Here is a 284755-nt window from a genome sequence, read left to right as displayed (position 1 = left end):
ATGATTAGGTAATATCTCTGGCAGGAGAGGCTTACTCCCTGAGAGGGAGGTTGGGGTGTGTGTGTGTGTGTGTGTGTGTATGTACAGGCAGTGAGTCAGGGGGGGCCTCAAGGGGGACACCAGCTAATGCCACTCACCAAGAAGACAACGTTGGTGTGCTGGTACAGGGCTCGGGCCACACTGATGCGCTGGCGTTGACCACCAGATAGATTGATGCCCTGTGACCAAAGGAGAGGAAAGGTCATGCCCTCAGAGCCCCTCAGCAAGGACTGTCCTGGCCCTTACTTGACTGTGAGCTCTCTGAGATGGAGGCCTGGCTCTATCCACCTCTTTGCCCCCTCCTCATCTTGAAGAGAGGAGGAACTTGTACACATCTACTAAATGCATTCAGAAGTGGGGAGCAGGATCCCCACGTCTTTGAAGATTCATCATGTAGGTGCTAGGGACCATCTGACTGGTGACAACTAAGACACAGAAAGGAGGGATTTAAATCATACATGAGGAGGACAGTCGTGGGAGCATCCTATTTGCCTAAGCTTATGGAGGAGGGGCCCCACCTGGCCAGGGTACCTGAAGGAGATAACCCCGGGCCTACCGCAGTATCACATGGGCCTTAGTATATATGCGGGGCATGAATGAAGGAGATGCCAAGTCATCTCCAGCCCAGCGAGGCGCGAGTTGCAAACCTGTCAAGGATAGCCAGCCGCCCAGGGCTCGGGATCATTTTGACTTCACTGCAGGATGCTCTTCCACCTTTACCCTCTCTTATTTTCCAGTCACCTGCTCTCCCTGAGAATGATCTCCAGGCATGCTGGGGGTCAGGGGAGATTGAGGGCCCCCGCTTTGAAAAAACCCCATAGAGGCTGCTACTAACCCGTTCCCCAATCTGAGTCTGGTCTCCATGGGGCAGGATGTCGATGTCCGGCTGCAGGGAGCAGGCTTCGATGACCATTTTGTACCTGGAGTGGTGGGGCGGGGAGGGGGTGGGAGGGGCAGACACAGCTGATCAGCCTGGCCAGAGTCGGGCCTGAGCACATGCAGAGGGTCATTAGCTTCTGGGCAGCTGTGCTCAGGGGGGTCAATGGCTTTAATGGCCTCCTGCCCGGCTGCAGGCAAACACCACGTGAGCTTCAAAAGAGCTGAGGGCAGCACCTCACAGAGTCTTGGGGCCAGTTAAATATTTGAAGGATGAAATTGGACAGTAGCATTTATGCCATGTAAGTGACAAAAGGGAGCCCCAGGCCCCCGTGCAGTGGGAGAAACTGTGGCCAGAGCCCACCCTGGGGGCACTGCCAGGGAAAATCACTGCCGGTTGGCCTCAGCAGTAATGATGATGGCTGATCAAATATTTGCCCAGCCTGCTCCTCTCATACTTCCCCGACCAGCTCTTAGCTTGGGCAGGGGCCAGCCAGCGTGCATGGAGGCATCAGAGTGTCTTGGTGACAAGTAATTGGGTGTCAGGCAGCCTTGGATTTGAGACTCATTTCTCTCACTTATTGGCTGGGTGGCCTTGGGCAAGTTACCTAACCTTTCTGAGCCTTGGTTTCCTCCTTTGTAGGATGGGGCTAATAATAGTAGCTGCCTCCTGGGGTGGTTGTGAGCATTAGAGGAAACCACGCATATAGAGCGGGATGCTGCACTTGGCACCTCGGAGCTCAATTGATGGTAGCGATTATTATTATCATTGGAGGGAAAATAGCGCATGAGCTGCAGAGCTGGGCGTAGGGAGTAATGGGGAGCTGGGTCAGCCTTCCCCTTAGCTTCAAGAGAAGGCACCAAGGCTTCCACCCAATGACCCCCACCCTTTCTGCCCTCATACCCACAGGAGCTGGACTGCCTCAATGCCCAGGCACATCTGGATCATTTCCAGGTGTGCCATATGGAACAGGCTGGAATCCAGATAAGCATCCTGGAGAGCAGAATGGCTGGGTGTGGGGTGATCGATGGAGGGACAGGGCAGCCGGCTGGGGCTCAGGTACTGGGGAGGGCTGGCTAATGCTGCCCTTGACCAGTTTCTCCCCTCCCCCAGGCTGTCTTCCTCTGAGAGGCTTTTACCGTTGTTTGTTGAAGGGACTCTCAAAGGTGATGTTCTCCTCCACGGTGGCATTCAGCAGCCATGGTTTCTGAGAAGCATAGGCCACGGGGCCTCTCTTCCTGGAATGAAGCAGGTGGGAGTAGGGGCGCCCTTCTCAGGGGCAGTTGTCAAGCAGAGGGTTTAGACCGGGGAGGCGCACTTGGCAGAAATCTGCTTTCTGTGGCCCCTGGTGGCCTAGGGCCGGCTTGGTGCCCAGGTCTTCAACCCTGCCCTGCCCTGCAACCGACCTGTCCCACCCCTGTCATCTGTTCTTCCTGAATCTGTACCCAGAACTGGAAGGAGCCCAGAATGTGACCAAACCAAGTAAACCCTCAACCCCTAATTTCCTGCTTCCCTGAGTGGCCCTCAAACCACTTGCTTTTGATATTAACAGGTAATTTTCCAAGTGGAACTTCTTTAAAATAAGCAGAGCCAAGGACACCACATTTAGTGTGGTAAGGTTTTCGAAGACCAAAAACAAGGTGGTGGGGGGAGGAGCAGAAAAAAACGATCTGGTGTGAAGGGAGCAGCTTGGTGCTCAGAAGCAGTGGAGGCCTCTGAACCATCTGATGGAGTACAGAACCCCCCTGGGCCTCTTCCCTGCCACTGGGCTGGGCGATGAGGGGGGGCTGCCTTCGAGAGTTCCATGGCCCTGGGGCCTGAGAGCCCCTCTGAGGAAGCCTGCCCATAGGGCAGGTGATCCCGGGCACGGTACCTGACGTCCGAGTCGGCCACCGGCTCCCGCTCTGGGCTGCAGCAGGAAGAAAAGACACAACTTCAGGGCTCCCATACATGCACCACCTCCTCCACAGACATCTGGGCTCCCTCAAACCCGGCACGAGGGTGCCTTCAGAGTCCCTGGGACCAAGGATGCAGCCACCCACGTTGCATGGAGGGGTGAGGAGGGGGGCTTGGCCATCCTGGGGGAGCCTCCGCTGCCCGACCCTCTGTAGCATCCCCAGTATGTGTGGGGTGCGTGAGGAGGGCCCCAGGGCCCCAGCTGAGAGGGAGAATGGGGGAAAGGCACCAATGGTGTAAGCTTGTGTGTGTGTTGGGGGGGGAATCCCATGTCAGAGGAGTATGAAGGCCAGTATGTGGCTCCTTCCAGGCTCCAGCCTCTGCATCGGGGCTCAAATGCACAGATTCGTCTCAGACAGATGTGGCTGCCAAAACAGCTGGGCCACGGAGGGCTGTCTGGAAGGAGCCAGGCCAGGCCCGCAGCTTGTGTGTGGGAACCTTCCGCCCGTGGAGCTCTCGTGGTGGCAGCCAGAGGGCCGAAAAGCCTCGTGCGGCCCTGTGAGCGGCCGGCGGTGGAATCTGGGGGATCTGCGGGGAGGGGCATGGTCAGCAGCAGTGTCCCCGTGCCCTGGGCTGCCTGCAACGGATCTAGTGTCAGCTCTTCTGTCCTGCCATTGTCATCCACAGGTCAGACTGGTCACATACCGTCAGCTCGGCCTTTTGGCTCAAGAACCACGGTTACTGTGGCTAGAGAGGCTGGGCCTGTCATCACACCCCGGCACTTGGGGACAAGGTGGGAGAAAGGGCAGAGGAAACATGGGGAAGTGAAACACTCTGGGGTCAGAGCCAAGGCCAGGAACTTGAGTGTAATTACAGAGTTGAGTCAATGTTCCCCGGTCCTGGGTTCATGCCCCCGCCAGGGTGTCCCACATGTTCTTAGGAGGTGTGAGGTTGGGGAGGGTCGTGAGGGTCTCAGAGCCTCATTAATCGACTTCACCTGGACTTTTTCAGACCTGTACACTAGACATAAAGCAGTAAGACTGCATTTTCTGTCTGGCCTGGGGGATATCTACCTCCTCTCTCACAGCCGTGTTTCTCAACTTTTTTTTTTTTCAGGAGCATTCCCTAGGGTCTTTTTAGAAACACTTCCCCCCCCCCCCCCGCCACCGAATTGTCTTTTCCCTGACACATCTGTTTTCCAGTTAAATGGTTTTTACTTGAGTCACAAGGTTGTGCAAGCATCACCTCCCCAAAATAAACCCTGTACCCATTAGCAGTGACTCCCTTTCTCCCTTCCCACCAGCCTGTGGCAAGCAGGAAGCTACTTTCTGACCATCTACCATGACATTTTAATTAATTAGTTAATTTAAAAAATTTTTATTTTAAGTAGGCTCCACACCCACCATGGGACTTGAACTCACAACCCCGAGGTCAAGAGTTTCATGCTCCACCGACAGAGGCAGCCAGGTGCCCCATTCACCATGAAATTTTTAAACCACAGATTTATTATATACCTGTTTATATACTATATGGCCCTTTGAAGGGCCACAGACTGGCATGTCTGAGATTTTTTTTTTTCTCTCCAAGAACCAGATTTTGCCCTTGTTGAGAAAGCATGCCTTATTATAAGGCCCAGTGCCTCTGACATGGTGTAGGCTGCATACCCTGCAATCCAGACTCAGTACCCCACCCCCGTCCAAGCCCTCCCAGCCCCCCAGCTTCTTCCCTTTGTTGGGACCCACTTCTAACCCAGTTCCGAGGCTGTACCTGGGGTCCTCTCCAGTCTCATCAGGAAGGCTGCTGGAGCACAAATGGGAAAAACCAACACCAGTTACTTCTCATTCCACGGCCTTTCTCTCTATCACAAAGGTCTCTGGAGAGCAGCCATCCCCACCACCCCCACCCCTTCCCCCCTGCCCAGTGTCCCCAAGTGGCGTCCTTGGGGCACAAACTGCTCTCCTCAATCTCTGTCCCTCCCACAGCACCCAGATGAGCACCGTCCCAACAGCAAGGGCTAAATCCGTGCTCCTGGCACAGCTCAGGGCAGCAGTGAGGCTGGCTGGGCATCACGATGCTTGGTTTTCCAGTTGGGAAAATGAAAGCTCAGAGAGGAAAAGTAACTTTGCCAAGGTCACAATCAATTTATACAGTGCTTTCAAACTGTAGATTGGGACCCAATAATGGCGTGTGAAGTAAGTGAACTGCAACAGCACTAAAAAAAAAAAAGTGTGGGGCGCCTGGGTGGCTCAGTTGGTTAAGCGACTGCCTTCGGCTCAGGTCATGATCCTGGAGTCCCGGGATCGAGTCCCGCATCGGGCTCCCTGCTCGGCAGGGAGTCTGCTTCTCCCTCTGACCCTCCCCCCTCTCATGCTCTCTCTCTCTATCTCATTCTCCCTCTCAAATAAATAAATAAAATTTTTAAAAAAAGTTATAAAATAATAATAGAAGCTATGGGGCGCCTGGGTGACTCAGTTGGTTAAGCGTCTGCCTTCGGCTCAGGTCATGGTCCCAGGGTCCTGGGATCGAGTCCCGCATCGGGCTCCCTGCTAGGCGGGGAGCCTGCTTCTCCCTCTGACCCTCCCCCCTCTCATGTGCTCTCTGTCTCTCTCATTCTCTCTGTCTGAGATAAATAAATAAAATCTTTAAAAAAAAAAAGTGTGCACGGCATGTGGTTAAGATGTGTATTTTTTGGCGAATTTTTTTCTCTTATCTATCAATGCACGAACGAAGTGGACTGTGATGTAAAATGCATTTCATTTCACACTGTGGATTATAGTAAAAAAAATTTGAAAACAGTGGGTGAGGTGACCTGAATTTTGGTGCCAACCTTGCCAGTGCTCTTTCTCCTCCCCCAGACCACCTCTCAACCTTCCAGAAGTAGCCCTCTGCCAATGAAATGGGTGCTTCTGATGTGCACATTTGGGGAAAAACAATTGGCTCTGTTTTCATACAGATCTTACTTTAATTATACTAAAACCGGCTAACATTTATTTTTTATTTATTTATTTTTTTAAGATTATTTATTTATTTATTTGAGAGAGAGAGAATGAGAGACAGAGAGCATGAGAGGGAGGAGGGTCAGAGGGAGAAGCAGACTCCCCGCCGAGCAGGGAGCCCGACGTGGGACTCGATCCCGGGACTCCAGGATCATGACCTGAGCCGAAGGCAGTCGCTTAACCAACTGAGCCACCCAGGCGCCCCCCGGCTAACATTTATATTGAGCTTTTGTAAGCACTGTGATAAGCACCGTAATAGTATCACTTTTTTAAAGCTTTAAATAATCACATGAAAGAGGTTGATTTTGACTGTCTCCACTTTACAGACAAAGAAAGTGAGGGTCAGAGAGGCTAAGTAACTTGCCCAAAGCCACACAGCCAGCAAGTAGCAGAGGAAACAGATCTACCTGATTCTAAATCTTCATGCTCTTAATGACCATGCTACATTACTTCACTGTGATTTGTCAGGAACACTGGGATGGACAAAACCAGGGACAGAAAGGAGCCTGATGAATTCCGTTCCATCCCTCCTGAGGAGCAGAGCTGAGAGGAGATCCTGATGGATGTGTAGTCCCACGTCCCCTCAGATTCTGTTCTTCAGTCTTTGGGTTCTCCTCTCATTCTCTCAACCCCACCTAACCTTGTGTTCCCCAAGCACCAGATTGCTGTAATTTCTGGGCACCTGATAACGTGAGACAGGTGAAAAACCAAAGCTTACAAATTCCAACTGTGGCCACAGCCCAGATAAGCTTGTCTCTGGAATCTTCTTGCCTTGCCTGCTTCCAGAGTTGCAAAGGCTGTTATTTATCTGGAGGAAAGTGCATCTGCGGCCTCCTGAGGACCCCAGCACACAGTGAGCACTCTCGGCCTTAATTCAGTTTGCATCGTTGTCTGGGCTGCTCAATTAGCCCGTATAACGGACTACCTTACTCTTTAATCAGCTCGTGGGTAACTCTTTTATCCCCAGTGGGATTTTAAGGCAGGAAGAGCAACTTTTCCAGCCCCTACCTTGCTTAGCACATGACAGACCTATAATAAAGGGAGGTTACTGACTGACATCTTAGTCATTTGGGAAGAAGGGAAGGAGGGAGACTAGCACTCAGTGAGAGCCATCTTCATGCCAGGCACAGTGTGAAGTTGTTGGTATGAACCATGTCATCCACAGGACAACACTATAAAGCGGTGTTAGTATCCCCATTTTATAGATGGGGAAACTGAGGCTTGGAGTTTGCATGACATGCCCCATGTTACAGTTAGGACAAAGGGAAGCTGGGGTATGAATCCAGGTACATCTTCACCTTTTCCTAGTATAGCCCCAGCCTCCCTAGAATGAGCCTCCCCAAGGCTTTGTGTGTAGATGTTTCCATCTGAAAAGTACAAAATGGTATATGTAGCATGGACTTTCTCTCATTGATCACTGGGGTCTTCAATGTGCTGGGATCATTCCATCCCTCCTCTGTCTGTACCTTTGGGACCAAGCACTGAGCTGAAGGACAATTCCTCTGCAGTTCTCCAACCCCATGTCCTTCCCTCCAACCAGCTAGTTGCCGGGCATGCGTGTGCGCACCAAGCAGAGTCAAGGCACAGAGCCCGTCTCCCAGGGCTCGCCGCCTAGTAGAGCAAATCAGACAGGTACAGGAGTCAGAAAGTTATGAGGGCCAAAACAAAGTAGGAGTAAGAAAGTATTATAGAAATTTCGGAGGAAAGGACCAACACTTTGCAAATGCATAGAGAGAAGACTGGAAACTTCTAGGTGATGGGATATTAGGTGGTTTTTACCTTCTTTATACTTGTGTATCTTTTCTAATTTAATGGACGTTCTTCTAGAATCAGAGAACAATGTAAATTTCAAAAATAGTCTGGGGGAGAAGAAATCTGAGAGAGTGCGGAAAGGCTCCAAGAAGTCAGAGCTGAGATGAACTCTGATGTGGGGGAGGACCGAGTGCAGACAGAGGGAGGGAGTTCTAGGTTGGAGGAAGAGGCAGTGCAGGAGGGCAGGCAGCGCCGAGAACTGGAAAGAATGTGGGATCTGAAGTGCGTCTCTGAGGAGCTTCTCTATTTGCTGGTTGTGAAATCCTCGGCAAGTCCCTTCCCTTAGGGGAGCCTCTGTTTCCTTCTGTATAAAATTGGGGTCATGGCCCAAACCTCAGCAACACTGGGAGAATATATTATAAACACAGCTCATAGCTAATTGGAGGCAAGGCATGGGGTTGCAGAACTGGGGATCATCCTTCAGCTCCATGCTTGGTCCCAAAGATGCACACAGAGGAGGAATCTAATGGGCCTGCCACTCATTTAAGAGCCCAGCTGGGGCACCTGGGTGGCTCAGTCGGTTAAGCGGCTGCCTTCGGCTCGGGTCATGATCCCAGGGTCCTGGGATCGAGCCCCAAGTCGGGCTCCCTGCTCGGTGGGGAGTCTGCTTCTTCCTCTCCCTCTGCCTGCCTCTCTGCCTACTTGTGCTCTCTCTCTATCTCTCTGTCAAATAAATGAATAAAATCTTTAAAAAAAAAAAAGAGCCCAGCAATCAATAAACAGGGAAGAGGTGGAAACAGGTTAGAAGAGGAAGTTAGAACTTTTGGGTCCCCATGGTCCCTTCATCCTGCCCCTGATAGGCCCGTAGCTCCTGTTACCTTTTACCCACAGAGCCCTTTCCAATTAATGTCATTGGGTCCTAACACCAAGTCTCTGAGAGAGGAAAGGGTTTTTCTCATAGTCCCAATGAGGACACTGAAACTCAGAGAGGTAAAATAACCTGCCCAAGGTCAACAGCAAGCAAGGGGCAGACTTAGGACAACCAAAGACCATTGGGTTCCAAGCCTGCCTCATCACCTCCATGCAGTGGCCCTTATCTTGTCTGCTTACCACCTCACCACATCTGCCTCCTCCAGGAAACCTGGGGTCACCTGAGCCCTTTACCCTTACTCCCCAAAGCTTCCAGGAACTGCAAGGGCAGATTGGACGGCAGGGCAGTCATGAAAGGAGGCTGTTTCTCACCTCCTGGGGCATCAAGGGTCTTGGGAGGCAGCCTTCACGCCAACCCCCACAAGGCAACAGCATTCTGAGGCCAGCCCAGGGCAAGCAGGCCCCAGGCCGCCTGAGTGGGCACAGACAGAAATAATAAACAGTTCCTGTGTGGACGCCTCAGCAGGTGGTGGGAGCAGGGGCAGCAGGGAGCTCCAGGGAGCCTGATTTATAGTTCCTCATCAGGAAATGGAACGTTCCTCCCCACCCCAGCGCTTTCCTCAGGGCCCTACTTCCTGCCGGCTCCCTGGGGACATTTAAAATCATTCTACTGCGGTCAGTAATGGCCCTATTCCCTATTTCTAGGGAAAGAATTTCACTGGAGTATATCTGCTAATATTAACTTTTCATCAAAGTGTTTTCTTCTTAGATATTAAGGAGAGGGTTTGCAGATTCCCAGGTTGATAGTGCGCTGAAGCAGAGAGCCAGGCACGGCAGGCACCTATTCGTAAAGTGGATGTTTGGGAGCCACGCGGTTCTCCCTGAGACCCGGGGCCGGCAGCCGATGTGCCGGATCTGCCCAGGGCCGCTGTGGTGAATCCCCAGCCCGGAACGTAGGCCCTCACCTGATGGGCCCTCCATGCCCACCCTGGGGCTCTGCCTGCATGCCTCCATCCACCTAGGACTTGTGAGCTCCCTGGGGTAGGTCTTCTCCTTCGTAGTCTGCACAGAGAAGTTCACAAAATACACCTCTGTGCTGGGCACTTGGGGTACAACGTGGACTAATCCTTCGGTCCTGTCCTCAAGGAGCCCCGTGTCATGGGAGGACACATCAGCAGATAATCATAACACAGTGGGATGCACGCATGAATAGGACTCCCACTTCCCAAGAGCTGGTGGGGAATTGTGTGGTGGAATTCTGGGTTAAGAGAACAGCCTGGGCAAAGGCACGCTGGCGGAGAGAGATGTAAAGACACATTTATGATGGCAGTCTCTTGAGGGTTATAAATTTTTCCTGGTTTGCTCATTTAGCAAAGGCTCTGTGGATACAGAGACAAGTAAGATATGGTCTCTGTGCGCAGGGAACTGACTACCATCTCTCCTGGGAGACAGGCCGGAGTGCATTCAAGAGCCACAGGGGAATTCTGTACCTGCCATAAAAGTCCATTGTCAAAGAATAATATTTATGATAATATTTATAGTGTACTTGCTACATGCTAGGTTAAGCCTCACATCAACCCCATGGGACTAAGAGAAGACGGGTACAGAAAGGTCACGGCATTTCCCAAAGCGCAGAGCTCAGACCTGAACCCAGGCAGCCTGCCTCCAGAGATTTTGCTCCTTATTTCTGCTCAGCCATACTCGTCATTTGTTCTTTGAAAGAATAAACGAACGGCTGTACAGACCAACCCATCTCCCCAGAGCATTGGCCGTTCTGCGCCCCCTAATGCCCCAGCTCCCTGCCCTCTGCCTCCTGGAGCTCTTCCTGGCTGCCTGGTCACCTTGGCGGCGGCGTGGACGAAAACATCGGGGCAGCCTGGCATCGCCCCTGCCTCTGGCGCAGACAGGCAGACCTGCAGGCGGGGCTGCCAGGTCAAATGCCATTTTGCTCCTGGCTCACTTTGCAAGTACCTCCTCCCCCCGCGGACCTGGGCCCAGTGCCTGAGGCACGGAGCTTGCAGGCAAGGGAGGAGGCCCTCCATACACAGCCCCCACACTTCACTCACTCACTGTCCACTACAGGTGGGCCGGACAGAGCTCGTACGTGTCCATGGTTTTGAGAGGCAAACAGCAGATGAAGGCTACGGAGCCATGTCTGTCCAGACTCCCCCCAGCCATTGTATGCTGTAGTGAGCTCCCAACTGGTCTCCCTTTCGGCAGCCCCTCCCCCCTTCCTTTATCACCAGCATGATGCCTCTACAGCCTCCAGGCTAAATCTTATTTCCCCAGGGCCTAGTATATGGGGGTGTCTGAGCCGAGCCCAGCCCCCTCCTGCTGTCTGCCGCTTTATCCCACACCTCCAGTGCTCCAGGTACCAGAATCATGTTCTTTCACATCAGCACGCCTTTGCCCATGCCGATACCCCTGCCTGGAACACCTTTCTCTCCTACCCTTGCCTTTTTCATCAGATGAAACCCCGCTCATCCTTCAAGGCTCAAATACCACATCCACTTGAGCCTTCTCTCCTTGGCCACAGAGGTCCTTGTTGTTCCTCTGTGCTGGATTATGGTACTGATCTCCTCCCCCCCCCCCAAAAAAAAGCAGGGGCTGTGTCTTAATCATCTTTGCATTGCTATCGCTGTGCCTAGGGTCTGGCACACAGTAGGTGCTCAATAAACAGGGGGTGAGTGAATACATCAAGGTAGAGAGACTGGAGTCTGAGTTGCATGGCGGACAAAGTCTTGCAACTTCCTAGGGTTGGCTGCAGGCTGCCGGGATGTGCCTAGCTGTGCTTGGGAGGGAAGCTGCACCATGGAGGAGGGCAAAATGGATGCTGGAGAAGCGAGAACCTTCTCATCACCAACCCCCCACCCCACACTCAAACGGAGCTGGGAACTTGGGCCCCGCTGCCTGCGGAGAGTGAGCGTCATGAGGACAGAGCTGTGAGCACCTGGTTGGTGGCTCTGCTGACGAGGTAGGAAGGTGCCCTGGCCACCAGGGCTGCTGGCTTTGGGACTGTCAGGTTAACGATTTCTTCACACTGCTCTTGAGCTCCTTCTCTCTCAGCACTCAGTGGAAAGCCCATGCCCTGGAGCACCTAGGGACAAATCCCACTTCTGCCATTTGAGAGCTGGGTGGCCTCCGGTCACTTGCTTCGCCTCAGCTTCCTTATTGTTAAGTGGGATGAATGATGTCTACCTCACAGAGTTTGGTGCAGACTGACTGAGACTAAGTAAATAAAGTGCCTTGCCCAGTGCCTGGCACATGAGTGCTGCTCAATGCTGGCTTCCCTAGAGAGGCCCCTCGTATCCCCCAGGCTGGGGCAGAGCCTTCCAAAGAGAGACGCGACAGTAGTCAGGAGCCTGAGGTTTGGCAAAGCTTGGAGAAGAGGTGGGGGCCAGGGCAGGGCTGAACCCCTGCCAAGCAGGCCTGCTGCCTGTGCAGAGGACAGAGAGGGGCTGATGCTGGTATGAGGGCACCTGAGGTTGGCGGCTGGGGGAGGAGATAAACAAAGTGGGGCCGAGAGACCAGGCCCAGAGGGGGTTTGACTCATGCTGAGTGGGACACAGACCCAAGAATCCAGGGGCAGCCCCAATCTCTGGGCCCCGTAATCCCATCTTCCATTCACAGATACACACTCTCAGCCAATGGGCAAGGGCTCCTCCCTTCAGAGCCCTAAGGGGCAGTTGGTACAAAGACCTCCCCAGTCAGGCTGTGTTGAGAAATCCCCCAAATAAGACGGGGAATGGAGGCAGAGGCCCTTTTGTCCCTGATGGAATTCAGACTCCAGAGACTGAAGTCGCAGGAAACCCAAAGCATTTGTCTGCCAGCCCACAGCCCCACAGAGGAGGGAACCTTGCCATCTGTTGGATGCACCATTCAGGGACATTTTGGAAAAGCAGGGAATGGAGGTCCCTACAGGTATTCAGACACTGGGCCCAAGGTCTTTCTCTCTGCTCAGTTCTGCTCTCAGGTTTATGAAAAACCTGACCTCTTGAATGATAATCTCCCCCTAGACATGATTGTAAGGAAGCTGCTTGTCCTCTGCTGGATTGGCAGCAAACTTTATTCCTGAATGGGCTCTACAAACCTGTCAGGTCCCCCTTGCCCTGGGCTGTGGGCGTGGGGGCAGAGGGCCCCAGCTAGGCCCCACCCAGGCTTCTGTACACCTTTCCCACCCTCTTCACTTCTCAGCTCTTCTTTGCTTTTAAAAAAAGCTTCTATTTTATATGTATCTTTTATCAACTAGTTTCAAGTGGTTTTTTTTTTGGAAGTACGTGGGTATAAATAATAGATTCATGATTGACTCAACCTGGGGTTTTGGCTCTTTCATGAAGATAGTGATCTTTGTCCAGAAACCCACGTCTGTCTGGGTTATCTCTGGCTCCTCAAAACACCCACTGAGCAGTCTGTGTTGGTTTTGCTGATGACCAAGCCGGAAACCAATGTTTGTGCCGTAATCCCCCACACAGGAAGGCAGTGTAGCTGAGCGCTCATGAAATTTGGAGTCAAATGGAATTGAGTTCGAGTTCCAGCTCAGCCACTTATTAGCTGAGTGAATTTGGGCAAAGAGTTTAACCCTCATGGATAAAACAAGAACTGTTGACAGTCCTTACCTTGCTGGTTGTCATAAGAATCAAATGAAATAATGCATGCAGAGGACTTGGCAAAGTACTGGGCACATTAGTAAGTACTAATGATGATGGTGAGAATAACAATGAACAGCATTAGTTGAGTACCCAATAAGTGCATGATGCACCCTCCCTTGAGGATAGTTGAAAGAAAGGCTGCCCACCTGCCCACCGTCTGCTCTCCCCATTAACTTGGCCCTGAGGATGCATTTAGTACCTGTTCCAGAAGACGGCCCCTGAGATCTTCTGCATCTCCCCTAGGGTGGCTAGGAGGAGCGAGGACTTGCCACAGCCCACCTGCCCCACGATCATGGTCAGCTGGCCTGCGGGGAGGGCGGGCAGCAGATGGGACTGGGGCAGGAGGGAGTCTGAACGACTACCACCCAGAAAGACACACAGACAGATACACCCGAACCTGGGACCCCCATTTGCTTTCCTCCTACCTAGAATCCCCCTTTGAGCCTTTCTTTCTGGAACCCCTCCCAGGTCCTTCCTGCACCAGTGGTCTCCTGCTCCTTCCTAAGCACTCGCTGCTCTCCTTGCTAGGGCTCCCCAGGGCGAGCCCAGCTCCTCCTAGTCCCAACAGAGGCCACTCTGGCTCCCATCTCCATCCCACCTGCATGCTTTGCTCATGCCACTGCCTCTGCCAGGATGCCCACCGTGCCTCATGGCCTGAGGGATCCTGCTCATTCTCAGAAACCCCACCTCTTCCATAGCGCCTTCCCTGGCTACTCAGGACTGCTCTTCTTGTTGTGAAGCACCCGCATGTCTGCAACAGATGGTTGGTCCTGCTGTCTTGTCCTGTCCTTGCTGCTGCACTCCCACCTGCACATGGACTCCTAGAGGACGCAGCTTACCCCTCTGCAGCATTCATACCCCAGAGTACCCACCAGGAGTGAGCACTGAGCTGGTACTCAGTACATGCCGATTTTTCTTTTTCTCTCCCTGTCATTCAGTGGACATGGGGAGGGGGCACTTCAGCTATGACTCTGAGGGGGCACCCCCAGACCATGCTGAAGAGGTGAGCTGGGCCGTACCTCGGGGGATGCGGATGGTGATGTTGGACAGTGTGGGGATTCCATCAGGGGTCCACGTGAAGAAGCCTCCAATGATCTTTATTGGTGGTACCCCACCGCCCGGAAGAGAACAGAAAGGCAGCTGGGTTCTCGTGTGAAAGTCTCTTGCCTCCCCTCCCCCACAAAAGCCAAAAAACACTGATTTCAGGCCCTGGATCACTTCTAGGGCAGGGGAGAGGGGGGACGGCCTTCTCATGCTGACCCCTGCCCGAAGCACCCTCTCCAAGAGGACAATCACACGTTCCCCCATTCAATGGAGAAGGAAGACTTGTCCCTGGTTTCGGGACTGCAATGAACCCTCCCAGCAGGCAGGGTGACCTCCACGGCAGAGGACTCAGCACATAGATCTCTGATGCTGAGCTCCCTCCTGGAATGGTGCTGGGGGGCCAGGTATTGGGGTGTAAGGTCCAGGACTCACCTGGACACACCAGTTGTCAGCATCCCCGTCTGCACTGGGGGCCAGCCTCTGCAGGGGGGCCGTGAAGCCCCGACAGTCCTCCCGGGCTGGATGCTTGCGGTTCACAACCTTAAGGGGCTGGGAATGGTCAGGAGGGGGTAAGGGTTCATAGGGGTGGGAGCTGTGCAGGGAAGGGAGTTCCCCCTTCCAGTGAGGAAAGGTGGAGGCAGGACACACCAGGGCACAAGCTACAGGCACTAGAGAAAAACACTGAGAGTGGTTGGGGGATGGCAGGCACTCACCACTGTCTGGTACTTGCTGGCTTGGCCCTGGGGCGCAGGCTCGCGGGGAGCACATTGCTCCTCGCGGATCTCGGCACTGGAAAGGAACTCGCTCAGCTTTTGTACACTGCAGAGGAAGCACAGAGACACCCCTCACCCTTGCCAGGGGCAGAGGGGAGGGGAGAGGGAGGAGGGCGCAGCCTGAGAGAGCAGCTCTGAGAAGGTTCTGGGTCCTGCGGTGCTGTCCCCGCAAAGCCCACACTGGAGGGGGCCAGACCAGCGGGCATCCGGGGTGGGTAGTCGGTGTTACCTGTATTTGTTAGGGTTGACCAGTCAGCAGGCCTGGGTTAGGGTCTGGGTTAGGGTGAGATTGGTTAGTTTTAGGGTAGGTTAAATGTTAAAGCTGGGTCATTGGTGTTGGACTTTATCAGTTACTTTTGGAGTTAAGGTTGGTCAGTGTTAAGGTTAGTTAGGATTGGAATTGGTTATTAACAATAGCTAGTATTTATTGAGCACGTACTATAGGCCAGACACTGCGTTAAATGCTTTATAAGCATATAATTAAATCCCGCTGGGGAAGGTGTCATTATTCCCAACTCAAGGAGGAGAAGGCCTCAGATAGTCTGGTGAGAGTGAGATTAGGAGTTTCTGCATATGGAAATGCTTCTGGGTCAGCACAAGGGATTTCCAACAGGGGTGGCATCCTCGAACCCGGGGTTTCTATACAGAATCACAGAGCTGGGCTGGGGTGGGGGTGGGCGAGGAGGGGTGATCATTAGAAGTCACAATGCCATGGCCAATTAAACTGAATCAGCACAGCCAAGCCTGGACATGGGAGCTAATCTTTTCCCAGCCCTGGTTTAACTGCCCCCTAGTTATATGCTCCTTTGACCACAATTCTGCTGAGTTATGCTCCCTTCTAGCCTTGAACCCTGGTCAGAGCTTCCTCGAGTAAGTTGCTCCTTCCATCAGCGACTTGGTTCCAACAGCTATTTCACCTTGCCAGCTTGCCTAGGACCTGCTAGGGTCCCACGCGTCAGGGAATGTCACTTTCCTCAAGGTTGAAGGGGCTCAGGTACAGAGCACATTTGTTACCGGCTGGTCCCACTCACTGACAATGGGAGGTGGCATAGCCAGCTCTCCCCAGAGGCATGCCAAGCCCTAGCCTTCAAGGAACTGTTTTAGAGGTTCCAGGAGATCTTCACACTCCAGGTATGGAATTCCCCAGCCAAAACCTCAGCCCTCTACCCTAAGGTTTTCATTCCCGAGAGGGTGATGCCTCTGGGCGAGCGGCCGCAGGGCTCTAGAGCCCAGCAGTAGGGGCCTCCCAGAGCTGCAAGTTAACGGGGGACAGGACATGCAGGCACTTAGGGGAAAGCTGCTTTACTGACCAGGGTTGGGAAGGCTCTGGGACCCGTGGAAAGAAGAGGGGATGTTCAGCCTGAGGAAGACAAAGATTCAGTGGATACCTTCTGAAATCCGAGGGGCTGCCATGCGGGAAGGCACAGCGCTCATTCTGGGGGCTCTGGAGGGTAGAACCACTGCTGATGGGTAGAATTTATGAGGAGATACCAATTCTGGCTCAACATTGCCTTTTTTCCTTTTTTTTTTTTTTTTTAATAGAGTTGTCTTGTGGGTGCCATTGAGTTCCCTCTCCTTGGAGGTACGTAAGCCAGTTGCCTAATTCCTTCTCAGGGATGGCGTGGAGGGGAGCTGCACATGGCTAAGTCCCTCTGGCCAACTCTGACCACCTTCAGGGAGGCCCAGGTCAGTGGGGAAGCATGTCTTGGACCAAACAGCTGTAGTTGCCGTGGTCACTGGCGCAAGCCCTGGGGCCACCACCTGAGCGCCTGTCCAGTGTCCTTGCGGACTCTCCTCTCACCTGACGAGAGCTTTGACTGTGGACCGGACCACGCTGGACAGCAGGAACAGTGGTGTGACCAGGATGTGGAACAGCGAGAGGGAAGCAAAGGCCACCGAGGGTGAGAAGTCGGCCCCTTTGAAGAAGCTGACGTGGCCCACGAAGGTCTGTGGACGGAGGCACACGGGACGTGTGTGACTCAGAGCCTGGGCCTCTCCCACACAGGCAGTGCTCAGCCCTTGGGCTGGAACGGGGGACCCAAGGAGAACTTGCAGTTCGAGACCCCTTCATCATCTTCAGTCACCTCCTGGAAACGTCTCCAGCAAGTTTAGGACTTCAAGCGGGAGGGCCAGAGCTGCTGCCCCCTGTTCTGCCCCCTCCTTGCCAGGAATGACCAGAGAGGAGCCCTCGGGGTAGGTCAGCTCTGTCCCCTCAGACAGCAGTCCTCAGTTGGGGAAAATGTCCACTCGATCATTCCCAAACCACCCCCTCTCTGTGCCCGCCCCCGGCTACCTGGCCGGCTCAACAGCCTCTGTTACCCAGAGTTCCCCAAGGAGCCAGGTCAGACCCAGCCCAATTAATCATGTCAAAAGTGAATTCCCAAGGGTGCCTGACAGGCTGTGAACTCGCCACAGCTCAGGGACACCGGCCCCGGTGAGGGGAGATGTGGGGGGAGCAAATGCATCTTTTTAAAGAACTGTGGCCATCACAGAAGCCGGATGGGAGCCCAGGGCTGGTGGGGGCCTGGGCCTTTCTGGAGGGGCACACCTTGGGACCCCACTGCTGGGCTCCCACACAGCTTGGGTCAAAATCGCTTTAGAAAACCTCCATTGTAATATTTAATGACACAGAGACTTGTTCGCGCCATGTTCTTAAATTTCAAAAAACTGCATGTATGGCACAATCCTATTTTTGTAAAAATAATATGGCATATAATATGACTATTATATGCCTTTAAAAGGGACTGGAAAGAAACACATAAAGATGTTGCCAGTGGGATTATGGGTGATTTAAATTCTTTTTGTCCTTTCCTTTCTGAATTTCCCAACGTTTCTGCAATAAACACGTCTTACTTTTATAATTTAAGAGTTTGATAGCTCTTTTGAAAAGACAGTGAGATCTCTTTAAAGCCTAAGCTGCTGGTCAGTCCGGGCCCAGAGGCAGGGGCCCCTGTCCCCTGCCTGTCTGCGGGGAGGGACCTGCTCCGCATACAGACTTTCAATCTATTGCCCTATTTTCAGTCCCACTGCCAAGCACACCATCCAAAGTCCTTGTGCAGAAAGGTCAAACCCTGGGTGGCCTCTCGCTACAGATATGCTCTGCCACCCACCCCAGCCAGATATGGAGAAGGGATCCACTTACGATGAGGACAGCTGCGATGGGGATGGCCGTGTTCATGAAAACTGTGGAGGAAGCACAAGGGAAGGTTAGTGGGAGAGATGAGATCGCTAAAAATGAAGCTGCCCAGTTTGGCCCAGAGGGAGTGCGGCCCAGGGGGTCCTTTCTGCAGCCAGCAGGGCAGAGCTGGGCAGGGGAGGGGCAGAACTCCAGCCCTGCGGTCCCTCCAGCTCTTTACCCTGCTTCCCTCAGGACTCTTGTCCCCTGTGTCTGAGACCCCGCCTTTAGACAGAAGCTTCAGTGCTTCTATTCTGCTCCCGGGGGCCAGTGTGAAGGAAGCCCTGTGCAAAGTGGTGAGAGAAGGATCAGAGAGTTGACTGTCTCTGGGCAACTGCGAGGTCAGCAGCATGTGTTTCTGGGGGCACTAGGTTGCTACCCCTTCCTCTGCCTTTGGTCCCTGTATGCCCTCAAGCCAGGTTCTCTCTGAGGCTTAGAGGATTGCTAACCTCTCAAGGCTCTTGGGAAGGATTTCAAACTCACTCACACTGAGGTATTAGTAACTAGGGACAGCTTAAAAGAGGGTCTCCCTTGGCTCTAAGGCTTAGCGTCCATGCCCAGGTGGGCAGTTGGTTTGCTGTGGCCCTTGGACCCTTCATAGGGATTCCAGAGAGGAAAGAGAGCCGGACTTCAAGTCAGAGAAGGGTGGAGACCCTGACCTCAGGCAGGTCACTTACCTCTCCTGCGCTTCGGTTTCTTCACCTGATTTTTGTAAACTTGAATTTACTTGTTCACATACTCTGGCTTCTTCCAAGGTAAGAGGGGATAATAATGTATGGAATAGGCTCTGTGAGCCCGGGATGCTGCCTGAATATCACACCTCACAGGCTACTAGCTTAGCTCTGGCAGGTCATGCTCCTCTGGCCCAAGGTGTGAGATGCTGGAGACAGCCCTGACCCCAGGCCTAAATTTCCAGAGAGCAGCCCTCCTGGAGTAAGAGATGATTATCCTAGCTGCCATCTTCCCATGTCCTCCTCCTTCCTTCCAGGATCCTCTTCCAGACCAGCCTAGATAGGAGTCTGGTTGTATAATTAGCCAAATTAAACGAGAAGGAGCCAGGAGCCAGGAGCCAGACGCCAAGGGATCAGCCTGTGCACATGGCCCCTACCTAATGAATGGTGAAGTCTCTGGAGCCACTGAAGCATTACAGATGGTCAACACCATTCCAAGAGGCTGACTGTCCACTTATTCCAAGAATCCCGTACCAGCTAGTACATACACAGCGCATTCTGGAGGTGTGGGACCCCAAGTGAATGCAAGAGCATGGCCTCTGGCCATAGGGGGTCCTTGTCTGAGGAAGGGGACAGAACTATGCTCTCAGGAAGCCCCTGTTATGATGGGGAGACAGGCAACATGCTCTAGGGGGTTCCCCAGCAGACAGGAAAGATATTGGGCCCATTTGGGGGGGGGGAATTCCTAATCTGATGAGGGAAACAGCCCCAGCCATTGGGGAGTTCCTAATCTCATGGAGGAGATCTAGCTGGCACTCTTGTGGGTACTGCTAATCTCTCTGACCACAAGGCTTTTTATCGACACCAATATAATACCTGACCTTTAACTGCCCTTCCTGAAGAAGGCGCTATGGTCTCCAGGTACCCTCCACAATGCTGCAGCGCTCCCTCAGTCTCTGGCAGGGGGCAGTACAAACATTATCGGGTTTCCGACAGTGTAAGGGACCCAGCTCAGGGACGTAGGACACAGCACAGCCATCGGGCTAGGGAGAGGGAGGGACAGGAGGACACCAGCAGGCCTGGACCTGTGACCATCACCAACCATACGGCTCTAAACATTGGGTAGCCATGCTCATCCCCTCCAGGGCCAGTCATTCCCGAAAGCTCCTTTCAGGCAGGGGCCTCCGTCTTTCTCTCCTGCCTGTCCCCATCAATAAGCGCCACCCCGAGGCCCCCTGCCCCAGGCTGAGACCCCCTCTGCACACCAGGGGCTCAACTCCCAGCTCAAGAATAGGCTAGAAGTTAGGTTGCAAATTGGCACAACTCTGCTTAGAAAGCAATCTGGTGCTTTGTTAGCCAGAGCCACACAGAAGTTCAGACCTTCTGATCCTGTAATCTCTCTCCTGGGAGTTTATCTTGAATAATCACTCAAGAGAAGCACAAAGCCCTCAGCAAGATGCTGTTAGCTGCAGCGCTGTCTGTCACGGCGGAACAAAACCACAACCACAGCAAAAAACCACCCAAAACGAAAGAAACTGGCAACATCCAATGCCAAATGGCTGTTTTAGTAAATGTGGTACATCAACTCTAGGGGAGATTTTGCAGTCGGAAATGTGTGATAATTGGTATTTTGTTCTACTGCATGTTTTCTCTGGTCGTGATTTTTTTTTAATTTATTTTTTTCCTATTTCATTCCTTATTCTTCCAGCGGCCTGAACTCCTTTGAGGAATGAGACAAGCTATAAATAAATTTGAAAATGAGTTTTCCAACGCTGATGCAGCAGTGTGGAGAATGTATATGATATAATTAATTTCTGCCCTGTTCTGTTGTTGTGTGGAGACGTTAGCGAATGAAAATGTAATTTTCCATTTCCCTCACCCTCTCCTGGAAGGACAGCGTTTGTGCAGGGAGCTCTGGGTCCCGTTCAGGGCGGGGGTTGGGGAAAGACAATCGCCAGCTGCTTGAGACGTCGAGGCCTCTCTGAAGACCCCTGCCCTGGGCGCTGGGGTGGACATGGCTGGAACCAGGGGCACTGCAGGCTCTGGCGGGTCTCTGAGCTCAGCAGACACTCTGGTACCCAGTGAGGGTGGGGGGAAGGGAGTGGGGTGTCCCAGCTGTCACGAGTTGAAGACCTGAGGCCTTGCCTCCGTTTTCCTGAACCCCATAACGCCCCATAAGACATTAAAGGTGGTGGGCAGGTGGGAAATATGACCAAGAATTGGCATGGGGTGGGCTGACTCGTTTGGATTCGATCTGGGTGGGGGGTGGGGGCCATGCCAGGGAGAGTGTGGGGGTGGGGGCGGGAGAAGAACACGATGGTGCTCAAATCGTAAATGCTAGGGAGCAAGGAGCCCGGTGAAACAGCTCCAAGTGAAAGCAGACAATTAGGAAATCCTGTGTGAGTGTGTTACCGTTTCAGAAAAGTGTCACAGCACGTAGGCAGGCCTGCCAGGCCACGTTTGAAAGTGAAAGTCTTTCTGCAATGGTGTGGACATACAGGTCTGTGTTGTTTTAACAGCCTCTTCTCCAAATACCCTTTAAGAAGTATTCTTTCAGGGGCACCTGGGCGGCTCAGATGGTTAAGCGTCTGCCTTCGGCTCAGGTCATGATCCCAGGGTCCTGGGATCGAGCCCCGCATTGGGCTCCCTGCTCCGCGGGGGGCCTGCTTCTCCCTCTCCCTCTGCTTCTCCCCCTGCTCATATTCTCTCTCTCTCTGTATCTCGAATGAATTAAAAAAAAAAAGTTAAAAAAAAAAGAAGTATTCTTTCAAAAATTACTTGTTGAGGATCTTCTCTGTCCCAGGTGTTGTGCTGGGTCCTGGGGTTATAGTAGTGAACAGTTGTGTCAGCTTTTCATAACCCCCTGCCCTGGACCCAAGGCAAGCAACAAATCAATCCAAACCCAAGCAGGGCTCCGATCAGCCACCCTCTCCACCCGCGCCACCACCCCCGCCCCCCGCCACCCGGCTTTGCTCAAGAAACGCCACCTGGCCTCGTGGGTGCCCCAGCCCGCCCCGCAGTACCAGGAGCTTTTCATTCCCACCACACTGATAAATATTTCAGAGGCCATGTATCCGGGAGACACAGCCGGCCGCTCGTGCCTCCGGTTAGCTTCATCTTTGTCTCCACCGAGGGCAGGGGGGCGGCTGCAGGCTCCAGGCGGGGCCTAACTGCAGGTGCACCTGCCAGAGGGAGAAATGTATTTTCCATGCATCCAGTCGGATGGCCGGCCCGCGGTCGACAGAGGGCAGGGAAAGGGGGGGGTCCGCTGCTGACAGTGGAGGTAGCGTGGCAGGAGGGCCCACAGGTACACCAAGTCTGCCCCTTCACGGATGCGCCTCCCCGCTCTCCCTCCGCCACCTCTTGGCCCAAGCAGGCCAGGATCTGCACCAGCCGCACACCGTGGCTACGCCAGCCAGTGGAAGGAAGGGCAGACTTTGAAGAGGAAATTCACAGAAGCTGGAGGAGGAAGGGGGACCAGGTCTGGAGGTCACCGTGTCCTGCAACACTTCCCGCTCTGAGTCAGGGCCTCCACGGAGGAGGACAAGGGCAAGACTTGCCAAGAATAGCCAGGCCCTGGCAGGTGCGGGGTGGCCTGAGACTGGGGTTCGCCAGCGCCATCCTGCCCACCCCCATCCCCCCACCTGTGGCACAGTTGGGCTTGGGTTTCGTTTTTTGTTTTCAGGACACGGAGGGCCCACCTGGCTGTGGTTCAGACCAGCTGGGAAGACCGAAGCCCCTTGACCACAGAACACAGGAAGTGATGGCAAACATGCCCGTCCTTTACCTAAACTCTTTCAGTGGCTCTCCTGCCTTGGGAGAAAGGCCAGGGGTCTGAACGCAGCACAACATCTGGTCTTGTTACCATCTCCCCGCCGAATTATGCTCCAGGCTTGAACACACCACCATCCTCTCACCTCCAGGTCTTTGTGCCTGGAACATTCTTCCCCTCATCTGGCTAGCCTCTAGTCATCCTTTGGGCACCTCTGAGAAGGTTTCCTTGACACCCACTACTGTCCAGACCCGGTTGGGTAGAACTCCACAGGCACCTCGAATACCCCCTTCTGTTCCTCTTACTCACAACACACTTACACATCTGGCCTCCCTACGAGACTCTGAGGAACCCACAGGCAGGACCACAATTTCTTCCCAGCACCACATGCCCTGTGCCTGGCCCAGGCCCTGGCGCAGCTCCTGGCCCATCATGGGCGCTCAGTAAATATTTATCAGTTAAGTGATGAGAGAAACAAGATAGGCTAGGGTCAGGTAAGTACCACAAAAGAGAAAGCAGGGCATCTGGAACTGAGCCCCTGGTGCTGGTCTCATTCACAGCCACTGTTCACAGCACAGTCTCTCTCAAGACTGTGAGGGAGAGGATCCTGCTTGCCCCCTCGTTAATGCACAAGGCCCCGGTAGAGTCTGGCACAGAGAGAAGGCTCTGCGATGGGTGCTGCACGAAGGACACCATGAACTGGCAGCATGGCTGTTGGTCCACGGGTAGGGCCTAGGACCCCTTTGTCACTCCTGCAAAGCTTGTCCTCCAATACATGGCAGGGCTGGACACCTAGAGTCACCAGCTTCTGTAGGGAAAAAAGGAACCGACTTCTCAGGGGAGTGGCCCCAGCACTTGCCTCCAGCTTTTCCCTACTTTATTTTCTACTCATTGAAACCCTGCCCATCCTACGAGGTGCAGCTCAAACCTCTTGCAGGAAGCTCTGGTGAAGTCCCAGCCCATAGGGGCTTCCTTCTTTTCCAATCTCTGCCATTTACTGGCTGAGGACCTGGGCCAGTCACAGCACACGGGGACAGTAGACCACACAGCTCACAAGGCCACGGTGAGGACTGAGTGCCATCAGGCTCGCTAGGCAGCCAGCACAGGGCAGGTCCATGCCACGCAGTGATCCCCGCCGCACTGTCTCGTGTACGGCAGCTCTGAGTTCTCAGCAGAGCAGAAAGTCCTGGAAAATGGGGAGCACCATGTATTGTCTCTTGCACCCCTCCCAGGGCTTAGCACAGGGCTGGCCACCCAGGCTAGGCTCATTCAACCCCCGCTGAGTGACCTGTATCTCTTTTTCTTCAATTCTGGATTTTGATGGTAGGGAAACTGTATCCATTTCCTTCCCAGCCCCCTGCCCTGCCCCGTACCAGCTCAGGGCTCTGATGGCGAGAGAATCTGACAGAGTGTCAGAGGTACCCTAATCTGCCCAGCCGTCTGACTGCTGGGCACACGATGACCACGCCGAAAGCCCAGCAGGAAGAGTGGCTCTGGGGCTCTCCTGTGGCTCCAGGACCCCACACGTGGCGCCAGGGAAGAGAACGAAAGATGCCCCATTACCTCAAGCCAAGAACCTATGTCCTGATCCCTGGTGACAGGGAGCAGAAGGCAGGAAGTCCAGGAGGAGGTAAACAAAAACACACTCACAGCATATACCTGCAGCCAGGAGGGGCCCCTCCCAGCCCGTCTCCCCCCTCCCACGGCTGACTAACAGACCCATCCCAGGAAGGGCAAACACAGAATAAACAGCACTTAGCTTTCAACACTCTCCCGGAGGGCACTTCCCTTTTCCTCCCACTGCCCTCTTCCAGGGACCAGCCTGGGATGTTCTGCTCATCCTTCTAGGTCGCTGAACCCTGGATAGACCCCTGCTTGGCTCCAGAGTCCCTCACTCCTAACAGTCATCTCAGCCCCTGACAACATGGCATCTTCTTTCCCCCACATCTTCCTGGCCCCAGGACCTTTACAAAGCCATGGCTTGTCCTCTGAGGGCTTCATGGGACAAAGAACACCTACTAGATAGGCTTCGGTGGGCTAACCTGGGAACCTAGGCATCACACAATGTTGTTTATATACAATACGTTTGTAGTTTGGAATGCAGGAAATGAGCATACATCTCCTCGGAGCAAAGTAGCTGTTAGCTGCCCCCATCGATATGACCTGTAGTTGCCCTTACTTTGCTGCTAGGAATCTTGGGGCCCTAGTGCCCCCAGTTTCCTTGCTGCTTCCCCTCCCTAGCTCCCATCGCAGCAATGGGGAGCCTGCCCTACCCCACCCTGTTATGCTGTTGCTGGAAGAGGCAGTCACCCGGCTGTGGGGGGAAACCCTCCTCCACCTCAGCAGCTGTTCCCATTGGTGAGATGTCTGGAAGCCAGGTGTCCTCACCTGGATTATACACAGTGTGGAGTTACTGTTACCACAACCAGGCCCAGGGGCAGGCAGAGCTGACAGGGAGAAGCAGGAAGAGGGCCTGGGGCTCAGACACTGGTTTCTCTCAGCTCCCCACATGTTCCTTTCCAATTTCTCCTACCAATCCTGTGGAGTGCCCAGCCTGAGGGTGCTCAGAGGCCCTGAACACCGCATGGTCAGGGCTGAGGGTCAAGAGGAGACACCTGGAGTGTCTCGGTGAGGAATCCAGGAAGTCACGCTGCCTGCCATGTTCACAACTCCATTCTGAGAAAAGCAGGCCCTAGCAGGACTCTCTGCAGAAAGACGCCATGACTGGTGCCATGGATGGTCTGGCCATAGAACACCATGGTCTGGATGGACACAGGGAGTGGGACACTTGGGGTGCTCAGTGTAAGCCCTGCCCTGGGAGAAACTCCAGCTTGGATGCTGGCCACCTGGCCCCACCGGACCCTCTCTTTAGGCAATATGAACACCAGGAACACACAGAAGACCTGAGTGGCCGTCTCATTCTCCATGACCCTATCTGGGAGGCACGCCCAGTGCACCCTCCACTCGTGGCCCACCCCCGGCGACCCCCACAGCAGTGTTTCTTCCTGGCACACCAAAAGAACCCACTTCAACTGGGGGCGGTGGTCAGCTGAGTGCATCTCTTCTAACTTCCTCCCCTGTTTCCCATGCCCATCAGAGCCCATTCTTGGTTGTTTCTTTCCTACTCAGAGAAAATCGTCTGAAAATGGAGCCCCATAGTGTCCTAAGTTTTCCTCACCCCACGTAGGTGCCCAGCCGTTGGTGGAAAATAGCACGAGCCTCCAGCGGATCTAATCTGAGCCATGCCATTAACCTCAGGAGTGACCTCAGGAAAACACCCCGCTCTGGGCCCCCATTTCACATCTGTAAAATGGTTCTCTCAACCGGCAGAAAACACTTTCTTTTATGTCTCCTTGCCACATTCTATGGAACTTCCACAGATCTGTCTTTTAACTCACAAACGTTCTCTTCAGGTATGTTAATTCATTTAAGCATTACACTTGAGTCATTTTTGTTTCCTTTTTTTCCTCTCTCCGGAGCCTCTTCTTGGCCCTTCCTACCACATTGACTCTTAAACTGGACAGGCCAGGGAACCAGTGTGAGGTCTCCAGCTGCTAACCATCTCCATCCTCACCATGCACTTGGGCACTAAGCACAACAGGGTGGGTCCTCGGAAGCCCCTAGACCAACTGTAACATCAACTTGGGCCAGGGTTCCATCGGCCACCTGACCTCCATAAGCCCTGGCCTGACCTGGGGAACCCGTCCACCGAATTAATTTTGACAACCAAATTTTTAATTTCTAGAAGTCCTTTTGACTCTTTTCCCCCTGATACTCTTCTGTTTTACCTTGTTGGTCTAACGCCTTCCTTCAGCTCTTTAATTATTTTGAACATGCTTATTTTATGATCTCTTTTCAGACTGTCCTATCATTTCCAGGTATTGAGGGAATAATTCTCCTGTTGTTTTGCATTTGATGGCTCATACTCGGGTGGTACATTTTTCTTTGGTGGAGCCCCATATTCTCTGGAAAGTACTTGTAATATGTGTGTCTGCTAGGACCTGGGAGTTTTACCAGTTTTGGTCTTTTTTTCTGTACATATATTCTGGGCTTGGGGTTTCCTAACTACTTGGATTCAGTCCCTACATCTGTGAGTACCTCAGGTTTGAACTTCTGTTCTTTAAGAAGAACCTTTCTCCTCATACCCCACCACCAGGTAGGTGGAAGCTTCCTTGTAGCTGCTTCAGGGCAGTGAGTCTTCACACCCCCAAGAATTCAAAACTGTTGCTGTTTATGTAAATGTACGGCCGCCTCCCGATAAGAGATCAGTTCAGTGGAGTGTAAAAGACCTCCCTTGTCTTTGTCATCACTGTGTCTTGAGGGCCAGGACAGTGCCCTGCGCACAGCAGGCTGTCGATATACATTTGCTGGGTAAGTGACTGAGGACACTGTGACTTGTGGGGGCTCTGCTCCACGAGACAGTCTGAGGCTCCCCTGGATTGGGTGCTGCCAACGTCTCTTGCTTCTGCCACCTTCGCTCCCCGCCTCAAGCCCTGAACACCCTCTCCCAGCATGCAAGCAGCAGAGCATGGGGCTGGCTGGTCGCGGGGACTCACTGGAAATGGAGGTGTACACAGCGAAGGCCCTGAGGCTGGTCATCTCCTTCCTGCGGGTCCTCTCCACGCGGGTGCAGAAGATGTTCTCCCAGGCGTACAGCTTGAGCAGCTTGATGCCACGGAGCATCTCGTTGGTCTGCTTCAGCCTCTCGTTGGAATACTCCTGCCAGGGGTCCCCAAGTCAGAAAGGAGTCTCCTCTGCCCCCGTCCCACCCAAGAGGAAGGGGCCGAGTCAATGCCCTCACCGTTTCACAGACAATGCCCAGCTCCTGTGCCCACGGGGATGCCCCCTGCCTTCTCCATTCATCCCCGTTCACACACACAGAAACTGAGGCCTGGCCAGGGAAGTGGTCTGCTTAGGGCCAATGAGTGTGGCTGTGTGTGTGTGTGTTCACCTGTGCGTGGCTGTTTGGCGGCATCTGGGGGAAGAGCGAGGAGCCTCTCTGACGGACAGGGAGAGGAAGCAAGCAGCCAAGCAGCCAAGCAGCCGCATGGGAAAGGCTGGGGAAAGGGGGCCTGAGCATGCCCAGGACACTCACTCACCAGTGTGCTCCGCTGGGCCTGGGAGAGCTTGGTGGCCACAAAGTACTGCACAGGGGCCAGGAGGATGATGACAGCCGCCCCGATTAAGGCACTGACACCGAGGATGTAGTAGAGGAGAATCACACCCACGATGATCTGAGGGAGGGTCACGGGGGTGAGTTTCCTCTGACCTGCTGGCTGCCCTGGGGGAGGGGGTGCTGTTTCCAGCTGTTCCCGGGGGCCAGAGGAGGAGGCGTGACAAAGCAATTTCAGAAAGAGGTATTAACATGAGGCCGTCTCTGCACAAGCAGTGGCTTTCTGGGCTGATGGCTAACTGCATTTATCTGCCAGCCCGCTGGGGCGTTAACTCTCTCCAAATCTACCTTCCAGATGGGAGTCTCAGAGCTGAGGTTGCACAACGGGTGTAACGGCACCTTTTGTTCTGTTTGCTGGCTGTCCAAGCTGACAGTTCCCTCCCGCGGGGAGAAAAGTGATGTAGGAGCGAGCACAGGGGCTCTGCTGCGTCCCGCCGGACAAACTGATCCGGGGGCTGGGAGTTCAAGTCCCATTCTTAGGCTCCTGGCATCTTTAAAAAAAAATTTTTTTTTTTAAAGATTTTCTTTATTTACTTACAGAGAGAGACACAGCGAGAGAGGGAACACAAGCAGGGGGAGTGGGAGAGGGAGAAGCAGGCTTCCCGGAGCAGGGAGCCTGATGTGGGGCTCGATCCCAGGACCCTGAGATCATGACCTGAGCCGAAGGCAGACGCTTAACAACTGAGCCACCCAGGCGCCCCTCCTGGCATCTTTTTAGAAATAAAATATGCACTGTCTTCTATTAAGCTAATTATGACATATATAAGAAAACGAAAATGATCTCTTAAATTTGTGACATGCTGTACAGTGACTGGTCTTTGGATTAAAATAGAAGTTTTTATAATTCTTAGCGGCAGATACACTTTATAATCTATAATACAGATCTACATATGTACATGAAGGCTGTTGCTTCACTTTTTTAGTGACTCTGGCAAGTATTCTCTGAAAAGAGAATTCTTCTGTTTCTAGCTTTATGCAAACGACCGCCTGCTTCTGAATATTTATGAGAAGTGTAAATTACTCTTGCCAGCCCCTGAAGCATCAAGATGACAATTTATCAGGTTGCCTTCAGAGGCAGACAGCTCTAAATTCAGGGCTTATTCTAAAGGAACAGATGTGCTGTCTTCCTTAATTGGGGAGGAAAAAAAAGTCTGCCTGGGTTGGCCCCGCACTCCCTGAGCCCTGCACGAAATTGGCAGTAAGCAACTCGCACTACCTCAAGGACGGAAGAGCAGGTGAGCGGCTCTGTAATTTCTCTGAATCACAGAATGCCTTTTGTGTTAGCAGGATCTTAGGGGCTGGTTAAGTGACCCCTTCACCCCCTGTCTCCCAGGGTTTCACTGATTTAAATGCTGACACAGGGGTGCAGAGGAGCACGTTAGGAAATAAAGAAACTCCTACTCCTGCCTGGCTCTGCTTGCATCATCCTACCCCCAAATTATCCCTGGCATCCAGTCTTTTCATTAGCTGTCCTCATATGGAGGCAATCAGGGCATCGTTCAGCAGCTTATAGATCCAGACATCAAGGGAACTCCCAGAGCACTCCCACAGTCACCACCACGGCACCTGCTAGGGGTCGATGCCCAAACCCCCACCACCTCCAAGTGCTGGCAGCTGCTGGAACAGGACCTGGAAACACAGCTGCTGCTTCTGCCAGCCTCCCTCTCACCCTCCACCCACCCCTTGTCATGCTCCCCAAATTCTTCTGTCCACGCCTCTATTCTGCAGGGGTCTCAGGGACCCCACGGAAGAATAGACCAGAAATCAGGGATTCTGAGTATGCAAAGCAAAGGTAGGGAACACAAGGGCTATTGTAGCCCCTATTTGCAAGTTAGGAAAATGATCTAGTAGAGTAGTGGGGAGATCATAGGCCCTGGAGTCTGCAGGCCTGAGTTTGAATGCAGTCCCAGCACCTAGCTGTGCAATCTTAGGTAAGTTACTTAACCTCTCTGAGTTTCAGCTTCTTCATCCTTAAAATGGGGATTTTAATGCCCACTTAGCAGGACTGCTGTGAAAATTAAATGAATATATATAATAAGTACCTAGAATAATACCTGGCATGTAGTTAGAGATCAAGGCTGGGCAGCAACCCTCTTCTTACAAACAAACAGACAAACAAATAAATAGGCCTTATGGGAACTCTGTCACTAGGGAACCACAGAAAGGAGATAACCTGGGAATAGTGCTGCTACCGGCTCACTGTGCGGCCCACCCTCTCCAGGCCTCCAGCGCCCATGGGATGGGGAATCAAAGAAGTCCCCACTCTTGCCAAGTTCCTTAACATGGTGTTCATAAGCTTCAGGGGGCCAGCAAAGCCCCTGAAATTGTAGGCAAAATGTGTGAAGGCACACTGGTTTTTCTGAGAAGGTTTCGTTAGATTTTCAAAAGTATGCGTAGGTCAGAGGTTGCCTAGGGCTGCGAGAGGGGATGACGAGTGACTGCCAATGGGCACGGGTTTCCTTCCAGGGTGATGAAAGTGTTCTAAATGGTGATGACGGCTGCACAGCTCCAAATATGCTAAACCCACTCAACTGCACATTTTAAATGGGTGAATTATATCTTAATGAAGCTGTTCTTTTAAAAAGTATATGTGATAAAAAAAAAAATCCAAAACAAAACATTAGAAATCAAGGAGCACCTTGGGGGTAAAGCAGTGGAGCTCCTGAGCTGGTTTGAGTATGCTCAAAAGCTGCATGGCCTGTGGCCAGCCAGGCTGCACAGAGCATCCTGACTAGGTTGAAGGCACTGTGTCGACTCTGGGTAGTGACACTGGGTCTTGAGGGTTGCTGAAACCTCTTCTCAGTGGCAAAGGTATAGCCTTTAAGGAATTAAAAATGGAAAACCAAGTGATACTTCATGATAAATAAGCAAAAGTAAGTGATTCGTGGGGATAAAACTACCATGCCCCATTGTTGGGAGGGTTAACTACACAAGCGAGAGAGGCTGGGGCAAGTGTTATTCGTTAGTATCGTTAGCAACGATGTATGTGCCATAAACGTTATAAGTCATAGTAATGATGACAATACAGTAGGTTTGGTGGACAAACTCTTTCAAAGGAGGTGGTTTAAGGGGACATAACAAAAAGCGTTCTTGTGGATATAAGTCTGGTAACTATATTAGATGAGCTCTCTAGGCCCTTCTATAGTTTCTGTAGTCACCGATCCATCTTGGCAGAGAAGGAGGGTGCACAGGAGTCTAGGCATGGGTAAGTGGTAATAGGGGATGGCATATAGGGCTGTCCCCATAAAAAGGGCCATCAGATTCCCTGCCCTACCTCCCCATCAAGATGCCTAGCTGACTCCCTGTGCAAGTCTCTCCTTCTATTTTCCTTTAATGTCTTTCAAATATAAGCTTTACAGATAAGAAGGACCAATAAAAATCACTTGAGATTAAGGCTTATGGAATTTGCATCCCAAGGAACAATGGATTCTGGACCGATAAAGTCCTCACTCACACCAAAGTGTGCAATTTCGAGGGATCTGGTATTTACTTAGTGACTACTCTGTGCCAGGCACTCTGCTTGGCGCTTTACTTACATCATCTAATTGAATCGTCATAGCAACCCCAAAGGGTAGGAATCATGCCCATTTCATAGATGAGGAAACTGAGGCTCAGACAGGTTAAGTATTTGAATCAACCTGTTTTACCAAAGCCCAGACACTATCCTCTCTACCAGGCAGTCTCTCTGGAGCCTGCAGGTGCTCTGGGATTCCCACTTCTGGTCTGAGCACCAGAGTGAAGCATGGGCTCCATGGGAGAAGCTCCAGATGAAAGAGCAGACCAGCCCAGGGGTCAGATAAGCCATGCTGAGGATTTGCCTACTATCGTTGGGAGAGAATGCCACCTCCTTCAGAGCCAGCCCCAAAGGTTGTCTGGCTTTAGAAATAAATCATGGCTTTGATTTTCAAAAATAATACACGTTTATTGGAGAATTTAGAAATGCATAAAGAAAATAAAAATTACCGTAATCCCACCATGTGGCCTTCTAGTTCTTTTTCCTGTGTGTATCTGTGCAAATATGTATATATACATACATTCCAATTCAGTGCAAAGCTCACTGCATATACTATTTTGTAACTTTTTTTGGCTTAAATATACATCATGAACATTTTTCAATGTAATTAAGTACTTTGTGGCTACATAACTTTTAAGGTCTGCAAAAGTGTTCCACATATGATTATTCTATACTTTTTTAAGCCTTAATGACGAGAGAGATGGCTAGACCATTTGCTGAGTGTGAGACAGTATAGGGAGCCAGGCGTATACCCCATGGAGACCCCAAAAGGGTGGAAGGTGCAGGCAAACATGGAATGGAAGATGGTGCGCTCCTAGTCACCGGGCACGTCCTAGAAGATTCTGACTCTGTGCCCTCCACCCCCAATGCTGGCACACAGCCCTTACCTGCCCTGGCATAGCCCAGAGGTTTGGGCACAAGAAGAAAAACCACATGAGCTGGTTGGTGTCGATGGCAACCAGGTTGCAGATCTGCGCGGCTGTCATTTCCCCCATGGACAGGTTGGAGGTGGACAGGTGCATAATTTTGTTGTAAATCTTGGTCTGGAAATGAGAGCAGAGTGTTCCACATTTGTCATCATCATTGTCCTAATCCCTCTCCCAGATGCCATGTGTCTACAATGGGCCAGTACTTTCTCAGACATTACAGAGCAGCTCTGTAAGGGGGCAATGAGTGGGGAAAATGAGTGTTCCAATTTCACACATGAGGTAATTAAGGCTCAGAGAGGTAAAGGGCTTTGATTCTAGATCAAGCAAGTCAGAAAGGCAGCATTCAAATGAGGAATCCATGCTGGCAAGGCAAGCTACTTTCCCCAGCAAAGCAAGACCTCTCCCTTGGGGACAGGACTTAATTAGCTCTTAAATCTTAATAGCAGATCTTCAGGTCCAGTTGTATTCTTGATTTGCCAGAAGCCAGTGGAGAACACACTCCAGAGCCATAAAAATGATAAAGTGGGGCAGCTGTCTGCATTAATGTGGCTATCTTCAGCTGGGGGCGGGGGTATGCTCTGAGGCCAAGTCCTGTCTTAATTGAGCCTTGAAACAAAACAGGCGGTCAGCCTGGGAAGGTCTTATGTGAGACGGGACATATAAGTGTCAATCAGCCCCATCATCATTGGGAGTCCAGCTACCCAGAGCACCTTGTTCTGTCTGTCTCTCCAGGGCAGATGGGGAGCAGCCATGGTAATGGGAGAACTCTGAACCTAAAAGCTCTTTGTGCAGAGTGGTCATGCCTTCTAGAAAGATGGCAATTTTCAGGGTGTGTGCTCTTTAACAAGGAAAAATGCATTCCCATCTTCAATGCCCTAGGGATGGCTGCTCTTAAATGAAATTCTATTGTGCATTTGTTATAAGGTGCATTCCCAGCTCCCTTAATTCATCTTTTGTGAGATCCAGGTTATTTGCGGGTCAGGTTTGCTTAAAGCATGAACCTACTCTATGTCTTTTTGTGAGTTTATATACACCATGGGTAAAATAATGGCAATGACATTTTTGACAGATCTATGCACAGCCTAGGTTATGTGAAATCAGTCTTCAAAGAATAATAATAAATCTAGTTTCAGTGAAGTAGGAACATAGAGTAATCTACCAAAGAATGCATTATTCAGTAAAGACCAGGATATACAGAAATATGCAACTGACTAATAGCTGGCGTATGTCAAAAAATTATGTATCTAATACAAAAATTTTGCTTAATAACGTTTCATGCAAGAACTGTGGTTATTCTCAAACTCATGAAGACATGGACCCTTATGTATAATCTTATGTAAAGCTCTGAAAAAAAGGTTTGTTTTTCTAATTTGTTTCCACAATCAATGCTAGCATTTTCTTTTTGTAGCATATGAATTTAGCTCTCCTGGATCAGACAGTTCGATAAAAACAATTACATGCGAATACATTTAAAACCCATTTTTGGCTCTTTTAGTGTAATTGGAAAATACTGGGCCAGTGTGTAATTTATGACATACAAACAGAAAGATTTAATTACAAAACTGTTTGACTACAAAACTCACTGTCATCTATGGTGGTCTATGGTGGTATGTGTCTGCCAGTCTGTGCTGAACCTGGACAAAAAACCTTTCAGAGAGGTTTTCTGAACTGAGGAATAGCTTGGTTCCTCCTAGCTCTGAGCCCCTAGGAATCTCAGAGGGCCTTAGATTTCCTGGGCTCTTTCCACCGTTCTCATATGATGACATTCCTGAGGAAATGACTGTTTTCTCAGTGAAAAACCACTGGGGATGGACAGCATTGTCATGTACAGTTGCACAGGCTGTGCACTACACAACTCGGGGGGGCGCCATTCACATGGACTATACTAAGATAAATGGAGTTTGGATCCAGCCCAGGCCATCCCCTTCTCCTCTCAGTCCCATTTCTGTAAAGCCGCTGATCCTGGGCTCCCAAGGGACCGGTCGGTGTTAAAAATCTGAGTAACATTTCTGTTCTGAAGTATGAGGTGGCTTTGGGTTTGGTCACAACTTCCGAGTGTTCTGACTTCATGGGAATTTCTGGGTATGGCAGAATCAACGAATTGTCCCCCAGGATCTATTCTCCCCTCTTCACAAGAAGAATTTCTAGGGGACATATAGGGCTGTCCAGAATGAAGACCACAAATTCTAGCCTCTCTAGGTATGGCCTGGTGGCCAATTTCTCATCAATGGGATGGGAGAGAATATGCGCAACTTCTGTGTTATGATTTTAAAAGAAGGCAGCGCTCCCTTCTGTTGCCCCAGCTTTCTACTCTTGCTGGTTTAAGTGTAGGTCTAATAGTGACAATGCCAAAAGCCACCTTCAACCATAAGACAAAAATCACATGAAAGCAGCATTCCAGAAGGAGCCAAGGTCTCTGATGAGCATGCTGCTGCCATACCAGCCCTGACTCAGTGTGAAAAACAAACTTTTATGCTATTTAAACCACTATCACACTGGATCTCCTCATCTCAACAGTGGAACCAAAATTCTAAAGAAAACACTAGGGCTTAGACAACTCTCATCACCGCCTTGCTTAAAAGTGCCCTGAATCCTTCCTGATTTTGATCATCATTTTAACCCATGCTGAGAAGGAAGCCATAGGGGGCAGGAGCGAGGACCTAGACCCAAGGGACTCACGGGGCCAGATAAATTTCTCTTGTTAGGACCCAAGATTTAAGAGCTCAAATCGGGCGCCTGGGTGGCTCAGTTGGTTAAGCAACTGCCTTCGGCTCAGGTCATGATCCTGGAGTCCCGGGATCGAGTCCTGCATCGGGCTCCCTGCTCAGCAGGGAGTCTGCTTCTCCCTCTCCCGCTCCCCCCTCTTGTGCTCTCTCTCTCTCTCACTCTCTCTCTCAAATAAATAAATAAATAAATAAAATAAGAGCTCAAATCGATATTCGAGGCTTATCTAGTTCTGGTATGTCAAACTCGTTTCTTTCTTTGCACTCAAAGAAGACCAGTGGCAGACCCCTGGAACAGAATCTGGAGAAGGATTCTGAGTCTGTATGTGCATTCAGCAGGAAAGAGTGAGGTGACCCATCAGTGATGTCTGTCCCAGTCAAGGCCGAGCAGGTGAAATCACAGACCCAGTGCCAGGCAGAACCAAGGCTGGACCCCTACACTCCCCGAGTCCAGTCCAAGGCACTTTCCACCCTCCTACACTGCTTTGTCAACAGTTATTGATTCAAAGCACTGCTAAAGGGCAATAACAACAAAAAGATAAACTCACCGCAGAATTACTCTCGAGTGCCCGTGAGGATGAATAATGTGGTTTTTACTGCGAAGTGAAAACATCATTAGCCAAGTACCTGTATTGCTCCTCTCAAGTTAATTCCAGTTTCAATGGCGACATAGTAGGATGCTTGCAGAAATGTCCTTTGGAGTAGGAGGGCGAGGAACAGAAGCACGGCTAGGACGTAGGCATTAGCAAGGAACTCTTGGGATGAGACAAAGTAAACCCCGAGAAATTGCTTCTGTGGGAAAGAGAATTCGGAGATGACCACCATTAACACCTGTTAGTGTGCCATGGTGGCCGTTATTATAGGAGCCTCCATGCTTGCAAAGTCTGTGCTGCTGTGTATAAGGGCAAAATCAGATTGATAAATCCAACTAAACATCCTCTAGCCACAGGGAGGGTTGCTCATACCCTCTTCATCATCCTACGTAGGGGAACAGAGTGTGGCCCAGCTCTAACCTTGTGCCCATAAATATGACTTTCAGCTGTGGGGCCACCAGGCCCAGGGGAGCTCACTCTGAATGGAACAAGAATAAATAGAGCAAATCACAGAGCAGCCAAAATCAGAACTGCTTGAGCAAATCCCACAATGTGTGTTCTCTGCTACAAAAAAACCCAGAATGAGCTGAGGTCCTGTCCTACACTCATCAACAGCCAGCCCTGCAGAAATTTCTGGGGAGAAGAGGCCAGTGGGAAAACTGTAGTGCTCCCAGGCGAGGTGGAAACTCATCACCTCTGATGGACTGAGAAGATTTCAGAAGCCCCCCTGGCCTCATGGTCTCCCAGGACCTCCTTTTAAATTGTCCTCTTGCTACACCTCCAGCAAGATCTCAGATGATAAGCACTGGGAAAAAAAACCCAAACGTTTTGACTCTGTTGCTAAAGATACCAGGAAACAACAGCATGTCTGTTTCCAAATTCAGCATCAACAGCTCCCAGGAAAACTTTGATCCTGATTAAGTCCTTTGCTCCCCAGCAGAACCACATCAATGTTTCCATGAAGACAGCACTCTCCCCTTCCTGAGACTCTGCCCTGAACTCTGAAAGCTATTTGCAGGGTATGGGAGCTGCTGCAGGGTGAAGGGTGGTGGGAACAAAGTGATGAGAAGGAGTCTGAGGGCACGTCTCTGGCCAGGATCAGGCCCAAGGGGTCAGAACGCCAAGAGGGGTCTTTTTCCTAGAGTCAGAAATTCCTGGATCATTGGATACAGAGCTTTCTGATGGTCTGATGCTACAAAAGATCTTGCCTCTCATTTCAACTGGGCCTCCTCAATCAGCCCTTACTGCTTCATGGAACTTACAGCTATCTCTCCCTGGCTCTGTGGGACAGAAGTCTTTTCCTTTTGGGGACAGCAGGAAGCAGGCACAGTGAGACAATTAAAGTCTCCTAGAGGAAGGCCTACCAAGGCCTGAAGTCCCCGACTCTGGCTCATTTATCAAAGTACCAGAGGGAAAGGCAGAGGGAGAAGGAAGGAGGTGCGTGGGGGGGGGGGGGGGGGAAGCAGCAAAATGGACCTTAAAATGAGGCTGCAGGGGTTGAGACCTGACCTTGCAGGGAAGGAAGGGGCAGGACACAGTATTTCTCAGGTGCAGAACTCCATCCTCGCAATACACCAATGAGAATACCATTATGAGCCTAATTTTATGTACGAGGAAATGGAGTTTCAGCATGGTTATGTGGCTGCCTCGAGGTCACATGCTGATAAGGCAGAACACATGAACATGAACAGGAACCTGTGTGATGCCCAAAACATCCCTAGATCCACTACCTAAGCCTCACCCGGCCTCTTGACCTCGAGTCTCCTATTGTCAGCTACAAGCTTGTGGGGGACAGACCCACGGCCACGTGGCTGGTTCTGGGTCAAAGATGAAGGCACATGGGCTTGGAAGACCTGGTCCTATTTAACACACTTTGGAATTCTTCGGTTCTACCATCTTCCACAGAGACCCACTTCTGGAGAATGGAGTCCATTATGTTAAAGCAACAAAGCACATCCTGGGAACTTACCCCAAAGGAAATCATTTAACATCAGGAAATGAAAATGCTCTATCCCTGGGTTACAGCAGAGGGAGAGGTGAAAAGCCATGTCCATGTGCATCCATAGGGAATGGTTGGGTATATTCTGTTGCTCATGGGAACACTGACCGCTACGAAAGCTCTCGAGTGTGCCACGCATGTGCTGTCTCACGATGATCAGAAAACACGTGGGCTGGAGAATGTGGACTCGAAAAATCACCTGATCATATATGTTGGTTAGAGTATGGGTGGTATTTGTTAAATACGCTCATTATTTGTACATTTTTAGCAAAGCAACTAATTCCTTTTTCACAGCTTTAAAGGCAAAACCTTGACCCTTTCCCCCGACAACACACATACTATTGGGGCAGAAACTCTATTTCTTTGGATCAACTTCTTGTGGCCTATTAAGATGAAAATCTCCCTGCAGGTCTAAGTCATTAGGGTGTTATTAGATCTCTCTTCAAAGAGACAGCTTAAAAGAGATGGAGCCCAGAATAGCTAAATTTTTACTAAGAAGTGGGTACTAGACTAGCCAAAGGGACCCGGGGTCCTGCCCAAGGAAGGCAGGCCCTGGGAAGCTTTAAATGGGTGTGAGGGCATGGACATTGCCCAACACTTTGAAGGCTGGAGAGAAAAGGCCAAGGACCTACAACTGGACATCTGGTGGGAGTTAAATGCTTTGGAAGATCAGATGCCCTAGTCTCACACTTTCACAAGCTCTCAGGGAAGTGTTTGTTTCCAGGGGTTTCCAGGCTCAATATGTATTTTAAATTAATCAGTGCATATGCTCTTCCTCTCCATCTGCTTTCTATAGAAGTTATACAGTTGCCCATTTTGCAGTTGAGCTGGTTCATTCCACAGGTAGGACTAGAACCCAGGACTCTTGACTCTACAGTTCTGACCCCCATTACCCTGCCTGGCCAGAGGTATGGCTGGAAAGCCCTCTTCCCTTGTTCTCTAGGGCTTAATGGACAGGGATCACGTGGGCTTTTGCTTCTTATTTGGGCAGGAGCCAGAAGTCAATTGCCCATAGGTCCCAGCCCTGAAAGGCCCTGGGAAAAAGCAATAACAACTACCTTTGACCACTCATGGACCAACGTACCCATCATCCATCTTTAACCATTTAACATGGTGGTTTAGAGCCTGGACTTAGATGTTAGCCGTATCTGAGTTTGAGTCCTGACTCGTTATATATTAGCTACTGTGTCCTTATGTAAGGTACCTCAATCTCCCTGAGCCTCAGTTTCCTCACTGTAAAATGAGGCCACAGCGGGTTTCCACCCAGAGAATTGTTGTGAGAATTCAGTGTAACAATGCAGGTAAAGGTATCTAGTAAGCATAAGTGCTCAGCAGGTGAGTGCTTCTGTATAATTACCTGAATACTCATGTCTCCTGTGCCCCTGAGTGTCAGACATGGAGCTGGGTGCTGGGCACAAGGAGGTCAGATAATGCAGTCCCTGTCTTCAGGGATTCAGGGTTGAGTTGACAAAGAGACAAGGGGAGTTTGATGCTGCAAGCCCAGGCTATTACGGGAACACAAAGGAGGGGCACCTCATCCAACCAGAGGGAGTCTTCCTGGAGGAGGTGACATCTAAGCTGAGTCTTGGGGGCTGAGAGGGGCTAGTGAGATGAAGGGAGGCATGCCAGCCCAGAGCAGCTGCATGGGCATTGTCATGAAGAGACCAACCCACATACTGACATCACAAAGTCACAGAAATGCATATCAATTTACACCAGTCACCCACAGTGACAGCTACAAATGCGTGTACCCAAATGAAGACATAGACACACATGGAAAAAGAGAAACCAAGAGACACAGGACAAATAGAAGGACATACACACAGAATTATAAACGGTTCCCAGGAGAACCCATTCAGAAACAAACACTTTCACACTCACGAACCCACACACGTTTCCCCTCTGAAGTTAGAGGCTTTTGGAAGCTTTGGCCCTCAGACCAAAGCCCTACTGTTCTTTCTCTGCTCAGCTGACAGCCTAGAGCAGAGCTTGGCAGTTCTTTACGAATCCAGTTCCCTTGCCCTGCAGCCAGATCAGTGGCATCCTTGGCAGGTGAGAGACTGTGGGTGGGGGTTAGGCTGGAGAGGGGGCTGGAGAGAGAGAGAGGTCATGGGCTGCACCCAGCCTGGGTCTCAGCTTTCCCAGGGGAGTGGCAGAGGAGACAGGAGTGTGGAATTAAAGAAGAAATGATGTTTGTCCTCGCGGATTCCAAGGGCAGTGTGATTCTTGCCAACTGTGAGTGTCCTGGAAAGGGAAGACAGGACAGGGCGGCCACTGACAATGAAGTAAACAATGGTGCCCTGCTGTGCGGTCTGAGCAGCACGGATGGAGGCTGAGCCCAAAGAAAGGCTTTCTTACAGAGGGCTGCTCGTGAAGAGCTTCCTCGTAGGTTCATAAAGACCAGAACAGCACCTGTCTCTGGGTGACAGCTGCTGGGAGGCAGGGGGATGAACCAAATGACCTCAGTAAATGACCCCTCTCCCCCATTTTCTGGAGCCGGAAGCCCAAATGAGAAGCCATATCCCAGGCAACCACACGATTGAGGATTCTTTGTTGCTGACACTGGAGACTTATATTTACTTTCACCTCTCGTTTCAATGTCTGTAATTTGCTGATTGCCTTTGGGCTGCAGGAACAAATATTAAATCTGATAAGGCCTGCTGCCACTGAGGCAGAGCCATCTGTCTCGGGGATTTACGAAATCACAAAGAACCAAGACAAGAGCGTTCCAATAAGAGGGCAGTAAATCCCAGGGCTGGTATACAAATAAAGAGAAAAGAGACGTTCAGATGAACCACAATTCTAAGTGTTGTTCTCCCTACCTCTTTGGCACATCCTGCCTCAGAGTTCTCTCTCTACGAGAACCCCACCAGAGTTTTGGGAAACACAGGAAGTGGACAATGGTGTGAACAAGGTGAGAAGGGCTCTGGCCAGTGTCGCTTCCCTCCTGATAGTTGCAGCGGGCTCTTGCTTCTGTGGGATTATCAGTGTAGAATATTCTGGAGTCCTCTACGGTCAGACTAGAACTGAAGGAGACACTCTTGTAGACAAGAGAAGCCGCCCTTTCCTCTCTCCCTTTTTGGGCCAAGTACAGTTCAGAGGCTCAAAAGCCATTAAGGTCTAAACAAGCAAGAAGAGTCCTCACATTCTTGTTGAACTAGAAATCTGCCCATCTGAGCCTGGCTAACTCCTGTCCCATGCAAATACTTGTTCCTTTATGAAGCTGTCCATGACCACTGGCTGAGTTAGTCACTCCCTCTTCCCACAGTTCCCTGGATATACGCCCTAATAGCAGTGTTTAGAAAATCTTTTATTTGGATTTCTCTCCTCCATTGGATTTCACAGTCCTCGGAGCCAGAGGTGATGGCTTGATAATAGAGAGTTCTAGTGCCCACACTCTGGAGTGAAAGAGACTTGGACTCAGATCCCAACTCTGTCACAAAGTAGCTGAGAAACCCTAGGGAAAGTTACTCTCTAACCTCTCTGTGCCTCAAGTCCCTTGTCTGTAAAATGGGGATAAAATACCTACCCCGTGAGTTGTATGGTATATGAATTATATATATCCCAATAAAGCTATTACCAAAAAAAAAAAAAAAAGTACTTACCCTAAAAGGTTGTGTTAGGCGTGAAAGGAGACAGCACGTGGGTAACTCCCACAAGCAGCCAGGCATGCATTAATTGGTCAGCACGTGGTTGTTATTATAGTTAATAGGCCCCATCATAACCACTGCCTCTGGATTCCCACAGCCCAACCCGGGCCTGGCACACAGTAGGGTTCGATAAATGTTTGCTGAATAAATCAGACAAACAGACTTGGAGTGTCTCATATTCCTGACCAGAAGTGCTCAGCTGGTTAACTGTACCCCTGGGAAAAATTAATATAAACCTCCCGAGGATTAAATGCTCTCTGCAATCTTAGAGCCAATGAGATGAATAGTGTGACACAAGGGAGTGTCATAAATCATTAAGATCTCTAATTGGCAATTCTCAGCCTCATTTTCGGACTGTTTGTGGTTAAAAGTTTATAATGATATTCCTGCTGGGAAAATAAAACTCTGAGTCTTGTTAGAGGTGAACAGTTCTCAATTTTGTGACCATCTGAACCTGCATGGCGGCAAAGAAACAGAGGAAGGAATTAAGTACCCCACCCCATCCCCAGAGTGGATGCTATTGCCCCAAGCAGGGAAAATAACCCCCCAGAAAGATTTCCTGCCTCTTTGGTCCAACACATTTCAGTCTGTAGCATCTTTAAAGCTGCAAAGGCCATTAGATACCATCTAGTCCAATGAGTTTGAAGTATTTTTAAGACATGGAATCCTTTTGTCAAAGAATTTTTAATGGGAAAGTCCAACATATTCATAAAACTGGGGCAGCTTTGCGTGAAATCTGGAATTGGGGGGAGAAGCCCATGGAGGATTCCCTTGCCCCTCACCCCCAACAGCAGCCTCCAAGATGCACCTGTGGAACCTTGGATGCCAGAATATACAGAACTGAAGTAGTCAGATCATGAGAAGTTATTTGGAGTCTACAAAGATGATGTAAACGAAAGCCAACATATTCAACAAATCAGAGAGGCCCTAGACGCAGAGTAAACAAATGCACTTCCTACAACTTTCTGAATGACTAATACCTGGGAGAGGTATTATGGCAGTGATGACATGGTGAGGAGAGCAGGGCACCGTAAGTCTTCCTGGGGCACCAGCTTGCCTCCTGGCATTTCTGTTAACCGGATGCAGAGCATCTTCTAGAGGGAGATATTGCCAAGGGCTTTGTGCCAGTGTGGGGAGCTGACCCAGAGCAGCTGACGTGCACACACGTTGACCTCTTGCACATTCTCACGTACAAGGGAAAATCTTCCAAAGGGAAGATCTGCTCTCCCGCTGGGGTGACCTACCTTGGGCTGGGAGACACGGTTCTCTTTCCCAAGGTGGTCCACAATCCCGAAGATGCACAGTGGCCCGGCGAAGCCCAGCAGGTCAGCCAAGATGCGGAAAGTGCTGCTGAGGACCAGGCGTCTCCCGAAGGCGTGGCAGAGCGCCTGCCAGATGGCCCGGGCCCCCTGCGTGCTCTGCAAGTCCTTCTGCTGCCCAGCGAGAACCCACGGCCAGGTCAGAAGGGCCGAGGGCCCGTTCGCGGCAGGGCCCGGCCTCCCAGGAAGTCCCTGGCTCCTACTGCCTGGGGAAACCCAGTGGCCATATTTGCTGTAAACAGGTGAACTCCAGAAGAAATCACTGAGTCACCAAGTGCACAGTTAGGTGGGCCCTATCAACACCAACATGGTCCAGATGGGGAAACTGAGGCCAGGTGCTCGATCAAGGTCACACAGCTGGTCAGGGACGATGTGATGAGCACAGCACTGCAATGAGGAAGCGGCAGGTGGCACCCTCATTCGTCACCACCTGTGATTGCGTCTGCCTCAGTGTCTCCCCACTGTGCTAGCCAAGAGGCAGTGAGGGAACATGGGACTGGGAGTTGGGAGATTGGTTCTGCCACCTACCAGCTGTGGCCCAGCTCTGGGCAGGTCACAGCCTTTCTTGGGGTCTCCGTTTCCATGGCAGTGAGTTAGGGAGACCCCTGCCTGGCTCAGCTTAAGAGTTCTTAGAAGTATCAGGCCACTAAATCCCCCCTTTAAAATGGGTGAAAATTCCCACCTTTCTCATCACTGAGCTCTAGAAGGAAGAACTTAGGACATGAGGGAATTCAGTGGGGTCACTTCCCTTCTCAGGGCCTCAGTTTCCCCCATCCGGACAATGAGGGTGTTAGTTCAGATGACCTAAATTGTAAGGGCTGTTCTAGCTGGGACCGTCCTATGAACCTTAACTTCTGGATTTGTCCCCGGTTCTCTGTGTAACTTATGCAAGCCTCTTCTCCTCAGTAGGCCCTACCGGGGGTTTGACATGATGCCTTCTGAGGTCCCCATCTGTGACTCTAACCTGGAGGGAGGGGAATGGATGGTGTGGCAGGGCCCCCACTGACCGCTTGGGTGTCGAAGGCCTCACAGAGCCGCTGGTAGTTGGTGAGGGCCCTCATGGCAATGGGCAGCTTCCCAATGGCTCGGAGATCGATGGGCTTCTTATGGGCAGTCTTGATGAAAGCATTCATCCACCAGTAGGTGCCTTTTGACAGCAGGTTCACAAAGGGCTGCAGGAAGCGCACCCCCAAGTCCTGTAGGTCTTCAGGGGGCTTCACCTCCCTTGGTGATTTGAAGAAGATATATCTCTGTGGGGCACATGGGTCACCGGGGACAGGTAAATGCAACCTCTCACCCCTCTCCACTTTGCCCCAGAAAAGATCTGGAGTTGTGGCATCCCATCCTTGACCCTGACCTCTAACATTTGGGGCTATCTCTTGCCTAGTCCCAGGAGAAGGATCACTCCGCACATCTTGGCTACCAGTGCCAGGGCCTCCTGACTTGTAACTCTTCCTTGAGGTCTACTCTGAATCCCCTTGGCTGGGTTGGGTTGGGTTGAAGTTAGATTGGGGAAGAGCAGAAATCTCCCATATACCATATCACAGATCTGAGGACATGACCATGTTTCATGTAGGGTTTGCAGAACGTGGAGTCATGCAAACCTTGGCTCAAATCCTGCCTCCTCCACTTACTAGCAAGGTGTCTTTGGACAAGTTCTCATCTCAAATGTTTCCTTGTCTGAAAAGTGGGTGGTAGTCACATCCCTGGGGTGCTGTGAGGGTCATTTGAGGCAGGGAATGTAGTTGGCCTTCGTACCCTGTACATAACCAACTAAAACAGGGGTGTCAGAGAAATGCAAATTCAAGTAGTACTTGATACTCATCACCCCAATGGGGCTGGACCATTGCTCGTTGGAGGCAGGGAGAGGGTTTTCTTATTCATTGCTGGTAGATTATAGCCTTTCTGGAAGGTGCTCTGCAACACTGATTGACATTTAAAACACACAGACCATTTGAGTTAGCAACTCCGCTCCCTGGACTCTCTCCCACAGAAATAAAAGCAGCGATACATAAAGATATAAGTCTGTTTAATACACCATTATTTGTGAAGGCAGAAACTTGGCAATGAAGTGAAGGCCCATCAATTGGGTAATGGCTGAAGAAATTATTGCTCATCTACTTGATGGAATATTATGCAGCCATTAAGAAAACTAAACTAGCCATACCAGACTTGGAGAGTGTCCTAAGAGATAGCTATTGGGTGAGGAAAACAAGATGCAGAAAACTGTGTATAATATGATCCTATTTTTATAAAATGAATATTGAGAGGAAAAACTTTTGTATGTGTTGAGAAAAAAGAACCTTAAATAGATACATGAATATGGTATTCTATTAATAAAACCAAGAGTGGAAGGGCACATATGAGGTTGCTAATCTGGGTTACCTGGGGAGGGAAAGGTCCAGGGAGTGTAGGGTAGGGAGAGGGGAGAGAGGGAAAGGGGGTAAGCAAAAATGATAATGAAACAAGACAAAAGACATGTATGCAGCCACATTGACTCATTCAGGTATATGCGTAACTATATGAATACATTAAAATAACTCCTCTCCCCCAAAACAATACCACCACCACCACCAACAGAGCTCAGAGAAACCAGTACTCGAAGCTCTTTTCCCTCTCTATGGGATTAAACACAGAATCTTTCAACCTTGGTTAACACTTCCTATCACTTCCATTCCCTCTGGGAGCTTGGGGTAGAGGGCAGCTGGACCAGACAGAATGTTCCTCTCGAACCTCTCCCACTGGTCTCAACTCCCCTTTGGGGGCCGCTAAAAGAGGCTGACTCCTTCTAGGGCTCAGCTAAGAAGCAGGGTGGGGGGCCCACACCCAGGGGCAGAACACTGATTGGAAGCTCCACCCTGGCCCAGGTGTGTCCTGAGGTGGGTGGCTGGGGTGGCCCAGGAGTGGCCTGCTTACCCTCACCCTGATGACATTGACCTCCACCAGGAGCAGCATCCCGTAGAGAATCACTAGCAGCCCCGTGAGGCAGAAGCGCAGCTGTGAGAAGCCGATGGAGTGGTCATAGAACTTGACGAACTTGATGGTCTTGGTGATGAAGGCCAAGGTCCAGTAGACTAGCAGGGCTGCAGGCGAGAGCATGTGTGTGCGATTCGCATGCATATGCACTCACATGTGTGCAAGGGTGTGGGAGAGAAGGGGAGACAAGAAGTGTGTCAGGGAGGAGGCATGTGTGTGAGTGAATAAGCCAACGTTATGGGTGTGAGTGCACATTTCTGAGTAAAGGGCTGTGTGTGTGAATCTGTACGTGTGTAATTTTGAGCTGGTGTACATACATTAAAACATCCATGATGGGTATGTTCAAAACAGTAACAATCTTGTAAGTCAAGCTGTCTTGTAAGTCAGCCAAATTTCCCTTTACAGTAATTAATAAATTATTTTTTCGGTTTAAATCAGTTGCAGGTGCTGTGCCAAGTAAGCACTTTAAGTATTATCTCACTTATTCCTTACAATCACCTTGTGAGGGGAGAACTGCCACCACCCCGGACTGACCGGACGAAGGAAGCCAGGCTCAGGTAGCTGAGCGGTCAGGCGGCGGAACTGGGCCAGCCTGACCCGGAGCCCGTGTCCAGAGGCTCCATCCTATCACGGTTTGCTTGTGGGATTTCTAAGCTGGGAAGATCTTAAAGGTTCTTCAATCTGCTCTTTCATTTTATAGATGAAGCAACTGGGACCCCAAAGAGGATGTGAGCTGTCCAAGCTCACTGCACGCTTGAGTGTGCCCAGTCCAGAGCCCACGACAGCATGATGATGCTCTTGTGGAGCCTGGGGGCCTGCGGGGGTACAAACACGGAAGTCACAGTTCTGTGAGGCAGTGTGTATAGTCGTTAGAGCGGGACCCTGCAGCCAGACATACCTGGGCTCAGCTCCTGTACTTTAAGGGGTAAGCCATTTAACCCATTCAGGCCTCAGTCTCTTCACCCATAAAATAGGGATAATAATAGTACTTCTTCAAAGGGTGTTGTGAGCAATGTATGGAAAGCATTGGGCACAGTAGGCCTGGCACACGTGGGTGCTCTTTGTTTTTTTTTTAAGATTTTTTTATTATTTATTTATTTGAGAGAGAATGAGATAGAGAGTGCATGAGAGGGGGGAAGGTCAGAAGGAGAAGCAGACTCCCCGCTGAGCAGGGAGCCCGACGCGGGACTCGATCCCGGGACTCCAGGATCATGACCTGAGCCGAAGGCAGTCGCTTAACCAACTGAGCCACCCAGGCGCCCCAGTGGGTGCTCTTTGGATATCAACTGTTAACACTGTTATCATCTCCAGATTTTAGACCTGGGACCCTAAACGTCAGAAGCTAATCTCTAAATTCTCACCACCACCACCTGCTAATAAACCACTGCTAGCTGGCAAAAAGAGAAAGCAGCAATAACTAGTCCCCTTTTAGGAGACGCTTTAGCATGGACAGCTCCTTCCCCCTGGCTCCCTAGCGCCATATGCAGTCAAGATCAGCCTAAATCCCCTAGAGCTCCTCTCTGGTGGGACCATAGAGAAGGAGACACCTTCACTCTGCCCTCCATCCCTAGGTGGGCCTGGTCATGTGAATGCCAGGGCATCTCTTGGAGACCAAAGCTGGGGTCTGCCCAGGGCAAGGAATTAGGCCAAGATGGTGAACTTGCCCAGGGAGGGATGAATGCCATCTATCTCAGGTCCCTGGGTGAAGGCATTAGGATAGAGGACAGAAGCGTCTATTTTCTGTGCGCTGCCCGCCTCTGGCCCAGGAGTGGGAGGATAATCCCCTCAGCTTGGTGTGGTCCCCAGGTCACAAGGATCCCACAGCTGGAGGCCGTCAAGCTGCCTCCACACCTACACTCCCCCAGATAGAACCCAAGTCTCAGAACCTCTTTGGTTCTTCATGAGGTCACCTATGGGGGCCCAGACTTGAAAATATGCCTTACACAGGTCCTAACAGATGTGGTTTGATTTGCTCTTTGTGACAACCCTGTGACGTGGGCAGGGACTTACTATTCCTGTAGATAGAGAAACTGAGGCACGCAGAGGCTGAGTGTCATGTCCAAGGTCACACAGGGAGTAAGTGGTAGACCTAGGACTAAGCCCCAGGGCTATTTCCCCAGGGCCAGACATAGCAGCCCTCAGCCAAAGCTTAGCGCTTGACTGAGAGAAAAGCAGAAAAGGACGGTGGTATGACACAGGGGCTGCTGGTGAGGTTCAGACTCTGAATTCCCCTTACCCCTGTGTCTTCCTTCCCCTTCTCCATACCCCACCTATTACGAGGTTCTGTCTCCTTTACCTCCTAAACTCCTGGGCCAGCTGGGTCACCATCCTATCTCCTGGGGGGCTGCCATCATATCTCCCCTTGAGAGCCTTCTCACGGTTTCCCCCACTTTCCTCTTGCCCGCCTCCAGTCTAGCCTCCAGAGCAATAAATCTGATCAAATATGAACTCACGCACTCATGTTCCTAACAGCATTATTCACAAGAGCCAAAAGGAGGAAGAAACCCAAGTGACCACTGATGGATGAATGGATAAGCAAAAGGTGGTATATCCGTACAATGGAATATTACTCAGCCTTAAAAAGAAAGGATAGTCTGACACATGCTACAGCACAGCTGAACCCTGAGGGTACTAGATTAAGTTAAATGAGCCAGTCACGGAAGGACAAAATAGTGTATGATCCCACTCACATAAGGTACCTAGAGTAGTCAGGTTCATAGAGACAGAAAGTAGAACGGTAGTTTTCAGGGGTTGAGGGGAGAGAAGAGAACAGGGAGTTATTGTCTGATGGACACAGAGTTTCAGTCTGGGAAGATGAAAAGTTCTGGAGATGGGTAGTTTGGATGGATGGTGCGCAAAAATGTGAATGTTTTTAATGGCACTGAACTGTGTATTTAAAAGTGGTTAAAATGGTAAATTTTATGTTATATATAAGTTACACCCCCCCACACACACACCCTAAGCCTCAATGCCCTTGGGATAAAGATCAATGCTTGCGTTGCCTGGTATGGTCCCCTTCTGCCACTCCAGCCTCCAAAATTCAGCTCTCTTCTGCTCTCTGCATTCCAGCCCCTGGTTTTCGTCCAGATTTCCTAACATGCTTCTCTTGCCTCAGGGCCTTTGCACATGCTGTTCCTCCGGCCCGCAACATTCTCCTCTCCCTTCTCCCAGTTAGTTCCTACCTATCCTTCAGTTCCCAGCTCGGATGTGACTTTTTCACAGAACATTTCCTTGATCTCATCTGGGGCCTCAGGACCAAAGTTATTTTGTGGGACAATGTAAGCCACATCAGGGTTCACCTTTCTGCAGGACTCCGGACCTGACCAGAGAGGAACCTTCTCAGGGGGCCAGCTGTTTCCCCAATACCCACTGCCCTCAATCCCTGCAGCTCATAGGGTGCATCATCTCTGCTTTTACCTGTTCTAGACTTACTGGTTCTATAGAGCAAAACTCTAACAAAGGGGAATGGAGGAAGTTAGTCCTTATTCTTTGGAGAAAGAATGGTCCATCTATGGGTGGTAATTTGTGCTTTAAAGAAAGAACATTATGTGCTTTTTGGAGAATGAGAAAATGAACTTGCCAGATGCCCAGACAGGATGTTTCTGGGGCACTGGTCAGCCAGGTCCTGGGGTTAATAAGGGGTTCTCTATATAGGAGGAGCTGCTTCAGAAGCTTCAGAAGCGGGAGGCTCTCTGCTGTCTGTGCCTATCATTTCTCTCCACTTGCTGCTCCCTAGTTCCCCAGCCACACTCTCATAGCATCACCCAGGTAGAGGATCCCCTGGATGATGTTGACGGAGCCCAGCTCCCACCTTACCCGGGAAGGCAGACCTGCGACTAGCTTGGAAAATACCCTTTGCCCGCTCATGACACCATGCTGTCTCTGGCCTAGCACAGAGTGTTCCAGACTCCAGACGTCAATTAGATGTTGTGACTCCTAAAAATCATAGCCTGACTTCATGATACACAGTCTGACCACAGCCTACCAGCCAGAGGTACAGCCCTGACCTTAGACAGGCAGATGGAGCCAAACATAGAGGCAGACCTCCAGATTTATACCTTTGGCCCAAGCAGTCTGAAGACCCTTAGACACACAGTCTCAGAAGAGGTTAAGAGCCTGCCTGTGTGCCAGACTCCTGGGATCTAAACCTGGTTTTGCCCTTGACTAGTTGGCAGACGAGTTAAATCACTTAACCTCTGGGTCTCAATTTCCTGTTGTGTGAAGGGACGTAATAGTGGTATTGACCTCATAGTGTTGTTGTAAGGATTAAATGAGTTAATATATGTAAAATGTTTAGGAGCATGCCTGATGCATAGCAAGTGTTAAATGAAAGTTTGAGCTGTTACTTGTAACCTCTCTGAGTTCAGCATCCACATCTGTGGAATGGGGATAGCAACGATACCAATGTGGAGATTGTGGAGATCAAGTGAGATAATGCATGTGAGGAGCTTGGCACCAAGCCTGGCACGCAGTACATGGTCAATAAACACAAACATTCATTGCTGTTGTTTCTGCCTGGGACCCCAGCCACACAATGTTGGAGGATCTAACTAGGCACTCCTTCTTGAATCTTTCTAAATGTTCACAGATTGCAGGCTCTAGTCTTGGGCTCTTTCTCTTCTCTCTCCAGGTGACCTCAGCTAGGCTCAAGCTTTAGATGCCACCTATAAGCCCCTGACCTCTGAATGTCTATCTCCAGTCCTGACCTCCCCCGAATGCCTGACTTATTTCTCTAACTGCCCACTTGACACTTGAGTTGGTTGTCTGAAACTCAACAGGTCCCAACCTGCCCTCACCCCCACCAACTCCCCAAACCCCAACCCATGCTCCTTTGCCATGTCCATTATTAACACCATCATCTGCCTAGGTGCTCAGACCCAAAGCCCAGGAGTCTCCCCTGTTCCTCTCCTGGCCCCTGACTTCATCTCCTACCATTCCTCCCCTTTCTTGGCTTTGCCCACACTGGCCTATTTGCCAAATTTGTTCCTACCAGAAGGCCTTTGCACTTGCTGTTCCAAAGGATGGAAAATTCTTCCCTGAAATATGTGCATGCTCTCTCTTACCAGAGATCTTTCCTGACCACCCTCTATAGACAACAACATTGCCATCACTCTCAAACCCTTGCCTGGCTTTCTTTTCTTTTCTTTTTTTTTTTAATTTATTTATTTGAGAGAGAGCACATGAGAGGGGGGAGGGTCAGAGGGAGAAGCAGACTCCCTGCCGAGCAGGGAGCCCGATGCAGGACTCGATCCCAGGACTCCAGGATCATGACCTGAGCCGAAGGCAGTCGCTTAACCAACTGAGCCACCCAGGCGCCCCTGGCTTTATTTTCTTTGTAACATCTTTCCTACCTATTTGTTTATTCATTGTCTTTGCTTGCCAGTCTCCTCCCACCAGGAGGCAGGGATTTTTTCCTCTCCCCTTCTGAACCTCTAGCTACCTAGAACAGTGCCTGGCATGTAGTAAGTGCTCAGCAAACATTATCTGGAGGAATGAATGAAGGTAACTATCCCTCTCCCACCCCCTCCGGCTCCCCTACCTATCAGCAGCTTGGGGAAGTTGGAGGTCTCGATGTTGTGATAGTAGACCACGGAGGTGACAGCGGCCATGAATGCCATCCCAGCTGGCATGTACAGGTGGAGATGGCGGGATTCAGTCACCCTGAGATGGGGCAGAGGGAGAGAGAGAGAGAGAGAGAGACAGATTGGAGGTGGATGTGCCAAGTCCCCCTCATAGAGCAGCCCAGGCCCTGCGCTTAGGGCTCAGCACACAGTAGGGCCTCTGGATCATATGCACAGCTCCACTCCGTATATCGGCAGCTCTGCCCAGCCCGAACATACCCCAAACTTGCCCACTGGTTAGGGCTCCAGGAGTCCACACGAGAATGCTATGAGGGCTCAGTGTCCAGACTCTGGACCTCATGGCCTTCTCTCCCTGGGTTCATGCTTACAGAAGCCAGCATGGGGAAGCCGGCCTTGGCAGTCACAGCTGCAGAGCCGCACCTGGAACCCCCTCTCTGGGAGTGAACACAGCTGGGTTCCTGTCCCTGGGGTCCCTTGGGCAGTACAGGGGCCTGTCCACCACAACTCTCTCAGTGACAGCCCCATTTCCCATGAAGAGCATAGGTCAGCACTGGCCCTGGCCCCAGGTTATAATGACAACACCTGTAGTCAGTATTTACAGAGTATTTACCCTGTGCCAGGCACTCTTCTGGGCACGTGATGTATGTGAGCTCACTTAATCTTCATGAAGTCCCATGACGTCGGTACTCTTAGTCTCCTCATTTACAGTTTCCTACAGAAAGCAACACTCACATTGCTCAGCCTGGGACCAAAGGTCCCGGTGATAATGGCCTCAAGCCACTTTTTCGGCACCGCCCAGCCTGCTCTTCCTGCTGAAGCCATTTTGGGAGCCCCTCCAGTGATGCTCTTGCTTGCACTGCTCCTTCTATCCGGCACGCCAAGCATCCCTGCCCTTGAGTATCCCTCAAGAAGCTGACAGTAGGGAGGGGACAACCATGCTCAGAGCTAACTGTCTAACTAGGCAGTCTAGGGAAGTGATATTGCAGATGGACCGAAGGCTGAGAGCACAAGGAGCAAGCAGGCAGGCAAGTAAGGAAAACTTCACAGAGGAGGTGGCACCAGGCTGGACTTTGAAGGATGAATAGGAGTTCAACAGAGAAGGAGGGAGGACATGAGGAGAGCCACGCAGGGGCCCTAAGTAGTCTGGTAGGACTAGTGTATAGGTGTAGAGGCATTGCGGGCTGTTTATCGAATAACATGTTCCCCTTCTGCTTTGCTAAAAGAACCACAGGTATGTTCTAGCAGCAACGTGCCCAGCCTAGGGAATGATGGTGCTTGGTTCAAGCAGCCATGCAATTCCACACCCCTTTGCCAGTGATTGGTCTAAGGGTGGCCATATAATTCAATTCTGGCCAATGAGATGCAAAGGAAAGCCTGCAGAGGATGATATCCTGCATAAAGAAGAGGCATGTGGGAGCATGTCTCCTCTGCCCTTGCCTTCCTCCCTAAGTGATACCTGGAGCTAGGCAGCCATATTATAACCATGGGGAAAGATATGGCAGACACACAGAAAGATGGAAAGAGGCTGGGTCCCTGATGACATCACTAAGTCACCAAACCAACTAGAGAGGCGACCTCTAAATTTCTTGTTAAATGAGACCATAAATGTTGATATTCTTTAAGCCTTAATTGGTGGATATTCTCAGCAAAAGACTTACACAGGAGGTACAAGGCAATCAGTCGCTAGTGGGGTCACCGGGAGCAACCAACACCCTGTGTAGGGGGCTTCCAAACTCCTGCCTTTGTACCCCTTGAAGTAAGTTTTTGAAAAACTCTATACTCCCGCACACATTTTTAAGTGACATCTTAAATGTTATAACACAAGTTTGAATAAATTCATTTTTTGCAATAGGAGGGGGAAATGATAAACATTTGATATAATTAAATAAGATGAAGAATAACCAGAGTTGAAATAAATATTTCATGACATGACTTAACAAAATAGACTTTGGCTGCTTTACTGAATAATATACACTAAATTAGGTTAGAAATTAGGTAAAAGTTTTAGGTATGGGCTTTTTCCAGTGTATGGTGATCTAGGAAAACATTCTAGTTATATTGCTAAAAAAAGTGTTTCCTCTCTTAACTTGTACGGCTTTGGTTGTTCTACATTCAGAGCATCACACAAAAATCATACCCAAAGGAGAAGAGAGGAAACCCTACAAATTTTAAGATGCCTTAATTAATCAGTAAATGAGGCTTACCCTCAACTAAACTGGAGTTTGAAGACCACTGCTTTAACTAGTCCCCCCTGCCTCCTGCCCCCTACACTTCCAGGTAGGTCTGCAAACCCAGGCCAGGGTGGCCTGGGGGAGCCAAATGGCAGGATCTGTGGCTTCTCTTCCTGTCCGCTCCCTTCCTATGTCTTTTCTTCATGCTTGCCTGCCCAGGGGAGTGTCCCCACAGATGGAGACCAACAAAGACCAGGTGACAAGTGCCCAGTTCCAGAGCCAACCTGCCTGCTGGGGAGAGAATGGTAGTTTGCACTGAGCTGGGGGAGAAATGGGATACAGATGCAGCCCCCACAGGAGGGGTTGCTGACAGCAGGCAGGAGGGAGTCCCTGACCTGATTCATTCCAGTCTCCCACGTTCTGAGAATGTACTATTTGCCCAGGGCTCTGCCATTCCATTTCTCTACCCGGTCTGTGCTCTAATTTCATCCTCCATGGCCCTGTGAAGCGGGCAAGGCAGGGATGATGCTGATCATTTCACAGGTAGAGAAAGTAAGGCCCAGAAAGGTTGGGGTGCCTGGGTGGCTCAGTCGGTTGGGCGTCTGCCTTCGGCTCAGGTCATGATCCCAGCGTCCTGGGATCGAGCCCCACATTGGGCTCCGTGCTCAGTGGGGAGCCTGCTTCTCCCTCTCCCTCTGCCTGCCTGCTTGCCTGTCTGTCTGCCTACTTGTGATCTCTCTCTGTGTCAAATGAATGGATAGAATCTTCAAAAAAAAAAAAAAAAAAGAAAGAAAGAAAGGCTGAGTGGCTGGTCCAAAGTCCTGGAGCTGGTAGGTGGCAGAAGCCCAGCAGATGCCCCAGGTCTATCTTCTCCACAGGTGGGGTGTTTTCCTCTCTGCCACCCCGCTAATTATAACCCAGTGAGAATTTTTGGCCTGAGGACTCATAGGCATCCTTCCCCTTTTGAGCATTTGTGCTGCTTTGGAAGGGGTGTCTAGATGGGGGAGGGGGGTGGACTTCTCGCCTGCTAGTTATGTGGGGCAGCAGGCATTCTGGTCTTCTTGCTGGTCTGGGGGACTTTGATAAGCAGGAGGAGCCCCAAGGCAAGCAGTTGTCACAGAGATTACTGCTGGAGCCAGCATGCAGGGACACTGGGGGTGGGAGGGTGAGGTACTGTGTGTGGGCTGGGGGATCCCATCCCCCTGCTGTCCGGCTGGCCAGAGTGGAATCAGGGCATAGTCTGATTCCAGCTCAGAGTGGTTGGACCTCTGATATTTTAGCCAAATGCCCTCCACCCCCCACCACCCCCTCGCCCAGGCAGTCACTGAGACTTCCTCCGTGAGATGGCGGCTTCATCTCCTCCTCCTCCGCACCCCTGCTGCTGACACATCATTTCCGGCTGCAGTTATCTCTCACCTAGACTACTGCAGTCACCTCCTAAGTGCTGTTTCTACCTCCAGCCTCTCTCTGCCTCCAGCCTGCCCTGGAAACCCCTCATGCTGCGCTGACCATGTGCCTCTTCTGTTCCAAACTGCAGACAAAATCCAACCCAGACAGCCTGGCATTCGAAGCCCTTCTAGAGATGCCCCAACCCCATCTCCAAGTCCCAGCCACCATCACTCCCCTGTATGTGTTTCACGCTCCAGCCCCCGTGCACTGCTCCCACCCCAACCTTTCCTCCCCCTGCCTTTATTCCTCCCCCCTCCTGTCTCCCTGGCCCTCCTTCTCCGGACTCCTCTGCTGTCCGAACCCTTGTCACCCCTCCAGACTCAGCTTAGAAGCCCCCTCAACCCGGAAGCTTGGTCAGCCCTGCCTTCCTGTCCCCTCCCAGAGTTCTTGCTTGTACCATTATTTCACTTATGCTCTTACGGAGCCAATACATGTCTATGGAGCTTCGTCGTGTGCCTTGTGCTGTGACAACAAAGATGAATTAAACCCAACTCTGAGGCCTTTCTCACTCAGCGGGAGAAAGTTTTGCAAATAGACATAAACTTTAAATACAGTATGATCTGTGCAGTGGCAGGGGTGTGAGGAATGTGCTGTGAAGCCTGGAGGAAAGGTGGGTGACGGGAGGCCTTGGGAATGAGGCTAGAGACAGTGGGGGGTGCTGACTGTGAGGACCCCACATGCCAGGCTGAGCGCCTGGGACCCTGAAAACAACTGGGAACCAAGGAAAGGTCTTCAGCAAGAATGATTTTTATTCTTTCGAAGAAGGCAACTCCAAGAGTTGGGGCATTCTAAGAAGCTCTAGGATTGTTTCACTGGGTCTTGGCGTGAGATCCATATTCCTTCTACCCTGCTACACGGAGGCCAGGGCCTGGGTCTCACCTGTGTCCAGCACTTGGCACAGAAAGCCTGACACACAGGAGATGTTAGGTCAACAGCTGCTGGATTTATGAGCAAATGTTACTGCCTCCTTGGAATGCAGGTGAACTGGGGTGTCCCCTGGCCTTCCAGGAAGCACCCTGGGATAGATCCACTCTCCTGAGACACTCACCCATCAGACAGGATGCCCTCTGCGATTTCACACACCAGGACGAAGAGCAGCATGAAGGTCAGGATCCAGCGCAGGTTGTGCCCAGGGAAGTGCAGCCACGTGCTATGGTGGATGTGTACCTTGGAGCTTTGACTGCCCCATCCTGCAAGGAGAGGCAGGAAGAGGTGGGAAGCCTGGCTCACTAGGAAGGGGTGCATGAACCCCAGGAGGGTGCTTAGGTATGGGGTCCGCAGTGGGGAGTGTATCCATTTGTACACCTGTGCACAAGAATGCCCAGGTCTGGTACGTATGACCTACATGTCCCAGCATGAAGCCTGGATCCATGCAGGCCCACCTACGCAAGTACTCATTTTCTATGCTGACCTCTCGTCTGACAAATTATCATGTAAATAAACCATTTATTTGAGAACAGAAGTGTAAATGCTGGTACAATTTCTGATACACATATAAGCATAAGTTACATATGCTTCCTCCCAATTTCTAATTGTTCGTCTTTGTCAATAACTACTAGCATCTCTGCCTGTGCAGCATCCTTCCCTTTTTAATTTTGTGACAATCTTCCCTTTCTTCCCAAAAGCTGTATATGAATTTTAAAATTTGCTTTTTTTTTTTTTTCTTAACTAGAGTGAATTAACAAGTTTTGCAGAGGCGGGGGACGCGGTATGAGTTGACAGAGCTCTAGGCAGCTTGGAAAATTCAAGGTCTGAAAGAGAGATGAGGGGGACCCCCAGTGAAGAGGCATGTAGGCTGGTCCTGGCAGTGGTGGCCAACTTTGCAGAAGGCTTTCAGGCAGGGACGCTGACCCAGGTGGGATAGCAGAGGAAGGGGACCCAAGTCCCTAGCTCCTGCCTCTCCTTGCCCAGGGCGCGAGGGACCCCCCCGGGGACGTCAGAAGCTACTGACCACTGTCTGGCCCAGCCCCGGGAAGCGCAGGGGTTCACAGGGCCGCCATCCCGGCTTCTGAGGCCAGGCTGCGCTCCTCCCTGGGCCCAGCTTCAGCTGACAGGGAGGGTGCCTTGGGGAAAGGGTGTCCCGGCTCCCTACACAGCACTACTGGGGGTACAGCCCGAGACCCTCCCGACCTTTCCAGCGCCTACAGAAACCTCTGCTTTTCCGGTTCTCCATTTCAGCTCTGGCTCTGCGGTAGAAAACTTGGGGGTTCCCTGGGTCCGGAGCGTCCGCTGTGTTTGGTGCGGGTTCGCGGGCACCTCGGGGTGGGGGTGAGGGGATGGGCGGGTGTGCGAGGGCGGGGACCGCGGGGTAGAACACAAAGCAGGGGACCCGGGGAGGGAGGCGAGCGGCGGTCGCGGGCCCGGAGGGGCACCGAGAGCAGTGCGGCGCGCGGCGCCGCCTCCTCCTCCTCCCTCCCCGCCTGTGCCCTCCCCTCCTCCGCCGCTCCCGGCGCGCTCACCGATGAAGAGGATGGGGAAAGTGATGAAGAGCAGGAAGACGTGCGGCACCACGTTGAGCGCGTCCACGAAGCAACCGTTGTTGAGGACGCCCTGGTCCACCCGGTAGGCGGCCGAGTGGTTCTCGCTGCCGCAGAAGGCCAAGGGCATGGCGGCGCGGGCGCGGGCGCGGGCGCGGGCTCGGGCTGCGGCTGCGGCTACGGCTGGCTCCACGCGCCTCCCGCGCCTCTGTCCCTCGCCGTTCGGCGCCCGGCCGGGCAGTCAGGCCCCCGCCCCCCGCCCGCGGCCCCGCCCCACCCCGCCGGCGCTCCCGCTCCCCCCCCACCGCGCCCTCGCTCCATTACCTGCCTGGCCCGGGGGCGGGGGGTTGGCCCGGAGCCGGAGCGGCCGGGCCGCGCGGGGCCCCCGCTTTCCAGCTGTGGCGGCCCGCGAGCCCAGATGTGCTTGGGGGCGCTGTGAGGGCCCGCTGCGCGCGTGTGCTGGAGGAGAGAGGGAAGGCAGGCTGGGTGGGTGGGCACGCTCGAGTCTGGGTGGGAGGGGGTGGGCAGAAGAGAGGAGGGTCCGAGTGAGTCCCCAGTGGGCGCGTTGGGATCTGGAGTGCGAGCTCACTGCCTCAGGGCCGAGATGTGGGCTCACCTGGACTTGGCGAGGGTGGATGTATTTAGATCAGAGGGTCCTAGTGGGGGCAGAGTGGAGCAAGCCCTCACCCCACACGGATAAGAAAAGCAGTGAAGATCATTACCTTGGGGAACACTTGGCATATTTTTCAAAAGTGGTCCCACTCGCGGGGCGCTCATGGGTGCTTTACGGTGTATCCAGCGCTTTCACAAAGGGGAACTCTCAACACTCCTGCTAAGTACAGGTTATAATTTCTCCCATATTTCTGATGAGGCAGTGAGGCTCAGGGAGTTTACCTGACTGACCCAAGTTCTCACCGCCAACAAGTGCGGAAGCATAACTGAACCCAGCTCCTCAGATCCCCTCTTTCACCCCCCACCCATCTCCCTCAGGCATGCATCTAATACATTAGAACATGCCAGCGACTGTCAGGTGAATGGGTAGAATGGGTCCCTGCCCAAGGCTGAAAAAGAGGCACTTATGGAATTAAACCCAGGGAAAGCAATGGGAGCCAGCCAGGAGGGGTGGAAAAAGAGAATATCACCCTCAGCTGTCTTCTTAACCTGATACCAGTAGGCATGAGGAGTTCAAGAACCTGGTGGAATTAGAAAGACAATGTAATGAATTCCTACACCTTTGGAGAGATTCTCACAGGTCCCTGGCCAAAAAAAAAAAGTGTACATCCTATGAACAAAGAAGGGAAAAATGGGATTTTAGTTTGGATTTTAGAAGAATTCCCTGAGTTAGGGATATGGAGAATAAATACACACGTTCTCAGGGGTAGGGGGACACCAAGGGAAGCTCTTTCAGCCCTTTTCCTAGGATTTGAGGCTCCTAGCCTTTATAGGATGCTGTCAGGCAAGGGCTCAGCTCTGCCTCAGGCTCTGGGAGAGGGGAGAGCGGAACCGGGCACCCTGGCAAAGGGCAGGTGGGATTGGGTGAACAGCCTGGGGAGAGCAGAGCTCAGGGTCCTAAGGTCTCTGATAGTCTCTGACTCTGGAATGTCCCTGAAGCCACAAGATGTTTCCTGCAGTATCTGCCAAAATAGTGAAAACTTAGTGGCAGCACCAGCAGCAGGAGTTAATCAATCTGGGTGATTGATACAGCCTCTGAAAAGGTGATTGCTGAATCCGTGTAGACAAGCGGGGAAAAGTTAAGAGATAATGCCAGGTGAAAAACCAGGAAACAAAATTGTGTGTGTCCTGTGATTATAGCCACATTAAATATGTATGTTTGAATGCAAGTCTGCCGGGGAAGCTCAGAAATGGAAATGGCTATGACGTCAGAGCCGAGTGCGGTGTATATTAGCTACCATTGCCCTTTATTACTACCGTTATTACCATTCTCTTTCTGTAAGAAGGAGATGACCACAGTTCAGAGACAAGAGACGATGTGCCCATGGTCACCTAAGAAGGTTTTGTTTTGTTTTTTTAAGTTTTTTTTTGTTGTTGTTCCAAGTTTTTTCTTCAAACTTTCTGTGAGGATGCCATTTTATTTTTGTAGCTGCAATTTCAGTTTTTCACACTTTCAGGAATGTTATTTTTCCTTTTAGGGGTGATTATATATGTATTTTAAAAGAACAAGTCCCCAGTGCTGGCTCTACCACTGCTAGTTTGTGTGATGTGGGACAAGTTATTTATTCTGTGCATTGATTTCCTCCTTTCTAAATGAGGAAGATAATAATACACACCGCAGAGGAGTAAAATGAAATCACAGGTATAAATATGCTTTGTAAACCAGGAAGATAGTCCAGGCTACTTCCTCCTCTGGGGGCCCACACCTGGGACACCCTTAGTCCCTGAAGGTTATCTAGTGGTCTCTCCTTTCCTTGACATTCAGCTTGGCACAACCCACACACTTTGCTCTTCCAGGCCATTTGACATAAACAAAAGACCAGGTCCAACCCAAGCTGGACCCACATGTAAAAGACTTAAGGGATCATCAGCTGGGACCAAGAGTGTTAGGTCTGGAGACTGGAGGTGGCACCACGTTTGCTATCTCTAGCACAAACCTGCTGTGTGACTGTGACCATATTCCAACCTTCCTGTACCTAGCTTTATAGAAGGATACCCATCACACTGCCCACCATGCAAGTGCTAGAGTTATTTTGGGAAGTGTGGAGTCAGGTGCACAAGGAGGCATGGAAGAGCTTCTGCTGTAGCATGTATTATAATCTTGGAAACAGTTCAAATGTTCATCAGTAGAGGGCTGATTAAAACAAACCAAACAAAAAACACGGTAATATCCATACTGTTGAATACCGAGATAGTACAGAGAATACAGTAGGGTTATATATCCTGACATGGAAAGATGTCCAAGGCATAGATTCGAGCAGCCTGTGTAGCACGAAACCATTTATTTCTACAGCAGGAGACACAGAGCTACACATATCTCTGTGGGGAGGCGCTGGGTCTCATGCTTTCCCACTTCCAACAAGCCGGCATGCTTCTGATGCAGGGGACCAGAAGAAGGGCGGGCACCAAAGAGCTAGCTCCGAGCAAGGGAGCAAAGGTATTCCCCTTTGAGAATTCTCAGCCTTCCTCCCGACAAAATGGAAAATCTGGGATGGCTTTCAGAGACCTGGATTCTTGCACCCACGTGTCTACTGGGTGGGTGTGGCCACAGGCAAGGCTCCTCCCTTCCTTTGTGCAGGGAAAGGGTTGGAGCAAACCTTCAGAAAAACTGCCTTCCGGCCCCGATGTTCAGGCTTTAGTACCCTGTCTTTTTTTTTTTTTAGATTTATTTATTTATTTGAGAGAGAGAGATCGCGTGCGCGCGCGCGAGCAGGGGGAGGGGCAGAATGAGAGGGAGACCAGCAGATTCTAGGCTGAGAGTGGCGCCTGAGGTGGGGCTTGATCCCAGGACCCTGAAATTGTGACCTGAGTGGAAATCAAAAGTCGGGGGCTTCATCGACTGAGCCACCCAGGTGCTCCAGTGCCCTGTCTTTATCTGGCTAACCAGGTGTGTCAGTGCCCATGGCAGAGGGGGGTCATCAGGATGATAATGGTGACATAACAGAGTGGGGTGATATTTCAAGAAATTAACCCTTTCAATAACCCCAACCAACAGTGAGCTGATTAAAAACAAACAAAAACAAAAATTATGGTATCATCCGCCCTATGCAACAAGTACGGAGAATAAAGTAAGCGTATCCGCACAGACCAGAGAAGATGTCTTCTCCACCAGTTCCTACCCTCCCCCGCTTCAGGCAGGTGACTGTGAAACTGGGCCCAAGTGGAAAGCAGACAATTGGTGTGTCAAAGCCCGAGTCCATGGGGAGCTTAGAAGACCATAAAATCACTAAAAGAGAGGACTGAATTATAGGCAAACTGTTATAGCTGGAACCTAGGAGGGAAAGTCATGTCCCCTTTCATCTGCATCCTGCCCTATTGTCAAGAGGAGGGAAGGGGAGGGAGTTCTCGAGAACCTGAGCCCCGTTTTCCTGCTTGCCTGCTGTGCATGTGTGTATATTGGGCAGGGCAGGGTGTGGGGAAGCTACCCAGCAAGGGGAAGACTGTATGTAGGTTGTGCCAGAAAATCCATAACAGGACTATTTTGAAGAAAGGTTCCCTTACCCCAGGGCAGGGCCACCAGACGGACAGAGACAGGTGGCCTCAGCCATACTTGCATGGGTGTTTGCTGCAGAAACAGTATGGAGCCTCCCCAAGTCTCTTGGCACGACATAACTGGGTGTGTGTGTGTGTGTGGAAGAAACTTCAAGAAAGCCCCATGTTAATGTTTTCTGCCTGCCTGGTGGAGTGGGGGCTTGAAATAGAAATTCAGTCAAGTTCTTGTTCTTGCCCACTGAAGGTTTGGTCCAGGATCACACTCCCTATAGGAACTTAACCCAGAAGGGTGAATCCATGCATGGCCTGGTTGCTCTGTATCCCTGAGGCCACTTGTGGTCAAACTCCTTCTCTCACTGCATCCCCCAAAAGGCCCAGCTCCCCACTGCAGGGGTTAGAAGTGGAGGCTTTACTGGACTCTCCATGGGGAGGTGGAAAGACATGATTTGCATACCTCACAGAAGAAACTTTGTAAAATGCCATCATTTCTTTACCCCCAAAGGTCTTGTCCCTTATGTATATCTTATGTCTTCTCTTCCTTTCTTTCACACAGCCTTTCGGAAAAAACATGCTCCTCATTTTTTCCAGAGCAATTCAGCATTTGCCTTCAGCTTGCCTACCCACTCGGGGTTTCTCCAGCATGCCTCATTTCCCTTCCTAAGCTGCTGACCATCCTCAAACCTGCCGTCTTTCTGGACAGATGGAGTTGGGGTGGGGGAGGTAGGGGAAGAGAATAAGACTGTCTCCCTTTTGTTTCACCAACATTTGTTGAGTGTGCTTAGTATGTGCCACACACTTTACCTATTTTATATCACCTAGTGGTGACTATTAGCAGAGAAAACGGGGCTCAGAGGATCTTTTCCCAAGATCACACAGCCGGGAATTGGTCTCCACCAGGATCCAAATGCAGTTATGCTCGGCTTCAAAGAGTGTGCTATTAACTACTTCCCAAAGGGATGCTGGGGCTACTGAGGATTCTTCTGTTCCTGAGACTTTATCTCTTGAGGAGGGAGTACAGACCCCAAAGAACCAACCTTTGGGGAACCTTCCCTGTCCATCTGCACATTTTGACTTTTCTCCGTGTTAGAGACCAAAGGAACTGCCCAGCCACAGCGTCAGTCACTGGCATCGAATGGGAGGACTTGAGTGCCAGGGGCCTGGGCGCTGGAGCCTCTTTCTGTGGGAGAAGCAGGCACACAAATGACCCTGCAGTGATTTGCTTTGGAGACAACTTCCATTAGTGACAAATGGGAATGACTGCATGTGAGCCACATAGGGATCCCATAAGGTGCGCTGGCCTGCCCCTGTCCCCACCCGAGGCCACACCGAGGCAGAACCTCCATCTGGGCTCAGCCAAAAAGGACGCCTCTTTCTGGTACAGCCTAGCCCCTGACAGGTGCCTCTGGCAGGCACAGCAGGCCTCAGCTGCCTGGGTCTGGAGGCCCTGCCGGAGCCGGGACTGAGGCCAGGTGAGGTGGGAGCTGTGGGACAAACTGTTGCAGCTTCCTCCCCTCCCCCCAGAGGGATCTCAGCTCCTGTCCCCTGAGCAGAGGCTCCTGGACCCAGACTCTGTGCTGGGGAAGTTCAGGTCCCAGCTCTACCCCTGACCAGGCTTGAGTTGAGGCAAGTCATCCTCCCTGGCCCTCAATTGTAAAAGAGGAAGACTAATTCCTCCCTCATGGATCACGTGTGTGAGAAAGCCTGGCACACCCTAGACCTCCTGTTAAGCTCTTCCATTTTCAGATTGGCTGAGGTCTTCTTGCCCCAAATCCCAAGACACTGATTTCTTCCCCTCTTCCCTCCCATCCCGGTTTTACTGAGGTATAATTGACATATAACATCATATGCATTTAAGATACAACACAGTGATTATATATATATATGTATATATATATATATATAAATGATTACCATATAAGTTCAGTTAACATCCATTACCTCACATACTTATAATTTTTTTTCTTTGTGATGAGAAATTTTAGGACCTACTCTCTTAGCACCTTTCAAATATATAATACAGTATTGTTAACTATAGTCATTATGCTACACATTACATCCCCTAAACTGATTTTTCTTATAACTGGAAGTTTGTACCTTTTGACCACCTTCACCCCCTTCCCCCACACCTCACCCCCACCGCCTACCTCTGGTGACTCCCAATGTGTTCTCTGTTTCTATGAGTTCAGCTCTTTTTATTTAATTAAATTAATTTATTTATTTTAAAGATTATTTATTTATTTATTGACAGAAAGAGACACAGCGAAAGAGGGAACACAAGCAGGGGGAGTGGGAGAGGGAGAAGCAGGCTACCCGCCAAGCAGGGAGCCCGATGCGGGGCTCCATCCCAGGACCCTGAGATCATGACCTGAGCCAAAGGCAGACGCTTAACAACTGAGCCACTCAGGTGCCCTGAGTCCAGCTGTTTTTAGACACCACATGTAAGTAAGATCATACAGTACTTGTCTTTCTCTGACTTATTTACTTTAGTATGATGTCCTCAAGTTTCATCCAGGTTGTCACAAAGGACAAGATTTCCTTCTTTTCATGGCCAAATGATATTCCATTGTGTATATGTACCACATTTTCTTTATTCACACATCGATGGACACTTAGGTTGTTTCCATGTCTTGGCTATTGTAAATAATTCTGCAACATTTACTGATTTTTAATAATTGATTGAGTTCCTACCTAAAACTTAAGTGGGCCAGAACAAAGTGCCAAGCCCTTTATTGCATTATCTGGCTTGGTTGTCCTCTCCCTTTAAGGCAGGTGGTATATTTATCATTACACAGGTGAGAATAAGGCAAAGAGGAAAACCCACTTGCCCAAGGACCCCCACCACATTAGGTGGCAGAATCCGGTTCCTCCTTGGAGCAACCTGCTGAGAAATGGGTGAGTACGGGGTAGGGGTGGGGTAAACAAGGAAGGCAAAAAATGGTGTTGGAAGTGATCTAGTTGGAAGGGGGTGCGAGGCGGCGCATGGGGACCTGTCTGACCGTAGTGTCTGCAGAGTCTGTCCCCGGTCCTTATTTAGATGTGGCTGCTTGAGCCTGTGCCTGAATTTAATGCATATGGCCGACTTCCTTGTGCACAGGTGAAACTCAGCATGTCAGTGGAAGTAAGTGTGGGGCGTGCTGGGGACTGTGATTCTGTCAGGGAGGAGGGAAGAAGACCCTTCTCTCTGGTGCTTGGGCAGTGAAAGACCTCTCCATTCAGGCAAGCAGAGACCTGGAAAGGAGGCAGGATAGGAGAGACAGAGAGTTGGGGACGAGAAAGAGACTCACAGCCACTACCTAACATTTACCTGCTTGAAGGAAACATTGCTGAAGTACTCTCCTCATGCCGCACATAGTCAAAATCTGTTTTTAGCGAAAATGAGTACATTAAAAATTCAAATTGGTAAATATGTTTCATTTTAAGCTTTTTGGATAGCCAAGTGTGCCCTTGAGAAGATAATCATTTAATGATGTGGGTGAACTGGGGCTTGGGCAAAGGATAGAGCCTGGAGAAGTTTTGTTTAAAAAAAGTGAGCCCAGTGGATTGGAGAGAAGCATCATCTTTTCCACTGGAGCTGGAGAATTCAAATCAAATTCTTCTGCTGGTCAGCCCCCTGGTGGGAGAGGTGTCGCTTGCTTCCTTAATTGGGAGAAATAACCTGGCTCAGAAATGGATGCTTAGACCTGTAACTGAGGCAGTTAGCCAATCACTTAACAGACATTTATTAAATATCCATTGGGTGACAGCTGGGTTCCCTTGTAACTCTGCAAAGTGAGTATTATTGTGTCCTTGGGAAACTGAGGCCCAGAGAGGCTAAGGGACCTGCCTTAGCTCACACAGCCAGTGAGATGCATAGCCTAGATTGAAATTTGGGTTCAGTTGGGTCTGGAACCCATGTGTTTCCCATACCAGAGGCTCTCAAAGTCTGGTCCCTGGACCAGTAGCATCACCTGGGAATTTGTTAGAAATCTACTAAATCTGAAATTCTGGAAGTAGAGTTTAGAAATCTATTTTAGCAAGTCTTCTATGTGATTCTGATGCATGCAACATTTGAGAACCATTGCTCTCTACCACCTTGTCTCCTGATAAAGAATAATAACAAGATTGTTCCTGTCTTCATGGGCCTACAATCTGGTTGGGAAGCAAGATAAATACATTATTTTTTAAAAGGTGACTGACCTTGGAGAGGTAGACTGCTGGAAGCTTTGGGAGAAAAGGGGGTCTTGAGGGGTGGCCCAGCCTGTAGAGGTGAAGAAGTGGGGAGACTGTCTGGCTGGGGAGGGATATCAGTGTGTAAAGGTGGGGAGGCTGGAATAAGACTTTCCAGATGCAATGAGCGAAACAGTGAGTCTTGCTGGGATAGGGTACATTGAGAAGAGTCATGGAAAATAATGGGAACTGGATTGCTAGTGCTCTGGAATTTTCAGCTAAGGAAATCCCCGCATAGATTCTGCCCCTACAGATGGCCACTCTTCATTTGACAACCCACAGTTAGGACGCACCTGTTGTATGTGCCCAGCACTGGGCAATGGAAGCTAAAAACAGGCTCCCTCACCCACTGACTACCTGCTTCTCAGCTTTCACCACTGGGCTCAAATGTTACTTCCCTGCTAAAGACTTCCCTGAGCCTCCTCCAAGCTGGGTCACTTCAGGGTCTCTCCCTTGGGTCTTTGTACAGTCCCTGTCACTGCCTTTGCCACCCAGTGCTGTGAGGGTTCATTTGCGGTCTGTCTGCCCCACCGGGCTGGAGGCGGCTTGAGAGCTGAGGCAGAGTCTTATGTAGCTTTGTTCTGGCACAGAGCAGGTGCTCAGTCTCAGTTAATATCTGATAAATGAATGAATGAGTGGACGAATGAGTGAACAAATCAATCAGTGGTAATGTTTACCCATGGATGTAACAGCTGTGGGCTTGCTCAGCTAAGTGAAAAATTGATGTCTATAAATTGGGTTCAACTTTCTCATTGACTTACACTACATCTTTGAGGTACATTTTCTTTGTTTTTGACAGATTCTTCATGAATTTGTTGGCATGTCTTTATTGAGCACATACTGTGTGCTAGGAACCCTACTAATTGCTGGAGATACAGTAGTGAATACAGGGCTGACACCAAAGGAGCTCACTGTTCAGTATTTTGGGAGTTCCTAACAGCTTGTTCTTAAGTTTTTTGTTTTCATTGTCACCCTTTGATGAGAGTGGATTTAACCTTTTTTGGGTCAGAGATACTTTGGAAAATCTGATAAAAACTTTGGATCACTTATTTAAAAGGAGATTCAAATGCTGGGTTTTTTTTTTTTTTTAATTTATTTTTCAACAGAGAGAGAGACAGCAAGACAGGGAACACAAGCTGGGGGAGTGGGAGAGGGAGAAACAGGCTTCCGGCAGAGCAGGGAGCCCGATGCGATGCGGGGCTTGATCCCAGGACCCTGGGATCATGACCTGAGCTGAAGGCAGACGCTTAACGACTGAGCCACCCAGGCACCCTTCAAATGCTGGGGTTTATAACCTCTCCCTAAATCCATCTGTGGGCCCTGAGTTAGCAACTGCAGGCCTGAGGTGGCTGCTGGGTGGGTGTCTGTTGGACTGTGCTGAGGGTTTGGGGCCACGTCAGGCAGAATTTTGCTCCATGGTATCTGTGAAGTGAATGATGGGGCCTGAACAGTAGAGTCTGAGCTGACTCGCTGGTCTCAGGATCGTCCTTGACAGAAGAAGAGTCTGTGGGCTGTGGCCAGATCTGCAGCACACAGGCAGAGGTGAAACTCGGCTTCCTCTGAGGGGACTGCCTTCATTGCTTGCCCAGGATGCTTGCTGAAAGCCTCCGTTGTTTGCCCACCTGTGACCAGCGTGCGGACTGGGGGAAACACAGTTCCTTCGATTTCTCAGTGCTCTTATGAAATGCCCTACCCTCCCGATCCTTGCAAATGTATAAGAGAATAAGAGATAAAGACAGGGAACTTTTGTTTTCACTTTCCCTGGAAGTGCTTTGCCCTTCATATACCCTGAGAATTAGATCTGTAGCCATTTGTCCAGATAATTGCTTTTATCCAAAAGGATAATAAGGTGTATCCAGCAATTCTACTTGTGGGCGTTATGTCCAAAATAGTTGAAAACTTAGTCTCAAAGAGGTATTTGTACACCAGTGTTCATAGCAGCATTATTCACAAGAGCCAAATGTGGAAGCGACTCAAGTGTCCGTCGACAGATGAACGGATAAGCAAAATTTGGTATATCCGCACAATGGAACATGAGACAGCCTTAAAAAGGAAGGACATTCTGACACATGCTACAGCATGGGTAAATCTTGAGAAAATTATGCTAAGAGAAATAAAAGGCAAATACTGTAGGATACCACTTATATGAGGCACCTAGAGTAGTCAAACTCAGAGACAGAAAGTAGAATTGTGGTTGCCAAGGGCTGAGGGGAGGAGAGAATGGGGCGTTATTTAATGGGTACAGAGATTCAGACCTGCCAGATAAAAAAAGTTCTGGAAATGGATAGTAGTAATGGTTGCACCATAATGTGTATGTGCTGAATCATCGAATGGTGCACTTAAAATTACTAAGATGGTAAATTGTATGTTAAGTGTATTTTACCACAATTTTTAAAAAGGATAATAAAACTTCTCTTATCTACCCAAGAGGGCCAAAGGGTTATAGCCAGGACTGGGTTCCTAGGTTAAACCCCTAAGATGCCAGAAGACTAGAGCTCTATCTCCCTAGGTGTGTATATTCCAAAAGTCTACGGTGAGAATCTATGATCCTTTCCAACGCTTCTCAAAGAAAGTTTTTTCCCCTCCCTTTTCTGGAGGCAAGGGGGATGACTGCCTCTCTCCTGTATGTAAGTGGAAAAAAACCCCTTGCTTTCCATCCCTTGCCTATGGAGTATCCCACCACTCATATAGATTTTTCCATCTGGTTTTCATCACATGACCCTGGGGTAAGGTCTTGGGCCCAAGGGGAGGGGGGCACAAACGCACTTTTCATTTACTGTAAGGTAATTGATAGGAAATCTGTCTCTGTTATAGAATACCTTATGTGCACAGTCAGGATAGAATTAATAAAGATACCTATTGAAAACCCAGCCTACACACACACACACACACACACACACACACACTTAGCTGGTGGCTTGCTGGGAGAGTAAGTGCTGCTTCCCTAGAGAGGGAAGGTGCACAGAGGCTTTCTGTACTTAACGTGCCTAGAGGGGAGGCAGTTCTTCCCAGCTGCTATAGTTCTAAGTGTGGGGGGCACAGAAACAGAGTAAGGAACAAAGAGCCCACCTTTGGGAAGTCCCATCCTTTGGGGTGCAATGGGCCCCAACCTGCTCTTCTACAGCATCTATACCAGATTTTTAAAACGTTAATGTTAATTAGTGATCCAAAAACAGCTTCTAAGCATCTTATCTATATTCCTTTTGATTCTTATCACTCTACGGGGTAGGTACTATTTATATCCCTTTTATAGTTGAAGAAAGGGAGGTAAGGCTGAAATAACACAGCTCTCACTTCTCAGGACATTTGGGAAGCAAGGGTTGGAACCCCTGTTTCTTGGCCCTCTGGGGTTCTGTGGTCACAGCAGACCCTTCTTTTCCCCATTTCTTGTCCCCAGGTGGTGGCCGAGGAGCCAGCCCTGACAGCTGAGAGCTGGTGAGGGTTCCGCACACCACGGGAATGTCCTGGCCTCTTGAACCACACGTTCCTCCCGGAGTAGATCACAGGGAGAGAGGGAGCTTGTGGGGACCTTAGTGGATACTGTTTTGTGCCTGCCTGGACCTATTTCCCCTTCCTCTGTAACAGCAGCCTGATATTCTTTTTGGAACATACTCTTTCTCTTCACTCAGCCCCTGGGGCGCTGGTGCAGCTCCATGGGTGGACATAGGACCCAGGCCTGGCCAATCTGGAAAGACCTTACCACCAAGTCAAGCTAACCAGAGTGAAACCTCAGGATTTAGCTGAGACTATTAGGATAGGCATATGCTTTTCTTTTCTTTCTTTCTTTCTTTCTTTTTTTTTTTTTAAAGATTTTATTTATTTATTTGACAGAGACACAGCGAGAGAGGGAACACAAGCAGGGGGAGTGGGAGAGAGAGAAGCAGGCTTCCCGCGGAGCAGGGAGCCGATGTGGGGCTCGATCCCAGGACCCTGGGATCATGACCTGAGCCGAAGGCAGACACTTAATGACTAAGCCACCCAGGCGCCCCGGCATATGCTTTTCTTACTGATGTTGTGCTAGCTGTAGAATATGTTTTGAATGCTGGAGGCCATCTTGGCATGACACGGGAAGAGCTCATCTGAGAATGTAGCCAGCTAGAGGAGGGTAGAGACAAGAGATGGTGTGATGGGTAATTTTATGAGTCAACTTGGCTAGGCCACAGCATCCAAGTATTTGGTCAAATATGTCTGGATGTTGCTGTATGGGAATATTTTAGATGAAATTAACATTTAAATTAGTAGATTTTGTGTAAAGAAGATTATCCTCCAGAATGTGGGTGGGCCTCATCCAATCAGTTGAAGGCCTTACTAGAAAAAACCTGATATCCCGTGAGGAAGAGGGAATTCTGCTTTAAAGACTGCCTTGGGACTTGAGCTGCACCATCAACTCTTCCCTGGGTCTCCAGCCTGCTGGTCTACCCTGCAGATTTTGGACTTGCTAAGCCCCACAATTGTGTGCACAAATTCCTTCAAAAATCTTTCTCCCTCTATCTCTCTATCTTCCACCTCCCCCTCTTTCTCTGGAGACCCCTGACAATTACAGATGGCCCAACAGATTCCTGATGTCACTGCTTTTAACATTTGGTCCAGCCAGACATGACAGCAAGTACTCCTGTATTTTTCATTTAAGTGGTCATCTTGTATTGGATTTCCATCACTTACAACCCAAAAGGTCCATCTCAGGAGGAGGCAGGAGCTCACACTGACTGAGCTCTCCTTCCATGCCAGACCCAGAATTCCCCTTTTACAGTCAACCTGGGCCTTGAAGGATGCATAGAAGTTCATGTGGGCACGAGGAGGACAGGGTTGAGTGAGCATGTGCAAAGACACGGAGAAGTGATAGAGCGTGGAAGCCTGGGAATCCAGAGTTCAGTGTGGCTGCAGTGAAAGGCAAAAGATCAGAGTGGAAAAACTGTCAGGTAATGTAAGACTTTGAATGACAGGCAGAGGAGTTTGGACGTTGTCCAGAGGACAGCGGGGAGAGCAGTGCAGAGTCTGAAGGAGAGCCAGGTTTGGGCTGGGTCACTGCAGTGTGAGGGACACAGTGAAGCAGAGAGAAGATAGAGGCAGAGAGGAATGATTTTCTGGCTGGAGTTTTGCCTAATGCTCCTGAAATCATCTTCTGTATGTCCTTTCTTTCTCATCAGGTAGGACAGCATGGTGGTTAGTGATATGGGCTTCTGCAGCCAAGTCCATAAGCTCTGCCACTTACGGTCTAAGTCTTGCTGCCTCAATGTCCTCAGTGAAGATTATCTACTTCTTAGTAATGTCTTTTTTTAAAAAAACATTTTATTTATTTATTTATTTGAGAGAGAATGTGAGAGAACATAAGCAGGGGGAGGGGCAGAGAGAAAGAGAATTTTAAGCAGACTCTGCACTCAATGCAGAGCCCCATGCGGGGCTCGATATCAGGACCCTGAGATCATGACGTCATCACCTAAGCTGAAATCAAGAGTCGGATGCTTAACTGACTGAGCCACCCAGGCGCCCCAGTAATGTCTTATAAGGATTAAATGTTGCTACATACTTAGGGCTCAGCACAGTGCTTGACACATAGCAAACAGCTAGAAGTTAGTAGCTTACTCCTCCCAAGGCCAGTGCGTAGGCCCCTGGGCTACAAACCCGAGGTCCTAGGAGGACAGTTGTGGCAGGCTCTCTGGCCCTCTTCCCTCTCCCTATTCCAGCCCCACCTGTCTTTCCCAGGGGTCATTCCTGCTCCCTCCAGTTCTCACAGAGGCATGGCCAGCCGGGGCCCCAGGGAGCTGGGAAGGGTCATACCAGGGACAGGAGTAGAAAGGGCTTTTAGCTCTGGAAACAGATTCTTATCCAAATCTCAGCCTGGGGAATTAGGCTGGAATGGGTGAAAACCAGCTTCCCAGCCCTGCACAGGCCCAAAGGGGGTGTCTCGGAAGCACAGAGGCTGTGTACTTGGCCCTTTTTACTCTGACTTCCAGATGCAGAGGTGAGAGCCTCAAAGGCGGCTCAGTCTCCCCAGGGACTCGCTGTGGGAAGCAACTTCAATAAGATGGATAAAATGCTGAAAGTTCAGAGTCAAAAGGCATCCTTGAATTCCCAGCCTTTTTAGTCTTTTTCCCACTTTATGGTGCAGTAGAAACGACAGCTCTGGCACCAACTTAGGGGGACCCTGGATAAGTCATTGCTTCCTTGGCCTCGATATTTTCCCAAACACCCAATGATGGGGGGGGTAGATTCAAAGGTGGAAAATGGGGTTCACCTTGTGGACCGGATCTGATCAGTTGTTAGTGGCTGCCTGGCTGGCTGGCTAGAGCCCTGGGATTGAAATAGCAACAAACATCGTGCGCGTGGAAGGGAGTGGGCGGCGCATGCGCAGTCCTTAGCCTGGGTGGGTTTTGGTCTCAGCACTGACGCGGATTATCATGTCTGGCCCAGTCCCCTCGGTGGACTCTGGCTTCAGCAGTGCTCCTCGTGGCCCCCACAGAAGCTCAGGAGCTGCTTGAGGCCCCCACCTCTGTACACATTCTCTGGACCTTCCCACTTCTTGCCTGGTTAATGCCAGTGTCTGCTGGGGAGAGCTGTGTACTTTGGATTCAACATGGAACGACTTTCCAATACATGAGCATTGATGTCCTTGCTGATAGAAGAGAGGGAGTCAGGCCTCATCGAAAAGGAAGCTGGAGCCCACTGGAGCCCACACACCCTGCTTGCTGGCTCAGAACTCCTGTCACCCAAGTCCCCAGCCTCCCTTCATCTCTCTCTTCCTGCCCTGCCCAGGGGCACGCCTTCCTGTCCTTCTCCTCTAGCCAGCGGCTGGAAGCCTCTTTATTGCGTCACTCATCAAGTCCTGATAAGCACTGAGAAATGCATTCACTATGAGGTGCCAATTACTAAGAATAGCTGGAGATGAATTTGAACTGGTGAGATTCCAGGCATCCACAAGCTGAAGGCTTGTGGTCACAAGAGAGGGAACCGTCACTGAACAGCAGAACGCTGAGCTTCAACTGTGAGGAGAGTTGTTCTGCCAACAGTCTAGAACTTGAGACGTTGCAGCGAGGGGGGCCCTGCCCCATTCGGCATACAGTGGAGAAGGGGGTGGTCCCCGGGGCCGGAGCGCCTGGGGTTTGCATGCTGGCTCCACTGTTTCCTCACGTGTGACCTAGCGGAAGTCACTTAGCCTCTTTGTGCCCCAGTCTTCTGGTAGTGAAACGGAGTCGGCGAGAGCGATGGCACCTTCCTCATGGAGCTCAGGGGAGTAGACGAGCTTCGTGCTCAGGCGGCATGCGGCCAGTGCTATCTCAGTGTTGGCTGTTACCACCAGGCTCCCTGGGGGGCCATGCACTAATTCCAGCCATTGCTGGACCAGGGTCCAGCCCGGTGCCAGTCTGTAGCAGGTGTTGGCGAACATGAGCCCCCTTCTTTTACCTTCATTTTGGAATCACCTCCAGAGCCAGGTCAGGAGCTAGAGAAGAAGGCACGGAGAATTTCTCGGCGTGGTTGCTGTCTCTGGGAGCCAGCTACTAGAAGGTCGTTGTGGCGTTGTCTCCACTGAAATCAGAGTCCAGCAGTTTCTCTCTCTCTCTCTCTCTCTTTCTGCCCCTCCCCTTGAGCACCACTCGCCGCCCACAGTCCCGGCTGCCTCAGCAGCCATGTTGGGTGGAACATGACCTGCCGCCTGCCCAACCTCAGCTGATTGGACCTAGGATTGGTCCCTGGCCCCAGGGCCACCCACTCAGATTTTGCCTGGGGAATTTGGAGTTGGGAAATGGACACCGAGCCAGGGATGGTGGAGGAGCTATGGCTGAAAGGTGGAGGATTAGGACGGCCAAGCTCACGCTGAGCTCTGAGGACACAGAGGAAGGGGTGACAGAGACAGGTGGCCTCAACTGAGAGACCCGCTCCTCTGAGACGCCTTGAATCAGAGCCACCTTCCACTTCCAAGTGGAGTTTCACGAGACACCTCCCCTGATGACCCCTCTTCCCTGGATCTAGCCTGAGAGCATCCCTGGGCCCTGTAACTGGGAGGGCCTTTACTTACCTCCTGCCAGCTCCTTGGAGTTACACCCTCCTGCCTCAGGCCCTAGCTTCTTTCCCGGAGGTCCCACTGGATGGAATTTCATGCCCCTCCCTCCCTCCCTCCCTCACATCCTGTCTTGATGGCCTCAGGAGAAGCAGCTGTGGTCATGCTGCCTCGAGTGAATCTGGGGCATCCCGTGCTTAGAGGTAATCCTCTGGGGCTCCTGCCTTCAACTCTGCTTTCTGGAACTGAGCAAAGTCCCTATCACATGGCTTCATTCCCTGCCATCTTTCTCTGAGAAGACTCAAAGCCCAGCCCAGCCCATCTCCTGCGGCCCCGGCCCCCCTGCCCCAAGCCAGCCATGGCCATTTCATCTTGTCCTTCATGTCCAACCCAGATCCTAGCACTGGGTCCTGTTTCCCACTTTTGAAGGGCCAAGACTGTATGTTTTTTTATTTGAGAGTCTTGAATCTGCTGCCCCAATCCACACTCACTCCCGGAAGCTGGAAATGAAAGCAGTTTATTTGTTTTTATTAACATATAATGTATTGTTTGTTTCAGGGGAAAGCAATTTATTTTGTTAATGAGTTCAGAGGGAGGTTTGTGGCAGCAATGGGGGGGGGGGGGCAGTGGAGAGACCCAGGAGTCAGGTCCTGTTAGAATTCAAGGGAGAACTCGTGAGTTCTTGAGAATTCCCTTGAACCTTGAGATCCCAGGGCTGGGAGAGACCAAATTCCCAGGACTGGAAGAAAGAAAGGAGAGTCCGGATCCCGGGGGCCGTCTTCGGAACTGCTACTTCCTCCTCTGTGGTGACCCTCGGGGGTGGCCTGTGGAGCTCCTTATGCAGCCCTACTTTGGGGCCAACAAGAGTCGGGAAGCCTTGGGTGCTGACTGTACGTTTCCAGGGTCCCTGCCCGCTGGCATCTCCCCAGGCTGCATCCAGGCTTTGTGTTCAGGAGGGTGGGTGCAGAGCTCCCTGGCTTCTCGGGGTGAATTTGGTTTCTCCTTCTGGACTTTAGAAGAAGGTTCTGTGGGGCAGAGGAAGCAGAGCAGGCGGGTGCAGGCCTTGTGGGCACACACTCAGCCCAGGGAGCCCCCAGCCTGGCGGCACAAGGCGGATCCCAAGCAGCTCCACAGCAACCACAGCCAGAGCCCACAGGAGGCTGGGGAGAGCGGAGGGGATACGTGGGATAAGCTAGGAGGGGACCAGAAGGCAGAGGGCTGGGGTCCCTCACGAAGAGTGCATGACAAGTGGCAGCAAACATAGGGCCACTGAGGCCATTCCAGGAGCCATGGCATAGCAGGCCACCTGTCTTGGGAGTGTGAGGCCCTAATGTTTTGAGAAACTTGTAACAGAAAAGTCAACAAGTCCGGGCTTGGGTCTGCCCCAGACACTGCCAGCTGTGGGCTTCAGGCCAGGCCAAACACCAGTCTATGGCCACCAGCCAGCTCTGTTGCGGAGTGGGAAACACAGCCCCAAACCGGGCTCTGCAGTGTCCCCCAGAGGACACTGTCAGGAGAGCCAGAGCCAAGGGAGATAGATGGCACAGACGAAAGTTTGGCCCAAGCTGGGCTCAGGCCATGACAAGTCACAACAGGACATGAACAGCTCCGATAGGCCAACCCTGGTTCTTTGGCCCAGCCTGAATTGCCCTGGCTCCGCCCAAGCCCGGGGGCCGGTGGAGCAGGGGCTCCCAGAAGGTGGTGTCCCCAGGGAAGGGAGGCACATTTTGCTGAGGCCACCTCTGGGGGCAAATCCAGGCTGTACTCCCTTGGGCTCACCCAGCCCGTCATGCCTGGTTTGAGGCACTGTGCCCAGCAGAGAATGGTGCTCACTGCTCCATCCCGCTCCTGTGGGTGCCGCATGGGACCCGTGGCGGGTCTCAAGGGCTGTTAGGATACCCAGACCCTGAGCATGCTACAGACTGGGCTCTGCTTGCCTTCCCTGAGCAGGAGGGTCTTTGAGTTGGACAAAATTCCAGGGTGGCTCACAGCAGGCCTGGATGGCACTCCAGGGATGGTGCCTTGTGCAGCCCTCCAGACACCAGTCCAAAGAACCCACCAGCTCAGGCAGCAGACGGCCACTGCACGCAGCATGGACAGACAGGGCCCTGCAGCACAAGGCGGATCCCTATTCACCGTGGGGGGCTGCCGGGCTCCAGCTGCAGGAGGAACCCGGGTCTGGGCACGGGAGCACGGTCTTCAAGGACCTTTCAGACCGGCTGGGGGCTTTTGGCTGCAGAGGAGGGAAGACAAGAGCTACATATGCAGAGCAGAGCAGGAAACACAAAACAGGGCTTGGTTATTTCCAGGCAGAGCCCCATCAGACCTTTCCCTTCACTTGCCTCCTGCCTCGGGTCCTGCCTAGGCTCTGGATCCAGAATTAGTTGCTACAAGACCTTGATTTCTCCTAGATGTGCACAGAACTCAGCCCATGCTGGCCAGAGGAAGAAAAGGCAAGCAGGGGGCTGAAGAATACATGTGTGGATGGTAGGAAGGTGATGAGGATGGAGACTAGACACGAGAGAGGCACAGAGACAGAGAGAGAGGAGAGAAATGGATACACAGTAACAAAGACTAGCACCGACTCAGGCCAGGAATCAAGGAAGCAAGGGGGAGAAGGATGAAGGAGAGGGGGGCAGATGGGAGAGAAAGACTGATGGGAAAGATGCAGGAGAGGGAGAGAGGGAAAGGAGAGACAGAGACAGAGAGAAGAGAGAGACAATGAGATAGAGAGACCCATGCAGATACAAGGAAAGACAGACATATAGGGGATCATAGAGCAAGATGGAGACTGGCCCAAGCTCCCTGGAGATCCTGCGGGAGGGGGCCAAACCCTGTGGTCCTGGCTGCTTAGAGACGCAGCCCAAGGGAATGCAGTTACATATCGGGAAGAACAACTAGATAGTAAAAGACATGGAAATCTTTAAACTAGCTAATGATGGTGCAGGGGATGAAGTCCTGAGTGGAGAATCAGAAATCCTGAGTTTGTCCCAACTCCATCGTTTTCTTGGTCTGAGACCTTGACTGTCTCTGGGCCCCAGTTTTTCATATGTGAAGAAGAATCTGGACAAGACAGCCTAGGAAGCAGCTCTGACAATGCTGACATGGTGACCCAGTGACTTCGTTCTAGGCTCTCTCTGGCCCGGGAGCTTTTTAGGATCAATGACTGTGAGAAGCTGTGTGCCCAGGCTAATCCTTCAGGCTGGATGAAGGCTGAGGGTAGACTGGGAGAAGGTGGCCCAGAGAGAGAGGAAGCAGAGGGCCAGGTGCCGTGCACACTTACAGCTCATCGTCGTACTCCTTGGGGGGGCAGACAGCAACAACAAGGTCGATCCAGTCCTGTGGGAAGAAGCCCTGTGACTCCGGGGCATGCTCAGCGATTGATGGTATGTCTTCCCTCGACATTCCATTCCCATTCCCTGGGCGCCGTGGCTCAGGATCAGCTGGCTGGGGCCTTCTTCCCACGGGGAGGTGGGCCCCGCTGGGGCTGGAGGGCCTTCTGGTGGGGATCGGCCTCACTGTGTGGACCCATGGTCTGGGGAAGCTTCCAGTCTCTGGGGCTTCACACACAACCACAGAGGCCAAGATTTACAGACCCTTGAAGGACACTAAGTTCCCAAATGTTGATCTGTGGACCAGGGCCAGGCAGTAATCTCAGAACCACCTGGGGGACTTCTTAAAACTCTAGACTCATAGACTTGGCCCCTGGAGATTTGGGGGAGGTCCTAGTTCCCTAGGTCACTCTGAAGCACATCCAATCAGGGAACTTTAGGCTTAGCTTTCTGACCCTAACACTTGAATCCCCTCACTGGCATCATTGCCATCCTTGGCTTATCTATCATTGTCCACCCTTGGCTTGGGTATATCCAATAAAAAGTATGTGAAATATCACTGGGCCCCTCTACCATGCAATAGCTCCTAACATTGCACTGAAAGCTCTCCCCAGGACTCCCTCCATCCAATCTAGTTCTGCTCTCAAGAAACACAGAGAACACTTCTGCTCCCTCTACCCTAATGCAGCCCTTCAGATAATCAAAGACAGTCATCATGTTACCCGTGAGTCTTCTCTTCTCCACATCCCTTCATGTGGGTCCCAGGCCCATCTGGTCAGCTTCCTCGGCTCTGAACTTAATACCTCAGGCTCGGCTGCCTGCATACAGTTGCACAGGTTGTGCACTGCACAACATGAGAGGGCACCATCCACACTGTAATCTGTAGGAGGGCATCCCCTCGGAGTGTGCAGTGCACAGCCTGGGAGACCTTATATGGTGGCCTCGACCCAAGTGGCTAATGAGCACAGATCAGACTACCACCAGACCCTCCTCCATTTTGGGCACTCTACTTCTGTTAATGCTTTCCAGTAGCCCCAAGCATTTTTGATTCCTGATCAGTGTGCACTTAGAGAAGACCTTAAGTCTTTTTCTTGCATGGGTTATCATACTTTGTCTTCTGGAGTCTGTATTTGTGCCATTTGCTCTTTGGACTCAAGGTCAGGAACTGACATTTATTTTTCTGAATCTCATCGTGTCATATTGAGACCATTGGCTGGATAGGTTATGTGGATGTCACCCATGAATTTCCTGGTCCCTGGATACCCGCCCTGGGATGGGGCATCCTGACTAAGCTCTGGCTGCAGAGGCCAGGGTTTAAGGCAGGCAGGCAGGGGAGGGAGGCAGAGAGGGGGTTTACTCTTACCCCCTGACTCCAGGCCTTCTGCAGGGTGGCCTCAGCCTCAGCCAGGGTGTGGTCCATCATGATCTTGCCATTGATCGCCATGACCTCATCCCCTTTCACGATGCCACCTGCAAGATGAGGCTGACTGGTCAACTGGGTCGTTTGTGACGTGTGCCTGGCCCAGGACTTGACAAAGGCGGGGGGCAGGAGGTCACTGGAGGGCTGCAGAAGGAGCTTGACTCCTGGCTTCTGATGGGCTCAGAAGGCACAAGGGGAAACAATCCACCAGGTTACTCAAAGAGCACTTCCTACCCACCCTGTCCGTACTCCCTCACCCCAACTCAGTAGAATCAGGACACCAATGATGAACCATTGCCTCCCTAGCCTTTGTACAGGCCTCTGCTATTACAGAGGGAGGCAGACCTGCATTGCCCACGAAGTTATCAGAAATATGAGCTACTTCTGTGAGCTGTCCCTCTCTGTGCTCGAACACTGCCAGTCTGCATCAAGCCCCTGACTAGGCCACGCTCCTTCCTACCCCAGAGCCTTCACGTGCTATTCTACCTGGGACACTTGCCACCCCCGCCCCCTTCTTCTCTTCTTCTAGGGCTAAGATGAAATGCCTCCTCAGAGAGGACTGCTCCGACCTACACGCAATCTCGAGCAGGTCTTTCCTATTGTTCTCTCAAAGAATCCCAGTCTCTTCCTGCAGAGCATTTTCACAATTTGTAGTTATATATTTGTCGACCGATGGTCCCTCCCACCAGACAGTCAGCTCCACGAGAGCAGGGACCGTCTCTTTGGTTGACCCCTATATCCACGGCACTTACCATAATACCTAGCACAAAATAGGAACTCAACATATTTTTCGAACAAATGAATGATGTTAAAGGTCTTCCTGGGTAAGATGACCTATAGTCCAATAAATTTGGGAGGGGCTGAGTTATAAGCTAAGCAGAGTTACTCACTGCAGAACTTGTCAGAGCCTTGAATATGCTAATATGTATTGTGGCTCTCCAAGAAGTGGATAGATTGTGCATGGTTTCTCATACATCTTCAACTTCAGAACCTTTAAAAAAATGTTTTTTAAGGACTTTTTCTTAGTTCTGGTGTCCACAGCACATTTTCTGGTTTATGTTGAAATAGATTACCCAGAAGTCTTGCAGGCATGAAGACCAGAGGAATGTAGTGATTGATACTGAAGATGATGTGGCAGTGGCTTAAAACACTGCTCCTGGAGAAAAGGTCACCAGCTGCTGGTGTGTCCAAAGCAGTGTGGGACCAGACTGCAGACAGCAGCTTCCTCTGGCCAGTGGGCCTGGGGAGAGGAGACTCACTTTTTCCTTTTGTATGAGTTCCAGATGGAGCCTCAAGAGCAACAAGGCAAGGGTTGGGCTGGGGCTTTGTAAGGAGGGGAGGGTCCCATTTATTCTGGTCCTCTTTCCCTGCCAGACACAGCAGACTGGCCTCAGCTGGCCCAGAAGTGAGGACAGAAGAGGAGGTGTGCGTGGGCCGGGAGGGCAGCCGGGGGCCATGGCAGCTGCCTAGGGAGCGGGCCCCCTCCAAAGCTGACATGACAGCTTAGAGTGTGGCTGTGAGAGGCAGGCCGGAGCTCACCAAGGCCATAAGTGGCCCAGCTGGACTCGCCTCTGTAGCCCACAGAACCAGGTGACTTTCCCATCACTCTGCCTCCCGCCTCAAGTGCTCACCCACCTTCCATTCTACCGACTGCAGCCTAGCACCTGCCCAGGAGGGACCTGACCACGGGATTCCTGCTCGGGCCTGGAAAGGTGAGGGGCCCAAGGCTCCTCCTTCGAGGCCACTGATTCCTTCACAAAAGACCCAAGACTATTGAAAATGCTTCTGGCTTTGGAAGAATCACTAATGGTGAGTCGCAGATACTCTTGGGCAGGTGAGCGGGTTTAAGGCAAGAGTAAAGCAAAATACCAAACAGCTTGGGCTCCAGTCCTGCCTCCACCACTTACCGGCTATGGGTCCTTAGACAAGCATTTTACCTTTCTGTGCCTTGGTTTCCTAAGCTGTAAGATGAGAGTAATTACAGTACCTACTTTCGGTGCTGTCATGAGGATTAAACGAGTTAATAATACACGTGAACGCTTCAGACACAGAGTAGGTGCAGGTACTTAGAATCACATCTGGCACATGGTGAGTTCTTGATAGACATTAGCCCTTATTATTAAAAGGGCAGGGAAGGTTTGGATGCTTTCTTTCCTGCCTTTACATGTGCTGCTCCCTCTTCCTGGAAAGTTCTTTCCCACCATCATGAGGCTAACGTTGACTTACCTTTTCTTTTTTCTTTTATTTTTTAAAGATTTTATTTATTTATTTGACAGAGGCAGAGATAGCGAGAGCAGGAACACAAGCAGCGGGAGTGGGAGAGGGAGAAGCAGGCTTCCCCTCGAGGAGGGAGCCCGATGTGGGACTCGATCCCAGGACCCTGGGACCATGACCTGAGCCGAAGGCAGCCGCTTAACGACTGAGCCACCCAGGTGCCCCACTGACTTACCTTTTAAGCTCAGGTATGGTGCTTGTAGGGAGCCTTCCCCTGTGGCCCCCTTTTCCCTTGGTTGGGTCAGGGGCCCCTCAGGGTCCCACAACTGTCTGTCAGCTGACTGCCCTGTTATGGGTGGAATCTGGCAATTCTGAGCATGTTTTCACCACTAGATGGGGAGCCCCGGAGGGCAGGGTGGGGTCTGGCTGGCTGTATACCCATAGTCCTGGCACCATCATTTGCCCACGGGCAACGTGTGGGACTCAGAAGATGGACGGGTGGATCCAGATGGGGGAATTCTTGAGCAACGGTCGGACCACTCCAAGTGGGCAGCCGTGTGCTTTCCTGGGTCCCTGTAAAACCACCGTACCACCCCCAAACTGGGGCATGGCTGGTCCCCACTCACCGTGCCGCTCAGCAGCTCCCCCCTCATACACAGCCGAGACGACCACCTTCCCGATCGGGGAGTCCATACCGCCTTCTAGGGCCAGATCTAAGGATCCCTCCTGGATGGAGAAAAACAGGCCTTCAAGAGCCAAGCAGATAGCAGCCCGTGCACCCCTGGGTACCCAGGATCCTCTTGACAGGGCTACAGAGAGGGCCAGAGAAGCCATGGGGCCAATGACAATGCCATCAGGGAGGAACGGGAGCATGGACACTGAGTGGGAAAAGGGTAGGGATCTAAGGAGTCACCCAAGAGTCATCTCCAGAGTAGGAGAAACAGGGCACCAAGATGGGAGGGGGCTGGGGCAGAGAAGGATGGTGGTCCGCCTGACCTTCATGTGCCCACGTACCTTCTTAATGCGCAGGAGCCGGACATCCTTCCCTATGATCTGCTCTGGGGTGAACTAGAGAGAACAGATAGTGGGGAGCTTTGAGTCTGCCTGGAGGATGAGGGTGGGGGTCCCACAGAGTACATGGACAAGGGGACCCTTTCCAGCCCCACATCCATCGGTCTTCACCTGGGGGTCCCAGGCCTCATGGGGGCCACATGGACACACAAAGAGGTGACCACAGAAATCCCAGATCCATTCTTCCTGAGAATATTGTGAGGGCTGGGCGAGGACATGCCCTATAAGCACCCAGAAAACCACACAGCACTTGATACATGGTCAGTGCTCAGCAAATGTAACAGCTCTTATAACCCCACTGTGCCCCAACACACACACCAGTCCTATGGGTCACACTAGAATGCTGTCTGCAATGAGCCTTCACAGAAAAGAGCAGATGGGGCTCCCTGGGGCTCCTCACATGCCCCACCTCATCCCTGGGACCCCCAGAGCCCAGAATGTACCACGATGGAGCACACTGTAACCCCCCACCCACAGTCTTAGGATGACTCCCCAGGGGAGGAGAGTGATCTCTCACCATGGAGTAGGGGTCAAAGCCTTCCTCATATTTGCGGAAATCCTGGAAGCAAAGGGAGGGTGTTAGGGCCACAGAGTACAGTTTCCTGAGGGTCACTGCAGGAAGCAAGCTTAGGGCAGAGGAAGAAGACGTGATTAGGTCAGATGTAGCAGAGAGAGTGGGGGGCCAGGTGTGGCCTGCATGGGGATGCAGGGAGGAGGCTGGAAGCCCCAGTAGCCAGAGCACCCCTGGCCGGGGAGAAGCAGGAAACTCTGGAAGCATTGGGAGGAACCCAGCCCTGGACCCCACATTGTTGCAGCGGGGTGGGCGCCCGTGGCTGGCAGGGGCGCCTGCTGATGTCCAGGTGGTCTGAGTGGCCCGTGTCGGCCTTGCTGAAGCTGTCATCTGCCCACAGCCTCAGGTCCTTTAGGTCCTCCCTGAGTTCCTCCAAGTGCTCATGCGAGGCCAGGTTCAGGCTCTGGGGGTGAAGGCCGCCTTTCTTCACCCGGTGCTCTGACCCCAAAGAAGGACAACAATGCTCAAGAGGCAGCTCTCCCTGGGGAATCCAGCCACAAGATGACTGGGGTACAGGGCGGTGGACCGTGCAAAGGCATGTCAGGCTCCAAGAGGAACAGGGGCGTCTGTGCCTGCCCAGTGCCCAGCACTGTTCTTTTTTTTAATTTTATTATGTTATGTTAGTCACCATACAATACATCATTGGACTGTTCTTAATGTAATGCTTATCTAGAATGTAAGAGGCCTCCCAGACCCTTAGCCAGGAGAGGATGAAGGAGAAGACTTATCTCAGGGAACCTGGCTTGGTGAGGGCTGTGAAAACAGTGTCCCCAAGATGTAGAAACAAAGAGGTAAGAAGGAAGATGGGGGCAGAGTCAGCACACACTGCCTTCCTAGGAATCCCCCACAGAGAGCAGGAGCCGGGGGTCCACAGACTCGGGGGCCAGGCATGCCAAGTCCTAGGCAGCAAAGCCTCGGTTAGTCCCCATGGGCAGGCGGGAGCAGGTGAGAGGCCCTATGGCAGGGGCCCAGGTAGGCCCTGCTGGACTGAGGGGAGCCATCCCCAGCACGCAATTCCCTGGGCCACACCAAGTGTCCCCTGAGGCCTATGGTCAGCCTCAGGGGGAGGCCACTGCCTTCTTTATGCCCAGCATGCTGCAACCGAGCTCTGGGCACAAGATGAGGACCAAACATCCGCAGGTGGCTCCCTGGGCATCAGTCTGCCCTCCCTCCTCATCCAGGCTTTGTCGCCCAGGCTCAGCCCCACAGAGCCTGAGAGTGTGGAGGCTGTCCCCACTCGAAGGCCACGGCCACTCCCAGGTCAGTCTCTGGGCATCAGGGCAGCAGACAGAGGAAGGGATGCAGCAAATCCATGGGCAGGAGAGGTCAAGAGGCAGGATATGGAGTCAACGCCCTTTCACTGAGGGCCCTGACTACTTCTGGCTATTTCTTCTAGAAAACTGGACAGTGCTGGCTATGGGCTTCCCCTTCTCCCTCCCTGTGAGAATCTGCTCTCAGAATGGGCATGATGGCAAGGGTTTGTGTCTTGTGTGAATTTAGATCATAGACTTATAAGCCACTACAGCTGGTCAGCCCTTGAAGAGGGAGCCCAACCCTTCAACAGATGGAGAAACTGAGGCCCAGAAAGGTGACATTCATGCCCAAGGTCACCCAGCCAGTGGGTAGTGGAGCAAGGGTTTGACTTCCAGTCTGGGTCCTTGGGCTCCTCCCTTCCAGCCACTCTCCCTTGGAGGGCTGTCTGTGCCCTAAACAACAAGGGCTGAAATGTCTATCTCATGATCAGACATGCGCTTTGCCAGGCGGATGGTGGAGCAGGTAGGAGCCCGACCGTGCAGCCTGACCTCTTGCAAGTCCAGGGCCTGGGAGGAGCTGTGCCGTCATGGGCGCGTTTCCTAACATCTCGGCTTCAGTTTCTCATCTGCTTACCTCTTAGGGTTGCTACAAAGATTAAATGAGTTTATGTACATGAAGTATTTAGAAATAGTGCTTGGCACAGTGACAGTTGCCCGTCACTCCTCAGTCCTGGGCTGGGAGCAGCCTCCTTTGCAAACTCCCATGTGTCTCTGTGAAGCTGACACTTCCCTGTCGCTCCACCTGTAGTCATATGAGCCTGGAGTCTGGTGGTGGGTTAGCGGTGAGCTTGGCTGCAAGATCTTTGTCTATCTGGGGATCTCTTCCACCACTGGTGAGACTGCCAACCCAGTGGCTGGCTTTGGGAACAGAAGCTCCCAGGAGGTGGGAAAGTAAGTGGCTGCTTGCCTGATAGAACTCACGGGCCAGGAAGGACATCCACATCCTTGTGCCCAGGAGCACCCCGGGCAGGTGGAGGACCTGGACTACCACTTCCTCCCTGACTGGTTCAGTGCCAGGCAAAGCTGTGAGCTGCCTCGAGGGGACGACACAGGGGAAGGGGCAGGGAGACACCTTCTGTCCTAGGGCTGGAGCGAGGGCCTATCTTGGCCTCTGCGATCCTTCGCGGCTTCCCTCTGCCCTGCTCCTCTTTGAACAAACAAAGCAAAAGAGCAGAGCCCCCAGGGATCCTGCTACTTTCTCAGCTGGGGCATGGAGTCTAATAAAGCCAGGGTCCCCTCCTGATAGAAGACCCTTCCCCACTCCTGGCTGCAGGCAACAGGGACACAGCTCTGGCCTGAGGCTCTGGTGGAGGGCCCTTGGGGCCGCCTTAGAGCCGGCTGGCACTCCCAGAGAGAGAAGTTGGAGCAGGAGGGACGGGGGTGGCGGAGAGGACTACAGACACACGACGGGTATCGCTTTACTTGTCTGAACGCTGTCTGATAAACCACCATCCTCTTCAACATCTCCTGTGGCTGCCAGAAAAAACAAAAAGTTCCACGCTGGACGTTACCAATAGGCCTCGTCTGCCCTCTGGTGCCAAACCCCGGGCCTGCCAGCCTGGGGCTGCCCTGGCAACATCCCACTCCGAGTAGACACAGCCTGATTTATGTCAGGGGCCGGCCAGACGCCTCCAGGTACAGCAGCTCCCCGCTTCTAGTGAAGCAGACACCACCCTTTGGCCAGAGAACACGCCCCGGGGTGTTCTGACAGGACAGCAAAAGCTCAAAAGCTCAAAATAAGTATCTGAGCTGTCCTGCCCTGACATTTGGATAGGGTTTCCTTGAAAGGGGAAGAACAATTCTGCCATGACTCTTTTCCCACCATGGGTGCGAGGCCAGTCAGTGCCTGGCACCCCCCGGGACATGGGGTTCCACATGAGTCCCTCAGCCGTAGGCGACTGGGGGTGGGCAGACCCTACTGCTCCCCCAGGACCACACCTCACACTCCCAGTCCAGGGAGGAGTGAGTGGCGAGATGGACAGAGTGAGTGGCCCCGCTTTGGATGGTCTCCCATCTGAGGGTGTTCTGTGTCGTGCCTCGCCAGGCCTTAGGGGCCGAGGCCAGGGCCAGTGGAATCACTGGAGGTTTGGCAAGATGGCAATGTAGGTAAGAGCTTGAGCTCTGGAGTCTGAAAGACTCTGGAGTAAGTGGTAAGATCTGGCTCTGCCTAGGGCAACCGACTTACCCCCTCTAAGCCTCAGTATCCTGACACACGGTGGGCTCACAATAAGTCTGAGCTGTTATCATTCTTACTTCTAAAGGGAGCTCCAGCCTGTTTGGTACCCACATGGATTCATCTCTTGGTCAAGGAGAAGTCATGTGAGGTTGTGTCCCACCTCACTCTCCCTCCAGGGGCAGCAGAAGCCAGAGGAGACAGCCCTTGTCTGCTCCTCTGGAGATGCCCTGGAGGGGACCCGAGGGGCTTACCAGGACCTCAGATTTCACAGCTGGCCTGTAGACGAAGTTGGACTCCTGGTGGACCATGACGGGCTTGGAGATAGTAGACACGCCAGGGCCTCGTGGAGGCTGTGGGCTTGGGCAAAATGTCTACAAGGGTTAGTGTACAAGAAACCCCCATGAGGGCATGGCGGGAGTGGCCCAGGCCAACTGCCACGCTTTGACACACATGCAAATCCACCCCATGCACATGCTGAGCCCCCCTGGTTCATTCACCCTGTTGAAGGTGCCAGGGGTGTGATCTTCAGCAGAGAGATAAGAAGTCCATTGGCCACAGTGTGTTCTGAGGCCACAGAAACTAATGGGTGGCTCTCAGAAATCAGGAACTTAAGCCAGAGCCTAGTTCCGGGGGCACCAGCAGCCTCTGTCACTCAGAGGATACACTTTCCAGGCTCTCTCTCTGTGGCCATGGGTGCCATCTAGCCTCCTCTCTCCCTAAAGGCTATTTCTTCTGGCTGTGATTCCATTCCCCAGACTGCACACAAAGCATCTGCTGTCCCTGGCGGGTGGGCACGGAGGCTCTGGCCACTGGAGGTGGGGACCAGTCAGAGCAGCATCCAGGAGAGCTGACACAACCTGTCTGCTCTGCTCTAATGCACTCCATCATCGTGGGTGAGACAAATCGAATCGGATCACAACCCTGCCCAGACTCTTCATGGGTCCCCACTGACTGCTGAGCTCCTTGGCTTGACTCACAAGCTCCTTCATGAGTTCCTTCCTGAGTTCCTCCTTGCCATCGTTATGTTCCCTGTACCTTTCATGCCCTTCCTCCCATCCTCCATGTACTACTGTCATCCTTCAAGGCTCAGCTCATCAGCCCTTTACTCTGCAAAGGTTCCTTCAACTTCTCGTTAGAATGAATCCTTCCCATAGCACCTGCCCTGGGCCATTTTATAGCTGAATCGTATCTGCTCTGCTGCTCATCCTTCAGATGGCAAAGTCCGGGAAAGCACAGGTGTGCCAATTTCCTCACTGTCCCCAGCAGGATGGCTCCATGCTCCCCTTCTCCTCACACAAAGACACAGGGCTGGTGCTCAATCAATGCTTACTGAATCAAATTTGTCAAGGAAAAGCTGCTGCCCATCTTGATGGGGGGACTCACAAGAAGGATATGACCATCTGTGCCAGCCTAACTCAGCCCCCTGTAAATCTGCTCCTGGCTGGGCTCTAGGACAAGACATCCCTGGAATAGACAGACATCTCTGTCAGAGCTGCAAGGTCCATCAGAGGTCTAGAAGGAGTCCCCCTGAGAGTCCTCTGCCAGAAGCTGCCTCCTTGTTGGTGCCTGGCACTTTCTTTACTCCCACCTTCCCCCAAGCTCTCCTGAATGCTCTGAAATGCTTATTCTGCTCTTCATGCTGGGCCTCAAATCCATGCAGGGAAGGTTAATAAAAATCAGATCAGGTACTACTGACTGCCCTCTCGCAAAGCTCTTACCCTTAGCTGACGTGAGCTGCTTTTAACTCTGACTCAAGCCTGGCCCCATGGCAACTGCAGCAGAGGAATATTTTGTTTGTCCCTCCACAGGATCAAAGCTCCATATCTTCCTTGGGGATTGCCTCTTCCAAAATAGTCTTTGGATTAAGAACAACTAATAAGAAATATGTCCTTTTGAGAAAGATCACTGTTTAGCCTCCTGACATCCAAGGGGGGGAGGGGGATAAAAAAACCTAGTCTTTTTATAGTAAATTTGGAGATTTCTAGGAACTCCTTGTCTTCATTTTTTCAGTAGCTGGAAGTTGGCCAGAAAGTTCTGGGTATTATACTTCAAGCCAATGGAATTGGCTAACTCCATAGAAAATGGCATTGTAATGTCTTAATACTGCACCGGACAGAGTTACCACTTCATTTACAGACCCTAATACTGCTCCACCGCTTCTCCTCCCTTCCTTTTCCCCTGGTTAACCTGGGGATTCATTTCCCATATTCCTGGTTTTCTGAGCTTATATCAAAAAGTGACTGGCTGTGACATAGAGCTCTGGTTATTCAGTAACGCAGCCTTGCAAGTACATATGGAATGTTACCAGCCCGTAGTAGCCAAGAGGAGCAAAGAGAAACCAACAGACATGGATACACAGTTGCTCATCACAAGTATCACAGGCAATTCACCATACAGGATAGCACTTCAAAATCAGTAGAAACTACGCACATGCAGGGTGACCTCAACATGCGGGTTGGGAGCTCATGCCTGGAAAATGGGTTGGAATGATGTTTCTTCCAGTCTCCACTGGTGAAAGCAGCAGAGGGTGGGGGAAACAACAGCAGCCCTGCCCACTCTTTCTGCTTCGCGGCACAGCATGCGGAACAGGGGCAATACCTTTGGGGTGGGTGGGAAGCTCCGTTCAGGAACAGGGGAGTTAGTGGGCTTCCCACTGTGGTTCTTTGCCTCCCAGTCCTCTGTTGGATCTCCTGTGTCTCCAGCACGGAAGGGGTGGTTGCCCAGTGCCTCTTCCAGTGCCGAGGGTAGCGGGCGGGTAGGAGTCAGGTCTTGGGTGGGAATAGATGGTGGGGGAGGGATGGGAATGGGGGGTGGAGTGCGTTGCACCCAGGGTGAAGATGAGGCACACACATGGCCTGACGACGGAAGGACAGGGGGTGCAGGGACCTTGAGGGATGGGTTGGAGGGTGGAGGATGGGGCATCACGGGTAAGGCAGAGGGAGTCTTGGGGGGATAGTAGAACATGTCCAAGGGGATGTCATCCAGGTCAGTGGTGTGGAGGTGCAGCCCGCCTGCGAAGCGTCTCAGGGGTGGGACCAGGGGAGACACAGAAGGTGGGGGAAGCGGGCGCCCCGTGGTCATCTGGGGGGTTGCAAGGAAGTTCTATAATTGTCTGACTAGGGCTCCACTTCACAATACATTGAGTATAATGCTTTTCTGTTTCTTCTGCTGGAGACCCACCACCCACAAACCAGAATCATGGGGGTATCACTTCTCTGTCACCTGGGTGCTCAGGTGAGCCCACACCAAGTGGCTAGGAGGGAGTGCCCAAATGCAGGATGGTGCTAAGGTATGCCACATGTGGGTGAAAAATAAGGTGACTGGAACAGACTTGAGAGTGAGAGGGGCACTCTGAGCAATGACTCCAGGACAACATGCCTAACGGAGACCATCTCAGATGAGCTAGGACTTAGTGGTCACTCTGGAGATAAGCCCAGAAATACAGATCTGTCCGCCTCCCCAAGAGAGCCAGGCAGAGTGGGCTGGTAGGGGTGGCCCTGGACACGGAGGCTTGCCAGTGGCCATCTTGCTTCCCGCTGTCCCCAGAGTGGGTCATTCTGAAGGCAGCAGGAGGGCCTCTGTGGAAAGAAGGTCTCTGTTACCTCTGAAATCTCATTATCAGCAGAGGAAATCTGCTCAAGGCGCGTCTGACAGAGCCTTTCCACCCAATACTGAATCTTTTCCGATTCCTCAAGGTCTTCCCGCTCTGTCTCGGACACCTAGGACCCAAGGACAGTGCAAAAAAGAGAGGACAAAGTGCACACTGAGTCCCATGGGGGTGGCACACTCAGATCAGCAGCAGAGAAGCACTTCTTTACAAAGTACTGTTGGGTGGGTCCACTCTCCAGGAAAAGACCCTGGCTTATTCCACCTGGCCCCAGAAGAGGCAGAAACTAAGAGGGAGAGGGTGCTGGGGAATCAGGTGGACTAACGGCCTTGTAGGCCAAATCAGAGGAGGGGCTTGTGCATTGTGTGGAACTAGTCGGGATTAGGCTCCCAGGGTCCCCACGAACACTGAGGCTCTTGTGATTTTCCAGTGGTCCTTTTTTAGGCTCCTAGCACATTCCAAAAGTTTAACTGCTCTTTTTTTCCCCCCTCTAGGCTGCCTTGTCCTCAGAAGTACAAGTTGGATTTTATTTTTAATTTTGTAGCTTATTCTTTCCTAATGCCAGACCTAATGCACTTCACATTTTCCAGGATTACTCTGGTTTTGTAATTTAATCAGCTTGGCATTCTGATTCATGGAAGCATTAAAGAGAAGCAGAACGAATAACATCTCCAATAGTTAGGGAGTTAAGGTCACCCAACTCACCTAGGAAATAGGAATTACTCATGCTGGATGATTGCTTTTGTCATGTCTTGAAGGGGACAACCTTAGATACATTTCCAGGTTGAAGAGGTCTAGCCTCGGATACATCCTGTGTTTTGTTTTGTTTTGTTTTTTAATTTATTTATTTGAGAGAAAGAAAGAGAGAGCGCGAGTGAGCATGCACAAACAGTGGGGAGGGGCAGAGGGTGAAGCAGAGTCCCCACTGAGCAGGAGCCCAACACGGGGCTCGATCCCAGGACCTTGGGATCATGATCCGAGCTGAAGGCAGGTGCTTAATCGACTGAGCCACCCAGGAGCCCCTGGATATATCCTATGTTGATGGAAGCAGCCTCACATTCATTGGGGAATAGCTTCAGACACCACATCTGCACAAAGGGGCTTTAGCCTCAGACCCATACTCTCAGAGCCAAGGCAGGTTGGGGAAGTCTGGTCTTGGACTCATAACCTGTGTAGAGGGGCCAAACGGACTCGGACCTGATGATAAGTGGATGGAAGACTAACTTCAGTTCTACAATCTAGGCAGAGGGGTTAGCCTTAGGGTCTTACCCTACGTAGGGAGAGAGACCTCATAGCCACCCCTAGGCTGGACAGACCTAGCCTTGGACTCATACTCTGATGGGGCTGGGATGGAGGAGACAGACTCAAACCTCTAGCCAGGTGGATGAAGGGTTAACCTAAGTGTGACAATCTGGGCAGAGAGGCTAGCCTCAGACCCATACTTGAGCAAGGAGTCTAGTCTCTGTTCCAAACATACACCTAAGCCAGAGGCTAGTCTCCTTGATCCTGGGCAGCTGGGATGATCCCACGTTCTAGACTGAGCAGAAGGGCAGGGCCCACTCCATCCCTGGACTCCACTTGCGGAAAACCACTCCAGCTGGTTCCCTGGGAGCTGGGTGGGGAATAACCAAGCTGCGCCCTGGGACGCTCACCTGGCCTCTGGGTAGGACACATACCTCCTGGGCCAGCCGGTTGATCTTCAGTTGTTTTTCCTTTTCCAGCATTTCCTCCTTCTCTTTGTAAAGCTTTTGCTCAAACTCTAGTTCCTTCTTATTCTTTCTCAACTCCTGCAGGCTGTCATACTTGGCTTTCTTCTTATCCTCTCCTTTCTGAGCAGATGTGGCAGTGTTTACATGACAAGGGTTATGAGGTCGTGTTGATGCTGACACAGCACAGCAAACAGGGCATTCAGTCCACAGACAGCACCAGAAAACGACCCTGTGCCGAGCCCCTCCCGCAACTCTACCCCTCTGCACTGGGCGCTGGACCTCAGGTGTAGGGCAGGCAAACTGCTGCTACCCACTGTGGAGTGGGGGACACATGCCTTGTGCCAGCCAGAAGAACCGGCTTACTCGTTCCCTAGCCAGCTGTGTGACCTTGGCTAAGTTCTTTGGCCTCTCTGGGCTTGATTCACCTCATCTCCAAAACAGAAGAAATACCTGCTCCACGGGCTTGCCATCAGAGCCAATAAAATAACATCTGCAAAACAGCTTTATAAACATGAAAGCATGGGATAAACAAAATACACTGAATTTAGGTTCTAGTATCTAGGCACATGCCTTCTCCATTATCTGGAAAGAAAGGTGTCTCGTTGTTTAGGCAACAGGGAGACATCCTGGGAGATTCTATAGAAAATCTGGGAGAGGTGGCGAGCCTCATTTGCAGACATCCTCTGTCCTAAGCTGCAGGAGGTGGGAGCCAGCCTCAGACCTGGGAGCCCAGAGCCAGGGACATCAGATTTTGCTCTGATGCTTAAGCTGCAGACCATTTAATCCTGTAGAGGCCCTCTGAACTAGGCCCCTGAACTGAGGATTAGCCAGAAATTACAGGACTAGGAGATGAGGGTGGGGGAAGAGGATGGCCTCACTGCTTTAAACCGACTGTCAAGGTTCGAGAGGATTTGGGATAGGAGATGCAAAGCAAACAGACTCCTTATTTTTCCTGGTGGAATTGGACCTGTAAGACCTACTTTCCTGGTCGCTCCTCCCATGGGGTTGCAAGGAAGCCAAGGAGTAAGGAAGAAAACTAACGTTTATGGACTGCCTATGTGCTAAGGGATTTATGTTGATTATCTCATATGTAGGTATTATCCTCGCTCTCTTGATGAAGGATCCAGGGCTCAGAGAGGTGAAAACCCTTGCCCAGTGTCAAACATCTAGTCAGTGGTGGTGCCAGGATCTGGACCTGAGCCTTCCAGGTCCTACAAGTTTTCTCCTGTGCCCGGGTGAGCTAACACCTGGGGTGATGGCAGGAGGGAGCATCAGCCCCATCACACACAGCACAAAGGACAGAATTAGCACTCAGGAGAGGGGACAGCAGAGAGAGTCAGCATTCTGGGGTATTTCTGTGGGGAGGAGGAAATCTGTTCACAGAGCTCACCCCCACCCCAACAAGGGGTCTTCTCTCAGAATTCCTGAATCATCGCAGCATCTAAGGGCAGGAATGAGGAACTGAGTTTCTCAGCACTGGACATAAAACTTTGTCCACAGCTGGAAAGACTTGGGGGTGTAGTTATGGACCTATGACTGAGTTATCCTGCCTCCCCTCCTAAAGACAACCCCTACTTCCATGCACAGATAATGTGCTTTGGAGATGGTCCCCTATCTTGGGGATAGAGGCCCACCCCCCAGAGCAGTTTATGAACTACTTGAGAAAATGATTCTCATTTCTTCAGAGTCCTGCTTGGTTCCTTGCCTACCATGTTCATTGGACTCTTGGCTGAGTTGATAGATGAACCCTGCCATCATATTATAGATCAGACAACAATTCCCCCAAGGGGAGCCAAGAACATTCTGCCTAATGATAGCTTGCTAGAATAAGGACATGACTTCTCACAGGGACCACCATGATAAGAATGGCCATTCTGTTCGTTAAAAAAAACAAGCCCCCCCCCCCCCAAAAAAAACCCCAAAACTATCAGTGCTAAGATTTTAGAGCCAGGGCTCCTGGATGGGGCAGGCAGATGTGACAGTTTCTGTCCCATTTCCAAGAAAGTAGCACCTATTTACTGATGCAGGAGCTTAAATTGTCCCATAGCATTGTCTCCTGACCTCATACTAGTGCCCAATATATAGGTTACTCAGTTGCATGTGAATCCATCTCCCCTGTGGGACAGTGGGCTCCTCCAAGTAGGGCTGGTTTGCATGTTTTACTCAAGCATCTCTAGTGAAAGGCTTAGTCAGAACCATGCACCCTTCAGGCTCTGATGCAGACTTGGTGGGGCCACAGGCCTGGGGACCATGAGCCCCAGAGGGACTTACTTGCCATGTTAGGAATAAGACACTGAATCTTTACCTTTGCAAATAAGGGCAATTTTGTGCATTGACGATCACGGCTATAGATAGCCACGTGTATTACCTAGGGACTTGGTGTTCTAGCTTCTGGGACACAAGACGTGTCACAGGCTCTAGAGAAAGTGACAATGGATTTTCAGAGCCAGTGCGAGGGATGTGATTCTGTTATCCTTTTAGCTGTCACTTAGATTCATGGCAAATAGTCCTTTTGGTCTGGGCCAAGAGGAAAGGCAGATGGGGTGGATATGCTCTTGCTTCTACCTGGAAGCAATCTTTCTCTCTTTTGGAAATGAAGACAAAAATACTAGCTATTCGGTTATACTGAACTAATGAATAGAGGAAAACGGGTCTCCTTTACCCACAGCAATTTCCAAGTGGCATGGTTTCCTGTGGGAGGTGTGTGTGTGGAGGAGATGCTTGTTCTCTGACATTTGGCTGGTTATTAGTACCTGGAAAAGATTTTACCTATCCATCTCCTTTTAATTATTTTTTTCCAGTAAAATCTTGTGTGTGTGCATGGGTATGTGTGCATGCTGTCCTCTCTAGGTGAGTTCTAATAGAGACAGTGCATAGAGGAGAATTAGAGATCTAACCCAATGAGACATCCGAAGCCACAGAGTCAGGCTGTAGGATGAAAAAGACGTCTTCTGAGACTGGGTCCTTTCTGAGACCATGGCAGTCTGTGTTGGAGGAAGGGGGTAGCTGTTTCCGGAACATCAGCTATTCCCATTTTACAGGCAAGGAGAAGCTACATATCATCAAGGTCACCCAGCTGCTACTGCTGTGGTTTCCAGGGGAACCGACATCCCTTGAGAAAGACCCGGTCGAGTGATAACACCTAAATGAGTTCACCCAGATTTATGCTAATGCCTGATTTCCAAATGCCAAGTCCTTTCAAATATTCAATCTACAGATATTAACAGCGGCGTTTTCATAATCAAATGCCAAAGTGATTTGGAAAGAAAAAGCACGAGAGTCTTAGGGGCCTGGAGATGCAGTAATAAGATTTAGAGAGAAAATTCAAGGCCCCAGAGACCAGAAAAATGCATTATCTTGGCACATGTAGATAATGCCAGGAGAGGGTTGGGATTGGTGTGGCTCTTCATCTCAACTCGAGGCAGCAAAACCCTGCCTGGCAGCCAGGCTCTGTCTGGCTGGTCTTGTAACCAGTGTCATGTATACCCAGCCTGATACGCCACTGTCTGCCCGTGGCTTCTGGTCTTGGCCTCTGGTTCTAGTTGTCAGAGGAACAAAGTAGAAGCTTCCTGCCATGGCCCTGCCCCTGCCCTGTGCCTCCTGGGGCTGACGCTGATCCTGGCGGTGCCGGATGGTACCAGGGCGGGTCTCGCCCCCTGAATCCTTTCCCCCTGACAATGCTTCTGTGACAGAGCCCGGGCCTTTGACGTCAGCCTGACAGGGAGGCGCGGACAGGGTCAGCCCTCCAAGTGAACGGGTCAGGTCACACGGGTTAGAGTTCACAGGAAAAGAAACAAGGCTTGGAAAGGCCAAAACCCACAGCAAACTCAGTGGCACATGGCATAGCACTCAGCCTCGCATCCTACCTTGCGGATGGTCGGGAATTTGCCGTCGTAACGATAAAACCACCCAAAGGCTATAAGAACACAGAGAACAGGGAGATGAACCGCAGTTCCGCTCACCCAGGGCGTCCACAGGTGGCAGCCCGGAGTCAGGACCTTAGGGAGCACGTCGGTCTGTGAGACGAACAACAGCACTGGTGGACTCGACAGGAGGACCGCACCCTCGGTCTGACTCTCCACTCACCTGGCCTCACCTGGGTTACAGAGCAGGCCCCAGGCTTGCCTGAGAAGGGCCCTGCCAACCTGCTTCTCCCCGGGACACTGGCTTCAGAAGTCAGTGCCAGAAAACCAGAGACAGCCCTTCTGGAAGGATGAGCTTTTCTGTTGCAGTTTGCGAACGCAGAGCCCTGCTCAGAGAGAACGGGGCCACTCCTGACTGACAGCTAGTCCCTCCAGCCAAGGAACAGCGCGAGACAAAAGCAAGCCTGGGGCTCTGCCTAGAACTGCTGTCACCCAGAACAACACTGCCTTGTCTCCTGGTGCAGCCCACGTGCTCCCCTGTCGATGTTGAGAGAGAAGGCAATGACTGGGATCGGCTCTGGAAAAGGTAGCTCAGGCTGCAGTGGGCAGAACCGCCCCCAGAAAAGCCAGATCACCAGGGCACCAGCCCCTTGCTTTCCCCAGGCCACAGCATGACATGGAAACACCTCAAACCTCAAGCTCCCTGGGCCAGCAGTGATCCCTTAAATAATCACCCACCCTGACCAGCCTGAGTTCTAGAACAGGATCTTGAAAGCCTTCTGCGGGAGGCACTACCCACTTACTTGCTGGATCTCGGGGATATCTAGGGAGTCCTGAGGGAGAGGCCAGAGCAGCGAAGGAAGAACCTGGGCTCGGGCAGTACTTAAATATTCGAAACACCGGTTCAGTTGTTTCAGTGTGCATCAGCGGACGTTTCAGCCCGGTCACCAGGCCCGTCCTCAGGTTTTGCGTGCAGTTCTTGGACTAAGCTGGGCTTGCAGGAGCTTTGCACCCTCCCGTGGTCCCCACCACGTGCTGGCCGCTTAGAGCTGGGTGCAGGGATAGCAGGAGGCGGCGGGCAGGGCAAGCAGAGCAGCAAGGCTAGGGAACAAAGCGGGGGCTGCAAACCTGCTCTCCCTGCTCCTCCGTGCCTCCATCTGGGTCGTCTGCTGGCTCAAGCTCAGGCTCCACTCCCTGATCAGCTACCCGGGAAAAGAGGAGGAAGCTGGTGAACGAAGCGGGGCTCAGGAGACCAAGAGGCCAGAGGTGCTTCCCAGGAGCCTAATGACCTACGGCCAGCTTCCTCTACAGGAACGGTGAGGTCAGGGACAGGAAAGGGGTTCAGATACCCAGGTCAGACTGCTTTGCTCTGGGATGGTGCGTGCAGTGTTCTCAACCTCGGTAGCTTTAGTTTTCCTATCTGTAAAATGGGGTAACAACAGGGGCCTCTGATCTGACAGTCAAGTGAGAAACCTTTTGCAGGGCATTCCGTTGACACTTGGGAAGTGAGGGACAGAGGATGGGAATATCTGAGTATTATACATGTTTGGTGCCAAGGGCTTACAATGGAAGAACAGGTTCTCCTGGCTGCTTCTTACCGCCTTGGGAACTCTGGGTTCCTGGGGGATGTCAGAGCTATGTGGGCAAGGTTGGGGATCCAGAGGAGGTGAGGAGATTCCAAAGAGTAAAGGGGAGACATGTGGTAAGGAACACATGAATTTTGACAGCACGTGGAGACTAGCAAATCATCCATTCCAGTGGCTTCCAACCTGGACTTTGGCCTCCCTAGGATTGTGGAAGGGAGTGTAGGAGTCTGCTGTGAGCTGCTTATTAATATTTCAAATATTAATTAGAAGAACTTGCCCATTCATCTATGAAAAGGCTGTAAGTTAAGTTCCTTTGCTTTTGGCTCAGTTTATGTTTACTCAACAGTGAAACATTGATGCTTTCTTGCAAGCAAGAATGACTACTTAATAAAACAATAGGAAAACAAATGACTAATTAATGGTGTGATAGGAAAAACCTCAACTTCTAAACCATGGGGTCTATTGGGGGTGAAGGCTAATTGATTGGGTCCTTGATGGAGAGAAAAACCTAGAAATATCTTATTTAAAACCTCTTCATCTCCCAAGGCTCCTTCCAGCTCTAGGATCCTTAATAACCCCCCTCCCTCACTGCTGGGGCTAAAGAAAGCTCTTCTGGGGGCCTCTTGACAATCTGTCCTGGCTCGACAGAATGTTGGGGTTCTGCTGGGTCGTCATTGGGGAGGCAGGCCGTGCCCCTGGGACAGGTGGTGGCGAGAGGAGCAGCAAGTCCCACCCACATCGTTAGGATGAGGGGCTTCCTTTTCCAGGCAAGAGATGCCCCACATTCTTTCTCGTCTGTTCAAAAATGTGTGGTCCACCCCTCACAGGCACAAACCCCCGAGGCAGGTAAACCCTCTTGGCTACCTGGGCCCCCAAGCTGAAGAGTGGCCAGGGAGGAGGTGGTGGTGATCTGGTCCCTGCTGGCCCAGCAAAACAGGGACTGTTCCAGCCTCCCAGGGATGGGGAGAGAGGCAGGAACTGAGCTGGCTCGGAGGCCTTCCTGCATTTCCTGACTTACTTCCAAATGAGATGAAGTTGCCGGTGCATGCGGAGATGGATGGAGCTGCCCCGGCTCAGGCAGGCAGGCTTGGGACATCAATCCCATGCTTCATACATTCCCTTAGAAAACATTTATATCTTCAAGCAAAGGGAGAGTTCTTACTCCTTTTATTCAAGAAGATTGATTTGGTTTAAGAGCACTAAATAAAGAGCTAGCTAGAGAAAGGGTTCTTATTTTTTATAGTTCCTGAGAGGGTGTGTTTGCGCTGAAGCCAAGACCCAATTTCTAGAAAGGTACTAAATTGACTGGGATTACTTTCACAAGAAGCAATTAAAATCGATTTCTCTCCTTCTGAAGCTCCTGTTTCACTCATAAGAGCAAATTAGCTCCCTGTCTAAAACACAGAATATTCACCAGGAATTTAGCTCTGGGCACATCCTCAGCTAATACCAAATGTCGGGGGTGGGGGGGTGGAGGCTGATGAGAGCTTGCTTTGTCCTTCAGAGAAGACCCGGAGATGACACCCTGCCCCACTGCCAGGAAGGAATGCGTTAGCAGATGTCTGTCCCGCACCCAGGGAGGGGTGAAATGGAACCATCCAGATGCCCTGCCCAACCTCTTCGTTGACCCAAGTGGCCTGTGTTGTCAAGATGATGTCCCTCTAGGGCTCGGGGCCAGAGTTGTCCAGACCCCATCGCAAGATCCCGAATGGCTGCGATAGAGCAGAGATGGGGATTCTTGGTTCTTAGGTGTAGATTCACCCCATCTCTAGAGGTCCCCAGATCAGCTGAGCACTATCAGCTGCAGTAGAACTGGCCCTTTGTCACATAAAGTGAGGGTAAGGCTCAATCCGGAATCCTGGACTCGTGGTCGCTATGGCCCCCAAGCTACCTTGCTTGGCTTCCTACCACCAGCCCACTGGGACAGCACAGAGCTTGAGCCCCCACTTTGTCCTGGTGGTGTGAGCTGCCCCGCGAAGAGACATCCGGGCAGTTGGGTTGACAGGGCAGCAGGTGGTGGAGGCCCACCCTGAAACGGGAGGTAAGAACCCGGGACAGGTGAAGAAAGGAGGTGCTAAGGGCGGAGGGTGCTGAGGGGGATGGCCGCAGTGTGGGCCCAGGAGGGGTCTCAGTCCTCTCCCAGACTCCATCCTTGAAGGGCTGTGACCCTAGCACACACACAGGGATGCAGGTGGCAGGGGTGCCTCGGGTAAGCTCTCCCCACAGTCACCCATCAGCCTTGGACCACCAGAGTCCTTGCCAACATGAGCGCTTCCCCTCTTTCTGGTGGTCGTTGCACCCAGCTCTGACTCAGAACCAGGGAGGATGTGGACACCACACCCAGCAAACCGAGATGATGATCCCAGGAGCTGCTCGCTTTTGCCACAGCTCTCCATTCCCTGGTCAGAGCCCAAGGGCATGGGGAGAGGTCCACCTGCCCGAGTCTGTGTTGTGGGGGAGAGCCTGGTCCCGGGGACAAGGGGACAGACAGATCCCACCCACTCCAGGACCCTGGCACAAGGCTGCCCCTCCAGGAAGAAAATGCAGCCCAGGGAGCCACGGGCTCTTCACCTGGGGAGGCGGTGGTGAGTGGAGGAAGACCAGCATCTCTGTCTAGAGACTCCCCAAACCCTCTGACCCAGAAGGAAGCCCCCACCCCCGGCGCACGATACATACACTTAGGCTTGTGAAGGGGTACTGGGTGCACTTCGGCGGTGATGGTTTTAGGTGAGAGCAGCTGTTCCTTTGAGCCCCAGTCTTCTTCCCACTGCTTCTTAAACTTCTCCTCCTCTTCTATAATCCTGAAATAAGATCCTCATGCCTGTTATCGGGGTCAGGACTTATGCAGGCCCACCATCTGCCTATTGGGAAACCCTACGCAGCCTGGGGAGAGGCCACACGGCTCTAGCTGTGGTGAAGAAAACACAGACCCTGGTACTTGTATTCTACAGCGAGTGGGAATGCCAGCCTGGAGATGACAAGACCGTTTTCCAGTTACCGCAACACGATGGGCTTTCCTAGGTCTACGGAATGGCTACAAATAAAGGAGGATCCACCAGGGGACAAGAGGACCAGGCAAAGCAGGCCTGGAGGTGGCCTCTGGCCCACCACAATCCCCACACAGACAGGTGTGTGCAGACATGTGGACCCGGACACTCACTGTTCCATCTCCTTCCTGTATCTTTCATTCTCCTCTGCTGCCTTCTGGGCAATTTCCTTTTTCCTTCTGAAACACAAATTCAGATTGGCATGTTGGAGTCCATGCGAGAGAAGTTAACTCTTCTTGTAGCTAATTCCTGATTTGAAAAAGGTTTAAAATCTTTCTTCCAGGCTCCCTTCCAAGGATGCCTGGACCAGATTTGGATGCCGGGGAAGCAGGTCCAACAAAATCGTCTGGCACTGCTGAGCAGAGATTCTGTGCTGCCAGGGATGGGAGGCAGATCAACGCATGCCACACTCTGTATGTCCACCTCCAAACACTTAGATAAAGTGACTGAGGACAGGCAGGACCTGGCTGGAGAGAGGTCCTTCGGGAGGGGGGCCCCAGGCCCCATGTAGTCAGGGCTGCTGGTCAGGGCCAGGCCAATGCGCAGAGGTACCACCAGGGCTGGTTCTCCAGGCTAATTTTGTGATGGGGAAGAGGCAAAGATCCTATCCACCTTCCTTTCCCAAATTCTTTTTACATTCCTAGGATGTATCTGGCTTTGGACTTTGACAGTAGGGTTTTTTTTTTTCTGTGTGTGAATTGCTCACTACATTTATTTTCTTAGTCTATCATCTCAACCAACCCCGGGAAGAGGGGGCCTTATTACCACGGACAGGTGTGAATCCCAGCTTGGCCATATGTGACTTGGTTCACAAGTGGCTTAACCTCTCTGCATCCGAGGCCTCCAGACCACCACTGAACCTATGTGATCTGAGGACAGGCCTCGGTGGTGGAGGCAGGAGGCAGGATGAAGCCGGCCCAGGACACCCCGGGGGGAGGGGGAGGGGCTCTGGGGAGGCCCGGCTGGCCACACGCCACTCACTGTCGCTCCATCTCCTGCTGCTCCTGGAGGATCTTGTCGGACTCCACTGCCAGCCGCTTCTGCATGAGAAGCTCCTGCCGCTGGAGCTCCTGCTGCCGTGCCTCCGCCAGCCGCTCCCGGTCTGTCAGGAACAGCTCCCGGCCCTCAGGGAGCAAAAAGAGGCCCCTTGCTCAGCCTCCCGGGGAACCTGGGCATCCACTACCACAGCCCTGGGGATGGAGATGCAGGCTGTCTTCTTATCACCACGGCCCCCGGCCCCCGTGTCAGGCACTGTGGCGCCTGTGGTCTCTGAGCAAGCTCCTCCTGGCTGGGCAGAGATCTCTCCCTCTGCTCCGTCAGAGCTTCAGGAATGGAGACCCTCTGGCCTTTTCCAGGAGTGTGCGGCAGACAGCGGGGGTCTGAATGGCTGGGGCTGGAGGTCAGGGGTTTGGGGGCCCCCTACCACATCATCCTGGACTTACGGCTCCAGCTACGACGGAGATGGTCAGGCTGCGGCTACTCTTCAGCACATGCACGGCCTGGGAGGGGGGGGCAAGCGGGCAGTTGGCTGAAGCCTGACACACCGGAGCAGTTGAGGCCTCTAGAGAGCACGGATGGTCTCAGACCCCGTGGCAGGGGGAGGCGCAAGAGAAGTGAAGGGCAGACAGGATACCAGCCAGCAGCTGAAGACCCCGCATCTCACCTCCTTGTGGTCCAAGCTGGAGAAGTCGATGCCGTTGACTTCGACAATCTGGTCCCCAGTCTGGTGGAGAAATGGAGAGGGATCAGCGTGTTTACACTATCTGTAAACCCACTCATTCGCAGGAAGGGCTTCCCCTGATGGCCAGGGTCCGACGTTGAGTCTTCAAGTGGCTGCACCTCAACTCTTCCTGATGAACACAGCAGTTAGAAAGCTTAGGATCTCTCAGGGTTCCTCTACCTCAAATCTCTTCTATCAACTGTCAACTATTATACCCTTAGAGGTTCATTCCTTTGGCTTAATTTATGACATTTGCTTTTAAAACCCAGTTTGTAGACACAGGAGCCTTTGGGTTTCTCATATAGCAGAGGCTGTGTTGAGCCATAATAATAATTTGTATACTACCTAACATTCGTCGATCCCTTACTGTGTGCCAGGCACAGTGTGAAGCATATGTATGAATTCATTTAATCCACACAATGACCCTAGAAGGAAGGCTATTGCCCTCATTTCATAGGAGAGGAAACCGAAGCACAGAAACAGGAGTAACTTGTCCAGAGTAGAGAGTAAGAGTTCTGGCTCTGGCACCAGACCACCTCGGTTTGAATCCCAGCCCTATCACACTAGGTACGTGATCTTAGAAAAATCACACACTTTTTGCAGGTCTCCATTTCTCCATCTGTAAAATGAGGATAATGATAGTACCTAATTCTCAGCGTCTTTATAAATTTTAAAGAGCTTAGAATAATGTCCTACCCAGTAAACACTCAGTGAATGTCAATTATTATTACTACATTCCCAAGCTCAGGACCAAAGGCTCTCAGGGCTGGAGAAGACTGTGGAAAGGTCAAAGGTGGAGCTTTCCCTTGGGGGTGGGTAGGAATCATCAGCCAGTGGCCGCTGAGAGAGGCCCTGTGCAGGAAGGCCCATGCCTCTGTCACTGTGTGATCGTCTGACCTGTCACCCCACTGGGGCCATCCCAAGGTCGCTCACCTCCAACCCCACCTCGGCAGACAGGGAGCCAGGCTTCACGTGGCTGATAAAGATGCCGGGCTTCTGGACGGGCCCACTGGAAATGCTGTGGAAGAGATGGGAAAAGCAGGTGAGGCTCTGCTCATCTCTGCAGCATTGTTCATTCTCAATGTCCCGTCCCCTCTACCTGCGTGTCCCGTGCTCTGGCCCCTCAGGATCCAGGTCACCCACGAGGCTCAGTTACCCGTGGTGCTCTGTTGGTTACCTGTCCAGCCTCATTTCCCTGTGGCAACAGCCACAAAAAAACTATTTGTCATTCCCCGATACCCAATCCCTCACCCGATATATGGCACATGCTGTTTCTTCTCTCTTCCTAGCACTTTCCTAGTCATTCCTTAAGACTCAAATGCTATCTCTTCTACAAGGTTCTCACCATACTCTTTATTCTATCCCAAGCCTCAGCTAGTTGCTCCCTCCTCAGTGCTCCCAAGATACCTCCACCAAGGAGGGCATTTGTATTGTCATTTTCCACTCCCACACCTGTGGCAGGCATCACTAATCGATCACAGCACTCTTTTCCACCAAACCTAGATATAGCCTGAGAGTTCTTTTCAAAGCACAGTCAACCCTTGAACAACCTGGGTTAGAACTGCATGGGTCCACTTATACATGGATTTCTTAAAATACAGTGCTGTAAATGTATCTTCTCTTCCTTATGATTTTCTTAACAACAGTTTCTTTTCCCTAGCTTACTTTATAGTAAGAATATAGTATACAATATGTAAAACACAAAATATGTGCGAAGCAACTGTCTATATGTTATCGGTAAGGCTTCCGGGCAACAGTAGGCTATTAGTAGTTAAATCTGGGGGGAGTCAAAAGTTATGCAGGGATTTTGGACGCTGCAAGGGGTCAGCACCCCTGACCCCTGCATTATTCAAGGGTCAACTGCAGTACTCCAGGCAGCCACCACTAATTGATTAGAAATAGCACAGGACGGGAGACCGACCTGCCATCTCTGAAACAAGCCGAACATAACTCCATCAGAGTCCTTGCCATCTGTTACAGTCTCTGCTGTAACTATTCAGTGGCTGGCTTCCACGTTCACTACATTCTAGAGTGTAATCTCTTAGGAAGGAGGGACTTTTTTTTTATCACTTATGCTTGGCAGAAAAGTGTTGAATACATGTAAATGAATGGAAATAATATGAAAAACTTACATAATAATAGCTAATGTTTGGCAGCTGCTTACTACCTACTAAGCACTAAGCTGGTCCTTTACTTCTGTCATTTCATCCCTCCTCACAACAACTGGTTTTGCGGGTGTTCTCATCCCCAATTTATATGGGGGGAAACTAGGTTCAGAGTGGCTAAGTGACTAGGCCGAGGTTCTAGAGCTCACAGGTGGCAGAGCAGGGGTTGGAACCTAGATCTACAACTGTAGCACCTGCGTGCTTATTAATAAGAACACCCCACGTGGCCCGATGCCTGTTTGCAATTCCCTGGCTGCCACTTCAGGAAGCCCACAAGGTTATAAATGACAAGGGAACTATAGCAGAGATGACCGGCTGGACAGGTTCCTTTTGCAGTGACTTGAGGGCCCACTGAAGGAACATGGCTCTGCCTTTGGGCCTCAGTTTCCTCATCTGTCCAATGGGCCTGTTGGAGCTGTCCCTCTGGCCATAGAGGGCTGTTGTGAAGCTCAGGGAAGAAATCAGACTCCGAGAAGTGTCATCTCCTCAGAAGCAGCAAGGAGAAAGGGGAGAGGTGTTAGGGGTCTACTGGGGTCTACTGGCCAGGAGCGAGCCTCAGGGCATGCCTGCCACCCACCTGCAGCCAAGGCCTCGGGATCCTACCAGGCTGATGAAGACCTTCTTCTCCTTGTTTTCCCGACTGCCAGGGAAGCCCAGGCTACTCCGCCCTCCCTGGAGGAAGGATGGGATACGGGTCACTCGGTGTCCACATGTATACAAGTGGCCTCTTGACTTCATAAAGCCCTTTAGAGCAAGCACTGCTGTCCCCACATAAGACTGCTCACCATTATGTCCCTTGGGGGTTTGTCTGCACCAGCTGGGCCTGGCTGAGGGCCCACCACCCTCAGGAACATTCTGGATGCCCTGGGGGCTTGTCAGAAGCCCCTGAACGCACATCTCTGGGGCAAGCCCTCCCTTTGGGACAGGCTGTCCCTCCTTGAAGACAACCCCATCCAGACTGCATCACAGGTGGCCCTGGCCCTTACCCCGGATTCTGACACAAACTGGTCCACATACTGCCATTTGAGGGGTTCATCAGGAGAGCTGGGGGGAAGGGAAAGGAGAAGATCAGGGTCATTAGAGAGAGATGTCTGAGGAGCCAGGCTCCAAATCCCGATCTGCCCATCTGGAGCCTCCAGCTACCACTGGCCTGGGAGCAGGGCTGGCCTGGCTGAAGCCAGACCCCACAGCCGATCCCAGGACCCTGAGCCCACAGCGAAGAGCCTGTCTGCAGAGAAGGGTCCTGCTTACCTCTTCACAGGAATCAGGCCAATGTCTGTGGGAGAAAGGCATGGGGGTTAAGGACGGCTCCTCTGCCCTCCCTCCCTCCCCCAGGAGCTAGGGACCCCACTGCCTACCCCACCCTAGCCCACCCCTCCATCAATGCCCCGTGCCCTCTGGCCTCACTCACGTCTCACTTTGATGGACACAGTCTTCTTGGTGCGGATGAGATTGATGACCTCCTCGTGGGTGCAGGAGGAGATGGAATATCCATTGATCCGGACGATCTCATCCCCAACCTTGGCCACAGACAGAGGGAATGAGCACCAGGTTGAGGGGGCATCCGGCAGCTGGACAAGCTTGCCACCAGATGCTCTGGGCGTGCTCTCCAGGAAAAGGGACGATGACCATGCCTTGCCTCAGAAGAAACCTTGGGATGTTTCCTAGTACCTTGTTATAACCAACCCCCTCTCCATCAGCCTGAGGGGTCCCATGGTAGTGACACGTCCAAGCAGGCTTTCTGGCCCATTTTGCAGATGGGGAAATCCAACATGGGAGACGAGAGCCACAGAGAGTGGGTAGCAGAGCTGGGACTAGAACTTGGGACCCTGTCCCCTCACTCCAGTGTCCCCTTTACCCCACTGTGTCACCACCAGGTTCTGGAACCCATGCAAAGGGCAACCCTTCACCTAGATTCAAGCAGCTCTCCCGTGGCCTTTGTCCCACCCCGCCCCAAGAAGCAGGCTCTCCTGTCCTTGTTAATCACTGAAACACCACATCTGAGTCAGGGTGAGGAACTTCCACGATTCCTGACTCAAGTTCACATCACTGGCACACACACTATTTCTTTCTTTCCACTCTATGGACGCTCAGGGGACATTTTAACTCTGCCACAGCCCTGACCTCTGAATTCCAACGCTGGGAGTAAGCAAAGAACAGTGAATAAACACAAGGCTTTGGCATCAGATGACCTGGATTCAAACCCCTGCTTCTGTTCTTTTTTTCTTTTTAAGATTTTATTTATTTGAGAGAGAGAGTGAGAGAGAGCATGAGAGCGGGGTGAGGGGTAGAGGGAGGAGCAGACTCCCCGCCGAGGAGGGAGCCCGATGCTGGGCTCGACCCCAGGACCCTGGGAGCATGACCTGAGCCGAAGGCAGATGCTCAACCGACTGAGCCACCCAGACGCCCCACCCCTGCTTCTACTCTTATTAGCTGAACGACCTTGGGCAGTTCTCTCTCTTTTTGAAATTTTTATTACTCAAAAAAATCTTGGGCGCCTGGGTGGCTCAGATGGTTAAGCGTCTGCCTTCGGCTCAGGTCATGATCCCAGGGTCCTGGGATCGAGTCCCGCATCGGGCTTCCCACTCCTTGGGAGCCTGCTTCTCCCTCTGTTTCTCTCTGTCTCTCATGAATAAATAAATAAAATCTTAAAAAAAAAAAAAATCTTCATTTTTTATTTAGCTTTCCGACTCTATGCTTGTGTCTCTAGCACTTTCACGATTTTCTGCTCTTCGATAAGGAAAGCCTGCTTGATCCCGTCACAGACACATTTCGCACACATGGAAGCACCATCAGCCCTGCTGATGTGTTTTTTTTAACCTTAGACAACCTCCTGTGAACTGTAGGTGTCGGGGCGTCTGGCTGGCGCAGTCAGTTAAGCATCCGACCCTTGCTTTCGGCTTGGGTAGTGATCTCAGGGCCCTGAGATCCAGCCCCGCATCGGGTTCTGCGCTCAGCACAGAATCTGCTTGTCCCTCTCCCTCTGCTCCTACCCCCTCGCTCTCTCAATCTCTCTCTCTCTCTCTCCTGCTCTCGCCCTCTTGAGTAAATGAATAACCTTAAAAAAAAAAAAAAAGAACTGCAGGCATCACAGCACAAACGCCTCGAAGGTGGCCTGGGCACACGCCACATGTGGAGTTTGGAGCCTTCCCAACCTTCTTAGTCTGAAGGTAAATGATTCTATTAGCAGGGGTTCGAGACGGCCTCATTTTGTTCGAGATTGTACTGTAGAAAAGCCTACGATGATATGCCAAATGCTGGAGCATTTGGAATGCCTACGGATGCTGTCCCCAGAAGAGGAAAAAGGACCTTGGGCAAGTCTCTTGAACTTTCTGAACCCCAGTTCCTCTCATCTGTAAACTGGGGAAATGCTCCGGTTGCTGTGAGAATTAAGCAAGCATGTCCGTGTAAAGCCTGCCAGCACCTGGCATACGATCAGTAATCAGTACATAGTCACTATTGTTATCATTCGTCGAGCCTTGCCCTAAATACTCCTACCCTTTTCGCAGGACTTTAGGCCCCACTGGATTGGGAGAGACAGGGGCTCACGGGCCTGCAGGGTCAGTCTGGTCACAGATCTGTGGTGAGCTGGAGGCTGCTGTGGGCCCTTCCAAGAGCCTTGGCTCTGGGGATCAGTCCTGAAGCTCCTCACTTCATAGCTGCGGGGCTAGAAGGATCCTCAGACATCAGATGAAACTGGGGCCCAGGGAGGTGATGTTTTGTGTAATGTCACATGGCCATTAGCTGCAAAACAGGGACTGGATCTTGGATGCCCCTCTTCTCCAGCTTGAGGCCAGCCCAAGCCAGCTGGCGGCTTCACTCACACCACATGTACTGTCCTTTGGGGACTTGTTGGTACATGTGGGGGACACAACTTGACTCCGTGGGGTCCGGGAGCTGGGCAGGCACACAGCCTGTGAGGGGTTCAGCTAGGCCAACTCCCACCGTCTCCAACATCCCTACAGAGCAACATTCTCAAAGCTGCCACCTGAATGCTTCCCTTCCACACCTCAGCACAGACCCCAATCTTCTCAGGGACCTGATGAGAGTGGCAAGGGGCTCAAAAAGGTGCCAGAGGGAGGGGCTCACTAAAGAACTCTCTGGTTTCTGGGGACACCTCATGTGAGGAGAGCAGCTGGGCTAGCTCCTTGCATCCACTTTTTTTTTTTTTTTTAAGATTTTATTTATTTGAGAGAGAGAAAGAGCACAGAGGGAGAGAGGGAGAAGCAGACTTCCCACTGAGCAGGAAGCCCGATCCCAAGGACTTGGGGCTCGATCCCAAGACCCTGGGATCATGACCTGAGCCGAAGGCAGACACTGAACCAACTGAGCCACCCAGGCACTCCTTGTACCCATTTTTTATAGCAACTTTGTTTCTGTTAATCAAAATGAGGAAACCGAGGCTCAGAGAACGCAAGTGAATTGCTCAAGGTCACCTGGTTAGTACAGCATTGCTGGGATTTGAAGTCAGGTCTCCCCTACTGACAACAAGCGTTGTCTCTTGGGCATCTGGAAGCAGAGAGGAGGGGCACCTGGCCAAGCCTGGCTACAGTTCCCCGCATCCTGTCCTCTCTGGATTCTTGCCACCTGTCACAGGGGACCTCAAGTCCCATAGGAAAGGCAGAGATTACTCTGCCCATTTTATGGGTGGGACAACCCAGGCACACAGAATCCTCTAGCCCTGGATGACAGAGCACGCTGTGCAGAGCAGAGGGCCTAGCTTCTGACAGGACACACCCGAAAAAAAAAACTAACACATATCCAGTAGGTGAACCAAACAGGTCAAATCAGCAGGGCCTTCAGTCCAGCCAGGCTGTGTCTGAACATGTCTCTCCCCTGCCTTCCAGAATCTTCTCCTGTCTTCAGGTCTCAGGCATGAGAGCTTCCCAGAAACATGAACCCCAGACAGGCGAATGGAGGCGGATGTTTTGCCCAAGCTCCTCTGAGTGAGGTTCCCTGTCTTGTTCCTAAAGGGAACCTGTTTGGGACCCCAGTCAGAATGATTCCCACACAGCCCCTGGCTCAGGCTACACTATCAGCTTTCCTCTCGTTCTCGCTCCAGCGTGGGGCCCTGCAAAAGGCCCTTTGTGCGAAGGCCACAATGAAATGACGATCTGAGGGACAGGGGCACAAAGGACAGATGAGCCTGTCAGCCCAAGAAAGAGAAGACAATTTATAAGCCTGAGAAATAGGTGGGAAGGCAAAACTCTAAGTTTCATGAAAATGCCCCAATGTCCCCAATCATGGAGGCATTGTTGAGAAATGCTTGTCCTAGGAGAGTTTGCCTTGGAAAAAAAAAAAGAGGGCCTCGGTCCAAGAGAGGAGCTCATTATGTTTTTTCTCTGGCTGTGTTTCTGGGCTGGAAAATGTGCCCCACAGGAGAGGAGTAATGAAGTGGCTGAAATTTCAGCCACCACTGGCGAGCGGTGAGACGGATTTAGAACAAAGCAATGTCTGTCAGCTCCCACTAACCACCTCCCGCTCCATGGGGTCTGAACCATAAATCGAGCCCCCTGAAGCCCCTGTCTTGGCAGCCTGATAACAAACATGCTGGCAGCTTTGGGGGGTTGGGGCTGGGAGGGCCTCTTCAATCTGGACATACAAAAACACAGCTCTGGGCTCCAGGAGGAGCGAGATCTGGAGGTTGGCCCATCTCGGCTCGGACACAGAGGTGTGGGACCCCAAGGGAGAGGCACCTGGGGTGCTGAAGAGACATCCCTGGGCTTGGCAGTCAAGAGACCTGGGTTCAGATCCTGACTCTGCCATTTACTGCCTGTGACTCTAGTCAAGTCTCTGAGCCACTATTAACTCTGTAAGATGGGGATGATATGAGAACCAGTTGTGAGCACGTTGCCTGGCACACTATAGGTGTTTATTAAATCTCCCTCTCTGCTTATTTAACAAACACACAGCACTATGTGTTGAGCACTTGCATAAGTACTTTATAATACGAATTCACTTATTCCTTATGACAACCCGATGAGATAGGGAGTGTTACCATTATCCCCATTTTACAGATGAGAAAACTGAGGCATGGGGTTAAGTAAGTTCATCATAGTCCCATAGCTCATGAATAGAAAAGCCAGGACAGTCTGGCTCTGGGGGTCCGTGCTCTTAAATACCACACTACACTGGGATTTCCTTTTCCCCCCTAGTAAAAGGCCACACGTCCAAAGCTTCAGGTGCCAGGACACAACTATGCTCCTCCTTCAGGAAGGGCGGGGGGGTGAAACGCAGTAGGCAGGTTCCCAGCGTGACTGAAGAAAACAGGCAGTTGCCTGCAGCCTGATTTCTATGGGCCTGAAGCAAATCTGTCAGGATGTGTCAGCCTCTTCCTCCCCCAAAGTCTCAGAAAGGTGAGGTGATCACGTTCTGCAGGGAGGCAGGAAGCCTGAGGCCCTGACCCCCCATTCCGCTGGACTCTGCTCGCTCACCTGGAGCCCGACACTGTCTGCCTGACCGCCTTTGATGAGGTGGGAGATGAAGAGCCCGCAGCCGAACTCAAGGCCCCCACGAACGCTGAGGCCGAGGCCTTCGGGGTGCAGACGGTCCAGACGTACCTCCTTCAGCTTCCTGCCACAGGAGAGGTCAGTGATGGCCCAGTGCTGGCCTGACTGCCACCACTGACCCATCCAGTAGTGAGTGACCCTGTCCATCCCAGGTGACCTCTCCCACCCCTGCCTCTTGCCGGCGCCCTCTGTACCTGGAGCGCCGGGGCGTCAGCTGGTCGTACTCCACCTGGTGCTTCAGCGGGATCAGGGGCCTGATGGCGTCAAACAGTGGCAGGCGGCTAGGCTCATTGATGACCAGCTTCAGGTCTCCCACAAGCACGGTCACATCCATGGTTCTGCAGAGACACGGGGAACACCTGGAGCCTCACCCATGGCCATGGCTTCTGACACCCAAGGGTTCCCAGAGGAAGCGGTCCCAGGCTGGGTCCCCACCCACTGGGTCCAGGCCCTGGAAATGGAGAGAACGCTCCTGAAAAGCCCAGAGCCCCTAACTCTGGGCCAAGTGCCTCATAAGAGCCTCATTCTTTCCATTAAATGTCACAGGGAAACTGGTGAGGTAGGGATTGTTAACCCATTCTACAGATGAGCTCAAGCCAGGATTCAAACTCAGCTCTGCCTAATTCTGAAGCCCAGGATCTTTCCAGTCAGGAAACTTCGTGGGAGATGCTGGTGACCCCTCTTGTACCCTGGTCCCCCACTTCTGCTCCGCAGCTAAGCTCTGTCAAGTCTGCCCTCATAGTATCTCTCACATGACTCCTCATCCCGTTCAGACCCTCAGCATCTCTGGCCTGCACTTCTCCAGCTGTCACCGACCTGCTCACGCTCGTCTAATATTTTCTAAATGTAAGTCACTCCCCTTCTCAAAACCCTTCAGTGGCTCTCCACTGCTCAGAGGCCACCATCCATGCTCCTCGGCAGGCTCAGGGCCTCCATGACTCTCTACGGAGCTGCTCCAGGCTCGTGGCTGTTCATGGTCTCTGTGTGCCCCGAGTTCTACTCCCCCACATTACTTGTCACTTCCCATTTGCACCCTGTGCTTTCATGTCTCTGCACCTGTGCTCATATTGATCCTTCAGCCTGGAATGTCCTTCTCTGATATTTCCATCAACATCCTTCTTATCCTTCAAAACCTAGCTCACGCCTTCTTGGTCCTCCCTCCCCTGATTGGAAGCAAAACTCCTTTCTTCACACCTGGCTTTTACCTCACCTTAGCAGTTATCTTACTGCAACTTCTATTAGAGCTCTTTGTGGTTGTAGAGTCTGTATACTCCCCCCACTAGGCCACGAGTTACTTGAAGGAAGAAAGTAGATCTTATTCATTTCCAGATTCCAGCAAGCAGTAGGAGCTTAGAAATGCATGCTGAATGAATAAAGAAGCAGGTGAATGACAAGTGACAGATCGGACGTGCGGCTGGGGGCAGCTGGTATTTCTTGTTCTATCTCAGCAATCATATTCTGTTGAGCCTATCTGGCTACTTGACAGCCTCCCTCACTGGTTTACGAGCAACCTGGGGGCAGCGACCAGGCTGATGTGTTCACTCGTGTACCCTCAGCTCCTAGCACAGAGCATGTACTGAGTAGTTGAGTAAATATTTGCTAAGGCAAGTGAACGGCGTGTCCATTTGATTCCCACTGAGCATCTGCCCCCCTCCCAGAGTGCCCCAGGATGGGAAGGGGAGGTTCCCGTCTCAGAACAACCCATCCCAGGGCTCCCTATAGACAGGGGTACCCGGGTGGTCCATAGGAGCTGGACCCCGCACACTTACTGGTGATACATCCGCAACACGTCATACAGATAGTCCTTCTCTGCATCATTTTCAATCAGAAAATCCACCTAGAAAACCCAAGGGCAGAATTCTAGTCCTAGGCCCAGCACGCCCGCAGCAGACCCCAGGGAGGGGGAGGCCACCTCCGCTCCCCAGCATCTCTACAGGGCTGGGGCTGCAAGAGGAGGGCCAGGCTGGTCCTCTGACCCCATGAGCCACGTGCAGATCACCCCAATGTGGCCACAAGAGTCTCTCTGCACATCCGGATTTGGCCAGGCTGAACCTCATCCCCAGGGGGACGCGCATTCATATGCACACACGTGCCTCTCCCATGACAGTGATGCACCCCCACGGCAGCAGTGTCGCTGCTCACCCCCGTGGCCATGTCACCGGGGTCTAGAGTGGCCGTGCCAGGGTCAGCGCCCCGGTCTGCAAGAAGCCCACTGTCTTACCTGATGGTGGCTGTAGTGCCGGATAACTGCTTTCAGAAAGGATTTGGGCCACTGGCTCAGATAGCACATCCCACCCGCCAGAAGCCCCCCACCGTCCTTCTGGGTCACCGATGCTAGGGGCAACTCCGCCCTGTCCTGGCCTGGCCAAGGCTGGGTTGGCCCCGACTTCTGTCCACTAGTCAGCCTCCTGGCCACTCCTTCACCTCTCCAGGCCCCTTCAGTCCCCCGCTTCGCCCCCAGGGGGAGAGTCAAGTTACATCATTTCAGGTTTGCTGACGTCAATGGCTGGGACTCCAAGGTCAGGGTCAGGAGCTGTTTCATTAGCACCTCAATCCCAGGGGAGCTGGTGGGTAGAAGCCCCCAATTCCCCCCCACCAGGGACAGTGCAGTGTGAATCTCTACACTCGGTATCCTTGGCTCTCTTTAGCCCAAGACTGAATAAGAGGGCAAGAAGAGCTTCAGGCTGGGAGGCGGGTGGGGAGGCTCTGAGCTGTGCTTGGTCAGGAAAGACATTACAAGACAGGGCTCGGACTCCCCTTAAATGAAGGCAGCGTTCAGGTGCGAGGAGGCAGGGCAGTCTTGCATGAGTCTGTGACCCACTCTTTTGTGACCAGTTGGAACTGAGCTAAGAGGGACAGATCCAGGAGGCTGTGGCAGACATGTGCTGAGGAGTGTTGGGAAGGTGGTGACCCAGGGCTGAGTCAAGAGGATAGAAGAAAGGCTCTAGACTAGAGCAGATGGAGTGCGTTCATCATTCAGGAGACACCACTGGGCACTTCGTGCCTCTGCGTGGTACGGTGCTGTCGAAGACCTACTGTGTGCCAGGGGCTTTACACTGAGCGCCAGGTGTCAGGAGAATGGCACAAAGCACCCTAGAGCAGGGGCTCCCTGAAGCCGGTCCTTGGACTGCTCCTTGTTCGCTCATTCAGGCCATACTCTCGCTTACTGACTGCCAACCGTGTCTGAGGAACTTGACGTGAATTATCTTTAACCTTCCAACAAACCTCTGACGTGCATGGATAGTATCATCCCCACCTGACAGATGAGGAAAGAGGGGCCCGAAGAAGCAGCAGAGCGGAGACTCCAACTCATGCCCGCGGACTCCAAAACCTCTGCCTTTTTCCTAACCACCACATAGTATCCACTTACCAGATAGAACTTTTTGTATGCGTTTGTCTAATACACATTTATCGAGCACCTACTGTGTGCAAGACGCTGTGTCTTCTTTTTCTAATTAGATTTAAGAAGCTTTTCCTTTTCAGGGCACCTGGTGGCTTAGTCGGTTTAAGCATCTGCCTTTGGCTCAGGTCATGATCCCGGGGTCCTGGGATGGAGCCCCCAGTCCAACCTGCCCCCTGCCCCCACTCGTGCTCTCTCTCTCTCAAATAAATAAATAAAATCTTAAAAAAAAAATTTTTTTTTCTTTTTCTTGGATCTCTCTTGATATGGGTACAGAAACCCTAAAGGAGCCTACCACCTATAAAGACTTCATCATCTCAATCCCTCCTTCCCAGCCCCCCTTGTGTCTGATCCCCTCCATCCCGTAGCAGCATCCTCTGGCTGAGTGGGCTCTCTGCTATCAGTCTATATGGTGGGGGGAGAGGGGGTTCAGGCCCCTTGTCTGGGGCACTTGAGGCAAATTCTGGGTTTAGCCTTGGGCCCTATCCAGCCTCGTTTCCCAGCATTCCTCCATTTGGACTGGCCCTTCAGGACAGCCGCACGCACGGGGGGAAGCAAACAACATTCAGCTCATGCAAATACAACTCCACGTGTGCACCCAGCCAGCCAGCGAGAAAGCAAGCAAGAACAAATTAAATAATGCATGTTGTTCCACCCGAGGAACATCTGCCCTCCTCAAGCTGTTGTGGGGATTAAATAAGTGAATAGATACAAAGTACTTCGGACAGTGCCCAGGGCTCCAAGATTTCCAGGGCTAGGAAATGTGTGCTGCATTTCTTCCTCTGTGCCCCCAGACCCACTCTGCAGCCTTCTCCGTGCTGCCCTGCCTCCCAGGAGGCTTTGCCTGGGCTCCCTGCCCTCTGACACCCGGCCGGGGGTGAGAGGGCCTGAGGAGAAAGGAAATGGGCTCTGACTCCCCAGCTCGCTCTCTGCTGGATCATCTTACACGCAGGTCTGAGCTTCTCTGGGCAGCCATGGCTGCCCCCCCCCAACTTCCTTTGCCCCGTTGGGAGCACCTGGCCTCCTCTGCACCCCCCAGGCCCCGTTACCACACCTTGCTGGCTCCTGTGTCCCTGCCCTTCCTAAAACTCTCTTCAGTTTCCCGTTTGGCTGAGCCGCATGCTGCCTCGACCCTGGCTGGTGTGAAACACTGGCTCTTGCTGGTGGCGCCGGCAGCATTTTCTCTCTGTGAGCTCTGCCTCCACCTTCAAGACACCTCAAACATCAGCTCTCCTTGGTCAAGCCTTCCCTCGCGCTCCCCCACAATGCCTGTCCTGTCGTTCTCTGTGCAGATGACACCACTTTGTTCCCACCTCTGCCACGGCACTTGCCAAGCTGTGTTGTACGTTCTCTCTTTACCCTCCCGTCTGCCCCCTCATCTGTGTGTGGCCCAGACCCAGGCCTGGCAGGAGTGCGCCGGGCGAGGCCAACAAGCCCCTTCCCCACCTGGGTCTGCACTTCTCTCTGCTTCATTTTCCTCATCTGTAAAACGGGGATAAAAGTACCTGTTTCATAAGCTTTCATCCTTCTCTGAGCGATTAAGCATTGTTTTTTTAATTATTCCTTGACTTAATAATCATTAAATGCTTGGCACAATGCCTGGCAAATAGTAAGTTCTCAGTGTTTTTTAATTTTATTTAACTAAATGAGTGAGTGAGAATAAATGAATACAGATTCTATATTCTTAGCAGCTGGCTGACCCTGGGCCCTCATAAATGTTGGTGGGATGAATGGATCCAGCCACACTTCCTCCCGGGCCTTCACAGCATGCATCCTGGGTAGTACTGGGTATATTTGACTCTTGTTTTATTATTCTTCATCTTTTCAAGACACCTGTGTCCTGCTAGCTAGTTGGTGGCATTTGACCCAGTGCTTAGCACAGCTGATCATGCCCTCCTTCCCCTGCTTCTCCTACCTCACTGCTGTTCCTTCTCCTCGTTCTCTCCTCTAAAGGTTGGGGTGCTCTGGCTCTGTCCTGGGCCTTCTCTTCATCTGCACCATGTCCCTAAGTGACCTCATCAGTCTGGGGGGTTGACTACCATTTATTCCTCAAGAACTCTCTGAGGCTCCAACATAGATCTCTCCCCACCATCTTCAGACTCCCACAGCTACCGGCTTCTTAGTCACCTCTCTGCTTAATGGTTGAACAGGCATCTCAAACATAAAACATTCAAAATGGAGCTCTTGGTTTCCGCCATCTCCCTTCTTGTCCCCACCAACCTGCTCCTCCCAAAATGTAGACTCCCTCTTGATGCCTCTCTCTCCACACCCACAGCTGACCATGAGCAGAGCCCGTCAGATCTACCTTTTCTTGAGTTCTGGGTCTGACTACTCCTCATGCTAGTCTAAGCCCCTATCTCTGGCCTGGGCTGCCGCAGGAGCCTCCTGTCTGGGGTCCACCTTCTGCTCCTGGTCCCCTCAGTCTGCTCTCTACCAGCACTCGGAACAGTCCCTTTTAAATGTAGGCTTCCTGGGGCGCCTGGGTGCCTCAGTCGTTGAGCGTCTGCCTTCAGCTCAGGTCATGATCCCGGGGTCCTGGGATCAAGCCCTGCATCAGGCTCCCTGCTCAGCGGGAAGCCTGCTTCTCCCTTTCCCACTCCCCCTGCTTGTGTTCCCTCTCTCGCTGTGTCTCTGTCAAATAAATAAAATCTTTAAAAATAAATAAATAAATGCTGGCTTCCCATCACTCTAAGAACCCAAAGTCCTGACCAAGGCCTTCGAGGCCCCCACCCCACTCTCATCCATCCCCCATTACTCTTCAATCCATAATTCCTCTCAGAAACACCATCGTATCTGCTGTTCCTAAGGCAGGGCCTTATTGTTCCCTCTTCTTGGAATGTTCTTCCATATATATTCCCATGGCTCTTTCCCTCACTTCTTTCTGGATGTCTGTTCAAATATCACCTCTTCAGAGAGACCTTCCTGACTACCATCTGGTTGCTCTCTCTCCTCTCACCCCAGTTTATTTTTTCATAGCATTTGTCACTACTTTGTGTTCTATGATACTTGAGCTGGTTTACTTGTTAACTGTCTGTCTTCCCCACTAAGGAGCCAGGGACTTTATTACTCAATGGTTACAGTACTGTTGGGCATATATTAGGAGCTCAGTCAACGTTTATTACATGCATGCATGCATGATTAGCAAAACACTGGAAGGCAGGGGCTCTTTCTGACCTCCTTATTTATCCCCTCTTCCCACCTCAGGGGCCTGGCCTTGGCCAGGGTACACTACAGATATCCATAAATGCATGATTGTTGACCAGGCAATAAAAACTTTTTTGAGCAAATGAGTAACCAAGTTCCTGCAACGTGCAGGTGCAGTGAGCAGAGGGGGAGCCTTCTTTAGAAAATCTGGATCTTCAGGGAAGAGGCTTAGTCTCTGATGCTCCCCTCCCTGCTCCTTGGTATCCTGGCCCAAGGCTGTTCCTGGGAAGAACTTGCAAGTGCTGCTGATGTCCTTGAGAAACTGCATCAGTCCAGAGGAACAGACTCTACTCACCAGCCTGGAGCCTACTGGCTCCTCCAACAGGATGCTGTGCAGGTATGTGCAGGGGGCTGTGGACCAAATAGTTACTACAGGCCCAGAGTAGCCAGTCCTTGATTTCCTATTTAGTCCTAACGGTCCAGTGAGGTAAGCACTCTGAAGCTCATCTCACAGCTGAGGACACGAGAGCTCAGAGAGATTAAATGACTTGCCCAAGGTCTCACTGGCAGTGAGTGGCAGGGCTGAGATTTGTCCCCAGTTCTGCCTAACCCCAGATAATAGACAACAACAATGGGATTTGTTGAGGACTCTCTAAATGCCAGGGTCTATTTAAACTCCCTACGCGCATGTAGATCTCATCCAACACGCACAAGAACCTTACTAGCTAAATACTATTGTTATCCTCATTTAACAAATCAAAGAACTGAGGTATGGAGAGGTGAATAACTTGCTCAAGGCCACATAGCATGTTCCATGACAGTATGCCACCTGTCATGCTACCTCCAACAACTAAAGATTTAGGTTACAAACCATTCCCCATGGGTAAATGTGCTCTGCAACGCTAAGCAAGGGACAGCTAGAAAGCAATCAACAGGAGCTGTAAATTTCACCCAGTATGGCTGTGTGCTCCCATCTGTATCCTCTGCTGCTTTGTCCTCTCTCCCCAGTTCCTAGATGATCTCAACCTGGGAGGGCAAGGCTGCTGCTGTCTCAGAAGCAGCAGGGCACAAAGTCCAGCCCGGGGCCTTGCCCAGCCTGGTGTCTGCCCCGCCTGCACACACAGGGGCATTAATAGGTAATGACTCTTGTGATGAGGAAGAGCAGGGCAGTGGAAACACAGAGGCTTGAGGCCCGTTGGAGCCTGCAGGGCCTGGAGAAGAGAAACAGAGGCTAATTCCAGGGCGCAGACACCAGGGACCCCAGAGGTAATTCTCGAAAAAGAGGCAAAGACTAGTATCTATAGAGGAAAGGCAAAAGAGGACCTGATGTTACTTTCTGCCCAGGGGCAGGAAACTGAAATTCAAGCCTGAGTCTTGGGGGAGGGGACAGGAGGTTGTGTTCCTTCAAAGTGGGTTGTCTGAAATCTACACTCACCAAATGTCCTCAGCAGCTGAAATTTCTCTCCTCACCTCCCTGTGCAACAGGATGCCCTGGTGGATACTGTCTCGTGCTCCCCTTGCTATTCGCCAGCGCCCAAACTCCCGCTGAACTTCCAGCTCTCTCTCACTCTTAGAATACCCAAGGCCTCTTTTTTAGGAAACTTCAGTCAGTATGAGCTTCCCCCTTAGTACCCCACCAAACCTTGACCCCAACACTCAGCACCCAGCCATGGGTAATTATTAGTGTGAGGTCTGCCGCCCACCTGCCCAGCCAGCAATTTGAGGACACAGATGAGTTCTAGCACAGAATGAGTACTCAAAATACATTTATTAGGTGAATTACTGCCCCCTGGTCCTTAGCTCCTGTGCCCCCCACATTGGCTGGCTATTCTGGTTCCCCTGGGCCTCTCTGTGGGGAGAGAGGGGTTAAGCACCCTGACCCTGCCTACCTGAGCTCTACCCCCTCAGGCCTCAGAAGAAATTTGGCTCGGTCTAAAGACACTGCCCCTCTGGGCAATGTGAGGGTGTCGAGGACCCAGTCACCTGTCCCTCAGGCACGGCCTGTGGGTAGCTCTAGAGACCCCTGGCCTCACCCTTGGGCTCTGAAGCATCCTGAGTCCTGGTGGGGAGGTCCACTGGGTTACCTCCAATGGTCCTCTCTGGCCTCAGGGCCTCAGTAGCTCCTGCACAGCTCTGGAAACAGTTCTGGAAATGCCCTGGGTGAAATCCAGTAGCTTTCGGTGAGGGCCTCTGAGAATCCTGGACCATCCCTGAGGTGCCTTATTGGGACACGCCAGGGGAGATGTGGCTCTGTCTGATGACTCTGGCTGACTCTCCCTACTTCCTCCCTTCCTCCCACTGCCCCCTGGGTCAGCACCAGTTCCTCAGCTACTTCTCAGGCCCTAAGAAATGCCCTGAAGCGGGGGCTCCCTAAAGTGCTTCTAACTTGTTGGGTTTTTTTTTTGAGGTCAAAGGACAGAGAGAGACACCAGTTTCCCTTCCCACCAACCCCCACCTCTCCGACGCGGTCCCATACCCTCTCCATATGCTCCAACAGCCCTGAGCTTGGGGCACTAGGAGCTGGGATTTGCCCACTGTGAGGCACGTCAGAGAAGCGTCCTGTCTCAGGCCAAGGCAGGAAGGCGTTCCAACCCCAGAGAAGTCCCAGCCCTGGAAGGCGGAAGGAGAAAGGACACTTTCTGAAGATCGGTTTATGGGTTACTGCGCCTGGAGTCCTAGTGCCCCCACCCTTATTTTACTGGGGATCCCTGCTGGAAACCAAACAACCCTCAGGGGTCCCAGTCCATTCACAGGCCTAAGGCCGGGCTGGAACGGGGCGGGGGGGGGGGGGGGGGGGGGGGGGGGGGCGCCGGGTATGTCCATCCCCCACCAGTCTGCCAGGACTCCGGGGTCCTGAACGCTTGAGGGGTCCCTAGCAGCTCTGACCTTGTGCCGGAATTCTCGAGCCACCTTCCGGTCCATGGCTGCGCCAGATCGAGCCGCGTCGCTGCACAACTCGCCCCTTCGGATGCGCAGCCGCCCCAAGCCGGCAGGAACCGCAGCGGAGGTCCGCGGGGCCTGGGAGCGGTGGGGGCGGGGCCTGGGAGCGGTGGGGGCGGGGCCTGGGCGGGGCTGCTGGGAGGCCCGAGACTCCGGTACTGAAGCTTGTCGCCTCCCACCGACTACGCCGGAGCAAAGGGCCTGGAGTGCGTGTATGTGGTGGTGGTGGGGTGGCGGTGATTGGACTCCAGGCGGGCGCTCCCTTTGGAACGATCCCCAGACACAGGCGGTTGAGGGAGAGGATCTCGGGAGGCGTGGGCAGGAGGTTTGAGGCTTTTTTGTGGGGGTCGGAATACTTTTTTGAGGAGGTCCCGAGATTCTCACAACGGTGCGTAGGGATAACTATGGATGCACAAATAGAGGCGCATTTGCGCGCTCCTGAGGCTTTCGCCCCCTGCCAGCCATCTCACCTCCAGAGTACATTCTATAATGGCCTTCTCCATGGGCTTATTCCCAGTCGGAAGAAATCTTTGATCTGTGAATTCCTTGAGGCTGTGTCGTACATCCACAGAAGCCTGAACCAGTGGGTGGCAGGCAGTGTCCCTCCGGAACCGACTCCCCCCCCTCCCACCTCCCTAGCCCAGTCTCACTCCAAACACACACACACACACACACACACACACACACACAGGCGTGGAAGGGCCTGGCAGGGACAACCTGATTTACTGCTGACATTTACCCAGGGCCCAGACCCCATTTGGTTCATTTGATTGAATTCAACCAGAATTTGTTCAACTCCTAGGTCTAGTGCTGGGGTGTGAAGACAATGATGAATCAAGCCTGGGACAGACTGAGAGGGAAGAGGGGGTCAGAAGAGGGATGATAAAAATAGGTGTGAATGGGAGAGAGTGGGACCTTCAATCATGGAGCTAGTGCCTGGATTTAACCCAGGGTGGGGCCCTGACCTGTTTGCACCATGTCAGGGGACAAGGGACAGGGAGATGGACAGCAACCCAAAATAGTGAACCACTTACAACTAACTTCAGGAACACCTAAAGACCCCCCTCCTTTTCATCTTATCCCCCAATAGCTGGAATTTTGCCAATAGACTTATTTTTATTGGGGCTAAATTATTGCCTAGTTTAGGATGTAAATCCTTCCTGGAGGTTCTTTAAGGTTCTTACCTTAAAATATTATCCATGTTCTCACCTTAGTATTAACTAGTTAAGTCGAGATAAAAGGGGAAGACTTGTGGGATTTTCAAAGGTCCAGGAAAGACACTCAAAATATATCCCCCCTCCAGCTTTCTTTGTTGATTCTCTACATCTCTTTACTAAGTCATATGGCTGTTACATCACAGTTAGGATCCAGGCAGAGTGGCAAATGGCCTTAAAAGGGGAATGCAGTCCATGGCCACCTCAATCCTTTTCCATGACCAGCACCCCCACAGACTCTCTCCTTTAAATGTTTTGAGGACAGCACTGAGGCCTCGCTCTCCTCTCCCATGAATGTTCCTTTTCAAGCTTCCCCTGCCTTCATCTATTCCCTAACCAGGGTTCCATCCTTGACTCCCTCCCCTTCCTCTCATCGATGCATATCAAATACTCTGTGTGGGGATGTGTGCTTTATCTACCACTATATTCCCAGAACACTCTGTGGTAAGAAATAGATGCTCAACAAATTTGTTGAATGGATGAATGAATGAATGCATTCTAAGTCTATATCCCTGCCTAGGGGTCTCCTGGGGCCACCGCCATCATCATCATCATCATCTCATAATTATCTGCAAGGCTTGCATCCGGTTGGTGTTCCAACACTTAAGTGGCCGAGAGAATCCTGCACAGGTTCCCAAGGCTTCCAAGCCCACGGTTCCAGCATTAAAACATTCCTCCTGGACAGGGGGTGTATCTTGTTCATAGAATTGAAGTGGTCTTTGTTTGTTGGTTGGTTTTGTTGTTGTTGTTTGTTTTGTTGTTCTTGCTGCTGTTGTGGTTAAAGTCTGGTCGTGAGGGGAGCCGGAATTTGGGAGTGTGACGCACTTCTGTCATTCAGTCAACACTTTTGAGCCAGGGCCTGAACTAGTGCTGGACTTGCAGAGGACTAAGTCATGGTCCATTCCCTAGAGGTGCTCAAAACCGGGGGTAGAGTAGGGCCTTGGGGCCCCAGAAGCTGTAGTGCTCAGTGGTGGGAGCACAGACCAGGATTCTGCAGACTTAAGCCTTGGTTCTGCCACTGACAACTGACCACTGAGTGGCATGTCCCAGGGCCTCTGTGAAAGGAGAGTGGAAGGCCAGACTCACACAAGCATCTTGGGTGTCTGGTGGAAGGGCCTTCCAAGACCCAGGCTTCTAAGTTGGGGATCTTTGAGGAGTGAGGGATGTTGGGGGCTGCACTGTCTACCTCGTTGCTCCCCCAGGGTACTTAGGGCCCAGTGATCTGAATCCAGCCCCTCTGGGGAGGGGCGGCACAGGTTGAGAGGGGCAAAGGCTGGGCCATGCTCCGGCGCCTAAGTTATGGTAATGAGCTGGGCAGTCCTGTCACCCTAGCTCGGGGAGGAGCCAAGCGCCTGGGAGGAGGGGCCGAGGGAGCCCGGGCCAGAGAGCCAAAGGGACCGCGGCCGCAGAGTGGAGGTGTGACCCTGCGGCCACAGGGACAAGCACTCGGGCCCCCGGCCCTGAGCCCAGGCTTCCCAGTTTCCGTGAGCCCCATGGGGTCCCCGGCCCCGCGTGCCCCCACACCGGCGCTCTGCCTGATTCTGGCCTGTGTCTGGCTGCCCGGGGGTGAGCCGGCGGGCCAGTCCCTGCGGGTGCAGTCTCTCGGTGAGAGGGGTGTGGACTAGGGGAGACCGGGAGCTGGAGGAATGTTTAGGGGAACGGGCCAGCCGGGCAGGTTCTAGAGAGGGAGGAAAAAGAGGTTTGAGGGAGGGCAGGGCGACAGCCAAGGAGAGGACCCGAGGGGGCGCAGAACGAAAAAGAGGCCAGCGACGACAGCCGGGGGAATGGGTCCCAAGCTAGGCAGCGTGGAAGAGATCGAAGGTGGGGAGCTAGAGAGAACTGGGGCACAGAGAGTAGGAGGAAAGAGGGAGACCCCTGTTGGAGAGGTCACCAGAAAGGAGGAGAAAGGATTGAAGTCTATGTAGGGAGTGAGAATGGGGAGATGAAGAAGCAGCTTCCTAGCAGGTGGGGCACAGGTGGTGGAAGACCCAACAAAGGGAGGCCTGGCTTGAGTGGAGAGCAATCCTCCTCCCCAGGCCCGGCATCCACACCCCAGGACAATGCAGAACTGCAGCAGCCTGAGCCAGCCCAGGATCCCAGGTGAGTAGGTGCAAGCTTGTGGCTGCCCCACCCATGGCTCCCATCTTTATTTCTAGTGTGGATGACCCCAGGGTTTTAGCACCGAGGGTGGGTGCACTTGGGGTGGTGGGGATGCATGGCCCCTCCCCCTATCCTATCCCCTCCCCCACGCTAGGCTTCTTTCTCATCTAGCCACAGACATCAGCAGGTGACCCTTGCCATAGAGGATGCTACAACAGTCATGGGAAGCCAGGTGAGAGGAGGCCTGGAAGGGGGGCTTCACGGGGCGGGGGCGGGGGGGCTTGTTTCTGTCTGGGACTGGGGCTGACCGGGAGCTCTGTAGGTTGCAGGAAGGTTGTGTCTGCAGTTATTTGAAAGGGACCAGTGTTCCTAGTATATGTCTGAAGTATGCAAATTCATGGGACACTTGTATTCCCACTTAACTAATCTCTTGGGACCCCGTAGTCGGTTCAGTTTGGTTTTATTTTTGTTTTGTTTTATTTGGGGAGGAGGGCACTACGATGCAATCAGGACATAGCGGAACTCTCCCATGCCCTGGGGTGAAAGCATGAAGGTGAGGGTTTAGGTGAATGGAGTTCTCTCTTACCTGCTTGGTCTGGGAAGGTACAAAACCCCATAAGAGGCCCCACTCCATACCTTGAGCAGTGCTCCAGCAAGGGTACTTTGAGAGGAGAGACAAAATGGGGCCACTTGGTGGGCTTTGTGAGGAAGGGCTGGTTGGGATGGAGAGCCCCAAACTATTACCCTCTGAGTCTGCACCATTCCCTGTTGCCTACCCTCCTGAGGTCCTCCCTGCTTTCAGGAGAGGTGGTAGTTTTCTTTCTGCCTTTGCCAGATTTCTTTGGTTTCTGGATCAGGTGACTCGGGTTCTCTTTCCAGTCATGTCCTGCACTTTGTCTTTTCTACAACATGTTACAGATATGTTACAAAACCGACCCACCCACAGCCAGATCCCCTAGAGTATCCTGAGCCTCAACTCATGCATCCTGGCCCCAGCGATCAGCTCTGGGCAGCTCCTTGTGCCAGCAGGTTGGGAAGTATCATTTATAATAGAAAACAATGTGCCCCAAATACCTGCCTTTTGGAAATAGGTATGAAGACCCCAAGGCAGGAGGAGGATATGCTTATTCTATAAGGGGTAGATTAGCTAGGCTTTTTATTTCTTGTTTGCCCACTTTTCCAGGCCCCAAGTTTTAGAATCACAGTCAGATGCAAGTTTGAGTTGAAAGAAATGTTTGTTTGTTTTTAAAGATTTATTTATTTATTTGAGAGAGAAGGTTGGGGAGGGGCAGAGGGAGAGTGAGAGAAGCAGACAGCCCATCATGGGGCTCCATCTCACAACCCTGAGATCACGACCTGAGCTGATATCAAGAGTCGGACGCTTAACTGACTGAGCCACCCAGGCGCCCTGTTACTCTTTTTATATATGATGAAATCGAGGTAGGTGGGTGACCTGTTGGGGCCCCCAGGACGCAGGTGAAACAAGGTCTACTGGTGGGGCCAGCCTGTTGCCCCACAACATAAATGCCTCACAGGCCTCCAGGAATCCCTGCGTTTTGGTGGAAAATGACCCATTCCCCTGGCAGGACTCCTTCCTTGCTGGATTCCAGGGTAGGCTTCCCTCCCTTTCCCCTAGGGAAGCATCTGGAGCAGAAAACCCCAGTAGGTTTCTCACATTACTCCTTAGATCAAATAAGGGGTTGGAATGGACTTCCTTTAAAGCCCCTGGAGTAGGTGTGGGGGAAGGAGGTCATCAGCTAGAAAGTGAACCTGAGGATCCTTTGAGGGCTTCTGCCTGGAATAATCTTATCTGTAAGGGTGAGGGTCTCAGACCAGCAGCTAACCAACCTTCATTTCAGTGCTGCCACATTCTTACAGAACACAGCCATTCTCCAGAGAACTGATGATATAGACCGGGGCGGGGGGGGGGGGGGGATGCATTGTTATTTACAGGAACCTCAATTTCACGAAATTTAGTCTTCCCTTTAATTATGCCAATAGGCTACAAACCCCAATACAGCAGTAGGAGTGTCTGTGACTGGTCACCAGGAGAAATCACAGATATTGTCATATCACCTTACACTTGTTAGTATTTCTAGATCTCATTTATACTCACTACCTCAAAACACTGGCAGTGATAAGATCCGCTGCTAGATCTTGCTGTTTAATGTAGTTATAAGCACAAATATTACTAAATCATGCATTTTTATAAAATATTTTCATAACTATATTGCAATATAATAGATATCCTTTGTCACCTTATGTTTTATTTTATGTATTTATTAACATTATTCTGAGAATGGGTCAATAGGCTTTGCTCGATTATCAGAGAGGTTCTTAGCACTGAAATGACTAAGAACTTCTGATCTATACTGAAGACGAATCATTTGGGCAGGATTTAAAAATTTCTCCAGAAAATGGCCTTGACTCTGCAGCGCTATCTTGCCCTCGTTAACACCGATCTCAGAAGCCACATCTGAGGTGGGGGCGAGGAGTGGAGAGACACAAAGACTAGGTTTCATTAAGAGCTCTTTGGGGCCTATGGGATGCAAAGTGATCGTTTTTTCCCATGGTCTCTGAGGCCCTGTGAGATCGATTACAACCAGGGTGGGAAGCCTGACTCCTGGGGCTCAGGTTGGGTATGCAGGGTAAGGAGAGCTGGGGAGGACCCAAGAACCAGGGGCCAAAGTGGGACAAGGCCCAGGAGGGGCCAGTGACCTCCCAGGGCTCAGCAGGACAGTGAAAAGGGAGGCAGTGAGCACCCGGGGATGAGGTGGAGAGACTGGGCCTGCCAAGGAGGGGCAAAGACCTGAGGTTGGGCTCCAGGGACCAAGGGTTCTGAATCCTCTCCACATTCCAAGTCCTTGGCTGGAGGCTGGGGATTCTGCCTGAGGATGCAGAGATGACAGTGAGGGAGGAAGACACATGAGACATACCCACAGTGTAGTTGGTGCCTTGTTGGCCCTGTGAACAGAACACGAGCTCCCTGAGGCCTGGGACTTTGTCCCATTCACACTGGGAAGCTATACAAATGCAGAGGCTGGGGCTCTGAGAGGGGAGGGGCTTGTCGTGCTATGGACCCCAGTCCCAGGTGATATGAGCCACCTCAGACTAGGGTCCCGAGAGGTCAGGTATCCAAGTCAGTTAGCTGTGTGGTGACTGGACATACCTGATGTTCAGGACAGTTCTAATTTCAGATGGTTTGTATATGGAGAGACCACATGTTGGGATTTCTGGTCTGGAAGATAGGATTTCTCAGCTCACTTTGCCTGTGTCCTCCTCAGATTTGTGGTATCAGGGAGAGTCCTGGCGTGGAGCTGAGTTCTGAGGACTGTGGATGGTGACCTCTGAGGAAGGTTGGGGTGGGGGGTGGGTGAGATGCTCCCCTGCCTTGGGGCAAGGGGCTGCCTTTGTTTCCTAGGCCTGCCTTGCGTGGTTTCTGTGGTGAGGAGGAAACATATTTATTCTCCAGATAAGGGGGTTTTGTTTTGGGCTGTGGGGGACTCTAAAGTGTACTAGGGAGGGAAGGGGGGGAGGGGAGGCTGAGGGGATATTGGAGCATGGAGGGGAGGGAATGTGCTCAGGTCACCGAGATGCCACTTTGGAGGGTAAAAACCAGCCTTCACTCCTCTAGGGCAAGCCTGAAAATTCTCCCAGACCTCTCAGAGGTGGGCCTGGGCAGGTGGAGTGGCTGGGGCCTCCCTCTTCCAGCTGACGGACAGGAAGGGCCATAACCTTTGGGAAGTCCCTCCCTGACCGAGTTCTCTTCCTTCTGTCTCTAAAAGGAGGCTGAAGTCCTGGACTCCTTGGCCATGTCTTCCTGGGAAAGGCGTCTCCATCGGGCCAAATGTGCTCCATCTTGTAAGTGGCCCCCTCCCTGTGGCCCATGGGAGGGCCCTGGCCCTCAGAGAAGCTGTGAGGGCAGGTCAGGCTTCCCTCGGGGCCTCCTGTGATCTCTGTGCCCTGCAAGGGGTCTCTTTCTGCCTTCCCCAGCCCTGGCCTCCAACTCTATTTTGCTTTCTCCTTCCTGGCTGAGGAGAGCTTCCTCTCTGGTGTCCTGTTCTTTTGACCATGGCCCTGTGGCTTTTCCCTCTCACTCTGTCTGAACCAGTGAGACTGGGCTTCCTTGTTTAGTGGTTGTTTTCCCTCTGCTTCACCCTGTGTCCGTGGCCTCTCCCCTCACCCTGTCCTGTGTCCGCGGCCTCTCCCCTCACCCTGTCCTGTGTCCATGGCCCCTTCTCTTGCATCTTGGCTCCTTCCCTCACCACACTCTGCTCCACTTTGTCTTCTCGTGCTCTGTGCTCTGTGGCCTTTCTGTCTACTGTATTCTAAATGTGAGGCATGTCCCCCTCCCTGGGTCAGGCTTAGGCCTCTTCCCCTTAGCTTAAGGAACAGTGAGGAAGAATGGTCCTTGAAGATCTCTGGGCAGTCTCCCTACTCACCCCACATGCTCCGTATTCACAGTCTGCCTTGTCTGGCGGCCAGGAAATTTCAGCAGAGGTTGCTGAAGGCCCAGGTCGGGCTGGCCTGGGGGCCACGTGATGCATACTGAGGACAGGTACTCTGAGACCCCACGCTGCCTGTCTATCAGGGAGGGAGCCAGGCAGCCAGGTCTGAGGCACCCTACTTGGACCGCAATTAGGCTACTACTGAGGAATGCTGGGGCTACCTGTGGTGGGGATCTGAGTTCCGTGTAGCTCTGGAAGGGCTGGGTCTGGTGCCCTGGCATGAGGAAGACGCTGTGTCCTGAGGTTCTGCTTGGCTCAATGGGGAGGCGCCATCCGTGTCTCCCCTGCAGACTTGTTCTCCTGCTTCAACGGGGGCGAGTGTGTGTACCCAGCCTTCTGTGACTGCAGACGCTTCAATGCCACCGGGCCACGCTGCCAGATGGGTGGGTCTGAGCTCTGTCCCACCCCGGGGGCCGCGGGTACAGGGAAAGCTTGTGGGCCTGAGGCCTGGGGGTCCTGGGCTGGGGAGGCGGCGGCGGGGGGTGGCCCTGCTAGCCTCTGGTGTGAGACCCACTGCAGCTGCGCAAGCAGGTTCTCTTTTCTCTGGCACAGTGTACAACACCGGCCCTGAGCGTGACAGCATCTGCCGGGCATGGGGACAGCACCATGTGGAGACTTTTGATGGTCTCTACTACTACCTGTCTGGGAAGGGCAGCTACACCCTGGTGGGGCGCCATGAGCCTGAGGGACAGACCTTCTCAGTCCAGGTGAGGGCTTCCCTACCCTGCCAATCTAGGAAGGTCCCACGAGGCTCTGGAGGTTGTGCTGGCCAAGGCTCTGCTTGTCATAGTTAGAGAGTCTACACCTGGAAGGAGCTGGGGACTCCACAGTTCTCTCTCACTCACTCACTCTTGGTTGCCCCTGGCCAGTCATTGATTTAGTCACTCATCATTAAGTATTAGGTACATACTTGTACTCTCCCTGGCACAAGGCTTGGTGGTGGCCCTGTGGACAATAACACAGATGCGGTCTCTGTCCTCGTGGAGCTTACTGTCTACTGGGGAAAGCAGACATCAAATCAAATGAATCATTTCAAGGGCAACTGAGTGCTTCAGAGGAGAAATGCCAAATGTTAGAAGAGCATGTGGGGGAAACCTAACTTTGTTTATTGGGAAAGATGATGATCAGGGAAGACTTCCTGGAGGAAGTGACATTGAAGTTGAGATCTGAAAATAAATTGGAGTTAGCCAAGTGAAGGGTCACAGGGGTGAAGGGTAGACATGAGAACATTCTAGGTAAGGGGAATTTGGGTGCTAAGGACCTGCGATAACAAAGAGCATTGTGCCTCTGAGGGAATAGTAGAGGTCCTGGATGACTCAATTCAGGGTTACCTCTTCTAAGCAGCCCCCCTGGATGCCCTGACCTCCTGAGCTGGCTCAGGGGCTCCTTCCTATGTAACCAAAGTTCTGCACTGTGGCACAGTCAGTGAGTGTCTCTTACAAAGTCTTTTCCCAGGTTGGTCTTTTCTACCGGATAGAAGCTTTCTGGACAGGGACCATGTCTTTCCATCTGGTGTCCCAGGACCCAGATTAGTCCTCAGTACAAGTTTGTCCTGTCTATGAACATATGTGTGAGACACTGTCAGGTAGATCTGATTTCCATGCTTACCCCGGGTGTTGAGTGGGGGTCAGTACATCTCCATCTGGAGAAAAGTCTGCTTGGGGAGTGAGCTCTGCTGAGGAGCACCTTGGGTAAGACTGAGTTAGGGCCAGGGCTTGGGAGTTTGGGGAGATCCTAGTGCTCAGTGTCACCCTTCTGCCAGCAGGCATGTCCATCCGTCTCAAGCATAGACCTGCCAAGGAGCTGCCCTATGGGCCATGCCCCAGATGGGCTGACCCAACTCTGCCCTCTCTGCCTCAGCATCTCACACATTAGGGTTTTTCATGACAGTCATTTCATGATGGATATGTTATGATTACTTAGACTAACGGGGTGCCACGCATTCATGGATTATGAAATAAAGTTAATGAGTTAGAAACAGCACCCCCCACCGAAAGAAAGAAAGAAAGAAAGAAAGAAAGAAAGAAAGAAAGAAAGAAAGAAAGAAAGGAAGAAAGAAAGGAAGGGAGGAAGGGAGGAAGGGAGGATGGGAGGAAGGAAGGAAGGAAGAAAAAAAACCAAAGAGAATAGAAAACATAATGTGGATGCATTACACATTAATAGGGGTAAATACTATTTTGTAAAATTTTTGTTTTATTTACATATGTATATATTTATATTTCTTCCTGTCGGTTATGATCTAAAGTTTGAAAAATTTGATCAGCCTGTGGGGTGGCTTTCACAGACCCCACTTTCAGCTGACGTGACTCCAGCCTGCTTAAACACGTTTAACAGTAATCCAGTGGAAGGGTTTCTACACTGGGAAGAGAAGCATTTTCCCTAAGTCCCGGGAGCCTCAGTTCTCCTCCCTCTCCTGAGGCTTCTGGCTTTGAGGTGAGGGTTCTGTCTGAGGAGGGGACAGAGGAGATGCGTCTGTGACAGGAGTGACACACGTGCCTGGGTGTGCAGGGAAGGACTAGACCGTGCCTGCCAGGGTCATGGTAGGAGTGTGTGTTTATCGTGTGTGTACTGAGAGTGCTCAGTGAATCTATGAGGGGTGTGTGTGTGTGTGTTCTGTGTGTCAGAAGGTGTGAGTGTATACCTTGGCTTTGAATCTGATGAGATAACCTGGGTTGCAAAATGAAAAATGCAGAAATAGGGAGACAACACAATGTCCTGGAAAGAGCCCTGAAATTTAGCCTTCAGTTCTAGGTAGGAATCCTGGCTGCGTGTGTGTGTGTGTGTGTGTGTGTGTGTGTGTGTGTGTGTGAGACCTTCATCACTTCACCTCGGAGTATCCGTTGCCTCCTCCGGAAAGTGCAGATCATCATAGCTCTGTCCTCCTGTGGGGTTGTGGGGACTGGGAGGCATCAAGACATCACAGAGGAAAAGGTGCTTGGCATGCAGAGGGCAGGCGATCGGCATGAAGTGGGAACTCCACAGGGTGTCACTGGGCTCAGGACAGAAGCTCAGGGCCAGGTCTGTGGCAGGAACCCTGCACAGTGGCCTCTGAACCCCCCCAATCAGGTGCACAACGACCCGCAGTGCGGCTCCTCCCCCTACACCTGCTCCAGGTCTGTCAGCCTCTTCTTTGCGGGGGAGCAGGAGATCCGTCTGGCCGAGGAGGTCACCCACGGAGGCGTGAGGTAACTATAACCCCGGCCCTGAGCTCTCCTGCTCCCTGGCACTGGTGGCGGGGGATGGTGAGCACCTTCCTTCTAAAGCCTGAAGAAAACTGTTTTCTGGGGGCAAACAGCAGAGTTTCCACCATCAGGGCAGCAACCTACTGGCAGGCCAGCTGGGTTTCTTGTCAGCTGGGTTTGCAGAAAGGTGAGTCCCTCAAGATTTTCTGAGACTCTCAAGGCATTGTGGGTTTCCAGACAGTGGGTATTCAGGCCAATAGTAGAATTTTCCAGATAGTTGAGAGTATACCACTACAAGCATGCTTACTTTTTTTTCTTTCACAATTTCGAGGGAATCTTCCTGAATGGATCATACACAGTTCAAGCCTCCTCAGAGCAGATATTGAGCACACTGTCCCCTTTTCTGATGACAAAGGGTCATTTGAATGTCGCTTATCTTGCTGGGACATCAGGGACGCCTGGGACCAGGGGAATGAGGACTCTTGGCCCCCACACCACATGGCCCAGACTGTGGTTCTTCTGAAATCTTTCCTGTATCTTGTCTTCACTGTCCTTTCCTTCCCTTGCGGTCTGCTGTCACTTCACACTGCTACTGGGTTGGGGGAAGGGGTCGTCCTGTGAGGACCCTTCTCCCGTTCTCATGTCCTGCTTCAGATCTGGAAACTGGGTAACCAAGCGTTCTGGGGCTGAGTGTAAAATTGAAAGCTTAAGGGTTTCTCCTGTGAAGAAAAGATTGTTATATGGATCTTTGGGTACCAGTTTTGGCCAGTTAGACCCTTTTTTTTTTTCCTGATTTTCAGGTGGATTGAAAGTTGCCAAATTCCAAACAGGCTAGGAGACCCTGTCCCAGTAAAACTGGGAATGTGGTAGGGACTGCTCTGGCCCTGCCTCTTTTCTTCCACTCCCAGTTTTCCTTATCCCTCAGCTTTCTTCTCTTCCTACCCCTTTCTGGCTCCCCCCGCACAAAACCAAACCGAGTCAGTGTCTGCTTATACCATTTCTCCCGTCTAGGAGCAAGGAGCTAGCAATTTCAGACACTCTAAGATTTATCCCTGCCGGGGAAATTGCAATTTTAAAAGCAAGTTTTAAACTCCAAAGACAAAAGAATCCCTCTCTAATGGTGGACTTCAGATACCGGGGAAGTCACGGGGAGGGAAAGGGGGGCCTCAGAGCCCATGGTAGCAGTGGCGTGTGGAGGAGGCAGGTGCTGGGTACATGATGGGTCCTGAGGGTAGGGGACGGCAGGTCCTTTGGGGAAGGGACTGGATGAGCGGAGGGGGTGTGAATGGCCTGAAGCTCTGGGCCATGCCCTGCAGGGTCCAACTACCACAGGTGATGGGGAGCGTGCGTCTGCAGCGGCTTGCTGGCTACATCCTTGTGCGGCATCAGTCAGCCTTCACTCTGGCCTGGGACGGTGCCTCGGCCGTCTACATCAAAATGAGCCCGGAGTTCCTGGGCTGGACTCATGGGCTGTGTGGGAACAACAATGCCGACCCCCAGGATGATCTGGTGACCAGCTATGGTGAGGTGCAGGGCAAGTGGCCTCCGAGGGCTTCGGGTGGAGGTGGGGGACGGGCCAGCCTGGGCGGGGCGGGAGAAGCCTTGGGGCAGAACCCTGGGGTCGTGGTACTGAAGACCCAGCGGGAGGCCAGGGGCCCCTTCCTACCCAGTGTGTTGCCTCAGTAGCATGAGCACTCAAACTCAGTTTCCTGGTCTGTAAAACAGACATAATGAGAATCCCTGCTAGGGTTGTGTGAGGCTCTAAAGGGCACTTTGCTAGATGGGACTGACCCTGCAAGATGAGTATGTTCCAGGGGCAGGGAGCAGAAGGCCAGAGAAGGGGCCCCATGGGAGCTGAAGGAACCTATGGAGCACTGGTAAGAAGTAAGAGGGAAGCATACAGGGCCGAGTCACGGCGACTCTGGCCGGAAGAAGAGAAGTGATCCCTTTGAGCACCCACAGCATACCGAACACTTAACATGCAGTCTTTGCAATAATCTCATGGGGGGCTACTTGCCCTATTTCACATGTGGGAGAACTGAGGCTCGGGGAGGGGCAGGAGCTTGTCCAGGCTCACGTACTAGTTGTCTTTTGATCGCATGGTGTTGCGTCCCCCCGAGTTTGGAGCAGTAGGGAGCTACAACAGGTTCTATTGCCTGTTATCACCAGCTTTTTCAGGAGAGTGGTCCCGTTGGGAAATGCAGACTGGGATGGGAGCCAGGAGGCTGGATTCTTCAACTGGATTCTTCCTCCTGTGGTCATGCTAGTTCTCCCCCCCAGGGAAGCTGACTGACGATGTGGCTGAGTTTGGGCAGAGCTGGCAAGAGCAGGCCCCCAACCAGCCTCCAGGGCCTACAACTCCGTCCCTGCCTCGCCCACCGTGTCTGCAGCAGAGCCCGGGAACCATGCAGGTCTGGACCCTGGGGAGAGTGCCTCCCCACACCCATCCTAGTGTCTGGCGTAGGTTCATTTCCTACCCCCCTCCTAGGAATCACTGGCTGCAGGGGCCCAGGCTTGTCTGTGCCTATGGCCCCGCCCCTTTTTTCCTCCACCATTCTTTCTCTCTCTTGAGCTCAAATGGGGGTTCGGTGTGGGGGCTGGTGAAGTCAGGGCTGTGCGTGGCTTTGCCAGCCCCCGGCTCTGGCTCCTGGCCCTTTCCCCAGGGTGTGTACGACCGGTGTGAGGCTCTGTTGCGGCCCCCCTTTGATGCCTGCCATGCCTACGTCAGCCCTCTGCCCTTCACAGCCAGCTGTACCAGTGACCTCTGCCAGTGAGTAGGCAGCCCGGAGAGCAGCTGGGACTGGGTTGTGGGGAGACCTGTCCCGGTACTGCGGGGGCAGGGGGGCAGGGGGAGCTCAGCATGTGGATCACTGAGCCTGATAACCCCAGGCCCTGACAGATATGCTTCCCAAAGCTCAGAAATTCTTATCTGCATAGGTGGGACAGAGCTTCCCTATTCTCTGAAGCCCAGAAATGGGGACCGACGCCCTCAGGGTCACACAAGTCAATGGCAATGTTGGGACTAGAACCCAGGTGTCCTGCCTCCATCTGTATATGCGTGGATATCTTCCCAGTCTCCCTTTCCTAGCTACATGACACGGAGGGGTGCCCTGAGCCCTGGAAGTCTCTAGATGGTGCTGGAGGGCAGGTGGCAGGTAGGGCTCTGGTGTGACCCTTGGTTTCCCGGCACAGGTCGGTGGGCGACGAAGCCACCTGGTGCCGGGCGCTGGCAGAGTACGCCCGAGCGTGTGCCCAGGCAGGGCGGCCCCTGCAGGACTGGAGGGCCCAGCTCCCGCAATGCGGTAGGGGCATCCTGCTGGTGGGCACGGAGGGGTTCTCACGAGCTCTGTCCTGGGGCTCTGGGTGGCATCTTCGGGCCTCAGCTCAGTGTCCTGACCTGCTTAGAACCACAGTTGTCGGAGCTGTAGGGTCTGAGAACCCATTTGTGACCGAGGAGCAGACAGGCTCAGAGTGGAGGGCCTGGCCTAGGGTCCCAGAGCCAGCTAAGGGTGGTTCTCAGAGCCTCCCAGGCTCTGGCCAACTTTCCGGTCACCCAGGGTTCCCACTGGGACTAGGGGAACAGGAAGATGAGAGCCCTCCTTCCCCCTACCCCGAGGCCTGGAGTAGGGGCTGGGTGTGTCCTGGCAGAGCCGGGGTCGGAATTCTCCCTTGCCCCTCAGCCGTGCACTGCAAGGAGAAGGCCTTTACCTACAACGAGTGCATCGCCTGCTGCCCCGCCTCCTGCCAGTCCCGGACGACCTGCGTGGACAGTGAGATCACCTGTGTGGACGGCTGCTACTGCCCCGATGGTAGGCCGGGGGGGGGGGGGGGGAGCAGGTGCCTGGCAGCGTCTTCCTGGGCTGGCACGGACGAGCATGATGCAGGGGCTCAGAGGGTGCCTGTTTGTTCAATGAGTGAAGGAAGGAACACACAACTAATAAGGGAATAAATGATGACTGGCTTCAGGGAGGTGAGGGTGGGAGTGGCACTGTGGCTCTTGAGAAGTCCTTCAGGGTATTTCATTTGATCGGGACCGACCTCTTAAGGTGTGTAGACCAGGACAAGTCATTCATTCATTCATTTGTTCTTTTATCACACACACATTTGCTTAAACACTCGTCCACGTTTTTTGGGTGGTATAAATTTGCAGCACGTCTGTGGTATGCAGCTCACTTGGCTAGGCAGGAGTTGAGATAAAAATGTATGGAGATATGGCCATTGACTTTAGGGGTCAGAATCTGGTTGCGGTGATAAGATCCATATACCTACGACTCCCATCTAAGGCATAATGTAGTGAGGACCCCCTCGGGTTCAGACAAGAAGAGACATAGGAATTCAGTGAAGGGAGAGATTGTCAGGGAAGGCTTCCTGGAGGAGGTGGTACCTAAGCTGGTCTTAGATGCAGTGACAGGCTTTTGAGAGGTGGAGAAGAGAAGCTAGTCAGTATGCAGGTTGCTTGGGGTGGTGAGGTGAGATTATGCAAAGGTCTGGAGGTGAGATTATTTGCCCAGAGGGGATTCAGATCTGGCCTGAGCCAAGGATTTATGTAGGAGAAAGCTTGAAAGTGGGCTCAGTGGTGAAAGCTTGGATGGGATCTTTGTCCCAGGCCTGGGGCAGCCACGAAAGGTCTGTCAACAGGAGTGGAGGTGAGTTAAGTGGGCCTTTGCTGTCACCGTAGGGCTGATCTTTGAAGACGGGGACTGTGTGGCACCAGCTGAGTGTCCCTGTGAATTCCATGGGACCCTGTACCCGACTGGCTCTGTGGTGAAAGAAGACTGCAATGCCTGGTCTGTGTCCACAGCTGGGGGGTGGGGCAGTGGTGATTTCCAGGGTTTTCCATCAGGGCTGCCCATCTGGGGTCTGGGAGCCCTGGGGACGTGGGGGCACTCACTCAGCATCTCTAAGTCCCAGGAGATCTCATTTGAGCTAACCCTCGGAGGTAGAGGAAATCTCTACCACCCATTGGAAAGACGGGAAGACTGAGGGCAGGGGACAGGAGCTCTGTGGACCCTGCAATCCTCCAGCCTAGGCCTGGGGAAGTGAGCCCTGCCTCCTTGGTCTCTGTGTTTCAGCACATGCACTGCAGGCAAGTGGGCGTGCAGCACAGCTCTCTGCCCAGGTATGTCGGATCCCCGCCTCACACTCTACCCCCTTCCTCTAGTCTCACAGCTTTTTGGGGCAGGAAATTCTGGGGACCAGGCCTGCAGTTCCCAGCTTGACCCACTTTGTTTCCTCAGAGCCGCTTTGCCTGGTTTAGGGATTGCTCCAGCCCCTGTCAGGAAGGGCTTTTATGGGGGGGGGGGTCTATCTAAGGACCTTCCTGAGCTTGGGGAGCTTGGACGGAGACTGGTCTCCAAGCTCAGGCCCTGGTCTCCTGGCAGGGGGAGATGCCCAGGGCAGGGCTGTGTCTCCTTTCAGATGGGCTGGGGAGGGGGGGGCAGGGCTGCTTCTCCCCAGTGACCAGAGCCTCTAAAAGGGGGCCAGGGCTCCAAACACTGCCCGAACTCCTGAGGACAGGGTGCTGTCTCTTCCTCATGCTCAGAGCCTGCAGGGCAGAGGCCATCCCCGTGGGGCAGCTCCCATGTGTCAGCCACTTTTCTCTGCTCCGCAGCCGAGTGTTCAGTGACTGGCGACATCCATTTCACGACCTTTGACGGCCGCCGGTACACGTTCCCTGCCACGTGTCAGTACATCCTGGCCAAGAGCCGCTCCTCCGGCACCTTCACAGTGACGCTGCAGAATGCCCCATGTGGCCTGGTAAGGGCTGGGGACCTCAGGCCCAACCCAGCCAGCCACCCCTGCTCCCTGCCTCTTAGAGAGGCTGAGGGATGCGGGACAGGGCCCCAGGGTTTCCACAGCCCCTTCACCCTGATGTTTATTCTTTTGGGGCAGAGTCAGGGGACAGGAGACTAGGTTCTGTCTCTAGAACATCTGCTAGCTGACAGGCACTTCCCTTTTCTGGGCCTCAGTGTTTATTTAAAAAAATCTCTAAAATGGGTCTAATTCAACTTAATCTTTTCTGCTTCCTTGGATTGTACCTTCAACATCTCTGTATTCATTTGTTCATTTATTTATTCATTCAGCAAATACTGAACATCTGTTTGTGCCAGAAGCTAGGTCTTGGAGACTGGGATGAATTGGATCTGGCTCTGCCCTCTTAGGCCTTGTAGTTTGGTAGGTGAGGCAGATAAGTGACCCCATAATCCACTATGTTATCGCAGCTGGGACAATATGGACATTACAAGGTAGGTCTCCATGGAGGAGCTTTTCCTTGTTGTTGCTTTACCTGGATGTCAGGTGGGAGGAGGGGTGGATCCGGAAAGACTTCCTAGAGGAGGTGATCCCTGGGCTGTGTCAGCCACTTGTGAATGTAACTGAGAAAATGGCCAACTTGCTGGTCTGGGGTAGTTTTGAGTTTCTCTCTCAGTGACTGCATTTTTCCCTGAGCCAACCATACTGAGCTGACCCCATAAGCCCTGGTCTGGGCTAAACTCAAGCTCCTTCCTGCACAATAGAGCAGGGATTCACACCCATAGCCAGGGCAGCCACCCCCAATCCCACCTCCCTGCCTGCTTTTCTCTCCCAGTGATGTCAGTGGGTAAGCAGACATCGCTTAGTGGTGCCCCTCCCTGGCCCTGGGGACCTAGGCTGGGCGGTGGACGAGGGAAAGGGCTGTGCTTTCTTCCTTTTGAGGCTTGAGTGACCCCCTCCCTTCTTTCTGCCAGAGAATGGCCTGGATCTGCCCTTGGCTGCTCTCTGAATCAGAAGAATACTTGTCCTCAAAAGCCAGGTTACTCTTATCCTGAGGGTGGCAAAAGAAAAGGCAAAGCAGACATACACTGCCCAGTGGGAATCCTTCCCATTTACAAAGTTCTAGAGTCTTAGAATACCTGGGGCTATGGGACCTTGGAGGTCTCTTACCAGCCCCCTCTCTACCATATTCTGGATGGTGGCCAGCCAACCTCGGCCTGAGGTAACCTGCTTCACTGCTGAACAGTGCCTCTTGATAGCACTTTCCTTTTACCGTGAGCCAGGTCTCCTCCTTGTGACTTCATCCACGCTGATGAGCCAGTAGAAGGCCAGCCCTCTGCCGGCTCTCTGCAGGGCACAGTGAGGGCTACACAGATGAGTCAGATCCTGGTCCTAGCCACCAGGAGCTCACAGCCCAGTGAGGGAATCAGTCATGTCCTCAGGTCAGGTGCTTCACTATGAGATACAAGAGCAGTGCTGTCAGAGGGGAGCTCTGTGGAGGAAGAAATATTCCTACAGGTCAGAAGAAAGGATCAGGGAAAGCCTCATGGCAGAGGTGGCATTTGAGCTGAATGACCTAAAAAGTGGGCCTAAAAAGATAAATAGAAATAAGATATGTATATTTGAGGATGGGGAGGAAGGGGAGTCCAGGAGGATCAGGTCATATGAAAGAAAGCAATGAGGTTGGAATGTTCTAGAATACATTAAGGCAGATGCAGAAGGACTTGGCAACTGGCTGACTGATAAGGTGCAGGGTGTGTGGGAGAGAAGCAGGAGGAGTCAAAGATGAAGCTGTGACTTCAGTCCTGGGTGAACACAAGGGGGTAGGGTGAGGATGTTAACAGAGAGGATGATGATGATGAAGTATTTGCACAGTACTTTGAACTTTGACTAATCACATTTGCATAGGACATCTAGTTTAAGGTTCAAAATACCCCCATGTAGTAGTCATTATTATTCTCCCCAGTTAAAATATGATAAGACAGGCCTATAGAGGCTTGGGGTGTTCCTGATAACTCCCAGCCAGCAGGAGGAGGAGCTGAGCCAGACCCAAGGTTGGAAGTCCAGAAAGCCTGTCACAACCTCTTAATACACCCACCCCAAAATCAGGGTAGTGTTTACAGCCTTTGAAGTATTTTTTCAAGTAGACCTTATTTCTCAGAGTAGCTTTAGATTTTACAGAAAAATGCAAAGATAGTACATAGAGTTCCCATATACCCCACACCTAATTTCTCCTATTATTAACATCATACATTGGTATGGTACATTTGCTACAAATAACGAACCAATATTTGTACATTAACTAAAGTCTGCACTTTACTCATATTTCCTTATTTATTTTTTTAACCTAATATCATTTTTCTCTGTTCCAACATACCACATTACATTTAGTCATCACGTCTCCTAGGCTTTTCCTTGCTGTTGCACTTTCTTTCTTTCTTTTCTTTGTGTGTGTGTGTGTGTGTGTGTGTGTGTGTTTGCAAGAGGGAAGGAGAGAGAGTACATACCCATGAGCCAGGGGCAGGGGCAGAGGGAGAGAGAGAGAGAGAGAGAGAAAATCTTAAGCAGACTCCATGCCAGCGTGGAGCCCCATGTGGGGCTTGATGTCACCACCCTGAGATGATGACCTGAGGAGAAATCAAGAGTTGGATGCCCAACCAGCTGAGCCTAGGTGCCCCCTTGCTGTTACAGTTTCTAAGACTTTATTTATGATGATCTTGAAAGTTTTGAGGAGTACTGGTCAGATATTTTGTAGGATGCCCCTCTACTGGAACTTGTGTGATGTTTTCCTCATGGTTAGAGTGGTGTTATGGATTTTGGGAGGAAGATAAGAAGTAAATTGCTATTTTCATCACATCTTATCAAGGGTGCATATACCAACATGGTTTATCACTGTTGAGGTTGACCTTGGTCATCTGGCTGAGGTAGTGTCTGTCACTTTCTCCACTGTAAAGCTACCCCTCTTTTCCTCCCTTACCATACTGTTCTTTTTGGAAGGAAGTCGTTATGTTCAGCCCACACTTAAAGAGTGGGAAGTTATGCTCCCTCTGCTTGAAGACAGAGAATCTACATACATCATTTGGAATTTTTCTGCACAGGAGATTTGTCTTTTTTCCTTCACATATTTTCTTTCAGTCATTTATTTATGTCAGCATGGACCCAGGGATATTTATTTTATACTTTGGGTAGAAGCCAATACTTCCTTATTTATTTTGTGATTCAAATGTTTCTGACTTGACCATCCCTCAAGTCTTTCAGTTGGCTCTTGGGTCCCTTTGGCATACCCCCATTGTTGTGTGTCTGTGTGTGTATGTGTGTGTACTGCCTTAATTTATGGTCCTACAAGATGCACCAGGCTCATCTTGCATATTTCCTGTTCCATTCCTAGAATCAGCCATTTCTGAAAAAAATATTATCAGATGCTCTGGGCTCTTTTTATTGGAGAATGGTTTTAGAAACCAAGATCTGGGGTACTGGGTGTGCTCAATTGCTACTGGGTATCATTTCTTTTAGACCCTCTCAGCTGACAAAAAAAGGAAATAATATGTATAACCTATGAATATCCTTGTATAGCCAATGTATATACACATATAGCTCTCTATATGTGTGCTAAACAGGAGTTCATATTGATGTTCCAACTCTCATCCATTACCACAAGGGTCATTCTAGCCTCTCCCCTTGCTTATCTGTAAACACCCACCCCGACAGTGAGAAATCTGGTTTCCACCATCCACTATCCATGTATCTAATTGTTCAATTCCCATATACATGTATAGAAGTACCAGAATTATTAACTTATACCCATGGGAAAGAACTTTATCAACTAGAGTACAGTGCTTATGCACAGTTCCTTTTGCCTTTAGTCTTACAAACTCCACTTATTTCCAAAGTTACTTCGGTCAACACCTTCAGTGAGTTTGTTTTATATATTTGTAATACAGTTAGATTCTTTTGTCACAGTCTGCATTCCATCCTGGGACCCTCTGGCCTCCTACATGATTTTTTTTTTTAATTGTACACATTAGGGTTCACTCTTTATGCTGTAAAGTTCTCTGGGCTGTGACAAATGCAACCTCCCAAGTATTCCATGCCCTTTTGTTATCTGTATCAAACCAGGCAGGACCAACCAACTATTGTTGTATCTCTATTCCTGAAGGAGAGAACTGAGGTGTAGAGAAGTTTAATGAAGTCTTTAAAGTCTCAGCTTTCAAGCGCCTGCGTGGCTCGGTTGTTAAGCCTCTGCTTTCGGCTCAGGTCATGGTCCCAGGGTCCTGGGATCGAGCCCCACATTGGGCTCCCTGCTCGGCGGGAAGCCTGCTTCTCCCTCTCCCACTACCCCTGCTTGTGTTCCCTCTCTTGCTGTGTCTCTCTCTGTCAAATAAAATCTTTAAAAAGAAAAAAAGTCTCAGCTTTCAGTGACATCAAGACTTGAACCTAAGACTTTGACTAAAGGATGCAGGCTTTCTTCCTGCACCAATGACATGTCCAGAGGGGACCAGAGTATGAGTGGGTTTGACAAAGGTGATGTTTTAGACACAGTGCTTTTGAGCTGTTTCAGGGATTTTAAGTCTCCTTGGGAAGGAACTTGGAAGGTCGCAGCTTATTGTACAATGCCTTTCTGAAAAGTTTCAAGCTCTAATCCTTTCCTCATTTCACTGTTCAATTATATCACTTTCAGGTTATACTTTCTCTGGCTGTCTTTGGACTTAGGATAAAGTCCAAGGATTTTACAAAGCTCTGCCTAAGCTGGCCCCTGCCTACTTCTTGAACCTTATCTTAAACCACTTTGCTCACTGGCCTTCTGGTCATTTTTTACGTGCTTGGATGCATTAAATGCCTTCCTGTGTCGGGGAATTTTGTACAGATTGTTCACTATACCTGGATGTCCCTCTCCTTGCCTTTTCTCTTTGCCCAGCTACCTTCTATGGATCCTTCAGATCTCAGCTCACCTGTCACGTTTTCCTGTGCCTCAGTCTTCTGATCTGCACAATAGGGTTGTTGGTAATACTTACTAAATAGGATTGCTATGAGAATTGAGTGAATACATGTAAAAAAATTAGAATAGTACCTGAACATAGTAACTATATTAAACTTAGCTGTTATTATAATAAATATAGCATTATTAAAAGTTTTGTTATGATTTTTACATTATCGTTATCTTTCCCTAGGATGGCCTTTCCTACTTCTGCAGACTAAGTCTTGTTCCTTCACTATATGCTTTCCTAGCACCCTACAGCTATTTGTAGCACTGATCCCAATAATAATTTAAAAGCCAACTTTGTAATTACTTGTTGAATGTCTGTGTCCCAAACAAGTATGTACTCTCTATGAATATATCTGTCATGTTCATCACTGTATGGTTGTGTGGATATTTCCTTGTGGAAGGGAAGTAGGAATGGGCCTGATGTCTACTCCCCATTTCAGAGATGAGAACCTGAGGCCTGGATAGTATTAGCTCATTTCCTGCCTGCCTATGAGTGGAGCTTGGTATCCTGCAGGATGTGACACATGAAAAGAGCTATATAAATACCTATAAAAGGATGAAATTAAAGTCCTATATTGTACTTGAATGGGGAGGCCAGAGTTTCTGAGGCTAGACTCTGGGCTGTCCAGGGGGTCTCTCTCTGCTCTGTGTCATAGACGGTCTAAGAGCTGACTATCTTTTTATTTGCATTATCCCAGCTCTGCCACTAACTTTCTCCAATCGGAGCCTCTGCCTTCCTATTCCCAGATGAGGCATTTGTTTAGAGGACTCCTAATATCTTTTGGGGGCTCTGTCTCAGCCTGCCCCTGACCTCAAACTGCACTAGAATCCCTGCTCCTGGGGGTTCTGTTGGGACCAGCAAGACAGACTGACTATGCCGCATTTGTCTTCCTCTTTCTCCAGAACCAGGATGGAGTCTGTGTCCAGTCAGTATCAGTGATTCTGCATCAGGACCCTCGGAGGCAGGTGACCCTGACCCAAGCGGGGGATGTCCTTCTGTTTGACCAGTACAAGGTCACCCCACCCTACACAGATGGTACGGCTTTGGAGGGCGAGAGCTAGCTGGGAGCTAGCTGCCCAGGCCTCTTCTTCCAGGCACTGCCTCTGGCCAAAGGCACTGCCACATGGGCAAGAGCTCACATTCTCTAATGCTGGGTCAATCAGGCCAGAGGGGCACCTTGGTCCCAGGAACGTGGACTCTGGACTTGCAAGATGGTCTTTGTCCCCATCCCAACATGACAATAGGCTTTACAGTAGCATGATGGCTTCTCCTAACATGAGGATATGAATGGGGCTGTTTTCCATCCCTATTCTAATTTTTTTTTTAAGATTTTATTTATTTGAGAGAAGAGAATGAGAGAGAGAGAGCGTGCTTGAGCACACACGCATGGGGGGGGTAGGGACAGAAGGGGAGGGAGGGGCAGAGGGAGAGGGAGAAGCAGACTCCCTACTGAGCAGGGAGCCCTACAGATGGTTCAGTACCAGGACGCCAAGACATGACCTGAGCCAAAGGCAGACGCTTAACCGACTGAGCCACCTAGGCGCCCCTATTTGTTTTTTAATTACTTATTATCCTGTCTGATTCCGCAAGGTATCTGTGGTATCTTGTCGGAAGCACATCTAACAAAAATGGCAAAATTGTTAAGAAATAAAAGTGCCAGAGAAAATGATAAAGAAAAAAAAAAAAAGAATAAGGGTTCAAGACTGAGAGGAGAGGGGATGCAGGGGATATAAAGAGACCAAAGAAATGCAAGTCACAAAAAGTGAAAAATTCATTACATTTGACTCTAAAAATTTTAAATTGCTACAATTAAATCTAAAATCATATTGTGAGCTTCCTGATGATCACTGAAAAATGGGTAGTTACAGAATTCTCCTTTGCTACAGAAGGAAATATTATCAGTTCCTTATGGAGGCAAAACTTTAACTGGCACTTGACGTTCAAAACAAAACAACAACAACATCTTAGCCAGGGCTGCCATGGTGTTATCCCCGAGTCCTGATTGCATCCCTGAACGGGATTTCCTAAAGGGTTCCCAAGCCAACCCCTTGGCAGGGCTTCACCCGGCGTGAAGGCTGGTCTGGCTGGGTATGGGGGTCGGCGAGGGCCATGCAGGTGGTGGCGGGGGGTGGGGTGCATGTTGGCAGAACTTCCCACATCCCTATTGTGGTTCTGTGCCCAGACGCCTTTGAGATCTGGAGGCTGTCCTCCATGTTCCTGCGGGTGAAGACCAACGTGGGCGTGCGGGTGCTCTATGACCGCCAAGGACTGCGGCTCTACCTGCAGGTGGACCAGCGATGGGCAGAGGACACTGTGGGCCTCTGTGGCACCTTCAATGGCAACACACAGGATGACTTCCTGTACGTGCTCCTGCCCTGGAAACAGAGGAGGGGGGTGGGTCCCTAAAGGCCGAGTACCCGGAGCTTCTTCTTGAAAACATCTCTCTGAAACTTCCTTGGTCTCTCACTGGGCCACACATGCACCATTGATTACTTATTCCTCTACATTTAAATCAAAGCATATTTCTTTAGGGCCATGCGTCACAGTTTTCTTTTTGCTGAAGACTCACCTGGGGAGCTTGTTAAAATGCTGACTCCTGGGTTTTACTTCTCATGTATCTGATTTGCACTGGGGCCCAAGAATCCTGTTTTTAATAAGTAACCACTGCGATTCGAGGATAAGAGATCTATGGACCATACCTTGAGAAATACTGTTTATAATGAGGTCTTAAAATTCGTAGACCTTAGGCTGGGTTTGATTTGGTTCATGGTTTTCTTTGTTTTAATTGACTGTGAACCCTTTAGATGAGTGTAAGCCCCCAGTGAGCCAATGATGCGCAGACTCTTTCTTTCTATCCCACCAGGCCAGTCTAAGCCATATATCTTTCCTGCCTGGTACTTGAGGGTTGCAATGTGAGCCTCCCCACCTTCAGGGAAAGGCTGTTTCCCAGGGACTGACAGAGAATTGAAAGACTGTCTGGGTATGGATACAGTTTAGGAACTTGGGAGGGGATAAGAGTCAGACTTTCCAGAAAGGAGAATAAAGAGTTGATCTTGAAGGTGAAAGGTTCTGGCCAGTTTTTCAAGTTATATGCATTATGCGATATAGAAGTAAAGGAGAGGCTTTCTTCAGCCAGAAATAAGAATTCAGATTCGTTCAGAAAAATGAGTCAGAAGAAACTGAGGCTTTTAAATGCATGCACATTTAAAAATGTAGCATTCTACTCTGTCTTGCCTGGTGGGGCTGATGTTAAGGCTGCTTGCCACCCTCCTAAAAGTGAACTCTGCGCAGAAAAGTTGCTGTGCATAACTTGAGGGCTCTCACTGCTCAGGAGCAGTAACGTGGGTGTGGTGAGTGCCAGGCAGAACCTGTCCCACCCCTGCACATTATGATCTCTCCCATCTACCATCTTCTCGGGTTTGGTGACTCTTGGAGACTGGCGATATCTAGGAAACATGCTTTTCCCCCTTTCTTCCTTTGTTGCCCCTTGTATGACTATTTCCTACCTAGAGGGAAAAGGAGGGCAAAAGAGCTTTCAGGAACTGCTCATGGAGAAGGGAGGAGGAAGTCTTAATCCGGTGAAGTTTGGTTCACATGGTGTCCCCGTTTCTCTCTTTCTGACATGAAGAGCTGGGGGGTGGGTGGTGAAGATCGTGTAGTAGGTGGCCCCAAGCCAGTTTTGAGTCCCTTTAGAGCCTGTTAAATATGTGTGTGTGTGTGTGTGCGCACATGTGTACATCCATAATTGTATGTGTTTGTATGCGACCGTGTAGACTCCCTTGGCTGTTTGCATGTCTGGCATCTGTTTGTGCTCTGGCTGTATGCTGTACATACATGGATCTGAGTCCACATGTGACTGTGCTGTGCCATGATTGCAGGTCCCCAGTGGGTGTGCCTGAGAGCACCCCACAACTCTTTGGCAACTCTTGGAAAACGCTGTCTGCCTGCTCCCCACTGGTCTCTGGCTCCCCGCTGGACCCCTGCGACCTGCACTTGCAAGCAGGTGAGGTGGGGGGAGAGGGAGAGGGGGAGTGGGGTGCGGTGGGGCTGGTTTGAGAGGGATGAGATGAGACCTCTGGGCCTGAGGAGGCTGGGCAGGTTGGGCAGACGTGCAGAGAGGGGGCCGTAGTTCCCTTCTGGGAAGGGTCAGGCAGACAGAAACTTCAGGCTCTACCACTGCCGTGTAGACACACCTTTGAACTGGCTCCCCGGTCTCAAGGCAAAAGTCTAAGCCCTCACAATGGCCCCACCAGGCCCTACACACTCTGCCCATCTCCCTTGCCCCCCCAACTCTGCTGCAGCCACACAGGCCTCCTTGCTGTTCTTCCTACACAGCGAGGTGTGCTCTCTGCACCAGGCCTTTAGACTTGTCATTCCCTCCACCTGGAATGCTCTTCCCTCACTAAACACAGGCCTTACTCCCTCACCTCTTTCAACTTTTTGTTCAGACTTCATCTTCCCACAGAGGCCTTCCGGACCACCTGGTTTAAAATTGCAGTTGGCCCTCCCACCCCACCTCCAATGCCTGTCCTTCCTCCTTCTCTCTCTCGGAGGTCTGCACCTTCTGCTTTGCCACAGAAGTTGTTTAGGGGCAGTCTCCTCAACCGTGGAGTGTAAGCTCCACGACGGCAGGATTTTTGTCTGTTTTGTTCACTCCTGTGTCTCCTTCCAGCATGTGGATCATGTCCCGCGCAAGGTGGACTGTATTGCACGAATGCTCTACATGCACACGCGCACTCGCTCTCCTTCAGTCATTTACACCCATGCCTGCGGCCAGCCGCAGTCACAGCCAGACTTAGCAAACCATACCAGCCGTGCGCTCTGGTACCTGCTCACATCCTTCCTATACACACACACTCCCACCCGCCTTCTCACGCCGACAACCCCCTGAACTGTGGGGGGGGGGGGCAGGAAGAGCGTGGGGCCCGGGACACCAGGCAGACCAGATCCCTGCTCCCTGCCCCCGTTCCTCCTGTCTCCAGCCTCCTATGCAGTGCAGTCCTGCAGTGTGCTCACCGGGGAGCTGTTTGCGCCCTGCTCCGCGTACCTGAGCCCCGTGCCCTACTTTGAGCAGTGCCGCCAGGACGCCTGCCGCTGTGGGCAGCCCTGCCTGTGTGCCGCGCTGGCCCACTATGCCCACCTGTGCCGGCGCCACGGGCTCCCCGTTGACTTCCGCGCCCACCTGCCGGCCTGTGGTGAGTGCCCCACGCGGGCGCGCCCCCATGAGGGTGGCTGGAGGAGCCTGAGCTCCAGGCCTGAGTGTCCGCCTGCCCCCCTTGCCGCCGAACACCCCCGCCTCACCCCTCTTCTGTGCTCTCCATCCCCTTGGCCAGCCGGGCCTGACACTCAGGACGTGTGGCTCATGACCGCTTCTCTGTGACCCTCACCTCCAGCCCATCTCCAAGTCCTGTCTGGCCTGTCGATGGGAGATTGAAATTCACCCACTTGTCACCACCTCCACGGCCACCACCCCGGTCAGAGCTTCCCAGTAGGCCTCCCCACGGCCTCTTTTTGAGCCTTCTCGAGATCACTGGCTCCCATCACCCTCAGTGCACATGTGGCTCAGTGGGCATGAGCTGGCTCCTGCTCACCCCCCCACAGCTGGGCCACACTCCTCCCCATGTCTCAGTTGTCTCTGGGCCCCCAGCCCTAGCCCAGGGCCCCACTCGCAGTAAGCTCTTAACAAATGTTTGTTGACGAAATGGAAAGACTGTCCCGAGAGTCAGGAGACCTGTGTTCTATGCCAGCCTTGCAGGTTATTGCTGTGTGTCCCTGAGAGGCCCTGCCCCTCTCTTGAGTCAGAGTCTCCAGAGGTGATTGGACAGGACCAGTGGTTTATAACCCCGACTGCACATTAGAGTCAACATAGGAGCTTTAAAAAAAAAAAAGCACATATCTGTGCCTCATTCAGTATCAATGAAAACAACATGTCTGGCCATGGGGGCGGGCATCAGCATTTTTAAATGGAGACTGATGTGTAGCCTGGGTGAGAACAACTGAGCTTGACAGTCTGGCTCTGGCAGGGTGCAGGAGACCCCAAGGGAGCGGGATGCTGGCCAGATGAGGAGAGGGAAGCCTGGAGTCTTTGGACAGAGGGCCCCAAGAGGCTGCTAAATGGGGCACAGTTGATCTTCACAGCCCATGTGTGTTATAGACGTGGAAGTGAGAGGGATGGCAGTGTGTGTGATACCCACCTGTGCGTGTGCTTGTGTCTGTGTGTGAGTGATGGGCCGGATGCAGGGCTGTCAGCGAGGGGTGACCTTTACCCTCCCCCAATATCACTACCTAAGGGGAACGCCCTGCAGAGAAAAAGAAACACCAATGGCAGGGTCCAGATTGGACTTGGAAAGGGGGGCCCACCCCTGCCACTCTGCCATTGTAGTGTAGTGGGAGGAAGTGGGACTCTGAAGTCAGACCTGGGTTCAAATCCCAAGGCTGACCTTGACCTGCCGTGTGACCTCGAACAAGTATCTTCTCTGGTTCTCGGTTCTCCTCATCAGGATGATGACCCCACCCCCACACGGTTGTGGGGATGAGGGAGACAAAGCACACAGTTTCATTCCCACTACAGCACTGTCCTGTGAGGCCACCAAGGAGTATAGCCCCTGTGTGGCCCTGTGTGGACAAACCTGCCAGGACCTGGCCAACCCTGTGGCCTGTGGGGCTGGTGGCAGCAGTGACCTCAGTGGGGACGAGTGTGTAGAAGGCTGTACCTGCCCACCGGACACCTATCTGGACACCCAGGCTGACCTCTGTGTCCCTAGGTGAGTGGGCTAACTTGACCTCTGTCTGGGAGGAGGGCCGGGGGGAGGCTGAGCGTCTCCAGGGCATCTGAGGCTGGGGAGGCTGGCTGCACCTCTCATGTCCCTGCTTCATCTCATAGTCACAGGGCAGAGCTTGATGGGTGACTGGGTGGATGGGTTTCTTTCCCTGGGCCCCCCTCTCAGGTCTTTTTCCTGAGCTCCAGCTCCTTAGACCTAGAACTCCAGCCTGGCTTCCCCATGAGACAGAATAACAGACCCACAGAGACAGCTTCTCTCCCTTTATCTCCCCTTTCCTTCCACAAATATTTATTGACCTCCTAGTATGTTCTAGACAATTCTAGGCTCTGGAAATTCAGCAACAAACAAAACAGGATCCTGCCCTCATGGAGCTCACGTTCTTGTGCCAAGACAGATTAATAAATAAACCGATGCTTAAAGGGTCTGGTGGTAACAAGGTCTAAACAGGCAGGGAGGGGTTACTGTTATGTCACATGAGGTGAGCACTGAAAGAAGGCCTTTCTGCTGAGTTGACATGTGAGCAAAGATGGGGGAAGTGAGGGATGAGGGCTCCAGGCCGAGGGGACAGGGGTGGCCCCGAGGCTGGCTGTGGCATGATCTCAGTGTGGCTGGAGGCAGAGGTGGGAAGCGGTGACCCCACAGGATCCCAGGGCTGACCGGCAAACTGTAGGATCCTCCTTTGAGATCCCCACCCCTTGTGGTTCAGTATCGCCAACAAAGGGGTCTCTGAGGTTTATATGGGGGGGAGTGGTTGAAGAGGGAGAAGGTGACTGAGAAACACAGGGGTCGGATGAGTTCAGACATCCCTTCCAGCCCTCAGCTGGTCTGCTTCAAGCCCTGCACTTGGCCAGGACTGGCAGGGGCTGTGGGAGGTGTGTGAAGAGGAAAGAGTCTGTGCCCTCAGTGGACCTACAAGGAGGAGCCGAAAGACAGCACCAGGGACCCTTTGAGGAATAGATGAGATGACGTATTTGGAGGGCCTAGCCCAGTGTTCAAAACGTTTAACAACGGGCATGGTGTGGACGCTGATGCTGGGTGTGAATGAGCAGGATGAGAATACCCTTCCTGCGTCCATGTCTGACACAGCCCGGGCTCAGGAAGTGTGGCCCTGTTCTTACACCCTCTCTTTTCCCCAGCCCAAGGGAGGTTGGCTTTGGGTGGACAGAGACCAGTGAAGGTGGATGGCCCTGACCTCTGTCCTTGGTGCCAGTCTGGCTTCCCCACTCCTTGGAGATGTGTCACCTGTCACAGCAGACGCCATTACTTGTCTCTGCGTCCTTATGCCCCTGGCTGCCCCAGCTCCTGAGTCGGCTCACTTTTCTCTGTTCCTGGGTTCTACAGGAACCAGTGCTCCTGCCACTTTCAAGGAATGGACTATCCCCCTGGAGACAGCGACATTCCATCTCTGGGCCACTGGTGAGCCCCCTGATAGCAGCGTTAGTGTCCTCTCCTTAAATGGAAGTTGCTGACTGAAGAAAATACAGCCAAGCAGATCTTTCCACGAAGCAATGCTCACCTGCCGCCTCTGTGCAGGGGGCCAGGGACAGAGTGGGGATGTCTGTCTGAACCCTGAGTTCTGCACTGACTGAGTCAGCTAATCCCAGTGCACCCCTCCCCCCCCAACAGCCACTGCAAAGATGGAGTCATGAGCTGTGATAGCAGAGCGCCAGGTAAGGTGGAAGGTGAGGGATTCTTCTGGGGGCTCCTCCACGGTAGTGGGGTTATGGAGAGGAGACTGGGGAGCTTGAGGACAGATCGGGAGGGGAAAGCCCGGCCACGTCTTACCCCACACCGAGCCTTCTTGGGAAAGGCTCCAGTTTGGAGGGTGGCATACAGAGTCCTGGCCCAACCTCAGCCCCACCCTAGCAGCTGTCCCTCCTGCTTCTCAAGAAGGGGAGGCTGAGACTGTCTCCTTCAGCGGCAGCCAGCAGAGGTGTTTGGACTGTCCCTTGACCTCCCCTGGGTCCTGGGTTTCCTTGGTCTGAGCGCTTGGTTGTCTGCTAAGGCTGACTCTCTGCCCAGTCACGTGTTAGACTTGGGGGTCACAGAGATGGGAAGGACAGCCTGGGTCTTTGAGGCTGTCCCAGGCAATAGAGATGGGGGTAGGGTGGTGTGGGTCAGCCTGTGAGGGATGTGGAGGTGGTAGAGCAGAGGACGGGAGCAGGAGGGCGAGGAGGACCACTAAGGACGGGGATTGGCACAGAGGGGTGAGAGAATAATCATACAGCAGGTGGCAAAGAGCGGGGCCTCCAGAGTCTGGCAGCCCTGAGTTCAAATCTTGTCTAGTGCTTGCAAGCTGTGCAGCCTTGGGTAACTCACTTCACCTCTCTGACCCTTCGCTTCCCCTTTTGTTTATGACCTAGAATTCTGTGATTTTCTTTTTTTGTTGTTGTTGCTTCCGTCTTCAGATTGCTTCTTCTTTGGGACTTTTATCTCCTCTTCTGTGGCTATGCTTTTCTCTCTGTTCCTTCCTAAGCTGGGCATGGAACTCACCTCCCCTTTATTGATTTCCCTAAAAAAGATCAGTCACACAAGGTGTAAGTGTGCACAGCTGACTTGACGGAAGGCTCAGGGAGAGAGGGAGTTTATGTCCTGGAAATATAGGCAATGAGGAACTGACTTCCCTGTTGCTAAAAGTCCTCTGGCCACCCTGCCACACTGCATCGCTATCCTCTTTCTGGCTCTTCTCCTGGTCTCTTTGGGGGCACTTCCTCTCACAGAAGTGACTTCTTTCTGTTATCTGGGAAATGGGAGATGGTAATACCTCACAGAGCTGTTGCCGGATTCAGTAAGAAAATGCAGGTGAAGTGCTGGGAACAGTCTCCGGTGGAGAGGACATGGTACTCTTGGTGCTGGTAGAGGTGGTGGTTGTCTTGGGTGACAGCCCACCACCCTCCCTCCCTCTACGATGTGCATCTGGGACCCCCAAGGAATGCCCCTGAAAGCATCACAGCCCCCTCTCTCCCTGCATCCTCCAGCTGTTGGTCCCCGGGGCTCCCTGGCCACCCCTGGTCAGCCAGGAGCCCACCCCCAGGCCCACGTGTTCCAAACATCCTGCTGAGTGCCCAAGCTCCTGTCAGCAGGCACCCTCTTCTCCCCCAGCCACTGCCTGCCCCGTGGGCCAGGTCTTCGTGAACTGCAGTGACCTGCACACCGACCCCGAGCTGAGCAGAGAGAGGACATGTGAGCAGCAGCTGCTGAACCTGAGCGTGCCAGCCCACGGCCCCTGCCTCTCAGGCTGTGCCTGTCCCCCAGGGTAAGTATCCACCATGCACGGCCCCCTCTCCTGATGGCGGGCAGAGCCAGGGACCGCAGGACAGAGGGAGGGGCAGGGAATTCCTCACACAGCCATGGAGGGAAGCATCCGCCCAGGGCTGGCCAGTGATCACGGAATGGCCAGCATGGAATCTGAGAAAGAACAGTGGTGTGGGGATCCAACCCGGAGTGGATTCTCCCTGGCTCTGCTTCTTACCATCGTGTGACCTGGGACAAGGAAAAGGCCTAAGCTCTCCAAGGCTCAGTTTTTCATCTACAAGATGGGGGTAGTAATAACAATGCCTACCGCCTCACCAGGTTGTCATGGGGAATACATGAGCTACTGAAGTGAAAGCACTGAGTGGGGTGTGTGGCCTGCTCCAGAGGCCCAGTGGGGTGAAGCCCATGGGAGAAACACCATGCTCCACCTCTCAGCGCCTTTCCCTGCAGAGGTCTGACCGGAACCCTCAGGTGGAGGGCTGGGGCCCCTGGAATACTCCAAAAAGCAAGGCCCCACCCAGCGGAAATAGTCTCCCTCCCAGGTGCCGGAGACGCCACATGGGCTGAGTTTGGTGGCTGTGCCTTGTGGGTGTGCTGTATGCTGAGGTGGCTGCTGGGGCTCAGCCCCCTGCTTTGCCAATTCTCATTCCTGACTCTGCTTTTACTTCATGTCTGGGCTAAGAGCTTGGGTGCCTGATCCCATGACCTGGCAGCCCAGGGCTGTGGCCTTCAGCCGGACCCGAGATCAGTAGTCAGCTGGGGCTTCTGGCCCAGGCCTGGCAGTCGAGGGAAGGGAGGGGGGGTCAGGGTGGGAAGGGGAGGGAAGAGTCAGTGAGAGCTTTACTGTTTATAAAACAGCTTGATGTTATCACCCCCTTCAGTCGCAGAGCCTCCCTGGGAGAAAGGAAGGAAGGATCATTACTCTCATTTTGCAGACGAAGAAACTGAGGCCAAGGGCAGAGTGGAGGGAAGTAGGCGGCCCAGGAGCCATGACTCAAACCCAGCTCTGCTGACTCCAGATCCTGCCCTTAGGCCAGAGTGTGCCAGCTCCGTGAGGCCAGGGGCTGGTTCCCTAGACAGAGGTCATCACGTGCGTGAGGAACTTCCCCTTCCCAGGCAAGAGTGCCCACAGGAGACCGCTGTGAGGTCTCAAGAGCCCGCACAGTATCCTAGGCCCAGCTGGCGGGGTGCGGACAATACCTGCTGCCACGTAGACCCCAGAGCAGCCTGGGAGGGAGAGCCAGGGCCTCTGGGGTCAGGAACTGAGGCTCACTCACTGCCAACCATGGTGGCAAGGCCACAGAGGCCAGGTGGAACTGGGAGAGCTGGGCTCAGTCGTGCCAGTGACCCGTCCTGTGACTTCTCTGAACGTGGCCACATCTGTACAAGGGCCAGTGACTCTGGGAGGGGCTTGGGAATGAAGGATTCAGTGACATCCCTCTCATGACAGTGCTTTGTGGTCTCCAGCTATACTCCTCAAACATTAGTGTGCACATGAGTCATCAGGGAGCTGACCCTGATTCAGGAAGTCTGGGGCCGGGGCACCTGAAACTCTGCATATCTAGCAACCTCCCAGGAGATCCCGATGCTGCTCATCTGGCGACCACAATTTGAACAGCAGGGTTCTAAAACATTATCCAACAGTAGGGATTAGTTTAACTCAGATCGAAAAACCAGCATGGGGTTCCCTTTTCAATCCCCAGGTTCCAAAGGGATGGATAGAATGTGAAGATTTTTTTCTTTTTTTTTTTTTTTATTCATGAAAGTCAGAGAGAGAGAGAGAGGCAGAGGCAGAGGGAGAGAAGCAGGCTCTGCACTGAGCAGGGAGCCCGATGCAGGACTCGATCCAGGGACTCCAGGATCATGACCTGAGCCGAAGGCAGACGCTTAACCATCTGAGCCACCCAGGCGCCCCATAGAATGTGAAGATTTCTAATGGACTGGGTGACCTATGACAAGTTACGTGGCCACTTGGGCATCAGTTTTCTTGTCCGTAAGGTGCTGCTGGTTGGTTGTTGGCCAAGTCTGAGTCGGGCAGCACCTGAACCCACTTCCTCTGCTCCAGGCCTTTTAAGGATCAGTTCAGGTCCTGGAGCTGCTCTAAGAACATCCACAGTCCAGAGGGCTGGGGGGAGGGGGCAAGCCCCCAGCCACCTGAATGTTTGTCGCTGGCTATGGGATATCAGACAAACCACTTCCTTTTTCTGAGCCTGGATTCCTCATCTGTGAATTGAGGGTAGTAATGCCACCTTGCGGGGCTCTTACTAGATTTGAAAGAGGCAGTGGCTGCAAGGAGCCCGGCCCGGGGTAGTAAGAGCTCCATAAAGGCTCGTTCCCCTCCCTTACCTCTTGGGTATTTGCTACAGTGGCTCGTATGCTGTGTCAAATGCCCTGTGAGGAGTTTACATTCCACAGGGGCTTGCAAAGGGAAATTATTGGAGCCTCAAAGGCATTTCCTGCCATTCTGGAATGTCCTCTTGGGAGCTGGGATAGGGCTTCCAAAGATGCCCCCTATCCTAACAACCCCTGCATGGGGCCCTCTGGGCCCCGGAGCCCCATACCCTTCTCCATGGCGTTGACAAGAATCTCTGGGTGCTGTGTATGGATCCAAAGGACCCGGAGCCACTGCAGGAGCCACGAGGGCTCTTTGTGCCACTCTAGATTTCTTTGCATCTGGCTGCTGAGCCAAGGGCCCTGGGGCCACTAAGCAGTATAGTACAGTGGTTGTAAGCACAGACTCCGGAGTCAGGCTTGAATCTTGATTCCACCACTTACTAGGTGAGTTAATTAACTTCCTTGAATCTCAGTTTCCTCATTTGTAAACTGGCCCAGAGTAAGCACTCCGTGTGAGCGGACAAGCATTGTCTTCCTCATTTGGGTGCCATGTATTTGCAGATGTCCTCTGAGGGGACCCTAAAGTGAAAGGATCCCTTAACAGGTCAGGAGAGGATGCTCCACAGACTGAGAGCACCTTGAGGACAGAGGCCAAAGCTTCTCTCTGTGGTGGGCGCACAGCAGGTGCTCAGGGACGCAAGCAGGTCTCCATAGGGCCAGGAGGGAGCAGGGAATGGTGGGCAGCAGGGAAGACCCCTCAGGAGGTGGCAAGAGACAAGGCCTGGGCTGAAGGTTGAAGGCATGAGCCAGCCCACTTGTGGTGTCCGATGCAATTATGGGTAGAGGAGGGACAAGAAACCAGTATTTATTGTGTATCTACTAGGCTCTAGGCAGTGTGCTCAGGTCTGTAATGAAATTCTTGTAATGACCTTGAAGAAGGCATAATTACCCCTGTTTTACACATGAAAAAACAGGGGCTTAGGAAGGTTAAGTGGCTTCAGGGAAAACAGTGAATTAAACACATGCTTTTTTTTTCCCTGCTTCCTCCCACAATGAAATGCTGGTAATAGAGTTAAATAAAAAAACAACAAAACAAAACAAAACAAAAAAAAAACCCCTGTAAGTCCCCAGGGACTAAGAGAACCGGCATGCAAATGACAGTGGCACAAGATGGGTCAATAGTTCTTGAAGAACGAACAAGGGTGGATGTGTGGAAACTAACCTTGCAGAGCAGCTGTTGACCGCTGATGCTTGCAGAGGAGGAGGCCAAGGAGAAACAACCTATGTTGTGTTGACAGCTTCAGGGACAGGAGGCTCCAGGCATCTCAGAAGGTGGGGTGGTGGGAGGGAGACAGGAGGATGTCCCACACAACTCTGTGTAAGGAGCCATCAACCCCCCAGGCCTCCTCCCCCATGCCCTGGGGTCACACAACTGCCCTAACCCCATCCAGCAGGAGAAAGGTGGTTAAAGTTTCTGCAGAAACCACGTCAGAGACTTTGATCTCAGGAGAACCAGGAGGGATGAGATGCAGAGTGAAGACAGGGAGAGTAAATGAAAGCTTAGTGGGACCCCAGCCCTCTTCCCCAGCTTGGTTCCCACAATAGTGGCATTGAAGCTTCTGCCTCCCAGGCTGGAGATGAAGAGGATTCTTCTCTTGAAAATGGGCTGGGCCAAGAGAAAAAAAAAATCTACAGAAGGTGACATTTTAGGGGTTCCCCCAACAAAATGGTGGCTCCCCTTAATTATGCAGCTTCTAGTCAACTTTTGGTTCCTCACTGCTTTTTTCCCTTTAAAATTTTTTTAAAAGTGAGGCATAATTTATAAACAGTAAAATGGGGACGCCTGGGTGGCTCAGTTGTTAAGCCTCTGCCTTCGGCTCAGGTCATGATCCCCAGGGTCCTGGGATTGAGTCCTGCATCAGGCTCCCTGCTCGGCGGGAACCCTGCTTCTCCCTCTCCCTCTCCCCCTGCTGTGTTCCTGCTCTCACTATCTCTCTCTCTGTCAAATAAATAAAATCTTAAAAAAAAAAAAAAACCAACCACAGTAAAATGTATAGATTCTAAGCATACAGTTCGCTAAGCTTTGACAAATTTAAATGCTCATGTATAGGTACCAGTGAAAGGTACTCATTGTCATATCTCATTATTATTTTAACTGGTAATTTAACTGGTAATTTTCCCTAATGACAATGAGTACTTTTTCATGTGTTTTTTGGCCATTTGTATATCTTCCTTTGTGGAGTGTCCCTTCAAGTCTTTTGCCCATATCTTATTTGGTTGACTATTTTCTTTAAATTGAATTATAGTTTTTTCCTTATCAAATATATACATTGCAAATATTTTCTCCCTGCCTGTGGTTCGCCTATTTATTTACTTAATGTATCTTAATAAGCCTAAAAACTTCTGATGAGCATAAGTTTTAAATTTTGATTGCATCTAACCTATCATTTTTTTCCCTTTATAATCAGTTTTCTCCATGTCCTCAGTAGTTGCAGCTCCAAGGTTGTAAAGACATTCTCTGATGTTTTCCTCTAGAAGCTTTAAAATTTTGGCTTTTACATTGGATCTATAATCTATCTGAAATGATTCTATATTGTAGAATGGAGTCAAATTTCATTTTATTTTTTTCTGATGGATATCCTGTGGTTTTAGCCCAATTTTAATAATAGGCTTTTCTCTCCCTATTGAGTTGCTCTGGTCCCTTTGTTTAAAAAAATCAATTGACTTTATAAATGTGGGTCTATTTCAGGACTCTCTATTCTGTACCATTAATCTCTTTGTCTATCTTTAGACCAGTATCACACAGTCTTGATTTCTGAAGCTTTATAAGAAGTCTTGAAATCAGAAGGTGATTGTGCTCCAACTTTGTTCTTTTTCAGGATTTTTGGGACACTTTTAGGTCCATGTAAATTTAGGGAATTTCTACAGAAAACCCCTTGGGATTTTAATTGGTTTTGTGTTGAATCTAGAAGTCAGTTTGGTGAGAACTGACATCTTCACACTACTGTGTTCCCCCAATGCATAAATATGGCATTTTTTCACTTATTGGGTCTTCTTTAATTTCTCTCAGCAGTGTTTCATACTTTTCATGGAAAGGTTTTGCACATATGTCATTGAATTTATTCATAGGTATTTGATGTCTTGGCTGTCCATTCCATCCAAGTTGTCAAATTTATTGGCTTTACATCATAAAAGTATTTATTTTCCTTTTAATATCTGTAGAGTCTGCAATGATGTTTTCTCTTTTCTCCTGATATTTTGAGTCTTTTCTCTTTTTCTTACTATCCAGTCTAGGCAGGGGGTTGTCAGTGTTATTGATGTTTTCAAAGACCATACTCTGGTTCCATTGATTTTTTTTCCTATGGGTTTCTGTTTTCTATTTCACTGATTTCTGCTCTTACCTTTATTATTTTCTTCTTACTACTTACTTTGGTTTTAACTTGCTGTTATATTTCTGGTTCAGATCTTTTATTTTAATCCTTTGTTATTTCTAATATAAGCATTTAAAGCTATAAATTTCTCTGTAAGCTCTGCTTTAGCTCACTCTACAAATTTTGATACCATGTGTTTTCATTATTTTTGTTGTAATCTTTTCTAATTTCCTTTGTGATTTCTTCTTTGACCCATGAGTTATTTAGAAATGTTACTAGAGGGGCGTCTGGGTGGCTCAGTTGGTTAGGCATCTGCCTTTGGCCCAGGGTCCTGGGATCGAGCTCCACATCAGGCTCTCTGCTCAGCAGGGAGCCTGCTTCTCCCTCTCCCTGTCTGCTGCTCTTCCTACTTGTGCTCTCTCTTTCTCTGTCAAATAAATAAATAAAATCTTAAAAAAAAAAGAAATGTTACTAGATTTTGAAATATTTGGAGATTTTCCCTATACTTGTTTGTTCCTGATTTCTTTTTTTTTTTTTAGATTTATTTATTTATTTGAGAGAGAGAGAGAGGAGCAGGAGGGGCAGAGGGAGAGGGAGAGAGAGAATCTCAAGCAGACTCTGCTGAGCATGGAGCCCAACACAGGGCTTGATCTCACGACCCTGAGATCATGACCTGAACCAAAACCAAGAGTTGGATGCTTAACCAACAGGAGTGGAGTATTGAGATCTCTAACTATAATTGTGGATTTGTTTCTTTCTCCTTTTAGTTTCTATGAGTTTTTGCTTCTGTTTTTAAGCTCTGTTACTTGGTGCATGTCCATTTAGGATTGTTGTGTTCTCTTGATAAATGGGCTCTTTTGCTGTCATGAAATATCCCTCCTAATTCTGCTAATGCTAAATGGCTTGAAGTCTACTTTGATGTTAATAAAGCCACTCCATCTTTCTTATAACTGGTGTTTGCATGGTATTTTTTCCTATAATTTTACTTTTAACTTATCTGTGCCTTTATATTTCAATTGTGTCTTTTGTAAACAGAATGCAGTTGGGTTTTGCTTTTTTAGCCAATGTTACAGTTTCTACCTTTTTAATTGAAGAGTTTGTACATTTGGATTTAATGTAATTGGATTGGATTTACTGCTACCATCTTATTATTTGTTATCTGTTTGTCCTATTGGGTTTTCTGGTTTTTTTTTTTTTTTTTTTTGGTCTTTTCTGCCTTTTGGGGGGTTATTTTTTAATATTCTATTTTATTTCCTTTATTTCATTTTGACTATATATCGTGGCATTTTGTGGTTTTTCTAGAGATTACAATCTGTATCTTTCATTTATCAGTCTACCAAGAATTAATATTTTACCACTTTCTGTAGAACACTTGTACCAGTATCTTTCATTTACTTACTTCTTGTCCTTTGCACCATTATTCTCATACATTTTACTTCTACGTATTTTATAAAACTCACAATTCATTGACATTAACCTTGCTCTAAATGCCCAGTTATCTTTTAGAGAAATTAAGAAGCAATTTCTAGAATTATTTATCAACATATTTTCCATTTTTAGAACTCTTTATTCCTTCATGTGAATCTGAGTTTCCATCTTCCTGAAAAACTTACTTGAACATCTCTTTCTTTTTTTGAGAGAGAGAGAGGGCGCGCATATGAGCAGGGTGGGGGGAAGGGCAGAGGGAGAGAGAGAATCTTAAGCAGGTTCCATGTCCAGTGCAGAGCCCAACGAGGGGTTCGATCTCAGGACGCTGAGATAATGACCGGAGCCGAAATCAGGAGTCAGACCCCTAACCAACTGAGTCACCTAGGCATCCCTAACATTTCTTTTTAATGCAGGTCTATTGGTTGCTCTTGGAGGGCCAATGCCCATGTTCATTATCTGTTTATTAAAAGTGCCCAAACGGCAACTGGCATCCTGGCCGGCTGAGGGGGATGTGGCTGGTAGAGCTGAGCCTTACTTCCTGATGGATGGCAGAGGCTTCTGAGGTGGGCCAAGTCTTTGGTTTTTCCAGTTACCAAGGTACCTCTGAGCCCCACTGGGCAGCAGGATGGTAGGTGTGTACATTGTCAGTTACTTCTGGAGGAAATGCTGAGAGCCACCCTACAGTATCCATGTGGATGCAGGGTTCTCTATAGACGGCAGATAAGGGAAGCGTGCTGGCTTGACCACCTGCTTGCTGTGTCCCTACAGCTTACTCAGACATGGGGACGCATGTTTCCTGCCAGAGGATTGCCCGTGCACTTGGAAGGGGAAGGAGTATTTCCCTGGGGACCAGGTCATGTCTCCCTGCCACACCTGGTAAGTGAGGGTACCATTCAGGCTCTGCCTTTTGGCAGGGATGAGGATGGATGCGAAAAGCATGATGGTGAGCGCCGTTTAGCATTCCCCCTTCCACCATGTTCACACCCATGTTGTGTGTTTGTGTGCCATACAGGGATGTGTGTATATATATAAGGGTATGCAAAGATAGAAATCTGGGGGATGTTTTTGTAAACATTTACACGAATGTGATTTTGTGACCTCCAGGCTTCCATTGGAGGTCAATGGTGTTTGTGACCCCTAGCCCAGGGGCACATAGTGGGCACTGTGTAGGCAGTGGCTCTGGTGTGGGTATTCCGAGTGTGTGTGGCGTGGGCCCTGTGAGCTGCTCTGGGCCCATGTGTTTCAGTGTCTGCCAGTGGGGCTCGTTCCAGTGCACACTCCACCCCTGTGCTTCCACCTGCACGGCCTATGGTGACCGGCACTACCGCACGTTCGATGGGCTCCCGTTCGACTTCGTGGGGTCGTGCAAAGTGCACCTGGTCAAGGTGAGCTCCTGGATGCGTCTGCCCAGCTGGCTGTATGGGGACCCGGGGCAGCTGAAGCTGAGGACCTGTCCGGCGCGGCGATGTTCTAGACTCCAGTCTGATGCAGAATTGGGCGGGTGGAGGGATCTAAGCCTGGGGGTGGGGCAGGGCTATCTGGAGACTGAAAGAAGTGCTGTGGAGCAGGCTCAGGGCTAGACAGAGCTCACCAGTCATATAATACCCCACTGCTTGGCCACTCACCATTATAGCCTTGCCCTGTTGGGTCCCAAGGGTCTTCTTGTCTGTAATAAGAACTCATGGTTTTTGAGCTTTTATTGTATGCCTGGTGGTCTGCTGAGCCAATTTCATGGATTACTTTGCCTAATTCTCACAGCAACATTATGAAGTAGAGTTTACTGACCCCATGTTATAGATGCAGCAACTTAGGCTTAGGGGAGTTAGGTGTCTTGGCTGAGGTCACACCATTGGCCAGTGGCAGAGCTGGTGTCAAGTTTGAACCAAGAAATCTGACAGGAGATTTAATGTGTGAAAGCTGTCAGCTCCTGCGAAGGAAAAAGGATGGTGGTGTGGGGTGGGGGGCACAGTAGAGGCAGGATCCTCTCCAGAAAGAGAAAAGGGGTACGAAGAGGGCAGGTGGGAGAGTGCCAGAGGCACACCCAAGGGACTTTTTAATTTATTTTTATTTTTTTTTATTTTTTAAAGATTTTATTTATTTATTTGAGACAGAGAGAATGAGAGAAAGAGAGAGAGCACATGAGAGGGGGGAGGGTCAGAGGGAGAAGCAGATTCCCTGCTGAGCAGGGAGCCTGATGTGGGACTCGATCCCGGGACTCCAGGATCATGACCTGAGCCGAAGGCAGTCGCTTAACCAACTGAGCCACCCAGGCGCCCAACCCAAGGGACTTTGATTTTGCTAAGGACCTGTCCCATTATATAATAGTGAGAGTAATAATAATGACAAACCTTTTATGGAATGAGTCCTAGCTATGGGGCAGGCATTGTGTGGGGGTTTTTCATGTAATTTCTGTAACTTCAAGAGACAGATAATTGACCTTATTTTAATTTTTAAATTTCAAAGGCAATGCATGCTCTTCACTGACATTTAAAACAATTTAGAAGCATATATTAAAAATAAATATTTCCCTTTACAGCTCTTCTGTTCCCATTCCCTGCTCATAACAGTTAGGTGTGAATCCTGCAAGATCGTCTTCCATGAGACAGACAGATACACACACACACACACACACACACACGGTGCTTTGTTTTTATGGATAGTATTCTGCAATTTGCTCTATTCACTTAATACCATATACCTTAGTCATTATAGAATCGGTACATACCTCTTTCTTCTTTGTGTAAAATTCTACAGAGAGGACATGCTCTCATTTGTTTTATTATCTCCCCATTGACAGACATTTAGATTGTTGCTGATATTTAAATGCTCAATGAATACTTTTGTGGATGTATCTCTATAGAGTGTTAGACGTGGAATTGCCATGAAAAGTTGTATACACATAAGATGTTATTCAGTGCTTGCAATTTGCCCTCCAAAAAGGCTTACACTACTGTCATCACATATATAAGACAGTACCCCCACCCTATACCCTTGTCAACACCAGTCAACCCTATTATATAGCCATCCATCCATCCATCCATCCGTCCGTCCATCCAATACTTTTTGGAGAGTGACTACATGCTAAACACTGCCCTAGGCACAACAGTGAAATTGAGCTTCAGAGAACTGAATAAGTTGCCCAAAGTCACACAGCTAATAAGAAGTATAAGTGGATTGAAAACCACCTCAGAGTCCATGTCCCACTACCTCTGTGCCTGTCCTCAGGCCCTTTTCTCTCCCTGGTTTTACTGAACTAATTTATTTTCTCCCCAGAGCACAGCGGACCTCAGTTTCTCTGTGATTGTAGAGAATGTAGACTGTTACAGCTCTGGTATCATCTGTAGGAAGTTTATTTCCATCAACGTTGGGAACTCACTCCTCATCTTTGATGACGACTCGGGAAGTCCTGTAAGGCCTGGTGCAGGTTCAGGTTGTATAGACAGTCGTATGTTAACAGGGGCTGGGGCAGAAGAGGGCTGGGGACCCAGTTCCTTGGAGCTGTTGAGTCAGCAGCCCCGATTGAACTCCTTGGTCAAAGTCAGGAACACAGAGGTCAATGTCAGGGTGTGAGGGAGGCGTGAGTTCCTGGGGCTGGGCAGCTGACCCAGGTGTTGGGGGACACCCGGGCCTCAGGAATGACCATCTCTGTCGCTCTAGAGTCCTGAGAGCTTCCTGGATGAGAAGCAGGAGGTCCACACGTGGCAAGCAGGGTTTTTCACGCTGGTGCATTTCCCAAGGGAGCACATCACCCTCTTATGGGACCAGAGAACCACAGTGCACATCCAGGCTGGGCCACAGTGGCAGGTACTTGCATGAGCAGTGACCCTCACAGGGCCCTCTGCTCCTTCCTGGGGCTGACCCAGGCCACTGGGCATCCTTGCATGAGCTGGACCCTCACCAAGGAGCCTGGAGTATCATGCCTCCTGTCCTGTCTGCCCCCACCCCACTCCGTGCCCTTCTCCTCTGACTCTTCTCCTACCCCTCTTTACATCATGACCTCAGAAGTTGCTTCAGGTCCATGACAGACTCCTGGGCTCATGGCAACTGCGCTGCCAGTGGTTCGTCCCTGGTGTTCCTGCAGGTGACCGCAGTGTCCTCTCTTCTTTCAGGGCCAGCTGGCGGGACTCTGTGGGAACTTTGACTTAAAAACCATCAATGAGATGAGGACTCCGGAGAATTTAGAGTTAACTAACCCCCAGGAGTTTGGCAGCAGTTGGGCTGCTGTCGAGGTAAAGGCTCCCTAGGCTGCCTCCCTCCCTCACTCAGATGGGCCCTGGCAGGCACTGAGGGGCCCTGGCCCCAGGTCAGGGACACTGGTGTGAGACTGCTCATGCAACCGCTCTCCTGGCCTCTGACCCAGCATCCCCAGCCTTCGGCTCTGCCCTGAGGCCAGAGGGCATCCACCCCCCATCTCACAAATCAGGCTGCACCTGTGCCCTGGATCAAGCCCTGATGGGAGGGTGGGGGCTGAGAAGGAGATGAAGTCTTTGTCTGAGGAGAGATGACCACCTACGTACTAGGGAAGATGAGGCTTGTTGAAACCTGACCATCTTAACCATCTCTGTGCCCCCAGTGCCTGGCACTAGGTCTGGTCCAGAGGAGAGTCCAAGAGAGACCCATGTGGCCTGAGGCAATCAGAGCAGGCTTCCTGAAGGAGGTGGGAGTAGACTGGTACTTAAAGGCCATATTTGGAAAGATGAATGTATCAGAGAGAAGGCCTCTGAGAGGGAGACAACTTTAGCAGAGGCAGAAATGAGGAGGATGTCCCTGGGGTTTGGGAAATGGCTGAGGCCCCCAAGTTGTGAGCTATGGGGGAAAACAGCCCTGAACTGAGAGCAAGAGACCTAGGTTCTTGTCTTGGGTCATCCAGTGAGCTGCTGGGTGAGCTTGAGTAAGTTCCATCTTCTCCGTGGTCCTCTGAAGGAGCTGTGCCAGGAGAGGGATGTAGACTGGATTTAAGCTCTTGTGACAACTCTGATCAGCCAAAAGAGGTAGTCTGTGAAGCCGTGCTGAGAAATACCTAAGACTTGTGTCAGGCTCAGCTAGAAGGAGAACTGTGATTGATTAGTTATGTCTATGGATGCCGCAGCAGAGAGTGGTGACATGGGCGTTACATATTCGCGTTTCCTGGACTGAGTCATCTTATGTCCCTAATTCTCAGTTGGGGAGTAGAGGAAGATGAGCTTATGTAGACTGGGGTCCAGGGACAGTCATGGCTTGGTGCCCAGTGTAATCCTGAGGTGGGACAAGGCTGTTCTTGCAGCCTCAGAAGAGTGCTCTAGCCCACCCCCATTTTAGAGAAGCAGAGAGGATGACTAACCTTTATTGCTCCCCACCTCCGATCCCCTACTGCTGTTCCTCTCTTGATAACCCCCTTGGGCATATCCTGGGGGGTTCTTATGAGAATGTAGCACTGATGGAGGAGGTTCGGCAGACATTGGGGCAGTCGGTATTAGTTATTAGTTATCTGTAGCTATGTAACAACACTACTACAGACTTGGAAACATTTGACCACACACATGTGGTGTCTGTTGGTCAGGAGTCAGGGTGGGGCTTGACTGGTTCTCTGCTTGGGGTATCACAGGCTCAACCAAGGTGTCAGCCAGGGCTGGGCTCTTATCTGGACGTTCGACTAGGGAGGTATGTCCTTCCCCACCTGCTGGGGTGGTTGTCAGCAACCATAGAACTGAGAGCTTCAGTGTTTTTGCTAGCTCTTGGCCAGAGAAGACCCCCGGCTCCTAGAGAGCACTCACCGTTTCTACCATGTGAGACTCCCCCACATGGCTGCTTGCTTCCTCACAGCCAGCAAGGGAGAGATTCAGCAAGATGGACTCTACCATCTTATAAAACAAAAAATATGTAACATAAAAATGCAGTCGCAGACTCATAACCATGTCCATCCCGTCACCTTTGCCTTCTTTTGTCGGTTTGAAGCAAGTCATAGGTCCTTCCCATACTCAAGGGGAGGGAATTATACAAGGACTTGAACCTCAGGAGTTGGGGGATCAAGGGGGCCACTCTAAGAGTCTGTCCACCACACCAGGCAACAGGCATTGTGGGGATAGGGAGATCAACAGCCCTGCCTTTGCCTCTCAGTGCCCAGACACCCTTGACCCCTGGGACACGTGTGTCCTGAATCCTCTCCGAGAACCATTTGCCAGAAAGGAGTGCAGCATCCTGCTCAGTGAGGTGTTTGAGACCTGCCACCCTGTGGTGAGTGGACCCCAGCCTCAGTCCTCCTGAGCCCCTCCCTACCTTCCCTCAATCCCTTCTCCTCGCAGACCGCCCCCCCCCCCAATGCCTGGGGAGAGGCACCTCAGGTCTAGAAAGGAGACCTACCTCTGCCAGTCCCCTGCCTCCAGCCTGCTCCGATGAACCTGTTCTGTTTCCCCAGATGACCCAGGACAGACAGCCAAACAAACCGCTCCCATGCCTTTTTCAAACCTATCTCAATCTGGCTCTTCCTCCCGGTGAGGAAGTTATTCTGCACAGTGGACACAAACCCCTCATGCCCTGGCATCGGCCTGTGTGGAGACGGAGGGGAGCTGGCGCTTAGCTCTGCATGGCACCCCCCAGGGCCTCGAAGGCTGCCGTCGGCCTGGCCCTGGCTGGGAGTTCATACCCCATGTCTGTCTCTCAGCCACACCCTTAACCTCTGGATCCAATAGTGTAGGCCTAGGGAAGGCGAGAGCTTAGTTCTCAAAAGTGGGGTCTGCCTGGGCCATGGAGCTGTTTTGCTCTGAGCTGGCCGCCTGTCTGCCCTCACCCCACCAGGGCAGCGCACCCCAGCCTGGTGTCCCTTCATGTGGATGCTGCTCCCTGCCACAAGGAGGCGTCGGCCGGGAAGCTGAGGGGCTAACCCTCGGGAGCTGTCCTCTGACCTCTGACTTCTGACCTCCCCCAGGTCGATGTCACTTGGTTTTACTCAAACTGCCTGACGGACACCTGTGGGTGCAGCCGGGGCGGGGACTGTGAGTGCTTCTGTGCCAGTGTGTCCGCCTATGCCCACCAGTGCTGCCAGCACGGGGTGGCTGTGGCCTGGCGGACCCCGCGCCTCTGCCGTGAGTATGCAGACCGGGCACCCAGCGTGGGGAGCGGGGGCCCCTCCGCGGGCAGGCCTGTGGGCTGCCATCACCCTGCCTGGCATTGCTGAGTACTCGGTACGTGCCACGCACCAACTGGCTTGCCCGTATCTTTCACTGAATTCGTAAAATACCCTATCAAGTAGGAGTTCATTCCTGGTTCACAGCTGGGGAGCAGGTTAGACATGGAGTTAGAGATGGAGTAACGTGCTCAAGGTCACACAGCTTAGTGGAGGAGCCAGGGCTCATCTTCAGATGGTCTGGCTGCAAATCTGTGCTCTTAACCACGTTCCCGGGGGAGTCAGGAGCCCCGGGTTTCAGACCCACAGCTGCCATATGCGAGCTGTTTGGCCTCAAACAAGTCACCCAACCTCTCTGGGGCTCAATTTTCTCATCTGAAAAGTAGGAATAGACCTGCCCCACCAGGTTTATTGTGAGGGTCAAATGGGATAATGAATTAAAAGCCCTTTGTCAGCTAAGACATACGGGCCCCTTCAGAGGCAGCGCAAGACATCCGTTTATTTAGAGCAATGGTGGTCTGTAATGCTTTGGGTTGCACGCTCCATCTAGTAAAAAATGTTTCAAGCGTGCATTCATACACAGACATAGATACATGTATGTGGGTACATATATACTACTAGTAGTATAAATGTGTATCATAAAACAGATACCAGAGTAAATATTTTAAAAATGAAATAAAATATATAGAAAGTTCCATTAGTCATTCACTTATTATTTATTATTTGTTCCTGCACACCGATGATCTTTCTGGGCCCATCACTGCCTCACTTTGGGGTGCAGTGGTTATCACACAGCCTCGGAGGCCAGACTGTCTGGGTTCAGGCCCAAGCCCCACCCAGCGGGGTCACCTGGGGCACATTCTTCACACCCCGACTCGTACATGGGTTAAGAGACCCGTGAGCTAGCCCACGTGAAGCAGCGGGCATGCGCTCTGTGGTATTGCTGAGGTTGCTGTCATTTCTTACGGGGACGCAGGTGCTGGCCCGTCCTGAGCCCTGAGAGCTCCAGGCAGGATGACCCTAGGAAGAAGATGGAGCAGAACCTACCTCTGGCCTCCCTTTTCTCTGCCCGGTTTCCTCTGAGAGCCCTCTACTACAGAGGCTCTGTGGTCATGCTCTGTGGCCCTCCCTTCTCTTTCTCAGATAAAAATCCTTCATGAAAGAGAAGGCAGCACAGTTTTACCGAGGATCTGCTGTGTGCCCAGCCGTGTGCCTTCTGTGCATTAGCTCCTTGATATTCAGGGCTAGGGACTCCTCACCTAGGACACAAGATTTAAGGAAGCACAAAAAACTCAGTAACGGAGATAAATCACATTTGAAGGTAATATTTTTTAAAAATCAAACTTAATGCAAAAATATCTGTGGCTTTGATGAACAAAATATCAAAGTTTTAAGTAATGACAGGGTCGATAGTACTGATTTTCCCTTCTGCCTCAGGATCCAACGTGGTTTGGCAAGGCGCTATCATCGATCCTGTCCTTATTTTAAATTTTTGATATTTGGTTCATCACGGACATTTTGCATTTTGCATTAATTTAAAACATTTTAAAACAGTGTATTAAAATATTATGCATCTTAATTACTGAGGTGTTTGACGCCCCCTTCCCTTTTGCACACAACGTGAACACTTGCCTTGCCCTAGTCCAGGACTCGCAAGTCTGTGGGACAGGTACCCTTGGTGGTCCCATATTATAGAGCAGGGCACTAAATTTCAGAGAGGTTGAGTAACTTGTCCCAGTATGCACAGCTGAAGAGTGAGAGAGACGGAATTTGAACTCAGGTCTGACTCTCCCGGGCTACCTCCCACTGACTTGGTACCCACTTGAAACCAGAGACTCCGAGATCTAAATTTCTAGTTCAGTCTTCTGAGTCAACAAACGAGGAAAAGTGAGTCCTTTTCCATAGACACATGGTGGGTCAGTCTCACTGTAAGTGCTCTTTCTAGAGGTCAGTGCCAAATGCAAAGAGATAGTGTTGATCATGGCATTTGGGGTATCAGGTGGAGTAGGTGGCTCTCTTTAGACCATGCCTACGAATGAGGGAGGATCCCCCTCAGCCTTCATCCACAGTCTACCCACCTGGCTCCTCATGGCCTTGCTTCTGGCTTTGGGTGCCCCTGCAAGGTCCCCAGCCGGCCCCCGGGGGACTACAGAATCCATGGCTGAGGCGCCTGGGCAACAGGCTGCAGTGCTGGGCGGAGCCACTAGAGGGTGCGCTGAGCCCACACTTGGAGGAGCTTGTGAAACCTGATGGAAACTACACCCCGAGGGGCCCGAAAAAAGCCTTGGGTCCTGGTGGCCCCTGGTTCCCTTCCACCCAAGGTTCTTGAAATACCAACTTCTATCTTGTGCTTGCATTCCTCCAGGAACTGCTATAACATTTGTGACTGGAGTTTCCACTCCTTGATTCTAGCCTTGCCCTTTGGGGCCACAGAAAATGCCCCATTCTGTCCAACACTCATTCACTCATTCACCCATTCGCTCATTCATTCATTCGCTACATGCTGAGTCCCTACTCTAGGTCGGGCTTTGAGCTTTGTGCCGGGGGCACAGACAGGAGCCGTGGTCTTTCCTACACCTTAAGATACCTGAGTCCAATGACCATGCGCAGATCTTGGAGTTTGGGAGGCAGGTCGAATCTGGGACAGCTGGGATGCTAGGGGCCGTGGCTCTGCCCACCTGTCCCAGGCTTCTCAAGAAGTCTTGTTCTCTCTCTTGCAGCGTATGACTGTGACTTCTTTAATAAAGGTAAGCCCATCCTCCCCAAGTGGAGCCTGGGGGGCCAAGTACCGCCAGCCCCGCTCCTGCCATGACAGCATCAGCTGGCCCTGGAAGAGCTGTAACATGGTGCGAGGAGGGACCGCACTGTGCAGAGAGAATCCAGATAGTGCAGAGGCCAGGGGTGTCTCAGAATTCTGTCTCTAGAAGCTCCTGTGTCCCCTCTCTCCAGGCCAGGCCAGCTTCCCGGGAGTTGTTCCCACCCAGGGCAGCCTCACCAGGAAGTAAAAACCCCATTCCCACCAATATGCCACCTTCTGTCCTTTGCAATCTCGCTCATCAGGCTCATGGAATATTGTCTTGGGTCTCCTGAAGGTTTGAGTGGTGAAGGCAAATGCAAACTGCTCTTTCTGAGGATGACTGGGGCAAAACCTACAGCTTGGCTCAGCCTGTCCAATTCATCTTCAAATTTAGCCAAGGTCACAGGGTACCAGGATATGCTCCAAATTCTGCATTAGCTAGAGTAAAACCACAGGTCGCGACTAAAGACCCAAGGGAGGCGAATGTCCAGCGTTAGAGCTCATTATTCAGTTTAATCACCAGGGTCATGGGCATTAGGGTGGGAAGTCAGATCTTGGCAGAGTTAGATGCTCGTCAGGTCCTTGGTACCATTCACCTTTGACTTTGGAGCCCTGCGCCATCCCCTTCCAGGTACCATGCCAGGAATAGGCCTATGTGCATCTAGGCCCAAGGCTTTGTCCTCAGTTACAAGCATTATCAGATTTTGGGTTGGGATATGTCCCACTGGCAGAGGATAGCAGGTGAAATCGAGGGGGACAGACTAGAGACAGGATACCAGTTAGGGAGTCTGAGAGATAAAAGCTGGACCAGGGTGAAGCATGATAATTCAGGGACTACAGACCCTCCAAAATGTTAGCCCCTAGGGACTCCTGATGGCCAAGGGCTTCCTCCTGGCTATGACGAAGCTTTCCTTATAGGAATGAATCTGTAACAGAATTGCAGTCCCTGGGACAGGCAAGGTCTGTCTGACATCAGGCAAGACATTTCAGCGAGACAGCTCTGAGAAGAGTTTTCTCCCTTCTGTGGCATTTTGGGTGGCAGTAACTGGCAAAGGACAAGCTGTTTCTAGCATCTTCCACCTACTCATCCACCTACCCATCCATTCCTTGCTCTGCTCTCCTACCGACATTTTCTCTGGTCCAGGCCCTTTGCTGGGTGCTGGGGAATCAATGGTCAAAGAGGCCTGTCCCGGTGGTGATGTGCTGGATCCCGCTCACACTGGCCCCCTAAAGCTGCGGTGTGTTCCTAACTCCACATTCAGTCGGTAGCTTGAAACTGACCACTGCCGTGAGTATTCACACGGTGGAAATCAGCAACCACTACAAAGTGGGGTTTTGTTTGTTTGAGAATTTATTGTTATGCATTTACTAGCATAGCGCTGCCTGTTTCCCATCTGGCCCAGGAGACGGACGTGGAGCCACCATCAAGGTCCTCATCCTAAGAGCTGTGATCAGGGCCTGTCGTGCTCCAACGGCTGGTGGAGCGCTGAGGAGGAGGGATGACGTTTGTGTGTGGCGGGAGAGGGTGCAGGGAGAGCTTCGCCAAGGAGGTGACATTTGAGCTGGGCCCCAAAGGTTGAGTAGGCGTTTGCCAGGCACAAAACATGGAGGACTACTCTGAGTGGGTGGACAGCATGAGGAGAGGCATGAGGTAGAGCACAGCACGGCTCTTTCAAGGAGGTGCTAGAGAAGTTCACTGTGGCAGGGCAAGGGTGTGGGGAGGTAGGTGGGGTTTGGGGTGGGAAGGGTCCCTGAGTTCAAGCTGGGCTTTTGGATTCCATCCTGAGGGCAATGGGGAGCCATTGATGAGTCCCAGCAGGGAGTGTGGCTAGAAAGGTGACCCAAGCACCCGCGGGGAGGAGGCACTGGAGGCTGGGGGGCACACCAGAGGCAGGGAGGTTGGTTTTAAGGCAATTGTCTAGGAAACCCATGGCCCTCTCCAACCTATACCAACAACGGTAGGAACCCAAGAGCCACAAAAATGACACATTTGAGATAAGCAGGTAAACACTGATGTTGAGCCTGAGACTTGCCAGGCTTCGTTCCTCAGGTGTTGGGTGGGTAGAGACCAGGTCTGATGTTGAGTCCCAGAGGCGACCCTGAATGGAGCCGTGGCTGTGGGACAGGCCCACGGAGAGACATCTGCAGGGGTCGGGGTGGGGCAGAGGTCTCCCGTGGGTGGCCCTGTTCCCAGGTTTCCTGTGCAATTGCTCAGGCGCTGTGCAGAGGGTCACTTCCCATCAGGGACTGACCCCCTGGAATTCATGCCCCTTCCTTCTTGTGGAATCAAGTTTCCTGGGGCCCGGGGTGAGGGAAGCGACCGAGAGTAGCTCTCTCGCACCCTCTCTTTTCCCCACCTCTGGCAGGATGGGAGGTGGGCCAAGGCCCAGGGGGGCAGGCCTTCCACCTGGGCCCCTTCTCTCCAGCACTAGGTAAGGGTCCCTACCAACTGGCCAGCTTGGCCACTGGCAATGCCCTGGTGGCCAGCAAGGCGGCGGGCGGTGCCACGGTCCTCATGAGCGCGGGGGACGTGGCTCCAGGGGACATTGTGAACTTCCTGCTGACGGCTGCACTGTACAAGGCCAAGGCTCATGGTAAGGTCTGCCTCCAGCCCCACTGCAGCCCTTGGTGGAGGGAGGATGCTGAGGCCCTAAGCAATCTGCAGTTGCTGGAGAAATGTGGAGCTCCAGCAGGTGCCCCTCTCAGCTGAGACAGGCCTCTGGGTCAGCCTGTTAGTCTCTTCAAACAGACACCTTCCATTTTCTCCCTGGAAGAAGCAGGGAGGCCAAGGTCCAGATGTACCTTTGTAGCTTTATACCATTGCTGTGTTCGGTCAAGCCTGGTGGCAACAACCACTCCTTCCTCTCCCTCCCCTCCTTCCTGCCCCCAGTCCCCTTTCCCCTCTCCTCCTCCCCCTCCTCTTCTCTCCCTCCTCTCCACCCTCTTCCATCTCTTCCTGCTTCTCCTTCTTCTCTTCTGCCTCCTCCCCTCCCTTCCCCTCCGTTTTTGAGACTGGATAGACTTGAAGTGCCAGAGCGGAGCTGGCTGATGTACTGACTCCTGGGGGGCTTGCTTCTGCGAATGGAGGAGCAGGCTCTTGACCGGCTCAGGTTATGATCCTGAATTCTGGGACACGCCTGGAACCAGCCACAGCCCCCTGGGACTCAGTCCGCTGATCTGACTGGCTTTGCTTTAGTGGGCACTGTCCTCTGTTCAGAGTTCAGCAGTGCTGAAGGGGTGGCAGGAACCTTGCCCGGCACAGAGGGCCCCTGGATGGTATTTTTTTGGGGCCCTGGGCCAGCCAAGGCTTCAGTTCAACCAGTGCTGGGAAGTCTTTCCTGTGGCCATTTGTGTGTGTCCCAGTATGCGTGACCGCTGTGATCAGCATTTCTACCCCCGCATCCTACTGGCCCCATCTAGTCAGTGTCTCCCTAACCACAGGGATGCGGCCCATCCCAGCATCAGCTGGAACCGGGACCCAAGAGACTTCTCAGAGGGTTCATCCCAATCTCAGAAATTCAGTTCTCAGATTCTCAGGGTCTGCAGTTTACCTAGTTATGAGGACCTCTCCCCACCCCCTCATCCCTCCTTCCCTGCCTTTCATTGAGCCCTATTCCCAGGCCAGGCACAGAGCTGGGTACCAGGGCATTAGGGATGGAAGAGACACATCCCTGTCCACCAGAAGTCCACAGTCCCATCCAGGAGTTAGACATGATATGAGCACGATATGATGGTGCCTGCTCCTGGGTCCCATCCCTGGGGCAGACTGTGTGGAGGTTAAGCTCCTGGGCTCTGGCCTTAGCCTACTTGGTCTCCTAATCCTGTTTGCCTCTTCCACCATCAGTGTGACTCTGGGCCTCCCTTCCCTCATCTGTAAAATGGGAACAACAAGATCATCCCCCACTAACCTATTATAGATTGTACTTGTTTATGATGTTTATCCTCCTCCCAGTTGAATGTAAGTTTCATCAGGGCAGGGATTTTGGTCGTTGGTTTCCTATTGTGCCTACCACAGTGCCTGGCACATCATGGGCCCTCAGAAAACATGAGCTGCTGAATGAATGAATTTGCCACCTCCTGGGGCTCTCTTGGAATTTAATAACCCAGCAGGTAGAGGGCTTACTTAGTATCATGTCTGACACATAGTAAGTCCTTGATAAACAACACTTATTGTTATTACCGTCAATAATGAATCCTTCCTCCAGTCGCCTCCTGTCTCCTCACAGCTGCGCAGGGAGGTGTGACAGGGCCACATGGACAGGGAGGGAAGACACATCAAGCCCCATGCTAGGCCTTTCACCTGCGCCATATTGTTTGCTCCTCACAACAGCCCGGGCACGTTAAGCCACTTGCCCACAATACAGCCAGCTGTGGCGGGCCGGGACTCCTGGACACCTGCTTGTGTGGATTTGGGGGCTATCCACCCAGCAACAAGCCCCACTTTCTAGAACTGGGCCTTTGTGGACACAGGAGAAAGGAGAGCAGACACCAGTTGTGGGGCTCAGGGCAAGCCCCTTCTCCTCTTGGGGTCACTGTTTTCTGTGGGTTGGACTCCACATCCCCTCAGTCTGCCAGCTCTGAGCCTCTGGGATTCTGTGTGGAGCAGGACCAAGCTGGGGTCACTGAAACTTGTCAAATCAGCAACCCCCTAGCCTGTCCAGTGTGTCCAATAGGTCGGGACTCCTCCGGGGCGGCTGTTTCTGTCAGTCTGTTCACTGTTGTGTCCCTAGCATGGAGAATTCCTCCTGGCACACAGAGGGTCCCCCAGAGGTTTATAGGGGGAGGAAAGGAGGGAGGGAGGGCGAGAGGGAGGGAGGGAGGGAGTGAAGGAGAAAGGAGAGAAAGGACGGAAAGAGGGAGGAGGGAAGGAAGGTGGGAGGAAGACACGTCCCGAGGTTTGGCAGCTGACAGCTTCTCTAAGCTTCCACTTCCCTCAGGGAGAGGTGGTGTGTGCAGAGGGCCCGCCAGCAGGCAGAAGTAAGTGGGCAGGCGTGGGGGAGCAGGGCCCAGCTAATCCACAGGGCGGGTGGCTGCCCTGAGGCACTGAGAGCAGACGCATGCCAGGCTCTGCCCCTCATCTGGACCCCTCTCTGTGCTCACCTCACCCACCTGGCTCTTTACAGACCCGGATGTGGTGTCCCTGGAGGCAGCGGACAGACCCAACTTCTTCCTCCACGTCACAGCCAATGGGTCTCTGGAGCTGGCCAAGTGGCAGGGCAGCGTTGCCTTCCACCGCCATGCCTCCTTCTTACTGCACCGGGGGACAGGGCAGGCAGACCTCGTGGCCCTGGAGTCGCTGGCAGAGCCTGGCTCCTTCCTTTACGTGTCGGGCCCCACGCTGGGCCTGCAGCTGTACGAGCACACGGAGGTGTTCCGCCGGGGCACGTTCTTCCGCCTTCTGGGTAGGTGTCCACCCTGCCGTCACCCTCAGCCCCTCCTCAAACCGCCCTTCCTGCCCTCTCCCACCTCCCAGCTGCCCTCAAGAGGCAGAATTCCCACTGTCCTGACACGGGGAGGCCACACTTTGGTGCTGCCCCTAAGATGGGAGGGGGCCCGACCTCCGTGCTGGCGGCCTAGGGAGCTGTGGGCCGTGGGGCTCGGGGCCCAGCCAGCTTCCTGGGTCCTGCCTACACCCACAGGCCAATTACATGGTCTAAAAATAGGGCAGCCTTTGTGGACGCGAGGTAAGAAGTGCTCCTGACTGCAGCTTGCAGAGCCCACTGGCTCAGGTTTCTTGCTGATGGGGACACATGCCTGCCCTGTGAGCTCAAAGATCGCCCCCTGGGCACCAGGCTGAGGAGCCAGCAGTCTCCCTCTGTCCCGCATGGGAGGCCCAGGACCCCGGGCAGTGATGGGGCAGCTCCATACCCTTTCCAGCTAAGGCCAATGGGATCCAGGGCTCTGCCATCCCCCTGCCAGGTGGGTCTGCCCCAAGTGCTTGTTCTCTGCTTCTACCCTGGGGGAAGAGATCACAATTTCTCTACCACTCCAGGCAGGCCTCTGTCCTGCAAGGACACATGTATGTTTGTGCCTGTGAGGGCGCCTTGTGCTGCATGAGTGGGTCCATTTACATATGTGCACAAATGTATCTCCAACCAGCCCCTTCACTTATCACCTCCCCCACAAGCCAGGCCTGGGCCAGCTCATTCTTCCATTCCATGGTCATCTAGAGAGTCCACCAAAGAACCCCGCCCAGGACAGATTCATCACTGGCTGTAATGGCAGGACTTGTGTCCCTTTCTGGAAGACCCTGAGGCAGAGTAGAATGAAGCCAGACTTTGAAGCCAGACAGCCTTGGGTTCAAATCCTGACCCTAGTCCTTGGCACTTGGAGGAGAGCTCCCCACCATCCACCTCCGTACAGTGGGGCTATTTGCCTCATAAGATTGTTGTGAGGATTGATGACATCTCACGGGCTTTGCTCTGGGCCTGGTTCCTAGTAGGTGCTCCCCAAATGTAAGTTCTCAGTTCTGGTCTCAAGGATCCTAGAAAAGCAGGTTTCTTCACAATCGTCAGCAGTGTGGGGATAGAGTCAGGAAGGGGCTGCCAGGTGGGGCTGCTCCCTCTGGCCTGTTGCAGAGCCCACCCACATCTCCCTGCTCAGGCCATGGTTTCAGAGACTGGTCACATGTGCCAAGATGGTCTGGGGTCTTGTCTGCCTCCACGTCCCCCATTGCCTGCTTTCTCTGAGGATTCCTCATCTGTCAAGGCACTGGCCACAGGACCTTTTTTTGAGGAAATCTCTCCTGGGAGAGTTTAATTTTCCCAGCATCTTCTGTGCCTCAGTTTCCTTATCCATAAAATGAGGATAATGATAGTGTTACATCATAGGATTATTGTGAGCATAAATGAGGAAATACTTATGAGATGTTGAATGTCGTGTCTGGTGCTGTTTAAGAGTTGGCTGTTGTTTTTGTTGTTGTTACTATCATTCTTAGTCACCAAGGGTGCTGGGCAAGGCTGGCCATCAAGGTCCCAGGGGAGCAGGGTGACAGGGCAACCTTATGGAGGAGATCAGGGGTCCCAGCCTCCTCTTTGGCCAACCCTCAAAGCCCAACTGCACCTGCCTGCTCTGTAGCCCCCCGCCCTGGGGTTCTTAGCCCCTACTCCAAGTTGCCACAGTCCCATCCCAAGGATCCCCCAGGCACTGACCCCAGCTCCCAGGAATAGTTTCCCCTTAGGTTGGCTTTTATTTTATATTTTATTTTATTTTTCTTTGCTTTTCCTGCATGTGTCCATTTGTCTGTTCCGTGGAGCAGGGTGGGGATGAGCTGAGCTAGGATTACCTCTGTGTTCTGTCACCTGACCCTGAGCTGGTACCCAGTCGCGCTCAGTCTCGGGGCTCTGGGGCGGGTCACCTTTCCAGATGCCCAGCCCTCAGGGGCTGCCTACCCCCTCTGTGAGTGGCACTACGATGCTTGTGCAGGCCCCTGCTTCCGAACCTGCCGGGACCCGCGGGCAACTAGCTGCCGGGACGTGCCAAGGTGAGGGGGCGTGGAGTCAAGCTGTGTACCTCAATGTATTGAGCACACACCCGTCTCAATGGGTGTGTAGTCTGTGGCCAGAGGCATGAGCACGTCCTGGGGTGTGTGTGTGCTCCCATGTACTCGTGATTGCATGTTTCGTGGGTGTGTGTGGGTAGGTGCGGACCAGAGTGGAGCTGACTTACACGGGCGTGTGCGAGTCCTGATTTGCGTGTGATGTGCCTACAGCTGGGCCCTGTGTGTACTTGGGCGGGTCCACCGGTGTCCGTGGGCTGCACGCAGCTGTGCATGTGGGCGTGTGTGTGTGAGCTGCACGCGTCTGGGTGTTGGTGCAGCTGTGTGTGCACGAAGGTGCATGCCCTGGTGTTTTGATAGTCTGTGTGGATGTAGGTGTATCTGTGTGAATGCTTTCGAGTCTTGCAGGTGTGACAATGTGCCTAAATGCAGACACATGGGAGCATGTGTGAGTGTGTGCATAATCAGACTGTGTTCGTGTTTCTCTCTTGGTCTGAGGAGTACGAGTGTGCAAAAGCGTGCAACATGCATGTTTGGGTATATGTGCTTCTGTACACAGCGTCTCTGGGGGTTCATGTGACATGTGTCATAAGGAGGGATGAAGCTGTGCTCACTCCAGGTGAAAGAGAGGATCCCCCCCCCCCCCATATTTCAGACTACTGACTGGCTCCCTGCTCTGTCCTCAGGGTGGAAGGCTGTGTGCCTGCATGCCCCACTCCCAAGGTCCTGGATGAAGTCACACAGAGATGTGTCTACCTGGAGGACTGTGAGTGGCCTAGGTTTCTCATCCTTCCCTCAGATTTCCTCTAAATCTCTAGCGTCTCCTTTGACCGATCATGCCCAGAGTCTCCAGGTCCCTGGAGAAGCAGGGTCAGCATAGGGGCCTCTGGAAGAGACCTTTAGAGCAGGCAGGGACCTCATCCAGTCCATTCTTCCCATTAAACAGAGAAAAAAACTGAGGCCCAGAGTGGGGAGGGGACTGGCTTGGGGTCAGGCGGTAGGAACGCAGTACAGGCAAAGGTAGACCTGAGGTCCGTTGGCTCTGAGCTCAGGCTTTGAGGTATGGGGCGGAGTCCAGACCTGTGGACTCATCCAATACCACACGACAGAGGCCCCTGCGTTGGTCAGGCAGCCTGACTGGCCGTTGGAAGCTGCCTTCCCCTATGCTCACCTGCTTGCTCAGGAGCCCTACCTCGCAGCCCTGCCCAGGGAAGACCCCCTTGGGGCAGGCAGCAGGCACCCCATTGTCTGAGCTGCTTCTCTCTCTGCCCCAGGTGTGGAGCCCGTGGTTTCGGTCCCCACAGAGTCTCTCGGCAACGAGACCCTGCCTCCCAGCCAAGAGCTGCCCACTCTCAGTGATAAGGAGCTGCAGTTTCCACAGGAAGCTCCTGGGGCCCCCTCCCACAAGCCAACGCACACTCCAGCTGCCCCACTCACCACAGCCCTGAACCCACCCACGGCAGCTACCGAGGGGCCAGTGCTGACTCCAGGCCCCCCCCCGGCCACTCTGCAGCCACCGTCGGGGACCACTACATCTAACCTCCCTGCCCGCCCCACAGAGGCCCCAGCCAGCATGGAAGTGACTGCCAGCCACCTGGCCACTCCCCTTACCCCAGAATCCTCATCCCTCTCCCTCTCGCAGCCGAGACCCACACCTAGCATGGGGTCAGGTGCTGGGAAGACGACGAGGGTGACTGTGACCTTTGCAGGGAGCCCCAACATCACAGTCTCCTCCCGGTCACCCCCTGCACCTCGCTTCCCGCTCATGACCAAAGCTGTGACAGTCCCAGGCCCCGGCTCCTTGCCTATTAAGACCACCCCCCTCCAGCCCTTCCCAAGCCTGGAGTTGCCTGCAAGTTCTTCCTCCAGGCCTGTGGCTTCCCCTGCAGTGACCTCCAGGCCTCCCACTTCGTTGGGATCCCACAAGGCTTTGCTGACACCTGCAATCACAGAGGTCATGAACAGGACCGGGATGCCCCAGCCCATCCCGGCCCAGAGCGTTTCCAGTCCCAGCGACCCCCTAGCCAAGGCTAGAACAACAGCAGAGCAGGTTCCCGTCAGTGCTCTGGCTACCAAGAGAGTGGAGATGGTGCCCCCCACAGAGAAGCAGCCTGGGCCCGGCCAGCCCGCGGGCATACCAGCACCCTCACCTCCAAGGCCCGTCCCCACTGCCCCACTCCACCCTACCTGGCAAACCCCCATAGCCACCAGGCCTCCAGCTCCGCCCCCGGGGGCCCCAGCTGCCACCAGCCAGTCCACACTTGCTCACGGGCTGGGGGTCACACGCTTCATGACTGTGGACTCAACTCGGCCACCCCAGCTCCTCCCTGGCCTGCCTCTCGATACCAGCCTGCCCTTGACCAAGGTGGGCACGTCTGCCCCAGTGGCCACGCCCGGGTCCAAGGGCTCTGTCGTCACCTTTCCACTCCAGCAACAGGCCACATCTCCCACTATGGCCACAACTCCACCTACGCAGACCCTCAGCTCAGCACCGCCTCTCACCCCTGCTGTCGTGGCCCAGGTAGGCCTACCCAGTCACACAGCCCCTCAGGCAGTAGGCACGGCGCCAGGCCGGCTTCCGGGTGCCACACTGCCAGCCTCCGGAGTCGTGGCCATGGCCGAGGGCACAGCCTCCACGCTATCTGCTGCCCCAGGAAAGAGCACCACAGAGGAGATGGCCATCCTGTCCAAGCAAGAGTCTCTGCCCCCCTGGATGCATGGCCCTGCGCAGGGGGTGCCCACCAAACTCACGCCAGCTGTGGCCCCCACTCTGGCTACCTTGGCGCCAGAGGCTGATGGCCCCTGGGCCGTCACAGTGCCACTGGTGCCCACATCCTCTCCCCTGAGCCGCGTCTCGGTCAGGACCGCCTCCCGAGAGAGCTCACTCATTCTGCTCCCTCAGCTGGCCGAGGCCCATGGAACCTCGGCAGGAGCTCGGTTCCCAGCAGAGCTGGGGACAGAGGCCACCACCAAGCAGTCTGGGCGCTCAGCCCCAGCCCAGAGCATCGCAGCGAGTTCGGCTGAGACCTTGACAACCATCACTGAGGACAGCGCATCCGCCACCTGTGTCGTGAGTGACTTGTCAGGCCACCCCAGTGTGGTCCCTCCATGCCCCTCTCTCCTGGGCCACTTGGCTGGGACACCGTCGTGGCGTCACATTCCTCACGGCCTGCAGCAGCTTCTCCTTCACCAGCCGCCAGGCTGCAAGATGGGGGTTCAGTCACCGCCCTCACGCTTGCCCCACGCTCTGGAGGCTGAGAAATTCTCTCTGGGCCCCTGATGTCATAGCAGAGTCTCACCCTTCCCCTAGGGCTGGTTGGATGACTTAGTGTGACACAGGGTGACAACACAGGTGTGCTGGTGTGTGTGTGTTCGTGCCTACAGAGACACGTGGAACTGTGTGTGCGTGGCTTACATTTGTGAGACTCAGGGTGAACAGTCGTGTATCTGTGTGTGTGTTCTTGTGTGTGTGCTATATGGTGTCACAGTGTATGTGCATTTATAAGAACGAGATAAAGAGAGCTTGTGGGTGTGCATATGCGTGTGGGCACGCTCGCGCATGCGTGGGTATGCTCAGGTTCTCTGAGTCTGAGCTAGCATGTCTGCCTATCTGTGTACCTGGAGCTCTCCACAAGGGCTTGACAGATACGCAGAAATCCCTGGCCGTCAGTCCCCTGACCCTCAATCTCATGCTCAGCCCATCCCCAGGCCCCTGAGGGGCATGTTGGGTGGGTGGAGGGTGAGGACACCATTCCCTAGTAGTCTTACCTCTGGGTCCCCTGCTGTGCTACAAGTGACACTGGAAAGGGTCTAATGCCCTTAGGCTTGGGGTGGGGGGTAGTGAGTGGCTGCCACACTAGGCTGGGCACTCACGTTGTCTCTCCACCCTGTGCCCCAGCCAATCGCTGAGCAGGACTGCGTCCGGCACATCTGCCTGGAGGGCCAGCTGATCCGCGTGAACCAGTCCCAGCACTGTCCCCAGGGTGCCACGCCCCCTCGCTGTGGGGTCCTGGGCCTCGCAGTGAGGGTGGGCGGGGACCGCTGCTGCCCGCTGTGGGAATGTGCCTGTGAGTCCTGGCGTCCACCAGATCCTCGGCCCCTTACCTGTGTGTTCCTTGGCCTGAGGGTAACTCTGACCTGGATGCATTCTCCACGGGACCTCTTGTCTCAGTGTGACCCCTGACCAGGCAGAACCCCTACTTTTGCAACCTAATCTCTGTGATGCCTGATCTGAGTGACTCTCCAGCTCCTCGGGGCCTCTGAGTCATCTAGGAAGAGGCCAAGTTGCCTGCCCTTTGTTCCTGGGTGGCCTTGGCCCCAGAAACATCTGTTAATCTTCTCATCCCTGCCCCTCCCCCCAGGCCGATGCTCAATCTTCCCTGATCTAAGCTTTGTGACCTTCGATGGGAGCCACGTAGCCCTGTTCAAGGAGGCCATCTACATCCTCACCCGGAGCCCCAAAGAAATGGTCACCGTCCACGTCCTTGACTGCAAAAGTGCCAACCTGGTGACTGTCCCCTGCTCCTTTCCTGCTGGGGCCTCGGGATTTGACTAGTTTTGGAGGGGAGATTGAGCAGTGAATTGGGTTTTGAGGGGTGCCAGAGGCAAGGACAGATGCAGAAACCCCTACAGTAGCTCCTTCTGTCAGGGGTCTCCCGGAATGGCCGTGTGGAGAAAGGGTTCGTGGAGTGCACCACCTCGTGGCCCTTCCGGGGGCCTGCACCATTCCCAGCTTGTCCCAGCGGCCTACGCCCAGGTGGGAGGCACCCAAGTGCAGAGGAGCTGGGATGCCACTCCAGGGACGTGGCCTGTGGCCAAGGACGCTGGCTGCAGAGAATCACCTGCTAGGGCATTCTCATGAGCCAGGTGGAAGGAGGCAGGTTTTTTGGTTTGTTTTTGCTTTTTCTTGGCTGGGCTTATAGGAGGTCAAGTAGAACCAGAAATGTTCCATGGGATTCTGTGCACCATCTGCACAGCCTCAACCAGTGCCCCCGGCATACTGAGAGGGGGTGGCAGGGAAAGTGTGCCCAGGGGGAGGAGGCAACAAGGACTGAGCTCCAAGCTGATGAGGGTTGGGCTCTCTCTGCAGGGGCACCTGAACTGGCCCCCATTCTGTCTGGTGATGCTGAATGTGACTCACCTGACCCATCAGGTCACCACGGACCGTTTCAACCGGAAGGTGAGTACATCGGAGAGCCAGTCTTCCTAGGGCTGCGGTCAGGAAGGAGCAAGGCCTCCAGGGGGCGAGGGGTCTTGAGGTTTACTCATGACTGGGGGCAAGGGTGGAGAGGGACCCTTCCAAAGAAAAATAATGCAGAAGTTGATGTATTTGTAAACGATTTTTTTTAAAAGATTTTATTTATTCAGTTGAGACACAGAGATACAGAGAGAGAGAGATAGCATGAGCAGGGAGAGAGGCAGAGGCAGAGGGAGAAGCAGGCTCCTCGCTGAACCAGGAGCCCGATGTGGGGCTCGATCCCAGGACCCTAGGATCATGACCTGAGCCGAAGGCAGACGCTTAACCATCTGAGCCACCCAGGCGCCCCTGTAAACGATTTTAATTAAACTATTTGTGGCCCCTCTAATGTCAGGGGAGGACGTGTACCAGGAGGAATACTGTGAACAAGAGGAAGTTAGAATGGCAAAAGACACTGACCTTAAATGATTGTGGTTAAAGTATCTACTTCTGCAGTTTTTATAAAAATATATGGCCATGTGAGCACATTTCTAGAGCCCCTTCCAAGAAGGAGACTATATATGTGAGGAGCCCCGATTTTAAGCTTCATTAGTTTCACATGAAGCCCACCTCTGCCAAGGAGACTGGTGTCCAAATGCAGGCCCCCCCCGCCAGTGTGGTACCCGCCCGAGGGTCTGCTTTGCTCCTCCCAGCAAGTGCTTAAGAGGGGCTAATTTGTCTCCTCCTCTGGTCCGAAAAAGTCCTGACTCTCCCCACCCATTCCTGAGCCAAGACCTGTAGCCCTGCTGTTGGAATATGCCCTTGAATGCCGAACATAAGGCCACCACACTCTGTCGCGCTCTCGGGAACAGGGCTTAGGGGAGAGGGTTTTCCATCAGATAGAGGCTTACACAAAAATCTCCCTGGGTTTCCTCCCTGAAGTTTTTAAATTTTTCTATTAAAAAATATTTAAAGTATAACTTACCTACAGTAAGATTCATCCTTGTTAGTGTACAATTCTCCAAGTTTTAACAAACACCCACAGTCCTGTAACCACCACCACGAGCATGATATAGAACAGTTCCATCACCCCCAATCACCATCCTGAGCCACTCTGTTATTAAGCCCTCTCCCACCTCCTGACAACCACTGCTTCTATCCATATAGTTTTGCCTCTTCCAGAATGTCGTATACGTGGAATCAGAGTATATAGTGAGATTCATTTGCATTGTGTATCAGGAGTTCCTTTGATTTTTATTGCTGAGTAGTATTCCATTGTATGGATGTACCACTGTTTGTTTATCCATTCACCATTTGAAAGACATTTGGGTTGTTTCCAGTTTGGGGTGATAACAAATAAAGCTGCAATCAACATTTACATAAAGATTTTTTTTAATTGAAGTATAGTTAACATACAATGTAATATTAGTCGCAGGTGTGTAACAGTGATTCAGCATTTCCGTACATTATTCAGTGCTCATCACGATAAATGTAGACACCATTGATCACCATATGTTACTACAATATTGTTGACTGTATTCCTTATGCTGTACTTTTCATTTTCATGACTTTCTTATTTTATAACTGGAAGTTTGTACCCCTTAATGCCCTTTATTTCACCATTCCTCCCCCCCCCCCACTTTCCCTCTGGCAACTATCAGTTGATGTTCTCTGTATTTAAGTCTGTTTTTCGGTTGGTTGGTTGGTTGGCTTCTTTCTTCCTTCTTTCCCTCCTCCCTCCCTCCCTCCGTCTCTCCCTCTTTCTTTCTCTTTCTTTCTTTCTTTTTCTTTCTTTTGTTTTTTAGATTCCACATGTAAGTGAAATCATGCACCACTTGCCTTTCTCTGTCTGACTTATTTCACATAGCACAACACCTTCTAGGGTCCATCCATGTTGCCACAAATGGCAAAAATCTCATTCTTTTTTATGGTCCAGTAATATTCCATTGTGTGTGAGTGTGTGTGTGTGTGTGTGTGATCTTTATCCATTCATCTATGGATGGACACTTGGGTTGTTTCCTTGTCTTGGCTATTATAAACAATGTTGCTGTAAACATAGGGGTGCCTATATCCCTTTGAATTAGTGTTTTTGTATCCTTTGGGTGAATACCCAGTAGTGGAATTACTAGATCATACAGTATTTCTAGTTTTAATTTTTAAAGGAACCTCCATACTGTTCCCCACAGTAGCTGCACCAATTTACAATCCCAACAGTGCACAAGGGTTCCTTTCTCTCTACATCTTCACCAACACTTGTAATTTCTTGCCTTTTTGATTCTAGCCATTCTGACTGCTGTCACATAATCTCTTGAGGTTTTCATTTGCCATTTCCCTGATGATTAGTGATTTCGAGTACCTTTTCATGTGTCTGTTGGCCACCTGTATGTCTTCTTTGGAAAAATATCTATTCAGATCCTCTGCCCATTTTTCGGTTGGGGTTTTGTGTGTGTGTGTGTGTGTGTGTGTTGAGTTTTAAGTCATTCTAACAGATTTGTAATAAGATCTCATTGTGATTTTAATTTGCACTTCCCTAATTGCTGATAATATTGAACATATATTCATGGGTTTGTTTTTCATGGTATATCCTCTTTGGTGAAGTGTCTGTTCAAGTCTTTTGCACATTTTAAATATTATGTTGTCTATTTTATTGAGTTTTGAGAAATTTTTGTATATTTTGGATACAGGTCCTTTATCAGATGTAAGTATTATCTCCCAGTCTGTGGCATGTTTTTTCATTCACATACAAGTGTCTTTCAAAAGGGCAGAAGTTTTTAATTTTGGTGAAGTCCAATTTATCAGTTCTTTTATGGATCATGATTTTGGTGTTCTATCTAACAAACCTTTGCCTAGTGCAAAGTCTCAAAGATTTTCTCTTAAGTTTTCTTCTAGAATTTTTATAGTTTTAAATATTACTTTTAAGTGTATGTTACATTTTAAGTTAATTTTTATAAATAGTGTGAGATATGGGTCAAGATTCTTTTTTTTTTTTTTGGCATATGGACACCTATATGTTCTGGCTCCATTTGTTAAAAAGACTATCCTGCCTCTATTGACTTGTCTGCACCTTTGTAAAAAATCAGCTAACCATTAATGTTACTAATGGACTCTTAATATTGTTCCATTAACCTATATATTTATCTTTTCACCAGTGCCACACTGTCTTGATAACTGTTACTTTATTATTAAATTTTTATTAAAATCAGGTTGTATGAGTCTTCTAATTTTCTTCCTTTTCAAAATTATGTTGGTAATTTTAATTCTTTTATCTTTCCATATAAATTTAGAATCAGCTTATTGATTTCTATAAAACACCTTACTGGGATTTTGATTGGAATTACATTAAATATGTAATTATTTAGGGGAAGAATTACAACCTGAACATGAGTGAGATTTCCCAATCCATGAACATGATACATCTTTTTGTTTAGATCTCCTTTGATTTTTTTTCCATTGGTGTTTTGTAGTTTTCAGTGTAAGAATCTTGCACATATTTTGTTAGATTTATCTCTAAAAATGTCATATTTCTGATCCTACTGTAAATGATTTCGGTTCTTTTTATTTCACTTTCCAATAGCACATTGCTAATATATACAAATACAATTGATTTTTGCATTTTCTAAAAAGGAATTGCCATTGGGTTTTCATTTAGCTGATTGTGTGTACACATGAATTTTGCCAATTGATCTCATATCTTACAACCTTGTTGGTTGTAAATTCACTTATTATTCTTGTAAATTCTTCCAGGTTTTCTACATAGATGTTTATGTCTTTTCTTCCTTTCCAGTGGGTATTCTTTTTATTTATTTTTCCTGCCTATTGCACTGGTTAGGACCTCTAATATGATGTTCAGGGAGTGAGCACTGACATCCTTGTCTTGTATCTGATCTTAGGGAGAAAGCATTCAGTCTTTCACTATAAAGCATGAAGTTAGTTGTAAACCTTTTATAGATATCCTTTATCAGGTGATGAAAATTTTCTTCTATTTGTAATTTGCTGAGAGTTTTTTATTACCGTGAACAGATGTTAAATTTTGTCAAAGCTTTTTTTCTGCATCTACTGGAATAATTGTATTGTTCTTTTTCTTTAGGCTTTTTCCTCCAAAATCAAGGTATTGGTGTTTACTTAAAAAAGGAAAGATTTTCAAATTTGTTTTAAATAAATAGCTTACAAAGAATAGTAGTTATATTTAGAGATCATTTTTTAAAGATTTATTTATTAGAGAGAGACATGGGGGAGGGGCAGAGAGAGAAAGTTAGAGAGAAAATCCTCAAGCAGATTCCCTGCTGAACATGGAGGTCTTGACATGAGGCTCCATCCCAGGACCCTGAGATCATGACCTGAGCCCAAATCAAGAGTCAGATGCTTTACTGACTGAGCCACCCAGGCACCCCATTAAGCTCATCATATACTCTTGTTATCCTTTTAATGTCTCTAGGATCTGTATCCCTGTACCCTATCTCACTCCTGATATTAGTACTTCGTGTCTTTTCTTTTTCCTGACCAGTCTGGCTAGAGGGTTGTCAAATGTATTGTTTTCCTCAGAGAATGTTTTTATTGGTTTTCTCTGTTGTGTTTCTGTTTTCTATTTCATTGATTTTCTCTCTTGTCTTTATTATTTTGTTCCTTTTGATTCCTTTGGGTATAATTTACTCTTCTTTTTCTAGTTTATTAAGGTGATAACTTAGGTCACTGATTTGAGACCTTCTGCTTTTTCTATTATAAGCATCTAGTGCTGTAAATTTCCCTTTACATACTGATTTAGCGGCATCTTAAAAATTTTGATATACTGTGTTTTCATTTTCATTAAGTCTAAAATACTTTAAAATTTTCCTTTTGATTTTTATTTGACCCATGGATTATTTACAAGTGTTTTTCTTTAGTCTCCAAATATTTGGTGATTTTCCAGCTATCTTTCTGTTGTTGATTTCTAATTTAATTTCATTGTGTTAAAAGAACATATTTTATCTAATTTTGATCCCTTTAAATTTAATGAGACTTATGTAATATATCAAAATATACTCTATCTTATACATGTGTATTCTCTTGTTGAGTGAAATGTTCTATAAATGTCAGGTCAAGTTCACTGAGAGTGTTGTTCAAGCCTTCTAAATCCTTATTCATTTTCTACTTGTTCTATCAATCACTGAGAGAGAAATTGTTGAAATTTCTGATTATAATTATTGATTTGTCCATTTTTCCTTGGAGTTTAATCAGTTTTTTATTCACATATTTTGGAATTCTGTTATTTGGTGCATAACATTTAGGATTGTTATGCCCGCTTGTTGAATTAACTCCTTAATCAGTATGAAATGGCCTTTTTATCCTGGTAAAAGTCTTTGTGCTGAATTCTGCTTTGTCTCATTTATCTATAATAGTGACTCCAGTTTTTTTTTAAAATTAGTGTTAACATGTACATGTGATGTATATATCTAAGAGAAATCTTTTTCCATCCTTTTTCTTTTAACCTATTTGTGTCTTTTTATTTAAAGTAGGATTTTGTAGGGAGGGAATAGTTGGGTCTTCCTTTTCTCTTAGCCAATCTGCTAATCTCTGCCTCTTAACTGGGAGATGATTAGACCATTTATATTAATTCGGTCATCAATATGATAAGATTTGTATATTACATAATGTTGCCATTTGTTTTCTATTTGTTCCATCTGCTCTTCATACCTCTCCCTTTCCTCTTTTTCTGTCTTCTCCTGGGTTATTTTTAATGATTCCGTTTCACCTACTCTGTTGGATTATTATCTATACATTTTACTTCTATATTTGTTATAAACTCCACAGTACATCATTATGATTTTTCCTTAAGCAGTCATTTATCTCCTAACACGTTTTTTCAAAATAAGAAAAGCTTATATTATCCACATATTTATCATTCCTGGTATCCTTTATTCCTTTGTGTAGATCTGGATTTGCATCTGATATCACTTTTCTTCTGCCTGAAGGACTTCCATTAACATTCTTATAGTACAGATATGCCGGTGTCTGAAAAAGATGTTTTTTCTTGAAGATTTTATTTATTTATTTTAGAGAGCAAGAGCGGGGAAAGGAGCAGAGGGGGAGCGAGAGGAAGAGGGAGAGAATTTCACACAGACTCTGTGCTGAGTGCCGAACCTCATACAGGGGCTCAATCCCACAACCCTGAGGTTGTGACCTGAGCCAAAACTGAGAGTTGGATGCTTAATGGACTGAGCCACCCAGGTGCCCCCTGAAAAAGTTTTGATCTCACCTTCATTTTTTTTTTTTATTTCTTTATTTGACAGAGAGACACAGTGAGAAAGGGAACACAAGCAGGGGGAATGGGAGAGGGAGAAGCAGGCTTCCTGCGGAGCAGGGAGCTCGATGCGGGGCTCGATCCCAGGACCCTGGGATCATGACCTGAGCCGAAGGCAGACGCTTAACGACTGAGCCACCCAGGCGCCCCTATCTCACCTTCATTTTTTAAAGATATTCTGACTGAGTTTAGAATTGTATGTTTTGACTTTAATTTTTCTTTCAGTATTTTAAAGATTTTGCTTCACTGTCTTTTCTTTTTGAATTGAGGTAAAATTGATATAACATAAAATTAATCATTAATCTCCCTAGCCCCTGTCAACCACCAATATGAATTCTGTCTATAGATTTGCTTATTCTGGATACTTCATATAAATGGAGTCTGTAATATGTGACTCTCTGTGTCTGGCTTCTTTCGCTTAGCATAATGTTTCTGAGGTTCATCCATGTTGTAGCATCTACCAGTACTTCATTCATTTTTATGGCTGAATAATATTCCATTGTGTGCATACCACAGTTGTTTATCCATTCATTCATCACTGGCCATTTGGGCTGTTTCCACCTGTTGACTATTGTGAATAGTGCTGCTATAAATTTCTACTGTCTTTCCCCTTGCTTATTTCCAATAAGAAATCTGTCATTCTGATCTTTCTGTCACTCTGATTCTTTCCCTACATAGTGTGTCTTTTTTTTTTTTTTTTTACTGCTTTTACAATTTTCCTTCTATCACTGCTTTTAAGCAATTTGGTTAAGACATGACTGGTAATTCATTTCTCTTTCAGAGACTCCAATTACACATATATTAGGCCAATTAAAGTTGTCCCACAGATCACTTATGTTCTGTTCATCATTTTTTCAGTTTTTTTCTTCTTTCTGTGTTACATTTTAGATAGTATCTATTGCTCTGTATTTAAGTTCATTAATATATTCATTTATGGTGTCTAATCATCTATTAATCCCATCCAGTATAGTTTTCACCTTAGACATTAATTTTATTTTTCATCTCTAGAAGTTTGATTTGGGTCTTTTTGTATCTTCCATATCTTGCTCTAAAAATCTTGTTTTCCTTTACTTTTTTGAAAATATGGAATATAGTTTTATTGATTTTTTTTTTTGCCCCTATTTATCATTTTGGGTCATGTTTATCATTTCTGGATCAATTCTAACTGATTTTTCCCGCTTCATTATGGGCTGTACTTTCCTGCTGCTTTGTGAGACTGACAATTTTTTTTTATTGGATTACAGACATTGTGGGTTTTGCCTTGTTGGATGCTAGATATTCTTTTCTTTTTAAGAAATATTCTTGAGTTTTGTACTAGTTATACTACTAGAAACAATTCAATCCATTTGAGGCTTGCTTTGTTGAGTGGAGCCCATATAGTTTTATCCTAAGAGTGATTTTATTCTATATTTTTTATTCTAAGTAGAGATTCCTCACTACTGAAGAAGTAGCTTTCTCATACCCTACCCTAGATCCTATGTATATTTGCACTGTAACTAGTGGTGTCTCTAGCTATTCCTAGCCCAGTGTGAGACCTGGGAATTTTTCTGTCTGCTCCTTTCAGGTGATTGTTTTCCTGATCTCAAGTAGCTTTCCCACCTGCATACACTGGTCAGTATTCATACACAGGGTCAGGACAGGGTCAGAGAGGGAATGTCTGCAGAACTTCTGAGCATGCGTGCTCTTTCTCACTTTCTCTCTCCCCCCTCCCTTTTTCTCTTCGTCTCCCCAGCTCTCTTCCCTTCAGCATTTTGTTCTGCAAACTCCAGCTATCTTGGCCTCCATGAACTCCCAACTCTTGTCTCATGAACTCAGAGAGCCCACCAGGCTCTGCCTGGGTTCCTTCTTCCTTTCTGCACCGTAGGCTAGAGACTTCCTCTAAGCAATAACTAGGCAATCATAAGGCTCACCTCATTTGTTTCCCCTTTCTCAGGCATCATTCTCCTGTGCTGCCAACTGTTCAATGTCTGAAAACTATTATTTCATATAATTTGTCAGGTTTTTTGGTTGTTTAAAGCAAGAGGGTATATCCAGTCCTTATTACTCCATCTTGATCAGAAACTAAAGCCCAAGTCCTTAGTTTTGAAAATGTGTTCTTTGTCTTTACTTGAACTCAGGTTTCTGTGAACACAAGTGAGGATCCCTGGGCTTCAGTGTTCATTCCCAGAACTAGGAGACCACTCCAGGTTCATGGAGCCCCATCCTCTCTCTGCACAGCTAAGAAGGCTCAGGCTGAGAGCACCAGGGATTTCCCAAGGTCAAAGTTTTCCAACACAGAATTCCTGTCCTAGATAACTTGCAAAGTGATTAATAAAACAACGATTCTTGTAGAGGAGGGAAGTATGAAGTCATTATAAATATTTTAAGATTCTAATCTTTTCATCTCCCATTTCTACAAAGTAAAACTAATAATCCATAGTACGTAGAAATTTAACCTTGTCAATATGTGGTAGAGGTTGTAGCTTTGAATGTAAAGTGTTTGAGAGAATTAGGGTGTGTTGCATATTTAACAAACATTGATTGAGACCCCAATTTATGTCGGGCCCAAAGGCAGGTGCTGGAGATTCAAAGGTGGATCAGCCAGAGTGTCTGCCCTTAAGAAACTCAGAGTCCATCTGGTCCCTCGATGAGGGAAACAAACAGATTCTATCTTAATGGCCAGCTTAGAGATGAGGAGGCCCCAGAGAAGGGGTGCCCAAGATAGAGGCTGGAGACTTAGGAAAAATCTCCCAGAAGAAATGATCTGAGCAGAATCAGGAAAGAAGAAAGGATTAGAAGGCCTCAAAGTGTGTGTTTGTTTGAGCACAGGGATGTAGCCTGCCTCCCATTATTGTATTTTTTGTTTCATCATTTTGTGCTCATAAAAATGGTTTCAGAATTCTTTGATGTCACTTGGAGAGTGTCTTGGCCACATGTGCCTGAAACAGAGACTGTCACATAGCTTGATACTGTTTGTTGGATGAATGCATGGGTGAATGGATGGGTGGGTGGATGGATGGAGGGATGAATGGACAAACAGACAAACAAGCTGTGCTCACATTGAACACTCTCCCCCCACAAGGTGACTGTGGACTCACAGCCTGTCTGGCCCCCTGTGAGCAGACACGGATTCAGAATTGAGGACACAGGCCACATGTACGTGATCCAGACTCCGTCACACATCCAGATCCAGTGGCTCCACAGCTCAGGACTCATGATCCTGGAGGCCAGCAAAGCCAGCGAGGCCCAGGGCCGTGGCCTATGCGGTGAGGTGGGACCCAGCTGGGGGAGAAGGGATGCTTCTTGGGTCCACCTCTGCCCCCAAACACAGGTTCCCCTGTGTGAGCCCAGGGGAAGCTAGGACAGAAGGCCAGGCCAGAGGTGGAACCAGCACAGCTGCCAGGGCAGAGAGACCTAGTGTCTGGTGTTCTGGGGCTGAAGCTGCCAGCAGGGAGATGGCACAGAGCTCTGGCCTTGGCCAGTTGTCACTTTAATTGGGATTGTTTGTCAGCTTCCCTGATAGCTTCCTAATACCAGATAATCCTTCCTGTCTGCATAGGCCTGGGCACTTCACAAAGCACTTCCACACTCTGATCTCACTTATTGCAGGTCATCCACACAACAACCCTAAGAGATGACCACTGAACTAAAAAAGAAAGGGGGCTCAGAGAGGTTAAGTGGCTTGCCTCAGCTCACACAGCTGAGCTGCCACAACACTTAGAACTAGGCTCTTCAGACCACAGCATGACTATAGGAGCATGCCCTAAGGGACTCATGTATTTTGATAAGGAAAAGGGGTGCAGGGGGAGTCTGAGTGTGGACTGCTGCTCCCCCACAGGGAGCTCCATGACAGATGGTCATGACTATGATGATGGAAGATATAGGAGCACTTATGTGTTCCATAAACACATAAATCTGCATCCATACATCTGCACCATTTTGACCATTGACACTCGCATCCCTGTATTCAAATTGCCCTCCAGACGTGAACTAACGCGTGTAAGTCTGCTCCCTGCTCATTACTTACCATGTACCAGTCACAGGACAGATAGTAGGCAAAACAGACAAAGTCTGTTTTATGAAACTTCTGTTCTTACAGATTTACTGAAACAAGCATCTCTCTTTACACGCACACACACACACACACACCCAGGACCACCATCACTCCACCATCTTTTTCTCACCATTTCTTGCTTCTACTGTTTATGCCTGGCAGGGAGTGCTGTGCTCAGCAGTAATCTCCTCCCTAGGATACCTCCATGACACCCTTCAGTGACTCAATGCCAAGACCAAAAATGCAACCACGGGACCACTGATAAAATCTGAAGGTTTTGTAGTAAATCATGCTTTATATTCATGAAACTGGTGGCTGGAGGTATGAGAGCAGAAGTCAGCTAGTTTATCTCTATTTTATCCAAACTAACACTTAGTGTCCCAGGCACCCTGCTGGGCAACCAGGGGGACTACTGAGAAAGTGAGAAAATGAGTCTAAAGGAAAATGAATCTTTGCACTCAGAGCAAGACAGCCCAACAAACCAAAATCCGTTCTACAGAACTGGGAGGATCATGGACGGGTCCATCTGAAGGGCTCTTGAAAGAAAGACTTCTGAGAAAGTGTTTCAGGCAGAGGGAGCAGCGTAAGAAGGTCAAGGGCAGGGAAGTGTGTGTTTGGAGCCTAGAGCGTGAGAGATGAAGCTGGAAGTTAAGGTCATGTTAGAAGCTGTGACAGAGAAACTTCAGCCCCACCCCCATTTCAGTGCCTTCCAACCTGACAGAAGTTTATTTCTGGCACACACAAATTCCCAAGCGGGACTCCTTCCATCTCGTGGCTCTGCCGTTCTCAGCACAAGCTTCCAACTCCACTGCAGGAAAAAGAGTCAAGGAGTGTTTATGGACCGGGCCCCGCCGTGGTGCCCTCACCCTCACTCTCGTCCTGTTGGCTGGGCCTCAGCATGGGCTCCCCAGCCCCAGGAGAGCCTGGGAAAAGCAGGCTAGCGAACTGCCTGGGAAGAAGAACAAACAGGTGTTACACTTAGTAATCTCTGCTAAGGCAGATTTTTTTGGAATAACTTTTAATTTTCATACAATGTCAGAAATAGTATAAAAACTCCCATGTACTTTTTACTCAGATTTACCAAGTGTTCACATTTTGCCCCATTTGCTTTTCCTGCCTCTATGTGTGTGTATAAAATACACACATATGTCTACATACATGCACATGTATGCATGCATATATACATATGTGATTTTTATATATGCACTTTTCTATGTTATGCAATTCATATATATATATATATGCATTTTTCTGAGTGATTTGAAAGCACGTTTGAGACGTCATATCCCTCTATCTCTAAATACCTTGGTGTATGTCTCCTAAGAACGATGACATCTTCCTACACAGCAGATTTCTTAGCTTCTCTGTGCCTCATTTCTCTCATCTCTAAAAGGGGGATAATAGTAATACCAGCCTGAAAGAATTGTTGTAAGAAATATGCAAAGTGACATCTGGGGACCTGGGAGTGGTGGTATAATTACAGCTACTGGGATAATCTGCCCCTCTCCAGGTATCTGTGATGGGGATGCTGCCAACGACCTCAGCCTGGAGGATGGCTCTGTGGTGGGTGAGGCTGAGGACCCCGCTCCCTTTCTGGACAGTTGGCAGGTGCCCAGCTCCCTGACCTCTGTGGGCCAGACCCGCTTCCGCCCGGACAGCTGTGCCACAGCTGACTGCTCGCCCTGCCTTCGAATGGTGTCCAACCGCACCTTCAGCGCCTGCCACCGCTTTGTATGTACCAGCTGGGCCCGGTGTGGGGGGGCCTCCCAGGCCAGGAGTGGCAGCATCCACCTGCAGAGGGCAGCTCCCCAGAGGTGTTGAGCCTGGGACCAGATCAGGAGTCTTCAGAAGCTGGTTGTTGCCCCTGGGCAGGGCTGGGGGGTGGGGGGGGGGGGGGCCCAGGCCCTGGGATGTGGGGAATCAGGGTAAGCAGCGCTGTCGGATGCACGTGCCCAGGTGCCCCCAGAGTCGTTCTGTGAGCTGTGGATCCGGGACACCAAGTACGTGCAGCAGCCCTGCGTGGCACTGACGGTGTACGTGGCTATGTGCCACAAATTCCACGTGTGCATCGAGTGGCGACGCTCCGACTACTGCCGTGAGTCAGGGACCGAGTGGGAGTGGGGGGGATGGGCGACTCCTCCGTTGCTTCTGAGGCTTCCGCCCCTCTTAATTATTCATTCATTCATTCATATTAATAATTTAAGAAATATTTTATAAATACATCTCTAAGCAAACTAATAATGTAACACATTTATTTTTATTATAATTTAGATTAATAAGTCAAATGAACATTATCTGCTTATTATTTAATTTATCTGAATCTCCTTGCTTCATTTGTAAAATGAGGAAAGTAATAATAGCTCCCCCTAGGGTTGTTTTGAGGGTGACATGAGGTAATGTGTGCGGAGTGCCTCACGCAGGCCCACCACATGGTTACCATCCAGGAAGTATTACCTTTCTCTTAATTTCTTGGTCATCTTTCTCTTTGTTCAGTCTCTCCCCTCCTTGCCTGAGGGAGGGAGATCCACCCCCTCCTCACTCCGTTAGGTTTGCATTTGGAGTGTAGACAGGGGTGGACTGGCCTAGGGCAGTCTGATTTATAAACGTGGACACATCCAGATAGGCCAGAAGCAGCTCACAGGTAGACCTCGCCTAGAATATGACAGATAAAAGATGAAAAGACAAAGTCATCTAGAGTAGTGTTTTTCACAATGTGGGTATGAAATCAACTTTGGGGGTCAACACCATATTAAAAATATGCAACAGAATAGGAAATGCTAGTGTGTACTGTACCTAGAAAGAGTAAATATTGTTTTGTGAAAAAGTTTGCTTCAATATATCAGTAATGCTCTAAAAAAAAGGTAATATGTATATATATATACAAATATATATATATATGCATATCTCAGTAATTCTCAATCAATCCCAGTAATTCTCAATCAATCCTTTAAAATCACCAGGGAACTTTGAAAAGTATGAATGTTGGGCCTCACGATAAGAGATGCCAGTTCAGTTGCTCTGAGGTAGGATCCTGGCAAGGGTATTTCCAGGCTCCCAAATGATTCCTCCGTAAGGAACTCTGTTTGAGGTTTGAGGACCACTGTTCTGCATGCCCATGTGTATTGGACCACAGTGTAAAAATCCACTTTTTGAAAATTTGAAAACACTGGTCTAGAGCAATGATTTGGCAAATATTTCCTGTAACGGGCCAGATAGTATATAATTGAGGCTTTTTAGGCTTTATGGTCTCTGTCAAAATTACTCAGCTCTGCCCTTGGAGTGCTAAAGCAGCCAGATACAATAGGCAAGTGACTGGGCGGGGCTTTGTTTCAATAAAACTTTATTTGCAAAAATAACGTAGGAGGCTGCATTTGGCCGTGGGTTGTACTTTGCTACCTCCTGATCTGGATAAGGGAGGCTGTGACACCAAACCCCTTTGCACTCTCTGCTGAGGCGCAGATGATGCTCTGAGGCCCCTCCTCACTCTGCCTGGGGTCTGAGCCGGGCCTGGTGCCCACTGTGCCCCTACAGCCTTCCTGTGCTCCAGTGACTCCATTTACCAGGCATGTGTGGCAGCCTGCGAGCCCCCTGAGTCGTGCCAGGATGGGCTGCTGGGCCCGCTGGACCCAGAGCAGTGCCAGGTGCTGGGCGAGGGCTGTGTCTGCTCTGAGGGCACCGTCTTGCACCGGCGCCACTCGGCACTCTGCATCCCCGAGGAGAAGTGTGGTAGGTCCCTCCAAAGCTGACCTCACACTAGGGTCCCCTAATCCCACCTGCCGCCCATGGCCGAGGCCCCTCTGCCTCCCTCCAGGTCTGCTTTGGGCATGGTCAGTGTCCCAGGGAGGGTCGAGCCTGGGACGGTCTGGGTCCCCCCGCCCGCCTCAGTGCCCCGTGCCCCGCCATGTCCCCCACTGCAGCCTGCACCGACAGCACGGGGGAGCCTCGGGCCCTGGGGGAGACCTGGAACAGCTCCCTCAGCGGATGCAGCCTGCACCAGTGCCAGGCTCCCAACACCATCGTGCCAGTGGACTTGGGTTGCCCGGAGCCCCGCCCTGAGACCTGCCCACGTTTTGGGGAGGTGGCCTTGCTCCTGCCCACTGAGGATCCCTGCTGCCTGGGGACGGTTTGCGGTAAGTCCCACCCTTCACTTCCCTCGACCTCAACGGCAAGATGGTTAAAAGGCTGCAGCTCCACCTGCTGACCTTGATGGATAGGACAAGGCCTGGGAAAATGAAAGGGTCTTGTGAGGGGTGTGTTGTGAGGAGTGGAGAGCCCCGCCTGGGGGACAGGAGCCCCCCTCATGAAGCGGTGTGGGGTAGGGCCTAAGGGCAGGCAGCCTGGACGACTCTTCCTCCACTGCTTTGCAGCCTCGTGACCTCAGCCGATGATTTAACGTCTTCTGTGCCTTAGTTGATTCTGCGGTAGCACGAGGTTGATCATAGTCCACACTTTCTGGGTTGTTGTGAGAATCTAGAAGCTGATACTGATCTAGGACAGCTGCTGGTACATGGCCCATCTCGAGGAGTATTAACTACTAATGCTCTTCTGTCGAGCCCTGGACCTTCTGTGTGACCCTCAGAGGCCCCTTCCAGGAACATGGGTCCTGGGGGCAGGGGGGATGGAGGGAGAAATGAGGACAAGCTGTCTAGGTGCTGGGCAGTACTGGAGGCCGGGGGCGGGGGGAGTCCCAGCCTCCAGGTGACAGGCCCTGTGGCCCCTGGCCCAGTGTGTAACCAGACTCTGTGTGAGGGCCTCGCCCCTACCTGCCGCCCAGGCCACCGACTCCTCACCCACTTCCAGGAGGACTCCTGCTGCCCCAGCTACAGCTGTGGTGAGAGGTCCTGAGGAGGGGAGCACAGGGGGAGGGGGGGCCCTGCTGCTGGGGGAGGGGAGCTCTGGGGACTGGGTTCTGGCTGGGGATTGGGGCAGAGCCGGCGTCGGGGCTCAGGCATGGCCAGACAGGGTCTGCTCCCAGCACCCAGCGCTTAAGTTCTGTCTTTTCTGCAGAGTGTGACCCAGCCCTGTGTGAGGCAGAGCTGGTCCCCAGCTGCCGCCAGGACCAGATCCTGATCGCGGGCCGCCTGGGGGATTCGTGCTGTACCTCCTACTTCTGCGGTGAGTGGACATGCCAGCAGATGTCAGCATGCGGAGATGGATCTCAGCCATCCCCTTCCTCACCCATTTGCCGGGGCGGCTGGGAGGAAAGGGTGGGGGCCTCCAGGTGGACTGGGCACAGGAGAAGGGTGAGAGTCCTGTTCAGAACAAAGGGAAGGAGGAAGAGGAAGCCAACCTGGGCTTCACCCCATCCATTACTAGCAGGAGGAACCTGGTGTGTGTTCGGTGTAAGACTTGAGGTAGATAGGAGGATCTAGATTCTTGCTCCAGGACAGGCCCCATGAGGCCATGAAAGACTACTTGAGTCTAGCTCCTGTCACAGCTGGGTTTTAGGTACCCCTCCCCACCAACCCAGCAACCTGCTCTGTACCAAGACCCCATGAGGGGGACTGCCTGTGACGGCCGTGGCCCCTCTCCCCCTGCTCAGCCTGTGGCGACTGTCCAGATCCGATCCCCGAGTGTCAGGAAGGAGAGGCGCTCACCGTGGACAGGAACACCACAGAGTTCTGCTGCCCTCTGTACCAGTGTGGTGAGTCCCAGCTGGACACGGGGACCTCACCACAAGGGGCTCCAGGGACATTTATGTGCCACGGGGGCCCCTTCACAATGTCCTCCCTCGGGACCGATGGGAATTCAGCAGGGAGCCACAGGGAGCTCCCAGGGAGTGAGCACAGAGTAGCCAGACCTGTGACGGAGGAGGACGCTGGGCCAGGCCGTGGGAGCCGGATGGTGCAGGGTCGAGCCTGGGACACGGATGGCTCTGAAGCTTTAGGAAGAGGTCCCCTGTCCCCTCCCTCGGAGCCCCCCAGGGCCAGGGGGAAGCCTAGGTTGAGGCCACCCCAACCCTCCTAGCACTGATTCACAGTCCTCGTTCTCTGACCCAAGGCCCCTGCTTCAGGGCCCCTCTTGCCCTGTTTTACCCTGGCATCCACACGTGGAGCCTGCTTCCCAGAAGACCCTGCATCTCGAAGCCTTGGAAGCTCTTTTGTGATGCGGTCATAAATAAAAGCGGACCCTTCCTGACATCTTTACGGGACATAGTACCTTGATACAGTGTGTACTGTGTCCCGAGTGCCTTAATAGTGCCTAGGAAATGTAGTAGAGCCGGTGCCAGGGACTTTAAGAAAACCTGATGGATGAGAGTTAACAGACTGGTTGAATTTAAAGATGACTCCACTTACAAAAACTGCACTCCGATTATAGGAAAAACATGAGCGAACAGTGCACGGAGCAGTGTAGGTGAAGACTATCTGCCAGGAGACCCCAGGGGCAACCCCGACGGCTTCAATGTCAGAAACCAACTCTGGGACAGTGTAGACTTCCATGGAGCGTGCCCAGATGAGCTGGCCACACTGCGCCAATTGGCTCCACCCCGGGTCTCCGAGGCCACTCGTCCCCAAGTGTTCACAAAGCTGATCTGAGCGGAGGGTCAGCATCCTTCCTCTTGTCTTTCCTCTCCTCTTTCTGTGTGTCTCCTCCTCTGTCCTCTCCGGCCTCCCTCTCTTGTTCACATATCTCTCTGTGGTTCTCAGGAGGAAGCCTGGAAATGTGGAACGAGGACAGGCACGGCCAGCCAGTCATGGTTTGGCGTCCCAATTCTGCCATTTACTAGCTGTGTGGCTTGGGGCAAGTCACTGACTCTCTGAACCAAGGTTCCTCACGTGTCCAATGGTGCTAATAATACGTGCCTTGAGGGGTCTCGTGAAGATAGAGATAATATATGTGAAGTGCCTGATGGCCCTTGGCATACAGTAGGTGCTCAATAAAGGGAGGCTATTGATATTACTACTTCTCCCAATCCTCGTTGTGCTTTTATTATAGAAGCACTATATACACCTCATAGAAGGTACAGAATCCAAGTAAATGCAAGCAAGTGAAAATACTTTCTTCCTGCTTCCCAGCTATTCCACTGTCAACACGTTAGACTACATCCTTCCACATATTCTCGATGCCTTTGTATGTGTATGTGTTTCTAACCAAAATAAGCTCACACTGTACATGCTTTTTTCGATTTTTTATTTGTTTCATTGTTTGTATTAAAGCTAATTAATATACAATGTTAATTAGTTTCAAGTGTACAACATAGTGATTCAACAAATGTACACATCCCTCAGTGCTCATCACCATCTGTCACCACACAGTGTCATTATAATATTGTTGACCATATTCCTTGTGCTGTACTTTTCATCTCCGTGACTTGTTTATTTTATAACTGGAAGTTTGTATCTTAATCTCCTTTACCTATTTCACCCACCCTCCCCACCCCCGACAACCACCAGTTTGTTCTCTGTATTTGAGAGTCTGTTTTTTGTTTGCTCATTTGTTCTGTTTTTCAGACTCCACATATAAGTGAAATCATATGGTGTTGGTCTTTCTCTGTCTGACTTAGCATAATGCCCTCTGGGTCCGTCCACGTTGTCACAAAGGTGTATCTGCTCTTTTTTAACCCGCTGTTTTCAGTTCATGTTAATACATTTTCAAGTTATATCCTACCCCATCCAGGGTTTTCCTGGTTTGTCCACTCCAGGACCACACACTCCTGTTTTGTCTCTTAGCTTTGAACCTATCATAGGTGCCTTTTTCTGCATGACATGAAATTATAGTTTGGGCTGGATCCCGCAGAAAAGTCCCACCTTCTGGATTTATCCATTGCTTCCTCTTGGAACTGTTTACCTGGCTCCCCCATCCTCTGTGCTTCCTGTAAACCAGAAGTCAGATCTAAGACTCGGTGGATTCAAGTTACAAGGGTGGGGCTCGACAGACACGAGCTTCACTGTACGTCACATCGTGAGACACAGACTGACTGGTGGAGACTCTGACCGAGGCTAACGTGGGCCCTGGATGAGGGTGGTGACTGTTGGATGCCTCCATCTTGCATTTACAGTTTTCCTCCTTCAACCAGAAGGGAACCCATGACTTTGACACTAGACGAAGGTCCTACTCCCCCTCCACCTCATAATTTTTTGAGACATCAGTTGATAACCCTTACCCATGCCTATATATATATATATATATATATTTTTTTTTTTTTTAGTAAACCAGATAAGTCTTATCTTTTTCAAAACCTCCCCTTCAGCGCTGTCCCTCACACTTCCCCTCCTCACCCCAAAGTTTTTCCCGGGGGTGGGGGGTCCCTCACTCCTTGCCTTGTCGTCTCAATAAATGAGAATGATTGAGGAACCCCAAACTAAGAGGGGCCGCCTGAAGAGTAGGAACAAGGGAAGGGTGCGCCCTGGAGTCTGGCACCCCTGAAGCAGAGCAGACTCAGGGTGGGCCCCGAGGGTATGGTCTCCACAGGGTGCGCAGAGTGGTGTTCTCCTCCAGAGGGAACCATTCCCGGCAGGGGAGCTTGCGCCGGGCACTGGCTCCCATCTGACCCTTACTCTCAGGGTGACATGGAATCCAGGGGAAGGAAGGCCCCGTTGAGTGACTTAAAGACTTCGACACTGTCCTATTGCTAATGCCTCCTCAGAGTAGAACCAAGGCTTCCAGAAGTAGTTCTAGGGGGAGACTCCAGGAGCCCATGCTTCTTCCCTGGACTCCAGCCCTGGAGGGTGTCTAAGGACATGAGGGGACGGGAACCCAAGGAGGAGCCAATGTTGCATTTCTGGGGGTCTCTGCTCCAAGGTATCTGCAGCTAATGTGTCCCCTGCCTCCCCTCGCTCACAGTGTGCGAGAGCTTCCGCTGTCCCCAAGTGCAATGTGGTGTGGGCACTGCCCTGGTGGAGGTATGGAGCCCAGACCGCTGCTGTCCCTACAAGTCCTGCGGTGAGTCCCTGGACGGGGATGGCCTTACCCAACGGCCGAGATCCAAAGAGGGGGGCAGGGGAGGAAGGCCCCTCCCCCACTGTCAACCTGCTCACATTCTAGCCCTCCAGAATCACCAAGACTGCCTTCCTCCCCCTGGCGTCTGATCTCTGGGGACTTAGCTTTCCTACACCTTTTTCTCTCCAGGATGAAAGAAGGAACAAAATCAAGTTCCCTGTTCCCAAAAGATTTTTCCATCTAAAAAAAAAAGTTTTTGTTGCAGCTGTCTGTTAGTAAACATGGTCTTTGTTAAAATTTACCTCAAACCCCTTTGGGCGCCTCCATGATCAATAATGAACACCAGTAAACTTTATGTAAAAATGTTATTTAAAAAGAGTTGAGAAAATATTTTGCATTTATTTCACTTGTCTTTTTTCCAGGCCTCCAATGTCAATTTCACGAGGGCAGAGATTTTAGTCTGTTTTATTCATTGCTTTGTCCCCAGAGCACGGAAAAACCTCCTGCATAGAGTAGGCGCTTAAAACTGTTTGCTGCAGGAGTGAGGGACCAGGGAGAGTGTTTTCACAGCCGCTCTGACTTTGTGCTCTCCTCCCGTGAAGCTAGGGCGGGTGTGTCTGTTAGTTTGCTAGCTCCCCCGCAGCTCCTTGCTGGGATATATATTTGGGAAAGGTAGATGGTCAGAAGTTTCACCCCTGCCATGTGAAGAGGCCCCACATCTGCTCTAGAAAGGGCTCTCGGGAGGACGGAGGACCAGGCAGGATGAAGCCCAGATGACAAAAGGAACCTGCCATTGGTCTGTCTGCCTGTTCAGCCTCACCCGCCTCTGGAGTGGAGCTTAGAACTAGGACCCACCCCTGCCCCCCACCTGCCCCAAGGCTGGAGGAAGGCTGAGATTTTAGCTTCTTCTCCCCAACCCCCACCCTGACTGGGCCTGAGGCTGGGCCAGAGGAGGGGCCGCTGGGGAGGGAGCGGCCTGGGGGCCCAGGGAGACTTCCACCTGGACATCTCCCGGTGAGATGGGTCCCGGCCCCCTCCTGTTTTTCAGAGTGTGACTGCGACACAATCCCGGTGCCCCGGTGCCACCTGGTATGGAAACCCTGCTTCTCTCCACTCTCTGCGATCTGCCTCCCCCTTTCCTTTCCCCTCTGTCCCATCCCCTGGAGACTCTAGTCCTTTAATGTAGTGCAGAGAGCCTTGTCCTAAGCTCTGCTTTCTGAGCAGTGTCCGCATTTGCAAAGTGGGCATGCTCAGGCTTCAGCATTGTGGTGAGCAGGTACCACGATGATGATGATGATGGCGGGGGGGGGTGGGTAGGGGGGGAAGATGATGATGATGGTGATGAAACAGCAGCTCATGTTTACTGAGAGCTAACTATATGTCAGGAGCCTTCCTAGGCCTTTTATGTCTATTGTCAAATTAATTCTCATGACAGCCCAACGAGGTTGATTCCATGATGATCTCAGTTATACAAGCAAGGAAACTAAGGTTAAGGTCATGAAGCTGGTAAATCACAGTCAGGATTAGAACCCAGGAAACCTGACTCCAGAGGCCATGCCCTTTGCCACCAGGCCGCACGGCCCCTGAGGGAAGGGAAAATACTTTAAGAAATGCGAAGTTGTGTTTAAAAGTTTTTTCACCATTTTCTGGATTATATATATTCTCCTCACCCCGTCTCCCCCAGCACACATTTCCTCATTTTCTCCCCCTCCCATCCTTCCTCTTCTCCCTTCAACTGATGAAGGAGATGGGTAAATGGTATAAGCCGTGTAGGGTTCTTGGCTGGCAGCCATGCAATGGTCCCTCGTCGAGGTGGCCAGTGAGTGCTTGGGACGAAAGGAGAGCCCTTAGTCCCGGGAGAGGACGCTGGGGCGTGATCCTCAGTGGGGGAGCCAGGCATTTCTCCCTGGCCGGGGAGTGACTGAGCCGCCCGGGAGCCCAGGGCCCCCAGGCCTGCCAGCCCCCTGCCCGCCCACTGCAAGGAGGCGACTGACAAAGACAAGGGCCCGGGGCGGGGGCCGGCTGCTCCCAAGGGGGGGGCTGGGCTTCTGCACCCCGGGGGCTCACTGCCTCGGCCCCACCCAGTGGGAGAAGTCCCGGCTGGACGAGCAGTTCTTGCACAGCGTGGAGAACGTGTGCGCCTGCGCGAAATACGAGTGCGGTGAGTGGGGCAGGGAAGCCCATGGGGTGGAGCCGGGCTGGGCCGGACGTGGCTGCCAGGCTCTCCCGGTGACGGGGGCCCTCCGGCTCGCCCGTGCAGCCAAGGCCCCCGTGTGCCTGAGCCGCGAGCTGGGGGTGATGCTGCCGGGCCAGACCGTGGTGGAGCTCTCAGCCGACGGCGTGTGCCGCACCTCGCGCTGCACTCACGTGCTCGACCCCCTTACCAGCTTCTACCAAATCAACACCACGTCTGTGCTGTGTGACGTCCGCTGTGAGGCGGTAGGGGCGGGGCGGGAGGGCGGGGGCCGGGGTCAGGGGGGCTGGCCTGGGGGACCCTGGGTGATCCCGGAGTCGGAGGAGCCTCAAGCTTTCTAGACACTTCTGAAGAGTAGGCCTGGGGGGAGGGGCCCTTCAGAGAACCCTGTGGAAGGGGCTAAGCTCGGGCTGGGTTGGGAGAGGCCAGGAGGGGAACAGCAAGAGTGCGGGTCTGGCCAGGGCAGGCATCTCACGGAGAGGACACGTACTGCTGAGGCACCTGCTTATGGCTGGCACAGTCTCTGTTGCTCTGTGTGTGTGTTGCTACCCTTTGTTGAGCACTTCTGCATGCCCAGTATCTAGGAGAGTGACTGGCTTCTAGTAAAAGCTAATGAGGGTAGGGGCTGGAATTATTCCCATTTGTCAAATGAGAAAGCTGAGGCTTAGGGAGGTGCAGTCGTTTGTCCAAATTCCCACAGGCACTGGGCCTCAGATTGAGGTCTATGTACAACCAGAACGAGCACCCTTAATCACCAGCAATGCTACCTCTGAAAGGGGTGGAAATGCTCTTCGTCCGCGGGGGTTGGGTCTAGGAATTGCTGTGGAGGAGGCTTAAGGAAGAAGGAAGGTTGACCTTCCTGCCTGAGATGGGAGGCTGGGAGCTCCCTTTCTGGGCGGGGGGCGGGGGGGTTCTTCTCTGGGCTTTGGGCTCAGAGACCTCAGACAGTAGGAAAGGCAGGAGGGTGGAGGTGGGCACATGGCCGAGGCCCCTCCCGTCCTGCCCTGTCCTGCAGAACCAGGAGTACGAGCACCCACGGGACCTGGCGGCCTGCTGTGGCTCCTGCAGGAACGTGTCCTGCCTCTTCACTTTCCCCAACGGCACCACCTCCCTGTTCTTGGTAGGCAGCCCCCTAGCCACCCACCCGCGGAGGCGTGCCGGGGGGCGGCCAGGGCTCAGGGCAGTGCGGGTCCTGGGCTGTGCCGTGCTCGGAGCCGTGCCCCCTCAGGTCCCTCGGGCCACCGGCCACGAGCCCCCCTCGCCCACCTCTGTGCTCTCTAGCCTGGGGCGTCCTGGGTCGCAGACTGTGCCCACTACCACTGCAGCAACACGCCCCTGGGCGCCGTGCTCGTCCGCTCACCCATCAGCTGCCCCCCGCTCAACGAGACCGAGTGCGCCAAGGTCAGTGCCAGCCCCGCCTGCCACGGCAGGGCCTGAAGCCAGGGGTATCGGCCGTCTTCCTGGCGGGGGCGGGGGTCCTGCGTGCAGGGAGGAGGGAGGAGGGGTTCCCTGAGCCCTACGTGCCCTGCCTCCCCAGCGCCACATCTCTCCGTGTGGTCCTGCTCCGGCCACATCGCGCGGCACGTCCGCACACATCACTCAGCCGCGCACAGATGTACGCGGACGTCCATCCTCACATACACACCAGCACGGACAGTCAGTCCCTCACACGCACCACACAGCGCGCGGGCCGTTAACACCTCGGCCTGCCAGAGCACACACCACGCTCCGTCACACCCTGGGGCACACGCAGCACACCGATGCCCAGTTCAGGCCTGGGACCGTCTAAGGGCCCTGGCACTAAGCAAACAGCACCAGCGGGGACAGCTGTCACTATGGGCAGACCTCACAGGCAAGGATATCCGGAGGCTTGGGTTATTGTTGCATTATTGAAGTTCCTGAGATTAATACTGGACATTGAAAGATTTCTGATCTTACCCAGGAAACAAATACACACATTCCCGGTCATACACACTCACAACACAAAATCTCACGTGTACACACACACGTATATGCTCATAAAATCACGTGCATATACACACACTTATTCACAAAGAACTGTCACATCATTGTTTTATCCATTTCGTAAAAGAGGAGGAGGGCTGTAAGGGATAATCGGCCCCATTTTCAAGGTGGGAAAACTAAGCCCAGAGGAAAGGGGTGACCTATCCAGGGCTGACCCAAATGGGTCAGCCCCAGCACCCCTCCCCTCCCTGACCCTCTGTGCAGGAAGCACCAATGAGAGAACAGGGTGGGGCATGAGGGAAGCTGTCACTGGAAGGATGGGGGGCCCACACCATCTTATCCAGCCTGCAGTCTTACTGGGGCCACAGGCCGCCTTCGTTCCAGTGTCCCAACCAGCCGGATTAACTCTTGTGGCTCTCCCATGGCCAGCCCAGGGGCCCCTTCTCCCTCTGGCCGGGGCTTGATGGATGGCAAGGCCTGGCGCTCCTCTCCCAGGGCATCACGGGAGAAAAGGAGTCACTCTTGCACTCTTGCTGCCTCTTGCTGGGATCTTGGCTCCTGGCTGGGATGGGCTCTCCCACTCACCTCCTCTCCTCTCCCTCTAGGTTGGGGGCTCAGTGGTACCTTCCTTAGAAGGATGCTGCAGGACATGTGAGTGAGCACGGTGGAGGCCCAGGGGTGAAGGGGGACACCCTTCTGGTTGGGGGACAGGGTATCATGTCAGGGCTCAGAGGGCCAGGTTCCTGGCCTGGCACCTCCAGTGGTGGTTCTTCAGGGGTTATTAGATGAAGGGTAACGCCCCGACCATGGGGCTCATGGCACCAGCAGAGATACGCAGATGGGCAGAGACCATGCTCATGTTCCTATCCCAACAAAAGGCCTCCGCTTCTTGATGGAGACAGGGGACGTCCAGGAGGTCAGTAACTCACCATGTACTCTCCCTCCTCCTGCCCCTGCCAAGACCCCTAGCCCAGAAGTCCCCCAAGTGAATTCTCCCTGTGGTCGGGAGCCCTGTCTTGGAGGTGCCTCCTGGGTGGGATTCAGGCCCCACGGGGTCCCTCACTCAGTCTGAGTGAGAGTTCTGTGCATCTGTCCTCACGCCTGGTCCCTGGAACCTGCAGCCCCAACCACATATGCATGCACGTTCCAGTCAGCTTTAGGACCTTTGCCTACAGGCCTCCCCTCGCCCTAAGGTCCTCAGACTGGCCTTTGGAGGGATGTAGAATTTGGGACCCTTTTATGTCCACCTCACACTGCAGGAAAGCTGGGCTCAGTGCCTCATTGGCTGATCTCTGACCCAAAACTCAGGTTTCCTGAATATTCATGTGCTCCCATGTGACCTGCGACCCATGTCCCTCTCCCCAGGTTCCCCGGGGACCCTGTTTCCTGTGGTCCCCGTTAGCCCAGCCTCTCCTCCACGGGTTAGTGTCCACTGCCACCCAGGTACTCCTCTCGGAAGCCCACAGGACTGTAGGCATGCAGCTGCGTTGCTGTTCCCAGCAATGTCCCTTCTGCTAGGTGGCCCCAGCTGGTGGTGGGGGGAGGGGCCCCTGCTCCCTGCCTCTGGCAAAGGCCTTTTGGCCAACAGTGCATGCTGGATAGCGAGCCTCACCCCCTGGGCTTGCGTGGGAATGCTTCAGCGGTGCCCACTCTCCCAGAGCCCATCAATGCTCAGTGCTGCCACTGCTTTGCTCCCACTGGTCACTCAGCTGGTCTCTGTCCAGGACCCCAAGGGCCATGGCCAGGGCAGCCCTTGGGCCTCTTGCCTCCTAGAAGCAGAAGGGGAGGAAAATGTGAACTTAGCTCTGGCCAGGAGTCCTCCAGCGGGTATGGTGGGAAACCCACTGTGGTGAGGCCCGGAGACCAGAAGAAAGGATTCCACCCCATTTCCGGCAGGCACTCTGGGGTGACAGAGGGAATCTGTGTATCAGGCCAATATTTATTGAGCATCAGTACGCCAGGCCCTGTTTTAGGCACTGTAGACACAGCGTAGATAAGGCTTCCTGGAGCTGACGTTTTAGTGGGAGAGACAGAGTATTAAGTAAAATATTTAATAAGATGGAACCATCTGGTTTTATGGGGATTGAAACTGAATACAATTTGGGCGGGCCTCATTAAGAAAAAGAATACAGACCTACAAGTCCCATATCAGGGTGTGAAATTGAATATTTATTTAGAATGAGAAAAGAGCTCACAACAAGTTGAGGGAGGGGCTGTTCAAAAGGAGGCCCAAAGCTTCCCTTTCCCCAGCGTAACTACAGGTGCGTCTCTGACGCCTTGGTGATGGTGCCCTGGATAGAAATAAGACAAGGGAGGGGCCAGGGAGGGAGCATGGGGTGGAGGGAGGGAGTTGCAGTTTCAGGCGGGGTGCAGGAGAGGCCTGGGGAGGAGATATTTGAGTCTGTGAGGGCCTGAATGGCCCTGAGATGGCTTGTCTGTGGGAGGCGAGCTCCAGGCAGAGGAAGCTGCCTGCTCATCATTTTCCATTCCTGTGACCACTGAGTGAGGTGGGCGAACCCCTGGCCCTGTCTGAGGGATACGGAAACCCAGTGAGCCTGCTGTGTGCAAGCTTCTGCTAGGGACTGGGGTTTCCATACATTCAGGAAATTGCCGGTTCTTTATCCTAGAAGCCCTCTCAGAGAGGAATGCTAAAGTGGAGAGAGGGGTGGGGACGGAGAGAGGGGTGGGGACGGGGCCAGGGTCAACAACAGGGTGTTAGAGACAGGGGGGCTGGGCGGGGGAGGCCGCCTGCCTGGTCTCCAAATCTTCCTCTTCCTTAGCCCAGACCCCTGAAGCCATCCAGACCTCATTCCCTGTCTCCCCTGCCTTCACCACGTCCCTGTCTTTCCAGGGCACTGAGTGAAAGGCTTTCTCCTCGCTGGGGAGGGGCTCTAATTCTTGGGCACTAACACCAGCACAAAGACCCCCGAGCCTGACACTAGCTGCCCCAGTCTGGCGCATCCTGCCGCCCCCTGCTAGCACTTCTCAGCCACAGCTGCCCCCCCCGCCCCCCCAGGTAAAGAGGATGGGCGTTCCTGCAAGAAGGTGACCATCCGGATGACCATCCGAAAGAATGAATGCAGGAGCAACACCCCCGTGAGTGGCGCCCGCGTGGCGGCGGGACAGGGGGCTTCGCGGGCTGGGCTACACAGTCTGCCTCACCCGCCTGCCCACCTCCAGGTGAACCTGGTGTCCTGCGATGGGAGGTGCCCGTCCGCCAGCATCTACAACTATAACATCAACACCTACGCCCGCTTCTGCAAGTGCTGCCGGGAGGTGGGTCTGCAGCGGCGCTCCGTGCAGCTCTTCTGTGCCACCAACGCCACCTGGGTGCCCTACACCGTGCAGGAGCCCACCGACTGTGCCTGCCAGTGGTCCTGAGAGCTGGGGGCCACCCCTGCCGCCCCCACCTTCTGCTTCCAGTTGGTGTGCCAGGCCGACGGGCCCGGGGGGCGCCGCAGGTGTGGAGAGCTGGGAGTGACAGGCAGAGGCCCAGAGAGTGACTAGAAAGGGCCACACCTGCCCATCCTGGCTTCTTCTCTGGCCTCTGCCTCCCGCATACACAGGAAAGTGCCACACCTGCGGGCCCAGGGAACTCCACTCTGTCCTTGGCCGAGGTCTGGAATGGGCCCTAGGCCTGACTCTGGCTGCAGGGGGAGGGGGTGAGAGCTTTCCTGGGAAGCCAGGACCAGAGCTAGACTCAAGACCACGTGCAGTGCCAGGATGGGGTGGCCCATTCCTTTTTGGCCCTTTCTACCCCGGGAGAACCACAGACACAGTAAAGGGAAGGGAGGCTTTAATTTCAACACATAGGCAGGAGGACTTCCCAGAAGCAAAGAGGGTGGGTTCCCAGGTCCTTTCACCAATGTCTGTGAGGTCAGGCCCAGAACCGGTGAGTGGGTTCAGTGACCTCGAGTCCCCAAGAGGGATGCCCTGGTATTCTGTCGTTGACCTTGCGGTTCAGGAAAGGATTTAGGGGAACAGACCTGTTCTTCCTGGCAGGTGAGCTGGCTCCTGTGAGGTGGGGGCAGGAGCCCCCAAGGGCCCTTGGTTTTTCATGGTACCTTCAGCCTGGAAGGGCAGCGCCTGGCTTTGCAATGTGCCTTTTCTCCAAGGACATAGAGTTGATCTCTAGAGGGGCCTGCGTGTGTTTTGTGGCTCAGCCAATTCCTAGCTCTCTGCTTCATGGGACTGTTTAGCAGGAGACCATCTGTCAGTAGAAAATGCAGGCCCTACACACGTACAACGGGTCTCCCAGCATTTGTCAGAGCCTTGTCTCTGAACCAGAGTGTTCTTCTTAAAGCCAGGGCTAGGGTCCCCTTCACACCCCCCTCTGCAAGTCACCTCCCATGCCACTTTGTGCTGCTGGTCCAAAGGGCATGGACATGAGGTTATTCAGGCCCCAGCACCGCCCTGATATGTCTGGGGATGTGGAGCTGCCCTAGTGTCCCTAGGGTTGGGGTTAGAGGCCTGTGCCAGGATGGTCCCCAGCTGTTCCTACAGCCTCTTTGTTCTTGTATCTGTATTCTGGTTCTGTATCTAATAAACCACGGAAAGACACCAGGCCTCTGAGCATCTCTGAGGGTGCCGGTCTGCTTTGAACCTGAAGGAATTTCAGCTGTGAAGAGAAGACCCTATTTAATGGCCCTGAAGGTCACTCCAACTTCTCCTGGCCCACCTGCCCCCAGCACTGTGCCCCTCCCCCCCACCTCAGCACTGCCCCCAGCTTGTTGGAACTGAGCTGACAGGAGACTGGCTCCCAAGGGAAGGGGTGGGAGGAAAGACGAGGACATGAGGAGCTGGGGAGCTAGCGCCCCAGTGGGGGGCCTCAGTTTGGAAAGGTGGCCTCAGGCTTTCAGATGACTGTTCATCTCCTGCCTGTCACTGACCACCCAGCTTTGTAGACTTGGCCCTCCTGGGCTCCAGCTGGAGGCAGCTTCCCAGCGCCCGCCCCACCCCCACCATGTACTCCCAGGCGACCTCTCTTCTGGTGATCACACCCATCACTGGAATCACAGTGCTCCTGCCTTTTCATCCCTCCTCACCTGCCCTTCCAGCCAGGCATCCCCTCCTGCCTGTTCCTCCTGGAAGCCAACCTCCCACCCCAATCCTCTGGCCAAACATCTCAGTCCTGTTCCCTCAGCTTCCTCCTGGTAGACTCAGACACTGCAGTGAAAGATTAACAAGAAGCAAATCGTCACCCAGCATGATAATCCTGCTCTGTGCTATGGAGAAGAAAGGAGACAGTAAGGAATTTAAACCTTGATCAATGTTGCCCAGTTGCCCTCAAAAAGCCAGTACCAGCAGTGTTGATATCAGTGTTCATTAAAACAATTTGGAGATGGTGATTCACATCAAAAATACCTATACCTTTTGATGAAACTCGAATTTCTAGGCAGCTATGATAGGCTGTAGGATGGTCTTCCACATATTCGTGCCAGGAACCTCTGAATAGGAGATTTGACATAGTAAAAAGGACTCTGCAGATGTGAATAAGACTCTTGAGGTGGGGAGGGGATCCTGGATTATCCAGGTGGGCCCAGTGTAATCCCAAGAGTCCTCGTAAGAGGGAGGCAGAGGGGTCAGAGTCAAAGGACATGGAATGACAGATGCTGAGGTTGAAATGCACTTTGAGTTTGGAGGAAGGGGTTACTGGCCAAAGAATTTGGGCAACTTCTAGAAGCTGGGAGAGGCAAGGAATGGATTCTCCCCTGGAGCCTGCAGAAAGAACAGAGGATTGCCCACGCCTTGATTTTAACCCAGTGAAACTGATTTAATACTTCTGACCTCTGAAACTCCAAGAGAATAGATTTGTGTTACTTTAAGCCCTTAAGTTGGTGGTAATTTGTTACAGCAGCTATAGAAAACTAATACGGCATCTAAAGAAGTAATTCATAAAAGGATGCAGGTGCCTGACTGTTTATATAGCATTGTCTTAGTTCTTTTTTTTTTTTTTTTTTAAATAGTAACAACTTACATGCCTACAGAGAGGGAAGATTAGATTACCTGGTACAGCAATACCGTTGAAGGTTATAGAGCTGTTTCATATACTGACACAGTGAGCTCTCCAGGATATGTTAAACAAAGAAAGGAAATTGTGTGCCAATTCCCACAGAATGACCCACCTTCTTTATGCACCTATGCAGGGACAAACACACGCACGCGCGCGCGCGCACACACACACACACACCCCAGTCTCATTCCCTTGAAGGGTTTTCAGGCCTGAGGAGGGCCCTTCCTGGCTGTTTGGGCCAGCTGGTTCAATGGCAATGTTGGTCCCAGAACATCCTGTTTGGTTCTGAGGGCCCCAAAGACTGTCACTGTGTACAGGAGGATGAAATGATCACCCCAGAACAGACTCAAGGCTCAAGGGGTATCTGTGGCATCTCCCCCATCCCCACTCTCTTCCTATAACTTACAGCTTGAGGGGACCCTCCAGGCCACACACCGGACAGGTAAGAAAACAGAAACCCAGGACGCAGCCCCTCTGAGAGCTGGTAGCTGAGCTGGGCGGGTGCCCAGCCTGCAGGCCCCCCGTGACATCTTTGCAAACACGAGGGGTTTTGAGCCCCAGAACCATCCCATTTTCCGTGCTTCGGGCTCAAGTTCCCGCCCCGATTTTCTGGGCTTAATCTTCTTCCTGTGGAAATCAATAAGGACATTGTGATGGAATGATTCACGTTCAAGGTCAGGCCAGAGCAAATTGGAGGCGACATGCTGATTTTACCGCCCTCATGGAGTGGAGAGCCAATCCTGCTCACAGACCCCTTAACCCTTTCCTCACCGCTCCCAGCAGCTGGGTCAGCACCTGCCCGGCACCAGCCTCCTCCCCCAGCACCTTCGCCCCGGTGGGGCCCTTACTTTTACATCTCCCCAAGGCTCTGACCACACGGCCTTGGAGCCTCACAGGGCTCCTGGTGATTTGGGGAAGGCAGATGGCAATCATAGCCCTGAACCAAACAGGAGCGATTTCAAGTTGAAGGTCAGATGCGACTTGTATAAGTTCAACGGCCACATCCTGCCCCAGGAAATCTCCGTCCCTGAAGCAAGGCTTTCCCCACTTCCAACCCTCTTTTCAGAGTTCTAAGTCCCTCTTCCCTGCTGTCCTGGGCTATCCCACTAGAGGAGGTAGAGGAGAAGGGGGACTAAGTTCCTCATTTTTTTAATGCACAGCAAGTCAGATCTTTTCTGTGGCTCAAACATGGTAGAGATTTATGCCTCCCTCCTATAAAAAAGAACAAAACAAAAACAAACACAGGTGTTTCTGAGTAGCTGGAGCCTTGCATCCAAAATGATTCAGGGACCCTGGCTCCTCTGTCTTGAGGGACTACCATCTTCAGCACATGCTCACCTGCACCAAGCCAGCCCCAGGAGGGCTCAGAGCGTGCAGGGAGGTGTTGGGGAAACAGGAATTAAGTGGCTTGCTCTCTTCCACTCACATCCCCGTGGCCAGAAACTGTGTATGTGCCCACAACTAACTGCAAGGGAGGCTGGGAGATGTAGTCCACCTGTGTGCCCAGGATGAAGAGACCTGGGTCTGGAAGATGTCTTCTCAGTGAGGAGGTGGAGACAGTGGGGACAACCCTGAGGAGTTTGGCTGAGTAGGACAGAAGAGAGATAGGGCATGAGGTCAAGGGAAGATTTATTTGTTTGATGGTTTGAGGAAGGCAGTGACTTGACCATATATCCTAGAAGGAGCCAGTGGAGAGAGAAGGGTTTTGCTGGGGGACAGATCAGGGTCTCAGAGGGCCCTTGGCTGGCATGAGGAGGAACAGTGACAGATAAAGGCACCTCTGGCTGGGTGGACCCTGCCTTAGATCTTATTCCTCGTGGGTCCCCAGTGTCTAACGCAGGGAACTGGAAAGTGAGTATGAACATGCCTTTAAGCATAAAAGTGAGGAGCCCGGGCAGCAAGAAGTTAAAGAGGAGAGGGGTGGGCAGATCCGGGGAGCCAGGTGCCCCCCAACATACTGTGGCAGTGCCAGTTAATCCCTTGCAGCAGGCAGGAGGCCTGCACAGCTGTCTCTCCCAAGCTGGAACTGCACACCCAGCCGGCCTTTTGCCCAGAGGTCCTGGCGGCTCAGGGTGGAGGGAAGGGGAGGAGATAGGTGGGCAACATGGTGGGTAACTCATTCTCCAGAGCTGAGCCGTTCTGTAGGCTTGCTACTCAGCCCCCACTTGCCGTGAGGACTGACTTCCCTCTGGGCCAGTGTCCTCGCCAGCCAGGGAAAGCCCAAGTGTGTCCCTGCTCCCACCACACCTCGTCCATTCCTGCGTCTGCGTTTTTGCCTAGAGCCTTTGCCTCATCTGCAATGCCCTTTTCCTCCCGTTCTCTGGGCAGCTCCTGCCTAGTCTTCAGACCAATCTTGAGCTGCAAAACCCCCGCCCACAGCCTCTTTCTCTTTGGTCCCCAGCCCCCCTCGGCCCTGGGTTCCACTTGTCTGGGGTATCACATGCCAGTTCAGCATGATGCTCTGCCCAGGGAAGGGGGACGCAGGCCCAGCTCCTGCATTCATTCATCCTTCACCCACGTTTCATTCACAAAAGAGGAGGAAGCTAAGGCTCAGAGAGGTTAAGCAACTGCACAGCTGGAGAGTGGGGGACTCAGCACGTGAGCCCATACTTGTCTCATTCCAGAATCCACACTCATACTTTCCTTCTCATTGGGAAAAGCATGAAGTGGACTGCTGGGTGCCTAATAGTTACCATCCCAGGCCCCTTCCTCCCAGAGGCCAGAGAGGACGGTGGAAAGAATATGCTAGTCTCTCTTTGGCCAGTTACCAGTTATAGGATGTTGGCAAATGTCAAGCCTCAGTCCCCTGCTGTGAGGAGGGGCGACAGGTTCTACATGCTAGGGTTGGCATGAGTGTCCAGTGAGATCATGGATGGGAACAGGCCGGACAACTGCAGAGTCTGCCACCCTGTGTGAAGCTGCTGGCTGAGCCAGGAGATCTCAGCCCGAGCAGGGCGCGGAGCAGGAGAAAACCTGGAGCCCAGGGCCCCACGGACCCCCAGCCCACCCTCCCTGCAGGAGCTCTCAGGCTCACGACTGAGCCTTTGTGCTGTGGCCAGCCAGCTGTGCGTCCTGCCCCTGTTCCCCCTGAGTTCAGTCACTGTTTATACATGGTTGGAGCTGAGCGAGCAGCGTGCTTGGGGGAAGAGCCTGGATGACAGGGTCTGGCTCTGTCTCTGAACAGCTATGTGATTTATCCTCTCCGAATCTCGGTTTCCTCATCACTACAGTGGAAATGAGAATCCGGCAAAGTGATGGTGAGGATGTTTACAGACAAAGTCCCTGGCCTTCCACAGGCATTTAATGAATGAAGCTATTGTTGCTACTGCGGACAGAAGTTTTAAGGTCATCTTCTTCAAACTCCACATCTCTGGGAGCAGAAACTGACCCTAGAGGGAGACAGTGACTTACCCAAGGTCTCACTGCAAAGTGAGCAATGGCAGAGCCAACACCAGACTCCAAACCCAGTGCTCCTTCCATTGCATCTTCCAGGGAGTTTCCTCCGACTTCCAACCCATACAGGGTCTCCTTCTTTGACCTCACAGCCTCCACTGCCTGAGTCACCCACTGGGCCTTCCAAGGGTTCTGTCTCCTTCGAAGACAGGAGCGTCTTGCTCCTGCCCCAGCCTCCCCAACAGTAGCTATTACGAGGCTGGGTCTTCTGCAAGGTGTTCAGATCCAGCCAGGGATATTCCTGGGGTTCTGGGAGTGTTCCAGGGATGGAGTCCCAGGACGGAAGGAGACAGAAGTAAGAGAGGGAAGGGTTAAAGTGAGGCAGCCGGAGCGGGCAGCCTGCAGACGGCCCAGCCCAGCACTGGGAGGCCTGCACCACTCCATTCCTTTGCAGATCAGTTACAGCCAGCTGTCTCCCTCCCCACCGCCAGCGCCCCTCGGATTAGGCGGGAAAGGACCCCCGGCCTGCAGCCTGCACATGGCCCGTGGGGACCAGCGCCTGCAGCCCACGCCTCCACGACAGCTGCTGAGTGTCAGGAGAGAACATAGATCAGCAGGGTCCTGGCAGAGGTGCCCCTAGCCCCGGCCCTGCCCCCAGCATGTGCAGGAGGGGCCGCCCGATGAGAAAGGGGGTCTGTAAGGGATTTGGGAGGTCCAGGGAAGGGACTGCTCCCCAAAATGCCTCCTCTGCCCATATGGCACTGGGCCTCAAATTCTACCAGCAGACACATGTTAGAAACTTCAGGTCTTTCAAAGACACCAATTAAAAACGACACTTCCCGGCACAGCTGAAATTCTTATGCTCTGCCTGATGAGACTGTCTTGGTAAAATTTACCAGAATTTTATTTTACTTTTACAAAGTATATATGAAGTCCCTCAAAAATGTCTATTTCTTAGGGCGCCTGGATGGCTCAGTTGGTGGAGCATCAGTCTCTTGGTCTCATGTGTTGATCTCAGGCTTGTGAGTTCGAGGCCCACGTTAGGCACGGAGTCCACTTTCAAAAAAATGTCTATTCCTTTGTCTCGTTGTTCCACTGAAAACTTTAACTTAAGATAAATTTAACATAAATAGTTGATACTGTGGAAAAATATTGTGGGCTACAGGGGCGCCTGGGTGGCTCAGTTGGTTAAGCATCTGCCTTCAGCTCAGGTCATCATCCCAGGGTCCTGGGATTGAGCCCCGCATCAAGCCCCGCATAGGGCTCCCTGCTCAGTGGGGAGTCTGTTTCTCCCTCTTCCTCTGCTCCTCTTCCTGCTCTCTCTCTCACTCTCTCTCAAATAAATAAATAAATAATATCTTTTTAAAAAATGTTGTGGGCTATAGTTTCAAGATAAAAAGACTAATACCATAGATACTCTCAAAATACTCAAAAAAGTCATATGATATGACAAAGAAAATTTAAAACTAGAAAATATCTGTACCTATATTGAAAAACAGGAAATAGTTCCATCAATAGGCCAGATATATGAAATTTCCGGAAGCTATCAAGCAAATGGGAGATAGCACAGTATATAGGTTGGACAGACCTTCTGGGTCCTAGTCCTGATTACTTCACTTAGCAGTTCCGTGACCTTGGCAAGTTACTGAACATCTTTGAATTTCAGTTTCCTCAACTGTGAAATTGGAATAATAATTATAATAGTGGTGAGAATCATGTAAAGATTAGAAGAAGTCATGTGTGGGAATATCCTTGTGATCCCACCATCAGAGGAACCAGCATCACCCAATGAATGAATGGCTATGGTGTGTCTCCCCCAGTCACCCACCTACACAGCTGCTGAGAAACCCTACATAATACCAATTCAAATTAATGTAGACCTTTATTATGAATATTATCGGCCAATTAAAGCTCACTAGTTATTTGAAAATGATGGACTACCCCAAAATGATATCCAAGCTGAGATGGTAGGGGAAATACCATCAATTCAAGAAACAGGAAGGACATGAACAGTATTCTAATTAACATTCCCAGGATGATTTGTGAGGATATTTAAGTATCTATAAGATAGGAGGCTAATATATAAAAACACAATTAGAAAACAAAAGAGTTTTGTTTTGACCTTACAACATGAACTTACAACAGAGTATCCTGCAATTGCACACCTACCATGCAATTATAAACAATTAGAAAATTGGACAAAACACATGATATCTGTGTTTTCAGACATTGAACAACAGGCAATGCAGGGCTAGGATCCCTAAGAGGAAAGAAAATAAATGCAATGAGTCTTACTAGAAAGCTCCAACTTTCTGCCTACAGGCATTTTCTGGAATAAGGCACAGAGATGGGGAAGCCCCAGCAGAGGGTGGTGGTCTCATTGAGTTGAAGAGACAGAGATCACAGCAGGAAGTCTGAGGTAACTGGAATTTGTGTAGCATAGTATCAGAGTAGAGGGAGTTATGTAGAGAAAGAGCTCCAGAAATCTCATAGAGTGTCTGTTGCCGAATACAAAGTACACACATGTAGGGCAGAAATCTATAAGGCTGGGCAAAGAACTATTGACCAATTGTAAACTGAGCAATTCCTGAAGCTTAAACAAGGATAAGAGACATTCAAGTTTTTACCAGCCAGAGTGGAGAGACCTCACTGAATGTCCAGGGCATTTAACTGAGCCTCCAGAAAGGGTCATGCCTTAGAAATAGGACTAAACTAGCCCAGAGTAAATCCTACACCAAACCTGCTCTAATTAAGTTTTGAAACAAATTTGAAATTGACCTGTTGATATGCAAATAACTTAACTGTAAGATACAACTCTAAATATTCTTAGAAGAAAAAAAGTCCAGATGCTCAACAATGTAATAATAACGTTCAGTCGATTAAAAAAAGTTACTAGACATGCAAGGAACATGGCAACTGTGACTTAAAACAAGGAGAAAAATCAGTCAATAGAAACAGACATAGAAATGACAAAGATAATATTAGCAGACAAGGACTTTAAAATAGCTATACAAATATGCTCGAGAATGTAGAGAAAAATATTAACATAATGAGAAAAGAAATGGAAGATATTTTAAAGAGGAAAATGGAACTTCTAGAGATGAAAACACAAAATTTTAAAAGAAAATAGGATTAACAGATTAGAGACTTCAGAAGAAAACATCAATGAAGTTGAAGACATAAGAGAAACTATCCAAAAGGAATTACAGAGTGAAGAAAAAGGCTGAAAAAATAAATAGAGCCTCAGTGACCTGTAAAATAATGTGAGGAGATCTAAAATCTATGTAATGTAAGGACCAAAAGAGAGAAGGAAAAGAAAAATGTATCTTAAGAAATAATGGCTAACTCTAGAATATATAGAGAATTCCTCAACTCAACAACAAAGAAGCAAGCAACATACTTTTTAAAAGGGCAAATAACCCAGGCATTTCTCCAAAGAAGATACACAAATGGCCAATAAGCACAAGAAAAAAAAAGCATGAATCACTAATGATTAAGGAAAAAAATCAAAAGCACAATGGGACATACTTCACATTCATTAGGATGGCTATTATTAAAAAAAAAAAGTAACAAGTATCGGTGAAGATGTAGAGAACCCTTGTGCACTGCTGGTGGGCATGTAAAATGATACAACCACTATGGAAAAAAATATGACAGTTTCTAAAAAAATTAAAAATAGAATTACCATATGATTTAGAAATTCTATTTCTGGATATATATTCCAAAGACTTGAAAGCAGGGGTGTAAACAGGTATTTGTACACCCATGTTTATAGGAGCATTATTTACAATCACCAAAATGCAGGAGCAACCGAACTGTCCACTGATGGATGAATGGATAAACAATGTTTTATACACAATGGGATATTATTCAAGCCTTAAAAAGGAAGAAAATTCTAATACATGCTGCCATGTGAATGAATTTAAAGACATAATGCTAAGTGAAACAGTCCAAACACAAAAAGAACAAACAAACACTGTATGATTCCACTTATATGAGATACTTAGAGTAGCTTAGCCTCATGGTCAGTCAATTAGTTCCACAGAGGTTATGCTTAAACATGTCAAAACCTACAGGGCTCCATCCATACTCTGCCTATTAATCTGTATGCGGGTTGATGAGTACACTCAAATTTGCAGTCATAGTATTGACATAAGGATAACATATAAATCAATGGAATAAAATTGAAATCTCCAAATTAAGCCCATACATTATGGTCAATTAATTTTTGACTAGGGTGCCAAGACAGTTCAATGGGAATAGAATAGTTTTAAATAAATGGTGCTGGGATAACTGGATATCTATAATGCAAAACAATGAAGCTGGACCTGTGCTTACACCATACACAAAAATTAACTCCAAATGGATTACAGACCTGAAAAATTCCTGGAGCTTATACAAGGATAGGAGACATTCAAGTTCTTACCAACCAGAGTCAAGAGACCTCACTGAATGTCCAGGGCATTTAACCGAGCCTCCAGAAAGGGTCATGCCTTAGAAATAGGACTAAACTAGCCCAGAGTAAATCCTACACCAAACCTGCTCTAATTAAGTTTTGAAACAAGTTTGAAATTGACTATGTCACGATGCAAATAACTTAACTATAAGATATAACTCTAAATATTCTAAGAAAACTCTGAGAAGAAGGGCGCCTGGGTGGCTCAGTCGGTTAAGCGACTGCCTTCGGCTCAGGACTTCGGATCAAGTCCCACATCGGGCTCCTTGCTCTGCGGGAAACCTGCTTCTCCCTCTCCCACTCCCCCTGCTTGTGTTCCCTCTCTCGCTGTGTCTCTCTCTGTCAAATAAATAAAATTAAAAAAAAAAAAAAAGAAAACTCTGAGAAAAAAATATAGGAGTAAATTTCCATGACTTTGGGTTAAATAAAGCCTTCTCTGATGTGACATCAAGAGCTTAAATAATGAAAAAAAAATTGTTACTTTGAACTTCATCAAAATGAAAACTTTTATGTTTCAAAGGGCAAAATGGAAAAAGTAAAAAGTAAAAAGACACAGATTGGAAAAAATAGTTGCAAGTCTAATGTCTAATAAGAGATTTGTGTCCATAATATATAAAGAACTCTTACAAATCAATAGTAATAAACCCAAACAATCCAGTTTTTAAAATGGACAAAGAATCTGAATAGATATTTCCCCAAAGAAGATGTACAAATGTTCAATAGGCGCATGAAAACATTATCAAAATCATTAGCCATCAGGGTCATGCAAATAAAATATTCAATGAGATACCATTTTACATCCACTAGAATGGCTATAATCAAAAGCCAGATAAATAACAAGTGTTGGAGAGGATGTGGACGAATTGAAACCCTCATACATTGCTGATGGGAATATAAAATGATGCAACTCTTTTGGAAAATAGCCTCGTAGTTTCTCAAAATATTAATCACAGGGTTTCTGCAATTCCGCTCCTAGGTATAAACACAAGAGAACTGAAAATACATGCCATACAAAAAATGTACACCAGAAAGTCAGCAATGATATAGATCATTTGAACAACAGTGTCAACCAATTTGACCAATATAGACATATATAGGTCACTCCACTCAACAACAAAATAAACACTTTTCAAGCTCAAATGGGCCATTCCCCAGAATAGACTATATATAATTAAATGAGTCTCAATAAACTTAAAAGGAATGTAACCATAGAAAATATGTTCCCCAATCACCATGAAATTAAGTCAGAAATCAACCAAAGAAAGAAATCTAGGAAATCTCCAAATATTTGGAAATTAAACAACATACTTCCTACATAAAATATAGAAAAATCTCAAGTGAGGGGCGCCTGGGTGGCTCAGTCGTTAAGCGTCTGCCTTCGGCTCAGGTCATGATCCTAGGGTCCTGGGATCGAGCCCCACATCGGGCTCCCTGCTCCGCAGGAAGCCTGCTTCTCCCTCTCCCACTCCCCCTGCTTGTGTTCCTGCTCTCGCTGTCTCTCTGTCAAATAAATAAATAAATAAATAAATAAAAGAAAAATCTCAAGTGAAATTGGAAATACCTTGAACTGAATGAAAATGAAAACAAAACATATTAAAAATTATGGGATACAGTTAAAGTCCTTAAAAGAAAATGTATAGTTTTAAATGCATATTAAAAAGGAAGAAAGATTCAAAATCAATAATCTTAAGTTTTCTCCTCAGGTGGCCATAAAATAAAGGCTGAGTCAAACTCTAAGTAAGCAGATGGATGTTAATAATAAAAATCAGAGCAGAAACCAATGAAAAAGAAAAAAGAAAAACAATAGCAAAGATAAATAAAACCAGAAATTAATTCTTTGAAGAGATCAATAAAATTGATAAACTTTTGGCCAGACTGACCAAAAATAAGAGAGAAGACACAAAATTACAAAAATCAGGAATGAATGAAAGAGTGGACATCACAAAAGTCCTACAGAATTATAAAGGAGTATTATGAATAACTTCATGCCAACAATTTAGACAAATGAAGTGAAAAAATTCTGAGGAAGGTATAAAGTACCAAAACTGACTTAAGAATAGAAAACATGTAAAGACATATATATGTAAAGACATATATCAAGTTTAAATCCAAAAATCAAGTAAATCAAGTAATGTAATGTGCCATATTAATAAAATGAAGAGCAAGTTCCACATGATCATCTCAATAGGCACAGAAAAAGGATTTGACAAAATCCAACAGCCAGTCATGATTTTTAAAAACTCTTTAAAAAGTAGGAATACAAAGAAGCTTCCTCAACCAGATAATGGTATTTATTAAAAATTTACAACTAATATCACACTTAATGACAAAAGACTAAATGTTTTCCCACTAAGATTGTAAACTTAGTAGGATTTCTGGCCTCACCCCTTCTATGAAGTCATGTTTTAGAGATTCTACCAATGCAATAAAGTAAGTAAAAGAAATTAAAGGCATACAGAATGGAAAGGCAAAAGTAAAACTGTCTTCATTCACATATTCATGATCATCTATGTATCAAATCTTAAGGAAACTACAAGAAAGCTACTATAACTACAAAGCAAGGCAGTGCAATACAGATTCAATATACAAAAATCAATTGTATTTCTGTATTATAGTAACAATCTGAAAATGAAATTATGAAAAGAATGCTCATAATAATAGTATAAAAAAGAATAAAATGGAATATATTTGGAATACATTTAATAAACATGCAAAACCTATATACTCAAAACTACAAAATATTGCAGCAAGAATTTAAAAAAGAGGGCGCCTGGGTGGCTCAGTTGGTTAAGCGACTGCCTTCGGCTCAGGTCATGATCCTGGAGTCCCGGGATCGAGTCCCGCATCGGGCTCCCTGCTCGGCAGGGAGTCTGCTTCGTCCTCTGACCCTATCCCCTCTCATATGTTCTCTCTCTCTCAAATAAATGAATAAAATTTAAAAAAAAGAATGGGAAAATAATAATTAAAGTTGAAATGGATAAAATAGAAAACAATAGAGAATAAATAATAGAAGGAAATCATTAAAACCAAAGTCTTGTTTTTTAAAGAAGCTTGATAAAATTGATATACCTCTAGCCTAATTAATCCAGAAAAGGCAGAGGAATAAATTACCAATATCAGTATTTAATAAAGAGGCATTAATAAAGATCCTATGGATACTAAAGGAAAATGAAATATCATTATGAACAACTTAATTCCCATAAATTTAACAATGTATATGAAATATAAAAATGAAACTAAAAAGAAAAATAGACAAACTCACAATTATAGTTGGAGACATCAGAACTCTTCTATCAGTAATAGATACAATAAATACACAGCAAATCAGTAAAAAGATACAGAATCTAATAACATTACTAATCATATTGACCAATTGACATTTAAAGAAAACTTCACCCACCAACAGCAGAATACTCATTCTTCTCAAATGTACATGAAGCATTCATCAAGAGAGAATATATTCTGGCTCATTAAACAAACCTCAAGAAATTGTTTAAAAAATTGAAATTATATGAAATATGTTCCCTTGCCAAATAGAATTAAATAAGAAATTAATAACAAAGATGTCCAGGAAATCCACAAATATTTGTAATTTAAACAATGTATTTATTAATAACTCATGGGTCAAAGAGAGAGTTGCAAGAGAAATTAGAAAATATTTTGAATTGAATGAAAATTAAAACACAACATATTACAGTTAGTGGAGTGCAGCTGAAGGACAAATATTTATAACATTAAATGCATATGTTTGAATAGAAGGAAGACTCTAAATCAGTTAATCTCTTTTCACCTCAAAAAAACAGAAAAAGAAGAGTACATTAAATCCAAACCAAGTAGAAGGAGGAAAATAATAAAGATAAGAGAAAAAAAAAAAAAGCAAAAATCAATGGAATTTAAAAGAAAAACATTACAGAGAAAAATCAATAAATCCAAAGTGGTTCTTTGGCAAGATCAATTAAATTGATAAACTTCTAGCCAGTCAGATTAAGAAAAAGGAGAGATAATACAAATTACCAATTTCAGGAATGAATGAAGGGAGATTACTATAGACTTACAGACACTGAAGCAGAAAAAGACATTGTGAAAACATAATTCCGACAAATTTTAATAACTTAAAAAAACAGAAAAATTTTTGAATATATAAACGACCAAATATTAAGAATTAGACAATCTGAATAACACTATACTATTAAAGAAATTTAATTAGTAATTAAGAACTTCCCAACAAAGAAAACTCCAGGATCAGATGGCTTCACAGGAAAATTCCACCAAATATTAAGGAAGAAATAATACCAGTTATATGCAAACTCTTCCAGATAATTTTCCCGATTCATTTTATATGGCCAGCATTACCCTGATACCAAAACCAGAAAAAGATATTATGAGAAGAACAAACTACAGACCAATATCCCTCATGAATATAGATGTAAAATCCTTAAGAAAATACTAGAAAATCAAAATCTAGCAATATAGAAAAAAATAATATATCATGACCAAGTGGGGCTTACATCTGGTATGCAAGGTTAGTTCAACATCTGATAATCAATATAATAGAGAAAATCACTGTCAACAAAGGGGTAGGAACAGACATAATATCATCTCAATAAATGCAGAAAAAGCATCAGACAAAATTCAACATTTTGAGAAAAACTTTCAGAAAACTAAGATTAGAAGGAAACTTCCTCAATCCAATAAAGGGCTTCTAAGAAAAATTCTCAAGGTGGTATCCTACTTAATGATGAAAGACTAGAGGCGCCTGGGTGGCTCAGATGGTTAAGCTCAGGTCATGATCGGCTCAAATCATGATCTCGAAGTCCTGGGATCGAGCCCCACGTCCGGTTCCCAGCTCAGCGGGAAGTCTGCTTCTTCCTCTCCCTCTGCCTCTCCCCCTGCTTGTGCTCTTTCTGTCTCTCTCTTTCTCTCAAGTGAATAAATAAAATCTTTTTTAAAAAATGATGAAACTAAATACTGTCCCCCTAAATTTGAGAACAAAGATAGGATCTTTTCTCACCACTTCTATTCAACATTGTTCTGCAAGTTCTATCCAATGAAGTAAGGCAAGAAAAAGAAACAAAAGGTATACAGTTTGAAAAAGAAAAAATAAAACTTTAGCAAGTTTGTAGGATACAAGATCAATACAACATCAACAAAGAACTTGAAATTACAATTTAAAGTAAGTACTGTTTCAGTTGGGCTACTATAATGAAAATACAGTACAGTGGGTGGCTTAAATAACAGAAATTCATTTTCTCATAGTTCTGGATGTTGGGAAGTCCAAGATTAAGGTGTGGACTGATTTGGTTCTCCATTCTCTTGCATTGTCACTGATCTTTGTCAAGAGCAAACAGTGAAAGGTTGATGGAGAAGAGCCTGCAAGTGAGTATGAACCACCCTTTTGTTTGCAGGTCCCAGAATTTCTATACTTTCATATTAACTCACATTTGGCCTTTAGCAGTTTGTTTTAAAAATTTATCTCATGAAATAAGTCAGACAGAAAATTATAAATACCATAATGATCTCACTTATATGTGGAATCTAAAACAAAAGCAAAAACAAAAACCAAGCTCAGAGATACAGAGAACAGATTGGTGGTTGCCAGGGGTAGGGGGCAGAGTGTGGGGAAAATGGGTGGAGGGAGTCAAAAGGTACAAATTTCCAGTTATAAAATAAATAAGTCATGGGGATATAATGTACAGCATGGTGACCATAGTTAATAATACTGTATTGCAAATCTGAAAGTGGCTAAGAGAGGAGATCTTCAAAGTTCTCATCACAAGGAAAAAAACTTCTGTAACTATGAATGGTGATGGCTGTTAACTAGACTTATTGCAGTGATCATTTTGCAATACACACAAATATCAAATCATTATGTTGTATACCTGAAACTAATATAATGTTACATGTCAATTGTATCTCAGTAGAAAGCACAAAATCATTCAACATAACAAAAATAAATAAAAATTTGTCTCTATTCTTTTTACCTCTTTCTATGGCGCCTAGATCTCTTCTCATACTCTGCTGTAGGTAAGCAAATGCTCACTCACATCCTTTCCCTTCTTGGAGGGCCCTGTATTTCCTTAGATTTCAGACTGTTTGGTAACTCTGACACCTCCACTCTCTGATGGGTTATTAGTTATCTACTGCTTCCTAACAAATTATCCCCCAAACAGAGCAGCTTAAAGCAATACACAATTACATTTCGCAGGCGCCATGTCTCAGGAACATGGGAGTGGCTTAACGGGGTGGTTCTGATTCTGGGTCTCTTATGAGGTTGGAGTCAAACTGCCATCCAGGGCTATAGACACCTCAAGATGTAACTAAGGCTGAAGAAGTTTTCCAAGCTCATGCTTGTGGTTTTCAGCAGGCCTTGGTTCATTGCTGGCTGTTGGTCGGAGACTTCAGTTCCTTGGGCCCTTCCATAGGGAAGCTCACAACCTGGCAGCTTGCTGCCCCCAGAGCAAGTGATGAGAGAGAGAAAGCCCAAAACAGAAAACCATATTCTTTTATAACCTAATCTTCGATGTGGTATATCATCACTTCTGCTGTGTTCTATGGCTTATGCAGATTGACCTGGTACAACATAGTAAGAAATTACACACGGGTGTAAATACCAGGAAGTAAGGATCATGGGGAGCCATCTCAGAAGCTGGCTATTACAGATGGGTTCAAAAAATGTTACAGTTTTGTCATTTATCCAGCTTTCTCTTTTTGTTACTGTAGGAACATTGAGCAAAGTTCTTTCCAGCTTTCTATATCACAGACATGTTAGAAATCTTAAGTCTTCCTATACTTTCTGTCCTACACCTTTCACCTCTTTATCTTATTGCATTGTATTTTGAGAGGATTCCTTGGCGATATTTTTTAGTTCATTGATTTTTGTCTTGAGCATGTTCAAGCCTTCCATTATTTTTTCTCCAACAATACAGTTTTTATTTCTGAGAAAAATTGAGAGGTTTTTAAAAAATCTGTTTTAACACAGTATATAGAACGCATGTTCTTGGTAACTGCTGTTGGTCCAGGGATAGGCATATGACCCAAAGTTGCCCAATCAGCCTCAAGAAAAAGACTTACATTCCATGGCTGGAGAGAGACTATTTTCCTCTTTCCCATTAAACTGAATAAAGGGGAAAAATCTCCCTTTTCTACTGGCAGTTATCTTACAACTAGAAGGCAGCCATCTTATGACACGAAGTAAGGCAAAGCTGAGAAACAGAAAGAACCTGAATCCTTGATGACACGCTGAATCAACCAGTCCTGAAACCCACTTTATCTCTGAACTTCTTGTTATGTGAGTTAATAAATGCTCTTATTGTTGGATCCAGTTTGAACTGGATTTTCTGTTACATGTCACCAAATCCATCTTGTACCCATATAAAGTCTTCCTTATTAAATGAATCCCTCCTTCATGCAAACAGAAAGAGACTGACACAGGCAAGAATCTAATAATAAGAATGGGCTCTCGTTAACCTTTTTATCCTTAGCTACTGATCCTCCCCTCTTAGAAATAGGTCCTTGACTTTGTCACCTAGCCACTCCTCATCACCAATCTGTGGAGCCCGGATCTGTCACAAAACACTTTCAGGACAACCCTGGTCCCCAGTGACTATGAATCCAAGTTAGCCCTTGACATATGATCAGTAAAGCATCTTTTATGCCTATTGCAGGATCCCATACTAGGCAGACCCATAAGCGAGAGCCTCACTGCCAGGTTCTCGGCCTGGCCCTGTGTGATCACTCTCCTCTGTCTGGGCCTCTCTGCATCCATCCACATACAACATCTGAGCTGGACTATATGTCTCAAGATCCCTCCTAGTTCTGACATTTCAGGATTTTTGGACTCTGAGACACATGAAGCTCTATCCTGGTTAGCCCATGTCCCATTTTGCATTTGGCCACATCCATTCTACACCAGTCTCCTGCACTATATAGCAAACATGGAGGAAAGAAGATAGAAAACTGAGTTCCCAAAAGTCTGGGCTCATGTTCCTGGAAGTCTGTTTTCAGGCAGCTGATAACAGGCCAGCCTTTGTTGGGACTCATTTCCTGACAGGCTAAGAGAGTTGTCTCTCATCTATAGAGACACCAGGGGAGGACTAGAAGTTCCAGGAGATGGTCCCTGTCCCAGGGATGCAGGACAAGAAGAGGAAAGACTGGGGTAAAGGACAGACACTTGGTGGGAAATAAATGGGAGGGAAAGGAGTGGAGATCCCAAGGAACGAGCGCTGGTCATCCAAGAGATCTCTGTTCTCTCCCTTGCTTGAACACTCAGTTGGCCATTTCCTCCTCCAGCCTCTTCCCACCAGCTACACCAGCATCCCCTCCCACCCCATCCCAAGCCTCGCTCCAATTTCAAAGCGTTCTCTGGCCCCAGCTGGGTTGGGAAACCAAGGAAGGGAGAAGGCATGATTTTTAGTCCTGTTTTGGGGAGGGGGTGGAAAGAAGGGGCTGGTGGAAGACAGAAAAGAAGTAGAGCCTTTTGAAATGAAAGCCGGGCCAAGCTCATCAGAGATTAATGTAGGAAAAGCCCCACTTGTGTGATGGGACCCAGATGGTGGGCAGACTTGCAGAGGCTGCTGACAGATCCTGATGGTCCACAGCCTGCCTCCCACTTCTCATCCTCATCTTGGAGAAAAAGATGCAGGCCCAGCCCCTCAGGAAGCTTGGGGCTGCCCCAGGGCTGCCTCCAGACCAGGTGAGAAGCTAGAGCTCTAATCCAGTGGCTTCTTACTCCAGCTTCCCAAACACAGGCGTGCACTTGCCCGCGGACACACATGCACAGTTAGGGAGAGAGCACAGACAGCTGACCCTGGCCCTTTCTTCCATGAGAAGCCTGGCCTGGAGAAGAAAGGTCCCAAAGTAGACTGTGACCTTGTTCAATAGCCAGAAGTTGGTGGCAAGAGTGCTGTAACCACCATCACAGCTTCAAACCCTCCCTCAATCTCCCCCCATGCCCAGTCACTGTCCTATTTCTTTCCTTCTCTTTCTAGCCACGCTCCTCAAAAGAGTTGACTCCCTTCATTGTCCTCTGTTTGCCCACTTACTCCCCAACTCCTTGCAGGGTGTAGCCCAGTCTCCCCACCCCAGAGAAACTATCCTGTTCCCACCATTTCCACGTTAGATTTAACAGACACGTCACATCTCGGTCCTCAACTGTCCAGACCTCCCAGCATTATAAGATAGATGGGTAGCTGCCTCCTTCTGGAGCCTCTCCCTCCTTCCAGAGGAGCTCTCCTGGTCTCCTCTGACTGCTCTTTGTCTCCCTCATTCATGGGCTCTTCTTCTTTTGCCTTCTCATGCCTTCCTGTCCCTTCCTTAAAGGTAGGCTTCTCAGTCCCCTCTCTCTCCTGACCTATGTCTTCTCCTCCCGAGTCTTTAAACAGCAACCCTAGGCTGATGAGGCCCAAAGCAAGGTTGCCAGCCTCACTCTCTTTCTGAGCCCCCAGTTTATCCCCCATCTGCCTCCTGACAGCCCATCCTAGGCAGCTAAAACCCAACATAGCCCTTAACTTTCCCGCCAACTTCTTCCCCTCCTGGGATTCCCATTTCGGAAGAAGTACTACCATCCACACGGTTGCCAGTCAGGAACCTGAGACTCATCACCACCCGTGCCCCGCCCCCCACGTCCACTCAGCCCACAGGACATTGATTCTACCTCCTGAATAGCACCCAGACTCTGCTTCTCTCCAACCTCAGTGACCTCAGGCTTCCATGCCTCTTCCTCTCTCTCCCGGAAATTTGCAAACAGCTCCCATCTGATCATCAAAAATGACTCTCTCTCTTCTGGGCTCTCCTGGCACCTCTTCTCATGCTTCTAATGCAGCACATACATCGGCTTCTACTTCACTCCTTAGGTTTCTGCTTCCTTGGCTAAACTGGGAGCTCCTTGGCGGCAGAGATAGTGTCCGAGTCACCTTCATAAAGCCATTCCTTAGCCCAGGACATAATGTGTGACCAAAATATTTAATGTTTGACTAAATGACTCTATATCAAGTATTGTGGCTGCTTCCGAAACCAAATCTGTGCTGAATCTAGGATGCTGGAGACCGGTGTGGCTGCCCCCGGATGGAGCATAAAGCAGAGCAATTATTTCCAAACTGGGTGTTTTCACTGGCATAAACAATACTGTGGTAAACATCTTTGTGCACAGGGGTGCCTGGGTGGCTCAGTCGTTAAGCGTCTGCCTTCGGCTCAGGTCATGATCCCAGGGTCCTGGGATCGAGCCCCACGTCGGGCTCCCTGCTCCTTGGGAAGCCTGCTTCTCCCTCTCCCACTCCCCCTGCTTGTGTTCCCTCTCTTGCTGTGTCTCTCTGTCAAATAAATAAATAAAATCTTTAAAAAATAAAAACACCTTTGTGCATAAAGCTATTTCTCTATTTTGGAGTCTGTCCTTGGGACAAGTAAGAAAGAACAGCGATCACACTACCTGGCTCTTCTCTGGGAAAGGATAAGCCCTGAGAGTGTAGTGAGCCTTTTCTGTAGCATCTCTGGGAACCTGCTGTGGAACTTAGCACAAACTGGGATAAGAAGATAAGAAGTTACAGAATACGAGTGCAGAGGAGACTTGAGGACACTGTCGGTAAGACTCTAAGGCTTGGAGAAGGGAAGCAGCTCATCTAAGATTGTCCACGTACCTGAACTACTGAGTCAAGCCCAGGAATGAGGGTTGCCTGACTGCCACAACTTTCTTGCCCGCATCCCATGCCTGCTTTGGAACTGCGTGCACTTAACAAGTTCCCCAGAGGGGTAGGCTGGAGATGCTCTCAGGAGAGAGCAGAGGGTCTGACAAAAGTAGAAGCCTTGAGAATGAGAAGCAACTGGTTCCCCCTAGGAGGCAGACTTTCCAAAACCTTCTGCATTCCCGTCTTCACAAGGACATGAGCTTAGGAGCTTCCCCAGGGAGATCGGAAAAGAAGAGAGGGGGCAGGAACCAAGGCACTCAAAGGATGCAGTGGAATCACCCTGCCTTCCTCTTCATCATTCTTAAGAGAACAGAGAGTAACAGCAACAACAACAATACTATACATTTAATTATCTAAGTCTCTCAAGTTCCATGTCACCATGGTAGTATTATCTGCATCCTACACATTTGGAAACAAGCTCAGAGAAGTCAATCAACTCATTCAAAGCCACACAATAAAGACTCAAAAGGCAAATCAAAACCCATAGGATTAGCTCCAATGACAGAAGTTTCCCAACTTTGAGCCAGTCTCGGGCCAGGTCTCTGTTGAGCGACTCTGGTCTTGAGTTGAGCAAGTCCTGAGTCCAGAGCTCCCACTTCTTCCCAAGAGTTATTGTGAAGAATAAAATAGATTTATGTGAACAGACACACATATCTATGGACACCTGGTTTGGGACAAAGATGCCACTGCAGTGTAAAAGGGAAATAATGATCCTTCCAATAAATGGTGCTGGGTCAATTGCATATCCATAGAGAAAAAATAACTATGTTGACCCCCATCTCACTCTATACATAAAAATCAATTCCAGGTGGATGACAAATCTAAATGTGAAAGTTAAGACACCAAAGCTTTTAGAGCAAAATATAGAACATTTTTGTGACTTTGAAATAGATGAAAGTTTTTTAAATAGAACATAAAAAGCACTAATCAAAAAGGGAATTTTTAAATAAATTAGACCATATTAGGATTAAGACTGTCTGCTCTTCAGAAGTGCAATTAAGAGACTAGAAAAGCAACACATGAAAACAATGAGAAGGTAAGCCACAGACTGGGATGAAATATTTGCAAAAAGACATATCTGATAAAGGACTGTTACCAAAATATACAAAGAACTCTTAAAACTCAACAATATGAAAATGAACAAATCAAATGTAAAAACAGGCAAAAGATCTGAACAGACACCTCACCAAAGACGATATACAGAGAGCAAGTAAGTATATGAAAAGATGCTCAATATTCATTAGGGGATTACAAATTAAAACAGTAATAAGATGCCACTACATACCATTAGAATGCTCAAAATTCAAAACCCTGACAACACCAAATGCTGGCAAGGCTGTGGCACAACAGGAACATGCCGTCATTGCTAGTAGGAATGCAAGATGCTACAGCCACTTTGGAAGACAGTTTGGCAGTTTCTTAGAAAACTAAACATATTCTAGGGGCGCCTGGGTGGCTCTGTCGATTAAGCATTGCCTTCTGCTCAGGTCATGATTCCAGGGTCCTGGGATCGAGCCCCGCATGGGGCTCCCTGCTCCATGGGGAGCCTGCTTCTCCCTCTCCCTCTGCCCTTCCCCCAGCTTGTGCTCTCTTCCTCTCTCTCTCTCTCAAATAAATAAATAAAAATCTTTAAAATATAAAAAAACCCCAAACCAAAACTAAACATTTTTTAAGGTTTTATGTGTTTATTTATTTATTTAGAGAGAGAGAGTGTACATGAGCACGTGAGAGGAGGGAAGAGGGAGAGAGAGAATCTCAAGCAGACTCCCCACTGAGCGCAGAGTCTGACTCAGGGCTCAATCTCATGAGCTGAGCTGAAATCAAGAGTTGGACGCTTAACCAACTGAGCCACCTAGGTGCCCTAAAACTAAACATATTCTTACCCTACAATCCAGCAATCACACTTCTTGGCATTTACCCAGATGAATATGAATTGAAAACATATGTCCACACCAAAAAACACTATACTGGTGGACATGTCATTATACATTTTTCCAAATCCACAGAAAGTACATCAAGAGTGAACCCTAAGGTAAACTATGGGCTTTGGACGATAATGATGTGTCCATGTAAGTTCATTGATTGTAACAAATGTAGCACTCTGCTACCTGATGTTGATAGTGGGGAGACTGAGTGGCAGGGGGGAAAGAGGTATATAGCAACTCTTTGTACTTTCCACTCCAGTTTGCTGAGAACCTAAAACTGCTCTAAAAAATAAAGTTTTTTATAAAAAAAAAAAGGTAACAGATGGAGTGAGTAAACAGAATGCAATGCATATATCCAACAAAGCACTCATATCCAAACTCTTACAAATCAACAAGAGGGAAAAAAGACCATGCAATTTGTAAAAAGGGCAAAAGACTTGACTAGGCACTTCTCAAAAAATAATATCCAAGTGGCAAATAAATGTATGAAATGGTGCTTACCTCCACTAGTCATCAGGGAAATGCAAAGTAAACTCACCACACAGTACCACATGCATACCATTGCATGGTTAAAAGGAAGAAGACAGAAAATACCGAGATTTGGTAAGGATGTGGAAACCAGGATTCTGAACTGCTTATGGGAAAGTAAATGGGTAGCACAGTTTCAGAAAATTGATTTGCTCTACGTATCAGAGATAAGCATACACATAAGACCCAGCAATCCCCTCCTCAGTATATGTTCTGCAGAAATGCTTACATATATTCGTAATATGTTCATAACAGCACCACTCATAACAAACATTGAAACTCAAAACGTCCACCATCAGTAGAAGAGATAAATAGTTGTAGGATATGCACACAATGGAATACAACAATGAGAATAAACAAATTACAATGACACACAGCGACAATAATAAATCTTGCAAATGTAATGCTCAATGAAAGAGGCCAGTAATAAAAGTATATTTATGTACCATTCAGATAAAGTTCAAAACCAGGTAAAAGTCTGTGGTGATGGAAGGTGTCTGTATCCTGACTGTGGTGGTGATTACATGAATCTATGTATGTGATAAGATTTCATAGAACTATACTCCAAAAAAAAAAATAAATAAATAAGTGCATGTAAAAACTGGCAAGAGCTGAATAACACCTGCAGCTAAGTTACTATTATTGGACCTACATCAATTTCCTGGTTTTGATAGAGTACTGTGGTTCTATAATAACAGGGAAGTTGGGTAAAAGGTATGCAGGAACTCTGCATAATTTTTGCAACTTGTGAATCTAAGATTATTTCAAAATAAAAAACTTTTTAAAAGCAGACTAAATTTATGTTGCTAGAAGTCAGGACAGTAGTTTTCCAGGGAGGGTCAGAAGGGATTAGGAGAGGACATTAGGAGACTTCTGGGGTGCTATCATGGTCTGTTACTCAATTTGGGGGCTAAATACAGAGGTATGCTCATCTTATAAAAATTTTGCAAAAATCAAGTTGTACGCTTATGTGCATTTTTCTCTATGTACGTAATACTTCAACAAAAAATGTTTCATTTTTTTTTAAGGCAACAGTTTGCTCATAAGAGCTTGGCCCAGTGCCCAGCACATTGTAAGGGCTCAGGAAAGGCATTTCTTTACCTGTGGCTCTCTCCTACCTTACCCTCCTGTGAGGTTCTCTCTCATGTTGTCTTCACTGCCCAGGTGAGCACATTTCCTAAAAGGAGGTGCCGTAGCCCACAGACTACAAGGGTAGGTGTTCCAGGCAGGTATTCTGGGAATAACAAGACCTTCTGGCAGGAAAAATAGGCCCCAGTGTGAAATCTAACATGCCTCCTCCCAGCACTGAGCATAATAAAAAAGGCTTCATGTAATTTCTAGGCACACAACTTTACTAATAATCAATAATTTTATTGGTTTATTGGTTAAAACAAAAGTACACTCCATTGGAAAAAAAAACTGAAAATGTTAAACAATTCTTTTTTTTTTTTTTTTTTTAAGATTTTATTTATTTATTTATTTGACAGAGAGAGACACAGCGAGAGAGGGAACACAAGCAGGGGGAGTGGGAGGGGAGAAGCAGGCCTCCCGCGGAGTAGGGAGCCTGATGTGGGGCTCGATCCCAGGACCCTGGGATCATGACCTGAGCCGAAGGCAGACGCTTAACGACTGAGCCACCCAGGCGCCCCAATGTTAAACAATTCTTGACAATATAACAATCAAAAATACTCTGTTCTTATGAAGAACTTTATACAAATTGTAAAAGGTATGCTGAGTTTGCAATGCCTGGGCAGGGTTCCAGCTATTTGAGCCTTATTGATAAGCCATGTCACACTTAGTCTCTTATAGGGTCTTGAATTAGCTTTATTTTGGAGAAAGAACATTTTGCCAAAGTCAAAAGTGATAGAAATTGTTCAGACTGTAGCACACACTACAGAAAAGCAGGCACTTAAGTTGTAATATTTCATAGTAACCATCCCAGCAAATTCAGTCTTAAATTTTCACCAGGTTGGCATTTAATGCTTTTACATAAAGCAGCATTGATAATGCTTCTGAAGGGTCACTTGAGAATTGCTTTTACACCTTTGGTGTGTCTGCCACACTGGATTTTCCACCCATTTTAATTTTTTTCAGGGGAAGATATGCAGACAAACCCAGTAGCTGTACTCTGCCTCTGAAATCTGGGTCTCGATAGGCAGTTAGTGTATCAATTACAGGATGAAAAATGATGAACTATAATCCTTTCCCGTAAAGAATCTGCAGATCAGAGAACCATCATACGCTCTGGAACAGATGACACAAAAATGTTTAAACTATTATCCTTTCAAGCAAGAGAGTTTTACAACGCAGGAAATGTGATTTAAGGCAGTTGGTTTCGCATTGCCTTTTAGGACAATGCCCCTGGCCACTGTATACTTTTGTAAATGGATTACAATGTATGCATTACAATTCAGACGTGCAAGGAAATATGCTTTTCTTTATTGTTCCCTAAATATTTTTTTTATCTTGTTTCAAAGTTTCTAAGTGAAAGGTGGGGGGAAATTATACTCCAGCTCTTCTAGTTAAAATCCCCTCTTACTCTCTGAGTGAACTCACTCTGCGGTAGCTTCTCAGCCCTTCCAGGGGCCCTCTGCCCACCCCTCCCTCTCTGCCCCCTGAGTATTGCAGGGGCACCGAGGGGGAGAGGGACCTCGGGTCTGAGCCATATGGCTTCTGCTCCTCTGGGGGAAAGGGGAGCTCAACCCCTTTGGACAGGACCCTCTGTCCTCCCTCATCCTATTGAGGGATCTGTGGCTGGATATCTTGCAGTGTTCTCGGGACAGGCAAACCACATGGCGATTGCTTTCTGGGAGACGGCCCTTTCACCCTGCTGCTGGGCTCTTGCTGGAGACTCAGATACAATTCCCACCTGGACCCTCAGCTTTGAGCTGCCTACCTGCACCCCCTTGTCATGAGAATCCTCCCACTTCTGTACAATGGGGCGGGGTCCCTGTACCTCCACCACAGGGCAACCTTTGGGCAAGCTTACCAATTCTCAGTTCTCAGCCACCATCTCTGTTTACCATAGTGGAGCAGATGCTTCTGGATCTCTTCCATAGCACCCAGAGACTGCGTCAGGCTACCAGTCTAGACACGTCCTGCAGCATGAAGGTGGGGGTGGGAGAAAATGCAACAATAGCTTGCCCACTTGCAGCATTTTCCTAAACCTGTTGGGGGTGAGTGCTTCTATTGGGGTATCTTTCATCTTACCTGGACCCCTGTATCCCTGGGCTAAGGCAGCACCCTGATCTGTCTCATCTGTTCCTAGCAACTGAAGAGCTCTCTCTCTCTCTCCCCTTCCTGTCTGATCGGGCTTCTCTTACCCCCTCTCCTCCTTTTCTACTCCAGCCCAAAGGCTGATGGCAAAAATGCTGTAGGGCACAAGCCTAAACCACTTAGAACAGAAAAATACATCAGCAGGTATAAAAAAATTATTTTTGATCCCTGACACATGATTCTGACAAAGATTACCATATACTTTCTGCTAACAAGCAGCCAAGTCTCAAAGGCAGGGGCCACTGACACAGCTGTTTACTCTTGCCAGTGTTGACACAAACTTTCAGATTCTTCTGGCAAAGGGCAGGCAATGACCAGTCTTCAAAGGGCTTTCCAACATACAGACCAGATATATATATATATATATTATTTTTGCATATAAAAATAACCCAGGTATAGTAGAGCTTAATCCTAAGGTTTTAGTGTAATAAATGCAGATGGAACATTCTTTGACAAAATAAAGTCTGAATTCCAAAAGCTGAATTTGACCAACCAATACAGCAGTTTCTTGTGCCCTTTGTTTAACCCAGTGATGTTTTAATTTTTATCCGTACAATGTATCTTGTTCTTGCAACTGTTTAACCAAGTGAAGACTAGGAGAAGGGCCGCTGAGTGTTACTGGGCAGCCACAGGGAACAGTGGTGATGCAGCTGCACAAAGATGCACAGTAATACACCTGAGATCTTCCTTCTTCTGTCGTAAATGTTGCACTTCGTGATAGAGTCATGTGTTTGAGTCCAGATCCTTTATCCAATATTTGAATCCTGTAAGTATGAATTTCTTTCTTAATGCTTTTATGCTCATTTTTAAGTGCTTTAGCATATTTAATAGCCACAGTCAATACTCTTGCCACCCCCTACTCACTAGGTCTCTCAGAGCCACTGGTCTTTTTTTTAAGATTGTATTTATTTATTTGAGAAAGAGAGAGAGCATGCAGAGGGAGAGGGAGAGGCAGACTCCCCGCTGAGCAGGGAGCCCTACGTGGGGCTCGTTCCCAGGAACCTGGGATCACGACCTGAGCCGAAGGCAGACGCTTAGCCACCCGAGTCCCCAGGCACCCCAAGAGCCACTCGTCTTAATGCAACATTCTCCATCCTCCTCCTGCCCCTCCTGGGCCTCTAACTCACACTGGTAACCTCTGAGGGACATCTCTTGAGGGACAGGCCCAGGTAGGACCAGGCACTGGGGTTGCCCTCACTCAGGAAGATAAGAACTGCATCCATAGTATCACTGACCATTACCTGGGTCTGCGCACTGGCTGATCTTTGGACTGAATCCTTAGCCACGGGAAGACAAGGCTGGTCTTTATTGCCCTGCAAGTTCCCTTCCCTCTAAACACACAACAGAAATAGCTAACATTTATTGAGAACTTATGTGCCACACACTTTACATTCACGATCTCATTTAATCCTCTGGGCAAGTCTTGAGGTACTACTATCCCTGTTTTATAGCTGAAGAAAAGGAGGCTCAGAGAAGTTAAGTAATCCATTCGAAATCACACAGCTAGCAAACAATAAGCCATCTAACTCTAGTGCTCTTAGTTATTAAAATTAGGGCATACAGAAGTTAAACAGCTTGTCTGCAGTTTTAAAGCTAAGGAGTGGCTGGGCTGGGATTCAAATCTCGATCTCACCCACCTCCATGCCTTTGTTCTTCACCCTACAGGACAGGGAAGAGGCACGAAGCACGTACATTTAAGGGAAGCCCATGAGAATAGCATCAATTCAGAGGATCAGAGCCGGAAGGAGCCTTTAAGTAGAAATTGGATGTGAGGTGTGTGAGACCAGCCTCGTTTTGGCGGACTGGCTGGGGGGATTTGCTAGTTAGAGAACAAGATCTTTGGAGAGTGCAGTGGGCTTGACCAATGAGAGCTGCATATTGTGAGGCGTGGGTAGTGGAACCGGCCAATCAAGTAACCGTGAAAACTGGCCAGTGAAGAAGTCGCAGCTAGACCTGAGCCTCGGAGCTGGGAGCTTGCTCCTCGGAGCGGTGGTCTGGCTTCCCAATGTCACACGGCTGCCCTGGCCTCTGCCTGGCGCCAGGGTTCCAGGAAACAGGTCGGAGGCCTTCCCCGCACCGCAGTGACCGCCAGCGCGCCTTTGCTCATAGATTAGCCATGAGCTCAACCGTTTTAGTGACTCACCTCGTGAAAATGAGGCGGCGGGGTCAGGCCTTACTGTTTCTCTTTAAGCATTTAAATTGATTTTTCCAGCTGGTTAAGTTCTCCCCCTTTGTTTTTATACAGAGGCTTAGGATGTGGCTGGATATCAGCTCCAAAGATATTACCAGGTAAAACAGCCCCCCACCCCCACCCCTGTAGGACCCCCCACTCTGTGACTAATGGAACTGGCTCATTGAAACCGTGGTCAGGTAGTGACCTACCTGAGACAGCTCCACACCAGTGACAGCCTGGGAAAGCCACCACCAAGCGCTGAGGGATAGCCCTAACTAGAGACAGGGACAGCCCCATCCAGAAACTCCCCCATTGAGTGATGAGCCCACCCATGGCCACAAATTCAAGAGGTCCCATGTCTTTGCTGGTCCCCTAAGCCATGTGCTGCCCCCCTTTTAGGCACAGACTTCAGGAGCTCCAGGAATTTTATTTTATTGTTTTAAAAAGAGTTTATTTATTTATTTGAGAGAGAGAGAGCACTACTAGCAGGGAGGAGGGGCAGAGGGAGAGGGAGAAGCAGGCTCCCCGCTGAGCAGGATCCCAGGACCCTGGGATTGTGACCTGAACCCAAGGCAGAGGTTTAACCAACTGAGCCACCCAGACACCCCTGGGAATTTTATATGTAGAGGATCTCCAGGGAAGGAAAGGAGGTCCCGGCTGCTGCGTCCCTTGGAGTTTACTCTCTATTCAAAGTTGTTCGCTACTCTGCCACGCTGTGTCCCCCCCCCCCCCCCCCCACAGTGCTATTTCCAATTCACACAGCCTTCCGGGCACAGGCACACCGTCTTGGTTTGGGTCACCCTGAAAGCAGAGCCTCCGGCAAGAATTTAATGGAGCTGTTCTACTCAGAAGGTGGCCCCAGGACGCAGACCTGTGGGGATAGGAAGAGTGAACCAGGGGAAAAGGAAAAGCCAAGATGAGGGCATGCTTCCTTGAGGTCTACAGACATAGGGGGCTTGATTCTGCTGGAACCTCCGAGAAGTGTATGGATGCCTCCCAGAAATAGCCACCTGACAGATGATAGCTGGACTCATCCTTCATTGTCTCCCTCCCTCACTGGTTGAAAATTGCTTCTGGAGAAGTTGACTCCCCTGAGCTTCCAGACAGCATTTGCAAGCTCTGATCAACCTTCTGCAATGCAGCGGGGAACCCTGAATCAGAATTCGGAGACTGGCTCCGCTTGAGGCAGGACATGGAGACTGAGTCTGAGCTCGCCTAGGACTGTTCACCGGACTGCGGCTAACATCTGAGGGGGGCCAGGGCTTGTGGTGCAGACTCCACAGGCTACGCGTGCCATCTTCCGAAACACTGTGGTGAACTCCGAGGGAGAGCAACAAGGAAGTAAACTCCAAAGGAGCAAGAAATGCGAACCAGTGTACCTCACCCAACCCGAAGGATGTAATATTCCACACTTCTACCCAAAAGCCATCGGAGAAAAATGTACTGGCTTCTGAGTCCTATAGGTTTGGATTCAAATCCTGGCTCTGTCACTATGTAAGTTAGTAACCTTAGGTACGGCACTTGGCTGCTCTTAGCCTCAGTTTTCTCAAGTATATAATAGGGATAAAAATACTTACTTTATAAAGCAGTGGTGTGCAAGGCCCTTGGGACAAAATAAGCCCTTTCTCAGCATATGGTAACTCTTTCTAAAGGGCTGGCACACTTTTCCTCAGCTCCAGGCTCTGAGCTCCAGGCTATCTTCTGAGGGAAGGTGACCATTTGACCTTCTCTAGACAAGAGCTACTTGACATCCTGACATTTTGAAGGCCAAGACCAGATAGCCTCTGCTGTCCACACCCTCAGACCCTTAACAGAACCACTTCTTGTCCTAAATATTTGGTTCGAAACTTTTAGGAAGTATGAGAGAAGCAGGTCTGAGTAAGATTGTTAAAATCCAGATATTAAAAAAAAAAAAAGGGATAATGTGAGAAAGATCCATCCTTGAAGAACCATCTTGACCTTTCCCTCAACCACTGAAGACAAAAATGCAATCTTTCCTCTATAAATTTTTCCATTTCATAGTCTGGGTTTCTATACCTTTGGGCGAAGCAATAGCTTTAGGCAGACATTATAATAAGCAAACTCAGATTCCAGAGGTGAGTGTTCCTATGTGTCAAATCCAACCATCTGTATTCCTCAATTGTGCTAACAAGTGGTGTTGTGTCTATAAAAGATATTTTAAAAACTTCTTTATTGCCCTTATTTCAATTATTCCCAAACTTTTATTCCTGCTATTCCTCAAATTTCCAACTTCAAATGACTTAAAATTTGTCTTATTTTATCTGGGTTAAAAGGATCATGTGCTTTAGTTCAAAAACTTCCTTCCCCTGATATCCTCTGCCTTGGGAGTCTGGGATTGGATAGGAGCCCCCATACCAGACCCCATCACCGAGACGATAGGTCTATAGAACTTCTCCGGAAGGAGCTGTGGGAAAGAGCTAGGAGTGGAGAGATCAGAGTTCTGGTGTGGGCTATGCAGTGAATAGGCTGTGTGACCTAGGGCAGGTACCTCACCTCTCTGCGCCCCAGTGTCCTGTTCTTTAAGGTGAGGGGCTGAGACTGGAGGTGCTCTGAGAGTCAGTGGTTGTGATCCTTCGGGGCTTAGGCAGAGGTCCTTGGATAGCTGAGATTTTCTGAGCCCCGCCATGGCGTCCCTGGCCTGGCTAGGAGCTCCCGCAGGGCAGGATCACATTGCCCCAGATTCCAGGACTGGCTGCGGCACAGACCCAGGATCGGGTGACAGATCCATCCAGCCTGGACTGGCTCAACCTCTCAGCTACAGTCGCAGCCATGGGGGCTGGAAAACCAGAGCTAATGCAAGGCAGCTGGAGGCTAGGACAAGATTGATGAAGGACAGGGAGAGGATTTGGCCAGGGGGCTGGGCTGGAGGGTAGAGCATAATTAGTCCTGCCTGCTTCCCAGAGGCCCCCAAGCTGGCTAAACCTCATTAATTGGGAACCCCCAGTGGGGAATTCCTGCTCATGACCCAGAGAAGGAAGGGCTAGTTAGGAGTTAATTAGTAGTGAAAGTGCCAATCGGGGAGTGTTTAAACTATTAGATGGCTGAGCACCTGTTTACCTACAAACAACTGATATGTCAATTATCTGGCCATCAAAGCAGGTCCCCTAAGATAGTGATTACCAACCTCGGTGATCCTCAAGGTCACCTAGGAACCTTGTTAAGCATCAGTCCCCAATGCAGTGATCCTGATTGATTGGTCAGGGGTGAGAACTGCTGCTCTAAACAATCCATTAGCACAAGATCTCTTGCCCCAATCTCAGTGGCTACACAAATCAGCAAGCAAGAAGTAACACCCAACAGGTACTACTACCATTGGTCTTTCTATAATTTATTTAGCATTTACTATGCACCAAGAACAATGCTTGGATTTTGGAATGCATTGCCTCTTTTAATCCTTGTAACAGCTATTTTTGGTAGTTGTTATTGTCCCTTATCTACAGAAGATTAATGGTAGTTGAATTCAAAGAGGGAAAAAACTTACTAGAAATAATAGTAAGTGGCAGAGATTATATTTGATCCCAGATATTTTGACTCCAGAGCTCAAATGTTCACTCCAACTTTTTTAATGATCCTGAAAGCCTTTCCTGTCCTTTCACGGACTAAGATGATACTGTCAGGCTTTTAGGGATAGTCATAGTGCTATGCAAGATACTGCCCATTATACAGTTGGGAAAACTAATCCCCAGAAGGAGATATTAACTGTATCAAAGAGTCCAGGTTTATGGTTCCCATGCCTGGGCTATTTTGCATTAGCCAGTTATGGACTAGAAGGAAGGAGAGAGGACAACCTCCAGTGCTAAATGCTAACATGTGTCCCGGTATTCAAGAGTCAGAGCGATTCAGTTACAAGCACTAGGCCCTAATCAAAGCCACACCACTGACCCCAAGTGTGATCTGCAACAAAGCACTGAACTTCTATGGGTCTCAGTTTCCCCATCTGCCAAATGGGGATGCAGCTATTTGGTTTGCCTCTGCTTTAGAAGGAACAAGGGGATACATGAGTGAGAGAAGAGAGTGTTGTAATGATATAAGGGATTGCTCCAAATGATGTGGGGCAGCCTTGACTTAGGGAGCATCTTGCACAACTATGTGGCTACTTTGGGCTTGATAAGATGGTCTTTCTTTTAGGCCCCAGGCCTCAGAGCTTGTCTTCCCCTCCCTGGGTTACAGGAAGCTCAAGAAAATACTTTCTGGTTTTCTCTAGGAAACTGGCAAGATGGTTGACCAGATGGCTCCCAGGCTTTCCTGTGTGACTCCTGTATTTGACTTTATTGGTTGGCCAAGGCTTGCAGCCCTACCCCTCAGACCAAGGGCAGCTTCCCCCAGAGCCAACCTCACCTAGGGGCCACATCCAGATGCTCGCCTTGTTCCCTTCCGGCCTTGGTGGAGGCATGAGCCTCCCCCACCTCCTGTTCACTCCTCGCTCCTCGGCCGCCAGCCCAGCAGCTGTTGCCTCAGATCAGTGTGGACCATCTAATCCTCTCTCCAGAGCCCTGGCCCCCTCCTCAGGCAGTAAATTAAGGAGGATGTAAGAACAGAGGGCACCAGCGTCAGCAGAGCGGCATCCAAAACATCCTCCCCCACCCTGCGCCTGAGTCATAGGGCCCTGAATTGGCCCCCTCTCTGCCTGGGGAGAGGGAAGAGAAGGCAGGGAGAACCAGGCCTGAGGGAAGAAGGAAGTGAGAATCCAGAGGAGGGGACACCAGCGTCATGCCAGGCATGGAGCCCAGGCATCAGCTTCTTTATCATGCCCTGACCCCTTAATCCCATCCCTTTCACATGCCACACCCACTCTGACCATTGTGTGTCCATCCTGAAGATGCGCAGAGAATAGTTAGCTGACAAGACCTCAAGGGAACACCTCACTCCAGGACACAGCCCAAATCCCTGTGTTGAGGGGCTATAGGACATCTTTGGAAACAACATCTTTGGCAGCTGTCCTTGCCTCCTGCCCCTGAGAACATAATCTATAGCACTGACCTTAAAAATTCTATTACTCTGTGACCTAAAAACACCATCCAGTACTCCCTATGCATATAATGTCTTGAAGTCTAAACCAAGAGCTTCCAGATCTGACACCAATCTACTAACAAACTGAAAATGGAAAAAAAAAGGGAGAAAGATGGCCAGATAAAAGTGGTATGGCATTTACCGGTATGACATAAAAAGAAGAGCAATGTAGGGATGCTGCCCTGCTTTTCAGAGATACGACCTGGGAGGAGGAGCTGGTGAATAATGCAGTGGCTTCTGACACAGAGATCGGAGTAGGGTGATAAGCCCCACAAGCTTGAGATTTTAAGTCAGCGAAGTCAACACTACCTTTTAGACTCCATGGGGCCATAGCAGGATGAGACTCATCCCTCAGAAACAGGATGAAAATGATTCATGTGCATGAGGAAAATGGGTCTTTTCAGAGGGATGGACAAGCAATCCTATATGTCAAAAACATCAATGTTTGTATTTCAGTCTTGCTTTAAATACCATTATATACAGATAACTATCAACTTTCTGTCTCCTGCCAAGATCTTGCAAACGAACTCCAAACTTACATCTATCAGCCTGTTTGATGTCATCACTTGGATATCCAACTGAGTTCTCAAATGTAACCTCTCCAAAACTGAACTTCTGATCTCCTCCCACAAACTTGCTCTACATACAGCCTTTTCCATCTCAGCTTATGGCAGCTCCACCATTCATATGGCTCAGGGCAAAACCTTAACACTGTCTTTGAATCTTCTCTTTGTTTCCCCTCTCCATTCCCATATCCAGTCTGTCATGAGATCCCATTGGCTCTACCATCAAATACTATAGCAAAAAGCTGGCTACTTAGTCCTTCCCCTATTAGCACTGTGAACCCAACTACAGCCGTCTTCCACCCGATTCCTGCCAAAGCTTTTGTACAAGTCCCCTTGTCTCTACCCTTGCCTCATCACACCTCCCCACCCCATCTGTTCTCAGCATAGCCTCTAGAGGAATCTTTTTAAAATTGCAAGTTAGGGGGTGTCTAGTTGGCTCAGTTGGTTAAGCATCTGAATCTTGATTTCAGCTCAGGTCTGATCTCACGGTCATGGGATCGAGCCCCACAAGGGGCTCCACACTCAGCTTGGAGTCTGCTTGAGTTTCTCTCTCTCCCTCTCCCTCTGCCCCTCCCCCTGCTTGCACGTGCACATTCGCTCTCTCTCTAAAATAAATAAATAAATAAAATATTTTTAAAAAATTCAAGTTAGGTCTCATAACTCTTCTGCTCAAAACTCTGCAAGGCTTCCACTTCATTCAGACTAAAAGCCAAAGTCTTGGCAATGCCCACAAGGCTCCATGTGATCTTGTTCCATCAACCCTTGGCCCTCATCTCCCACTACTCTTGCCTTTGCTCTCCTCTAGGCACACTGACCTCCTCGCTGTTTCTCAAATCTGATGGATGTGCTTCTGCTTAGAACCTTTGTTGTAATTATTTCTTCTGCTTATAATGTTCTCCTGCCAGATATTTACCTTCCTCATCCTGCACTGCCTTTGGGTCTTTGCTCAAATCTCATCTTTTCAACAAGGTCTGCCCTGGCCATCTGACTGCAATTGAAGCTTCTCTCCTCCAGCATCCTGACCACTCTTGCTCAAATCTATGTTTTCATTTTTCACAAGTAACACTAACACTCTTGGAGTACATAATTCACTTTCTTATTATCTTTATGCTTGCTGACCATCTCTCCCAGCTAAAAGGTAAGCCCCACAAGATCTGTATTTTATTCACTACTATATCCGAAGTGCCTGGAATGGAATGTGGCCCACTCATAAGTGAATGAATGAGGGGCACCTGGGTGGCTCATTTGTTAAGCATCTGCCTTCGGCTCAGGTCATGATCTCAGGGTCCTGGGATCGAGCCCCACATCAGGCTCCATGCTCACTCCCCCTGCTTGTGTTCCCCCTCTCTTGCTGTGTCTCTCTCTGTCAAATAAATTAAAAAAAAAAAAAGTGAATGAATGAGTCCAGGTGATAAAGGGGAGAGGAATGTCCCCTAAAGCTCTCTGGCTATATTATGGAAGTGGAGGTTGATCTATTGAAACATATCCCAATACTGGCCCAGAGGTCCATTTAGGCAATGACGGGGTCTCCATTCATCAGAATGTCCTGCTACAAGGGATTTGTGGCTAAAACTCTAACATGTTGCACATACTGAGGTGCCAAACTTATGGCTGATCCAATCAAAATGGGCAAAAACTGGAAGCGCTTTACTCCCGATATTCTTTGGGCTTTGGGTTCACTTCATGCCTGCTACTCTGTTCTTGCCTTCATAATTGGGTAACTGTCCTGGTTCTTGATTTAGTCTGACCCCTTAACTTTAGATATCTGTCCTTCCACCCATGGCAGCCTGGCCCACCTTATAAGAGTGCCATTTAGAGACTTCTTTGGCCACTCAACTCAAATGACTTATTTTGTCACCAACTTTTGCCCATTTCCATTTTTGCCACCTGCACGTGAGAAAGCACCTGTATTAGTTTTCTATAGCTGTGTAACAAATTACCCCAAACCAGTGGCTTGAGACAATACCCACTCAACATCAATTGCCATTAGAGAAATGCAAATTAAATCCACAGTGAGATACACACTACAATGGTTTTAATGAAAAAAATTAAAAGACAGATATAACAATTGTTGGCACGGATGTGGAGAAATGGGAACCATCATACATTGTGGGGGTTGGAATGTAAATGGGTACATTCACTTTGGGAAACAGTCTCACCGTTCCTTGAAAAGTACTATGTGACCCAGAAATTCTAATCCTAGGCATTTACCCAAGAGAACTTAAAACATATGTCCACACAGGGGTGCCTGGGTGGCTTAGTCAGTTAAGTGTCTGACTCCTGATTTTAGCTCAGGTCATGATCTCAGGGTCATGGGATCGAGCCCCAAGTTGGGCTCCATGCTCAATGTGGAGTCCACTTGAGATTCTCTCCCTCTCCTTTTGACCCTCTCCTCACTCATGTGTGCTCGCTCCCTCTCTCTCTCTCTCAAATAAATAAGTAAATCTTATAAAACCCAACATATGTCCACACAGAAGCCTGCTCACAAATATTCATAGCAACTCTATTCATAATAGCCAAAAAAGTAGAAACAACTCAAATGTCCATCAATTGATGGATAGATACATATAATGTGTCAGATCCATAGAATGGGATATTATTTAGCCATAAAAAGAATGAAGTATGGATATATATTATAATTTGGATGAACCTTGAAAACATGCTAAGCAAAAAAAAAAAACAAGCCAGACACAAAAGGCCACAAATTGTTTGATCCCATTTATATGAAATGTCCAGAACAGGCAAATCCATACATACAAAAAGTAGGTTAATGATTGCCAGGGGCAGGATAAAGTGGGGAAAGGGAAGTGACCACTTACTGGATGTAAGTTTTAGTTGTTGGGGGAGTGATTGATGAAAATATCCTGGAATTAGACAGAGATCATGGCTGCACAACCTTGTGAATATAATAGAAAAACACTGAATTGTACACTTGGAAATACTCACTAATTAGTTCACAGTTCCATAGATCAGAAGTCTGCGTAGGCTTGCTGGGTTCTAATCTCAAGGTCTTGTAAGACAAAAATCAAGCTGTCAATAGGAGGGCAGCATGAGATATATTCGAAAAACCTGCTTCTAAACTCAACAATTTGTTGGCAGGATCTAGTCCTTGTGATTATAGGGCTGAGATCCTTGTTCCTTGCTGGCTGTCTCTCAGTACCTTAAAGCTACCTGCATTTCTTCATATATGATCCTCTATCTTTAAGCTAGGAGTTCATCTTGTTCCATCAACCCTTGGCCCTCATCTCGCACTACTCTTGCCTTTGCTCTCCTCCAGGCACACTGACCTCCTCACTGTTTCTCATATCTGATGGATGTGCTTCTGCTTAGAACCTTTGTTGTAATTGTTCCTTCTGCTTATAATGTTCTCCTGCCAGATATCAGTTCAGTGCATTGAATCCTTCTTATGCTTCAAATCTCTCTGACTTCCTTTTCTGCCACCAGCATGAGAGAGTTCTTTGCTGCTAATGACTCATGGCATTACATTAGACCCCCTCAGATAATCGCTCCTCTTTAGGGTCAACTGTCCCACATAACGTAATATAATCAGGGGAATGGTACCTTGTCACATTCACAGGTTCCATGGATTTAGGCGGAGAATCTTGGGAGCCATTCCTAGAAATTTGGCCCCTACAGCGCCAGCGCCTGATAATTATCTTTGGGTGTACTTACTGACAATGTTTTCTCCAGAAGGAGCAAGCATTCCTGAGCATCTGTTCCATTCAATGCTGGGGAATTCCGTGAGTTACCCCCTTGTCTCCCTAGTCCTTAGCCCAGTCAGGGCACAGAGTGAATACTCGAGAGTCTGCTTACTGTCCCTACCCTTCGGTAGCTTCCTGTTCAGTTGAGAAGACAGGGAAGTTCCGGGAGCTATCACTGTGGGAGGTAAATCCAGGTGCTGGGAGCACATGGAGGTTGTAACAGAGGGACTGGTTTCTTTGAAACTACTCCTGACCTGCTTAATGAAGAGAGAAGTAACCAAGTCACTTTAGAGCTTGTGATAGCCATAGAGGTTATCCGCGTGAGATAAAGGCCACGCCTCTCCCCGTTTTTGGAAGGCACATTTCAAAAAGTAGGAGGGAAGATAGGCTCCCATGAGCAGATGTGTTATTCAAAGGTAATATTTTTTTAAATTTAATTGCAAATGATTCCTATGAAGAAGAAGAGTTAGGGGGTGAAGCAGGGGGAGGGCAGTATCCAAGGAGAACAATTTGGAATGATAGGACCTCTGCAGAGTTTCTTCTGGTAACTGCTTTCATTCTTCCGACAAATATCTACAGAGGTCACTGTGCTGGGTGATAAAGCACAGGGAGAAACCCAATGGAAAATGCAGTATGCAGCCTCAACGACGGCTCCCAGTGATCCCTGCCTCCTGGTATAATGTAATCCCTTCCCTTTGAGTGTGAATATCAGCAGAAGTAATGGGATGTCATTTCCAAGATTAGGTTTTTTAAAGATGTGCCTTTGTTTGGGATACATTCTCCCGCGCGCGCATGCTCTCTCCCTTAGCTCACTTGCTCTGAGAGAAGGCAGCTGCCCTGTTGTGGGCTGGCCCATGGGGAGGCCCACATGGCAAGGAACTAATGTCTCCAGCCAACAGCCAGTGAGGACCTGAGGCCTGCCAACAGCCACATAAGTGAGCTGGACCTGGATCTTCCCTTAGTCACGCCTCGAGATAACTTCAGCCCCAGCCAACACCTTGATGAATGCCTATAAGAGACCCTGAGCCAGAGTCACAGCTAAGCTGCTCCTGGATTCCTGACCCACAGAAATAGAGGAATCATAAAAATTTGTTGTTTTAAGCTGCTAAGTTTGGGGGTAATTTGTTACGCAGGAATAAATAACTAATACAGAAAGGTTTATAATAGGGATGACAATACTTTATAGTAGTTATAATAAAGAATATACCCAAATATTCTTTTTTTTTTTTTAAGATTTAATTTATTTGACAGAGAGAGACACAGTGAGAGAGGGAACACAAGCAGGGGGAGTGGGAGAGGGAGAAGCAGGCTTCCTGCCGAGCGGGGAGCCCGATGTGGAACTCGATCCCAGGACCCTGAGATCATGACCTGAGCCAAAGGCAGACGCTTAACGACTGAGCCACCCAGGTGCCCCCCAAATATTCTTTATTTGAGGATGAACCACAGAGAGGGTTTGAGAGAAGAGAGGATTTGAGAGAAGGGAGTCAGAAAGGGAGGGGACTCGTGTGGAGTAAGTCTGGGGAAATGCTAAAGGCAGAAAACAGGATTTCTTGAGTTTTGTTTAGGGCAAGAAGCAGAACAAAGAAAGCTTCCTGTCTGTCGGGGCTGAGGGTAGCAGAGGAGCAAAACTCTCTCCAATTTTACTCTTCGCCTATTGTCTCCTGTGGGGAGCAATGAGCCTCAGGCTGCTTCACTCATTTCTCAGATGTTACTAAGAATGTCGTCAGAATCAGGTCTGGTTGGGGCAGACTGAAGGAGATGCTGAAGAAGACTGCCCCAGAGCTCAGAGCTCTGCTTCTGCATTCTTCTCCTTAGGCCCCAAGAAATCCCACACTGTGGGCCCACGAGCATGTGAAACAAGACTGTTGAAGTGCTATGAGTGGCCCTTGGAGGGGTCTGGGGGACTAGGGGGGTCAAGTTGTTATAGGGGGCAGACACTGTCCTTATTTCCAGAAAGAAGGAGATGGATCCTGAGACTCTGAGGGATCCTGATCTGGGGTGACGGCCTAGAACAGATTCTGAAAAGATGATGTGTGACTTCAGTCCCAGTCCAGAGTTCACTAAACAACTCAGGCCTAGGCTCATGTGCTTTCTTGGTTTTTAAATAGCAGAGAATGAGCAATGATAGCCAGGACCCAAGTAACGCTGTGGAAATGGCATATCCTGATTTCATCTCCTAATTGACAGCCTTAATTCCCGCAGAAAGTGGAATAAAAATACAACTAGGATGACTTACAACCATTTGAACAATTATGGCCAGAAATTAATGATAAAGGAACATTATCAACTACGGTGTTCCCAGGAGCCTCTCACCCGCACTGGATAATAATATTATCAGTTAACTTGTATCGTGGACTTACATTTTACTAGGACCTATTCAAAGCATTTTCTGCGGATTGTTTCATTTGATTCTTCAAACAGTCCCATGAGATAGATACATATTATCCACTGCATTTAACAGATGAGGAACCTGAGGTGCAGGAAGGTTGACAGAATCGCACAGGGTATCACAAAGCCAGGACCGTGTCAGATTGGCCCAGACTTAATGCCTTTGTCTTTGCTATGTGGTCTTATCACCACAGAGAAGGCAATTCAGTGTTCTCCTACCTGGGGAGAAGCAACTTGGCTCAGTTTGCAGGAGCTTGAAGCAGGCTCTGATGTGGGGCATGCAGACATGCAGCCCCGTATTAGTGCACATGCCTGCGTGAGCTGTGTGAACGTGCACATGGGTGATGCTTGTGTGCCTGTGTGCTCTGAGCCCGTAAGTTGCTGGGAAAAGCTGAAGGGAAGGGGGCAGGGCACTGCAGCCCTGATCAGACAGGGGAGCAGCAGGAAGTTGGTCAGTGGGTCAGGCAGCCAGTCACCCGAGCAGGAGGGTGACAGGTGGGCAGGGCTGTCAGGGGTGACTAGCCGGCTCCCACCTGCTGGGGCTGTCCATCAGCACCAACGCTGGCAGTGCCTGAGGCCAGGACCCCCAGCAGGCTAGTCCCAGAGGCACACTCTTCCAGGGGACATCCCAAGGTGGCGGAGATGCCCCCCCCACAGCCAACCCCAAGCTCTGACCCAGACCTAAACCCCCAGATTCCACCCCGTCCTCTCTTACCCACTCCCACACCAGAGGCTAAAAAGCTTCCCTGCTGCTCAGACCCTGAGAGCTAAGTGATGGGATGAGATGGAGTGGGGACACGTGGCCAGCAGGTGCCCTCCCACACTCGTCTGTCTTCAGCATACAGATGACTGGAAGAACATGACCTTGCTAATGTTGTGGGATAAGAAAACGCAAAAGAGTGCTCAGAGGTCATCTAAATCACACCTCTTTATTTTTCAGGCAAGTAAAACAGGTTCAAAGAGGCCCCCGGCTGCCCCCACCAAAGACCCTAGGATCCATCAGGGGGTCTAGCAAAAGTCAGAGGATTAGAACTGAAGTTTGGCTACTCTGGAGGAAGGTGAGTTCTGCCTGGGAACAGCATGAGCAGGTGAAGGCTGTAAATACATGTGGTGGAAGAGAGGACCCGGGAACTTTACAGATCCAGGTAGGGGAGGGAGCCGAGGACTGGCCAGTGGAGAGGGGTAGAGCAGGTGAATGAGAGGGTCGCATGCAGAGTGAGGAGGTTGGGGCCCAAGCCACGATCCCCTTAGTGACGATGGGCCTGGAGCTGGCAGGTGGGTGGCTCTGGGGCAGATCTGGGCAGTGCAGGTCCTGCGATGGAGACGGGGCTGGGCTGCAGCACTAGCCTGCCTGAGGACCCAGAGGGAGGCTGATGGACCAAGGACAAACAGGGGTGGGGGGGGGAGGATCTGGGGGCGGAGCAGGGGGTGGGGTGCTAAGGGAGAGCGGCGGTGGGAGCGCCGGTTCGCGGGGGGGGGGGGGGGGGCCCGGAGACGCTGCGCGGGGCTGGGGCCCCGGAGGCGGCAGGGTGTGGGGAGGGGCTCCTGGGCGCGTGGCCGGGAGGGCCGTGGGCTGGGGCTGCGGTGCTGGGCGGCGCGTGGCCGGCCGCCCCCAGCTGTGGCGTCGCTCAGGCCCGGCTTAGCGGGCCAGGCCCGGGGATTAGGGGCAGTGGCCGCACCTGGTGGGGCGGCCGCAGGGCTAATGCTGTGTGACCGCGGGGCCCCGCCCGACAACTGGCTCCCTCCCGCCCAGAAGGGCTGTGGGCGCTTTAGCCCGCGCCGGCGTGTGCGCGGGGGTGTGCGGCCCGGCGGCATGAGCACGTGGCGGCTGTGTGCCGGCCACCGGCCTTGGCCGTGAGAGGGTCCCCGGAGCGGGGCTGCAGGGGCGGAGCCCCGAAGGTGTCCTGCCCTGTGCCAGGGGGCTCTCGGGGTCAAGTGAGGGCCTCTTGATTGTGTGCCGCGGTGAGCAGTTGTCCCCTTGTGATGGTGTCGCTCCGGGTCTGAGTCCCCGGGGGGCTGACTGGGGATACCTCTAATGTGATAGTCCCCATTATCACCCGATGTTGACGGTGTGTGGCCGGCCAGGACCTTAACCCATATTTGTGAGACTGAGTGTCTCTGGACAAGACTCTATGGGACACCTCCATACTTTGAGTAAGTGTTTAGGGGGTATCAGAGGGGTATCCCTCTGCAGGTGTAGCCTTGGGGGCACAAGCCACCCAACAAGCTGCCTACTTCCCAGCGACAGTGTCTCAGTCATGTGCCCTGCAGGACCCCAAATCTCTGGTGCTGAGTGGACACAGTAGGAGGGGACTTCTGGTCCCCCTGCATTCCTCCCTCCCTAAACTTGGGCCTGCCCCCTGAAGAACTTCCCCAACCCAAGCCTAGCTCAGGGCCCCAGACCTGCTTTAACAGGCACATTTTCTACCGAAATAATTGGATCTGGACAAAGCTTAGTGTTGGAATTGGGAGTTCTTATCTAATGCCATAGGTAAACCTCTGGGCCTTTGTACCCGCTCTTCCCTCTGCCTGGAAAGAGGCTTCTCCCTTTCCTAGAGCGCAGAAGCCACCTCCACCGGCCTTCCCTGTAGCACTCCCACCCCACCCGGCTCTTTCCTCTCCTTGCAGAAACTTGGATCCCACCTGGCTTGGGCTGTTCCAATGTCATTTGCATCTCCTGGAGCGAGGAGCTCCCGGAGAACAGAGGCAGGTCTGGACATGGGATAAGTGGCAGGGAATGCGCACTGAGTTGAGGCACTGGGCGGCAGAGCCATGGACCCTGCCCTTGCCCACCACCAGCCAGCAAAAGCCTGCTACGTATGGGCTTCCATTCTAAGAGGCAGGAGGGTCTGACCAGCCCTGCTTCCACTCACTCCTCTACGTTCACACACGTCCTCTCTCCTTCCAGGGAGGCACCAAGCTGCCATGAGCAGCCCTGCTCCACCCTCCCCCCGTCCCCCCCTCCCCCAGGCTCCCTATCAGTGAGGAGCTGGGCTGAGCTGTCCTTACCCGCCCTCCTGGCCTCACCCTGGCCTTGCCTGGAGATGCCAGGACACACAGCAGGTGCCTGGACAGACTTGGGCTGGAGAGAAGGGTTGGGCACGGCAGGCCAGCCTCTGGCCAAGAATAGGACTCATAGAGAGACAAAGTTCCAAAATCTTCCTCTTCCTCCCTCTCCTCACCCACTACTTCGTATTGTTAATAATAACAGCTACTATTTACTGACCGCTTACTGTCTGCCTAACATGGTGTGTAATGATGTATGTGCATTATCTACTTAATCCTAAATCAGTCCTGAAAGGTGGGTGTATTATCCCTATCTCTCTGACGAGGCAGGAAATATTCAGAGAGGTATATTTCTTGTCCAAGGTCACCTCGCAGAGCCAGGCCAAAGGCAGAGCCAGGATTCTTTCCATGTCCTTGTGTCCCAGTGCAGCCCCAGATGTTGTTCTGCTCACCCGGGGTGGCAACTACGTTATATACCTGCTTCCCCCGTTAGAGTAGGAGCTGTGGGATACAGGACTGTCCTGTCTTCCCGACCGCCCCAGAGAAGGCATCAAGGAATGCTCATGGAATGATATTACGTTGGCTGTTAGCAGAGCAAGGTTTGGGGTTCCCATCCCGGCTCTATCTTGCTTGTGTTCTGACTTTGGAACACTAATCTTTCTGTCTCTGTTTCATCATGTATAAGATGGGAAGGATAATCATATGGGGGTACAAGAAGACTGAGTTAACTTGGGAACGTTCTTGGCATATAGTAGGTAGTGTATAAGCATTAGATGATCCTCTTACTATCTACTGGTAGCTCCCACTAGACTAGACTGGGCCCTGGCCCACTCTGCTCTATTCCCAGCACTTAGCCCAGGCTTGGGCCCTAGTGGGTCCTTGCATTTCCTCATCTGTAAAATGTGGCTAATACTACCCAACCTCCAGCATCAAAATGCCTGGCACCGGGCAGAGACTGGCATTGGGAGTGGCACTAGTGGGGTTGTGGGTATGTTGGTGGGGGCGGAGCCAGAGCAGGATTTCCTGGACACCCCATCTTCAGATCTAGGGCAGAGGCTGCAAGAGCACATCCTCCTGCCCACGTATGCTTCAGGCCCCAGTACATAGGGCACACAGAGCCTCCCTCAGACTGTGCCCCCTCTAGCATGTGGAGAAACCCCCAGGCCAATAGCTACCTTGGAACAAAGATGCCTTCTCCTCGGGGCACCTGGGTGGCTCAGTTGGTTAAGCAACTGCTTTCGGCTCAGGTCATGATCCTGGAGTCCCGGGATTGAGTCCTGCATCGGGCTCCCTGCTCGGCAGGGAGTCTGCTTCTCCCTCTGACCCTCCTCCCTCTCATGCTCTCTGTCTCTCATTCTGTCTGTCTCAAATAAATAAATAAAATCTTAAAAAAAAAAAAAGATGCCTTCTCCTCACCCCTTTCTGGGTCTTCCCCGAGGGCCTGGCAGCTTAGGGCTTTGGGAATAGAGTCAGGTGGCCAGGAAGGACCCAGGAGATCATCCCAAGGCAAACCTCTTTAGGAGCGGAATTCTATTCAGATAAGTTCTTGTGTGAACCTTGATATATAAAGCAGAAGGAGATGCCATTCTGCTATTATAAATTAGTTTTATAATGCAAAGTCGGTTAAGCATCTGCCTTCGGCTCAGGTCATGATCTCAGGATCCTGGGATCGAGCCCCACATCAGACTCCCTCCTCAGCAGGGAACCTGCTTCTCCTTCTCCCTCTCTCTCTCCTCCCCTCCTGCTCATGCTCACACACACACACACACACACTCTCTCTCTCTCTCTCTCTCTCTCAGATAAATAAATAAAATCTTTAAAAAAAATTTTTTAGTTTAAATATGTAACTCTTATTTCTTATAAAGAATGCTCTTGTTCTCCACCACTGCAACTGAGCCTGACACATAGTACACACTCAATAAATAATTATTGACTGAATAGATAGTCAATCTGTGAAAAAAAAAAAGTATTTTGATGAATACAAATATGTGAAATGGGAGGAAGGGGGTTATGTATGATAGTTGGAGAATCCTACTAGCCTGAAATTCTCATCCAGCATTTGTGGAATCCCTGGAGCATTTCTGAATGGCCCCAGGACTCCACAGAACACCGTTTGAAAACAACTGGTCTACACAAGTCCTTTTAACCAATGAGGACCCTAAGGCCAGAGGGTCAGTGGGAAAAGCAGGCTAGAACCCAGGCCTCCTGACACCCCATCCCAGGGCTCCCTCTCAGCCTCTCCACATGATGCCTTCTGGGGCCCAAGGGTGGACTCCTCCTGCCATATCACCCTGCCTGGGACAGCCCATGTGCCAGCAACCCACAACCCTGCTCCAGGCACTTCTCGCCGGCCTCTGCCCTGAGCCCGAGCCAGGCAGGAGCCAGGCCCTTCCCACTGACTCCGGGCCAGGCTCTGTTCCTAATGTGTGTCATCCGGGGAAGGAAGGACCATTGCCCAAGACCCCTCTTGGAACCACTGGGCCCCAAGTGGCGGGCATTCCCAAAGGGTGCCAGATTAGCAGAACCTGCTGGGTAGGTGAGAAGTAGGGGGGGATGAGTATAGCCATTGAGGGCCTGGTCAGGGGAAGCATCCAGGAGGGCCCCAGATCACGGGCCCCACAGCAGTTGGGGGCATTTATGGGTCTTCCTGTAAACTTCTGAGAGGGTAACTTTATCCTGCTTCTTTCGGCCAAGTATCCTCCTCCAGCAGCTGGTCACAAAGCTGGTTAATCTCCCAGAGTGCTCAGCTTAAAACCCGTGACTCACGGCACAGCCAGTGTGGGGGAGGGGGCAGCTGCCTCCAAAACGTGGCGCCCAGAGTCAGCTGTTCCGGGGGCCTTCTCGGGTTTCTCCAAACTCGGGCCTGAGGTTTGGGGCCTTCTCTTCCCTCCTGGAGTCCTGCTCCTCATTGACCCCTCGGTGTGAGCCATGAGAGGTCAGGGTCCCGGGAGGAGGGCCAGTTCCAGGGCCTTGGCTTTGGCCAAGATCTCAGGATGTCCCCAGGAATGACCAGCTGGCATGGGCCCTCAAGGGAAGGATGAGGTTTCAAGTGTACCTCTGGGACTAGAGAGAGGACAGCCCTGCAGTTGGGGGTCCTGTCCTGCGCCCAGATAGATCTGGAAAACGTTTCCTTGAATCATGACCCCTCCCTGAAGAACTGCTGTTACTTAACAGCGTGTGCCATGAAGAACATGGAGACCGACCGAAGCGCGCTAGCGGGAAGTGATGCAAATGTCAAGAGGCCTCCGACTTGAGATAAGCAGAATAAACACAAGAACTTGAAGGGAGGAAAAGTGAAGTAATGAAGACTATTGTCCTTGGAGTAGGAGAGACTTGGGTTCAAGTCCCAGTTCTGCCTCTTCCTAGCTGAATGGCTTCTCTGAGCCTCAGCAACCTCATCTGTCAAATGGGCATAGTGATAGTCCTGACCTCGGTGAGTTGAGGTGAGAATCAGATGAGATTCTGTTTTGCCTCCTGAGTAGGTGGGAGCTATTATTATTATGACAGTTACCATCATCTTCATTATCACTCAAAAGACAGAAGAATCCATTTTCATTTTTTTTTATTGAAGTAAAGTTGATACACAATGTTACATTAGTTTCAGGTGGAAAAGATAGCAATTCAATGATTCTATGCGTTATGTCACTCTCATCATGAGTGTAGCTACCATCTATCACCATACAGCATTATTGTGATATCATTGACTATATTCCTCATGCCATGCCTTTTATTCCCATGAATTATTCATTCCCTAACTGCAAGCCTGTACCTCCCACTCCCCTTCACCCATTTTGCCCATCCTCCCCATCCTCCTCCCCACTGGCAACCATCAGTTTGTTCTCTGTATTTATGGGTCTGGCTTTGATTCACTTATTTTTTTTTTTTAAGATTTTATTTATTTATTTGAGAGAGAGTGAGAGAGAGCATGAGAGGGGAGAGGGTGAGAGGGAGAAGCAGACTCCCCACTGAGTGGGGAGCCCAATGTGGGTCTCGATCCTGGGACTCCAGGATCATGACCTGAGCTGAAGGCAGTCACTTAACCAACTGAGCCACCCAGGCACCCTATTTTGTTTTTTTTATGGCTGAGTCCATTGTGTATATGCCACATCTTCCTTATCCATTCATCTATCAATGGATGCCTAGGTTGCCTCCATGTCTTGGCTATTATAACTAATGCTGCAAGGAACACAGGACAGCATATAGCTTTTCAGATTAGTGTTTTCATTTTCTTTGGTTAAATACCTGGTAGTGGAATGACTGGATTGTATGATATTTCTGTTCTGAATTTTTTGAGGAATCCCCATCCTGTTTTCCCCAGTGGTTGCTCCAATTTACATTCCCACTAACAGTGCACCAGGGTTCCCTGAGGAGGCTCCATTTTCATGTGTCAGGGACTGTGTCTGTGTAGTAGGAGGGAAGCTAACGGTTTGAAAGGCTTTCAGTGACTCCTCTCATTTGGTAGGAATCTATTCAGATGTACGTGACTCTCTAAATGATAAGCAAGTTTCTGCCAACCAGTCACATTGTGCTTGTTATGGCTGAAGACAAAACCCAAGAAACAGCGAGAGCAGATAGATGATGGAGGGTCTCACTGGTAGCTCTACAGAGCAAAGCATAAATCATGTGTTAGCCTTTGCTGTTGTATCTCCAACAATTCTTAGTATCTTCTACCCTATCTGAAAGTCCTGTGTGAGGAGGAACTGACCACTTTATAAGTTCCTATTAATGGCCTATATAAAATACATATATTTGACCACATCTAATCTTTGCAACAAGCCTATGGGGTAAATGCACTATTATCCCTATGCGGTAGACTAATTATACTGATAGACCCCATTCTTCACTCCTCCTTGTGTCCATGCCCTTGGCCACATGACTTGGCAGCTCTTCACATCAAGTGGCATATTTCTCTACCTCTCAGTTCTGAATTCAGTCATGTAACTCGTTGTGGCACAAGAGGTGACATCCATGACTCACACGGAGGTTTGAAAAAGTCCTGCTTGCATTTTGAAAAATGCAATTGAAAAAGTGTGTTTGAAAAAGTGTGTTTCTGCTTGCACTCTGTTACCACCGCCATCACCGTGAAAACATGCCCTGGCTAGCCTGCTGGACAATGAGAGGCCCATGGAACAGAGCTGAGGTGTCCCAGTTGCCCCAGTCAAAGCCAGCCCAGAGCAGCCAAGAACCAGTCAGCCATGATATGTGAGTGAGTCCAGCTGAGCCCAGAACAGCTGCCCACACGAGCCCAGGAAAACAGCCTGATCTAAATAGCCAACCTCATATAGCCGAGTCATTAAATAAATACTTATTGTTTGGGGGCCACTGAGGGTAGGGATGGACCATTACAGAGCATTATCATAGTGGGATAGATAATAGACATACACCTTTTTAAAACAAACATTTTATTTATTATGTATGTATGTATGTATGTATGTATGTATGTATTTAGAGAGAACGTGAATGTGAATGGGGCAGGAGGGACAGAGGGAGACAGAAAAAAATCTTGAGCGGACTTCTTGTTGAGTGAGGACCCTGATGCGGGGACTCAATCTCACAACCCGGAGATCATGACCCTGAGAGCATGACCTGAGCCAAAATCAAGAGGTGGACACTTAACTGACTGAGCCACCCAGGTGCCCCTCAAATACACTATATTCTAGAACAGTTTTAGGTTCACAGCAAAATTGAGCAGAATGTATAAAGGTTTCCTATATATAGCCTGTTCCCATATACACACACTGTCCCCCACTATCAACATCCTGTGCTAGAGTGGTACATTTGTTATAATCAATGCACCTGCATTGACATATCATACTCACCCAAAGGCCACAGTTTACATAAGGCTTCACTCTTGGTGTTGCACCTTCTATGGGTTTAGAAACGTGTAATGAAATGTATCCACCATTAAAGTATCATATAGAATAGTTTCACTGATGGGCGCCTGGGTGGCTCAGTTGGTTGAGCAACTGCCTTTGGCTCAGGTGGTGATCCTGGAGTCCCGGGATCGAGTCCTGCATCGGGCTCCCTGCTCAGCGGGGGGTCTGCTTCTGCCTCTGACCCTCCCCCCTCTCATGTGCTCTCTCTCTCTCATTCTCTCTGTCTCAAATAAATAAATAAAAATCTTAAAAAAAAAAAAGAATAGTTTCACTGCTTTAAAAAACCCTGTACTCTGCCTATTGATCCCTCCTCTCCCCATAACTCTTGGTAACCACTCATCTTTTTACTGTCTCCATAGTTTTGCCTTTTCCAGAATGTCTTATTGTTGGAATCATGCAGTATATGTCTTTTTCAGGTTGTCTTCTTTCACTTAGTAATATGCATTTAAGGTCTTTTCATTGCTTCATAGTTTTTTTTAATAATATTCCATTGCCTGGATATACCACAGTTCATTTATCCATTTACTGACTAAAGGACATCTTGGTTGCTTCCAAGCTGTGGTACACCACTTTTTAGTTGAGGAAACTAAAGTGCCAAGTGGTTAAATAGTCTGTCCAAAATCACACAGCCATAAGTGGCAGGTCTGGGACTCAAACCTAGGTCTTACTGCAGAAGTCATGAACTTTCTATTCTTCTGTTGAAGGATCCCTACAAAACTATGCTCTTTTAGAGCTCACAGCTTTGGCCTGTTCTGGTCCCTAGGCTTAGAATGCTCTTCCTTCCCTCTCTGTCCATCTATGTTTAACTCAAAGTCTGTCTCTGTGAGACCTTCCCCACACCTCTCCTCCCCACTTCAGCCAAGGCATTCATTAGTCCTTTCTCTGTCTCCACTTTGAGTTCCTTGCATTGAAGATCTTATGGAAATTCTCACTGAGGAGCGCTCCAAAGTCAGATCCCAAACTAAGATGCAAGCATCTAACCAGGTAGCTAAGAACTAATTATCTTAAGGCATTAAGGGTTTGAGGGAGGATGTTCTTTGGGGGGGACTAGTGGGGCTATGAAGACTGCCCCTTGGGGTGGGACATGCTTTCCCCTTTACCTCAAGTCGAGAGAGAGGCTTTAAGGACATCACATAGGGATCTGAACACATCTCTCCTACAGTTTGGGGGACATAGCAGGCTGACATCTGAGTCATGAATACAAAACCTGAAGAGTGAGAAGATGACCCAAATGGCCTGGAATTGCAGAGTAGAAGGCTGCTTTCCCATATACATCTGGGCAAGGATTCTTGCGTACTTTCTGTGGGTTATACGTGGGCCATATAGGAAAGAGCCAGTATGGGGTGACTTAGAGATTGCCCTAGAGACCATATAGAGAACAGTGGGGCCTCAGCAGGAGAATACTGGAGGTATATCACTGAACACCTAGAGTTGCAAGGGATCAGTGGAACAGAGTTGCAGGTAAGGGGTCCCCAGCAACGAGGGCAGGAAGAATCACCAAAGAAAGCACCAAGATGGGAAGAGTAAGATTTAAAATGCTTTTCAAGCCTGGAAAGCACTGCTAACTGGAATATTGTTACAGTACCAGCCAAATAAGTACATTCCTGCCCCACCCACCCCGCTCTTCTGCCTCCTCTCCTGGCAATGTGTAGCAAGTCTCATTGACTACAGATGTCCTACCCACAGCAGACGCAAGCTGGAGAGCAAGGGAGAGAAGCCTCCACTTTAGTCACATTTCAGAACAAGAGTTTTGATCATTGTAATCTCTGAATTGAGGTTGTATTTGTGTTAGTAACAGCGGCTTAATGCAACACCCATGAAGTAGCTCTCCATTCATTCTGCAGGTCAGAAGTCTGGAATGGCATGGCTGGGCTCTCGGCTCAGGGCCTCATGAGGCTGAAATTAAGAAGTCAATGGTCTGAGTTCTCATTTGGAGGCTCTGGGGGAAAATCAACATTCAAGCTCACTCAAATTGTTGGAAGAATCCAGTTCCTTATGGTCTTATGACTCAGGTCTGGATTTTCTTGGTGGCTTCTGCCTGGAGGTCCCCCTCAGCTCCTAGACTTCTCTCTCAGGCCCTATCTATGTGGCCAACTTATCCTCAAGGCAACAACAGCATGTTAAGTCCTTCTCATGCTTTGAATCTCTGATTTCCTTCTTTGTGACAAACTGGAGAAAATGGTCCACTTTTAAAGGGCTCCTGTGATTAGGTTAGGACCACCCAAATAAACTCCAAATCTTAAGGTCAACTGTGTCATGTAACATGACCTATTCATTGGAGTAAAACCATCAAATCCACAGTCCTGGTGATTATTAAGAATGTAGTACATGGCAGGTGTGGGGGAGGTGCGGGAGAAATCTTGGGGGACATCTAAGATTCTTCCACAGTATTGCAACCCAAAATAATAGTAGGACTTTTTATTATCTTAAAGAGACCAGAGTCATGAGACTGTCTAACATTTCATCCAGGATCAGGAAAAGAGGCATTATGCTAAAGAGCAGGTTTAAAGGGATTGTGAGAGACCCCTTCCCAACAACAACAAAAAATTGTTTATGATGACCTCCCACTGCTCATTCTTGCTCAGGGCAAGGATTGTCACCCTACCACCCCTCCCAAGTCAGCACCAATTTCATCTGACCTCTGGGATCAGAAAATGTTTCGCCATCTGTCCTCCCCTCTAGAACTTCTGGGATTTGAAGGAAAAGACCAAGGCTTGTTCATTTTTACATCTTCCAGAACTGGGCACAAAGCAAAAGCTCATGGTTTGTTGAAAGAATGCGTTAATGGGTTAAGCAAATAGGAACCATTTGCAATAAGTAGTAGAACTATGATTCCCTTCTGGCCCTTCCTTCTGAGAGCCCTTAGAGGTAAGCCATTAAAGAGCTGCTCTTGGGAAACGTTTTTAACAGGATTATACCTGCATACTATCCATTTGCTGAGAGTTGCTCCCCATTAGGCCAAGCCCAGTCTCCATCTTCAGGTAGGACAAGAGAGAGGAGGATGGGGGGGAGGGGGCAGGCAGGGCAGACCCTTTCCCTTCTTCCTCCCTTTCATGCGCTGGGCCTGTTAAATGGCAACTGTAACTAATCTAGAAGTCTGTGTGTGAGAGAGACAGGCTTAAATGTTGGCAATTCAGAGACTGAGGGGTGTTGGACCTCTCTAACATTCGATAGGTGGGCCTGACCATTGAGTTCAGGACAGGTGAGATCTTAGAAGAGGGCTGCTTATTGAGTCCTTGCTGTGTATCCAGCTCTGTGTTGTGGCTCCACTTTTCATGCATTCCTTGATTCACATCCAGCACTTCAACAAATGTCAATTAATATCTTCACTTATTAGATGGGGAAACTGAGGCTCAGAGAGATTGAGGAACTTGCCGAAGTCACAGTTAGTGGCAAAGTCAGGAGTACAGAGAGAGGCAATGTGACTCCCAGAGTCCACAGGCTTAACCACGTCCCTTATGCTGCTTCCCTTCCTGTAGCTCTTACTTTTCAACTTCCCTAAAGGTTACCCCACAACCTCTGTTGTCATCCCAGGGGCCCCGTCTGTTTGCCTGAGGGAGAATCACTGACCTCTTGGCCCTATCGGCAAAATGAGGAGAACAATCCTTACTTTCCTGCCAGCAGTCAGCTGAGGCCAACAAATACTTCTTCGGCATATCTCAGCCACCACACTTAACCACATGCATGATACATGTTACTTCCCAGGGCCAGTGTCATTGCGGGACACATAATAGTATGCATGTTAATTAGGATGCAGGTTAGGCTGCCGTAACAACAAAGACCCCTAAAAATGTCGTGCATTCCTTTCTTACATGACGTCCCAGGAGCAGGAGATGGTCAAAGAATTGTGTGGCAACTTAACAGTACTGGGACCCAGGTTCTTTCCGTCTTATTGCTCTGCAATCTTCCACAAGTTTTATCACCATCACATGATCTAAGATGAGATATTACTTTCCTGTTGCTGCTGAAACAAATTACCAAAACTCACACACACTAATTTTTTTTTAAAGATTTTATTTATTTATTTGAGAGAGAGAGCACAAGAGGGGGTAGGGTTAGAGGGAGAAGCAGACTCCCCACCGAGCAGGGATCCCGATGTGGGACTCGATCCCAGGACTCCGGGATCATGACCTGAGCCGAAGGCAGTCGCTTAACCAACTGAGCCACCCAGGCGCCCTCACACACACTAATCTTGAGCACTGAGTAATGTACGGAATTGTTGAATCATTGTATTTCACACCTGAAACCAATGGAACACTGCATGTTTTATGAATTTAAAAAAAGATGAATAAATAAATAAAAGAAGAAAACACATACTTATTATCTTATAATTATGGTGATTAGAAGTCTGAAGTAGGTCTTACAAAGCTAAGATCAAGGTACTAGCAGACCAGTGTTCCTTCTGAAGGCTCTGGAGGAGAATCCTTTCCTTACTTTTTCTAGATTCTAGAAGCTACCTCACTCCTTGGCTCATGGCCCCACTGCTCTGACCTCTGTTGCTGTAATCACATTTTCTTCTCTGACTCTGACTCTCCTGCCTCCCTCTTTTCCTTTAAGGACTCTTTTGATTACTTTGGGCTCACCTAGATAATCCAGAATAATCTCTCCACCAAGATCCTTAACTTAATCACATCTGCAAAGTCCTTTATGCCACATAAGGTAACAGAGCCATGGGTTCTGAAGATTAGGACATGGACATCTTTGGTAGCCCATCATTCTACCACAGATAGCTACTCTGGCCCCTGCCATTCACCCACATTCCAACCAATGAAGAGGAAGAAAGAAGAAGAAAAGTTACGACCAAGAAGTTATGTGCAAATCATTTCCACTTATGCCACATTGGCTAGAACTTACTCATATGGCTACAGCCAGCTGCAAGGGAATCTGGAAAATGTAGTCTTCTGCTGGGTGACTTTACTGCCAGCTAAAAATTGTATCACTGTGTTTTTTAAAAAGTGAAAAAACCCCACAACTACACCATTGGGAAGCAATAAAGAAAACCTCCAAAAAAAAAAAAAGAAAAAGAAAAAGAAAAAGAAAACCTCCAGAGTGTAAGAACTCCACAGGACAAACAACTCAGTTTTTTTCAACAAATAAATTGCAAAGGAGAAAGATATGGAAGAGGAGATTTTACACATAAAGGGACTTAAAAGACAGATTGACAATCACAATGTGTAGGTCCCATTTGGATCCTGTTTCAAACAAACAAGAATATTTATGAGATAATTGGAAATTTGATTATTGAATGAATAGTTGATTGTGTGGGGAATTACATTCTGTTAATTTTATTAGTATTCTATTGGTATTGTACTTATGTAAAATAAATTCTTATCTTTTAGAAGTACATAATCAAATATACACAAGTGAAATGATATAATGTCTAAAATTTGTTTCAGAATAACAGGAGAGGGGAAGTGGGCAGTACGTCAACAGGTCAGGTCAGGCTTAGATACCCGTTAGTGGCTGTCAGAGCTGGTAATGAGCTTCTTATACTATTGTGTCTATTCCTATATTTGGAAGTCTTTACAATAAAGAGTGAAAAAGGAGGTTTGGCAGGGAAAGGAAGAAGGGGCAGGGGAGGGGCTGAATGGACAAGAACAAATTTGATGAACCCAGCAAGGCCCCAAGACCAGATGTCTCTTTCTCCCCACTTCCCGGTCCTTTCCCTAGTTCCTAGACAAGCCCACTCTGAGCCCCCATCCCAAAACAGCTAAGGAGGGACTGTGAAACCCCAAACCCTTGAGCCAGATCATCTGAGTCAGTCAGAGGTCTTATGTCAAGGCAGAGGTGGCTACCTCCCAACCATAGATAAACCAAATCAGCCCCCGTCCCTGGTGACCCTCCATTTGCCTTCATCTGCCACAGGTGGGGCTGTCCTTGCTTCAAGGGGATGAGGTGGGGCAGGTTCATCCTGGACATCAAGGGACCTCAAGAAGCCGTCAAGTCCATTCCCCTGTCTCCAAGGCTGGGCTTCCTAGACTTGGCTCAGCCAAGAGACTAACATTCCCATCCCAGTGCCTCCAGAGCTAAACTTAGGTGAGTCCTGGGCAGGTTGCTCAGAAGCCTGGGCTTCATATTTCTCTACTATACAAAGAAGATAAATGTTGTCCCTGGTGCTGGAGCAGGGAGGAGACACTGGCCACTGAGATGTGGCCTCTGCTGGGCCTCAGCCTTCTCTGGGGACGTCTTCCACAAGGCTGCCTTCTCTGGCCTCTCCCAGCCCCCGCCCCCTGGCCTAGCCCGCACCAGCCTCTCCGCATCTGTCATCGTCAGCTCTGCTCCCCTTGGGCCAAGCTTTGTTTGGGGCGACTGGCAGGCTGCCCGTGTACACACTCCTATTGCAGCCACATACTTCATAGGCTTCAAGGTTACCCACACTTCCAGCCACCTCACCATGGCCCCCACTTCCAAGAGCTCCAGAGCCCAGAACAGCCAGGCCAGGCCTCCCACTGTCCCAGCCCCACCACCCACAGCTTGCTCTTAGCTTTATCCAAAAGGAGAACAAGCCAGGTGAGAATAAGCTCCAGGCTCCTACCGTGCGCCCTGAGACAGGCTCCTCACAAGGACGCCACATGCCTTGGCATACTGAACACTTACAATCCCACAGAATAGGTACTGGGACTGGTCACAGTTTACACCTGCGAGAAGTGACACTCAGGGAGGAAAGTAACTTACCCAAGCTGAGTAAGGGGCAGGGTCAGCGTGTGAATCCTGGTCGCTCTGACCCCTAAGTCCAATAGAGACCCCTGGAAACATGGCCTGAGGAACTGGGGCCCCAGTCTCTTTGTCAGGCAAGATCAGCTCCATGTTCTTCAAGGGCAAGTTCAGACAGGGCCCAAGAGAGATTATGCTGCATCTTCAGGAGAGGGCAAAGATGATGGCATTCATGATTTTCCCAGTGCTCCTTGGGGCGGGGCCCCTCACGTTAGGTACCTTTCCAGTCTGAGGACTAGGCTTCTGCATCTCATGTTGAGCCCTAGTCTCACTCAGCCTCCTGCTTCTGGGCTGGGCCAGCTGGATAGGTGACAGGACAGGCCTCTCCCTCCAAGACGAGAAGGGGGACTCAAGAGAGAGGCTGGGAGGTCAGGGAGAAGCTGGGAGCTCGGCAAGCCCCCTACCTGAACGTGAGTGGAACCAGGTGTCCAATGCCTCCATCCTACATGTGGAGAAAGCGAGACCCAGGCAGGGCACGGAAGGCCTCGCAGAGATCACAAACCAGCACACAGCCAGTGTGGTGAAAACTGGTCTTTGGGCTCAGTCCAGGCTCTCTCCCCTGTATAAGGTTGCCGCCCTCCCCCTGCAATCCCTCCTCATGCCACCCTCTGAAGTGAGCTTCACTTCAGACAGAGCCCATTTACCCCCCTGGGGGGTACAGGCAGGTCCCAAATGACCAAAGGAACCCCAGATACAGTGCCAGCCACCCAGGAGTATCCTACAGCATGTTGCTGCGCCTTCTGGCCTTTGCTCATGTTGTTCTGGAATGCCTTTCCTCCAGTTCTCCCATTGGGCACGCCTACTCAGCTTCAGGACCCAAGAAGAAGGATATCAATAGGTCCTTCTTGGAGCAGTGCTCTTGGGTGTCCACAGGAGAGTTAGTTGCCCCCTCCGGGTATTCCCACAGGGTGTTTTGATGATTCATTCATGGGTCTCCCTCTCCCCACTAGGTGGAGCTCCCAGAAGCTACGGGTCCTATCCACAGCGCCTAGCCTGAAACCTGAGAACAGAGTGGGTACTAAGGAACGCTTGAGGAATGGTGAGAGGGTAGACCTGTTAAAGCACAGGGGCCATAAATCACTTTCCCAAACCAGAGGCGAAGCAGCAATCCAGGAAGGCTTCGTGGAGGTGGCAGGACAGGACATAGGACAGAGGCGGATGACAGGTGTTGCAGGCAGCCTGGGTATTAGTCATGAGGCCCTTGCCTTCTGTCTGTCTGCCAGGAAACTCCTGTCCTGGCTGCCACGGGCCAGGGATGGGCAGGTTTGGGGGAGAGAATCGGGCCTCCCCAAGGCTCCCAACCTCCACTCAGAGGCGTGTAGCTGGGGCAGCTGCTGGGGGCAGCAGCTGGTGTCTGTCCCTGGAGCCCAACGGCTGTGTGTGCCTTAATCCCAGGTCCTTGGAACCCCCCAGGCTGGCAGGTGGGCTGATTAGACAGAAAGGAGGCAATGGAAAAGGGGTGGGGAGCCGAGGTCCCTCCCCAGGCCCCCCCCTCCAGCTGCCCACTGGATCCTGCCACATGCGCCATGCCATCCCCATCCCCTGGGGCCCCATCCCCAGTTCTTCCCTCAGCCCAGAGCTGCTTCTCCCTCAGCCCTTACATGAAGGTCTGACCTTCTCTAAGCAGGAAGATGCAGCCTAGAAAGTTCCAACTAGCAACCGCGAAGGTGTGGATGCCACAACCCATATGCCCCCTAATGTCTTCCTTCTGGATGGAATGGGGAACATGGCACACAGGTGGAGGCAAGTGGTCACACTGGGACCAAGGTGTGGATACACCAGACATAGAATATGAGTAGTGTGGGACACAGGTATGGTATGGACATGGAGTGTGAGGCATGTTCTGCCAGGGGGGTGTACACAGGGTATGAAGTATACACATGTGTGAGGTGTACATGGATGGAGTAGGAGGGGTCCACCGTATATGACGTGTAACGCGTATGAGGTGGTCATAGCGTGAGAGGTTCTACATAGTACAGAAGGTGTGTCCACATGTGAGATAGGCTCACGGGTGAGGTGTATGTGGTGTGGGAGGTATAAACAGAACGCGAGGTGTACGCGGAGTGTGGCGAGCACATGGTGGGTGTGAGAGGTGTACAAGAGGATGAGGTGGACACGGAGTGTGAAGCGTGCATGAAGTGGGAGGTGGACACGTGGCATGACATGTACGCAGACTGTGAGGTGGGCCCAGTGTGAGAGGTGGCCACAGTTGATGAGGCACGCATGCCCGTGACGTACTACGGAAGAGCATGGAGGCGTGGGAGTGAGGGCAAGAAGTCCTTCCAAGGCAATGTACTCGTCCTCTTGTGGTGGGCCCAGACGCTAGAACCTTGGCATGACCTCCCGTGGAGCGTCACAGCCAGGGGAGACAGGGGGACATCCTGTGGCTTTTCACAAGTCCTTATGTGGATAAAGTAGAAGGTGACTTTAAGAGGCCTTCCCATCTTTCTTCTTCCTACACCCAAGCCATCTTAGCTTAAAGACAAAGTGCTCTTTGAGGAGATACCACCCTTTGGCAATAATATTTCTTACACCTTACTTACATTCTTCACACTGCAAGCTAAATTCACATTTTAAAAAATGTTTTTTGGTGTTTAATCAATGGAGGTGGTGAACTCTCCATTAGCTAGCTCTCCTCACCCCAAGAACCTGATGCCCTTAGGCTGGAAGAAGCATTAGGACCTTCATGAATGCCACCTCCCTTAACACTTCTAGTCATTAAGCTGTTGTCACCTTATTTGTGTTCTTTAGTAAACCACAGTAAGTTTGTATTTCAGACCCTAGGAACCTGGACCCTCAAAGACCAGAGAAAGGCTCTAATTATATGAAGAATATGCTTGAGGGAGAGACTCTAGATGAATGAACTCCTCAGTTCTTTCTAGAAGTCAGGCATCAGGTGATTCTTAATTTGGGGCTCAGCTTTCCCTGCTTCTGTCAAAGAGTCTGGGCTCCTAATAATTCCCCTCACCTGGCTGGACCTGGTGGTCAGAGGTGGACATGGAGACAGAAGTGTGCATGAAGTGAGGTGCATGTGGTATGTGGGGCCCCAGAGGAGGAAAAGCTGTGTAGGCCGCTGAGGGGGGGGTTCTCCCACAATGCCAAGCTCATGTCAGGCCCATCCCATGCCCTGCACCCCCTCGGTGGGCACACAGTGCATTGTATGCATGAGCATCTCATCCTCACCTCACACTGTGGTCACAAGCCACCCTCCCAAGCCATCCTCAAACCCCCCCTCCTGCCCCCCCCCCCCCCCCCCCCCCCATGCACTCAGCCTGCACTGCACCAGACATTCAGGCCACGGGTTCCTAGAACAGGAGCCAAACCTGTCTTGTCCCCTGTAGAATCCCCTGCTTCTGACAGAGGCAACTGTCCCATAGAAAGTGCTCAATAATGATTTGTTCTCTCTGCCTGGAACCTTCTGTCCCAAATGGGTACATGCCTCACTCCCAAACTTCCTTTACCTCTTTACTCAAATGTCACCTTGTCAACCTGACCGCTCTAATTCTGCAACCGGGCCTGCCCTGGCCCCCAAGTCCTGCTCACCCTGCTCGGATTTTAATATTTCCCCTCTGCACCGCTCACCTTCTAACATACTCCATAATTTACTTCTTAATGTGTCTATTGCTGACTACGGGTCTTGCCTGGTACGATGTCTGCTCCACCAGGGCAGGGGACTTTGTCTGTTTTTTTTCTTTGCTATGTTCCCAGCACCTAGCATATAGAACAGGAACAGGATGAGTATCTGCTGAATAAGTGAATAAGTCAGAGAGGACAATGACTGTGGGCATACGCCCCCTCCCCGCTGCCCCCCCCCCCGCCCCCCCCCCCCCCCCCTGCGCCGGGGCACACAGATGCTCCTCTACGCTGGCCTAGGGCTGGTATACGGCCGTCTGTTCTCTCCCTGTTCCCTCCCTGTCCATGGGGGCTCCTTTTCTCACTCCACTTTATCTACTGGGGTCCGTGGGGGCTCCTTTTTTCACTCCACTTTATCTTCTGGGCTCCCAAGCCCTGCTTGTAAGTAGAAGGCTGGGGATTCCTCTAGAGTGGGATGTGTGGCCATCTGTGAAGAATCTCTGGGACCCTGGCCCCGAATCTGGGGCCACATCCAACCAACCAGACTGGCCCCAGGGCAGTATTCATGCCCAAGTGGTAGGCAGATTCCGGCTCTGCCAGGGAGCAAGGTTGGCAGGGGACAGCACTGGGGCGATCAGGGTGGATCCAGGGACAGGAAAGGAAAGACTGGGGACAGAGAGGGGACCTAGAGCTGGCCCTGCCCCACCTGGCCTGCTCATGTTTTCACCCTGGGGTCCTGTGCCACCCCCCAACTCCCAGCCAACTATGCAGCCTAGGCAGGCCAGTGACAGGGAGAGGACATGGGTCCAGCCTGGGCAGGGCCAGGGTGCCTGAAGACCAGGGCAGGTGCAGGCTAGATCGGGTTTCCAAAGGCTATATATATATAGAGAGAGAGGCTGCCGGGAGCCCTGGGGCCGGCCACTCCCTGAGGGTGCAACGCTAAGGGGCCCTGCCAGACCTGCATTCCTGCCCAGGGCCAACTCTCCATTTATAGCCCCAGGCAGGCAGGCAAGGGAGCTGAAGGGGGTGGAATGGACAGGGTGGAGGGAGAAAAGCCTAGGGAGCCCTCCTTTCCCATCTGCTGTCAAACGAGCTCCTCATTGTGGAGACCAGAGAACCGAGGGCCAGGGTGAGGCGTGCACTTGCCCACCAGTCTGCTCAGCCCTGAGTTGGAGGGAGAGGTGCTAGGGGATGCCCCCTCCTGGAGGTCCCTCGGCCCATCGCCCCTGGCTTCTCCCAGAACAAGTCCGGCACTTGTGTCCCCAAGGGGCACCCTTGACTAGACTCTACACCTATAAGAGTTTGGACTCTTTCCACTTCCAAATTTGTCCTTTTCCCCCTCTCTGGCCCCAACCCAGCACTAGGATTGAAAAAGGGCACCAGCTCCCAGAGCAGACACACTTCTCCCTGCTCTTTCAGCAACGGGGATGGAATGGTGGTGTTGGCAAACTTGTCGCCAAAGATGTGGTGTCACCACAAGGAGAGTGACCCTGGTCAGGCCTGGGTCCCCACCTGGAAGGCCTGTAACAGCCACTGAGTCCAGTGATTCCCAAACTCTTCAAGCCGCAGGAGTCTTGTACCAAACTAAATCCTACTTGGAACTCTAATAGAAAATTGACAGCATGCCACCGGGCTGTGTGTGCTTCCTAGTTACGGAAGAAGATGAAGCTCCAACGCGAGTTTAAAACTGTCAAAGCAGTTTAGATGTCTAAGCCACAAGTGATAATATATTAAATGTTTGGTAAGTCTGAACATACAACATTTACTTATCCTAAAGGCACCTTGATGATGACCCCAAGGTGGTTTTGGTGAATGCAAAACACAAAATGCAAAGTGCAAAATGCAAATCTTTTAAGTCTTAGCATTAAGTCTTGCTTGCTTAGGCTTGAGAAAAATTTATATTTGCATGGACAAGTGATTTGAGGAGCTCAGCTGGAAATCTCAGGGTACTCTATCATCAAACGGTTGATTCATTCATTGATTCATCCAACGAATATTTATTGAGAACCTACTGTGTTCCAGGCACTCTGCTGCTTGCTGATGTTGCAACAAGTAGGAAGAAATATGTGTTTCGATCTAAATCACTAATACAACAATTATTTGCATTTCTCATAATAAGTGTATAAGACAAATGAAAAGACACAAGCTTCTAGTAAGTGCCAAATCTATAGTACGCTATTAAGATATTGCAGCAGGGCATGTGTAATTGTTCAACAGGCCCTGAGTCTTACCTGGGCAGAGCAAGGGTGACCCAGCATGTATGTTCAATAGTGTACGTGACTGTCTAGCTTAGAAGAGGTACAACCATCCTCATTAATGACATATTTCACGGTATTCAAATATATGCATAGAGATTCAAAGGGCAGGAGGCCACCCATTCATTCATTCCACATTTATCAAGTTCTTACTATGTGACAGCCACTGTGATGATTTCTGGAGATGCTGTGGTGAACAAAACGTTTTTGCCTTCCTGAGGCTATATCCATCAATGAGTGAATTAAGAAGATAAGTACAGAGTGGCCGTGTGAAGAAGGAAATGAGCAGAGTGATGTGACCCAGCTACCTTAGAGAAGATGGTCAGAGACATCCCCAGGAAGTGATGTTTGAGCTGAGATCTGAAATAGGAAAAGCAGCAATCGTGGGAGGAGCTGGGGCCAGGGCTATAAGCAGCAAGTGCAAGGCTCTGAGGCCAGATAGTGCTCTCGGTGTTGAAAGACAGGAAAGGAGCTTAGACTAGAATGGAGTGATCAAAAGGGATGGTGGCTCCAGAAGAAATCGGACAGATGCTCTGAGGCCAACTCGTGTAGGACCTTACAAGCTAGCGTAAGGCGATGAGACTTTATTCTAAATGCAACCAAGAAGCTCTTAGGGAGTTTAAAGCAGGAAAGGGGTATCATCTCATTTATGTGTTTAAAGGATTATCAGGCTGCTGTGTAGTGGACAGATTATGCTGGGGCAAGAGTGGAAGAAGTAAGGAGAGCAGCCAGGAAGCCATGGTGATCATCTATGCCGGGAGAGTGGCAGCTTAGTCCAGGATGGCAGCACTGGGGATGGAGAGACTCCAATGTCTCAGTGCACAGGGCTCCCCCCTGCCCAGACCTCCCTGTTGGAACTCCAGCCTCATAAAACCCCTGCCTCCCTGATCTCTCCACCTGGATGTTGAACACCCATCTCAGATTTTGCCCCAGCTTGGACTCTTGATCTGCCACCTACAAACCTGCTGTTCCCCAACTCCGTTCTGCCCCGAGTCATCCTCAACTCCTCTCTTGTTTCCCTGCCTACACCCAATCGTGAAAAATTCTTGTTGGCTCCATCTTCAAAATATATTTGGAATTTAATTACTTTCCACCATCCCTACTGCTGGTACCCAAATCTAAATCACCATCACCACTTACTTGGATCATTACAATAGTCTCCTAATGGTCTCCCTGCTTCTGCCTTTGCTCTCCATAACCTGTATGCTCTTGTTAAAATGTAAGTCAAACAGTAACATTCTTCTCTTCCACTCAAGCTCTCCAGCGGCTTTCCATTTCAGAATTCAAATCCTTTGTCCCTTTCTGACCCCATCTCCTACAACTCTCCCACTTGCTCATTCTGCAGCTGACATACCAGCCTCCTTGCTGTACTTTAAATATGACACAATCTTGCCTCAGGACCTTTGCACATGCTCTTCCTTCTATCTGATTCCAGGTATCTGCTTTTGCCCTCCCTTCATTCTGGTCTCGCTCAAATGTAATCATCTCAGAGAGGCTTTCCCAGACCACTCCATATAATGAAATAATCTCCATCGCTTTCCCCCTTTGCTTTATTTTTCTTCATAGAACTTAAAACTTCCTGACATCACATATTTTTGGCTTATTTGTTTATTATCTGTCTCCCTACCCTACAATGCAAACACCACGAGAGCAGAGTCTCAGTGTTATTCATTGCTGTATCCCCCAACACCTAGACCAATACCTGGCACATAATGGATGCTCCATACTATGTGTTGAATGAATACATGAAGGTGGTGTTATAGAGTGAAAGGAGGTGACCACATCAGGAAGGAGACCTTCAGCACTACTAGTGGCAGAGAAGTGAAGAAGGCAGGGTTCCAAAAGAGTCTGATAGGTTTGGTGGGAAGAAAGAGCTTCCCAGGGTCCAGGGAGCCAGTTAGGACAGCTTCCTGAAGTTAGTGGGAAAGGCACAATGGTAACTCTTGCTTCTATCTGTAGGCGCTGGGGGGGGGGGGGGGGGGGGGGGGCCCCGGGGGGGAGATACCCCTGTAGGGGTATCTCATCCAAGGGAGACCTCTAGCCACAACGCTGATAGGAAGATTTGGACTAGAGATTTAAGAAGAGGCTGAGAGGCATTCTGGGGGTGGGGGTACCCAGGGCTTGTGAAGGAGCCAGAGGTCCCATGAGGTGGTTGCCTCCTCCTTCTAGTCCCAGTCTTTCCAGTGGGCTTGCTGGAAAGAAATGCAGCTCAGACTTCAGCAGAAGCTAAGCCCTGACATTACATGGGCCTCTGTCAGGGCTCAGTGCCCCAGCCAACAGCTGGGAAGACAGCAGGGAGCACAGAGTCCAGTCTGTGCCAACGACAGAAGCAAGCCCTCTTGATAATATCGCCTTGCATCTCGGACTGAGGGCCTCCACATCTTTGGTCTCTTTCGATTCTCACCACCACCACAATCACTCCAAGAAATCGCTCTTATTATCCCCAAATTTACAAAGTGGGGAAACTGAGGCTTGGAAGGCGATATGACTTCGGCAAAATCACCCAGGAAGCTGTGGGATCTGGACTCGAACTTAGATCATTGGTCTGCACACTCTACTCTCAAAAGATCCCACTCTGAAATGGGGTTCTCACGCTGAGTCTGGGCTTTCGAGGCCTTTGAGCAATGAACTTCACTGGTGCCCCGCTGTGCGCAAGAAGGAGGGAAAAACAGCAGTTTTCTTTCCAGCCGAAGACACATCTCCACCCGGACCCACACAGGACACTCCGCTGCGGAAACACACAGGTCGAGTTAGGCAGGAGGAGTTCACTTTCCTCCCTCCAGGCCGGGGCGGGACCTGGGCTTGGAGAGACTGGCGAGAAGCTTTAGCAGCCATTCTCCTCTTCTGCAGAAATGCGGCTGCGTTTCTAAGCGTCCAGAGAAGGTGGGGTGGGCCCACGGCCCTCTGAGCCACTCCCGGGTAGGAACTGGCCGAGTGACGTGGCCGCCACGTCCAGTTTGTCTCAGGTTCTTCCACTTAGACTCTAATTCTCACTGCAGGTTTCTTTGCCTCTGACTCTTGCTTTCTGCTCTCTGTCTCTGTCTCTTGGCTGTCTCTCTCACTGTCTCACTATCTCAGCTCTGAGTGTGTCTCTGCCCTGTTGCCATGGGTCTCTCTCTCTAAATCTCTCGCGATCTGTTTTCTACTCCCACCCTGCACCTAGGTCCCCCGTAAATCAGAGGACAGAGGGAGACCCAAAGTCAGCTTGGAGTTGAGCGCGCGCGGCCAACATTTCCCGAGGACATAGGACGAGTACGGTGCTGGAGAGGTTTGGAGCGAGTGTGCCCCGGAGCCAAGTGCAGCCGCGTTGGGCTGCCGGCCTCTGCCTTCCTCCCAGCCTAGGGAGGGGTCGGAGCGCGCGCGCGCGCGGGGCTCGAGGGGTAGGGGGCTGGCCAGTCTCTTGCCCCAGCGGCCACCCTGGGGATCCCAAGCTCCTCCCCACCTTGTTTCTATTGGCCTCGGGCGCCCCCGCCCCCAGCCGCCCGCTCGGGCTCTGGGGCCCTTAAGCTACTACCGGATAAATAGCCCCGGGCGCCTCGCGTGACGATAGGGGTGGGGAAGCCCCGGGGCGCTGCCGCCGCTTTCCCATCAGGCCGGAGAGGACCGGGCAGAGCGGGGGGGGGGGGGAAGTGGGGTGTACATTCAGACCCCCGGTACTTTACTACCGCACGGCCAAGACTGCAGAGAGGCAGAAAGTTTCGGGCAACCCCTACCGAAGCTAGGACTGCGCCACCCCTGCAGGGACATGGAGCTGCTGTCGCCGCCACTCCGAGACGTAGACTTGACTGGCCCCGACGGCTCCCTCTGCAACTTTGCCTCCGCAGATGATTTCTATGATGACCCGTGTTTCGACTCCTCCGACCTGCGATTCTTCGAGGACCTGGACCCGCGCCTCGTGCACGTGGGCGCGCTCCTGAAGCCCGAGGAACACTCGCACTTCCCTGCGGTCGTGCACCCGGCGCCAGGCGCGCGCGAGGACGAGCATGTGCGCGCTCCCAGCGGGCACCACCAGGCTGGCCGCTGTCTGCTGTGGGCCTGCAAAGCGTGCAAGCGCAAGACCACGAACGCCGACCGCCGCAAGGCCGCCACCATGCGCGAGCGGCGCCGCCTGAGCAAAGTCAACGAGGCTTTCGAGACGCTCAAGCGCTGCACGTCCAGCAACCCGAACCAGCGGCTGCCCAAGGTGGAGATCCTGCGCAATGCCATTCGCTACATCGAAGGCCTGCAGGCGCTGCTGCGCGACCAGGACGCCGCGCCCCCTGGTGCCGCCGCTGCCTTCTACGCGCCTGGCCCGCTGCCCCCAGGCCGTGGCGGCGAACACTACAGTGGCGACTCAGACGCGTCCAGCCCGCGCTCCAACTGCTCCGACGGCATGGTAAGGCCAGGACCCCCAGCTAGAGAAGTGAGGGCAGCTCTTGGTAAATCTGGGACGTGTTTCCGAGCGCGGGAGCGGGCCCGCCAGAGGGAGGTTTGGGCTGGGAACCTTGCCGCGAGTGGACCCCGGTGTCCTGAGCAGCTGTCACTGGGGTGGCCTGGTGCCTTGGGGGCGCACGGGACAAATGCGAGCCACCCTACTGGGGGCGCTGTTAGAGCTCTGCTGCAGCGACATGAAGATCTGCTTTTCTCCACTTAACCTATTTACAAAATGCAGATTTATGCACCTAGGCGACTATCCACCCTTTAGTTGGCCCGGGAGGAGGCTGCAGTCAGCTCCTGTCCGCCCCGATCCCCCAACCAGGGCCCAGAACTCGTGGCTGAGACTGGGGAGTTGGGGCGGGGTGGCTACCGGGAGTGATGCTCTGGCCCCACGCGGTCCCCGAGCCTGACTCGGGCGCCCTTGCCGTTTGCAGATGGACTACAGCGGCCCCCCGAGCGGTGCCCGGCGGCGGAACTGCTACGATGGCACCTACTACAGCGAGGCGCCGAGCGGTGCGTATTTGCGCCTCCTTCGCACGTTACCCCCTTTGAGCTGCCCTGGCCTCCCTCTATCTAGGACCACCCCCCCCTCCCCGCCCCCAATCCTGGGAGACAGTACAGGGAATGAAATACTAAGCGTGCGGCTTCCTCCCTTTTCGCTCCGGACACTCCCTGGGTCCTCTCGGACTCGGGCAGGCCTTCAGTTTCCTGTCTGCCCCAAAGCACTGAGCCTGTAGGTGGGAGATTTGTTCGCTGCTCAACTGCATACTAACCTACCCCTCCCCGCGCAGAACCCAGGCCGGGGAAGAGTGCTGCGGTATCGAGCCTCGACTGCCTGTCCAGCATCGTGGAGCGCATCTCCACCGAGAGCCCCGCCGCGCCCGCGCTTCTGCTGGCGGATGCGCCGCCGGAGTCGTCTCCCGGCCCACAAGAAGAGGCCGCCCAGAGTGAGGTCGAGCGCGGCGCCCCCACCCCTTCCCCGGACGCCGCCCCGCAGTGCTCAGCGGGCGCAAACCCCAACCCGATCTACCAGGTGCTCTGAGGGGGTGGGCGGCCGCATGGGAGGGCTCCGCTGCCTGCGCGCCCGAGGGATGGTGCCCCTAGAGTCCCTCGCGCCCAAAAGATCGAGCTTAAATGCTAACCCCCACTCCCAACCGCGCTTTAAAAGCGACCCCTCCCGAGTTGGGAGAGGCGGGAGAACGGACGTGTGTTTCCACTCCCGCGCTCCACAGTAAGGACACAGTCCTTTTCCACGCAGCACCCTTCCCTGACACTCGCGGCGATGGTCTTTGGGTGTTCCTCCTTGAGCGGCCAGACCCTTCCTCTTCCTTACCCCGATTCCCTGGGCGGGGTGGGACCCGCGCAGATCTAAGCCCCGCCTCCGGGCGCCAGTGCGGCTGAAGGGGGCGTGGCCTCCCTCCCAGAGCCCCGGGCGGCTTTGCTCTTCCCCAGCGCCTGCGGGGCGCGCTCGCGTTCCGCGTGTAACAAGTGTAACAGTAACCACTTCACCCCCTCCCCCAGTTCAGGACCACTTTTTGTAATACTTTTGTAATCTATTCCTGTAAATAAGAGTTGCTTTGCCAGAGCAGGTGCCCCTAGGGCTGTATTTATCTCTGAGGCATGGTGTGCGGTGCGACAGGGACTTTGTACGTTTATACGGCAGGTGGGTGAGCCGCAGGCGCTCGCTCAGGTGTTCGAAATAAAGACGCTAATTTATACCGCGGTGGCTCCGACTTTCCCTGGGGATGGGGCTAGGAAGGGAGGAAACCCCGAAAACTTGGGCCAGCTGAACCGCAGCGACCCCTGTAGGCGGAGGACGGATTGCAAGAAAGGAGCCTGGGGCGGGCTAGGAAGGGAGGGGTGCGTTTGGCTCCTTATCCGTGGGGGAGGTTCCTCTGACCCATCACTACACGCAGCAGGTCAGTGGTTCTTGTGTCAGGATGCATTTTAGAATGATTTGAGTAGTGAAAAAAAAAATCCATGCCTGCCCCACTCGCCAGAGATTCTGATTTAATATATCTGCCCCTGATATCCGGGGCCAGGTTTTGGTATTTTTCAAAAGCTCCCCTAAGAGATTCTAAAGTGCGTGCAAGTTTGAGAGTCACGCCCCTCGATACACACTGAGTGAACCCAGGCAGATGGACTACAGGCGTGGTGTCCAGAAGGAACACTGGGAATTCGTAGCTCTAGGTGCCACTCGGAAGCCTCATGGGTACAGAGAATGTGATAAGGTGCTCATAGCATTGTAAGGAAAAACTGAGTGTGAAGGGGCGATGTAAGCTGTATGACACTTACAGGCTCTCAGTGATAGGAGTACTCTTAAGGGGACCGCACAGAAGGCCAGACAGGCACAGACGTCTCTACTCAGCCTGGCACCCAGCACTTAGAGCATCCTGGCCCTGTCAGGGCAGTGCAAACCTGCATCATCTCAGGTTTGGTTAAAAATGCTCTGAGAGCAGAGGAGGGGACACTGATTTAGCCAGGGTGCTGGAGAGGACTTCCTGGAAGAGGTGCCATTTGAACTGTGTCTTGAGAAACAAGAAAAGACAACACACAATGCCCACAGACCCATGCACACACAGCTGGGAGGGCACCCCTGGAAGGATAGTCTGGTAAAAGTTCTTTCCCATTCCCATGCCACCCCAAGCCCGCCCCCAAACATACATACATTTGTCATCAGGACCTCAATGTCTCCTACATCTCACCCTTACAGACACTTTTTTCCTGAAAACCTTACAGGCCCACTTTCAAAGGCTCTGCTTGTCAAGTGGGATGACCCTGAGGACTGCAGGCAAGATGTGTTGCCAGCAAGAAGGACCTGTGCTCTCTGCTCTGGGGAAAGCCTCTGCTGTCCCCAGTACAGGGTCCCTGAAGAGCTGCCTAGAGCTACTCTGTTACTAATAATCCTCAACTTTTCCTCTGGCTTCCCCAGATGCACCTTGGGGTTCTTTACACTCCTTTGAGACCCTTTGGGGGCTCATTTATGAATTCATTCAATCAATAGTTGCCAGGTCCTATGCTGGGTGAAAACAGAGACCAATGGACAGTTCCTGACTGTGGAAAACACCAAGACATTTGGGGAGATTGGATCTCTTAACAGCTGGTTACATCACAGTGAATTAAGTGTTATAATGGGGGTGTATGTGGTAGAGGAACACAGTAGGAACAGAAGGTAGAGACAAGCAGTTAACCTCTAGTAAGAATCTTGAAGGGGTTGGTCATGGAAGGGGAGCCAAAGAAGGATACTCCAAGCTGAGGAAACAGAAGTGCAAAGACCCCAAAGTGACAGAAAGTAAACTGTGCCTTCATGGACCCAAAAGTGCTCACAGGGAGAGGCCAAAGGTGAGATGGGGAAAAGGCAGAGGCAGATCCTTAATGGACCTCATTTGGACTTTATTCTGAGGGCAATAGGGAGCCATAGAGGAATCTAACCAGTGGAAGGGTACAAATAAATCTGTATTTAGAAAAGCCAGTCTGGGCTGGCAAAATGGATAGGAGGGAACAAGACTTGAGACAGGAAGATTTGTCAGGAGGCCATGAGGGCTGCTCAGAGGAGACATGACATGGCCTGAACTGGGGCTGCGACTGGGATGTGAGAGAAAGCATAGGAATAGAGAGTTGTGCCAGATAAAATGTAGGTATTGACAGTACAGTGGAGAACTTCGAGGGCACAGTCCTTACCCTCACACAGCTTAAAATCCACCGGGGAGGGGCACCTGGGTGGCTCAGTCATTGAGCGTCTGCCTTCGGCTCAGGTCATGATCCCAGGGTCCTGGGATCGAGCCCCGCATCGGGCTCCCTGCTTGGTGGGAAGTCTGCTTCTTCCTCTCCCACTCCCCCTGCTTGTGTTGTCTCTCTCTGTCAAATAAATAAATAGAATTAAAAAAAAAATCAACTGGGGAAATAGCCATTAGACAAAGAAATAAGTGAATAAATGGTGAGAAATACTATAAGGAAAGGTAAAGCGTGCAGTGAGATATGATAATGGGGTATAAGAAGGTGCAGAAAGGAGGATGCAGGATTTCTGCACTGAGGAAACCAATTACACGTATGAAGAAGGCCCAGGAGCTAGTGTGCAATTGGGAAAAATGTCCCTTCTTTCCTGAGGATGCTGCTCTGCACCAGGGTTCATAGCTAGGCAATCAGAGAGCAGGCTGGACTTCAGCCCCCACTGACCTTAGGCAGGTAAATTTGTTCAGTGAACAACATGCATAACTGTTCACAGAGCCTTGTGTATGGAGGCCCTAATGACGTGAGGGGAAAGGGGGAGCCAAGGCTGACTCAGGCTCTGGTTTGGTTCATAGCGGACGGTAATGCCATTACAGAGATGGAGACATCAGGAGAAGAAGAAGCAGGTATGGGGAGAGATTTAGTCCAGGACACTTCCAGTTACAAGTGACAGAAACCCAGTTCAGACTAGCGTCACCCCCCAAGGGGTGTGTTAGAAGGACATGGGACAGTTCATATATGGAAGCAGCACTACAGGGACCATGGTATCCATGAGCTTTGACAGCTGGGACTGGAGCCTGGAGCCCCTCTTACTCTTCCACCATTCCCGGGCTTGCCTCTACTTAGTTTACCTAACTCTCTCCGAGTCCAATTGATTTTCTCCAGCAACTCAGGAATTACCTTGGATCTCACCATTAAACTCCAGTTTGAAAATTTCCAGAGAAGAACCCTCATTGGACTAGCTTAGGTCATGATCCAGGATTTGAACCCAGGCAGACAGACTCCAGGGATTGCACTCTTGGCTGCCTTGCCTTATACCTCTGCATGGGAAGGAAGGAGAGGGGACTGAGAGAAAGTCAGGAGGGAGGGGAACAGCTGGAGATTGGATCATTCCATGGATGATGGGGTTTGAGGTCCCCTCCTGGCCCATCTCTCACCTCAGTCCCCTGGATTTGGGGGTGGGAGGAGCGTCTAGTCGAGGCCAACTCCATTTGCAACGTAGATGAAATGACCCTTGTTCCTGGGGCCATTTTCACCTGGGCTGGATCTGCGGAAACATTGGGTCCATGTCTCCACACATGTGCTCATGCAACAGCACAGATGAACCCAGAGCATACCACCAGGGGCTGATGCACCTTGAAGGCGACGTGACAAACTGAGATTTTTCTCAGCATAAGCAAATTATTTCTAATCTGGTTTACAGAGCCTTCTTTACTTTCCCAAAGTTTTTATTGAGATGCAATTCACATACCATAAAATTCAGCCTCTTAAAGTGTCAAAATCAGTGGTTTGTGATATATTCACTACGTTGTACAATATCACCAGTACTGTCTAATCCAGAACATTTTCCTTACTCGCAAAAGAAACTCTTAACCCATTTGCAGTCACTCCCCACTCTTCCTCCTCCCTCAATCCCCTGGCAACCACGAATTATCTTCTGTTTCTATGGATGTGCCTATTCTGGACACTTCATGAGTGGAATCACACACTGTGTGGCCTTTTGTGTATGACTCTTTTCCCTTGGCATAATGTTTCCAAAATTCATCCATGTTGTAGCCTGTATCAGGACTTCATTCCTTTGTATAGCTAAATAATATTGCATTATATGGATACATCGTATTTTGTTTATCCATTTATCAGTTGATAGATATTTGGGTTGTTTCCATTTTTAGCTATTCTGAATAATACTGTTATGAACATTCAAGTACACATTTTTGTGTAAACATATGCTTTTAATTCTCTTGGGTATATACCTAAAAATGAAATTGCTGGGTATATCATAACTCTATGTTTAAATTTTTGAGGACCTGCCAAAGTCTTCCCCAAAGCAGCTGCACCATTTTACATTCCCATCAGCAGTGTATCAGGGTTCCAATTTCTCTACATCATCCACAACACTATTTCTGTTTGTCTTTTTATTCTAGCCACCCTAGTGGGTGTAAAGTGGTATCTCATTGTGGTTTTGATTTGCATTTCCCTAATGACTAATGATGTTGAGTATCTTTTCATGTGCTTATTGGCCATTTGTATTTCTTCTTTGGGGAAATGTCTATTCAAATCCTCTGCCCATCTTAAAATTAGATTACTTGTCTTTTGATTGTTGAGTTTTGAGTGTTCTCTCTATAATCCAGATACTAGACTCTTATCAAATATGTGATTTGCAGATATTTTCTCTCACTCTACAGGTTGTCTTTTCACATTCCTGACAGTGTCCATGGAAGCACAATTTTGTTTCATTTTGATGGAGTTCAGTTTATCTCTATTTTGTTGTTGTTGCCTGCATTGTGGGCATTATGTCTACAAAACCATAACCTAAGCCAAGTAAGAGTATTATAGTTTTAGCTCCTACGTTTAGATATTTCATGTGTTTTTGGTTGATTTTTCTATATGGTGTAAAGAAGGGATCCAACTTCATTCTTTTGCGTGTAGATACCCTCTTGTCCCAGCACCTTCTGTTGAAAGGGCTATTCTTTTCCCCATGGAATTTTCTTGGCATCCTTGTCACAAATTAATTGACTATAAATGTATAAATGTTTATTTCTGGGCTTTCAGTTCTATTCCATTGATCTACATGCCTATCCTCATGCCAGTACCACACAGTGTTGATTACTGTAGCTTTGTAGTAAGTTCTGAAATGAGGGAGTGTGAGTCCTCTAACTTTGTTCTTCTTCAAGATCATTGTGGCTATTCTGGGTCCCCTGCATTTCATGAATGTATCTTTAAGTAGCCCTGTCTTGACAGTATTTTAAGTAGTCACAAACCTTGTCTGGTACAATTTAGCAGCTGTGAATTGGCACGGAAATTTAAAGCAGGTTCTTGTGTGTTGGTGCACAAAAAAGATAGTTATATGGGAGGACGGTGATAGTTTCATTTTCAGTTATCTTTGATGCAGTTTTAATGAAACAAACGTGTTGTTAACTGAACATCTTTCTGTAATTGCAAAAGAAAAAGTTGCAACCGTTTTTGTTGGCTTCCAACAAAAGTAAAGTATAAGTAAATATAGCTTATTCAAAAGTCTTATGTTGGTGTGTCGCAGTTAATAAAAATACTAAGCAATTTTTTTCTGGATTTTTAAAGGTTTGTAGTATTTGTCAGCTTTCTAAAATTTACATGTGTTCCTGATTTCTAAGTCTAAATACATATTCACTTTTGTGCCCAACTTTCTATTCTTTTTTTAAAAGTGTAACCCCCAAAATATCTAAACACCAGGCCTCACAAAACCCGGATCCACCACTACACACTGCCAACCAGGCTTACCTGCTGCCTCCTGGGGGTATCCACCAGGAGAACCCACAAGGCTCCCATCAAAGGCATTGCAGCCCTTGGGATAGCCACACATCTCCAAGCTGCTTCCAGAAGGAGAATTCAGTGGCCTCTGCCCAGACCTGCTGGCAACACTCTTAAAGAAGTGCGAGCGCCCACCCGCCCTCCCTACGCATCAGCCTCTCTGACCATCCACATGCATACTGCACCGCAGCCTTCATCATTTCCTGCCTCCCCACCTCACTCAACCAGCATGAGAGGCGTCGAGGTCCCATCTTCCCCAAAGCCAAGCCTAGGGAGGGCTGACACTCTGCCCCCCGGGGCCACACTGTCACTGAGGGACTGACGGACATTGCTGGGGACTGGTAGGAGCCCATGAGAGAGATGTGGGGTTAGAGCAGGTCACAGAGGGTTTGGAGGGGATGGACAATCTGAGGGAAGGGGGAAAAGGGAAGGAGAGGAAGTTATATGAGAGACATTATCTTATTTATTTTTTAAAAAAGGTTTTATTTATTTATTTGACAGAGAGAGACACAGCAAGAGAGGGAACACAAGCAGGGGGGTGGGAGAGGGAGAAGCAGGCTTCCCGCCGAGCAGGGAGCCCGATGTAGGGCTCGATCCCAGGACCCTGGGATCATGACCTGAGCCGAAGGCAGACGCCCAATGACTGAGCCACCCAGGTGCCCAGAGACACTATCTCATTTAATCCTCACAAAATGTTATTTCCTTTACACAGATGAGGAAACGGAAGCCTAGAGAGGAAAAGTGAATAGTTTACAGTCACTAATAAGCAGCAAATGAGATTTGTAACCGAATCTGTCTAGATGCGTGGTTCTCTCAACCAGGGAAAATTTTACCCCCAAAAGGACTGTTGGGAGTGTCTGTAGACCTTCTTGATTGTCATGACTGGGGAAGGGGCTCTAGTGACATCTAGCTGGTAGAGGCCAGGGATGCTGCTAAACATTCTACAATGCACAGGAGAGCCCCCACCACAAAGGATTATCTGGTCCAAAAGGTCAATGGTGCCAAGGTTGAGAAACCCTGGTCTAGCACTTCCCCTGGCCATTCTTTACCTTGGCTCCTTTCTAGACTTCTCCTGGCCTAAGAGATCTGGACCCATTCACGGGGGGGGGGGGGGGGGGGGGGGGGGGGGGGGGCAGGGGGGCGGTGTCACAGGAAGGAAGAGCTGTACACCCTACCCCATTCCCAGGTTAGGTGCCAGGGTCAGCGCTCAAGCTACGGACCCAACAGCAATGGTCACCAATTTCCCACTATGGCACCTCTAATTTCAGTCTCCCCTGTCCATTGGAGGGAGGAGTTCTGGTCAAAGCAGGAGATCCCAGCTGGTTTCATTGCTTATGGTGGGTCACCCCCAAAGCCTGCTCCGTTCATGCCCAGTTTAGGTTAGTTTCCAGATGTGACCACAAGATGGCACCCCAACCCACTGGGAATGTTAAGGCTCTGGGCCTGGGAGAGCAGCAGAGAGGATGTGCCAAGCTGGACAAAGGCCCAGGGGCTGGACTTGGGCCAGTTCCAGAGCCTAGCAGGACCAGATCTAAGGCTTACAAGTGCCAAGTGTGAGAACATAGGCCAAACTTGGCTTCAGGACTCCCTTCACCTTTTTCCAGTCCACTCTCACCCCAGCTCCTCCTGGAGCCATTCCCACCACAGAGCTTATGGAGCCCAGCACACCCTCCCCTCCAGCCAGAACAAGAGTGATCCCAGAGCTGAGGTGTTAAAGGATATAGGGCTTATTATTATTCGTCTGACAATAAAGAAGCTGAGGCATAGAGAAGTTGAATAACTTGCCTAAGGTCATAGCTAAGTCAATGATGGAGCTCGGATTTGAACACAGGCAACCAGGCCCTAGAGTCTATGCTCCTGACCACCGAACAACAACAGCCCACTGGTAGTTCACTGCCGCCTCTTCTCACCAGCCACTGATCCCAACGACCCTCTGGCATGGGACCACACGCCTTCCTCTGCAAGGGAGGGGACAGATGGCTATGAATAAGGGAGTACCGTGCAAGTAGAAAGGGGTGAGGGTCTTGGCTGGCTGTGGGGCTATGGTTAGTGGTTGTGGGTGAGAAGCTAAGGCTCAGGCAGCAAATCCTCCTCCCACCCCTATTTCTCTGAGGCCTTTTTTTCTTTCTTTCTGTGTGCCCTCTCAGTTTTTCTGGGCTCTCTGCAAATGCCAGCCTTTTACAGTGTGAAAAGGAAGTGAGAGAAGGGACTTTTATGTCCCTGCTTAGGATGGGGGGGGGGGGTGCATTCTTTGGGGCCTGGGCTGGGAGTTGCCATCAAAGATCAAGGTGAGAATCCTAAAGTGGGCCAGTGTGGGGCACCTCAGGGACAGCTCCCCTGTCCCCTGGGAAGCTCCTCTCTCTGAGCCTTCTCCACTTGCCATGTAGGGGATTTTAGGGTGTAGTGGATACCCTTTCACATTTCCCTTCACTCCAACCCTCTCCTGCCTCTCTTTTTCTAATACAACCTCTAGGGCCAGGCCTGACCAGGGCTCCTAATCATGAACCTTCCCCCTCCTCACTTGGCCAGGGAAATCCCAGCCCAGGGAAATCTGTGTGTGGTAGGGAAAGGTTTGGAGGAGTGGAGAAGGTTGGAAAGGGCGAGGGGCAGAACATGACATGAGCGATGGGAGAAAGGCAATGGCAGAATCAGAGAGAGGCAGAGTTAGGGCAGAAACGGGGGCAGAGATAGACAGAGGCAAAGAGAGGGCCGGAGTCTGAGGCCAGGATGGCACCTCTTCCCTCCAGAGATTGATCTAAACAGGAATTGTTCCCCTTCAATCTCAGAGTAATGCAGGCATAAGAGTGCTTTTAAGTGTCTCTCTCACTGTAATCAGTGTGATCCCCATCCCCCTCTCTCTATCTCTCCATCTCTCCACCTGTCCACTACATAGGACACCCTTCAGCTTCCCACTGTGGCTCACCATGGGGTAGTGGCCTGAGTGGGCTCTGCACTGACTCCCTGAGAGATCCTGGGTATGACCTTCCCCTGACACAGCCTCGGTTCAGGGCTCCAGATTCTCCTGGCCTCTGACACTGGGATGCTAGGATCCCAGGCCCTCTCTTGGCCTTTCTCAACTCATCTAACTCTGAACGAGGAGCCGCCGTGTTCTGGGCACTGTGGAGGAAAGCAAATGAGCAGCAACCCCGGAGGAACTGGTAGTCCATTTTGGGGGAAAAGATGAGTTATAGTGAAGGCTGGGGAGCGATACTCTGATCCAATGTGGGCCTTCCTGCAAGAGAGGGAAAAGGGGGAATCCTGGGCCTCTATGGCTGGTGGAAACACCGAAGGCTTTCTGAGAGAGAAGAGGGATGGCTGGCTGGAAGGAAGAGAAGGTTTGGAGAGGACTCTTTCTGGTTTCTCCCCATCTTGATATCTCCCAGCCAAGTGTGTGCATGTGTGTGCGTGTCTGTGTGCGTGTGTGTTCATCTCTCTGTGTCCATCTTTTTCTCTTCTTTCTGGGGGTCTCCATTTCTCTGTTTTATCACCTGCTTGG

At 50.4% G+C, this 284755-nt stretch overlaps 4 protein-coding genes, 1 long non-coding RNA gene and 1 pseudogene across 11 annotated transcripts in view; 3 read left to right on the top strand and 3 right to left on the bottom strand.

The window, feature by feature from the left end:
• Positions 1 to 17739, top strand: part of LOC118003948 — a 25790-nt gene extending 8051 nt beyond the window's left edge. For both annotated transcript variants that reach the window (XR_004677466.1, XR_004677465.1), the window contains one exon: positions 16439 to 17739. This is a non-coding gene — a long non-coding RNA (uncharacterized LOC118003948). The remainder of the gene's footprint in view (positions 1 to 16438) is intronic.
• ABCC8 (ATP binding cassette subfamily C member 8) overlaps positions 1 to 57199 on the bottom strand; it is a 75283-nt gene extending 18084 nt beyond the window's left edge. The window contains exons 1-21 of one of the 5 annotated variants that reach the window (XM_034995072.1): positions 57052 to 57199; positions 55641 to 55782; positions 50930 to 51051; positions 45331 to 45497; positions 43422 to 43664; positions 42340 to 42528; positions 35481 to 35645; positions 32089 to 32244; positions 27614 to 27748; positions 27071 to 27233; positions 18039 to 18079; positions 16698 to 16843; positions 14837 to 14942; positions 14556 to 14738; positions 14099 to 14174; positions 13279 to 13384; positions 4580 to 4609; positions 2790 to 2825; positions 2056 to 2154; positions 875 to 959; positions 138 to 218 (exon numbers count right to left, since the gene is read on the bottom strand). In XM_034995072.1, coding sequence (XP_034850963.1) covers positions 138 to 218; positions 875 to 959; positions 2056 to 2154; positions 2790 to 2825; positions 4580 to 4609; positions 13279 to 13384; positions 14099 to 14174; positions 14556 to 14738; positions 14837 to 14942; positions 16698 to 16843; positions 18039 to 18079; positions 27071 to 27233; positions 27614 to 27748; positions 32089 to 32244; positions 35481 to 35645; positions 42340 to 42528; positions 43422 to 43664; positions 45331 to 45497; positions 50930 to 51051; positions 55641 to 55782; positions 57052 to 57199 — 2619 coding nt within the window. Of the gene's footprint in view, positions 1 to 137; positions 219 to 874; positions 960 to 2055; positions 2155 to 2789; positions 2826 to 4579; positions 4613 to 13278; positions 13385 to 14098; positions 14175 to 14555; positions 14739 to 14836; positions 14943 to 16697; positions 16844 to 18038; positions 18080 to 27070; positions 27234 to 27613; positions 27749 to 32088; positions 32245 to 35480; positions 35646 to 42339; positions 42529 to 43421; positions 43665 to 45330; positions 45498 to 50929; positions 51052 to 55640; positions 55783 to 57051 lie in introns of all 5 variants that reach the window. The other 4 variants (XM_034995075.1, XM_034995077.1, XM_034995073.1 and 1 more) reach the window with 4 other exon arrangements.
• Positions 57200 to 73943: 16744 nt separating this feature from the next.
• On the bottom strand, positions 73944 to 119294 carry USH1C (USH1 protein network component harmonin). 2 transcript variants are annotated; one of them, XM_034995015.1, is made up of 21 exons: positions 119169 to 119294; positions 111508 to 111575; positions 109933 to 110076; positions 109664 to 109802; positions 104641 to 104749; positions 104481 to 104505; positions 104216 to 104273; positions 103807 to 103901; positions 101998 to 102082; positions 101008 to 101067; positions 100787 to 100843; positions 100326 to 100468; positions 99458 to 99523; positions 98974 to 99098; positions 95840 to 95913; positions 81990 to 82031; positions 81416 to 81469; positions 81028 to 81127; positions 78131 to 78237; positions 76719 to 76774; positions 73944 to 74460 (listed from the first exon to the last, which is right to left on the bottom strand). In XM_034995015.1, the coding sequence occupies exons 1-21, from the start codon at positions 119202 to 119204 to the stop codon at positions 74448 to 74450; spliced, it is 1656 nt and encodes a 551-aa protein (XP_034850906.1). In that variant the 5' UTR covers positions 119205 to 119294; the 3' UTR covers positions 73944 to 74447. The 2 variants fall into 2 exon arrangements, with proteins under 2 accessions (XP_034850906.1, XP_034850904.1); XM_034995013.1 differs by lacking the exon at positions 73944 to 74460 and adding an exon at positions 74467 to 75691.
• On the bottom strand, positions 105904 to 106738 carry LOC118003906 (annotated as a pseudogene).
• A 2635-nt stretch (positions 119295 to 121929) lies between the features above and the next one.
• Positions 121930 to 208602, top strand: OTOG (otogelin). The gene is given in 56 exon segments (XM_034995092.1): positions 121930 to 122111; positions 122593 to 122623; positions 122691 to 122768; positions 126322 to 126397; positions 127335 to 127427; positions 127597 to 127751; positions 130111 to 130229; positions 131543 to 131748; positions 132507 to 132637; positions 132890 to 132996; positions 133419 to 133528; positions 133907 to 134035; positions 134905 to 135013; positions 135299 to 135345; positions 135838 to 135983; positions 141865 to 141997; positions 143145 to 143322; positions 144841 to 144965; positions 145945 to 146157; positions 147534 to 147726; positions 149086 to 149160; positions 149371 to 149414; positions 150847 to 151000; positions 158901 to 159008; positions 159379 to 159517; positions 161406 to 161540; positions 161790 to 161936; positions 162242 to 162361; positions 164229 to 164345; positions 165037 to 165193; positions 167955 to 167981; positions 170458 to 170625; positions 173155 to 173433; positions 175397 to 175514; positions 176216 to 176295; positions 176804 to 178599; positions 179428 to 179596; positions 179891 to 180036; positions 180619 to 180708; positions 190044 to 190227; positions 192526 to 192746; positions 192972 to 193110; positions 194547 to 194741; positions 194933 to 195145; positions 195742 to 195846; positions 196023 to 196130; positions 196558 to 196659; positions 199800 to 199898; positions 200944 to 200984; positions 201981 to 202056; positions 202156 to 202334; positions 203105 to 203209; positions 203371 to 203490; positions 204660 to 204705; positions 207071 to 207150; positions 207235 to 208602. Coding segments are annotated over 56 exon segments (8844 nt in total). The 3' UTR covers positions 207436 to 208602.
• A 64284-nt stretch (positions 208603 to 272886) lies between these two features.
• On the top strand, positions 272887 to 275741 carry MYOD1 (myogenic differentiation 1). Its single transcript, XM_034995309.1, has 3 exons — positions 272887 to 273982; positions 274458 to 274536; positions 274815 to 275741. The coding sequence occupies exons 1-3, from the start codon at positions 273353 to 273355 to the stop codon at positions 275063 to 275065; spliced, it is 960 nt and encodes a 319-aa protein (XP_034851200.1). The 5' UTR covers positions 272887 to 273352; the 3' UTR covers positions 275066 to 275741.
• The last annotated feature ends 9014 nt before the right edge of the window (positions 275742 to 284755 follow it).

Source organism: Mirounga leonina, unplaced genomic scaffold (assembly GCF_011800145.1).
Source record: "Mirounga leonina isolate KUSES-001 unplaced genomic scaffold, KU_Mleo_1.0 Mir_92, whole genome shotgun sequence".
Lineage (NCBI taxonomy): Eukaryota > Metazoa > Chordata > Mammalia > Carnivora > Phocidae > Mirounga > Mirounga leonina.
This window is presented reverse-complemented; position numbering and strand designations above follow the sequence as displayed.

Bases quoted from the DNA above. Each gene is read 5' to 3' on its own strand.
- MYOD1 (XM_034995309.1), top strand. From the start codon at position 273,353: ATGGAGCTGCTGTCGCCGCCACTCCGAGACGTAGACTTGACTGGCCCC. The intron at 273,983-274,457 runs GTAAGGCCAGGA...TGCCGTTTGCAG, and splicing joins CCAACTGCTCCGACGGCATG to ATGGACTACAGCGGCCCCCC. The intron at 274,537-274,814 runs GTGCGTATTTGC...CTCCCCGCGCAG, and splicing joins CTACAGCGAGGCGCCGAGCG to AACCCAGGCCGGGGAAGAGT.
- USH1C (XM_034995013.1), bottom strand. From the start codon at position 119,204: ATGGACCGGAAGGTGGCTCGAGAATTCCGGCACAAG. The intron at 99,099-99,457 runs GTGAGTGTCCGG...ATCTTATTTCAG, and splicing joins TACAGGAAGGAGATGGAACA to GATTATAGAAGAGGAGGAGA. The intron at 75,692-76,718 runs GTAAGTGTGCAC...CTGCATATGTAG, and splicing joins AAGGAGTACGACGATGAGCT to CTCTTGTCTTCCCTCCTCTG.